Here is a 288,358-nt window from a genome sequence, read left to right on the forward strand (position 1 = left end):
GTTGAAAGAGCAGGTCAAATGGGTAAGCATAAATCCCTTTGCTCTCAAAGTCTTAGGCTTTGCTGTAGAAAACAGACACTGTCTCTGTTCTACAGAATTGTTTAGTCAAGTCAACCAGCATTTATTATGCACCTACTCTGTGCCAGACACTATGCCGAGCACTTGTTCCTCTGCTTCTGATACCTAACTTTCTATAAATATTCTCAAGCATGACCCTCCACTTTATGTTCTTCCTCATACTAATAATGGTGCAACCTGCTTCAGTTCTTTCTCATCCCACCTCTCTCCCCAAATCTCCTGCTTCCACAAAAAGTACCCGTTGCCAACACTACTACTAGACTATGCCTAGGGAGCTATTTAAGAAGAGTAAAATAATGACATCACAGAATGTTATTTCTGTAAGGAATTTTAGCAATCATATAGTCTAGCCCCATTTTTTAAGGATGAGGAAACCGATGCACAGAGAAGTTAAATGACTTTTACCAATAATGGCTCAAATCTCCTGAATTATGGCCACAGAGAGAACAACACTTAAGGAACTATAGACAAATTCAGATCAGCAAGACAAATAAAAAATGTCTTCAAGCTAAGATTAGTTCATTATTGTTTGCCACTATTGATAGAAAGCAATAGTAGGTTTTGAGTTTTTGTTTTATTTGGGTTTGTTTGGGGGTCTTTTGGGTTGGTTTTTTTGTTTTGTTTTGTTTTGTTTTGTTTTGCTATCCCACTGCAATCTACAAGTCTTTCTGTGACCATAATGTCAAAGATGCCTTACTAAAACACACATGTGTGCACACACACACACATTCCCACATGAACTCTGCAAAGCACTTTACAAATCTTAAAGTGCCATATAAAAGCAAATTGTTGTGGTTGTTGCTATCAACCTACAATCATCAGGCTTCCTGTCTGGTGATACCTTCCTTCCCTCAGCCTTCTACTATAGTTCTGCTGAGCTCTAGAAATGCTTATGTTATAGAGCTGTAAAGATATAAGGATTGCTGGTAAATGTTTAACAATCCGGCCAGAGAAAAATAATGTCTGCACACACTTTAAGTTTAAGCTGCATTATTAACACTTTATTAAGTGCAGAGTCTAGACTTGTCTAGTCTCTCGACATTCAACAATACAATAAATCCAGCTCTGATGTATAGTTATTACTGATCTCCGAGGTACAAATGCTCACATTGCTAATTTAACAATGGGCTCTTTGGCTAGAGCTGGTTCTAAATACACTCCTGCTTTTGAATCAGTGATTAGGCTTAGACCAAGGAGATCAGAGATAGAGGGAAAGTGTGTGTGTGTGTGTGTGTGTGTGTGTGTGTGTGTGTGTATCAGCACTTTTTGTATTAGAAAAAAACTGAAAACAAAGTAGGTACCTAATGATTGGAACATGGTTGAATTAATAGTTGCAAATGAATAGAATGGTATTTGACTGTAAAAAATGAATATGAAGAATTCCGAAAAACTTACAAAGACTTGTATGAACTGATGGAAAAACAAGCAAAAGTGCGCAAGTAATCAGAACCAGGAGAGCAATTTACCCGTTGACCTAATTATGTAAAGGAAATAATAAGAAAAGAATGAAGAACTCTGTCCAATTATCACTTCAGAAGGATGATGATACTTGCTTTCTACATCTAGGCAGAGAGTCAGTATTTGCTTCCTTGACTATTCCGTTGCACGCAGTCGAGATTCTTTGGGGTCCAGAGAGAGGAAGAACAAGCAGTTAGTGGAAAGTTACAGTGTCGTTAAAAGAAAAACAGAAGATCAATAAAATATTTTTAACTCAATTATCTCTATAGTTGCTACTTTTACAAGGTTATTAGTTCAACTCTTTGGATTTAATTTACTTCCCCCTCCCCCCCAACACATACCTTTTAAGCCACTAGATGGCAGATTAAACTAATTAAATCAGCAAGTTTGGGAAATCTTGTAAGTACAGTTCCTTCCTCACTTAATACACAATGCAACTATAAAAAAAGAGAGCTCTGGTTGCATGGATCATTTGGAAATAGCTAACTTCCTACATGACTCAGTTCTTAGGGTCACTTTTTTTCCATTAGAAAGAATCTGGAAAAGTGGCTACACTTAACTGCAGTTCTCCGTTAAGGTTCTGAACATCCCTTTGACTATGTCTTGGCCTCAGAATTTGCCAACACCTTTCCAGCAGATGACCACATAAAACATTTGATGTATAATTTTATACAAGTGAGACACATGATTAATAGAGCAAAGTATTTTAGGTAGCACATAATAAAGGCTGAAAATGGCAGCAAACCTCAAGAAATTAACAGCTGAGTATCCATGTGGCAGTTGTTCTCTGATGGGTCTGACTCAGGCCGATTTCTTGCTCAATATTGAAACAAAATGATATTCTCCTAGGTCTTTCAACAATTAACAAAAAGCAATTCACTTAGCCATAGCAGGAGAAGGATATTCAATAAGGACAGACACTGAAAATACCTCAACTTAGCTGAGCAAAATTCCACTACTGGCATTACCTACTGTGATCCAACAGGCAACCTCAGAGTGCTCCTGGAGCTACTTGTGGCCACTTTCCACTCAGATGATGAGTAAACGTCATCAATACATGTGAGATTTTATTTGGGGGGGGGGAAGGGTTACATACATATATTCTTATTAAACACATTTTCACATTAGTCACGTTGCATAGAAGAATTAAAACAAATGGGAGAAACCATGAGAAAAACGAAACATAACACAAGAGAAAATCGTCGGGCTTCATTTTGCATTCTGATTCCATAGTTCTTTCTCTGGATGTGGATGGCATTTAGCCTCAAAAGTCCTTTGGGATTGTTTAAGGTCCTTGCACTTCTTTTTTTATGTTTATTTGTTTATTTTTAATTTTCAACATTCATTTACACAAAATTTTGCATTCCAAATTTTCTCCTCATCTCTCCCCTCCCACAACCCCAAAACACCATGCATTCTGATTCCCAATTCACCCCTTCCACCAATCTGCCCTCCCTTCTGTCATACCCCTCCCTTCCCTTATCCCCATCTTTTGTCTTGTCTTGTAGGTCAAGATAAATTCTATACCCCATTATCTGTATTTTTTATTTCCCAGTTGCATGCAAAAACAATTCTCAACATTTGTTCCTAAAACTTTGAGTTCCAACTCCTCTCCCTTCCTCCCTCCCACCCATCCCCACTGAGGAGGCAAGCAATTCAATATAGGCTATATATGTTTAGTTTTGCAAATGACTTCCATAATAGTCACATTATATAAGACTATATTTCCCTCCTTCTTATCCTGCCCCCCATTTATTCTATTTTCTCTTTTGACCTTGTCCCTCCCCAAAAGTGTTTACTTCTAATTGCTCTCTCCTCCCATTTGCCCTTCCTTCCATCATCGCCCCCATCCCACTTACCTCTTTCTCCTCTGCTTTCCTGTAGCATAAGATAGGTTTTCATACCAAATTGAGTGTGCATGTTATTCCTTCCATGAGCCAAATGTGATGAAAGTGAGCTTCACTTTTTCCCTCTCATTTTCCCCTTATCCCCTCCATTGAAAAAGCTATTTCTTGCCTCTTTTATGAGAGATAATTTGCCCCATTGCATTTCTCCCTTTCTTCTCCCAATATATTTCTCTCTCACCCCTTAATTTTATTTTTTTAGATATCATCCCTTCCTATTCAACACACCCTGTGCTCTCTGTCTACATATGTGTGTATGTATGTGTGTGTGTATAATCCATCCAACTACCCAAATACTGAGAAAAGTTTCAAGAGTTACAAATATTATCTTTCCATGTAGGAATGTAAACAGTTCAACTTTAGTAAGTCTCTTACGATTTCTCTTTCCTGTTTACCTTTTCATGCTTCTCTTGATTCTTGTGTTTGAAAGTCAAATTTTCTATTCAGTTCTGGTCTTTTCATTCATTTCAAGAATGCTTGAAAGTCCTCTATTTCATTGAATGACCATTTTTACCCCTGAAGTATTATGCTCAGTTTTGCTGGGTAGGTGATTCTTGGTTTTAATCCTAGTTCCTTTGACTTCTGGAATATCATATTTCCAAGCCCTGTGATCCCTTAATGTAGAAGCTGCTAGATCTTGTGTTATCCTGATTGTATTTCCACAACACTCAAATTGTTTCTTTCTAGCTGCTTGCAATATTTTCTCCTGACCTGGGAACTCTGGAATTTGCTAAAATATTTCCAGGAGTTTCTCTTTTTGGATCTCTTTCAAGGGGTGATTGGTAGATTCTTTCAATATTTATTTTGCCCTTTGGCTCTAGAATATCAGGGCAGTTTTCCTTGATAATTTCATGAAAGGTGATGTCTAGGCTCTTTTTTTGATCATGGCTTTCAGGTAGGCCCATCATTTTTAAAATGTTTCTCTTAGATCTATTTTCCAGGTCAATTGCTTTTCCAATGAGATATTTCACATTGTCTTCTATTTTTTATTCTTTTGGTTTTGTTTTGTAATTTCTTGATTTCTCATAAAGTCATCAGCTTCCATCTACTCCATTCTAATTTTAAAGAACTATTTTCTTCAGTGAGCTTTTGAACCTCCTTCTCCATTTGACTAATTCTACTTTTTAAAGCATTCTTCTCCTCAATGACTTTTTGGACCTCTTTTTCCAATTGAGTTAGCTTATTTTTAAAGGTGCTATTTTCTTCAGCATTTTTGGGGGTCTCCTTTAGCAAGCTGTTGACTCACTTTTCATGATTTTCTTGCATTGCTTTCATTTCTCTTCCCAATTTTTCCTTCACTGGTCTTACTTGATTTTCAAAATCCTTTTTGAGCTCATTCATGGTCTAAGGCCATTGCATATTTATTTTGGAGGTTTTGGATGCAGAAACCTTCATTTTTATGTCTTCTTCTGATGGTAAGCATTGTTCTTCCTCATCCACAAGTATGGAAGAAAATACCTATTCACCAAGAAAGTAACCTTCCATAGTCTTATTTTTTTGCCTTTTTTGGGGCATTTTCTGAGCCTGTTACTTGACTTTTGAATCCTTTGTCAAAAGGGGTATACTCTGGGACCTGTAAGTTCTCAGTTCCTCCAAGGTGGCACAATCAAGGGAGAGGAGTTTACTCCTCTCTTGGCCTGCCTGTTGGTCTGGGAGCTACCAAAGCTTTTCTGCCCAGGATCTGCAAGTAGAATTCCCTTTCCAGACCTGCCACCAGCTCCACCACACCAGCCAGCACTCTTCCTCACCCCAGGGCTGCCACTCAGGTCAGCAGCTCAATTCCCCTAGGGGCTTTAGGCTGAGGGCTCCAAAAATGGACGCTGCTGTTGCCTCTGCCACCACCACCTGGTGGCTAGGGGAGGACCCTGCTCCCTTCTCATCCAGGTGGAAAAGCTTTCTCACTGACCTTTGAAGCTGTCTTTGGTGTTTGTGTGTTGAAGGATCTGAGAACCACATCTGCTGCTTGGGATTCCACCCCTGAGGCCTGTTCTGGTCCTGTTCCTGTAGGTACTGTGCAGCCAAGGCTGAGCTGGGCTTCGTAGGCTGTGCTTCGCTCCTTGCTCCATGCAGTAGACCTTTCTTGTTGGCCTTCCAGACTACCTTGGGTTGGAAATCTCTTTCACTCTGTCGTTTTGTGGTTTTTGCTGCTGTAGAATTAGTTTAGAGTCATTTTTTAGGGATATTTTATGGGCTGTGGGGGAAAGCTAGGGTAGGTGCATCTTTCTACTTTGTCATCTTGGCTCCACCCCCAAGTTCTGAGATTTCAGTACCCAGAATCAACCAAGTGTTTAGGGAAAACTAGCCTAACATTCATGGGAAGGAGAAGTTAAGATGTTGTTCCTACCACACCAGTCAATTCTGAATATACAGATAGTATTCTAAGCAAAGTTCAAGTTCTCTTCTTGAGCTTCTAACCTCAAACAGCATTTCAGAAGCCCAGTTTTCAACCTAGACAAACGGACTAAAAAAGAATGATCTCATTGGTATTATAACAGTTCTACAGTTCACATTTTCTCCAGGAGACATTATAATTATCAGTCTCTGGTAGATTTCTCCTAGAGTTTCTTTTAACCAGTTTCTCCATCCATCCTCCAAATTAAAGTCATTATTTTCTATCAGTCATGCCCAGATCAATAGACATACTCTTTCTATATCTAATTAGCTTCTTTTTCTGAGACCTAGGCCTAGTGAGAGTCACTTTGATAATGCACCATCTTTTTTTACTAGATTTTATTTCATTAAAAAATTTCTTATTATATTTTTAAAAATTTAATATTTCTTTTTTAAAAAAAATTTTGAGTTCAAAATTCTTTACCTCCTGCATCTCTCCGCAATTTGAGAAGGCAAACAATGATATCAATTACACAAATTAAGCCATGCAGAGTATATTTCCATTTTAGTCATGTTGTAAAAGGAAACACACACACACTCACACAAGAAAAATAAAGAGTGAAAAAAGTATACTCCATACTACACTCAGAGGTCAGTTCTCTCACTGGAGGTGGATAGCATTTTTCATCATGGGTCCTTTGGAGTTGTCTTGGTTCATTGTCTTGACCAGAGTAGCTAAGTCTTTCACAGCTGATTATCATTACAATATTGCTATTACTGTGTACAATGTTCTCCTGGTTCTTCTCACTTCACTTTCCTTCAGTTCATATAAAACTCCCCAGATTTTTCTGAAACCATCCCATTTATCATTTCTTATAGCACAATAGCATTCCATCACAATCATATACCACAACTTGTTCAGTCATTCCCCAGTCGATGGGCATCCTCTCACTTTCCAATTCTTTGGCAGCTAATGCATTTAAGGTCTTCAATTGTCCACAGAAACTTAAGCAGTTTCTTTTTTTTTTAATGCTATTATGTGTTCCACAATAAGTATTCTCCACTAATATGTAAACTAAGTGGCAAGCTTAAAGTTGCAATAAATTATGCATAAGTAATTTAGTCTCTTGAGAAATGTATAAACATAGCATAAAATGTTCCACCAAATGTTCCATCAAATGTTATTTGATATAAAATCTGAAATCAGATTACTTTAATGAAAATATATCTAAATGGATTGTTTTGGCATGGAGTTTTCTGTCTTATTGTCTGAAAAGTGCTTTATAATAATTTGTAACAAATCTCAAAGGTATTAAAGTTTTCAGAGCCATCACAGTGGTTCTACATTATTACCAAATATTCTCTGACCCCACCCACCCACCCATAACAATTGTATTCTTTTTTTTAATGTGAGAAACAATTTTTTAAAACTAGTCCTATTGTACTTTCAGTTGTTAAATCATAGTCATTTTCATATAGACCTTACTACAACATTGAGCTCTCTCTCGTAACAAAGAGAAACAATTGAACAAAACTACCCATTGGTCATTTCTGATACTTTATGTAGCATTCTTTCACTAATAATCTTATATCTCTACAAAGGAAGAGGTGCATTTGATAAACTCTTATTCAGGATTAAGCATGGTCATCATTTCAATTACTCTTATTTGGTTTCATTTTAGTGAGGTAGTGGAAAGGTGTGGTCAACTGGGACAATCCATTAAGCTACCTTAGCCCATTGAAGTCAACTAAGGAGATAATAGCCTCAGTTACCTTAAACATGTAAGAAAATCTCTATTGAATCAATGAATCAGAGGTGTGAACAAGGCCTGGATTCTCCCATTACATCAAGGAACTCGAAGTGTTGGGATTGGGTAAGGGACTTGGTTAGACCCATGAGACTCTTGTAAAACTGACAAGCTAGTTTGGAACTGGGCATAGGAACATCTGTCAATTTCATGGTGGAAGTTAGCAAAACCTCTGATAAAAAATTAGCTGGAGGAGGAGGAAAGAAAGTGTCAGTCCCTTCCCTTCCCACCTTTAACAGAAAGAAATTTAGTGAATTTTGTAGTAAATTTGAACTTTTTTACTAGCGTCATAGCAGTGCCTCTGGATATTTTATACCAATTCTTCTTACTAAACCACTTTTCTTTCTCTTTTGAAAATAGCTGGAATTAAGTGAAGTCACTTAATGCCCAAGTTCACATAGCTAGCAAGTGGGTGAGGCCAAATTTGAACTCAGGTTCTGACTCCTGACTCCATGGTCAATGCTCTATAGGCTGCTTTTCTAAAAGCTAATTAAGTGTGGGTGACTAACTGATAACTAAAGGGAAGAAAGCACATTATGGTAGGGGCTCATGAGCTATATAGTACTAGAAAAATCCTCCCAACATCTCAAGGCTATGTGCAAACCCATGTAGAGATAAGTAATAGTTAGTCTCTTGGGATTCAGTTTGCCAGCACAAGGTAGAAGTTGGGAGAGTAAACTCAGAGCATATGCCACAACACATTGTGTATTTTGTTCTCCTGGTTAGGTTTATTAATTCTACATTGGTTTTAACAATTATTCCCATTTTTCTCTGAACCCTCATATTCATTGTTTCTCACAGTACAATAATATACTATTGTATCCTAATAATAATATCAATAATAATAATGTCCTTGTCTGATTTGGGTTGTTTCCAAATCCTATACCTCCTAGTGACCCAACACATGTGAAGGAGAAGAATGTGTGGCTTCAGCTTCTTGGATGACAGCAACAGAATAGTTTCCTAATTTTCTTTTTATATTCAGAAAAATTCCCAACTCTGATAAAAATTGCTGCATCTTAGCAGTCTACTTCCAAAATCATTATTTTATGGAACTCAGTAATTACAGTCAAATTTTGACTTTAGGAATCTGAAGGCAGAGGGAACAGAGACTTTTGGAGTATTCAAGAGAAATGAGGTATTTAATAATCAGATACAATCCATTTACTATTTCACATAAAAATAGACATTTATTTGTGCAAATCTTTGCAGAATTTCACTATCTTCTTTAGCAATTCTATATTAAATAGGTTTTGGTCAGGTCCTTTCTCTGCTCTCCACATCCAAAAGATACTGTTTCAGCACAAGAGACAGCAACAAGAGGGGGAGGAAAAATCAACACCTCTCGAGCAAGTGACTATTTCATCAGGAAGGAAAGTACCATTAACTTTTACTGAAAGTTTTTTAAACTGCAATATGCATATAGATGGATCCATATTATGAAGAGGCAGCAGGAAGTAGGAATCTTGGAGTCAAGAAGATATGGGTTCAAGCTCTACCTCTGATAAATACTAATTATGTGACTCTGGACAAGATCTTTAACCTGTGAGTGCCCCTCATAGAGTGAATTTCCTCAATGAGAATTCCTTCTATCAATGAAATTACAGGTCAGGTTTAAAAAAGCACATTTGTACATATGGATGTGCACATATGTATACATGTATTTATACATTTATATATACACCTATGTGTGTATGTATAAACCTATATACATGCATGTGTGTCACATGTTTTTTGTTGTTCAGTCATTTTTCAGTCCTGTCTGACTCTTTCTGGCCCCACTTGAGGTTTTCTTAGCAACACATTTTACAGATGAGGAAACTGAGGCAAATAGGGTTAAGTGACTTATCTAGAGTCACACAGCTAGTAAGTGTTTGAGGCTAGATTTGAATTCAAGAAGAAGAATCTTCCTGACTTCAGACCAGGTACTCAATCCACTGCATCCCCTAGCTGCCCACAACAACAACATAATGTGTGCATTATGTATACATATATATATATGTATATATATATACATATACATACACATATATCTATATATACATGCATATGTGTATATATATATAATATGCATATGTGTGTATACACACACACACACACACACACACACACACACACACACACACACACACACACATAGTTTCTTCCTGTGAAAAACAAGTAAGGGGAAGTCTTGTAAAAAGTCTGCTCTTTTTTTCCCTGCATGTAAGGGCTTTTTTTCCCCCTTTGCTAAGTAGGTGCTTTCAAGTGAAACAGTTCTTCCTAAGAAAACAGAGATCCTTGAGTGATAGGTACCTCAATAACCAAAGGAGGTTTTGAAATGCTTGTTCCCTTTCTAAATCTATGCTTCTATTAAGAGAGAGTTACTTGGGAAAGAAGACTGTGTAGATACACAGTATATTGACTAATAGTTAATGTTAGTTAACTGACAGTAGTGCCTCTCATCTCTATGTTGAATAGAAACTCAGTAGTGCTGAGGGAGCTTTTTTCTTCTCTCTTATCAATGCAAGGTCAAAGATAGAGAAACAAATACTTTTTTAAAGCAGAATAGGGCCAAGAAATTTATTAAGCAAAGGGTTTTTGAAGTGTGGTATAATCAGGAGTAAACTGGATAGAGCCAGCTCTGCTAGAGCAGATTGTTAAACTTTGCCGTGTAAGCATTTACACCTCAGAATTCACACCCACTACAAATCAGGGCTTGATTCGTGGTTACGTTGATTGTCTACACATAAAGGAGTTCAGAAAATGTTAATAATATAGATAAAACTTAAAAATGTGTCTGTAGTTTTTTATTCTTGAAAACTGATTATTAAATATTTATTAGCGCACCCTCTAGATAGGATTTTTCCCAAGAACATTACCAAAGATCCAGGAAAGCAACTGGGAGAAAGTGTAGGAGATATCTCCAGATGAAATCATTTATTCTAGCTTCTTGGCACTGTCTTCAATGTATATTAAAATGTGATCACGGGATGGTAAGTCCATGAATTTGTGAATAAAGTGGCAATGAACTGAGAGAGGAGAGTCCAGCTAGAGTAGAGGTTCCCAAATTTGGTGCACATAGTTGATCCTATGTTTTAATATTTTGAGCAATCGATTTTCTTCCCTAAATTAATTTTGGACTAGAACAACAAAGGTCAATTCAAAATGTTTAAGGTGACCACATTGTCTTTTAGGGATGGGTGGGGAGAGTAGCTTAGATATTTGCTAAATAAGACCAGTTGGGATGCCAGAGTTTCTTAAAAAGGTTACATTTCATAGCATGTGCCAAAGAGAAACTGACATGGAAGACTGGACTGGTGACTAGAGTGCCATCTAGTGTTCAATTCAGATACTGTAGTCCATTCCTATACAACAGTTATTTTTTGAAGCTTCAAGCAGCACTGGAACCACATAATTCAGGTCCCATGTTGGTTGTCACAAATGTTACAATAATATAGTTGCACCTTCTTGGATCTGGGATGGTAAATCAAAATATTCCTTGCTCTCCAATGCTACTTCCAGACTTTCCCTCTACTTCCTTGACTCAACAACATTTCCTACTCTTGAGGTTTACTCTATACAAATTTATCAACCCATTTAGATCCTGGTGGCTATAATCCCCAGGATCACCTACTTATGCTTTGGGAAAGACACACTCAAAAAAATTAAAAACTGACAAAGCCAGAGACTCCAGAGACTTGGGCTCTTTGTTTGCTGTGTAGAGTCAACTGGTACACTTGTGCCAGAATGAGGCAGCTGCCATTATTAGAGCCTGAGATTTTCTAGCCAATACTAGGACAAAGCGTTCCTATAGGCTTCAGCACTATTGTTCTGATACTGCGGGAACCTGACTGCTCCCTGCTTTAGCAGCCTACCATCTAATGCAGAATTTGACAGAAGGCCTGCATTGTCACTACCCTCCTATGCTTATCAGGAATACTGTGGGTGCTGCTGCTGGGATTTGCCACTACCTTGTTATGCTGAGAAAAAAACACGCACACACACACACAAAAAAAAAAAACAAACCAGAGACTCCTCTTGGCTTGTACAAGTGCTTATTCCCCTATACAATTTCTACTAAGGGTTAGGGAAATGTTCCTGGTGACTGATGCCTCGTCTCTTCAAAGGTCTTTCACTGGAAGCTCTAGAGAGAAAATTATAGTTCACAACTCACAGTTTATAATTTGGGAGTGAGGGTAAAATTTTTTTAAGTGATGCAGTATCCCTTCATGTCCTCAATTAGTTGAATGGGGATAATTTGAACATTTGGCCCTATCCCAAATTCCAAAAATGTGTCCAAGTTTCTGTGGAGAATTTAGTGTTGTCTTTTCAAGTGTCTTTTCAAATGGCTTGCACCAAAGAATCCCACAGAATTCATGTGGCAAAATGTTGACTAGTTTGTCAAATTCCAAATTAAAAAAAAAAAGCAAAAAATACTCAGTTTCTTCAGCACAACTGTTAGACAATCTTAAAATTAAAAGAATCGGCCTTGGTTTGTATTCTCTCACTGTTTGGATACTTCATGCCACTCCTTAATGGGTGGCACAATCCACATATAATTATAAGACTGAATACTGCTAGTTCAGTGGTATTGTAATTTTCAAAAAGTCATTCAAAACCAAACAGTTTACACAAACATGACTCCCTTAAACTTGAGAAAGGCTTTTCTTTTTTAGGAGGCCTCTTCTTGTGCAATTCAGTGTTAATGACCATTAGCATAGCACAATTAGTTCTCAAATAGATTTTTTCTAATGAGTAGAAAACTTCTTCATCCCCAAAATTCAGTCTTTCCAGGCTGTTTTGAAGATGAACCAAGTTCTAAAAAGAACCCTTAGCAGAACTTGATGGCAGCTTAAATTACCAAGGTGAAGGACTAACAAAGCTAAAGAGTCTAAAATACAATTATTTTCTAGGTAAAATTCTTAAGGGCAGAGATCTGGCCATATTCATGTTGCTTTCTTATTGCTGAATGGCCTCAGACAATTTGCTCCGTAAATTCCCAGGAATCAGGAAAACTTCACAGTAAGGAACCACTCTCTCTAGGGGGCATCAGTGAAAGCATCACCAAAACCATGAAGGTCAATCTGGTGTGACCTTCTTCTATACTGCCCACCCCCCACTCAAACAAGAACATTGTGTTCCAATCTTACAAGACTAAGTCAATTGTTCTAGACAGCCTAACTCAGGCCAGTCCCCTAGTACTTAAGGTTTGACAAAATGAAATATTCATAGGTCATTTAATGGGTAATGGGTAATCAAATGAGATTGCCTAAAAGGGCAAGGGTCTCCCATTGCATCCTAAGCCATCTGCAGTCATCCAGGTCACTGGATCCAGATGGCTCAGGAGGAGAAAGTGAAGCTGGTGACCTTACATAGCCCTCCCTCACTCAAATCAAAGTCAACTGCAAGGCATATCATCATTTCCCTGATGTCATGGTCCTCTTCAAAAACAAAGGACAAACACAACCTGTGAGGAGACCAAGCTGCCTGAATGGGGACTCTGCTAGTTGGGTAACTCAGGTCTCCCTCTCCCTCTCCTCCTCTCCAAAGGGAGATAAACTTCCAGTTAACTTGGGGTTTACTGCCTAGATTTATTCCTTCCTTCCTTCCTTCTTTCCTTCCTTCCTTCCTTCCTTCCTTCCTTCTCCCAGTTTACTCTGAAGCTCATACATTCGACCACAATGGGTCCCTGGCCAAGCTCAACTTAATGGCTATATTTTGAGTCCTCCTAGCTTTGAGTGAATTTAGAATGAATGTCAGTGGTAACTGTTTCTCTTTGGAACAGCAACCCTAAGGGTCTTCCAATCCCAGCTTGATTTTTTTGTTTTGTTTTGTTTTGTTTTTAATTAAAGGGGTCAACCCTTAACTTACTTCTTAAAGAGGTGAGGCCTATTCCCTGAATGGGAATTACCTCACTTTAAGTGAGTACCTGGAAAGGCCTTAAGCTAAAGGGACAAGGGTCTCCCATTGCATCCTAGGCCATCACCAGTCATCCTGATGAATATCTGGTCACTGGATCCAGATGGCTCAGGAGGAGAAAGTGAGGCTGGTGACCTCGCACAGTTGTCCCTCACTCAAATCAAAGTCAACTGCAAGGCATATCATCATTTCCCTGATGTCATGGTCCTCTTCGAAAATAAAGGACAAATGCAACAAATGAAATTTACTTAGCCATATAGCAGAAGGATATTTCACAAGGACAGGCATTGAGAATACCTCCAGCTAAATGAAGTTCCCTTGGCTATAATGCCTATCATTTTCTACCAGCCAAGCATCAAAATTCCTGGTACTTCTGTGAAGAGAGAAAAAGGTCATTTTAGGCATTTATATGAGGAAGAACTTCCATTTTATAATTATATGATGACAATTTGCCACCTCAATACTTGTTAAGCAACTTGCAGCTTTCTACTCTGGTAGGTCTTTATGGTCATCAGCTCTGTAACTTAGGACTTTTACTCTTTGAAGTAACCTCCAGATCTGGGAAGTGATAGAATAACTCTTCCAAATATGAGAACCTTACACCTCACTGTTTTTATAAGTTTCAGGTACTTACCATAGAATGCTACCAATTGGCTATGTACTCAAAGTGGGTCTGAAAAGATGAAAAAAAATCAAATCTCAACCCTAGAAGAGGGTTACCCATTTGTAATGATTCACGTGGATACAAATGACATTACCAGTCCAACATGTACCTAGACTACCATGCACCCTAGATTTCAGGGAAACAAATTTTAGTGAGTTTGGAGGAAAGATAGGTAGGATTTCATGGGTTAAAATGCATTAAGGGAAGTCAGCCTAGGAAGGATGGGAGACTCTCAAGAGACAGAAAAAAAAATTTTTATGTGGAAGAAAAATATAATTTGAAGAGACTGATGTGGATGCACAGTGAACTCACCAACCAACTTAGATTGTTTAAAAAGAGATGCACAGAAGAAGGAAGCAACACTAAGTAAGGAAGCAAGAATGCAAGAATGGGATACAATCCCATTAAAAAATGTTCAACGTGCTAAAGCTCATCATGAGCTGAGGCTGATAAGAGAAGTTGAGGACAATGAAAACAGTTTTCAAAGTTTGGGGGAAGGAAAAGATCAAAGCAAGACTTTTGCTTGGGGTGTATGGGACAATGATAACTGACAGCAGACAGAAGCTCTTGTTATTTTTTCTGTTTTCTCTGAAAAGCAGAATGACTTTTACACTGGAAATTACAGGAGAAAAATAATGAAAAGGGAGTTGATATCCCCTGGTTAATTAAACAGATAGTAAGAGAACACTTGGAGCAGCTAGGTGTTGCCATAGTGTACAGAGTGCCGGGCCTGGAGTCATGAAGACTGCTCTTCCTGAGTTCAAATCTGACCTCAAACACTTACTAGCTGTGTGATCCTGGGCAAGTCACTTAACGCTATTTGCCTCAGTTTCTTCATTTGTAAAATAAGTTGGAGAAGGTACATGGCAAACTGCTTCAATGTCTTTGACAAGAAAACACCAAATGGGGTCATAAAGAGTTGGACATGACTGAACAACAGCAAAAAAGAGGACTTGCCTGTCTTTGATGAATTCAAGTCACCTGGTCCAGGTGACTTACATCCTTAGTTCCTGATCTGAAAGAACTGGCATATCCAATTGCTAAGTCACTACTTGAAAGATTATAGAAAATGACAGATGTCCTTCAATATTAGCAAAGGATAAATGTTCTAATTTCAACAAAAAAAAGGAAACAGAGTCTTCAAACTATAGGCCAATGAGCCTGACTTTAATTCCTGGGAAAATTATAGGAAGCTTCATTAAAGAGATAGCTAACAAACATCTAAAGAGAAAAATAGAAATTACATAAAACCAGCATATTTCATTAAGAAATGGTTTTGTCAGGCTAACTTACTTTTTTTTGATAGGACTACTAAAGCAGTAGACTTGAGAAATGCTATGGATTATAGTAACCCTAGACTTTTAGCAAAGTTTGATAAAAACATTTCTTATTCTTCTTGCAGATAAGATGCATAGTTATTGGCTACCAGATGGATTTGTATTTGTTAATAATTCAGTGTCAAAATGGCAAGAGATCTCCAATGGAGTATTCCAAGAGTCTGTACTTAGGCCATGATGTTTAACATTTTGATCACTGCTTTGGACAACGGAACTAATGATCTGCTCATCAGATATCCAGATGACATGAAGTTCAGAAAGATAGCTAATGCACTGGATGACAGGTTCCAAAAGAATCTGGGCAGGCCAGAACATTGAGATAAATCTTATAATATAAAATTCAATAGGGATAAATGTGAAGTCTTGTATTTAAGCATTAAAAAAACCTCCACAAATATAAAACAGGGAGATGTGGATATGCAGCAGTTGTTCTGAAAAGGACCCAGGATTTTGAATGGACTATAAGTTCAACATGAGTCAGCAGTGTGAGATATCAGTTAAAAAAAGTAAATTCAGCATTGTCAAATTTAATTGATAGGAGGAAACGTTTCCCACTTCTAATTGATCAACACCAATAAAGATTTCCAAATAAACTTTAATTTGTTATTTATTTTTTATAATTATGCTTATAAATATACTCTAGAACAAGCAATTACTTCTTCATGTAATTATTAAACACCACAATTCTGTATTCAAAAGACCCTCCCAGCACATGATAGCAACATAAGGCAGTAGAAGTGTAATCATTCCTTTGGCTCAGTGAGTGGCAATCATGATGGCCTGGAAAATAAGCTTAAACAGAAATCCCCTAAAAAGGAATAAAAATGTTGTGAGTTTCCCAAAAGGAGACTTCAGGCTTGAAACAAAAGAAGAAATGAGATTTGTCTGGGGTCTTGGACACTTACCTAGAATATCTGATGAAGGAACTAAACTCCACCACAAAAGCAGACCCAGGTTTAATAGCTGGCCAATGAATCTCTTCAGGCAAACTTGGAGTGGGGGCAGTGAAATGAGTCCAGAGTGGTTCAGGCCTTCCAAGGAGTTGGAGCTATTAAGATCCAGGAAGAAATAAGGATTTGGTTGAAAATACAATGAAGCACTGAGTGAAGCTTTTGGAAAGAATCTTTGGAAGCTAGGAAGACAAGTGGCTCCTTCAAGCAAAGCCTCCACTCTCAGAGATGAAAACTAGGTTCTGAATATAAAAGCGGGGTCAAAATCAACCCATCTCCTTTAGCCCTGATACATTTGTCAGGTGAAAACTCTTCTTGGTTACTTGTTCAGTAGTATCTGACTCTGTGATACTGTGGGCCATAGTATGCCAGTACTGTCCATAAGGCATTCTTAGCAAAGATAGTGGAGTGATTCACCATTTCCTTCTCCAGTAGATTAAGGCAAACAAGGGTTAATGTACTTGCCTAGGGTCACAAACATAGTATCTGAGGCCAGATTTGAATTTGGGTCTTTCTGAATTCAGGTCCAACACTCTATCCTTTGTGCCACCATTGTGGCCTGATGGTCCACTAGATGTGAACAAAATCTGAATACTTCCCTAGGTATGACAGGAAGTCTGTTTAGATTGGCTGAGGGACTTGGTCATTCCCTCTGGGGCCTAAATGGAATGAAGAGTTTTGAGTGCCAGCATCAGAGAAGAGAGCCAAACATTTGAGAAGGAATCAACTGAGGAGGAAGAACAGAGGCCACACCTCATTCTTTGACTTGGTATCAGTCTCCTTCCCTCTGTCTGGTAGAGAATCTTGAGAGCTTGAAAGGATCCAGTGGATTCTGGATTTCCTATCTTCCCAATCCATCTGGTCACTGTCCCAGGAATGGTTGATGGCAGTGTTCTCAATAGTTGCCAAGGACAGACTGGATACAGATTCAGAGCTCTACAAAGGTCCAAGTGTAAAAGCTATCCCAAACTAAGGGGAAAATCTTAAGGACTACAGCAAAAGAATTTCAAAGTGCTATGAGTTCTTTTTGCCATATGTGCTATGAGTTTGAGAATATTTCCCTCAAACACAGTATATATTTGTGAGAATGTGTGTCACAGGTTTTTGAAGGGGATTGTTTGTGCCAACTATAATGAAAAAGTAAAATGCCACTAATTAAACCTTTCTCAGTCTGGCTGAATGATTTATAATCAACTGATAATTATGCAAGCAAGCACACTGGTATGGACTCATTTGCTGATTATAAAAACACACCCCACCCCCAACTCCTCAGTACTACCCCTAGAACTACGAAGGGAGATAATGCAACTGTTTTCTTGGGCCCTCAACTGCCAGTATGAACAGGGAGAAGAGCATATTACTGTGAGCACGTATTACGTTAAAATGAAATGACTGAGAAACATTAAAATCTTGCCAAACTGAATTTATTTTATCTGAAAACAGAGTTAAGAAAGATAAAGGCCTAGTTTCAGTTATATTTTCACAGAAGATCCTAGCTATCTACTCCTACAGTATTTAAAAAAAACACTTACAGTAACTTTTCTCATCTGGTTATCTTAAACCCTTGTACATTTTACCTTAAATCAACATCCACAAAATTTCGTTGGAAAACTAAAAAAGTAATGTATGTTAATTTAAAAAAAAAAACACAATAAAGGAGAAATTGGGAAATCGGTACTTCCTTGTGTAAGATCTGGGTAAGAGGAACACAGGTTGAAAGAAAGGTAATAGCAATGAATATCAAAGAAAGCAGCTCTAGAATCTCCATGTGGAAGCACATGGGACACCAAAAGCTGGCCTGATACCAAGAAATATCTTTTACAAGGTTAATACCAGCAAGAGGCTGAGTACTTTTTCACTACATATACACATATATGTGTATATATAGAATATATATATTCTAAAATTTCTGTTATTACTCTTCCTGATAAGAAAGGGAATGAGGTTAGGGGGAAGTGGAGCAGAATCAACTCAATTCCCCTTTTCTCTGGTTACCTTCTTACCCTAACAACCTGCCCTAAAATGTTAATGTTCAATTAACTAACCCAACTACTTTTACAATTAGTCACCACTTCATTCCTTCTTTCATTCAATCAATATTTATTTAGTACTGTGAGTGCTATGAAAGATTAAAAATAAGAAAATATATTTAAAATGTAGCCAGTGCTCTCAAAGCAAAATAGAATATATGTCTATTCAATACACAGATACAAGATGCTCAGAACAAGGAGAAATACTTCCAGTGAAAAAAATCAAAGAAAGCTTCATGGAGAAGATAGTGTTTGAGTTGGAACTGGAAAGAAGAGTAGGAATTAGAAAATGAAGATGGGGAAGAGCATTCCAGAGGGAGAAAACTATGAGAAAAGATAAAGAAAATGGGAAATGCAGGTTATTTTTTAGCACACATTTCTATAGCTCACATCAACTCTAGCTACAAACCTTAACTTGGACATAGCTAGTTATTCCCTACAAAGAAGTCAGAACTTGAACCCAGATTTTCTGTCTCCATATAAGATGTTCTTTCTGCTGTACTATGTGATCCTGCACACAGGTTCATATTCTTTTCAGTCACATTCCATTCAACAAATGCTTTGTAGGGGGATACTGTTTGTTCATGATGCCAACTAATAGATACAAAGGCAAAAACAAATGATTTCTGGGATTTGTGTTTCCCTGAGTTTAGTATTAGTAATAATATTAGTTGTAGAATCTGATTGCCAGTACTGTGGAGGTATAAAATTTCATAAGATTTCAAGCCAGAAGGTACCTTCAAGATAACTCAATCCCCTCATTTTATATGTAACCAGTGGCCGATGGCAGCTGAAGACTGTGTCAAGGGTCTGATCCTGGGTGCTGACTCCCCAAAGGCCACTTTTCCTCTTTGACTTGTCATGCCCCCATCCAGGGGGCAATGTCCCAGAAAATTCTTAGCTATAGTTATATATGGGCCCCCCAACTCCCACACAAATATACAAAACAACAAATGCAAACTAGATATGAAATAACTTTATTTCATTTCACAGAAAAAATGGAAGGTACAAAGGACACAGGTACATATAAACTAATACAGGAAATACACAAGACACTCAAAATACTCATTGGAGCTCATCAGCAGATGTAGAAAACATAAATCATTCGAACAGTCAATAAACTCTCCCCCACTCCCATCCTAGCCAATCATACTTTGGGGGCATCTGAATAAATAGTACGTCTCCTCATTAAGACCTTTACTATCTGAATCATTCACTGTAACAGAAGGGATGGCAGCATGCAGAACTGTTGCCTAATCCCATTGTCATTCCTTTACTTTCTAACTTGAGTAATTGTTCTATTTTCCTAAGAGGCAATGCTATTCAGAAAATCTCTTTTCTCTCTAGAAGTTCAGTTTCTCAAAATCTCAAGCTTCTTGTTATCCAAAAGACAATCCCAAAGGCTGGTATTGCCCAAGACAACTTTCTTTTCTGGCTAGGTGGCTAGATTCTGGGATCATGCTGCATAAGAAATAGACATTTCTTCCTCCTCTACACAGTAAGTTGGGTTCAGGAATGTTGTCTATGAACAGCTATACAATAGCTGTATAGCTATCAGCTATATAAGGAAGCATGTTTGTTTTTGCCATGTGCTTCTGACAGAAAACTGTTAGTCCCTGGTTGCTGCCCTCTCATGGGCTGGATAAATCAATTTATAGGCATTCTCTCAACTACATGGATGAACACATTTCTATTTCTACTTCGTGCCTTTACCAAACTACTCTTGGGAAATGAGGGGAAAAGGAATCCTTTCACTCTTCCCCCAACACTATGACACTCCAGAAGAAAGGTGCAAAAGAAAGCACACAAAAAGATGAAGGTGAAAAAAGCAAAAAAATATGGAGACCAGTCAATCTCTTAGAGGGCCCTGCAATGAGATCTGACAAGACCTGAGTCTCAACCAGCTAGTCATATTGGAAAAAGACCTAGTTAACAGAAACAAAACTGCAATTGACTGTGTTCTTTCAAAAAAGGTACCAAAGGGTGTGGGCACACACTTTATGGGGAAGTGCCTTCCTTACTACAGATATAGCCTCATGTCTTGGCTCTTCATTGAATTCTTGAGGGAACTCCACAGATTAGTAAGGGATTTCTCTGATCAGCACCTCCACTAATTTCCATGACAAGTAAGTAGAAAAGGCAAGAAGACAGTTAGGTGGCACCATGGTGGATAAAGTGTCAGACCAAGAGTTAGGAAGACTCATCTTCTTGAGTTTAAATCTGGTCTCAGACACTTACTAGCTATGTGATCCCTGGATAAGTCACTTAACCCTGTTTGTCCCAGTTCCTCATCAGTAAAATGAGCAAATCACTCCAGTGTCTTTGCCAAGAAAATCCCCCAAACCTCAAATGTGGTAATGAAGAGTTAGACATGAGCGAAATGATGGAACAGTAACAAAGAAGAGGCAAGATCTGAACCAAGGTCATAGGATTACAGATTTAGAACTGGAAGGGGGTCACCTAGTCTAATATCCTTTAATAGATGAGGAAACTGAGGCCCAGAGAGGTTAAATCTTCTGACTTCAAATCTAAAGTTCTTACCACTACACCACATATTCTTGATAAATGTATAAATTTTTGTTTGCCATTAAAAATATCATCACCATTATCTCTTTTGTTTACTACTAATGTATTGTCTTATTATTCTCAATCTTAATTTAATCTTAATTTCAGTGTAGTATAGTGGAAAGAATTCTGGATTTGGAATTGGGGATCTGAGTTCAAATTCCAGCTCTGTCACTTACTACCTATGTGGCCTTGGCAAGTGCCTTCTCTTCTCTGGACCTCAATTTTCTCATTTGTAAAGCAAAGAACTGGAAGGATGACCACAAAGTCCCTTTCCATGCTAATTGTATGATAACCTAAGTAGTTTTTTTTAATACATACTACATGATCAGCCCTGTGTTAGGCATTAATGAAATATAAAATATATTCTCAAATGAGAATCTGTATAGCCTAGTGGAGAGAAAGCCAGCCTTGGCATCATGAAGACCTGTCAAGTCTTGCCTAACATATGCTGGCTATGTGACCCTGAATACGTCTGTTAAGCTCTCAGTGCCTTAGGCAAATTTCTAAGATCATAAGTTGCTGTATCTGCCCAAGAAGAGGAAGTTCCTTAGTAGGAATCCCCTATGTCAATGAGAGGAACAGATACTACTACATCAAAGGAAAAAGCAAACAGCCAACATAACTATGAGAACAATAGCAAAAAAACAAGCCACCTATTTATATGTGCTTTCCCCATTTGGCCAATAATGCCCCATGCATTATATCAGTTCACATGGCCAGGCCATTGAAATCCACATGAGGCATAATTTTAAACTTTAATCAAATACATTTTAGTGAGATAAAGTTATTGTTTGTCACAAACATAAACATAACACTTTCTTCCCAAAAGACTCATATCTTCATTTGGCTATTTTGATCTAAATGTCTCTCCCACTGTGCTGGGTGTCTTTTAAAGCCAAACATACCACCTCCTGGCAGCAGGAATTTCCACCCCAAACAGCAATTTCAGGTCTCTTGTTACAAGGTTGCTTGGATAATAAGTGGGTATGTGAACAACAACACTTGGGAATGCTGTTACTCCTGCTGTGTGACCATGTGGTTTTATCCAAGAGGGTGCAAATTTTGCTGGTAGCCACTTTGGTTTATAGTATTCTAATATGGGTCAAGGGGATAGCATTTATTTATGCTGATGCAACACTGAATCTCTTCATTCCTTGGATTTTGAGACAGAAGGATGTCTAAATTGCCTTTCATCTGGCTTTTGGCCCCAAGCTTTTTCAGAGAAATCAGCGCTTCATTACAGTTATAAGCAACTCTGAATATGGTGCACAAGCTAGTAGTACCATCCAGAAGAAGTCAAGTAATAAACAAAATGTTTGAACTGAGTCTTAAAAATTTTTGGATACAATTGCTGGCAATCAAAGTTGTTTTCATTTCACCCCTTGTACTCTGATTCTTAATCTCTACTGGAACACTTAGCAAAAAGCTGAGTTGATAGCAGGTCAGACACAATGAGCCTAATTCTCTTCTGCATGTCTTTAAGAGCAAAGAAGAGAAAAACTTTCAGATTTTCTTTTCAAGTCCAAGGGCAGAATCACTGTCTAATAGCCAACAACCCAAGCAAGCTGACAATTTGGACACTCAAGATCATTTCTACAAAAAAGTAGGAAAAGTTTGGCTTTGGAGTTCCCCTAGTTCTCCCTTTTTCCAGCTTGGCAATCGGCATTGAATATTTTAATATCACCTAAGTTACCTTTGGCCCTGAGACGTGGCAGCCCTAGGGGCCCCAACTGGGTTATGATCCAAATAGTCAAGTTGCCAAAAGACACGCTCTGCTACTCAATTGTGGTTTTCCTATTACAAACAGAACTCTTGCTTTTTCTAGCAAGTCCAAAGTCAGACCCTGCTAGATGGGTTGGATGATCTGTTGTTAGAGTTTGATCAGATTTATTCCTTCTGATACTCCGGTGAAGCATAGGAAAGGGGCCACCAAGCTCCAACCTGTTGACTTTGCCAAGATAGCTACATCAAGGGTATCATAAAGGACATAAACCATGGTCTAGGTCAAGCAGAGCTTCTCTAGCAAAAGTAGCTTTCTGGGATCCTTGCTGACTTAAAAAGAGGTAAGTTTTTCTTTGCTTTTAAAGGCATCCATACCCACCAGTCTGTGTACTGCAGTAAGAAAACTCAACTCAACATTGAAAATATCTTCCCAGTTGGTTTTATGGCTGAAAGGGACCACTTGTGTGCTTGTCTTGAAGAAAAAAAGCCTGAGGCCAGGGTAAGCTTGCCCATGCATCTAGAACCTATGTCACAGTGATTTTGCAGAATCTTGAAACCAAGAAAACAGTGGTGAAGCTACCTTCAGGCTCAAAAAAGTGATCTCTGCAAAAAGAGCTGTGGTTGGTGTTGTTGTTGGAGGACATCATATTGTCATATCCCTAAGGTAGGTCAGGCCTACTACAGATATAAGGCCAAGAGAAACTGCTGGCTTGGTGTCTAGGGTGTGGCCATGAATCCTGTGGAACATCCCTTCAGAGGAGGTAACCACCAACATATTAGAAGATCATCCACCATCTGAAGAGAGCCCCAGATAGACAAAAAGTTGATCTCATTGCTACCTGGGCACACTGGTTTGCTCTGGGGTATCAAGACTGTGCAGGAGAAGGAACTAAAGTTCAGAATCCTAACAATAACAATTATTTTGGAAACTGCATAAAATAGAATTAGAATTATAATTCATTAATGGTTGCTTTAGAATTTGGAACCTCTGAAAAAGAAGGAAAGACTTACATGAATTGATGTAAAGTGAAATGAGCTCAACCAGGAGATCGTGACACACGATAACAGCAACGTTATTTGATGATTAACTATGAACGACTTAGTTCTTCTCAGCAATACAATGATCCAAGACAATTCCAAAGAACTCATGTTGGAAAACGCAATCCACATCTAGGGAAAGAACTGGTGGTGTCTGAATGAAGATCAAAGCATAATACTTTCACTTTTTTCTGTGCGTTTTTTCCTTTTGGTCTGTTTCTTTTACATGACTTTACATTATATGACATTTACCTTATATTACATTATATGACATTTACATTATATGACTAATATGGAAATATATTTTACATGATTGCACATATATAACATAGTCAAACTGCTTATTGTTTTACGGAAGGAGGGAGGAAGAAAAATTTGAAACTCAAAATTTTTAAAAAATGAATGTTGGAGGCTTCTGGGAAAATGGCGGAGTAGATCAGAAAACTTTCAGCTGTCCAAATTTCCTACACATACACACACACACACACACAAAGACAGATCATCACCTCAGGGCAGCAGAAATAAACAGGGTAAAGCAGTTGTCATCCTTCCTAGGACAATTTAAGAAGACCCCAGGAAAGACCTGACCTCCAAGGGCTGAGAGTTGGCCTGAGTGAAGTGCAAACACCTCCAGGCTATCTCTGCAGAATCAACAAACAAGCCCCGAGGTGAGAGGCAGGCTTAGATTTAGAAGCTTTCATCTCAAAGACTGTGTGTGAATCTGATGGCTAAGTAGGGGAAAACTGAAGGATTTTCCACCGTCCAGAAACACTGTAATGGTAAGGGTATTTGCCCCTTAATAGGCCTATGGTGGGAGGAGCTTAGCAAACACATGGATCAGGAAGGGCAGAGCTTGGAGAGAGTGAGGTAGAGATTACAGATAGAGGAAGCAGTGCTGATGCAGAGCAGAGTAGCTAACCTGAGTGAGAGAGGGAGTGATTTTGCCAAAGGGAGCTTATTTGGGGAGTGGAGTGGAAGCCTGATGGAGGGAAGGCTTGGGGATGCAGTGCTCCCTACATTGATAATGTGCATAGATTTCTTTGTTACCATGATGATTTGACTTTCCGGTGTTTGAATAAATGTCTTGATTTCACTGGATATGCATATCCATAGCAGCTGCTGTAAGTCTTGCATTGGTTGTACAAACACCATGAACAATTTTGCTGACCAGAAGTGCCCTAGGCTGCGGCTTTGTCGAAAAGAAGCTAGGATGTACCCGGTGAGTGCAATAGCAAGTGACAGGGACCCTTTTGGTTGTGGGCATTTGCAGGAGAGCAGAATTCATGATTTAAGTCCTGGGACAGAGAAGACAACTGTAGTTTGCAGCCATCAGAGGGACCACAAGGAAGAAGATCATTTGTGGGACAGTGTGACTAGGGGAGCCCTAGTTATGGCTTAGGAGTGAAGAGGAGAGCCTGAGACTGGGCCCTGATTCAGATCTTAGAAAATAAGTAAGAAGAACCTGAGACTTGGGGCATCATTCCTCATACCTCAGGATACAACTTGATTACACTAATAGCTGATAAAACCAAAATAAAGCAAAAAAAAAATGAGTAAGCAAAGTAGAAAGAACCCAACCACAGACAATTACTATGGGGATAGAGAAGATCTGGGTTCATATTCAGAGGAAGATAATGGACCTAAAAAAGCCACTCCTTTTTCAATGAGAAACATCAAATGGTCCCAAGTACAAAAAGAGTTCTTGGAAGAACTTAAAAAGAACTTTAAAAATCAAATAAGAGAGATTGAGGTAAAATTAGAAAAAAAAATAAGTGCAATCCAAGAAATTGAAGAAAATTATGAAAAGAAAGTCAACCAACTGGAAATGAAGAGTCAGAAACTTAAGGAAGAAAATAATTCCTTGAAAACTAGAATTGGACAAGGTGAGGCTAATGATATTCTAAGACACCAAGAAATCATAAAACAAAATCAAAAGAATGAAAAAGGAAGAGAAAGTAAAACATCTCATCAGAAAAACAACTGATCAGAAAAGAACAGATCAAGAATAAATAATATAAGAATAGTAGAACTACCTGAAAATCATGAAAAGAAAAAATCTTGATACAATGTTATGAGAAATTATCAAGGAAAATTGCCCTGATGTTCTAGAATAAGAAGACAAAGTAGAAATAGAAAAAATTCATCAATCACCACCTGAAAGAGATCTCAAGAAGAAAACCAGAATATCATAGTCAAGTTTCAAAACTCCCATGTTAAAGAGAAAATATTGGAAGTAACATGAAAGAAAAAACAATCTAAATATCATAGAGCTACAATAAGAATTCTATAAGACCTAGCAGCTTCTACGCTGAAGGACCATTGGTCTTGTAATACTATATTTTGTAGAGCAAAAGAGCTGGGGTTACAACCATGGGTAACTTATCCAGTAAAGTTAAGTATAATCCTGAATGGGAAAAAAAATAGACATTTAACAAACTCAGAGACTTTAAAGTTTTGTGATAAAAAAACCAAAAATTGAGGGAAAATTTGACATATGACATCCAGGAGAAATATAAGGTAAATATTAGAGAAAAATTATAAGGGAGGGACTCAATAAGGTCAAGTTATTTACTTCATATATGTGAAAATATTAGCAGTATTCTTATGATTGTTATTATTTAGGTATTTTGAAAGAAGAGTATAGGCTGAGTTAAGTATGATGGGGTGATAGTAAAAAAAAACATAGGTAGTGAGAAAAAAGAGTACTTATCTCATACAAATGAGGCACAAAAGGAAAAATCAATACAGAAGAAGCTAGTAGAGGGGAGGGTGGGTAGTACTGTAATCTTATTCTCATTGGGAATGGGTTAAAGAGAGAACAGGTGTAGAAGGGTATAAAAGTTTTCTAAATTCAGAAAGAAAAAGGAGGGCAAGGGGACAGAGTGGGGAGACAGGATAAGGGAGGGACTCTTAGAGGGGTAGGTAGATTAAGGAATAGGAGGGCAAGGTAGAGGGTAGAAAGCAAAGGAGTGAGGAGCGTTTGGGTAAATAAGATGAGAAAGATAGTGAGGAAAAACAGGAAGGAGGAAAATACAGAAGTAATTGTAGCTTAGAATGTGAATGGGACAAATTTACCCATAAAACAGAAATGGACAGTAGATTAAAAATTTTAATTCAACAATATATTGCTTTCAGGAAGCATCATAAAAATAGGAGGATAACATAAGGATAACATAAAGGGCAGGAGTAGAATTTAGTATGTAAAAAAGAGCAGGAATAGTAATCATGATCTCAAAATTAAAGTTAAAATAGATTTAATCAAAAGTAAAAAATAGAGAAACTACACTCTATGTCAGCAATATTATTCAATATTGTTTTAAATCATTTAAAATATCTAGACAGTCTAAAATACTTGAGTGTATACAATACAGACACAGGAACTAAATGAACATTAACATAAAACACTTTTTATACAAATAAACTCAGAGATAAATAATGGAAGTGATATTTATTGTTCATGAGTAAGTAAAGCCAACATAATATTAAAAATGACCATTTTACTTAGCTGATCATTTATTCAATGTCATCACAATTAAATTACTAAAAAACTATTTTACTGAATTAGAAAAAATAATAACAAAGTTCACTTAGCAGAACAAAAGTTCAGAAACTTCAAAGAAACCAGAGAAAAAAGATGTAAAGAAAGAAGATTCAGCAGTATCAAACCTTAAACTATATTATGAGATGAAAATATTGTTGAAGAATAAAAAGAATAATTTTGATTATTTTAAATTAAAGCTTTCTTGCATAAATAAAACCTATGTAACTAAGAATAAAAAGAATGCTGAAAATTGGGGGTGGGGAGCACAGAACTTTCATTGACAATCTCTCAGAAAGGATGTGATTGGGTTGGAATATTGCTATGGTACTGGTCAGGAAAAACATGGAAAGACTTGAACTTATGAAGGAAGATGCTATCCACCTTCAGAAAAATAGATGAAAGGAGGAAATAAGCATAGTACAGTCATATATATACACACATATATGTGTGGGTATTAGGGTATATGTGTATGTTGATAGATATGTATCTATACATATATATATTATGTGCATACATACAAATATTATATATATATATATAATCTCCACTCTAAACTGTAGCTTTCTTTAGGGTGGTGGGGGGAGGGGGAGAGGGAAAAAATAAAGTAAAAAGCACAAAACAGAAAACGAAAGAAAACCCACAAGGAAGCAAAGAAAATCAAGGCAGCTTTGAAAATAATGTGTAGTATTTATTACATAGGTTTTCTTGAAATGGAAATTTATTTTTTATATTGAATCCTCTCTTATGATCTGCTGTATACATGGCAATGGTTTTATTTCCTTTCTCATTTTGTATTTAAGTTTAAAATAAAAAAATTACAAAAAAATGAATGGTTAAGATCTTCCTATATGTAAAATTAGAAAAAAATTAAATACTATTAAAAATTTGCAACCTCCAACAATGCCGTGGGACTAGGTAACGTTAATTGCTATTTGCATATGGCTTTTATATTGAAGGAAAACCAAAGGATCTATGACTTGGAGACTTACAGTCATATACTCTGTCAGTGAATAATTTGAATACATATTTTTCCCTTCTCTCCGCTCCCTCCCCTACCATATGTATATTATAATAGAAAATTTAGAAGGGGAAAAAATCCCACAACTCTTTATTAAAAATGACTGGCTCAACATGAAGTACAAACTTAAAGAGAAAGCCTGGTTACCACCTGGGTGGGGCTTCCAAGAAAATTCCACAAGCAGGGGGGTGGAGCCAAGATGGCGGAGTAGAAAGACGCACGTACTCATAGCTCCAAACCCACAACCCATAGAACATCTGTAAAAAGGTACTCACGGCGAATTCTGGAGCAGCAGAGGCCACAGAACAGTGGAGCGAAGGAGATTTCTGTTCCAGAGGGACCTGCAAACCTCTCGCAAAAGGTCCTTCACGCCACGGACTGGGCGCCACAGACTGGGAGCCGAGCACAGCCCTGCCACGGCCACGGCACCGAGAGGAGCTGATCCGAGCCGGCTTCAGGGACGGGATCTCCAGGGGCCATGCAGGTCCCTCCACCCACAGGTGACAGGGGTCTGTGAGAGCGTCTCTTTGGCTGGTCGAGAGGGGAGTGGGGTGCCCCCATAACTCAGGCAACAGCGGAGGTGGGAGCAGACCAGGGCTCCCAAGCAGGCAGGAGCTCTGCTCCATTGTTGAAGCTCTCTGCATAAACCCCCTGAGGGAACTGAGCCCGTGAGGCAGCCCTGCCCTGACCTGAGCACCTGAACTTAATCTCACACTGAATAGCAGGCCCGCCCCCAGGGAAGCCCTGAGGCTGGGAAGCAGCATTTGAATCTCAGACCCCAAGTGCTGGCTGGGAGGATCAGGAGGCAAGGTGGGTGTGAGGAGAATATTCAGAGGTCAAGTCACTGGCTGGGAAAATGCCCAGAAAAGGGAAAAGAAATAAGACTATAGAAGGTTACTTTCTTGGTGAACAGGCATTTCCTCCCTTCCTTTCTGATGAGGAAGAACAATGCTTACCATCAGGCAAAGACACAGAAGTCAAGGCTTCTGTATCCCAGCCCACTCAATGGGCTCAGGCCATGGAAGAGCTCAAAAAGAATTTTGAAAATCAAGTTAGAAAGGTGGAGGAAAAGCTGGGAAGAGAAATGAGAGACATGCAGTCAAAGCATGAACAGCAGGTCAGCACCCTGCTAAAGGAGACCCAAAAAAATGCTGAAGAAAATAACACCTTGAAAAAATAGGCTAACTCAATTGGCAAAAGAGGTTCAAAAAGCCAATGAGGAGAAGAATGCTTTCAAAAGCAGAATTAGCCTAATGGAAAAGGAGATTCAAAAGCTCACTGAAGAAAATAGTTCTTTCAAAATTAGAATGGAACAGGTGGAGGCTAATGACTTTATGAGAAACCAAGAAATCACAAAACAAAACCAAAAGAATGAAAAAAAGGAAGATCATGTGAAATATCTCATTGGAAAAACAACTGACCTGGAAAATAGATCCAGGAGAGACAATTTAAAAATGATGGGACTACCTGAAAGCCATGATCAAAAAAAGAGCCTAGACATCATCTTTCATGAAATTATCAAGGAAAACTGCCTTGAGATTCTAGAACCAGAGGGCAAAATAAATATTCAAGGAATCCACAGAATACTGCCTGAAAGAGATCCAAAAAGAGAAACTCCTAGGAACATTGTGGCCAAATTCCAGAGTTCCCAGGTCAAGGAGAAAATATTGCAAGCAGCTAGAAAGAAACAATTCAAGTATTGTGGAAATACAATCAGGATAACACAAGATCTAGCAGCTTCTACATTAAGGGATCGAAGGGCATGGAATAGGATATTCCAGAAGTCAAAGGAACTAGGACTAAAACCAAGAATCACCTACCCAGCAAAAGTGAGTATAATACTTCAGGGGAAAAATTGGTCCTTCAATGAAATAGAGGACTTTCAAGCATTCTTGATGAAAAGACCAGAGCTGAAAAGAAAATGTGACTTTCAAACACAAGAATGAAGAGAAGCATGAAAAGGTAAACAGCAAAGAGAAGTCATAAGGGACTTAGTAAAGTTGAATTGTTTACATTCCTACACGGAAAGACAATATTTGTAACTCTTGAGACTATTCAGTATCTGGGTACTGGGTGGGATTACACACACACACATGCACATGCACACGCACACACACATAGAGACAGAGTGCACAGAGTGAATTGAAGAGGATGGGATCATATCTTTAAAAAATGAAATCAAGCAGTGAGAGAGAAATATATTGGGAGGAGAAAGGGAGAAATGGAATGGGGCAAATTATCTCTCATAAAAGAGGCAAGCAAAAGACTTATTAGTGGAGGGATAAAGAGGGGAGGTAAGAGAAAAACATGAAGTTTACTCTCATCACATTCCACTAAAGGAAGGAATAAAATGCACGCTCATTTTGGTATGAAAACCTATCTTACAATACAGGAAAGTGGGGTATAAGGGGATAAGCAGGGTGGGGGGTATGATGGAAGGGAGGGCATGGGGAGGAGGGAGCAATTTGAGGTCAACATTCATGGGGAGGGACAGGATCAAAAGAGAATAGAAGTAATAGGGGACAGGATAGGATGGAGGGAAATATAGTTAGTCTTATACAACACGACTATTATGGAAGTCATTTGCAAAACTACACAGATTTGGCCTATACTGAATTGCCTGCCTTCCAAAGGGAAGGGGTGGGGAGGGAGGGAGGTAAAGAAGTTGGAACTCAAAGTGTTAGGAACAACTGTCGAGTAATGTTCTTGCCACTAGGAAATAAGAAATACAGGTAAAAGGGTATAGAAAGTTATCTGGCCCTACAGGACAAAAGAGAAGATGGAGACAAGGGCAGAGAGGGATGATAGAAGAGAGGGCAGATTGATGATAGGGGCAATTAGAATGCTTGGTGTTTAGGGGGGGAGGGGATAAAAGGGGAGAAAATTTGGAACCAAAATTTTGTTAAAATGAATGTTAAATAAATAAATTTTAAAAAAAAAGAAAGAAAATTCCATAAGCAGTCAGTCCATTAAAAAGCAGCACTTAGAAACTGTTCATCAGAATAAACCACTAGGAGGGTAATCCCAGATGTTATCTCAGATCCTGAGGAGAATGACTGGACAAATCTAGTAAGATCAAATTGAATAAGAATAAAAGTTCCAACTTCTCTGTACCTCAGAGTACACTATAAGATCATAAACTTAGAGCTAGAAGGAAATGTAGAAGCTGTCCTAGGCTGGGCTTCACTCAGGCTGGTCTCTTGGTAATTTAGGTTCAAGAATAGAATGAAGTCAAGTCAAATCAATAACCATTTATTTGCTGTTGTTGTTGTTCAGTCATATCCAACTCTGTGTGAACCCATTTGGAGTTTTCTTGGCAAAGATACTGGAGTGGTTTGCCATTTCCTTCTCCAGCTCATTTTTACAGATGAGGAAACTGAGGCAGAGTTAAGTGACTTGCCCATGGTCCCACAGCTAGGAAGCATCCAAGGTCACTGCTGCCAGCATCTGTTACATGTTTACTAAGTACCAAACATTTTGCTAAGCTCTAAGGATCCAAAGAAAACCCCAAAACAAAAACAGACAAGAACCTGTTCTCTCAAGGAGCTCACAGTCTAAAGGATGAGACAATGTGTTAACAGTCATGTACAAACAACATATATGTGGGATAAATTGGAGAACTTGGAAAGGCTTCTTCCAGAAGGTGGTACTAGAACTGACTCTTAGAGAGGCAGGACAAGGAGACGAGGATGGAGAGAATCTAGGGATGGGAGACAGACAATTAAAATGCCAATAGTCAAGCAATAGAGTGCAATACGTGGGGAAAAAAATGAAATACTTATGGGTCATTTACCATTTTAAAAATGAAAGATTTATTTAGCTATAGCAAGAGGATATTCAACAAGGAGAGGCCTTGAGGACTCCTTGAGTTGATTCAGCTGAAGGAAGCTATCACTATAATCTAGCAGCCAAACACATGAGAGCCCCTCCAGCTCCATGATAAGTCTGGATGGTTAGACTTCTGAGCCAATAGAGGGTTTTTTTTTGGTATATATAATTTATTTATTTGCAGTTTTCAACATTCACTTCCACAGGATTTTGAATTCCAAATTTTCTCCCCATCTCTCCCTTCCCCCCATCCCATGATAGCATCCACCCTAACCTCCCCTTTCCCTAATCTTCTTTCTTTACTATCACCCCTCTTCTCCCATTCCCCTCCCCTCCATTTTCCTGTAGGGCAAGATAGATTTCTATACCCTATGATGTACGACTTATTTCCAGTTGCATGCAAAAACAATTTTTAACATTCATTTTTAATGCTTTCAGTTCCACATTCTCTCCCTTCCTCTCTCTCCACCCACCCTCACTGAGAAAACAAGCAATTCTATATAGGTCTTACATGTGGGGTCGTGCAAAACAGTCATGTTGCAAAAGACAAACCACATCTCCCTCTATTTTGTCCTGCCGTCCATTTATTGCATTTTCTCCCTTGACCTGTCTCCCCACAATAGTGTTTGCTTCTGATTACCCCTTCCCCCAATCTGCTGTCCCTTCTATTATCCTTCCTCTCCTATCCCCTTCCCCCCTGCCTTTCTGTAGGGTAAGATAGATTTCCATACCCAATTGAGTGTGTGTTATTCCCTCCTTAAACCAAATCCGATAAGAGTAAGGCTCACTTATTCTCTCTCATGTCCGCCCATTGTAAAAGCTCTTTCTTGCCTCTTTTATGTGAGATACTTTACTATATTCTACCTCTCCCTTTCTCCTTCTCCCACTACATTCCTCTCAATACTTAATTTTATTTTTTTAGGTATATTCCCTTCATATATGGCTCACCATGTGCCCTCTATCTATAAATCTATATCTATACATATATGCATACATACTTACATGCATATACATACATACACATATAATATACACATCTGTATATATGTGTGTATACATATGTGTGTATAAATATACATACATATATGCATATATGCATATACGCATATACACACACACACACACACACATATACATTGCCCCAAGTTTCAGGAGTTTTTATGAAGCTATTTTCAGAGATCACTAGGGACCTGTCAATTTTCATTTCCTCCACAGTGGTATGATCAAAAGAGAAGTGTTTACTCCCCTCCTGGCCTGTGCTCAGGTCTGTGAGCAACCACAAGCACTCTTTTCTTCTTTGGAACGGCAAGTAGGATTCCCTCTCCACAACTGCCACCAGCTCTGCCATGCCACCACTCCTCCTCAGCCCAGGACTGCAACTCAGATCAGCAACTCAATTCCCCCACTGTCTATAAACTGAGAGCTCCAGAAGCAGCCATGCTGGAGCTGGGGCTGGGGCCAGACTACATTCCTCTCTCACCCAGATGAGAGAGCTTTCCCTCTGATCTTTGAAGCTGTCTTTAGCATTTGTGAGTTGAGAAGTCTGAAAACCACTGCAGCTGCCAGTGAATCAGCACCCTGAGGCTTGCTCCAGTCCCATCTTTGCCGGTGTGGCCCATGCTGGGCTGTGCTCAGCTCTGAGTTTAGTGTGATAGACTCTTCCTGTTGGCTTTCCAGACTGTGTTGGTGTAGAAATCTGTTTCACCCTGTCATTTGGTGGCTTCTGCTGCTCTAGAATTTGTTTAGAGTCCTTTTTTAACATGTATATTGAGAGGTTTGGAGGGAGAGCTCAAGCAGATCCCTATTTGTACTCCACCATCTTGGCTCTGCCCCCACTAGTAGAGTTTTGAGGAATGCTTCAATGCCTCTTGAAAGAAAAAAAAAACAACTAGCCTAGCACAGGGTGAGAGAGGAAGAAAAGGGCTAGGATATTACTCCTACCAAAGAAGTTGTTAAGTTCAACTTACAATTTTACAAATGAGGAAACTGAGGCACAAAGAAGGTATATGACTTGTCCAGGCTCACATAGCGAGTAAATGTCTGAGGAAGGATTTGAACTTGTATTCCTGACTCTTAGTCCACAGCCCCATCCACTATGTCATGCTACTTCTAGGATAGTGATTTGTCATTAGTTGATAGTGTTTACAAAGCTGAAAAAATCATACATCCTTCATTACCACCTCCTCTTAGAGGCTGATCCTACTCTTGTTTGCTAGTTCTCCCTTATCCCATAAATTACTTTGCATTTACTTACCTGTTTACAAAGATTAGAGAGTAGATCTGGAAGGGACCTTAGAAATCTAGTCCAGCCTCTTTATTTTATAGATGAGAAAACTGAGACTCAGAGAAGCTGACTTGCCTGGGGTCATACAACTAAGTAGGAGAGACAAGCTTACAATCCATTTCTGACTAATCTCAACTTTCTATCCAATACACTAAGCTTCTGTCTCCCCAAGCACAATCATTCAAGGTAGGGCCAGTTTTTTGTTTTGCCTTTGTATACTACTCTGTACCTGTTTTAGGGTTTTACTATACATAGTAGGTGTTTAAGTTGGGTTTGGTGAATAAATGAATAAAATCTTTCAGGTATCAATTTTTTAAAAATCGATTATACAGATTGGGAATTATAGGATTGGGAAACATGGCTAGATAACAGTTCCTTTTAAAAAAAAGATTTTTAAAGTTTTAGTGGATTGAGAAGTCAATATAACTCAACATTTTGATATGCCAGACAAAAAAGAGTTCATTAACGGGATCAAGATTTATAAAATGAGGGAGGTTATATAGCTTTGCTACACTGTGTCCTGGTTAGAACTCATTAGATCACTGTATTCAGTTCTGGACTCTGAATTTTTGGAAGGAAATTGACAAGTTAAAAATTGTCCATAGGAGGGTGATCCGAATGGGGAGAGGATGTGAGATTATGCATATGAAGAGTAGGGATGGTTATCATCAAAGCTTTTATTGAAAGGCCTTAATGTAAAAGACTGTTATGAATGTAACCTAGCCTAGAGACTAGGTATTTGCACAACATTCTCCTCATTGGTGGAAAGAGTGAATATGTACCTTGGGTTCTGGGCCTGCCTGAGGGGTGGTCTTAGTGGGAGCTAGAGAAAAGAGTTGCTTTTCTCAATTCTGTTGTTGAAAGAGGACACACTCAGTTCAGGCTCTTTGAGGGCGATATCCCTGAAGTAAGAGCACCAAGCTTTCCTTTATAGAAGGAAAGGATTTGGATTTTCCACTCACTTAACTTTCCATCCAAAGCTGTTTGGTTTCAACTCCTTCAAACAAGATGCCCCTGTGCCAGATACTCCTGGTTCTCTTCCACTTTTCCAGCCTCCTTTTGTATGTATGCTCCTTGAAGGCAGGGACTGTCTTCTTTTCCTTATTACACACCCAGAACTTTGCACAATGCCTGGCTTATTTTTGTTGTTTAGCCATTTCAGTCCTGTCCAACTCTTGGTGACTCCATTTGAGTTTTTCTTGGCAAAGCTACTAGAATGGCTCTCCAGCTCATTTTACAGATGAGCAAACTGAGGCAAACAGGGTGAAGTGACTTGTCCAAGGTAACACAGCTAATAAGTGTCTGAAGCTGGATTTGAATTTGGGTCTTCCTGACTCCAGGCCCAGTGTCCTATCCACTGTATCACCTAGCTGCCCATAGCTGGCACAAAATAGGCATTTAATAAATGTCTATTGAAATGAATTTTAAAAACAAGACAATGTGTGGCCCTCAAAGACCCTTCTGTATGGATTAGTGGGCCCTGTTTCTATGTGAGTTTGATAATACTGCTTTAGGCTAGCAATAAGTAAGGGGTTGGATAAATATAATTCTAGCCTGATACCCTCTGTCTGAGGAGAGTAGAGCAGCAAGCCTCACTGTCCCCATCTCTTGCTCCCAGTCTAGCAGGAAGCAATCTCCCTTGGACATAGGTGGGCAGAAGAGATTACAGTACTTATTCATGCCTCTCTGTTAGCCACATTTAGACAAATCTTGTTGGACACATAATCTATTCAATAAACTCTAGTGGTTCCCTATGACTTCTAGGAATATAAAATCCTCAGTTGTTCAAAGTCCTTCATAACCTGCCCCCCTCTTACCTTTCCAGTCTTTTTTATACCCTACACACCCCCACTTATTCTGACACTGGTCTCTTCATGGTTTCTTGAGCAAAACATTTATCACTTGATTCAATCTCCCATACCTGGGATTCTCTCCCTTCTCATCTGTGCCTACTGGCTTCCCTGGCTTCTTCCTTCAAGTCCCAGATAAAATTCCACCTTCTACAAGTCATGCCTGAACCCCTTAATGCTAGCACTTTCCTTTTGTTAATTATCTCCATTTTATCTTGTATATATCTTGCTTGCACACAGTTTGCATGTTTTCTCTTCTATTAGACTATGAGTGCCTTTTAGAATAGAGACTTCTTAAATTTTTCTTTTATTCCTAGTATTTAGTACCATTCCTAGCTCATAGTAGATGCTTTTAGTAAGTAGTGGCATTGCTAGGCTTGTAGTAGCAAGCTATGCTTATTGATTGTTGACAGACTGGGCAAAACACACATGCACACAGTAGAAGGGCATCAATGGGCCATTTAGAAAATACAGAGAAGGAAGTTGAGGTGGGGATGGAGATATGCAGGATAATATTGATACTACTGTATTAAACATTATATGCTCTTAAAAATAAGTTGCATGCAATAGATTCATGTAATATTCATGTAATAGACATATACAATGCCTTTCTTTGCCATCCATTCATGGAAATGTACATGTTTGTTGATGTCTGTCAAATATCTATTGTAAAAAGGAAAATTAAAAAGAAGTAGTGTTTGAGTAACAGCTATATTTTTTGTGTTTTTTAGTCATGGACAATTTAAAATTTCTGAATTCTAGTGTTCAGTCTAGGTGATAAAAAACCATATATGTGGGAGAAAAATCAGAGTGATATATTCTCAGAACGATTTTATCTAAAGGATAATTGAAAAAAATGGAAAAGATTTCAAGGAAACACAAAGACCATTTTTGGAGATCTTCAAGTTTTGGGAAGGGTGACATATTTAAGAAGGATTTTTTTTATTCTAGCTAGGTCCAGAAATTAGAACTAGGACCAATGAATGAGAAGTAAAGACAAATTTTGTACTAAGTGAAATCAGCTGGATTGTGTAATTTTCTTTATTGATTCTCAACAACTCCGTAACCAGAAGGAATACTGGTATAAATCAAAGTGGAGAGACAGAGAACTATCCGGGAAGTCAGGACAATCTGGACTCAACTCTTACTTCAGAGGAATACTGGTTGTATGAACCTGGACAAGACATTTAATTTCTCAGTGTCCTCAGGCAACTTCATAATGCTATAGATTGCAGAAAAGTTGCTGGTCTGCATTGCTAGAATTTACTCATTACATCCATGAATTTACACCCTTACATCCATGATATTACAGGTCAAGAGGAAAAAATAGGTTTATTGGGTTAGGCGAATGTAAAGTCAGAAGGAAAAGAAAGGGATACTAGAATGTGTGGCTAGCAGAACTTTTGCTTTTGCCTCTAAATCCCAGTATCTACCACAAATGCTTCTTGAAATGGAAGCTTTAAAGGGGAAAATTAATATCAAAAGTGAAACAAGTGAAGTGAGGAGAACGTGTGTTAAAGATTGCTCTATAGCTTTGCCTTAGTGTTGACTAACTGTTTTGATGAGCCCCAGATTTGTTATTTTTTTTTTAATACCATCTAGTTAGGTCCGGGACCCTGTAAGGAAGTGTTTCAAAGACTTTGTGTTACCTGGATTTGTATAATCTTTTGATGTTACCCTCTTGTTCTAAGATGGGAACAGGAGCCAGCTTCATAGATTTAGGAGAAAGAATAGTGTCATGGGAAAAGTATTCACATTAGGAGTTAGAAAAATCTGGGCTTGGGTCTCGAAGTTCTCACGAAGGAGGAAGGTATTTCTAAGGTACTTCTTAGTCTAAAATCTAGTTCTGAAACTATGAAAAGAAAGGAGGAAATCTCCACTTAAAAATCCATTAGGTAGAGAGGGCAGTCTTGGAGAAATAGGAAACCATCACTACAAGGTATTGTGTGTTTTAAGACGGAAAGGGAGGAGAGATTCAGAGATCCACGCTAGCTGCTCTGTGACGGGGAAAGATTAGAATCCTGGAATTGGAACTGTCAGTTTGTTCTTACTTACAGTGTTCTTACTTCTTTTGGACAGAGGTGTTGCCTTTTCAGAGTACTGGGGAGTCAAGAGATAGATGAAGGCAACAAAAGGAATAAAATCAGGGTGGAGCAAGTGGTCCCATGTGTGTGCCTGTGTGTGTATAACTTGGAGGAAAATGTCACCTGACAGGTACAACATTTATACTCTGTCTAGGGCAAAGACTGGAGAAAGTGCAAACAGTATTCGGATTTGGAGTTAGAAAAATCTGGGTTTGAATCGCACAATTTTCACCAACTAAAAGCGCGACTGTATCCTAAGGAGCTTCCTAATCTAAAACCTTGTTCTAAAACAAAATGACAGCTCCTTACAAGGATCCAGCTTTTTTCAATAACGGAATAGTGCTGATCTGTCTCTCCACCCTTCTGGTCTTAAGATACACAAGGGTAGGGAGTCTGGAGAACTTTCTGCAAAACATATGTGAGTGTGTAAAAATTATATATATATAATGTGTGTGCGCGCGCGCACCTTTGTGTATATATGTGTATATTCCTCTCTCTCTCCACACACACACACACACACACACACACACACACACACACACACATATATCTCCACCCTTCCCCCTCTTAAGAGACATAACAGCGGGGGGTCCGATGTATTTCATATACACACAATGCGCACATGTACACAACAGCAGGGGGTCCGATGGATTTCATATACACGTACACAATAGCAGGGGGTTCGATGGATTTCTAATATATATAATATACACGCACAATACGCACATGTACACAACAGCAGGGGGTCCGATGGATTTCATATACACGTACACAATAGCAGGGGGTTCGATGGATTTCTAATATATATAATATACACGCACAATACGCACATGTACACAACAGCAGGGGGTCCGATGGATTTCATATACACGTACACAATAGCAGGGGGTTCGATGGATTTCTAATATATATAATATACACGCACAATACGCACATGTACACAACAGCAGGGGGTCCGATGGATTTCATATACACGTACACAATAGCAGGGGGTTCGATGGATTTCTAATATATATAATATACACGCACAATACGCACATGTACACAACAGGAGGGGGTCCGATGGATTTCATATACACACAACACGCACAAGTGTGTGAATATCTCTCTCTCCACCTTTCCCCTCTCAAGACACACAAGAGCAGGGACTATTTACACAAGTTCACCAAAGCCCTGCTCTTATGCGTCTTAAGAGGGGAGGGTGCAGAGAGACGTGGACACAGATACACCTAGGTTTTAGAAGTGCTTCGTTGCCATCGGTCACCCTGGGGATCCTTGCATCACATTTCGTGCCTTTAACAGCATTATTGGGGGGGGGGGGGGGCGGGTTCCAGGACACAAGGATGGGGAAGGGCTCCAGGAGTCGCCAGCCCAGCCGGGGAAGCCTCCTCCCCCTCCCCTGCGCCCCTCCCCCTCCCTCCCCCTCCTCCTCCCCCTCCCTCTCCGCCCGGTCCCCGAGCCCAGGCTGGGTGGTGGGGGCCGCGGTCCCCTTCCGGGATGCGAGCGGAAGTTGGCTGAATTTGAATCTCCGGGGCCGTTGGTCGGGGTTCAGACCGGGGGTTCTGGCCGCTGCGGGAGGAGGAGGAGGAGGAGGAGGAAGGGGATCGGACAAAATAAAAGAGCAGTCGCCGCCGGCCCCGTGGAAGTCTCCCGGCCGCTCCCTCGGTGAGTCTCGGGAAGCGGGGTCGGGCCTTTTTTGTGCCGGGGCTCGGAGGGGCCAGGCCGGGGCGAACCCTCCTTGGCTTCCCGGGGATCCTGACGCCGGTCAGCTGCAGCCGTGCCCGGGGGCGGGGAGTGGGTGTGAGTGGGTGTGCTGGAGGTGGGGGTGCCGAAAGGGCCTCGCAGGGATCCACCCGGGCCCGCGTGGACGTGGGAGACGGACGTGGTGCCTGCGGGGCTGCCAGCCTGCGGGCCTCGGGGGCACCGAGGTGCCCCTTTGTCTGGACGCTGCCGCCCCCGGCCTCGGCGCAGTCTGAGGCTTCGCCCCTCTTCTGCTCCTGAGTCTCGGGGGGGTTCCCGGAGCTCGCTCGGAATCCCTGGCAAGGAAACGGACTTTCCGTTCCCTAAATAGCGCTCTTCCTGGTGGCTCCGAATCCTGCTTTGTTTAAAAAGAAAGCGGAAGAATCGGGAAAGTTGGGAATTCTGCTCGGGCACCGACCTCCCTGCGCAGCCCATCCTGCTTCCTCCCGTGCCTGTCTCTGGGTGAAAAATCCTGGTACAAAAAATGCGGATGACTGGCAGGTGTGGCAGGTCTGGGCACAGGGTGGCGGGGAAGTGTGTATTCTGTAAAATCTTTGGGGGATTTAGACTGAAATCTGAGTACCCCTTGGTAAAACAGGATCCTCCTCCCCCCGTTTTTATACTTGAACATTTTTCCTTGCCGCAAAAAATCCGACACCTTTGCTCATTTAAATCCCTGGCCTGTGCCTTTGGGCTGAAACGAGATCTGCCCCGGGTCCCCGAGCTCTTTGTTGCTTGATTACCGTGGGGCAAAACATACACAACCACAGCCCTGCTTTCACCTTCCGTCCTTTTACCGAAGTCAGACACACACACAGACACACACACAGACACATACATACACACACACACATTCTCTCTCTCTCTCTCTCTCTCTCACTTGTCCAGAATTAAATTCTTTCTATCATGTTTGACTATCCTGACTTTTCAGAACTCTAGCTTACTTGTTAGCTTTTTATTAGCTCAACCATAAATTACACTTTAAAGATTGTCCATCTTACTGCAATGAAAACTGACAAGTGAATGTTAAGGAGCTCTATCAGGGCAGTACTTTTTGGTTCAATGTAGTATCCAGCACGTTGTGCACATTATAGCATTAGTTACTGCAAACTTAACCAGTAATGTTAATTATCTAGGAAAAAAGGTAGCTTCCCTCGCATTTTACTGGGTGCTCAGGGCTCATGCCAACCTCGGCATTAGCCATAAGGACATACTAAAATGGGAGTTTTGTGTTTGTTAGGTTTTAGTCCTTTTCTGAAGATTGGTTGTAAGCAAAATTTTTGTTGATTTGGATTGTACCTGTGATTTTGTTGGTTATAAGAAAAGCCCAAGGAGCAAACTCCATGAATGAATGCTGTTCAGTACCTGCCTGGGACACTAAGAAGTTAATGGTTTTCTGGGCACATTACCCATAAGGGTCAGAGGCTGGACTTGAACATGGGTTGTCCAGGTTCTAGCCACTAAAACATAATACCTCTCATCAGAAAGCTTAACAGTACCCATTTCACTGAGGACTGGATAGAACCCACCCCTTCAGTATTTCACAACTGATGGTAATCTGTTTGAGTGTCACCCTAATTTGAATGAATGAGTTAGAAGTAGAAAGTTGCATATTCCCTTTACATTTTGATAATTATAGGTATGATCTTAACACTGGTTGTTACCCTCCTCCCTTTGGCTGGAATGTATACATCACTCCTCACTTCTGCCCCCAAAAGCCCTAATTTACTTCAAAGTTAAACTTAATTTACATCGAAGCCCTTCCTGATTACTTTCAATCCCCCACCAAATTACTTTATTTTTATTTTGCATATGTTTTGTACTTACTAATGTATGCATGTTGTCTTCCCGAATAGAATGAAAGCTCCTTGAGGCTCAGGCTTTTGAATCTGTCCCCTCAATTTATTGAGCCTGGCACGATGCAAGAACTTAATGAAAGCTTATTGGTTGATTGAAAACATATGGGAATTTGGAGCTGGAAAGGCTCTTAGCAATCATCTGTTCCAGTCCTGTTCTGTAGAATCACTGAGACTCAGAGAGATGAATTTATTTTGCCAGGGTTACAAAGTTAGCAAATGGGAGAACCAGGATTTCAATTTGGGTCTTTTGAATTCCAGTCTGATGTTTTTTCCTCTGTACTACTCTACTTCCTATGTGCTTAAGAATATGTACAGACAGTATTATATATAGAAAAGATACTCATTCCTTTAGTAAATACTTATTACGTTCTCTGTCCAGATATGCTAGGCTAGACTTTTTTTTTTTTTACTTCAGTGTACAAAATTAAGATAAGATATTGTTCTGGATCTCATAGGGCATATTGTTTAATAGAAATACAATACCAACAGAAAACTGATACACAGTATCACTTGAGGAGTGCATTAAAGAGTTGCGAAACAAATTGCTATACTAGGTGTAAAAGGGAAGTAGGGAATGTTCAGAGTAGTGAAGGTACTGTAGATGGAGGATTTGGCATCTAGTTTGGGATTTTTCAAGTTGGGTAGGAATTCGGTAGATGAAGGTGAATTCTTGGCATAGGAAATCCTGTGAATAAAGTCAAGAGTGTAAGGAGAATGCATAGCATGTTTCGAGGCCAGAGATTGGGGTTATAACATTAGAGCTGGGAGCAGTCTCAGAGATGGTCACCTAATCCAATCCTCATATGTGACACACTGGGAAGAAGAGATTAGCCCAGGAAAACTGGGACTTGCTTCTTTTACTTTAGAACCAGTGCCCTTTCTACGATACTAGCCTGTCTTTTAGTTCAATTTGTCTAGAGCACAGAGTGCTTAGAGGGGAATGAGATAAGACTAGCAGATCATAGAGTTGTAGCGAATTGTGAAGGATAATCAATGCCAGGCAGAGTCTCTAGCTTATTGCAAGCCATTGGAGTTTTTTGTTTTGTTTTTGGCAAAAGAGCAACATAACCTGATTGATCTATACAAAGGGGCAGCTAGGTGGCCAGTGGATAGACTGCCAGGTCTAGAGTCAAGAAGACCTCAGTTCAAATGTGGCCTAAGACATTTACTAGATGTGTGACCCTGGGCACATCACCCTATTTGCCTCAATTTCCTCATCTGTAAAATGAGCTGGAGAAGTATACATACCACTGTGTACATACTACTCCAGTATTTTTGTCAAGAAAACCCCAAAGGTGATCACAAAGAGTCAGGACTGAAACAAATGAACAACAACAAATCTGTAGGAAAGCTGGTTCTGGCAGTACCATGGTCTAGTGTGATGAGGGGGCCAGAGAAGAGGCAGAAAGTCGTTTATTTTGGTAGTCTTGGTGGGCAGTAATGACTTTTCTTTGGATGGTGTGATTTGAAAGAGATGTGAAATGGAACTGATAAGATTTGGTTATTGAATGGATATGGGAAATGAATGAGAAGGATAGATAAAAAGTTACTGAAGGTTACAAAAATGAGACAGAAGCTGAAGGTTGGTGCCACAAACAGTGTCAAAAGGAAGCAAAAAGAAAATGTTTGGGTTTTGATTTGTTTAGTTTGTGCCAGTGAGACAGTCATGTCGTAGACAACTGGTGGAATGGTTCTGGGTTTCAGAAGAACTATTAAGTAGAAGAAATAAATTTAATCATCTGCATACAAGTAGTAGTCGAAGCTGTGAGTGAACAAGGTTGCCTAAGGAAGGAGAGAAGATTAACTGGAAACTTGAGGAATATTCCTATTAAAGGGTTGGCAAGAGTATGAGCAAATGAAGAAAATTCATTGAGCTTTTCTGTTGTTTTCTGTACATGACATTCCACATTTTTCTTGCCTTTGCACAGGTTGTCCCCCCAGGTGCTCCTTCTGAATCTTGACTTCTTAGAAGTCCTACTGTCCCTCAAGGCCCAGCTCAGGTGTAAGTTCCTATATGAGGTATTTGCTGAACCTCACTCTTGTCCTTAGTGTCCCCTCATGAAATTCCTTTGTATATACTATGTTACTTATTTGTATACATGTTGTATTTCCTTCAGTAGAATCTTAAACCCGAAGGCAGATATTATGTTGTCTTTGTATCTTCTTTGTATTCATTAGGTGATTAAGAAATGTTGAATTGCTGTCATCTCTGAATAACAGGAAGGAAAAAACTCCTAGTTAACAAGAAATGGTCAATAGGGTCATATAGCACATCATAGGATCATATAGGTCAGAGCTAGAAGGGACCTTAGAAGTCATTTCATTTACTCCCTTCATTTTCTAGATGAGGAAACTGAGATCCAGAGAGGTTAAGTAACAGAAGAAATCATGAAGTGATTAAAGACAGAAAAAAACCAAACCATGGTGTTTGGTAATTAGGTCATTTTAGAGTAGTTGCAATAGGGTATGACCAGAAGCTAGTTACAGAAGGTTGAGGAAGAAGTGGATGATAGAACACAATTTTTTTTTTAAATCTTTTACTTTTTCTCAATTATATGTAAAAACAATTTTTATATTTAAATTTTTAGTTCCAAATTCTCTCCCCCCATAATCCTTCCTCCCTGAGAAGGAAAGTAATTTGATATAAATTATACATATGCAGTGAGGCAAAGCACATTTCCATATTAACCATTGTACAAAAGAAAACAAGGCCAAAGAATCCTCAAGAAAAATAAAGTTTAAAAAAGTATGCTTCAGTCTGCATTCAGACTCCATCAGTTCTTTCTCTGGGGGTGGATAGCATTTTCCATCCTAAATGCTTCTGAATTGTCCTGGATCATTGTTTTGCTGAGAATAGCTAAATCATTCACATTCACAGTTGATCATTGTACAACATTGCTGTTACTGTGTACAGTGTTCTCCTGGTTCTTCTTACTTTACTTTGCATCTGTTCATCTAAGTCCTTCCAGGATTTTTGAAACCATCCTGCTTGTCATTTCTTGTAGCACAATAGTTTTCCATCACAGTCATATACCACACCTTGTTCAGCCATTCCCCATTGGATGGTCATTCCCTCAATTTCTAATTGTTTGCCACCATAAAAAAAAAGCTGACATAAATATTTTTATACATGTAGGTCCTTTTCCCTTTTTAACCTCGTAGTGTTATTTCTGAGTCAAAGGGTATGCATAGTAGAAGGGAATTCTTGATAATCAGTAAGTATATATTATGTTGTTCTAGGCATCAAGTTGAGAGACACAAATGCAAAGAATGAATAAAACAATCCCTACTTGAAAGGAACTTGAATTTCCTTAATTCCCTTTTAGTTATTCAGGTTCACAGCTTTCATCACCCTTAATTCATCTTTTTTATTCACCCCAAGTAAGGTTCAACCCATCTCTTCTACCCTGATTTGCCAGTTATAGAGTGGCAGACGATCTTTAGGGATAGTCCTACCTCCAAGAGAATGCTGAGATACCAAAGAAAGAGAGGAAATCCACACCAGCATGGAAGTAAATCGATTTTATGTGGGGGGAGCTTATTCATAAAGGCCAATCCTGGGTAGCAGGAGGATGGTGGTAGATTTCCACACTGCCCTCAGGCCACAGCAGGTATTAATTATATAGAAACAAAACAAAGAAGGCACAATGCCAGGAATGGCCCATGGTTACATGAAAGTTTTCCCATGTGATAGAGCATCTTTTGCTGCTTGTTTAAAATCTATATTAACTGTGGAGTCAGAGGTCTCATTCTCACACTCTGGCTCCCACTGTACACCCCACATATCCATTTAGTTGTCAGTTTCTTTCTCTACAATATCTCATGCATATAACCCTTTTTCTGCTCAGCCCTCAGGCTAAGTCAACCCTCTATTGCTGTTTGGCTAGATTATTGTCATAGCCTTATGATTAGTCCCTCTATCCTCAAGTCTTTCCTCATTCCGGTCCATCCTTCATATGCCTGCCAAGTAATTTTTCTAATGTGTAAATCTGGTCATGTCACTCCCCAGTGTTTTCTTTTTTGCCTCCAGGATCAAATATAAAGTCTTTTGGTATTTAACATTTAAAAGGATGGGAATTTAAGAATACCTTGAAGGAACAATCTGAGTTAATTGACACCATGCATTTTTTGAAATTTTATTTATATGGCAAAGAAAATAAAGGTAGTAGGATGAAATTTTTTATTTCAGAGTAATATTTTTGTGTCATTTGACACCTGATCCTTCAAAGTTCTTCATCATTTGGCCCCTTCTTACCTTTCTAGTCATCTTTGTAATCCTTCATAAACTACTTGATGTTCCTCAGGTCTTCCATTCTATCTGCCATCTCTCTGCCTTCTTATCCAGGTCTGGAATGTTCTCTTTCCCAGCCTTCACATCTTCGAGTCCTTTCCTTTAAGACTGAGTTCAGGTGCTGGGGCAGCTAGGTGGTGCGGTGGATAGACCACCAGTGCAGGAGTCAGGAGAACCTGAGTTCAAATCTCACCTCGGACACTTGACATTTGCTAGCTGTGTGACCTTGGGCAAGTCACTTAACCCGAATTGCTTCATCCTGGGTCATCTCCAGTCATCCTGATGAATATCTGCTCACTGGATTCAGATGACTTTGGAGGAGAAGTGAGGCTGGTGACCTGCACAACCCTCCTCACTCAAAACAAAGTCAAGTGCAAGTCATGTCATTATTTCTCTGATGGCATAGTCTTCTTTGGCAACAAAGGACGAACACACACACACACACACACACACACACACACACACACACACAGAGTTCAGGTGCCACCTCTACTGCCATCTCTTCCAAGGTTTCATCTACTTTGTTTTATCTTGTATTTTCTGGTTCATACATGTTATCTTCCCTGTTAGCTTGTAAGTTTCCTGAAAACAGGGCTTGTTTTTCCTTTTCTTTGTATCCCCAGCTCTTAGCACAATATGCCTGGCACATATTAAGTGCTTAATGAATATCTCTTCTACCTCTTGGTTGATTCTGTTTGACTTGACAAGTTTTCACACACACACAGATTATTTTAAAAAGAAATATAAGACAGTTAAATAGAAGGATGTTGAGGAGAAGGCATTGGCAGTTGGGAGGATCAGGAAATTCTTCATGTAGAAGGTGGTGCTTGAACTACATTTTGAAGGAAGACCAGGATCTGTGAGGCAGAGGGGAGGAGGAAGTGAAGGAGTGTGTTCCAGGCATTAGGAAAGCCAATACAAAAGCACAATGGAAGAAAATAGTGTAATATGTGAGGAAGAGAGAAGGCTAGTTGAGCTGTATTGAGCTAGAGGATAGGAAATAATGTGTAATTAACCTTGACAGATAAGTTGGGACCATATTGTAAAAGGCCTTAAAACGCAGAGAGGGGTCTTTCAGGTCCCATGAGCAAACAAGATGGTGAACTAGACATTTTGTACAGTCACAACAACCTTTCAGACCTCTCCAAACCAGAAATTATGTGTCAAAGATAAAGCAACTTCAGTTGTCTCCAAGGTTTAGGACAACCAGAATCAAAAAGAAGATTAAAAAAAACCCCAGGAACTAATGTTCACCGGCCTTGAGCACACTCAGCACCCTTCCTGCCTCCCTCTTTCTAGTGCCATAGAGATCCTGGCTCTAGGCTACAGAAGAAAATGTACTAAAGTCTTAATTGCCAGCTTGTTCGCAGTCCTGGAGCAAAAGCGTGGCCAAGGCTGCAACCTGGTTAACAGGGCATAGAACTGAGAGGAACAGAAGGAATGAAATAGGCCATCAGGACAGGAGAGAGAGAGAAAGAGGAAGGGGGTGTGTGTGTCTGTCTGTGTGTGTCTATGTGTGTGTGTGTCTGTGTGTTGGGGGAGAGATGCAGTACTCTACAAAGCCTGAGAGGGAAGAGTAGCCAGCTGGGACCAGTTCTTACAATGCAACAGTCACTTGGGACACAGACCTATGCTGCTGAACTGTGAATTGTCCTATGTGGAAGGAGGCTGAGAGGCTTTGAAATCCAGGCCCCAGGGAAACCACAGTCTGGGGGGAAGGAGTCAGGAAGTGAGTGATAAGGAATATAAAGGGGAAAACAACCTCAGATACTGACAACAGAGACCAGTAAGAGATTTCTTTCTAAATGTACAGAAGGAAAAGAGTGAAGGTGGCAGTCTAGTTGAAGTAACAATAAAGAGGCAAACTGGATATCATGGACAGGACCTGACACTACCCTGCCTTCAGCTGAATTAGTGATTTTTTGGCGGAACTACATTACAATATTCAAGGGTACATAAAGAGGGAAAGGCAAACAGAGGAAGGAATGAGTGATACACCAGGGTCAAATCAAGGGCTAACAATGAAGGGAAGGTGATCTCTGTGGTCTCAGAAAAAAGTAAGGAAAAGGTGGGAAAAATGAAAAGTGATGGAGAGGAAGGAGACTTTGGAGATTGTAGGGGATTGCACTGATGAATGGTCCTTTGGATGAAAAGAGATGGTCGTGGAGATGAGGACCTTACACTGGATGAGACCTAAGGAATTTGGTGCTTGAAAAGTCTGTTTGTCCTAGGAAGGGAAGATTTGGAACCTGCAAGCAACTAACACCTGGAAAAGTGAGAGAACATTGGCACAGGGAAGAGAATTCCAGGTAGATGTGTGAAAAAAGGTCAAAAAGAGAGGATATAGATCATTGGTGGGCTGCATAATCAGAGACATAGTTGGAAAGGATCCCCATGCCCCCATGGACCAATGTCTTCTCTGACACCTGCAATAAATAATTGGCATTGTTTTGGAAGTGAGGCACAATGGAAAAGGGGAATCTATGGAGCAAGCACTATAAGGGAGTGGCAGAAAGCATCTAGAGGGGAGAGCCTGCATAGATACCTTCTTGGAAGCTTTGATTACATGAAGAAAATAGAGAGAGGACAACCAATTACTGGAGTCATGAATCAGAGAATGAGGCTTTAATGTAAATAGGAAGAGAAGATGAATAAAGGAAAGAGTGAGAGAAATCTGTTTTTGAAAGGGTTGCAAAGAAATGAAATTTAAACCTAGGGAGCAGGATTAGCTGAAGGAGAGGTATGGGAGGGGAATCTACTTGACTAACAGAATAATAAAGGAGGCAGAAGAAATGTATAACCTATGAAAGCAGGAGAGAAAAAGGAACTAATAAATGAGACCATAAAGGGAAAGGGGTATTAAATTTAAATAGGGAATCAGGGATGAGAAGAAAGACAGTGGGAACAGAGTCACTTAAAGCAAAGTTAATTGAAGGAACAATGCTATGTGTTTGCACAAGTGGGAACTGGAAGCTGAAAAACTTTGGCACAGAGAACATTAATGCATCTAAGATGGTAACAGAATCATTTGAATGGGAGAAAAATCTTTGTGTCAGATTTCTCTGATAAGGGTTTTGGTACCCGGGATATATAAACAATTAATAAATATATGTAAGACAAATAATCATTCCCCAAGAGATCAAAGGATACGAATAAACAGTTCTCAGAAGAACTGCAAAATATTTACAACCACGTGAAAAAATTATCTGGAATCACTAGTTACATGAGAAATGCAAATCAAAACAACCCTGACGTTTTACCGCACACCCTACAAATTGACAAAAAGTTGGATTGTGGAAAGATAGGCACATGAATACATTGTTGGTGGAACAGTGAAATGGTACAGCTGTTTTGGAAAGCAATTTGAAGTTAGGCAAATAAAGTGACAAAAGTGTCATACCCTTTGAACCAAACACTCTGTTATTGGGCTTAACCGCAAAGAAGTGATTGATAAGAAAAAAGTCCCCATATATTCCAAAATATTTATAGCAACACTTTTTGTGACAGCTAAAAATTGGAAACAAAGAAGATGCCCATCAATTGGGGAATGACTAAGCAAATTACATGAATGTAATGAAATATTAGTGTGCTGTATGTAAGAAGTAACGTGTGATGGATACATAAAAGGAAGGAAAAACTATACAAATTTATTCAGTTTGAAGTAAGCACAATCAAGAAAATATACAGAGTAACTACAATATAAATAGAATCATATGTCAGTAAAAGCAAAAGTAAATATAACAAAATTAAAAACATCAAATGGGGCTCAAACGAAAACATATGAGAAGACACCTCCAACCCACCCCGTCATGGAAGTGAGAGGTCCATATGTTCCACATTGCACATGTTTTCAGACTTTTTCAGTATATCAATCCATTATGATAACTTTTTTCCCCTGTGTGACACTGGATGATTCTCAGGGATGGAGAGGGATATGTGGGATACTATGGTAATGTAAACAGAAAATACTAATAAAAACTTCTTAATATTTAAAAAAAGGTAAAGGAAGAACTAACATTTGATCTTAGAGGCAAAAATGAGTGAGGACAATTTATTGAGGTAGGGGAATGACCTGGGCAGTCTACGTTTGATAGCTGTGAGATGGACTCCAGGGAAGAAACTGTCAGGTAAAAAGTGGTGAGGTGGCTCTTTGAGTAGAGAAAAAGCGGTCAGATGAAAGAATCTACAGTGTATTGGGACAGTATAGTTCTGTGAGTTCCTCCAGCTCCATTCAAAAGTACTATTAATTTGAGCTAAGGAGGCAGTGGGAGTAATCCAAGGGTTGTTATTTAACAAGGGATTTGACAGTAGATGATAACGTAGAGGTGAATTGGTCAACAATAAGGCTAAAATTGGGAAGGAAGCAAAATGAAGTCAGAGCAGAGGTAAAGGCTTGAGAAAGTACTGAAGAATAGAGGAATTAGAGGTCTTGATATGGGTATGATTTAGGAGGTGAGAATTAGGGAGAGATCAAGTGATAGAAGGTCAGAGGAATACGAGAATTTTTTATTAAGAAAATAGAACTCCTGTGGGTAGTGCTGATATGTGGGGACTGCCTAAAGCAGTAGCTGAAGTAGAATGAAAGAATCAGCAAAGGATTTAAAAAGATGGAAGACTTGGGATGATATATGAGGGAGTCTGGTAGAACTTCAACAGGGTTATTGAAGTCCCCTGGTATAATGATGCAAGTTGGGAAATAGAGGAAGATGATGATTTTGCAGTCAGTGCATACAAAGCATCGTGTTTTGATTTGGTTGAACAATTTTATTAGAATGAGATTCAAAACAGGAGAGTGATGGCAAAGGGATAGTCTGGAAGTGAGAATGGGGAGCAGAGAGTATTCCAACTCCTTTGCAGGACCAATGTGTGCCCATGTATGGGGATAGAGGAAGGGAAATGAGTAAAGATAGAGGCCATGCTGGAGAGGATTGCCAGGAATCTAGTGTATATTGTGGGGAGATGCAAGGCTCAATGAAAGCAAGAAGATGGAAGAGGAGGGAGTATGGGAGAAAGACCATTACAAAATAATCTTCCTATTTATGGGTCTGTTCATTTCCTTCTCCAGTTAAAAGCTTTGCTGGCTCCTGATTTCATATATGATAAAATAGGCTTTGTTTGACATTTAAGGTCCTTCTTTCTAAGCATAGCATTTAGAGTCAGGAGAGACTTGTATTTGAACCCTGTCTCTGACACTTGTTTGAGGACAAATGACTTAATCTCTAAAGATTTTACTTTTTTTTAAAGGATCAAATGAAATAATATGTTAAAGTGCTTCCTAAACCTGAAAATTGTATGTAAGCTTCATCTATTATTACTCTACTTTATGACCTCTACTTTCTAGCCAATCTGAACTACTAATTTGATTTTGTACTCTTGCATTTGTGCATTTATGCAAACTTTCCCTCATACCTGAAATGTTATTCCGGTCTACTTGCTGAATTTCCTTCAAGGTCTGAGAGCATAGGTAGCTTCTATTCCATGAAGTGTCTCTGGAATCCACTCAGCTAAATGTCATCTATCCCTTCTCAAAGCTCTCTTTTCTCTCTGTTTAATCTTTGCTACATATTTACCACACTTTAACTTTTAAAAGTTACTTGTATACACGTCTCATCCTGTATCATGACAAACTGCTTGAGGGTAGAGACGCTTTCATTTATTATTGCTTTTATTTCCAGTTATTGAAGCTTAGTAATGAGGTCAGAAGCCAGATTGTTCAAGGGATTGGGAAGTGAGTTAGAGAAATGGAGCCAAGGAGGTCACACAGTTTTTGCATTTTTTTTTAAGAATTCTGCTGTGAACTATATATTTTTTAAATTTAATTAATTTTTTTTTCAGTTTTCAACAATCACTTCCCTAAGTTTTAAACTGTTTCCCCCTTCTCTCTCCTCCCTCCCCGAGATAGCATGCAATTTAATGTGGGTTCTGTACATACATTCTTGTTAAACACATTTTCACATTAGTCATGTTGCATAGAAGAATGGGAGAAATCATGAGAAAAAACAAAACGTAACACAAGAGAAAAGAGTCTGCTTCATTCTGTGTTCTGATTCCCTAGTTCTTTCTCTGGATGTGGATGGCATTTTGCCAGACTCAAAGAGTCCTTTGAGAATATTTTAGGTCCTTGCATTGCTGTGAAGGTCTAAGTCTATCAGAAACAGTCCTCGCACACTGTGGCTTCTTACTACTGTGTATAATGTTCTCCTGGTTCTGCTCATTTCACTCAGCATCAGTTCATATAAGTCTTTCCAGGTTTTTCTGACATCTGTCTGTTCCTCATTTCTTATAGTACAATAATATTCCGTTACATTCACGTACCACAACTTGTTCAGTCATTCCCCAATTGATTTCCTCAATTTCCAGTTCTTGGTCACCACAAAAAGAGCTACTATAAATATTTTTGTACATGTGTATCCTTTTCCCATTTTTATGATCTTTTTGGGATACAGTCCTAGAAGTGATACTGCTGGATCAAAGGGTATGCACATTTTTGTAGCCCTTTGGGCATAGTTCCAAATTGCTCTCCAGAATGGCTGGATCAGCTCACAGCTCCACCAACAATGAATTAGTGTTCCAACTCTCCCACAACTTCTTCAACATTTATCATCTTCCTGTTTTGTCATGTTAGCTAATCTAATAGGTGTAATGTGGTACCTCAGAGTTGTTTTGATTTGCATCTCTCTAATCAGTAATGATTTAGAGCATTTTTTCATATGATAAAGATAGCTTTAATTTCTTCCTCTGAAAACTGCCTGTTCAAATTTGAATTCAGACCTGGTCAAAAACTTGTGGTTCCTAGCCAATTTTAAGTATTAAATTCCTCCCTAATAAGCTCACTCCAGGTTCTGGGACAAACACGAACTTACAAGTTGTTTGTCTATGGCTTAGAAAAATGCCAGTGTTGGGACTAATGTCCCTGGGCCCCAGCTACCAGCATAGTCCTTTTGACCTGGGAGCAAGCTCCCAATATCCCCAGGGGCTCTCCTTCCTGCCATTACACGAATTCCCTGGATTCTGTCCAAGTTCTTTCCTTAGCTTAGGGCCAAGAAGGAAATTCCTGGACAGGGATATGACCCACAAAGAGTTTACCACACCCAAACTTCACTCCATCAGTAAAAGACCAACCCAGAGTTCAAGTTCCTGGGATGACCTGATCTTTACCCAGTATGCTGGTTCACCTTGTCTGCTGGCAAATTTTGCTCCCCAATTCCTCTGCTGCCTGTGGTCCAATGTTGCATACTTGAACTGGAATAGATTTAACTTACAGGGACTGTAAAAAAAAATTTTTTTTACAGGAGTGCCCTCCCTGTGTTTCCTCACTCTCTCAAATCAGCGAGTTGAGCTCCATGTCAGGCGCCAGATTGTTAGAGACAAACTTGACATACAAAAAGGTATCAAGGAAAATTTATTAAAATGGAGTTCAGAGGAGGGAAGGCCTTTTACGTTCATTCCTTTGAATAAATGGGTAGTTGTTTCCAGTGTGGCTATTGGAAGACTGCAACACGTTCAGAATAATGGAAGCTTCTTACAATATTCCAAACTTTGGATCTCCTGGGTCACTGTCCCCTGGCCTTGTGACTTTATGTTCTCTCTGATAGGCTTTCCCTCAAACAGCTCATCAGGCCTGCGCACAAGTTTTTGACCTTTACCTGATCATCTTAGGTCACAACCTGATTGCCCAAAACTGTGGAAAGAGAACTTCCTTGTTTCCCACATTCCATTTAATAATATATTTCTTCCACTTTTTTTTTTTTAAATAAGTAAAATATTTGTCTTCGACTTGGTTTTTTTTAAATTTCCTCTTCTATGCCTTTTTCTAAAAAGAATTTTTCCCCTTATTCACTTCATTAATTTTCTTCCTTTTCTATTCTAGTCTTTTATTCTTTGATTCATGTTCCTTATACTTATTTCTTTAGTCTCTGTATTCAACATGGAATTAAAGCTTCTAAGGTACCTATTTTGAGTTTTCTCCTAAATAGCATCCATGTTATTGTTTTATAGATTTTACATTCTTCCCCTTTATTTTCTGTTGTGCCTCACTTTAAAAAGTGTCAATTCATACTAGTGCTAGAAAGATTATGTTTCACAGATAGTACACAGGAGGCACTGGAGTTTTTGACTTGCCATGTTCTTCTGGGAGACCTGTGATCCTTAAGTTGTCTTCTGTATGCTGTCTTTAAGATCAATATGTTTGTTTGTATGGAGATCATACATTATTATTTGACTTTTAACATCATTGCTTTTTTGCTTCTCATAGATTGTATTTTGTTTTTGCGTATTTGTATTCCTCATAATTTGTTCTAAGTCTTTTCATTTCTCTTCAAGTGTTCTGTTATACTCCCTCTTTCCACCCCTACTATCTCAGTTGAGAGCCTCACTTCATACTTCCCAGAAAAAAATAGAGGCTATTTGAAAAGAGCTTCCTCTTTTTCCCCTCCATATCTCATGTCACTAAATACCTTCCTCATCTCCTCCTTTTCATCTCTCATGAAGAGGTGTCTGGCCTTTCTTGCAAAGTTATCCAGAAGCAACCCTGATCCCATCCTTTCCTCTCTTCTCTAGAAAATTTCCCCTTCTCTTATCTATATTTTCCGCAATCTTTAATCACTCCCGATCTACTGGCTCATTTCTTGCTGCCTATAAACAGGTTCATGCCTCCTTAAAATTCCCAATTTGACCTCTAGTACGTGCTGCACGCTACAAGCTGCAGTTCTCTATTGGCCGCTTTGAGGAAGCTGCTGCAGCTGAAGCCTCTGTTTTCTCTCTTCTGTGTAGTGTGGCTTTTGTTCTGTCCATTGGATGGAAACTCATCTCCTCAAAGTCACCACTGACCTTTAAAATCCAGTGGTGCTGTTTCAACTTGACACTGCTTCCTTAGTTCTCCTGTCTGACTGCTCCTTCGCAATCTCCTTTGCTGTATTTCAATCCCCCAAGGCTCTGTCCTGTGCCCTTTTCTCCATTGATGATTCTACCAGCTTCCATAGGTTCAATTATTTTACCTATGTAGATGATTCTTAGGTCTTTATATCCATTCCCTAACCTCTTCTGAAGTCTAGTTTTGTATCACCAAAAGCTTTTTGAACATCTCAAACTAGACCTTCCATAAGCATCTCAAACTCATATCTCAAACAGAACTTGTCCTTTTCTTCCCTAAATCGTTCCCTCTTATAAACTTCCCTGTTCCTCCCAGTTACTAGGCTCTCAGTCTCATCTTTATTTCCTTGCTTGTAGTCACTTGACATATCCTATCTGTTACCAGGAACATCTTTCTTTTCATTCACCACAGCCACTGTGCTGGTACAGGCCCTTATCACCTCACAGCTGAGTTATTGAAATAACCTTATGGTTTGTCTCCCTGCCTTAAGTCTTTCTCTCTCTGCTAGAATTCATCTTCACTCAAGTGCCAAAGTGATTTTCCTAAAGTCCTTGTCTGACCATGTTAATTCTTTATTCAGTAACTCCTGTAGCTCCCTATTCCCTCCAGGATTAAATACAAAGCATTTGGCTTTTAAAGCCTTTTCTACTTTCCCAGTTGCCTTGTACTTTATTCTGTGTACTTGACAATCCAGTAACGCCTACTTTCTTGCTGTTACTTAAAATGACCCATCATCTCATGATTCTGTGCCTTTTCATTGTCCCCCTTGCCTGGAAATGTTCTTCTTCACTTCTATTGGTTTCCCTGGCTTCCTTGCCTCCTCCCCAAGGAGGCCTGAGGAAGAATGAAAACGATTCAAATGCCTCTGGTGAATAGGAGAGAATCAATTAGAGAGGTGCAAAATGATTGCCATGTTGTACTGTATCTCATTCTGCCGTTTAGACTCTTACCCTTCTGGTGGATAGTGTGCTTCATCTTCATTCTTCCAGAATGGTGGTTTGTCATTATATTGATCAGAGTTTGAAAGTCTTTCAAAGTTACTTTCCTTTGTATTATTGTCATTTTATAAATTCTTCTCTTGTTTTTCCTTAATTCACTTCATCAATTCATAAAGGTCTTCCCTGGGTTCAAATTAATTTCCCTATTTACTACCTTTGTGATCTTAGGTAAGTCATAACCACTCTTGGTCACAGTATCTTCACCTGTAAAATGAAGGGGTTGGACTAGATGGAAGCTTTTTTAAATTAATGATCTAGCTTTTCCAGAATAAAACTTACTGTCTTTCTCTCCAGATACTACTCTTCTTGACTTTGCAAATCTGTCAAAGATAGCACAATTCTTCTAGTCTCCAATGTTTGAAACCTTTAAGTTATCCTCAAATTTTTATCCTTTCTTTTTTTGCCATATTTTTTTTAATGTCAAACTTAAAAAACCAAACTAAACTCCCAAAACCAGACATCTTGAACCGGATATCCTGTAGACATCTTAAACTCAACATGCCGAAAAATTGAGCTTGTTATTTGTCATCCTCAAGTCCTCACTCTCTCACTCCCCACAGCCAACCAGTGGGCAAATTTTATTGATTATACCACTGTAACATTTCTAGTATAATCTCCTTTCTGTCCTCTGACACTGTAACCACTCTGGTGCAGACTTTCTTTTACCTTACCCTTGGCCTGTTTCAATGACCTGCTGGTTTAAAGCTAAAAAAGGCTAGGGGACAGTGACAGAGGTAGGCAGGTAGCAGGAAGGTAGCCATGCTATGAAGACACATGGTAGAAAATGTCTGTAATATACCCTGTCGAGCAATGAGATATGGCTGGCCTGGATGCCTTCCCAATATAGAGGATTTGGGAGACAGGGGCAAAGGGGTATTTTCAATGTGTGAATTTCAGTTCTGGGGTGAGCTTCTAGGATGAACAAGTTTCTAGACATGGTAGAGAAAGTCCATAGGTCCAGAACCTGGAGAGGAATTACTCTGTGTGTGTGTGTATGTATGTGCATATATACATGTTGTCTTCCTTCAGTAGAGCTTAAGATCTTTGAGGGGAGAGACTGTTTCATTTTTAATTTGTATTCTCAATCCCTGGCACCTTATAGATGTTTAATAAATAATTGTTGGTTGATCAGCTATTGATAAGGTGGTTATTTAAATGCCAATTATCAGAGATGAAAGGAAATTTGGGCTAAGCACATAACTGTGACAAGTGGAAATGAGTCAGATTGAAGGACTTGTATCTGTATAATGGATAGGGAGGGTAGGATTGAGAATACCTTCTACCTGTCATCTTTATAGAATCTTTCAAAAATTCATTAGCATTTTAAGCAAAAATGAAACATGTGGAATGCAGAGCCAAGCCTCAGTTTACCAAAAGCCAGTACAAACTTGCTTGTTATTTTCTGTATCTAGTCAATCTAATTAGCCATCTCAAATGTGTGTGTTTGGAACAGGGGAAAATTTATTATGACTTAGGAAAGAATATGAAATGCTCAAGTAGAAGACCTAGATTAGAACGAGTTAGTCCTGCTACTAATTACCATTGTGACCTTGGGTAAATTATTTAAATAATAAGGCCCTCCTTTTCTGTGTATCAAGTAAGGTTCAAATAAATGTTCTCTATATCCATTTCAGCTTTAAAACTACAGGTCTTTAAACCATCCTAAAAGGAATGTTTCAGTTTTTGTGACTGGAAATAATTAAAGTTTTCTTACTTGTAACCACTACTCAGACTCCTTCCTATATGTAAAATCTTAAGTAGACTAAATAAGTTGATTTAAAGTTTTTGATAATTTTGTCTTTTGTAAAGTGGTATCCTTGATCAATTACTTACAATTTTTCCTAGGACTCGATTTCAAAGGAACACATTAGCATGAATGAAAATAATATTTGTCAGCTTCAGAACTTTGGTGAGTAAACATTGTAATTTAATGACATTTTATATTCACTCTAAGTACTTGTTAACATTTTCAAAGGATTAAATTGACTTTTTAAAAACAATTTTCTTGTTTATATTCTATTTCACCAGTTTCTTATAAAATTATAAATACATAATATGTACAAAATATATATTAATATTACATAATAATTACAATGTTAATTATATTTATATGTAATTATAATTAATACAATGTGTCATATAATATTTATATATTATTTTATATATTAAATTTATATAATATATAAAATCTATAAAATCATATATAAATGATTATAAAATTGAGAGTTTAGACTAGATGATCCCTTAAATTCTAAAAATTCTATTTTGTAGTTCTATAAGACCTTTTTTTGAAGTATCTTGATATTTCTAATAGTTTTGAATGACCTAATTGAATCGAAAAACCTGGTTATTTGATACTCATTGTAAATGAGCAAGTTTCAACACGGAATGTAAACATTATAACAAAATTTTACTTGCAACACTTAGGATGTAATATGGAATTCAATTAGAACTTTATTCTGGATACATATCTTAAGTTCTTGTTCTATACTTTTGTATCTGTATGTACATTATATTTTATAATATATAGTATTAGATTTAATGGGATTGGATCACTTAAATATTTTTCTTTCCTACCTGATCTCTATAAAGACTTAGGATAGGGACCTTTCATTCACTGTTGATTTCCAGTTGTCCTCTAGGGGAATGGAAAGGAATATGAAAAGGGAATAGGAAGCAGAGCTGTAAGCTTATTTCTTATGTGTTATTGCCTGTCTTTTATCCCAGTTTAAACTATGCTGTTTATCAGTACTTAGTCCATAGATACTTATAGCTTTTATGACTAGCTTAGTAAGTCAAATCCTTTCTATGGAACTTTACTCAATTACCTCAACCAAAGGTGATATTTCTCTTCTCTTTACATCTCTCCTATATCACTTAGTATACATTGGCCTTGTACATTGTCATCCGATATGTAGCTCTTGTTCTAAAATATATTTGAAAATATCTTTCACTCTCAGCTTGTGTTCTCTGTCGAAGAACTGATGACTATCCTGAAAAGTATGGAGAAAAGAAAATTTACCAGGACCACAACCTCACTATACATTACTATTGTTTAGTAAGTATGATTGATTTAAATCATTCGAATGTTTAATTCTTGGGAAAAGTAAGGCTATTTTTGATTACTGGCAAATTGCCTAACTCTTCCCTAAATTTTAGGGAAACTAGACTTTAATTTCTTCCTTTGTAAAATGAGAGTATTTGTGTGGATCAGGGTCGGCACACTATAGCCTCAGGACCAGATCCGTTCTGCTGACTTGTCTGTGTGCTGAGAAATGGTTTTTATGTTATTAAATACAATAAAATTTTCTTGAAAAAATGTAAAAACCATTCTTGGCTCATGTGCCATACAAATAAAGGCTAGGTATGCTTCTTTGTCTAAAGAATTTCATGGTTCATTTTTATAAAATTTCTAGGTTGTCGAAGATTTTAATGCCAATGAAATTTACTTAACTACAGTAGCAGTTTAATGGACTTTACCAGGTATCAAGCCATAGGGACTCAGTTGTTGAAGAAAAGGATTGCTTAAAATTTTGCCTAGTGCTACCAGAATGGGATGGGGCAATTTCTTCTATCCAGTGCTCAGTATACTGGAACATTGAAATGAATATTTTTTAATTAAATTAATACAAAGGAGTTGTAGTAGTAGTAGTAGTAGTAATGATATCTGACATTTTTGTAGCACTTTCAGGTTAAAAGTTGCACAACATACATTACCTCATTTGAGTCTTAGAACAGCCTTGCAGGGTAGATATTATTCTCATTGTACAGTCAATCAACAAGCATTTATAAGTACAAAGTATGTCCCAGGCATTATGCTAAGGGCTGAATATGCAGAGACAAAAGTTAAACAGAACTGCCTTTAAGAAGCTTGTTTTCTACTGGAGAGACAACATGTACATATGTTGGCATTTGTATGACCTATACCAAGACAATATACGATAACCTTTTATGGGAAGACATTAGTGGCTAGGGACCAGGAAAGATCTCCTACAGAAATGTGGTACTTGATCTGATTCATAGGAGAAAAGGAGAATTCCAAAAAGTCAGAGTCAAAGAGAAGGGAGCATTCTAAGCTTCTAGGGCAGTCAGTGAGATGTCATGAAGATGGGAAATGAGCTTTGTGTATGAGGAACAATGAGCAGACCAGTTTGGCTGGCCTATAAAGTATTTGGATAAGAGTAATATGTAAGAAAACCAAGGAGGTGGGAAGGGCCCAAGTTGTGAAGATTTTTAAATGTCAAACGGGAATTTAAATAGATTCTACATGAGGAAATAGAAGCTTAGAGAATTTAAATGACTTACCCAGTGTCATATTGCTACTTCCCAAGGCCATCTTAGTGAAGTAATAGAGTTGATCTTATAACTTCACAGTATGGATGAAAATCACTGTGAATTATAAGCCAACACTGCCCCACATTGACCCTATGGTAGTTAGTTCTTTCCTTGTCAAAAAAAAAAAATCTGAACTCGATGGTGGCATTCAGCAGTGCCAAGGAGATAAAGGCCAGACAAACCTTGAACATCAGACACCTCATAGGCATGGCTGTGTTGTACCAACCATGTGACTTAAACACGGAAATTGACTAAAAACCACTTCAATGCCACTGGTGCAACTACTGCTTATTACTACTTGTAAGGTAGGTTTAAAAGTAAGCAAAAGATTCTAGATCTCTCTCTCTACATATATCTTTGTGTATGTAGTTTTACCTCACAGCCTTGGGGAGTGAGTAAAAACTTCATATTTTTTTAAAAAATTGTGTTAAACTGAGTACTTTTTTTCAGACTTATTTTTTTTCTTTTCCTAGAATGTTAATAAACATCAACATGAATATTTTAGTATTCAAAGAAATGTATACAAAACTACACTCTTATGTATAGTTTTTTTTTTTTTTTAGGGACTCTGCGTTCTTTGCATATAGTAGGTACTAAATGAATATTTTGTTGGCTAATTGAAAAGTCATGATTGAAGCAGGTGAGATCAAGGGGAAAAAGTATAGGAAAAAGAGTAGAAAAGAGGGCCAGTGCCTAGAACTTTGGAATACTTTCAGGGAATAGAAGCAGCAGCAAAGGGTCACGAAGAAGGAATAGTTGGATAAATAGAGAACCAGGAGAAAGAAGTTGATAGAATTCAGAGGAAAAAGGAGTATCCAGAAGGAAAGAGGGCAGAGGAAAAGCGCTGCCAATCCACAATCAGATACGGTGATAGACCCAGGTACATGAGAGTAAGTCACCACAGAGTAATCCTGTATGTCCAGCATTCTTCATGTTCTTGGAATATTATTTTTCTGTTATTTGTAAATTAAATATTTCCGCACAGTTCATACTTCTCTGTTGATTTTTTTAAAATGTTCAGTATCTAATCCATGTTAAATCAGTAACTTCATAATTTTTGCTGTTTTCTGTGCTCTACAAAATGCAACTTTAAAAAAATTGGTCACAACATCTGTAATATAGATCTGTTTTTAAGTAAAAAGCTGTTAAAGTTATAATAAAATAAAAATATGAATAGCTTTTTTTTATAATAAAAGTCACACTGAGATTTAGTAATTAGCTGAGTTGTTCCAAATTATATGTAATTTAATTAACAGTTGTATCTTAGGTACTAGGAGCAAATGCTATAGGAAGAGGAGTGATACAGCAGGGGAAGTCAGGCTTTAGTTGCAGCTCTCTTCCTCCCATTTTGGTTTCTAAAAGGAAGGCAGCAACATCGTCAGCTCAGCTGGCCCCTGGAAAAGTTGAGCTTACGCCCAGAAAGACAGAATGGAAGATAAATTGGGGGAAAATGTTCACACACAAAAAAAGTGACTCACCAAAAAGAGAATAAAGATGATTTGCCCAAATGAAATGGAAAAACTGAAAATGAGGAGGTTCCAGACAGGAAAGAAAGAGACCAAGTCATTTTTCACTTGTCCATGCTACTTCCTTCTGTAGTTCATAGAAATTTTAAGTGTTTTTGCAAAGGAAAGCTCTAGAAACTGGGGCCCTCTGCGTCCTCAAATGCAGCCCTTTGACTGAAGTGGCCTCAAGGCCCCAGGTTCCCCACCCCTGCTCTAGAAACATATCCCTGCCTCATTCTATTTTATCTTACATGTTTATATAAGTATAAATGCCATTTTAAAAGAGGTAATATGATGTTCTGGTTTATTTTTCATATTAGAAGTTAATCAAATATTAAGGAAGATCCCTAGGCAGTATTTATATCTTGCAAAATGAAGCATAACAGATTAACAATAGGGACTTATAACTATGACTTTTACGGATTTTAACAATTTAAATACTTGTCTTCTGTATCTATCTTATCTTTGGTAGAATAATTTCTTATGTAAAACACACCTCTATCGCAGATCTCCCTTTGATAATAGTGTGCTCACTGTAACATTGTTATATTTCTAGTGGTAATATTAACTTCTTCCACCAACTTTGTTAATGTACTGTACACAATTGGAAAATATTATATTTGTAGAGAGCTTGATTTTACCATTAGTGGAACTTTTTGTAGAAGACCTAACACTTCAGTGACATTAAAGATACTGGTACTAAATGTCCTCATTTTAGGGGACACTTGCTTCTAATCCCAAAGCAGAAAAGTCACCGAAAAAAATGGTTTAGGAAGGGATTACATCTATGTGGTCTTAGATATTTAACACTGGCATTTAAAAATATACCCATTGTTCATAGTGTCTGTGTACTGGTGACTATGCAAGAATCAATGAAATCTTTTTTTTTTAATACAAATTTTAAAAATAACTTCCTTTACGTCTTATTTATTATATCTCTAGTCTCTGGTTGATCAGGCAGTGTGATAATGCAGAAAGACATTGAGAGTGGAGTCTGAAGATTTGAGTTCAAATCCTGCCTCTGATGCTTACTACCTGCATGGCACTAGGCAATTTTTCCTTCCCCGAGTCTCAGTTTCCCTGTCTGTGAAACGTTTGAACTAGGTAATGTCTGAAGTCACCTAAAAGTCACATAAAAGTTCTACATCTGTGATTCTCATATATCTGTGAAACTATCACGATAAGTTAATTAAATCAAAGGACATAAGTGTTATCTTGCTTTGTTGGCACGAAAAGTAATCCTAGGAATTAGTGCACTTGATATTTGTGAGGTGGCACAGCAAGAAGCTGATGAGATATCCCATTGAGAGGGCAGATATTGTGCTCAAAAGTAGCTTGTTATGATTTCTTTTCTCACTTAAATCTGTTTTCTTAGTTGATGTCGAGTGGAATTTGGCAGAGGGGTGAAGAAAAAGAAGGTGTTTATGGTTTTCTAATAGAAGATATAAAGAAGGAAGTAAACAGAGCTTCTAAGCTGGTAAGAAGGTGACCTTAAATACCTTTTATATAATTTATGAGAATTTTTTTCTTTAATCATTGTTTACAGTGAAAATTTTGAAGTTAAGTTCATGTTTTCACACTAACTACCGTGAAATATAGTATTCATAGATTATAATTTATAATCTTTAAAAGTAAAATAATGTGGAAGTGATCATTAACAAATTTAAATGCCAGTGTTTCAGCCACCCTCCTTGCCCCAAGAAACATCTTAAACTAACCACAGTTGGAGACTTGGTGCAGCAAATCATGACAGACAACAACCTGTCAACAGGAAATCACCACTTCACGAAACTTAACATGAAAACTAGGTTTATTATGAGAGAAATGAACATAATATGCGTGTGGAAACCAAAGAGTTCACAATCCATGTAGAAGTTTGCATTTTTATAAGGGTAGGACAAAGGAAGGAGGAGATAACCAGAAATTTCTACCTAAAGGGGCATGGCATGGGAGGGGGAAAGTTGCAGTAAAAGTGGGAAAAGGACAAAACCTCTCGCAAAGGGGAGGAGCAAAGCGACAGCAAAAGCCACATTCTTTCTCTTGGGAAAGGCTAGACCAGGGTTAGGTAACTTGCAACCTGAAAGCTACATGTGGCCCTCTAGCTCCTCAAGTGTGGCCCTTTGGCTGAATCCATACTTCACAGAACAAATCCCCTTAAAGAATTTGTTCTGTAAAACTTGGACTAGGTTAAAAAGCCTCACCCAAGGACCGAGAAAGCCAGATGTGGCCTCAGGGCTGTAGGTTCCCCACCCCTGTGCTAGACTGTGAAGACAGCATGGTGTGCTTATCTACAAGGGTCTTAGCTGCACAAGCAATTTCTCAGCCTGGTGCAGAGTGACTGGTGCCTGTCTTGACTTTCAGGGATACACAGGGGGTCCAGCTTGGGGGATGCAAACAACACTTTCTGTCAGCTTCATTCTTGACACATTCAGGGTGTCCTGCATATGCTGAGTCCAGTATTTCTGGAAAATATGTCAACTCAAAAAGATGAGTTCAGAAAACCCCTTAACATTCCATAAGAAACTTTTCCTGTTGAATCCTATAAAACTATGAATCTTCCCATGGCCCAAAAGGTAGACCTCTAGGTTTTTTTCTTTTGGTGTGAATTTGTGTTGCATTAAGTTTGGGGCAATGGCAAGCCACCTGGACCTTGAATCTAGGTTAGTTCTTAGTTCAGAGCAGCTACTTGCCATTGAGCATTCTGTTAATTTTAGGGCGTTTCTATATTCAAGATTCTAGTTTTTTCAAGTTCTCAAAGTGCCAGCAGTGTTTTCCATGGGTACACTGCAACCTTTTGAGATTAACTTAGACCTTAAATATGTTCTTGAATAATATTTGAGGCTAAACCAGAGTTGTCTGTAGCTTGCTTGTTCTGATTAGAATCAGCAATAGAAAGACAGAGAGCATCCCAAAAATCTTAGTGCAGTTTTCAAGCTTTTGTAGCATTAGTAGTTTACAGACTGCATTAAGACTCTGGGGATACCATGTTTACAGATATAGATATACTGCACAAATGAAAGTTTTACATGTAGCTGAATGTTATGACATAAAGCAGGTTATTTGTCCATACTTTATATGAGATTCATTCTGAATCTCCCCAGTAAGATTGTTGTGTTCTCATCTATTCTCTGTATCCTTTTAATTAAATTCTATTTTTTCAATGAACAAAAATTGATTTTTCTCCCACCCTTCCCCTAACATTGAAAACAAACAAAAAAAACTCATAACAAGCACGGTCAAGAAAAGACATTTCAGCATTGACCATGCAATAAAATAAATGTTTTCTTCTATGCCCTAAGTCTCTACAACTTTTTTTTCAGAAGGTGTGTAGCATACTTTATCACCTTCTTTTATCACCTATCATCTTCTGCAATAATGATTGGTCATTGTGTTGATAAATGTTCTTAAATCTTTCAAAGTTGTCTTTATGTTGCTGTTAATGTATAAATTATTCTTCCAGTTGCATTTATTTCACTCTTCATCAGTTCATAAAAGTCTTTTTATAGTTCTTTGTTCATATTCATTGCTTCTTACTGTCCCAGTTGGTGTTTAGGCCTAGAGGCAATGGGAAGCCATTGGAGTTGATAGAGGTTGATTTGTTTGTTTTTTGTATTGTATTTCACAAGCTCTATTCCCCATAATAAATTATGCCTTCATAATTTACTTTACTCTCCCCCATAAAAAATCCTGGTGTTGTGGCTGGAAAGTTAACTTCAAGTCAGGAAGATCTGGGTTCAAATCCTGCCACTCACATGTACTACAATCGCATACATCACTTAAATTCTCAGTGCTTGAGACAGCTCTCTTAACTATTAAGTTTCAAAGAAAGTGCTGACTAGCATTGGTAGAGGAGTTTCTTTAATTAATAGTTCCTTAGACTAATGAAATTGTAGATCTAGTCTATATCCCTATTAAACTAGCAGATTATAGACTCTAGAAGAGATCAGAATAGAATAATAGTCCGATTAGGAAACTTCTTAAGTCTTCACTTATCAAAAATGCTACTTGGGAAAAGCAATTTTAATGTTCATAAAAGATATTCATTCTTTTCATTAATACATTAGTCTTGTTATTTTAATGTAAATTTTTTGTCATTGGATTCATCTGAGATAATTCATGTTTCTCTGTTGTTCTGTTTTAGAAATGTTGCATTTGCAAGAAAAGCGGCGCTTCAATTGGCTGTGTAGCCAGCAAATGTAAACGGAGCTATCATTTTCCTTGTGGAGTTCAGAAACAGTGTATTTTCCAGTTTACTGGAAACTTTGGGTAAGTTTTTATTTTACTTTACTGTTAAATATGATGAAGAAGACATCTTAATTTGGTACATTTTAAATTCCCTAATGGAACAATACAATGCTGTGGAATCCCTGCCACCAATAGTTTAATTTCTGCTGCAAGGAACTTTATGTTAGTACCAGTTTGGTATTGTGTCTACCTTTATCCTACCTCTACTTTTGCCCCCAAGTTACATGCTTAGCCTCTTTCTTTCTGAAACTATGCATGAATCAGGGAAGAAAAAATTGTTAAGTGCTTTCTATGTGCCAAGCACACATTATTTCAAAGAATACTCTCCATTTGTTTGGCCTTAGGAAGAGGACTTTTTAACTACCTTATAGTTGAGGGAATACAACTAGATTGACTTAAAATTTAAGGCACATAATAATACTGCTGGGAAATAATGCAATTATTCCTTTTCCTGTGCTTAGAGAAATGTGTAAATTCATTACAGTCGTAGATTTTCCACTGTTATATTAATTACAATTATAGTAACATGTAACATTTTTTCCATAGAGCTAAGTATTCACACTGAGTAAACTGAAAACCAAAATAGAAATGACATTCTAAAAAATGAGTTGGTGTCTTATGAGATAACTACTAAGCATGTTTTACTCTCAACTTTGTTTTATTGTTTTATTATTTCTATTTTATTCTTCACTTCACCTGAAAGATTAGCCACTTCAGACTCTTTTCTTTCCTTCGTCTTCTACATGGAGTTATTTGCCAAGTTTTGCCAGTTCTACCTCCCCAGTATCTCTTGAATCCATTTTCTTTGAGCCCCTACCATCAGACCCACATCGTCCATTGCTAGGCTGTTGTGAGAGCCTTCCAACTGTTCGCTGCTTTCAGTGTCTTGCCTTTCCAATCCATTCTCCACAAACCTACCAATAGAATCTTCCTAGACATACAGGGCTAAGCATGCCCCTGCCCTCCTCAAGTGGAACCCCACTTTCTATAGGATAAAATGCAGACTCTTTCTGGCCTAAAAAGCCCTTCATAATCTGTTTTCACCTTTGCATATCCTGCCTTTCCAGACTTACTTGTCTTCATTCCCTGAATGCTCCTGCCAGGCTGACCTCCTTGTCATTAAGCAAGTGTCATAGCTCAGCACACCCATCCTTCGCCTTTTCGTAGACCTGCCTCTGGAGGGTATATGTGTAATCATCTCCATTCCTACCTTCATATATTATCCTTATTCTTAGCTTTCCTCAGATAAGGTGTTACCTGCCATTGGAAGCTTTTCCTGATTTCCCTCGTTATTAATGTTACCAACCTTCTCAAATGCTTATGTACTTGCTTATCTCCTTACATACCCTATCCCCATTAAAATGTAAGCTTCTTCAGGACTGTGACTTTTTAATTTCTGTCTTTTTATCCTCAGTTTCTAGTACAGTACTTTGCACAGAGTAGGTGCTTAATACATGTTTAGTGAATTGAAAGAAATTGATTTGAATTTATATATTTTTCAATTCTAGCCTTTTGACAATAATATAAGTGTGTTCTTTTCACTTTTAATTAAACTGACATTTCAGAAAATAGATGGTGTCTTATACTTTAAGGATTTATAATTTCACAATTGTACATTTCCTCCAATGACATGTTATAACAGTTTTCAGGAGTTACTGTGGCCAATGAGAAAAACCATTTTGAAGCCAACTTGAAGAACTCTGAATTTAACTAGGCTGGTCTTTGGACAACAGCTATCACTGGACCCATATTTGAACTTTTCTAGTTTAATGTGACTTATTAGATTTTTGTCTTCAGATGTCCCTAGCTGAGAATCCAGGATCACATCCACACCATGAAATGGCACTAGAGTAGTTATTTAGTGTACTTAGCAACTTGTATTTGATACAAATGAAAATAGATTTATTAAATAAGTTAAAGGGGTTTTTTATCATTAGTACTGTTGTATTTGATACAAATGAAAATAGATTTATTAAATAAGTTAAAGGGTTTTTTTTATCATTATTATTGTTGTGGGGGTTTTGTTTGGAATCCAATTTTTATGCACATAAGTATTTTGCCTTCAAGTTGTATGTTTCTTTTGAGCATATGTTCAGTTTTGTAGCTTACAAAATAGCATGCACACTCAAATTTTTTACTAATACATTAGAACCTGAAATTAACATTTTACTATATTTCAGAATTCTATATAAGGCAAACCTCTTTAAATGCTGTTACAGGCAAAATTATAATAAACTCTTAACATTAATGACATAGTGGAAAAAATAGTAGCCTGCCACTTAGTGACTTAAATTCTAATCCCAGCCCTGCCTTTTTTTAAGCAGCTGTGTAATTTAACCACTCTGAGCCTCAGATTTCTTTACTGTAAGGATATGATCACTAAAAATTCTAAATTGCTTATGATTGTATAAGATCCTTGAAAATAGTGTTAAAGCAAGTTCCAAGGTATTTGTTATTGGTTAATCATGAGAAAGACTTGAATGACTTATCTGACTTGTTTAGGTAAAGTATAATTCTTCAGGCCAATGGCATGTATTTCATAATGTTATAAATTAAAGTGGACATATTTTTGCTTTCAAGGTCATTCTGTTGGGATCATCGGCCTGTTCAAAATACACCATCTAGCCATTGTACGGTTTCTTCACAATGCACAATTTGTTTGGAATATATTGAACATCTTCCAACATACAGCATTTTGGGAAGTCCTTGTTGTAAAAATGCTTGGTTTCACAGAGATTGTTTACAGGTAGCATAACATGTTTGAGCTTTTTATAATTTATTTTAAAAGTTTTTACTAACAAATTTGACTTTAAATTGTGGCAGAATTAGTCTTTTCGTTCTCGTTGCTATTTATACTTAGTTCAGTACTTGAGAATCTGTAATTTTATCATGAATATACCCTCTGATGGCACATGCTCTGGCTCCCTTTATAGCATAATTGGTGGATTTCCAGGTACTTTGGTTGAAAAATGAATCACCTTGAAGCCTTGTTAACTTCTTTTAAACTATTCTAGGCTGGACATTGGACAACAGGCATATAGTATAGTCCATGACTGGTTGCATATTCACATTCGTTCTAACTTAGTAGAACTTGCCAGGACTTGCATTCTGCTGACATAGCTTTTGGGAACTTAGGATCACCTTTATGTCACAGTGAGGTGGTAGAATAGAATTCAAGCGATACATGTAAATATCACTTCCTCAAAGGATTTTGTGAGGAAGTAGGATAGTCTTTTTCTTTTTAAATGCAACTTCCAGGCTTTGATTGAAGACCTGGTAAGGGGAACTACCCATTCCTTATTTAGATAATTCTCATTGTTTTTATTTAAGTCAAAATTAAATCTTCCCCTTTGTAACATCTAATTGCCCCTAATTCTACCTTCTCTAGAGTGGCACTTTTAAATGTTGCTATCATTTTGCCTCCAAATCTTCTCTAGATTAATATTCTCCGTTTTTTAATATCAAGGCCCTTCATTATCTTGGTCACACTCCTGAACTCTCTTCAGTATTTCAGTGACTTTCTGAAATGTGGTACCTAGAACTGAAAGCTATTTTCTAGTTGAAGTCTGACCAAAGGATGATACAGTGGGATACTTCCTTTCCTAGTTTCTTTATTAGTGCAGGTATCTGACTGCTTTGTAGCATTTTTGACTGATGTTGATTTTGTAGTCCAAATGTAAATGACTACACAGCAGTTATTTTATCCCTGTTAAATTTTATATTCTACCAGGCCCAATTTTGCACCAGTTTGTTTTTTATTTGATTCTTATTTCTCCCATTTTGGCTCATATACAAATTTACGAAACATGCTAATTATACCTTTATCCATTTTCTCATTCTCCAAGCATTCTCCAACACCAGTTCATTAAATACTCTCTGCCTCTAGTATTTACCCTTTCTAATGCATCCAAGTGCTGTTCAAGTAGTCTTTTCTGATTCATCGGTCTGTGATCAAAAACTTCTAGTTGGTTCTCTGTTTAGGTTTATATTATATTAGGCTTTGTATTCTTAGAGTTTATCACAGTAATTTGTCCATTGAAGGCACTTAAACAACATTTGTGCAATTGATCTAAATGCCTCCTGTTTTGCAAGGCCTTGTACTAGGCTGTGAGGGGAATACAAAGAAGAACAAAGCACAGGGTGGGCATTCAAACTCCTTGGGCCTTTAACTTTCATAATCAACTGTTGATTCAGTTTGAAGTGACAGTATTAATTATGTTTCCTTGAAAAAAATAGTGAAAATCCAATTTATTCCTGTATGACATACATATAAGATATCTCAAAACAGTTCATAGATATCATTATGATATATATTACCTATTAATAAAAAAATTCACCATATACAAGAGTGTTCTTGAAAAAATTAATTGCCTTAAAGGTTTGATCATTCCATGTATAAATATTTATACCAAATGTTAACTTGTTCATGTTTCATAAACTCCATTAGTTCAGCAACAATAGTTCATTGTTCTTCATGACAGGCACATTTTTGGGTCAGGTGTGTTTCAATTGGCATGAAATACATATTTGCACATTATTTAAAGTAAAAAAATAATATTCTTTTAAAAATGTAATTTGCAACCCAATAAATGATTAGAATTAATTTTTTTCCTACTTTCCATTATAGGTTCAGGCACTCAGTGCTGGAATATTTTTCTTCAAGTGCCCATTATGCAATAACAGTGATAAATTTCAGAGTGAAATGTTAAGAATGGGTATTCATATTCCTGAAAAGTGAGTTGCATTTAGATTCTTGGTGAATAAACAGTGTTTTAAATATGGGGCTTAATAACAGAAAAAAATATGAATTTCAAGCTTTCTGACCCAGTCAATTGTCAAATGGTAGCTATTGCAGTTACCTGCATAATATGGGTCGATAGCTATGGTAGCTTCTGGCCATGCTGTCTTCATGTCATTTGTTCCTAACCTAACAGAATATATCAGTCTGCACAACCTCATCATTGAAGAATTATTAGGGTTTCTAATTTATAGTATTTCAGTATTACTGATGATATCAAAGACTGCCTTAAGCTAATATTTTTAATGTTCTTACTAAATAATTTACTTTAGATTCATTCTTTATAAAATTATCAAATTTTCAAATAGCTGTGACTAAAAGATAATGAGATGGACTTCAAATTGCATGAATGGCTAGAGCACTAGACCTAAAGAGTGGCCATTAATGTTTCAAAGTCAGTTTGTCACAAAGGTTTCTACTGAATTTCCCAAAGGATCAGTGCTTGGCCCTGTACTGTAAAATATTTTTACTAATGATTTGGATAGTCGCATAGATGACATGCTTATCAAATTTCCACATGAAACAAAATTGGGAAGGATAATTAACACCCTGGATGACCATCAGAATTCAGAAAAGTTTTGACAGGAGAGAATGTTGGGCTTAATCTATGAAAAAAAAGAGTATAAATATGGAATAAAAACATTATATGTTTTAGATAAAAACATTAATTTTACAAATACAGGGTTGGGGAGTTACTTTCATTTTTAAAATCTAGAAGTTTTAGTATTAAGCTCAATATGTGTCGGGAGTATACTCTATTCTGGTAGCCAAAAATACATCTTATGTTACATTAAGTGGTACATTTTGTCTAGGGCCAAAGAGGGGTGACAGCCTTGCTGTACTTGGTAGCTTACAGTTGTAGTGCAACGTTTAATTTGGGGTACCACAGTTTAGAAAGAATATTGATAAGTAAATTAATAAGTTGATAACATTAATAAGTAAAAGAGTATTCAGAGTATAATAAAGGCCTTTGAATCTATTGCTTTACGATAATCAACTGAAGGAACTCAATTCTGGAGAAGAAAACACTCAGGGGAAGCTACTGATTTTCAGTTATTTGAAAGACTTTCATTTGAAAGAGGAAATAAACTTCTTGACCCTAAAAGGCAGTCCTGGGAACAGTCAATGGGTATTCCAAACAGGTAAAAATAGGCTTGCTATTAAGAAAACCCTAAAAAGTAGGTCTTCCCAAAAGAGGAATAAACTTCCATGGAAGGTGGTGTACCTGCCTTAGTGGGGGTCTCTAAGCAAAAATTGGATGATTCCTTGTCTTAAATGTTGTAGAGGATATTTTGTTTTAGGGTTAGTGTTAGACTAACTAGCCTCTGAAGTCCTTCCCAACTCTGATACTTTCTGCATTTCTTTGAGTTGAAACGTGTGGGAAAAAAATTATAGATGACATTTAAAAACAGTAAATTCTCTAATTGTCTCTTTAACATTCAAAACCTCATTGCTAAAGGAATAACAAATTGTAGAATAAAAATTGCACTACTGGATTTAAATCTTGAAAGGATGGATGATCTATACATAAGCAAATACATATATATTCTTATTCATAATATACTGGAAAAGTTTCATTTTTAGAATCATGAGATTCTAAATGTCTTGTTTTTCATATCTATACTTGCAGAGATGCATCTTGGGAACTGGAAGAAAATGCATATCAAGAACTTTTGCAGCACTATCAACGTTGTGATGTAAGAAGATGTCGCTGTAAAGAAGGGAGAGAATATAATGAACCTGATAGGTATTTGCAAAAATATAATCCAATTTATTTTTATAGAAATATATATTATATGCAATAATAAGCATTCTTTTGCTTGGAGATGGAAGTAGGAAGTTCATAAGATGATAGTTTAAAGCTGACAGACTTTAGAGGGTTATCTAGGCAGCCTCCTCCCACTTCCTTCCCAACCAGTGTTTCAGATGTGTGAGACTCAGAGGAATTAAGTAACTTGCCCAAGGTTGCACAGGTAGGTAAGTCACAATCTGACTCAAGATCCAGTGTATTTTCTTCTGTAACATGAGGGAATGAAAACATTTGTGGAGTGTGTGTGTGTGTGTGTGTGTGTGTGTGTGTGTGTGTGTGTACATTTTTTCTACCAGTTGCCATTTCTCCCAAATCTCTGAAGGTTAGCAAATTTTAGGATATATTGAGGCTACTTACTTACTTATTGTGAATGCTTTCTAGGTAATAGAAGGATCATGTCTTCTTTCCTACCATCTCCCTCTTACTTTCTCACTCTATCAAGGCTCATTCATGTACTAGAGATCTTAGTCCCCTAAAGGTGCAGAGGTTATTGAACATAAGGTGGCAAGAGATTTTTATTTTTTTGCACAGCTCTCTTTGTCCTATGCCCACTGTATTGCAATTGTATTTTTCCTGTTCCTTTCTGTTTGTGCAGATACTAGGGCAATTACTACCTAGTTAGCTTGGATCTGAATTGAAAGGACAATCACTGAATGTAATTGAATAGTCACTTTGAATTGTACCACTTATACACAAAAAACAATTAAATTGAATTTGCTTGAATTTCCCGGTACAATTCTGTTAATAGTTATCTCATTTTCTAATATGTCTCCAAAGCTATAAATACTCATTTCCTCTAAATGTATTAATAAGTACATACATTCTTAAAATATGTTAGAACCCTGTTTGATCTTTATAGTTAATTCCCACATCTGCTAACATTTTCTCCTAAACTACATTAATAAAGAAGCTGTAGCGTAATCTAATTGTGAATATTCAAAATAGAAGTTCTATTTAACTTCATATTGTTTACAGTTTTTCTTGTTATCTTGTTTTCTTTTTGTTTCTTCTTCCATTATGTTTTCACTCTAGTTTTTCTTTCTTGTAACATAAAACCATGAGACAGCGGGGTTCTTCCTTCTTGTCCTGTATCTTCTACTCAATTTGTCCTCAATGTATGGCCACAGTTGGTGAAAATTTTTTAGATATCATCCCTTTATATTCAACTCACCCTGTGCCTTCCATCCATATGTATTCCCTCCAACTACTCTAATACTGAGAAAGGTCTCATGAGTTATAAATATCATCTTTCCATGTGAGAATGTAAACAGTTCAACTTTAACAAGTCTCTTACGATTTCTCTCATGTTTACCTTTTAATGCTTCTCCTGAGTCTTATATCTGTAAGTCAACTTTTCTGTTCAGCTCTGGTCTTTTCAGCAAGAATGCTTGAAAGTCCTCTATTTCATTGAATGTCTATTTTTTCCCCTTAAGTTTTATACTCAGTTTTGCTGGGTAGGTGATTCTTGGTTTTAATCTTAGCTCCTTTGCCCTCTGGAATATCGTATTTCAAGTCCTCTGAGCCTTTAATGTAGAAGCTGATAAATCTTGTGTTATTCTGGTTGTGGTTCCACAATACTTGAATTGTTTCTTTCTAGCTGCTTGCAATATTTTCTCCTTGACCTGGGAAATCTGGAATTGGGCTATAATATTCCTGGGAGTTTTCATTTTGGGATCTCTTTCAGGAAGTGATTGGTAAATTCTTTCAATTTCTTTTTTACCCTCTAGTTCTAGAATGTTGTATCGCCAATGTGATATCCACAACAGCCACTATGGATATGCATGCACACTTCCAGGGTAAATTCACAAAATAAAGACAAAATCAAGACAGATCCCTCATAGTAACAAGGAAATCTATACACTTTATCAATGCAGGGAGCACAGCCATCCCCATGCCTTCCCTCTGTCAGGCCTCATCACAAACAATCTCCCTTAGGCAAAATAACTCCTTCTTTCACTCATGCTCATTGCCTGCTCTGCCTCCTCTCTCTCTCTCAGCTCCACCTCACTGTCTCTCAGCTCTGCCCTTCCTGCTCCACCAACCATTTGGCAAGCTCCTCTCACCATGGACTTCATGTGACTCAACCTGTGGACTGGGCCAAAGCTCAAAGCAGGTCACATGGGCCTATTTAGGGGCTGGGAAGATCTTCAGATTTCCTTACCATTACATTCAGCTCCAAGATCTTTCCTGTCCATTAGTAGATCAATGGGAGTTTAGGGGTAACTGGTATCGAAATAGCTTCACAATAATATAACAGGGATAACAGTGATAACACAAAATAAACACATAAAATAATACCTTAAGGTAGAGGTTTGAACACAAACATCTCATCATTTTCCCCTCAAATGAATGGGACCCAAAATCCCTTGGGGTAAGGGGCAAAGGTCTCTTCTATAACTACTTCCTTCTGAGATTAGACATGGAGCAGTCCCTGCCTTGTGGGGTCCTATTTGAGGGGTCAGTTCTTTAGCCAGTACCTGGAGCTTAGTTGACATATTGTAGTCTTGGACAGGGGGTGACATGCAACTTAAGCATTCAGTCATCTACAAATGGAGGGCACTCAGCCTGCAGAAGATAAATCTAGCAAACAGGTTAAACAGACAAAAGCCAAAAAGAATAAGGAGACAATAACCAGAAGCAGGGTAAGTACAGAATCAGCCATCTGGAGTCTGTGAACCCACTATCATGGCCTTATTTACAGTAAAATATATGAGGTAAGGGCACAATTTGATAATCATCTTCTCCTCAATAAACAACAATTAACAGTGGTTGCTCCATTTTTCCAATGTATGGTTAAACTGATATGAGGTCTGTAATCTCATCTGTATATATTTCTTTAATCTGAACTGGGGCTTGACCAATTTCCTATTCTCCTTAAAGGTGTGACAAACTTGGATACAATGAGTCAGGAGGATCTGTAGGGGCAGTTCTTACTTCCCTATTACCTCTAATATTAGTCCCTTTTTTTCGGTACATTTTATATAGTTCATTAGTTGGAATACCATCTATTCTTCCAAAATCTATCCCTGCTCCTAATAAAGCAGTAAACAGTTCTTGCCTTGTTAATCCATTCTGACTGAGTCCGGTGACTATTTCTTCTTCTCTCTTAAGGAAATTTATCTTTTCCCCATTCCCCTAAGTCACCTAACTGTGAAATCTTATCCAGTACCTCCAAAAGAGGGTACTCTATTTCCCCAATTAGTAGAGTCAGCAGCAGGTGCTTATAAGCAGGAGCAGCAGTTCTCAATATTATATCTCTGTGGGGAACCATTATGATAAGCCTTGGATTCTCTGACCAATATTGTAGTTTTCATAAGCGCTTCCTTTAACTTTCTCATATAGTCTCTAAGTGAATACCAGGGTCTACTAGGCCACATAGAGTTAGAGGAATACTGCTTACTGCCTCCCTCTGCAGCTGAAGTTAACAGATTCATTCCATTGTTACCTCCTTCAATATGGTATTCCCTAAAAGCTTGTTGTACAAAAGGATTCTCACTAATACCTATGAATTTCAAACAATTTATGTTATGTATCCATACTCCTGCTTCTCCTTCATCACCAATTCTCACCATCCAAGATACTAATGATTTTCCCATTTTTTTTGGGTGAGGTGACTTAGAGTATCAGTGACCTCCTTCTAAGTAAGAAGTCCTCATTTACTTCTTTAAGCTCTTGGGGGATGGGAGGGGAGGCAGTTCACCTGCTTGCTTCATAATGTTGGAGAGTGCCCACATTCCTAGAAGCCTCCTCTTCTATATTTGTTTCATTTTCCTCCCACACATCTTCCTCCCAGGTGTCTGGGCCCCAATCAGGCCCCTCAAATGCAAGGGCTGCATTCATTTTCCTGTTGTTAACTTTCCCCTTCTTTTTTTTTCTGAGCCACTTTCACAATTGTTTTTTTCTGTAACCACCTGATACTTTTTAGGTTGCTCTTCTAAGGGAAAGTTCCCACAGTGTAACATAGAAAGCTTCTCTTGCAAATCAGCTAACTCCTTTTTCAGCTGAATCTTTTCCTCCAGCACTTTGTCACTCCTTTTACATATAATATGATAGTTTGTTAACAACGCCCCATCCTCTTCTACACACTCCTGCCATTTCTTTCCCCGGTTCTATTGGTATTCCTTGCAAACATCTTTATAAATCTCTGGGTTCTCAGACCTTCTGTAGCCTTGGTTCTCAGTTTTCACAAAGTCCTGTGCTTTTAGCCCATTCTCTCACCAGGGAGAAATAAGGTAAATCCTCTCACCTTGAGATACTCATTTTCTTCCCTAGCGCTTCCTGTCTCTAAGTAGAGGTTTTATATTTTGCATTCCCATTGTCATCACCATTTGTATATGCCAGTGCAATACCCACAACAACCGCTGTGGATTTGCATGCATACTTCCAGGGTAAATTCACAAAATATAAACTCTTTTCTTCAAAGACAAAACCAAGATATTTTTTCAGACTTCAGGAAGCCAAATCCATCATAGTAACAAAGAAATCTACATTATCTACATTATCAATGTAGGGAAACATGGCCATCCACAAGCCTTCTCTCTGTCAGGCCTCCTAACAAACAAGCTCCCTTAGGCAAAATCACTCCCTCTTTCACTCATGCTTACTGTCTGACCTGCCTCTTCTCTCTCTCAGCTCCACCTCACTATCTCTCAGCTCTGCCCTTCCTGCTCCACCAACCATTGAGCAAGCTCCTCCCATCATGGGTTTCATGTGATTCAAGCTGTGGGCTGGGCCAAAGCTCAAAGGAGGTCATGTGGGTCTGTTAAGGGGCAGGGAAGGGCTTCAAATTACCTTACCATTACAAGTATTCCTTGGAAAATGATGTCTGGGCTCTTTTTTTGATCATGGCTTTGAGGTAGTCTAATAATTTTTAAATTCTCTCTCAGAGATGTATTTTTCTAGGTCAGCTTTTCTAATGAGATATTTCACATTGTATTTTTTTATTCTTTAGGTTTTGGTTTATAATGTCTTGATTTCTCATAGAATTATTAGCCTCCATTTGCTCCATTCTAATTTTTAAGGAATAATTTTCTTCAGTGTGCTTTTGGACCTCCTTTTCCATTTGGCTAGTTCTGCTTTTTAAGATGTTGTTCTCCTCATTGACTTTTTGGACCTTTTTTGCCATTTGGTGTAGTCTATTTTTTAAGATGCTATTTTCTTCAGAATTTTTTTTTTTGATTCTCCTTTAGCAAGCTCCTTTGCTCAATGATTTTCTTGCATTACTGTCATTTCTCTTCCCAATTTTTCCTCTACTTCTCTTAGTTTATTTCCAAAATCCTTTTTGAACTCTTCCATGGCCTGGGGCCAATTCATATTTTTCATGGAGGCTTTGGATATAGGAGATTTGACTTTGTAATGCCTCTTCTGAGTGTTTGTTTTGATCTTCCTTGTCAGCAATGTAAGTTTCTATAGTCTGAGGTTTTTTTTCCTTTTGTTCATTTTCCCAGCCTTTTTCTTGACTTTTTTTTAAATTAAATTTATTTATTTAACTTTTAACATTCATTTTCACAAAATTTTGGGTTCCAAATTTTCTCCCCATTTCTCCCCTCCCCCTACCCCAGAACGTGGAGCATTCTAATTGCCCCTATCACCAATCTGCCCTCCCTTCTAACATCCCTCCCTTCCCTTGTCCCCATCTTCTCTTTTGTCCTGTAGGGCCAGGTAACTTTCTATACTCCATTACCTGTATTTCTTATTTCCTAGTAGCAAGAACGATACTTGACAGTTGTTCCTAAAACTTTGACTTCCAACTTCTCTTCATCCCTTCCTCCCCACCCATTCCCTTTGGGAAGGCAATCAATTCAATATAGGCCATATCTGTGTAGTTTTGCAAATGACTTCCATAATAGTTGTGTTGTGTAACTCTAACTGTATTTCCCTCCATTCCTATCCTGCCCCCCATTGCTTCTATTCTCTCTTTGGATCCTACTCCCTCCCCAAGAGTGTTGACTTCTAATTGCTCTCTCCTCCCATCATACCCCCAAACCCTGCTTATCTCCTTCTTCCCCACTTTCCTGTATTGTAAGATAGGTTTTCATACCAAAATGAGTGTGCATTTTATTCCTTCCTTTAGCAGAATGTGATGAGAGTAAGCTTCATGGTTTTTCTCTCACCTCCCCGCTTTGTCCCTCCACTGAAAAATCATCTACTTGCCTCTTTTATGAGAGATGGTTTGCCCCATTCCATTTCTCCCTTTCTCCTCCCAATATATTTCTCTCTCACTGCTTAATTTCATTTTTTTAAGATATGATCCCATCCTATTCAACTCACCCTGTGCTCTCTGACGCTGTGTGTGTGTGTGTGTGTGTGTGTCACGCGTGCAATCCCACCAACTACCCAGATACTGAAAAAAGTTTCAAGAGTTACAAATATTGTCTTTCCATTTAGGAATATAAATAGTTCAACTTTAGTAAGTCCCTTATGATTTCTCTTTGCTGTTTACCTTTTCATGCTTCTCTTGATTCTTGTGTTTGAAAGTCAAATTTTCTTTTCAGCTCTGATCTTTTCATCAAGAATACTTGAAAGTCCTCTATTTCATTGAAAGAAATCATTTCATTTTTTCCCCTGAAGTATTATACTCAGTTTTGCTGGGTAGGTGATTCTTGGTTTTAGTCCTAGTTCCTTTGACTTCTGGAATATCATATTCCATGCCCTTCAGTCCCTTAATGTAGAAGCTGCTAGATCTTGTGTTATCCTGATTGTATTTCCACAATACTTGAATTGTTTCTTTCTAGCTGCTTGCAATATTTTCTCCTTGACCAGGGAACTCTGGAATTTGGCCACAATGTTCCTAGGAGTTTCTCTTTTTGGATCTCTTTCAGGAGGTGAGCAGTGGATTCTTTCAATATTTATTTTGCCCCCTGGTTCTAGACTATCAGGGCAGTTTCCCTTGATGATTTCATGCAAGTTGATGTCTAGGCTCTTTTTTTGATCATGGCTTTCAGGTAGTCCCATAATTTTTAAATTGTCTCTCCTGGATCTGTTTTCCAGGTCAGTTGTTTTTCCAGTGAGATATTTCACGTTTTCTTCCATTTTTTCATTCTTTTGGTTTTGTTTTGTGATTTCTTGGTTTCTCATAAAGTCATTAGTTTCCATTTGTTACATTCTAATTTTTAAAGAACTATTGAACCTCCTTTTCCATTTGGCTAATTCTGCTTTTTGAAGCATTCTTCTCCTCATTGGCTTTTTGAACCTCTTTTGCTAATTGAGTTAGCCTATTTTTCAAGGTGTTATTTTCTTCAGCATTTTTTTTGGGTCTCCTTTTGCAAGGTGTTGACCTGCTTTTCATGCTTTTCTTGCATCTCTGTCATTTCTCTTCCCAGTTTTTCCTCCACCTCTCTTACTTGATTTTCAAAATCGTTTTTGAGCTCTTCCATGGCCTGAGCCCATTGAGTATTTATTTTGGATGTTTGGGATACAGAAGCCTTGACTTTTATGTCTTTCCCTGATGGTAAGCATTGTTCTTCCTCACCCAAAAGGATGGGAGGAGATATCTGTTCACCAAGAAAGTAACCTTCTATGGTCTTATTTTTTTTTCCCTTTTTCGGGTATTTTCCCAACCAGTTAACTTGACTTTTGGGTCATTTGTCAAGAGTACAGTATACTCTGGGAATCTGTGAGATCTCAGTTCCTCCAAGGTGGCACGATCAACATGTAGTGGTCTGGACGCAGAGAGGGATTTTTGTGCCCAGAATCTTAGCAGTTACCTCTCCACAGCCACCTGGCCTCCAGTTCCACCAAGTCAGCACTGGGGGCTGATTTTCAGATAGCTGGATAGGCAGGGCCACCATTCAGTGTGAGACAAAGACCAGCTCGCCCAGGGCCTCCACATAGGGCTGAGGTAAAACTCAGCTCTTAAGTGCCCCTAGGTGTTTTTATGATCCAGCAATGTATGTGGGTGGCTGTACAGGTTGCTGAGAACTGCTGCCACCTGTGGATGTGACCTCTGTGGCCACTTCCTGAGGCCAGAGCAAGGGGAAGGCCCTTCTCCCTTCCTGGCCAGCTGAAAAAACCCCGTCACTGACTTTTGGTGCCTGTGGGTTGAGGGAACAGACCCGCTGTTGTTGCTGCTACTGGAGATTTCACCCCCAAGGTGTCCTCCTCCCAGAGTTGCACCGCCTGCCACATGGCCAAGGCTGGGCTGGGCTCTGCGCTCCGCTCCTCGTCTAGTGCAGTCAGTATTTCCCATGGGCCTTTCAGGTCACCATGGGCTGGAAATCTCCTCCACTCTGTTGTTCTCCACTTCTGCTGCTCCAAAATTTGTTGAGAGTCCCTCTACAGGTATTTTATGAGCTGTGTGGGGAGATCCTGTGTATGCGTGTCTTTCTACTCTGCCATCTTGGCCCTGCCCCCAGTTGTTTTTCCAATGAGATATTTTACATTGTCTCAAATTTTTTCATTCTTTTGGTTTTGTTTTGTAATTTCTTGGTTTCTCATAAGTCATTAGTTTCCATTTGTTACATTCTGATTTTTAAAGAACCATTGAACCTCCCTTTCCATTTGGCTAATTCTGCTTTTTGAAGCATTCTTCTCCTCATTGGCTTTTTGGACCTCTTTTGCCAATTGAGTTAGCCTATTTTTTTAAAATTTTTTTTATTTTTCATTTTTCACACAGTTCATATCACATAAAACAATTCCAACTTTTGGTCAGGTGATAGTTCTCTTAAAACCTTTACAATATAGACCACAAACAAATTTTTTTTTTAACATTAACCAACTGAGACACAAATAATAACTACATATGCTAACTTTACAAGCCCTTGACCTGATTGTCTCCACACTATTGCTAAGAATTAAAGGACCCTAACTTATTGTTGTTGGTCTAAAGTCCTAAGCCTAATAGCTTAATTTTAGACTTAGCCTCGGAAGTTCCCCTACCAACAATCTATAATTTAATGGATCTGGTATTAAGCTTACGAATCTTTTGACTATAGGAAATTGCCACTAAGAGTAGTGACATTGCAGGGAACCAATATCCCCCCAACTTCATGTCAATTCCAGGCAGGAGTAGACTGTCAACTTGCATTCAGTCAGGCTTAAAGTCTGCCATGTGTCAGTGGAGAAATTGAGTAAGGAGAATCCTACCTCAGCCCAGGTTGAACAGCCTCTCTCCCACCCTTCCCATGAGATCACCTTTTGCAGTTTATACCAGCATCTTATAGGCTCACTTGCATCATGAATTGGAGGCTCAGAGCGTCTTTCTTGCTATCCATACCTGGAGTTAGACTCAGAAGAACAATCAGTTAATAGTCCCATAGAATCTTAAAATAGCAGGTTCCAATAACCAGGTTTCAGATATGACTATAATTTCACATTGGCTAAGGAATATCTTTTGAGGCAAGTGTTAAGTGGCTTACATGCCTTTGTATACATGTTCTAGTTCCTGATTAAATAACAATCATAAAATCAAATTTATCATTAAAACCTTAACTTTTCCATCAATGCCAAATTTTACCCCAAGTTCTTTTCTCCAAACTAAAAATGTCTCTGATTTAGTCTCAGTAATTAATTGAGTCAATTGTTTTAATACTAATTGCTTTTACATCTTTGTAACATATCCACTTTTTCTCTCCTCCCCCTACCCCCTAATACCTTGCATTCTGATTACTCCTTCCCCTACCCTCCCTTTTATCACACTCCACCCTTCCCTTATTCCCATCTTCTCTCTTTTCTTGTAGGGCAAGATAAATTTCTATATCCCATTACCTGTATTTCTTATTTCCTAATTATATGCAATAATAATTCTCAACATTCGTTTCTGATACTTTGAATTCCAACTTTTCTCCCTCCCTCTCTCCCTCTGCATCCCCACTGAGAAGGCAAGCAATTCGATACGAACTAAATATGTGTTGTTTTGCAAAAGACTTCCATAATAATCATGTTGTGTAATACTAACTGTATTATCCTATATCCTACTCTATCCCCCCTTATTTTTTTTATTCCCTCATTTGACCTTGTCCCTTCCCAAAAGTGTTTATTTCTAGTTACTCCCTTCTCCCATTTGCCCTCCCTTCTATCATTCCCCTAACCCCACTTGTCTCCTCCTCCCCTACTTTCCTGTAGTGTAAGATAGACTTTCATACCAAATTTAGTGAGCATGTTATTCCCTCCATAAGCCATATGTGGAGAGAGTAGCTTCACTTTTCCCCTCTCCCCTTCTCCCTTCTCCATTAAACAAGATTTTTCTTATCTCTTTTATGAGTTATAGCCTGCCCCATTCCATTTCTCCCTTTCTCCTCCCAGTATTTTCCTCCCTCACCCCCTAATTTTTATTTTATTTATTTTTTTTATGGATATCATCTCTTCTGATTCAACACAACCTGTACTCTATGTGTGTGTGTGTGTGTGTGTGTGTGTGTGTGTGTACAATCCCTCCACCTACCCAAATACTGAGAAAAGTCTCAAGAGTTACAAATATTTCTTTCCATGTAGGAATGTAAACAGTTCAGCTTTAGAAAGTCTTTTATGATTTCTCTTTCCTGTTTACCTTTTCATGTTTCTCTTGATTCTTGTGTTTGAAAATCAAATTTTCTCTTCAGTTCTGGTCTTTTCATCAAGAATGCTTGGGAGTCCTCTATATCGTTGAATAACCATTTATTCCCTTGAAGTATTATTCTCAGTTTTGTTGGGTAGGTGATGCTTGGTTTTAATCCCACTTCCTTTGACTTCTGGAATATCCTATTCCAAGCCCTTCAATCCCTTAATGTTGAAGCTGCCAGATCCTGTGTTATCCTGATTGTATTTCCAGAGTACTCAAATTGCTTCTTTCGAGCTGCTTACATTATTTTCTCCTTAACCTAGGAACTCTGAAATTTGGCCACAATATTCCTAGGAGTTTCTCTTTTCGGGTCTCTTTCAGGAGGTGATCGATGTATTCTTTCAGTATTTATTTTGCCCTCTGGTTCTAGAATATCAGGACAGTTTTCCTTGATAATTTCATGGAAGATAATGTCTAGGCTCTTTTTTTGATCATGGCTTTCAGGTAGTGCCATAATTTTTAAATTGTCTCTCCTGGATCTATTTTCCAGGTCAGTTATTTTTCCAATGAGATGTTTCACATTATCTTCTATTTTTTCAAACTTTTGGTTTCGTTTTTTAACTGCTTGGTTTATGTCATAATCATTAGCTTCCCTGAACTTAATTCTCTCTTTTACAGAACTATTTTGTTCAGTGAGCTTTTGAACCTTCTCCTCCATTTGGCTAATTCTGCTTTTTTTAAAGCCTCCTTTTCCTCATTGGCTTTTTGAACCTCTTTTTTCCGGTTGAGTTAGCATCTTTTTAAAGGTGTTATTTTCCTTAGCATTTTTTTGGTTCTCCTTTAGCAAGCTGCTAACTCATTTTTCAAGCTCTTCCATGGCCTGTGCCCAGTTTAATTTCCCTTTGGAGGCCCTGGAGGCAGGGGCCTTGGCCTCCTGTGACAGTATGCCTTGTTCTCCCTCATCCAAAAGGATGGGATGAGATACCTGTTCACCAAGAAAGTAACCTTCTATGGTCATTTTTCCCCCCTTTTTTGGGCATTTTCCCAGCCAGTTACTTGACTTCTGAATCCTTTGTCAAGAGGATCATCCTACTGCCCCTCCTCTTCCTGGTATCATATTCAAGGCTGAGATTTGACTCAGCTGTGCAATTTCCTCTGGGGCTTTGGATGGGGGTGGGGCCATCACTCAGGGCTGAGGTTTAGATCCTACTCCCTACTGCCAGAGGCTTTAAGCTGAGCTGCCTGGATAATGGATCCAGTTTGCTTCCCAGCCACCATAGCTGCCTGTAGTCTGATGCTGCTGTTGCTGCCGTTGCCTGGGGCCGTTGCTGGATGAACCTTGTTCCCCTCTCATCCAGTTGGGAAAGCCCTCCCACACTGACCTTTGTAGCTTTCTTTGTAGCTTGTGGGTTGAGGTATCTGGGACCCTCCATGCTAAGAACTCTGCCCCAGAGGTCTGTTCAGGTCCTGTTCCTCCCAGTGCAACACAGCCAGAGCTGGGCTCCGCTCCTGTCCTGTGTGGTAAACCTTTCCTGTCGACCATCTAGGTTACCTTTGGCTGGAAACCTCTTTTGCTCTGTTGTTCTGTGGCTTCTGCTGCTCTAGAATTTGTTGAGAGTCATTTTTTACAGGTATTTTGTGGGCTGTGGGGGAAGCACTAGAGTATATGCGTCTTTCTATGCTGCCATCTTGACTCCGCCCCTGAGTTAGCCTATTTTTAAAGGTCTTATTTTCTTCAGCATTTTTTGGGGTCTCCTTTAGCAAGCTGTTGACTCACTTTTCATGATTTTCTTGCATCACTCTCATTTCTCTTCCCAATTTTAACTTCACCTCTCTTACTTGATTTTCAAAATCCTTTTTGAGCTCTTCCATGGCCTGAGACCACTGCATATTTATTTTCGAGGTTTTGGGTGCAGAAGCCTTTACTTTTAGCACTTCACTCTGTCTTCCTCTGATGGTATGCATTTTTCTTTCTCAGCTGAAAGGATGGAAGAAAATACCTGTTCACCAAGAAAGTAGCCTTCTGTAGTCTTATTTTTTTCCCTTTTTTTCAGCATTTTTCCAGTCAGTTACTTGACTTTTGAGTCCTTTGTCGAGAGGAGGGTACACTTTGGGAACCTGCAAGTTATCAGTTCCTCCAGTGTGGCACAGTCAAGGAAGAGGAGTTTACTTCTCTCCTGGCCTGCACTCTGGTCTGGGAGCAACCACAAGCACTGTTTTCTGCCCAGGATCTGTGAGTAGAATTCCCTCTCCAGAGCCTCCACTAGCTCCACCAGGCTAGCCAGAGCTCTTCCTCACCCCAGGAACACCACTTAGGGGTGAGGTCCAGATCAGCAGCTCAATTCCCTCAGGGACTTTAGGCTGAGGGTTCCTAAAATGGACGCTGTGCCGCAACAACTGGCACCCTAGGGCCAGACTGTGTTCCTTTCTCACCCAAGTGAGAGAGCTTTCTCCCTGACCTTTGAAGCTGCCTTTGGAGTTTGTGGGTTGAGTGATCTGGGAACCGCAGCTGCTGCCTGGGATTACATGCGTCCTGAGGCCTGCTCTGGTCCTGTCCCTGCCACACCACCAAGGCCAGGCTACACTCCACCCCCAGTGCTTTAGACCTTTTCCTGTCGGCCTTCTAGGCTGCCTTGGGCTGGAAATCTCTTTCACTCTGTTGTTTTGTAGCTTCTGGTGCTCTAGAATTTGTTTAGAGTCATTTTTTACAGGTATTTTTATGGGCTATGTCAGGGAGCTGCTACAGGTCTGTCCTTCTGCTCCCCGATCTTGACTCCACCCTTAAATTTTCAGTTCTTCCAAGGTAGTATGATCTCAAGAGAGGTGTTTATTTCTCTTCTGGCCTGTGCTCTGGTCTGTGAGTGGCCACAAGCACTCTTTTTTGCCCTGAAACTGTGAGGAGGATTCCCTCTTCAGTGCTGCTACAAGATCTGCTATGCCAGTGCTCCTCCTTACCCCAGAACTGTCACCCAGATCCAAGTATGGGCAAAGCAACAGAGTCCTGCCTCAATGCCAACAAAGAGATTTCTGTAATTTCCTTCTGATCAGTTGTTTGATCCTCTTATGGTCTATTTGCTGAAAGCTCCAGTAGCTGTAGCCTCTGTTGCTGCACTGTAGCCCTAGGGCTGTGCTGGGGCTGCGCTCCTTTCTCATGCAGGTCCAGCAGACCTTTCCTTCTGACTTTCTAAGTTGTCTTTGGTGTTTGTGGGTTGAGAAGTTTGGAAACTGCCACAGCTGCCAATGACTTAGTCTCCTGAGGTCTGCTCTGGGTTTGATGGGGTCTGTTTATGTTGTCCTGGCCTGTGCTGGACTGTGCTCCTCTCTCATCCTGGTGCAACAGATCTTTCTTGTTAAGCTGCCAGGTTGTCTTGGACTGGAAATTTGTGTCACTCTGGTTTTTTTGTGGGTTCTGCTGCTCTAGAATTTGTTTAGAGTCATTTTTTACAGGTCTTTGGAGAGGTTTGGGAGAGTTCAGGGAAGTCCCTGCCTTTACTCTGCCTCTTGTCTCTGCCTCCTGAGTGTTCTTTTTTAGGAACACATTCACCACCAATAAGAAGGTTATGGAATTAAGATTTAAGTTGAAAGGGTCCTGAGGGTATTTAATCTAGGAAACTGAGACTTTGAAAGATTATACAGAGTTAAAATTTGAACGCATGTCCTTTGACTTTAAATCCAGCCTAACTTGCAGTGCACCATGTAATAAATATTACCCTGTAATAAGAGAAATAGCATAAACATCTGCCTCACTTAAATCAGAGCCAAATCACCTTATTTTGGGGGTCTTATCTGGATATTTAGTTTCACTTTTTTTTTCAGCTTCCATAAAAAATGTCAATTTTCATCAGTTCACATCTTTAAATACAAAGGAATGCTTGTTCTTCTATTCTATTTAGTATCATATATGTTTGTGTGTGTGTATGTTAATATTAGTATGCATTCATTTTATAGGCATTAATTAGTCAGGGAGGAGGTTTGCAAATTACAGAATGGCAAAGGCAAGAAAATAAAGGATTAAAATAATCCCAAAGTAAATGGTCTATCTATATGTGAACAATTGAAGAGGAAGGGGAAGGTGGTTAAGAATGCTGTGCTTATGTATCTTATTCATATGTTAATAACTAAACATAATTATCTCTTTTCCCCTATTTCCTTAGTAAATGGGAAATAAAACGCTGCCAGTATTGTGGATCTAGTGGAACACATTTAGCTTGTTCCTCAATAAGAACATGGAGACAAAACTGGGAATGCTCTGACTGCAGAAGCATTATCTACAATTCAGGTAATATTTTCTAGTTCTGAATCAATATTTATTCAGTCACTTACTACTTTTTAAAATATTCTGGCCTAACACTAGAATTTAATATTTTAGGGGATTTCAAAAAACCCAAAAAACGTTCTCTACCCAGCTCAGAAAATATTGGAATTGCTAATTGTTTGTTGGAAGAGCCCTCTCCCAAATTCTCCAGACAGTCCCCTAGAACTCAGAACAAAGATTTGCTCAGGTATGTAATTTATATGGGAAGAAAAATTGATTGGAGTAAGTTATAATACGAAATGATAGAACATTCCTAGATAAAACATGTTAAGTGCTTACTGTGAGCTAGGCACTGTGCTAAGTTCTAGGGATATAAAGGCCCTTTCCTCAAGGAATTTAGTTTATAGTGGGGAAAGAAAAAACAAAGCAGGAAAATGGGGGTGAGAGAAAGGTACAAGTTGAGGAATGAAATCTAGAGAGTGAATAGTAGTGCTGAGAAAGAAGTTAATGTGTCCTGGACCACACATAAAATGAAGTTCCAGGGTAGGGACTTTAAGAGAGTGGGCCTTATAGAAGATACATCTCCAGGGTGAAAGTGTTGCTGGTAAGAGAAGTTTGGAGACATGAATATTAAATAACTGATAATATAGGAAGTAGAAGACTTTACTAATACATATTGTAATGAACTGGGACTGGGAGGACCTTTGGAAGGCAAGTGATAAACTGGAGAAGCTGTTTTTATCTTCTAATGATCAGTAAATGTTGATACATGCCTATGTCAGTTTTGAACATAAGGAATACTTTACATTTACTGATCATATGACAGCAGTTACAATTTCCATACATATAAACTCAATAATTTCAGAATTATTTTGTACATTAAATATAATAAACACAATGTATTTAATTCACAGTAGTAAAATGCTAATTAGGTTTTATCCATTTAATGAATGAGTATTGAATAATTGTGTTTGAGAAAAATTTGATCTTGACATGGTCATTCATAGTTGGTGACTTAAATGAGAATAGAATTTGATCTTTAGATGATGTGAAATTTTAATCACCTGAAATAGTAATGGTCAGATTGTAGTGGCTGTAACATCCAAACAACTCCAATTTCATCTGATACATGGTTCTTTTACTGGCAGTTCCTCATGCCTGGAATATGTTTCCTCTTTATCTCCACCTCTTGAAATACTTTTGTTTCCTTCAAGGCTTAATTACACATAAAGACTTCACAGATCCTCCTCATCCTCTCCCACCAGATACTAGTTCCTTTGTCATTTATTCACATGTTGTCCATCTCTCTATCCCCCTCCCTCCCATTTAGACTGTAAGATCCTTGAGAGTACGGACTGTTTCACTTTTTCTGTTCCAAGTGTCTAGAACATAGCAGGCATTGAACTAATGCTTGTTGAGTAGATCTCAAAACATTTCTGCCTCTGCCCACAAAGGCAGTTCATAGTTCACCAGCCTAGATTTCTGCCCCAACTGAATTTTGGGTGATGTAACAGTAAGCACCCCAACATACACAGGGGAGCTTATTGCCAGTCACAGGTTCTTTGATCTGCTTCTCTAAAAGGAAAGGCAATTTTTGAGGGGTTAACAATCACTTTATTCAAGCACAAGTATCAGAGAAAATCAAAATAAAAATTTCAGAGAAATCAAAAATCAGCAGATGTGCTTCCAAAATGTCTGACCATTAACATACATACATCTTTACCAGAGAGGAAATGTGGGTTTCTGAAAGCCAGGAGGCTCCTTAGCAGCTTCCCAGAGTCCTCGTCTGGCCAAACAAACACTTGGTAAACCCCAAAGTAAAACCTCACCCTCAGAGTATTTATGCCTTTTTTAGAGTCAGAGGGTATAACTGTCTCTGACCTAGTGCCTCAGTAGAAAAAGCAAAAGGTACTTGGGACCCTCATGCAAAACAACTCCCCTAATCAAGCTTCCCGTAATGGGCCAGGCCCATCAATGGGTGGGAAAGATCCTCATCAATCACATTATTCAGTCAGAGGTACTTTTAGTAAAACAAAAACGGCAAAAGATTCTAATGCGATTGCCATCACAGGTGGTTAGAACTGGCCCTAGCTGGGTGCTCTTTCCCTCAGGCTTGGTAGAATACTACATAACCCTCCACACATATGGGGTTCTCGCCTAGTGACTTGTCCTAGTCATCTGTTCCTCACTTCTCTGGTTTGGCATTGACAGGTGTTGGTGCTTCCAGGCTGCCACCCTCAGCAGGCTTTTGCTTCTGAAGATCTGTGACCAAACTGGCTGCCAAGTCAATTTTTTTAGCCTAAAGTCAGAATCTCCGTGACACTGGGAAAAAGGAGGGTGGGGGAAACAGGTTTTAGAAAAGTGTTTTGATGTGTCTGTATCATGTCTTTGGATCTTCTAGGACAGTCTGGCTTCAGGCTTCCTGCTAGGAGCATGGGAAGTGAGGAAGTGAGCTAAGTGAGTTCAGGGTCAGTGAGCATCAATTCCTGGTTGTTGTTGTCTTAACCTTCTTTTGGATTTTTGGTGTCCTAGCCCATAGAAACAACTGGAATTATTTTAACTCTGGTGCATAATTTCTGTTTGGGGAGGTTTGAAAAGTCATGGAGATTGGAAAAAAATGCCTACATGACCCAGAAATTCTATGCTTATTTCTACGTTGTATGTGAGTTTATTAATCTAAATGGATGTATTATTATTTCTAGAAAAACAGAGGACAGCAATACATAATGAATACATGATTTTCTTTTTTTTGTTTACTGGTCCTGCGGTTTTATCGTTGTAGAAAGCTCCTAGGAATTTCCTCTTCCAACTGAGCCATCTTTGTAACTTACAATCTTAGAGTTGTGTGGAACACTAAAAGAAAGTGACTTGCCAGTGGTAATACAGTCAGAGTAAGAGTTCAAAGTAGAACTCAAGTCTGCTTGTCTCTGTTATTCCATGGTGCATGAGTGCATAAGGAGCTTGAGAAGAGAAAGGAAAAGTTGTGGAGATTTAGTCATTACTCTTGAGGAACAGGAAGCATATTAAACATTGTTATGAAAGTTTGCCTATTGGCGTATTGCTGTAGATACATTTAGATGAAACAAATTTTGAACGATTCTAAACAAGTTCTAGAACATACTGTATACTATAAGTAAAAACTTAAGCACCTGTTATTATTAAGTGAATGTTTTTTGTTTGAAACTACAGAAATATTTTCATTTTTGAAATAATTCTTCTTTCTAGGTCACCAAAGATATTACATCAAGGAAGCTTGACTCCTAATTCCTGTTTAGATAAACCACCATGTTCTAGAAGACTCAGGTTAATTCCACCACTTATTAATGTTGCTGCAAAGAATCCTTCTAGTACAGAAAGGTATATTGCAGAAGTAACACCTTTTTTTAAAATTTGCTATCATATGTTAAAGTTGAAAATGGTTGGAGATTATAAAACGCTATCTATAATCTTAAATAATCTCCCATTTAGATTTAGGGTGTAAATCAAGGTCTTTAAGTTGAGCTCTGTGACCTTCTTTTAAAGTGTATTTTCATAATTGTATTTCAATATAATTGATTCCTCTTGTAATCTTATATATTTTGTTTTATGTATTTTAAAACATTTTAAGAGGAGACATTACTAGTCCAACAAAGGGGTCCATGATACTAAAAAGGTCAAGAACCCCTGATCTAGATGTTATCTTTTTTTCCCAGTGGTCAGGGTATGACAAAGAGGAGGTGATTAAAGGAAGTACAATTGGAGATGAGTAAAAATAACAACTTGTTCATGAAGTGTAGGATTAGTATGTTTAGTTAATAAATGAGTAAATTAGATCATGAGTAAGAAAGTGAAAGATAAAACTGAGGGTCAAATAATTTTGGGTATATGTAAAAAATTAGTGTAGAACACTAGAAATATGAGGGAGAAAAGGCAATTGAGCAGATACCTTCATAGTGATAGGAAGGGTTGGGGTCTGTGACAGTACCCTAATGGGAGTCAGGTATTCCCAGTGGTTTTGGAAGGTTTAGGTAGGTAGGTAGGAAGAACAAGGAAACAATTATGCCTACTCCTCTTGACATTTACTGAGATGCCCTCAGAAGGTTCTACTGTCAGTATCAGAAATTGGAGCTCATGATACGGGGGCATGAACTCACAGTTTAAATTTAAACTTCATGACAGGTAGATAATTAACTCTATGACCACATACTTTCACCACTTATCTATTAGAGGGACTAACTACTTCTTTCCGTAAAGAATTGTTGAAGTTTCTAGATTACAATAAATCTGTTTCAAGGCCAATGTTCTCTCTGCCTTGTAGTAGAGATTGCCATTCTTTTACTGATTTAAAAAATTGAGGTTTTTGATACCTTTGTTTTCACAACAGTCATTTTTTGATATCTCCCTACTCTTGCATACATCCCTACCTCATTGAGCCTTCTCTTTGTAAGATAAAAACAAGCTAAATAAACGGGCACTGACCATGTCCAACATTTTGAACCAATTGTCTTCCAGCTCTTTACCAGAAAGGCTATGTTTTATCCATCTCTTTTCTATAAACTACTCATTGTAGTTACTCAGAGTTTGAATTCCTTTTGGTTTGTTGTCATTCACATTATTATAGACTTCGTATATGTATATATTATTCTCCAGGTTCTGTTTATTTTACTAAGCTTTTTAGTTCATTCAAGTCCTCTCACCTTTCCCTGACTTCCTTATATCCATAATGTCTTATGGTGTAATAATATTCCATTACATTAATTCTACTGCTGTTTTCAGTGTTTTGGGTTTTTTGTTGTTTTTTTGTTTTGTTTTGTTATGTTTTGTTTTTGGATCATAGTACTTTATTCTGAATATTTTTGTCTCCTAATCTTTTGGAATTCATCTAAGGTGGTGCCAGGTCTAGGACAAGTTTCTCAATCCAACCAGGGGAAGGAGAAGATATAATTAATAACCCTGGGGGAAGGTGGGAAGTTTATTATTCTACCTCCCACTATCCTCCCTCATACACAAACACATACACATAAGAGGATAACAAGATTTAGCAGTGGAGGAGGATCTTCTAGGCAATTTAATCCAATTCTTTCACTTTAGAGATGATAAACTGAGGTTCCAAAGAAGTTAAATGACTTGCCAAAGTCACACAGCAAGTGGCAGATTTGGGATTAGAATCTAGAAATTTTGATTCCACATCCACCCCAAAATCCTTCCACTCCCCCAGAATATCCCCCATTGCATCTGGTGATGATTTGGCATATTTATGATGTATAAGGAGTGAAGATGGAGTTGGTGTATTAGAGCAGTATGTAAGAGAAAGTGAGAGATAAAGGAGCATCTGGCCGTGGAACAGCACCTCCTAAACCAGGGTTATTGAGAAAAGGAAAGAATGAGCGAGTCGCTGAGTGAATGTAGAGGCAGATGGTGAATGATGATATCTTAACACTTGCATGAACAAAATTTGTGCTGCTAAGATAGGAAGGGCAGCTATTGATTGTGGGAAAAAAATCTTTGCCTCAGATACTTCTGATAAAAAAAAAGTTTGCTATCTAAGATATATAGAGAATTAACACAAAATGACTTCAGAGCCATTTCCCAATAGTTAAGTGGTTAAAAGACGTGAACAAATAGTTCTCAAGAGAACAATTGCAGATTTTTAGGAACCATATGAAAGGTACCTTCAAATTACTAATAACAGAAATGAAAATCAAAACAACTCTGAGGTATTACCTAATATCCAGCAACTGGGCAAAGATGACAAAGGATGAAAGTGGTCAGTTTTCAGGGTTTGCAGAAAGACAGACACACATACACTTTGGTAGAATTGTGAAGTTCAACCATTCTGAAAAAGCAGTTTCGAATTATGCTTTTAGAAAAAGTGATTAAAAAGTCTATATCCTTGACTCAGATATTTCACTGTAAGACACACGTTCCAAAAATATCAAATACAGAAAGTTTATATTTACATCAAAATATGCCTATTTTGCCTACAAAGTATTAATAGTGCTTTTTGTGGTAGGAAAAGACTAAACAAAGTGGATGCCTGTGAATTGGGAAATGATCAAATTTTGGTAAGCAAATGGAAAATTACTATACCATAAGAAACCATGAATCTTAATAATTCAAAAGAGCATGAGAAGACTTACGTGAACTGATGCAGAGTGGAGAAAACAGAACCAAAAACACCATAAACAGTGATTATAACAATATAAATAGAAAAAAAATAAAACTGTGATCATAATGACTAAACTCAATATATCTCCTTTTATTGGAGAGGTAGAGGACTATTGGTATGGAATATAGCATATACTGTGGACTTGGTTGGTATGCTGGTTGGTTTTGTTGAATTAAAATGAAGGTGATACAAAAGCAAAAGACATTATTGTTAAATATTATTTTGAAAATTAAAAGAAACTAGAGAGAAACAGGAGAGACAGAGGAAGTGCATCTGAACGAATACCCTTGTATCAGATCTGTTTTCAGAAATGGAGGATGGGAGCTGGGTCTGGGAAACCGGTTTGCTTACAAGTACATTGCCATGGTTAATGTTGCCTAAATATACTGTTTAAAAAAAAAACTCTACCATAATGTCCTTAGAGACCAACCAGCTTAGCCTTTTTTCCAACCTTATAGATACTGGCTATCCTTGCTCCCTGTGCTCAGCTATTCCTGTTATTTTTCTAGAATGCTTTAAATGTTATCCTTTTAAGCCAGTGCTTAAGGTTGCAAATAACCAGGGGAAGGTCACACATTTTCTGGGTCCAGGAAATTTAAGAAGAGAGGCATACTCTGTTTATATGATCACTGTTAAGAGCCCATGGTATGAGTTTGCACTGAACCCAGAAAACAATGTTTAGGGTATGCCTTCATTGATAGGCAAATTAACTTTTTCAGATGGACCAATATGGTAAATCAGGCAGTTCCACAGCAAATTAGCCATAACTGACCTTAAGCAAATAACATAACCTCTTAGTACCACTTACATATTAAACACAGATAATAAAATCAGCCCTTTATTCCTTTCAGGGATTTTGTGAAGATGAGATAACTCATGTGAGAGCATTTTGAAAAATAAACTTTTGTATTGTGAAGAGTAGCCAACAAAAAGACCTTTTGAAGCCTTATATGGGTGTCTGCTTTTACTAGGAGTGGGGGCAAATTTTTAATGTAAAGTTTGTCAGGACCCTCAAAAACAAATATTCTTATATTTGACACAAGTACTTCTGGTTAGGAAGGTGTATGTGTGGCAAACTCAGGTTTTAAAATGATAATTAGTTGGGTGGGATGGCAGCTGTAACAGTTTGTAAATAAGGAATGCCTTGTGATTCTCTGTTCTCACTTCTAGCTATAACTACTATATTGCCTATGCAATTAAATTAAATTCATATTTTTTTAGGGAAGTCAGCATGTTGAAAAGAGATGTTTCTAACATATTGAGAGAATTAGGATACCAAGTTAAACAAAAAACTCAAAAACTCTTTATCAACAAAGAAAATATCTGGAATAGTGCCATAAAAGGATTCAGAAAGCGAAACTTTAATCCATCAGATGCAATTGAGGTACACTTCTATAATGGAAATGGAAATGAAGATACTAATGGATCAAGGCATGAATTCTTAAGCCTTTTAATGGGACATCTTGAGAGCTCATCACTATTTGAAGGGTCCATGTCAAAGAACTTGTCTCTTAATTCTGAAGGTAAGCAATTTATTTATAATTAAGCATGCTTAGTATATTAGCTAGTATAAAGAAATAACTTGACATGAAGTTAAAAACAAAAATTAGCAACTGTGGCTTAAAACATTAAAATGGCATTTCCATCTGGGTATTGCCATCTGCACCTCCACTACAGCCTTAGAACTTCAGGGCCTTTCCATCCATTCTGCAGCAGAATACACTTTTTATATGCTGTTTCCACCAATTAGGGTGTGAATTTTTTAGAGTGGGGACTATCTTGCTTTATTTGTTTGTGTTGCCAGAGGTTAGCACAGTGTTTGGAACACAGGAAGCATTTTTTCACTCTATTACTAAGAAAGAGTATAACAGAAAAATAGGTTTAGTACAGTAAATCTTGGGAAAGAATTGTTTTCTTTTGTTGAGGGTGTCTGTAGTGATTCTCTTTTAGTCATGAGATTCTCTGATTCTATGACAAAATAACAATTTACAATTTGAAATTGAAGGGGTTTTCTTTATCCTGCTTTACTTAACTCTTGTTATTTGGTTCAGTCATGACCGACTCTTCAAAACCCCATTGTCCATGGAGTTTTCTTGGCAAAGATACTGGTTTGCCATTTCCTCCTCCAGTGGATTAAATCAAACAGAGATTAAGTGACTTGCCCAGGGTCACACAGCTACTAAATGTCTAAGGCCAAATTTGAACTTAGGCGTTCGTGATTCCAGGCCCAGCACTATATCCACAGAGACATCAAGCTGCCTCCTAGGCAGGGGTGAAATGACTTTCTCAAGGTCACATAGCTAGTAAGTGTCTGAGGCAGAATTTGAATTCAGGTGTTCCTGATTCCAGATCCACAGCTGTATTAACTAAGCCATCTAGATGCCCCTTATTTAACTTAGAGTAGGCGGTTTGAATGGCTGCTTATTTGAAAGGATTTGGTTAAGGAATTTAATATTCATCACTTCACATAACAGAAAATAAAATCTATGAAATAGTGAACATAGCTTCTAAAGATGATTTGGGCAATATTAACTCTTAGACAAAGTGTCTATTTGTAAGACCTTTCTGTGCCACCATTGCTTATGTTAGGTTTTGATGATGAGAATGATGAGAGTATGCACCAGAAAACTTCTGCTATAAGTGGAAGTTAGAGGTGATATAGAAAAAATTTAATTATGCCTTAGAATTTTCTTCCTCTCATGTTTCCCCTTAACACTCCCCATTTGGGGAATACTGATTCAACAAGGATTTATCAAGTTCCTGTGGCTATGTGTTGATAAATCACAAAGTTCCCCTTGGAAACATTCTGGAATCTGTATTATGATGGTACAAATAAATTCATGGTAAAGAGGTCGTCCTGATATTTTAGATTCATTAGAGATCTGTTTTATGCAATTCTAAGCTTTGATATTTCTGGCCAGTTAGTTGCTTATTCCCTTATATTTTGATGTTTCGCTTTACCATATTTTTTATTATATTTTTCTTAATTTAAATGCACTTATTATTAAAGTAATAGTTAAGTAAAAATTAAATAATAAAAGAATCCTCAATTTTCATCTACACTTACAGCTCTTAAAGAGAATCTCTACTTTGAGGCTGGTAGAATGATTGCCATTTCTTTGGTGCATGGTGGTCCACCACCTTTTTTGTTTTCTAAAACATTATTTAACTGCCTTGTATCTGGACCAGAGAATGTGGAGCCAGCTCTAGAAGATGTTGAAGACAGTAATATGATGCAAATAATAACCAAGGTAAGAACTTTACCATTGTACAAGAAAATATAATTGAGCATACATTTTTATTTGGTAAATTTAAACTCTGTAGCTTAGGGTTAAGACAAGGGATGGCCTTGTATGCTTTCTGCTTGTAGCTTATTGTCTATTTGGGGAACTGTATTTTGCGACAAAAAATTTTTATTATCATCACTGAATTATTTGTTAAACTTTTAGCTTGAAAAAAGTCTTAATTTCCCAAGTGTAATCCAAAGAAGAGATAAAGCAGTAGACAAGATTTCTTTAAGGCGTACACATCTCTAGTAAATATATACATATATGTTTATTTTCTCTTGGTGCAGATTAAAGGTTCAAAAAATTTGACTCACTTAAAGTCAGCAATACGTGATTGCTTTGAATACCTCTCTCACATTGGATGTCTAAGACTTGTAACACTGCTAAGTGACAAGGATGTATTAGTAAAAGACATACTCACCTATCATGTAATTAAAAGAGTGCAGGCACCCTTGGACAGGTAGGTTGTTTGCATGTGGAATTCTAGAATTACATGTTTTAATTTACATAGCCCAGTTTCTCACTGGTAACTGAAGGTGTATTTGGTCCCATACATGACCTACTAAACCTAGGAAAAGGCTTTATGCTCTTTATATGGCTTTCAGCTTCTCCAATGGACAATAATTTTACCAGCTTTATTTTATGGAATTGCTTTTACTGTATAATAACAGCTTACATGTTTTTTTCTTAAAGGTTTGCAAAGCATATTACCTTCTTCGATGATTATAATAACCCTAAGAAGCTGGCATTATTATAAGTATTATCTTTTTTTTACAGGTGAGGAAATAGGCTCAGCAAGGTGAAATGACTAAAAGTTTCTGAGGCTGCCTTGATACTAGTATGTAACAGGAGAAAGTAGCAATCATTTCAGCATCGAATGTCCTTTGTAAGGCAGAAATATGAATTTAAAAAATAATAAAAGTATATTACGCCACTAGCTCTTCATTTCTTTTTGTCTGTAGTTGACTTTAATTGCAAATTTAATGTTTTTGAAACAGTGACTTCTGAGAACACATTCATCTTTTAACAAAGAGCAAAATGGTATCATTTAAACATGCCTTAATCATTCCTTATGTTAAGCTCTTTTACTTATATTACTATAACAGCATTTAGGAATTGAATTCCCAAAAAGTAATTCAAAACCAGTTTTCTAAGCTTTATGTTCTTTTAATGCATTTTATATACAAAAGTATTAAAATATAAAACAACTGGATGTATAAGAATATGATATACTACTTCTCTGTTACATATGAATGATGCCTTTGATTAAATGACGTAGTACATATAAAGTGCTTTGCAAACCTTAAGCATTATATAAATCCTAGCTATTATTGTTTTTAAGGCCTATTCAGCATCACTTTTATTACAGTGAAAGAAACAACACAAAATTTTAGTGCAGATATGCTAGAAGTGATGACAGGACCCAGACGGCAGGTCCGAGTAGCTGGGATTTGATAGAGAAAGGAAAAGGAACGCAGTGAGAGGTACACTTTTTAAAAATACATTTTTATTGATACCTTTTGTTTCCTAGATCATCATAGTGAACTCTGGTATCTGCTCCCCCTCCCAGAGAAACTGCTCTTTAACGGTTTTTTTAAAGAGGAAAACAATGAGCACAACGATTTGATACACTGAAAAAGTCAGAAAATATGTGCAATGTGTAACACCTATGGCTCTCCCGGCTCCATGAAGGGCTAGGTTGGAGATGTTCTTTCACTCCTCCTAATTCAAATCCTACTTAATCTTTATAATTTTGTTACATTCATTTTTGATTTTTTTGGTAGGTGTTGGTTTTCTCCATTTACATTTTTGTAATTACTGTGTTTCCTGATTTCTTGGACTTAACTTGAAAGTACATTAATTTACGCAGATCTTTCCATGCTTCTTTCTGTTCATCACATACATAATTCCATTCCATTTATCACAACAATTTGTATTCCCAGTTAATGGGTATCTACTTTGTTTCTAGTTTTTGCTATCACAAAAAGTACTGCTATAAATATTTATTGTATATGGAGGTTTCCTTTTTACCAGTGGCTTCATTGGGGTATAAGCCTAGTAACAGAAACTCTAGTTTAAAGGGAATAGACGTTTTCATTGTATTATTTGCTCTTTATTTTTCAAATTGCTTTCTAAAATGGTTGTACCAGTTGCACCTCCGTCACAAAGGTATCAGTGTGCCTATCTTTTCCATAACCCCCACAAGCACTGACTGTTGCCTTTTTTGTCATCTTTGTCAGTTTGCATGGTGTGAGATGGAAACTCAAGGTTGCTTTGATTTGCATTTGCCTCGTTCTTAGCGATTTGAAGCATTCTTTCATATGGTTGTGAATACTTCACAATTTTTCTTTTAAGAACTATTTGTTCTTAGCCTTTTACCACTGTTGAGGAATGGGTATTAGTCTTCTATACACTTATTAAATGTTTATTTATCCTGTATATCAGACAGTAGGAGCGTGTCTTTGTGAGTTCAGATCTGGCCTCAGACTTTTAGTAGTTGGGTGACTTTCATCAAGCAAGTTCCTTCATCTGTAAAATGAGCTGGAGAAGGAAATGGCAAACCACTTTTAGTATCTTTGCCAAGAAACTCCAAATGAGGTCATGAAGAGTTGGATATAACCGAAATGACTCAACAACAAAACAGCACTAAGAGAAATTTGATTGAAAGGTTTTTTTTTTCCTATTTGCTCATTTCCTTTCTTATTCTAGATCCATTAATTTTGTCTGTTCAGAAGCTTTTTCATTTTCAAGTAATCAAAGCTATCAATTTTATCTTTTGTAACTGCCACTATCTTTTGTTTGGTTAAGAATGTGCCTCTTACCCATACCCATGAGAGGTATATGATCTATTCTCTTTCAAATTGCAAATAATATGATCTTTAATATTAAGGTCATCCATTTAAAATGAATTCTGGAATATGATGTAAGGTGTTGGTCTAAGTCTAATTTCTTTCAGACTGCTTTCTAGTTTTCCCAGCAGTTTTTATGAAATAAGGGGGTTTTTCCAAGGTAATTTACGTTTTCCATTTTATCAAATATTAGCTATACTGACTTATTGAGTTCTGTTATTTCTGATTCTCCTTTATCTAGTTTGTTGCTCTCTCTCCCTCCCTCCCTCCCCCCTCTCTCTCTTTTTCTCTCATAACCAATATCAGATAGTTTTGATAACTATTGTTATCAAATAATAACAAGTCAAATTGTTAACCAAATAATCAAATTTATACTATGGTTTGAGGTCTGGAAGTAATATTCCCCCTATGTCCTCACTTTTTTTCATCATTTTCTTTGATATTCTAGATGTTTTGTTTTTCCAAATGAATTCTGTTATTATTTTATTGAGTTCTATAAAGTATACCCATGGTAACTTGATCTGTTTAGCATTCAATGTTGACATTTTACAATACTGTCCTTTTAATTATATTGGCACAGCCTAACCAGAATATTTTCCCAGCTATTTAAACTGTCCTTTCTTTAAGGAGTACTTTACGATTGAATCTTTATAAGTCTTTTGTGTTTTTTGGTAGATCCCTCTCCAGGTATTTTTTGCATTTTGTAATTATTTGGAATGGGATTTCTCTACTTTTGCTTCTTGGATTTTATTATTACATAGAAATGCTGTTGATTTTTGAGAGAGTTTACTTTGTAGCTTGCAACTTTACTGAAGCTTTGTTTCTCTTAATAATACCTTTGCTGATTACCTAAAATTTTCTAAATATACCATCATATCAGCAAGTAAGGACAGTTTTGTTTCCTCTTTCCTTTTGACCTTTAAAGTTTCTTTCTGTTGTCTTATTACTGTTGTTACCATTTTTAGATCTCAACTAATAGTATACGGAATGGGCATCATTGTTTCTGTCCATGATGGCTCAGTCCTGTGTCTTGACTTTTATCTCCATATGATTTACATCTTCTCCTCCCTCTCCTTGTGTATATTTAGAAAGAAGTCTCTTCCTAGTGTCTCTGATGTTTCTCTCTGTTGCTGCTGTTGTCCTTGGCTGTTGCATTTGTTCATACCTCTTGCATTTCTGTTATCTGGGGTGTTTGAGAAGCAAATCTCTTAAGTTCTGGTTTTCTTTCTTAAATGGTTATAAATGTCTCTATTATTGAACATCCATCTTTTTCCATTTTAATGTTCAACCCAGATTTGCAGGATAGGTCACCCTGGGCTGCTTCCTGAATCCCATTCTTCTTTGGAATATATTATTCTATTTACTCCAGTGTTTTCTGTGTGGTACAGAATAATCTGATGTTTTTCCTTCCCTTTGTACGTTTTTCTCCTTGAACTTGTTTCTGAATTAAATGGTTACATTTAACCACTGTGTGTCATGGAGTCTATAGCCTTGGTTTAGACTCAGTCTATCAATTCTTTCAATTGGTATTTCATTTCCTGTGTTCAGAAGCTCAAGGTAGTTCTTCATGCATTATGGTATTAAAGTTTTTTGTCCTTTCATGTTCTTCTGTGAAACCTATAATCCTTAGGTTGTCTCTTTGCATCCTGTTTTCGAGGTCAGTATGTTTTGGTTGGGTAGCGAATGTATTTTCTTTTAACATTACTGTTTTATGCTGCTTTTCGTCCAGGTTTTCTTTTATTTCTGTTTATTTATATTCTCAGTCTGTAGGGCTGGATTTTATTGCAAGCTTATGTCCTGGAATTTGGGTTTTATTGCAGGCCCATGGTCTAGGTCTTGGGTGTGCTAGAGTAGCCTCACTGCTGGTAATTTGGGTAATGCTGAAGCAATCCAAAGTAAACTTAGGGTAGGGATTGGTTCTTGGGCTTGCTTGTTTGTTTTGTTTTACTTTCTTTTGGATTCTGAATTGTCCTAAATCATGGAGATAGCTAAAGTGGCATTCTCTTTGGTATATCATTTTTGTTTTAGAGAGATTTGAGAGGTCATGGAGATGAAAGAAAATATCTAGACCTTCATCTTGGTGGTTTCATGATCTGAAAGTCCAGTGAGAGACACATTTTGACATTAAGTATGATCAAGGTTTTTTAACTTTTTTTGTGTAGTGGAACCCATAAACTGTCTAATACAGCCTATGAACCCCTTTTCAGAATATTTTTAAATGCATAAGATAAACTGAAGGAATGGCTAAATTCCAGTTAGAGGTGAGTTAAAGATGTAATTTTTTTCTCATTCAAGTTTCTAGGCCCCCTGAAATCTATCTGCAGACCTGCAAGGGGCCACTAGTTTAAGATCTCTGATCTAGAAATAGTTTATTGCCACAGACAGAGTAGGGGTTCTGAAATACACAGCAGGTTGTATGTGTTCTTCCACTGTGGAATTCTCCTCTCTCTGGCTTGTCTTGAAAACGTTTGATTTCAACAACCTTTCCAGGAGGAAAGTTTGGGCTTTTTTTTTTTTCCTGGAAAAGTAAATGTAAGGAGGAAAAATTAGGATATCTTCTTGACAGCAAAAACAGCTTCAGACATTTACTATGGGTGTGACCCTGAGCAAGTCACTTAACCCTGTTTGCCTCAGTTTCCTCATCTCTAAAACTGATTGGGGAAGGAAATGGCAAACCACTCTAGTACCTTTGCCAAAAAAAACCCCCAAAAGCAGCCACAGAGAGTCAGACGCAATTGAAAAACTCCTAGAACACAACAGAAATAACCACCTCTTTATTGAGACATTGTACAATTTTACCAGGAAGAGAAGTCAAGCTAGTTTATGTATTCTTTTCTTTCTTTGAAATGAAAATTTGAACAACACTAGCCCTGCTCTAAGGCTGTGTTGTTTTTATATCCTGCCCAGCTTTTCATATTTCTCCTCCAGTGGATCAGCAATTAAATGTCAGCTATTAACATATCTGAGAATTTATAGAAATGGGTGATTTAAATTCACCAAAGGCCAGCTAAGCTGCGTGGCTTGAGCATCAACTCCCTCTGAGCTATTTTGGTTTCATGCCTTGTTTCTGTCAGAGAAATAGCAGCAAGTTGCTATCCAGTTGTTTTTCGGTCCTGACTGACTCTTCATGACCCCATTTGGGTTTTTTTTATGGCAAGGATACTGGAGTACTTTGCATTTCCTTCTCCAGCTCACTTCACAAATGAGGAAACTGAGGCAGGTTACTGAGGTTAAGTGATTTGTCCAGGGTCACATGGCAAGTGAGTGTCTGAGGACTGATTTGACCCCAGGAAGGTCAAAATTCCTGATTCCAGGCCGGGCCCCATCTTGCTGCCCCAAAATAGCAACAGAGTAAGAATTCAGTAGCTGGGCCTTCTTCAAAGTCAGAGGGCTTTCCCTTCTTTCCCCAGTGTAGCTGTGGTGGTGTTTTTAATCTCTGTGCTTATCCTAAGACAGCCTTGGCTTTACTATCTCCCATCACGATTCTCCCAATACTTCAGCACTCTCATTCATCCTGTTACTTCCTGTTCTTGCTTCTGTTTCTAGCACCTTACTTTCTTCTTTAGTACTTTACATAAATGTTACCTTTTTTGTATCATAATTATCTGGCTCCTTATTTTGTCCATTCTCCCCCATCCCTGAATTAGGATTTTTATATCTTTATATGGTACATTGACTGTGGGTCTTCAACCCATTCTAGCATGGTTATCTTATAAAGGTAGGATTGTAGTCCTATCACTTGAAGATTAGAAACAAGTTACACTTTGACTACTGATTGCTAAAATACAATGAAATTTTTTCTAAGTTTTTTGATGTCAAACCTTAGTTCCCTTGTACCAAATTATTCATGAAAATCTAGTCAGAAAACATTTAGCTGGGAATAAATTTTTTCTCTTCCTGAATGTTTGCAAAACAAAACCAATGGTTTTTTCTTCCCCCCCCCCCCCCCCCCCGTCCCCAATGGATTCATTCTTTCTTTTTCCCCTTTAGTTTTCAGCAGGGTTTGAGAACCCTTGGTGTGTTAGAAACAATGCAGAAATATCCAGAAGCATTTTATAGTATCCTGTGTCACAAGCCTGAGAGACTTACAACCAAAATCTTTAGTGATCTTTTTACTATGCACAAATTGTCTGAAGCACAGGACACCAGAGCTATGGGGTTTTGGATGAATTATTTGCAGAATGTTGAAAGTAAGTGAATATTTTAAAATTTTCAAAGTATCTGTGTTTAGATTTTGTTTAGGTTTTTATCTCTTCTTTTGGTATTTCAGTTTTCCCTCTCAATCTTAAAAGTTGCTCATATTTCCTTAGCTTACACTAAAACTTTAATATTTCAGTCCAAGTTGTCTGACAAAGTAGTAGAGTGTGATATGAGGTAAATCTTAGTAAAATTAACTACCAGATCTCCAAAGGAACATTCAAATCTTTTTAGAAAAACATATTTTGATAATATAAGTTTCTGCTACATACATTCCTTTAGCATGTATTTGACATTGTAATTTGACATTTTTCTAGTTTACATACTATGGCAAATTCTATAAAAATTTGCAGGGAAGGCTATCAGTCAGCAGGTGTTCATTCAACAACCATTGTCACTGCCCTCATGAAATTTACAGGGATCTACTTCAGTCTTTCCATGGCCCTCTTGACCCTTTAGAATGAGCCTGAGTTATTATAAGCAGCTATTATAGTTCTATTTAGTATTAAAATAAGGAAAACAGGATGCTGAGCAATATTTTTGTAATAAACCATTTTCATCATTGATGATAGTGAAATCATTGTATTTGGACTTTAGAAGAGCTGAACTGGACCAAGTACATACAGAAAAAAATGTGTGCTAGAGCCACCCCAGTTGTGAAAGCATTAAGAGATAAATTCTCAAGATAGCTGAAAAAAGGGAAGATACTAGATAATTATCAGATAAAAATTATGTACGTGCACAATTGTTACCAAAGAATAATAATTTCTTTTCATTTCATTCAAAGAAATGGGATTTAAGAGGACATCAATAACAACTAACTTGAGTTCCTATTTAAAGTCTCTATAAAAGAAGTTCTCTATAAACTTTTGAGATTGATTTACGTACATATGAAGTACGTCCTAAGAAAATAAGAGCTAAATTTTCCTAAACTGTCTTCCGTAGGCCACACCTTCATGTTTATGCAGTTGAGTTGAAGGTGCAGAAAATAAGAACTCTAGAACGCTGTTATTTGTAGTGTCAAAAAATGAATTTGTGGAACCAACCTTAAGGCAGAGGGACTCCTTTTTTTAATGTCAGTGATTTCTTGAGTTCCTTAAACTTTCCCTAGTATTAAGTAATATTCCTTATCCCATTAGTAGACTGCCTCCCTGCTGAGAGGCATGATCTACATTTTACCATCATAACTGGTCATTACTTTGAATTCTGAAGTTTTTCAGTGTTGTTTTCCTTCATGTTATTGTAGTTATCATGTTATATGTTCTCTTGGTTCCATTTTACAAATTACCTAAATTTTTGAATTCTTCATATATATCATTTTTACAGTATAGTAACATTCTATTACAGCCATACACTATACTTTGCTAAGCTATTTTCCAGTCAATAGGCATCCACTTTATTTTTTTAAATAAATTTTTGTTAATAGCTATCTTATTTTTAAGTAAATTTGCTGAATTAGCATGTGCACTTCAGTGAATTTTCCTATGTAATTCTAAGTATTTTTTCAGAAAGGTTAGACCAATTTACAGGTCCACCAACAGTGCATTTGTATGTCTGTCTTTCTACAGCATTTCTAACAAAGGTATTGTTTCTGTGAAGTGTATGCCATCCATATGAAAAGACCATCACAACAGATGTAATGAAAGAGAAGTCTATTCATGGAAGCTTGATTGTTAATATTAAGTATAAAACAGAAGAACAGTTCAACAGAGATGTTTACCCTCATTGTATAGACTGTTCCACATGATGCAGATTGATAAGCAATTCTCTATAAATGATTAAGGCGTCCAGACACTCCTCTTCTGGGGATGACATTGTGCGATTTGCATCAAGCCCTCCCTACGCTATTTCCCCACGGTCTCAGTGAAATCTACAACCATTCAAAAGACTTCAACCTAATTATCTATAAAGGAAAACCAAATAAATGAAGAAAGCTATTGTCTGGTACGACAGTGCAGCTGAATGTGTAGGTCACTGAATTAGGCCAATGATACACGTAATTTGGAAGGCACTCTGGATGGATAATGAGCTGAACCCAGAATTGAATAGGAGATTTTTCTAGATTACATTTGAGAAATAACAGAACTGCCCATCATCCCATGCTGCTCTCTGAAACAAACTCTATCTTTGTGTGATAATGTACCATGGCTGTAAATCATGAAACATTAAAATTTCTGAAAACTCATAATTGCAGGTTACCCAAAAGACAATGCATATTGTCTGGGATGAACTTGCACTTAAAATGTTATGGTAGCATCCAGAAAATGTATAATTTGAGAAAGGTAGGCTTGTTATATAGCAAGATCAAGGAGTTTTAGGTGAACAGCCTGAATGTGGTACTCTCAAATACCTTGTTAAAATACCCTAAAGCAGACTTTGAACCCATTGGATGAATTTTATAGAAGGAATTTATGGGAGAAAATTGATAAGAATCCCACAAGAACAGATTAGGATGAGTAGCAGTCTGCTCTGTTAGTGAGAAAATCCTTCTATGAAATCTATTGAAGATAAAATGTCTGAAGTAAATAGTTTCAGGTAAAGGAAACATTGTGAGCCTCTCAAAATATTTCCAGGAGAAAAAGAATCTTTTCAGTGCCCTTATCCTTGTTATTACTGATTAGGAAAATTATTTCAGAGTTCCTTAAAAGGTATCCTACATACGTTTCCCAATGATATGTCTGCAATTATTCATCTTAGCAGTGGATAAATAATAATGTAAAGAAATTCAGTTATTAGCATGAGCTATTCTTATTAAAGTATTTAGAAATAAGAATTCTGATTTTGAAACTAATTTCTCCATTGCTCACTTTTTAAAATTCCTTTTGATTTCCATTCTAATTAACATGGCAACATTTTAAAAAAAATTTTAAATGGAAATGATTTTTAAATTTTTGTTTTGTTTTTAACACCATGTCTATCTCCAAAAGGTTGAAGATTTTCTAAAATTATGCAAATATTTTAACTTTCCCGTCATTTTTTTTATATGTTTCAGATGGAGAATCCATAGTAACATTAGAAGATATCCTAGTTTTTGCAACAGGTTGCCACTCCATTCCACCTGTCGGATTTCAGCCTACTCCATCAATTGAATTTATACATGTTGATTATCCTGTTGGAACCAAGTACTATAACAAGTTAACTCTTCCAGTAACCAACACATATAAGGAATTTCAAGAAAACATGGACTTTGCCATCAGAAATGCCATAGAACTAGAAAGAGAAAAAAATTACTACACTGGATGTTAAATCTTATTTCAGAAGTGCCTCCTTGTAAGCTGCTATCATCATATTCTTAACATTCCACAACTTGGTCCTTCATTCTCCCTTGTCTTAAAACTTGCCAGTTCTAATTCAATAATATTTGATATGAACTTTAAAGAAAGTGGTGATATTTTAAGAAGTACAATATGTTAAGGAACTTCTTATTCAGATCTGATGTAACATTTTGTATTTCCTTAATGCTTTTACTTATCTGAACTTCAAAATAAGTAACTTTAGTAAGTTGTTACTTTCTCATGATACACATAAAAACTTGCTGTTGACTAGTTTTCTAAGTTATGTCTACTTCAGGTAAACTATAATTTTCTTCTAGTTTTGTATAAAAAATAATTCTCTCAACTTTTCTTTTAAAGCATTAAATAGAAATGCCACAAAATTTAAAGGTATTATAGCATATGAATTAAGAACATATTACTCTCAAGATGGAGTGGCACTAAACTAGAAATCAAAGTGTGCAAATAGGTCAGCTGGGAAAAGGTAGAACCTGCTCCCTGTACTCCTGTGAAATTGAATTACGTTAAAATTGTGCTGAAAAGTTAGGATTTGTTAATTGTATCTTTGGCCGTAATGGTAACAGTTTTGGTTTCTGTAGACTTAGGGCAGTTCTATGCCTTCAACGTGAGTGAATGTGGGTTAATATCTAGTTATTTTAGGTCTCTATATCAGTTGTCACATTATGACTTTTATTACAGTGGTGGATGTTAACCAGTTAACTTGGCTGAATTACCATGTAAGCCTCCTCGAGTCTACCCCATACATCCTAACTTTTAATACATGTAAAATGATTTTGCACCTATTAATTTCATTGGTAAATTATTTAAAGGAACAAAAGTATTATATTTAGAAATCCATGTTTCCATTCCAGAAGCCATTCTCACTTAATTTCCATGTAAGCGCTGTTTTTTTAAAACTGGAAAAAAAGTCTATTCTTATCATCTTCCATATCCATAATTTGAAGTTAATACCAAAGTAGCATTTTTACTCCACCACAAATTTTAATGATCTTTTACCATGTATTTAACTGTGGTTTTTTTCCCTCCCTAACTTACAAGTGCAATCCCAGCTTAACTCATCTAAATTAAAATTTGGTAAAAAATCTTATGAAGTTACTGATCTAAATTTATTTCTAGTTTTTTTTACGCTTGTTAGTACTGATCAGAGTATCTTTGGGCAACTTTGAGTTTAGAGAACAAAATAATCTCAGCTTCTTTTTATCATTACTCCTTTTTAGTTTTGAAAGTTAGACTTATTTATATTGACATGTTTTTCAAATGAAGTTGTGTCTTAAAATTTTATGGTTTCTGGAACCTCCTTCAGCAAATCTTTACTTCTCGTGGATTCACTTCTCTTGGATTCACTCATGTTAAAGCCTTTAGGTAATATGATATTGTAAGTCTTTTACTTTCAATTATGTCTAAACAGAAATCAGTTAGTGATTTTACTTTTCATATGCTCATATTTATATATTTCAAAATTGTACCTATGAGTAAGTTTGGTTCTTTTTTCACTTGAGCACGTTTCTTTTAATCACTAATTTTCTAGGATGTCTCCTGAGACACCTTTTGGGTCTGTGCTATTTATTTTTCTTTTCAAACAAAACTGAGTCATTGATGATTGAATGATAGGACTTCATGCTAACAAAAATCAATATAAAAAAAGATAAATTTGCCAGGTGACTTTGCCTTTAGTGTTTATTCATCTGAAGGAAAGTAATTAGAATAAGATTTACTCCCTCTGTAAACAGACCACATTTTTAATGGTTTCTTTATTGTTACTCTCTGATAAATTGTGCAGTGTTCTGCTTGTATTATCAAATGTAAAATATTTCCTTTCATTTGTTTGATAACTTACTTTTAATGTATGTAGTTTATGTCCAGGATTTATACAATTTAAAATTTGCTTTAATCAATCTCAAATTTAATTCTGCTAGTGACAGTTTTATATACATGAATTATTTTTTAACTTTAGGCAGCATGGCGGAATGGATAGAGAGCTGATCTCTAAGTCAGGAAGACTGAGGTTGGAGACATGAATCTGATACATCCTGGTTTGTGTGACTTCTCAGTGCCAGTTCCCCAGGCATCTTTTTAAGATTATAAATTGTAGAGGTGCTGGAGGCCTACATTGGTAGAGGGAGTGTCTTCACCTGAGCAGTTCTCCTACATTAGTGAAATTAATTTCACTTCCTATGCTTAAGTACTCTAAATTGTACAGATTGAAGTACTGAAGAGAAACTTAGAAAGAAATGTCTTCTAGTTCTGTTGACAGCCTTTCAGTACATTATAACTTTGTCTGCTCAGTTTGATATGCAAATTTGGGTCATTTGTAATAATGTCTCTGTTGCATAGGAAGTGACCAGAAAAATACATGAAGCATTCTTTTGTGTAAACTTGACACCTTAGGGCTTTTCGTTCATGAATCTATTCTGACAAGATGGAAAGATTCCTTTTGTACAAAAAACTAACTTCTATAAAAGTTTTATGAAACTGAACATATGGATAGGAAATGCCACATAAATGAGGCAACATTGTAATTAAATCTTCAAATAAGAAAAGTAGCACTCTGAAGTTAATTCATTTCTCACTTATCCTCAAGAGATACAAAAATTTCATATACACACACCCTCCCTGTCCCCCCCCCCCATGTAATGCTTGTTTACCTCTTAGTCCTAAATGTATGCGCTACTGTGCCCCAGGGCTGGCCAGTAGTGGAGAGCCTGTTTCCATAGCAAGCCAATAGCCAAGCCCCAACCCTGGAGCAGTCAGGCTAGGTCATTGGGGAGACTCCACCCCTAACCCCCCCAATACAAGCCAAAAAGGAAGCCTGCCCTCCAGAGAAAGCAAGCAGCTAAGCACTCAAGCCCAGTGAAAGTCCCCAGTAAGATCCAAAGCCCCAACACCAAAAGCTTGGGATAGGGCAGGACTAGAGCCCAACTCTCTCATAAAAACACCAAGCCGTAAAAAAAAAGGCAGGAAAAAAAATGACCAAAAAAAATTTAACTATAGAAAGTTACTATGGTGATAGGGAAGATCAAGGCATAAACTTAGAAGAGGTAAATAGCGTCAAAAGGGCTACATGTGAAGCCTCAAAGGAAAATGTAATTTGGTCTCGACCCAAAAATTCCTAGAAGAGCTTAAAAAGGATTTTAAAAAGCAGATTACAGAAGTAGAAGAAAAATTGGGGAAAGAAATAATTGTGATGCAAGAGAATCATGAAGACAAAGTCAGTAGCATGGGAAAAGATAGATAAAATTTACCAAGGAAAATAACTCCCAAAAAATAGAATTGACCAAATAGAAAAGGAAGTAAAAAAAGCTCACTGAAGAAAATAATTCCTTAAAACATCAGGATTGAACAAGTGGAAACTGATGATTCTATGAGACATCAAAATAGGATAAAACAAAATCAAAAAAGTAAAAAAAAAAATAGAAGTTGGATGTTGGTTGGGGATGTGGAAAAACTGAAACACTAAAGCACTGTTAATGGATTTATGAACTGATCCAACCTTTCTGGAGAGCAATTTGGAACTGTGCCCAAAGGGCTATAAAATTGTGCATACTCTTTGATCCGGCAATATCACTGCTAGGTCTGTATCCCAAAGACATCCAAAAAAAGGGAAAAGAACTTATTTGTACAAAATTATTTATAGTAGCTGTTTTTATGGTGGCTAAGAATTGGAAATCAAAAGGATGCCTATCAATTGGGTAATGGCTAAACAGGCTGTGATTGTAATGGAATATTATTGTGCTAGAAGAGATGACAAGTAGGATGATTTCAGAAAAACCTGGAAACTTACATGAAGTAATATGATGCATTAGTGAAATGGACAGAATTAGAAGAGTTGTACACAGTGATACCAATATTGTTCAATGAAAAACTGTGAACGATTTAACTGGATCTAGGACAATCCCAAAGGACCAATGATGAAGCAGACTATCCATCTCCAGAGAAAGAATGGATATTGATTGAATACAGACTGAAGCTTCTTGTACAAAATGACTAATGTGGAAACATTTTACATAATTGCGCAGATATAACCAAGATCTGATTGCTTCCCATCTCAGGGCGGGGGGAGCGGAGAGAGGAACAGAATGTGGAACTCCGAAGTTTAAATAAAAATGTTAAAAAAAAATTGAGGATCTGAATATAGATAGTGACAGATACGAACACTATGAGACAGTTCTCGTTTTATGCAAATTTGCATTATGCAAATTCGACTTTACATAAAGAATTCTAAAAGACATGGGAGAAGGTAGCAAGCATAAATGAAAAGAGTTGGGGAAAAAAGTGTGCCCCACATTCATTCCTGATTTTCATGGATCTGACAAAGGTGAAATGTTCAAAGAAGTAACAAGGTTGTGAACTTAGCACAAGAACTGGAGCTAGAGGCGGAAGAGAAGGATGTGGAGGAGCTGACTGAGTTATGATCTGATTGAGTGGTTAGCTGCAAAGATTGCGGAAAAAGAAAAGGAAGCTGGGAAACCCCAGATCAGACCAAAAAGATTCCCAAGCATTTCATCACTGGAGTGAATTTTTCTTGTATTGAAAAGACAGATCCAAATACCTCAAGATTTTTACAAGTTCCAAGGCAAGCTGAGGATTAAATTGCTTGCTATCATTATGTATATTTAAGGGAGAAAGGAGAGCAACTGTCCCAACATTTAGATAGCTTCACTGAAAAAAGGGAAAGGCTGGGTTCAGTGGATGGGGGAAGGGCGAACCTGTTAACCTTACTGTACAGCACTGTGCATGCTTTATTATTACCTTTAATCTCATAATTCTGTTTCTTATCGTGGTACAGTATTCAGCCTGTCTGTCTGTCTGTATTTTACGGCCTGTAAAGGTGTCCTTTTGCGCATGTTTCTGTTACACAGCCCAAGTGAGAGGGGCGGGTGGGCAGGAGCAGACTCACATTCCCAGTGGGGGTCCGCAGAATGGTCAAAGGGTGTTACACGTTCACGCGTGACCTTTGTGTGGGCTGTTCAGTTTTCCATCTCTGGCGGGCAGATTAAAATATCAGTGAATACGTTCAGGCCACTTAAAAGATTACTTAGAGTAGGACTAGCAAGCATTTTGGAGCGTCATTTTTCTTCAGTATTGGGTCATTTCTAGGACAGGTAACCAGGAGCGTTTTGTGATTTCACTCAACCGTGGGTGTGGAAAATAAAAACAGCTGCCGGTAGGAAAAAAGGATGGCTACATTTGAATAGCGGCCATAATTTTATTGTAAGTTTTAGGTGTGTAAATAGCCATTTAAAATGTACACTGCCAACTCTGGTGAAGCTTCAGAACTGATTGAGCAGTACGTCAGTGTTGATCCATTGATTACGGGAGATGAACTGTCATATGTACCCATTTTTTGAAGTGCAATAAACTCTAAGGATTCAAACTGAAAACTGATTTGGGGTGATTTGTAAAATAATAGTTAAATAAATTCACGCACCTTTTTCTCGAGGCATCCTTCCCCTCCCCCACTTTCCCACAAGGATGGGTCTGCTTTAGCACCGTCTGGAGTCTCCACGACCGAAGGGGAAAAGGCCAAAAGGCCGACGATTAACTCGTGGGATCACCTGCCACACACGTGACAGCCCCCCCCTCCCCGAGCGACCCGCTTCCCACCCTGCAGCACGGCCCCATCCGGGGATTTTAAAAATCTCGGCGCGCGCAGCGCGGGCCCGGAGCCACGTGACCCCATGACGCAGAGGAGGCGGGGCCGGCGGGCCACGTGTCCTCGGCCGCGCCGCTTCCCGCCCCCTTTCCTTCCGGGGGCGTTGGGGCAGCCACGTCATCCTGCCGCTCCGGGCTTCGGGCCGGCGGTGAATGGTGGGAGTCAAGATGGCGGCCGCGGCTGCAGCCAGCATCCGAGAGAGGCAGACAGGTACCCGCTCGCTTCGTGCCCCCGCACTGCTCCTCCTCCTCCCCCCCGCCCTGGGCCGGGCTGTGCCGGCCTGGCCCTGCCACCGCGGGGGCGGCGGGAGCGGGCTCGGCTCGGCTCGGGCAGCCCCGGCTCCTGCCCCGGGCCCGCTCCGCTCCGCGCCTCACCCCTCCGGACTCGGGCCCCCGGCGCTCACCTTCCCAGCCTGCGGGCGGCCGCCACCCGGCTTCCCCTCTGCGCCCTGGCGGGGCCTCCCGGAGCCGGGAGGAGTCCCCAGGGGTCCCCCGGTGCACGGATTCATCCGCCCGCTCAGGGGGACGGGCGTCCTGGGGTCGGGCAGGGGCGCTTGTCCGTGGGGGGCACGCTGCTGCCGCCGCTGCTTGGGTCGCTGCCGGAGGTGCTCAGTGGCGGGGGCTCCCACCTCCCACGCCCTCGGGGGGTTTGGCCGGCTGGTGGACCTACGTGGGCGTTACACCCAGGGGCGTGTTTCCAGGATCAGGTGGGCCTGCTGATGGCCTTGGTTCACCAACTTACCTGACCTCCCGCGGGTGCACTGAAGACGCTGGTGGTTTCTGGCATCTGTTGCCCTTTCGTGCGTCCTTCCTCCTACTTTTTAACGAGTAATCTGGTCTTTGGATCACAGGGTGTAAAAGACTTGCCAAAGTTTCATTAATAGGAGTAGCAAAATTAGGATTAATTCCTAGATTCTTAGACTTCAAATTTAGTGTTCTTTCTAATATACTACCAGATGTGTGAAGTTTTTATTATTCACTCAGCAAACCCTATCCTATGTTTTAAGTACAGTGAGTAGACAGTCTAGCCAGAGAACAGTAGCGTTATGGAGGATGTGGGAGACATGAGATTGAAAAATGTAACCCCAGGGATTTGTTTTGGACTCCCTTCTCTCTGCTCTCTTGATAAGCTTAGCTTCTCCCTTTTCAGTTTCACCCTGTCTCTGCTGCTGAGTCTCAGATCTATAATTTTATCCTCACTTTTGCATTCTAAAGTCCATTTTACCAACTGCTGGATATATATGTATATGCACATATATATGTATGAGTGTGTATATATGTATGCATACATACATGCACACACACACATATATATCTATATACACACACATATACACATATATCCATTATTACCAAATGCTAGAACTGTCCAGCCATTTTTAGTAACCCCTCCAGACTGCGCCTGAGACTTTGCTTTGAACTTTGCTGTCTTCCAAACGCATTTTGCAAAGCCCTTTCTCAGGAAAATTGTGCCGAGGGCTTTAGGGGACCATGATGGAGCGTCCTAGTAATTGATAAAATTGCCTCTTCTTTTTACCATCTCCTGCTCACAGCTGGAGTCAGATTTGGTTGTCTCCTCTAATGAGCTTCACGCAGGAAACACATCTTGCTGTGGTAGAAAGAACTTCTGGATTATGAATCAGAGGCCAGAGACTTGGCTTTCAATTCTAGCTTAGTCACTTATTGTGTAACCTTAGGTTAAATACACTTTCATTCTGGGCCTCAGTTTCCCCGTCTATAAAGATATTTGACTTCCTAAGTTCCCTTCCAGTTCTTTGCTGTTTCCGTAGTTCCCTGTTAAAAGATTTTGCTGAAGTTTGAAGATGTATTTTTTTCTCTTGTTTTTTCCTTTTTAAAAATTTATTTTTAGTTTTCAACATTCACTTCCTGTTGTTAATTGTCCATTTCTCCCCCATGGCTTATGCTTAGTTTTGCTGAGTAGATGATTCTTGGTTTTAATCTTAGCTACTTTGACCTCTGGAATTTCATATTCCAAGCCTTCTGATCCCTTAATGTGGAAGCTGCTAAATCTTGTGTTATTCCGATTGTGGTTCCATGATACTTGAATTGTTTCTGGCTGCTTGCAGTGTTTTCTCCTTGACTTGGGAACTCTGGAATTGGGCTATAATATTCCTGGGAGTTTTCATTTTGGGATCTCTTTCAGGAGGTGATCAGTGAATGCTTTCAGTTTCTCTTTTACTTTCTGTTTCTAGCATAAAAGGGCAGTTTTCCTTGATAATTTCTTGAAAGATAATATCTAAGCTCTTTTTTGATCGTGGCTTTCAGATAGTCCAATAATTTTAAAATTATCTTTCCTGGATCTATTTTTCCAGGCCAGTTGTTTTTCTAATGAGATATTTCACATTGTCTTCTATTTTTTTATTCTTTTGGTTTTGATTTGTAATTTCTTGATTTCTCATAGAGTCATTAGCTTCCATTTGCTCCATTCTAATTTTTAAGGAATTATATTCTTCAGTGAGCTTTTGATCCTCCTTTTCCATTTAGCCAATTCTGTTTTTTAAGGCATTCTTCTCCTCATTGGCTGTTTGAACCTCTTTTGCCGTTGGGCCTAGTCAATTTTTTTTTAAAGTGTTACTTTCTTTGGTATTTTTGGGGATCTCCTTTAGCAAATTGTTGACTCATTTTTCATGATTTTCTTGTATCACTTCTCAATTTTTCCTTTACTTCTCTTAGTTGATTTTCAAAAGCCTTTTTGAGATATTGCATGGCCTGAAACTAGTTCATATTTTCCTTGGAGGCTTTGGATATAGGAGCTTGGATTTTGTTTTTTTTCTGAGCGTATGTTTTGATCTTCCTTGTCACCAAAGTAAGTTTCTATAGTCTGGATTTTTTCTGTTGCTTGTTACTTTTCCCAGCCTTTTTCTTGACTTTTTAATTTGTTGTTAAGGTAGGGCTTTGCTTCCAGTGTGGATGGCACACTGCCCCAAGCTTCAGGGGTTTTATGCAGGTGTTCTCATAGATACTTCTAGAGACCTATAAGTTTTCCGTTCTTTCAAGGTGGTATAATCAAAGTGTTTACTCCTCTGGCCTGTGCTCTGGTTTGTAGGTTATCACAAACACTCTTTTCTGCTCTGGAACTGTGAGGAAGGTTTCCTCTGTATTGCTACCACAAGTTCTGCTATGCTAATGCTCCTCCTCCCCAGAGGACTGCTACCCAGATCCAAGTATGGGCAAAGCTACAGAGTTCTGCCTCAGTGCCAGCAAAGAGATCCCTGCAATCTCCTTCTGATTAGTGGTTTGAGCCCCTTCCCATCTGTGGGCTGAGAACTCTAGAAGCAGTCCTGGCCACTACTGCCCTGCACCTCTCTCCCCGCCAGAGTTGTGCTGGGGCCAGGAGTAGACTAAGCTTTTCTCACACCTAGGTCCAACAGACCTTTCCTACTGACCTTCTAAGTTGTTTGTGGGTTGAGAAGTCTAGAAACCCCCACACCTGTCAGTCCCCTGAGGCCTGCTCTCAGCTTGGCGGGGCCTGGATTTGTGCTGGTATAGCCTGCACTGGACTGTGCTTCTTAGTCTGGTGCAACCGATCTTTCCTGTCAACCTTCCAGTCTTGAGCTGGAAGTTTGTTTCACTCTTTTTTTATGGGTTCTGCTGCTTTAGAATTTGTTTAGAGTAATTTTTTTACAGATATTTTGGAGGAGTTTGAGGGAGAGCTCAAGCAAATCCCTGTCTCAAGGTCAAGCGAATACACTCTTGGAAGTGTATTTTTTTTTTAATTTTTGGAGATTTAATTTTTGACTAATTACTATTGTGTATTTAACCAACTTTTAGTATTATTACAGGTTCAGAAGCCATTCAGATTGTCTGAGTACACAGATACCTCAGTAAATCTTTGGGGAATCAAAATCCATTCAGGGAAATCTGGCTTGATTATGAAAGTGTAGACTGAGGGAAGTTCCCGTTTCCTTTGTATTGTGCTGATGGTAGTAGGAAATGGAAACAGAGGTGATGTCCCTATTGTGTTCCCTTTCTAGTAGCCAAGTCCTAGACCCAGCTAAGGGAAGGGGTATATTCCTGGTGCTTAAATAGCATGGTAACCTAAGCATTTACATGTTGCCTCTCTGGCAATTGATGTGGAATGGTCCTGAGAAGCAGGAATAACGTTCCTTATTTTGGATAATAGGTGTATGATAAACATTTGATGGGTAAACATTGTCAAAATCAAAACATTAATACTGTTAGCTATATGGTACTAATAATATAGGTACATACTTTAGTATCCATATTATTACAGGGTTGTGCCTAGTACTTTAGTATTGATGTCAAGTATATGATGGTAGTCCCAATTTCTATGGCAGTGGCAGCCATGGGATTGAGACTAAAGGCAAGACTGGTGGGGGGGAGTGTGTGTTATAGAATTATGGGAGCAGCAGCCTTCCCAGTTCTTTTGTAAATTTGTGTTTGTAAATTGGACATTATTTGGGATTCTGTTACCAATCAAAATGAGAAAGTAAAACCAAACCAAAAGCAGTAGCGTTTGATATAAATGTCCTTTTTTTTCTTTTAGTGGCTTTGAAACGTATGCTGAATTTTAATGTTCCTCATGTTAAAAACAACACTGGAGAACCAGTATGGAAGGTAAGACATTTACTGTCATTGCAAGAATTTATCTATGTCAGCTAAAAGTAAAGGTATAGTTGGTTTTCTTCGCATTCCACAAGCATTCGTCTTTTAAAGACATGCATATTATCAGGGAGTCGTTGAATCTTAGGACTGAACCTATAGGACATTAGAGCCCTATTACTTGATACCATGAGGTGCATTGACCCATTCATAGAAGTAGGTAAGAGTGTATTCTGTTTCCTTGGAATCTGATATTGGTAAACTTTCTGTTCAGAAATGAACCTTGTTTCTACGGAATTCTGAAGATCTTCAGCTTGTTTGTCTTTGATGAAGGAAAAGTATCTTATGCTGATATGTATCTACAAAGTTTTATTAGTTTTTTACATCACATTTTTGCCTAGAAAAATGTTTTAGAATAGTAAGTATGTAATATTGCCATGTATTAATTTGCTGGTAGTATAACTTTTAAAAAGAGTTGTAGTATTTCATGCTTTAAGTGAGAAATGTTAAATTTAGACATGCTTAAGAATTCAGCGTGATTATCAAATTAGCTAACATTTACTTTGATATGTCTGAAATTTAAGTTTTATTTGTCTTTCAGCAGTAATACTGTTTCAAAGGAATTTTGGGGGGGTTTGTTTGGGGGCAGGTGCTCATTTTTGACAGATTTGGCCAAGATATTATCTCTCCCCTGCTGTCTGTGAAGGAATTGAGAGACATGGGAATCACTTTGCATCTGTGAGTTTTAACACATTCAAAATCATTTTAAATTATTTGAAAAGAAATGTTAAATTTTCTTCTGCATGACTGTGATTCCTGGATATTTTGATCTATGGTAGGTGGAACTGGAAATGTGAGACAAAACTTTGGCAGTGTCTTTTTTAATTCTTAAGAGAATTTCTCAGTGTGTGACTCTGGACCTCCAAGAGTTTACTTTTCCTTTTTGGGACTACAAAGATGTATTTGTTTAACTCTTTAAGTATATGCAGGCATTTATTATTTTCCCGGTTACCCAACTTCATCATCAGAATTTACTTTTTTTCTATTTAAAAAAGACTTTGAAATTAAACACTTCATCCTATCATTTTTCAAGTCTTGTCAATTCTACTTCTACAACATCTCTTACATCAATCTCCTCCCCATTCTTTTTCTTTTTTTTTTCTTTTTTTTCTTCTATTTTCTTTTTTTTTTATTTTTATTTTTTAATGTTTAACAATCACTGCCATACAATTGCGATTTTATCCCCCCCACTACCCCCCTCCCTCCCCACGACTGCATACAATTCTGTATAGATTCTACATATACTTTCCTATTGAGTATATTTTCACTATAGTCATGCTGTGTAGTCAGACTAAGATAAATGAAAGAAATCGTATAACAAATCAGAACATGATACACAAACACATACACATACACAAACATGATCTGCTACATTATGTGAGTGACTTCCATATTTCTCTCTCTGAGTGTGGAAAGCATTTTGCCTTGAGATCCACCATTGGGATTTTTTTTTTTTTTTGTAAGAAGTTCTTGTGTTATTACAAAAATCTAAGTCTACCAGAAAAAACTCTCACACACTGTGGTCGTTGCTGTGCATAAAGTTCTCCTGGTTCTGCTCCTTTCACTCAGCATCAGGTCATATAAGTCCTTCCAGGCCTCTCTGAAGTCTTCTTGTTCATCATTTCTTATGGCACAATAGTACTCCATTACATTCATATACCATAATTTATTCAGCCATTCCCCAATTGATGGACATCCCCTTGACTTCCAGTTTTTGGCAACTACATAGAGTGCTGCTATAAATATTTTTGTACATGCCCCATTCTTTTTCACACCACCTTAGCTAAGGCTCTGATCACTTCTCCTCTAAGCTAGTTCCTCTTAATTGGTCTCCCTTCCTCAGATCTTTCCTGCCTCTAATCTACCCTTCCTGTGGCAGCCCAGGTGCTGATCCTAAAACACTGCTATTACCATGTCAGTGCTCTGTTCAAAAATCTTTCTTGGCTCCCCATTCCTTCTAGACTACATCATATAGACTTCTGAGTCTTGAATTTAAAGCACTTCCATCTTTTGGCTTGTCCCTTTCATTCCAGTCTTATTTTGTGCTCTTTTTATAGGCCCTGCATTCTGGCCAAACTGGACTAATAACTGTTTCACAGACTCTGTGTTCCATTCCTTTCCTCTCTGCCTCTCATAAATAATAACAACAGCAATAATGTTAATTTGTTGTTCACTAGTTTTTAAGCTGTATCCAGTTCTTTGTGAAATTTAGGGTTTTCTAAACAAAGATACTGGAGGGGTTTGCCATTTCCTTCTGCAGCTTATTTTACAGATGGGGAAATGGAGGCAAACAAGGTTAAGTGACTGCCCAGGGTCACGCAGCTAGTAAGTATCTGAAGCCAGATTTGAACTCAGGAAGAATTTTCTTGACTTCAGGCTTAGTACTCTATCCACTGTGCAGCTTAGCTGCCTTCCAGTATTAATAGAGAGCATTTATATAGCATTTTAAGGTTTGCAAAGTGCTTTCTAATTATTATCTCATTTGAGCCCACAGCAGTGCTGGGAGGTAGGTGATATTACTGTTCCCATTTTACCAGTAAGGAAAAGGAATCAGACCAAGGCTACGTGACTTGCCCAGGGTCACATTAATAAGTGTCTGAGGCTGGATTTGAACTCAGGTCTTCCTGACTCCAGGTCTTGCTCTCTGTCCACTGTATTACTAGCTGACTTAGAAAGCTTGTCTTCCTTCAAGACAGCCTATGTACCTGTGCCCCTGTGACCTTTTCTGGTCCATTCCCTTCATCTAATTGCTAGTGTTTTCTGCTGCCACATTTACTGCATATTAGACTAGACATGTTGTAGACAAGTGAGAAGTGTGCTCCTTAGCCTAGGCAACTGTTTTGTCTTTATGTCTGTATAACGTGTCTTTTTCAGCATAAGCACCTAATAAAGCTTTGAAGAATTATCGAACAATCATCCTTATTTTCTTTGGCCCATTTGACAAATTTTCTGTGATCTGGCTTTGCTAGCTCAGGGTCAGTTAAAGGGAAGAGAAGGTAAGAGAAAGTCGTATGCAGTGAGATGGACAATAAGGAGGGCAAGGCTAACATCAGGTGAAAATCATTGTAAGGTGGAGATGTCAACCAGCTATCTTTATTTTCATAGCAATAACTTTATATACTGCTTTGCCTGTATTATCTCATTTGAGCCTCACTGTAACTCCGAGGTTATTATTCCCAAAGAGGAAACTGACTCAGCAAAGTTAGACAATCTGCTCATTTTCACACAACTGGACACCAGATTTATTACGCTATACTGCCTCTCTAGGGCCCCCTTGTAGGCATGAGTAATTAAGAAGAAAAGTGGTTTATGATAAAGGGTTAATTTTATATTTCTGACTTTTACCAGTCTTTTGCACTCAGATCGGGACCCTATACCTGATGTTCCAGCAGTTTACTTTGTAATGCCAACAGAAGAAAATATTGACAGAATGTGCCAGGTAATATAACTTTTCTTATTATTGACTATTAGATTCTATAGTAGATAATCAAAATATTATAGATTATTTTTTTAAAAATAAAGATGGAAAAATTTTATGAGTACCTTTTGCTTTTATGTCATGTATACTTCCCTCCTCCCCTACACAGTGAGTCTTCTCTTGTAACAAAGATTTTAAAAGAAATGGCTTAGCTAAACTAACCAACACATAAACTGTGACTGCAGGATTTGTAATATGCTACACCATAGGTTCCTTTATCTTTACCAGGACAGATTTTTTTTTTTTTATCTTCAAATTTACCATAAAAAATGTTGTTGAACAAGAATTTTTACTTTTAATTGACTATTTGATAGATAACCTGAGATCCTCTGAGAGAAGAGAGCGTGGAACAATGTCCAGGGGTGCAGCCACACATAGGGAATGGGAAGTAAGCAGGATGATGATGATTTTAAAAAAGAAACTGAGAAGGATTGACTAAACAGCTAGGAGCAGCAGGACAAAATAACGTCATGAAAACCCCGAGTGGATAAAGTGTCAAGGAGGGAAAAGTGGTTGATAGTGTCAGTGCTACAGAGAGATAAGAAGGGCAAGTCTCCGAGAACAGGCTGCTGGATTTGGCAATTAATCTGTCAGTTGATTCTGCAGTGGTGTAAATGGAAAGAACAACAAAAACCTGAAACTGATTTCTGTAATTACAATGATCAAGCTTTTCTGTATTGAAGAGATGAAAAATGGACAAGCGGCGATCTGTCCTTCACTGGAGGAGTCAGGAACTATGGCTGGGAAATACTGTGTGTGCCATCAGACTCAGTTGATGTGTTGGTTAATTTTGATGGATTGCTTTCCTTTTTTTGCTCTTATTTTTGTTAGGATCAGTTATAATTTTTTTTTTTAAATTGCATTGTTTCTTCACCATTTGAGGTTCAGTGACATTTTGTTGATAAATATACATCAGCTGTTTTTCATCTGGATCTATGATTTCATTGATATAAGGAACTTTTCGTAAGGAAACTCTTTCTAGCAATACCGTCAGTTGTGGTGTCACTTATGGACCAGAGATGCCTGCGGCAGTGAGAGGTTAAACAACTGTCCAGGGACACCCAACTAGTCTGTATCCAGGGCAGCCCTTAAACTAGTTTCTTCCCTTGTCTGAGGCCTCTGATGCTGATTCTTGATCCATTATATCATATTTTATCTCTAATTCCTGAGTTATTTTTTTAAATCATAATTTATAGTACTAAGTAATTATGATAGTCTTTTTTGACTTTCTCCAATGTCCTTTTTTATCTTTTTTTTTTTAATTTTTGAAGCATTTGTGAGCAGTTCTGTTGTTCAGGTTTAAAATGGATAGCCTTATAAAATCTTACTAAAAGCATATTTATTGTGTTGATAGGATCTTCGAAATCAACTTTATGAATCTTATTATTTAAATTTTATTTCTGCCATCTCAAGAAGTAAACTGGAAGATATTGCAAATGCTGCTTTAGCTGCTAGTGCAGTCACACAAGTAGCAAAGGTAAGAACATTTTGTTTGGTTCTTGACATTCTAGATCAAAATTTAAATGTTATGTTTTACTTTTACTAACCTGTATTCAAAATTTGGCCCATTTATGAACATTTATATCAGTATGGCTAAGTAGACTCTGTCCAAGCATCAGCAATTAAGGGACATTCATAAATAACCACACTGTCAATACTTTTTTTTTTTTTTTACCAAGTCTGATGATAATTCAGAAAACACATTACATCTGACTTGCGTATAACAGAATACAGCAAAAAATAGAACCTATGAAGTCATACTGGGGTGGTAAGTAGGCTGCACTCAAGAACTTTGAAAACCAAGATGGAATAAGTCCTTTTCTTTGGCTGTTGCTTTATGTTTTCTGCTTAGCACGAATCAGGAGCAACTTGCTGTTTTAATCACTCAAAGTCCTTGTTCACTCTGTGCTGATGTTCATTTTTTATCAGTTGCTATAGCCTTAGAAATCTAACCATGGGAAAGTGATAGGGAAGTCGTATCTTGAGGTGACTTGTAGCACAGTCCTCTTTCTTCCTTTCCCTGTGGGGAAAGGCAGATCACTTAAAATTCTAAGCTTCTGTTTTTTTTTTAATCTGTAAAGTGGAGATAATAATGGCCATACCTACTTCACAAGGCTTTTGTGAAGAAAACCAATTATAAAAAGTAAGCATTATATAAATGTGGCTTTATATTGTCTTTTGAAAGGAAAAAGTAGCTAGAACAGTCTTAACTCTGACAAATGCAGTACATTATGGTCAGAAGTCAGTATTAAATATTTTTAATAATAACTGGAATAACATTTGGAGATTTGGAAAGTGCTTTACATACATCATTCTCATTTGAACCTTACAGCCCTGTAGAGGTACTCCTCTCCTTTCCTCTCCTCTCTTTAGGGACATGGGATGGTTTGCTCTCCGCTCCGGCCTTGCCCCTCAGATCCTCACTCAGGTATTTTCAGCATCTGCAGCCAGGTGCACTGGACAGCCTGCACCTCTACCATGGAACCTGCAGCTTGAGTGATGACAAAGGAGTACAAGACCGGAGTGAAGAAGGCAGCTTTAAAAAAAAAAATCTGTGGGACAAAACTGATAACTGATAATCTTTGGATAAGGGAAGAGCTAATGACTGAACAAGTCATAGAGAAAGAATGTCACACAAGATAAAATGCGCAATTTTAATTGTATAAAATTTAGTTTTTGCACAAATCTAATGTAATTAAAATTAGTGGGGAAACACATAAATGGAAAAAAGTCTTAGCAGCACATTTTTTTTGGAAAAATGTCTCAAGTCCAAGATATATAAGGAACTGATTCAAATACATAAGACTGTATGTGTAAGCTAGTTCCCCAATAGATAGTCAAAGGATATGAATGAACAGTTTTCAATGAAAGAAATTCAAGCCATCAACAACCAGATAAAAATGCTTTAAATCACTAATACTTAAGAGAAATGCAAATTAAAGTGATTTGGGGATTCTACCTTCAACCCATTTTACTGTCAAAAACCAGGAAAATCACAAATATGGAGGGACTAAGGGGAAACAGGTACATTAATGCATTCTTGGTGGAACAGTGAATTGGTTGAGCCATTCTGGAACTACATCCATAAAGTTATAGACCTTGTGACTCAATTATACTACTGTAAGGACTATATCCTAAAGAGATCAAAGAAGAAGAACCAATACAGAAAATTGCTTACAGCATCTTTCTTCCTGGAAGCCAAAAGTTGCAAATTTAATGTGGTGCCATTCTATTGGGGAATGGCTAAACAAATTATGGTATATGCATCCAATAGAATATTACTGTGCCATAGGAAATGTCAGAATGAATTTCATAGGAAACTGAGAAGGCCTCTCTGAAGTGAAGTCATGTAGAGAGAAGTGAACAGAAGTAGGACAGTTTATACATTGACATTATAGAGAAAAGCAACTTTGAGACTTTGGAACTCTGATGAATACAATAATAAACATGAGCCCAAAAGATTGCACATAAAACAAGCCACTTGCTTCCTTCTGCAGAGATGATGAATTTAAAGTGCACACACAGACACGTTTTCCTGTTTAGCAAATGTGGGAATTTGTTCTGCTGGACTATGCATGGATATTTCTCGTGAACGCTTGTTTTTGTTCCTTTGTGGGAAGAATTGGTTGTAGAGGGGTAGAACCATGAAAGAGATGGACTATATATGTTTATTATTAGTTAATTTACAGAAGAAGAAAATCTGTAATAACATTTGAGCCAGAAGATATTTTGACCACCTACATACAAAGAAAATACTCACTAGAGAGGACGATGAAAATTTCTTGCCAAATATCTTTTTTTTGTTTTTTATGCTGATTAATTATTGAACTACTTACAGTAAAACCCTAAGGAAATAGATACTTTGTTCAAATCTTTTTGGTAAGAGAAAACAGAGAAGTTCCTAATAGAGAAGATTGAAAATGGAATGCTGAAACTTAAACTGATAAAATCTAAACTGTATTCCCCTAGAGCAATAAATGATCTTTTTAGATTAGGTTCCAGTGAGTAGAATTTCTTTGAAAAAATGTAAAAGTCTGTATTGTATTCCATCTAATTGGATCCAGCACAACCTCCTTTTATTCTAGAGATTCATTGAATTTACCTGTGGTAGAGATAGGCTGAATTAAAATGGTATCTTCTCTTTAACTCCTTTCCCTGGACCCCTGGAGATTTTAAAGCACCTCCTCTGCCACTAAAGCAACAGTCAGAAGAAGGACCTCTGTGATCTGTTTCTACTTTAAAAGGTTATTACAGAAATATTTTAAAGAGGTTGCAAAACATTTTTAATGTCAGTTAATATAAATACTAGTGAAATTCTATTTTTAGGATTTTTTTGTCATTCTCTTTAAGGATGTTTTTAAATACATTTTTGGGAAATCCAAAAGTAAGCACGTTTTGATCAAACATGCTATTATTCCATTTTTCTGCTTTTTCATGGTAGGATGTTGATGAAGGGTTTTTTAAAATATTACTTCAGCCTAATTTTTATAGTTGGAGATAATTTCTCCATTTATAATGTGATCAATTGTATTAGATTTGTTGTACTAAAATAATTTTTGAAAATTATCTTAAGGCTTGTACTGGAAGTGGTGTGGCCCTGACTGATGAGTCTCACCAACTAGGGTTCAGAAAACTAGGGCTGATTTCAATAATTGAACCTATTCCTGGGTGGAAGAACTCCTGTTTTGCTCTAAGTGCACTGTATACCAATACTGTTTTTATTGTACACAATGTCTCTAACACCTAGTAGAGTGGCCTAATGTGCCAAAATCCCAGTTTGTACTCTTAATATTTTCTCTCCTTTTATCCAGAAGAGCCCACTGCACTTCTAGTTGTTCTAGGTCTATACTTACATTTTTCTACTTTGGTAAAAGGTATGCCACTCTATAATTTTCTTTTAAAACAGGCTTCAGATTCCCACCAAGTCTCTTCTTAATGTCTTTTTATTTGACAGAAAGAAAAAAAAATAGATGATAGTCTGATTAGAATGCCCTTAACACATTTCAGACATTGATCTTAGAATTTCTAGTTGGTATTTTTAGTAGAATGGATTTATCTGCAATTTATATTATAGAGCATTTAAGTTTAAATATCTTAGAATGGATATCCTCCTTGCTTTTTTAGGCAGATTTTATATTTTTTTATTATTCAGATTCTTAGTTCACTTCCACTAAATTAGGTAATAGATTAGCTAGCATGATTATCAATTCTAGTAATTTTTATTTTTTAGGTCTAATAGAGCTTATCAAACTTGACTAGAATCAAGTTTTAATAATTCTTTCACAGATGTTCCCTTTTTTTCTTTAGGTTTTTGATCAATATCTCAATTTTATTACTTTGGAAGATGATATGTTTGTGCTGTGCAATCAAAATAAGGAACTTGTCTCTTATCGTGGTATGTAAAAGTAAAGATTATCCTATATGTAGAAGTATATAAGTTGAAAAGTTTTCTTTTGAAAAGTGAATGATTTACTGTGATAGTAATTTTTTAAAACCTAGAGAATGTTTGGTACTTTAAAACCAGAATTGTTCATAAATCTATGGATGTAAAATCATTAATAGAACCAATGTATGCTTGGATATCAGAGGCCTTATGAATATTAAGATCAAAAAGCATTTATCTGGTACCTCTACCCTGTTATGTTAGGTTTTGTATAGATTTTAAAACTTATATTTCTTTAAAACAGGGCTTAGCTAATAGATACTGAATGATTTCTGGAACTGAGATGGAATAACTCACTCTTTGAAAATACGACTGTAAATTGTGGTGTAAATTCTTTGGTTTTAATTTACAGCTGTGGGCTAGGTTAGTACACTGATTCATAGTTTTAATAAGCAACCACTTAACTTAGAGCTATGTCATTTTAATTTAGTCAGACTTTGATTGTTTTCATTGTCAGATGTGTTTGTGAGATGAAATAACTGAAAAGATGGCTTAGCAGTTTTAGTCTCTTCTCGGACCTTCAACCCAAGCTGTGATTTCACGTGTAGGGAGCTCCCAGGGAGGAATTTACTTCACCTATCCGGACTGGCTCTTCTCTGCAGTTAATAATTGTCTTAGAGGTGCCCGGAGCACTCAGGGATGATGTAACTTACACAAATGGTATTTGTCAGAGGCAGAATTTGAAACCAGGTCTTCTTGACCCTCAGGGTCAGAGAACGCTATTGCCCACTCCTCCATGGTGACTCTTTCTGCCATTTGGAATCTTAGCCTATTTGCTTGGAGTAGATAGCGGATAAATGGAGAGAAAGGATTTTAGTATTGGCATATGCAAGTAATTAGTTATCTGTTATGATGTTGTTCAAAGATAAACAATCTAGTTCCTAAATGACCTAAGTACTCTTGATAGCTCAACCATCTTTTTGTTGTTTAAAATCTATTTTTGAGTGGTCAAGTACATTTCTTACAATCAACTTTTAACTTTTTAATCAGGAATAGTATTTTTAAAATTGTGTGGGTGGAGCTCAGCAAGCTTTTTTCATGTCAAAATTTTGCTTCCTATGTACTAAAGAGAGAGCTCATCTATTCTTTAGCAGTACTATAAATTCTTTAGCACTCTAGTCTCAACTCAAATATTCCACCAATATTTCTGGCTTTTCCATATTGTAAACATGAATTCTTACCCTTTTATTGTGTTACGGACTTGTTTGGCAGTCTGGTGAAGCGTAAGAGTCTCTTGTCAGAGTAATGTTTTTAAATACATAAAACACTTAGGATTGCAAAGATAGCCAGTTAAGTTGAAATATAGTTACCAACAAAATATACAATTATTAACCAAAAATAAAGGTCACAGGCCCCAGGTTAAGAATTCCTGCTTAATATCTTTCTGTCTTAGGAGACAGTTTCATGAATTGCTGTGGTTGAAAGCAGTTCATCACTGGTCAAAGTCTTCTCTTAACTTGGTAAGGTGGGCCCTCAGAGACTGTTTCAGAACCTGTGTGAGAAACTGTTCTGGTCTGCTCGGACCTGCCAGTATTTACATTCAGTTAACGTAGCCTTCAAGAAGTCACGTTCACCTCCTTACTGTGCTGTGATATCCTAGGGGCTTTAGTGAGTCACCCTGGCAGAAAGTTAGAAAACTGTTGATTAGGGATTCTCTTTTTTCGATAATATAGTGGTTTGTGCTGGTATCCTGTGCCCATAATAGAGTTTGGGCTCCCTAAGGGCAGAGACTGTGGAAAGGCATTTTATTTCATCTTCGTCTCCTTCCTAGTCCTAGCACGTTGCTCTCTGTGTAGTTATTTATGTATGCTTATTGATGTTGAAGTATTAGGCAAAGTTAATGTCTTTTAAATTCTGAGTTTTTTAATTGAGTTATATATAGTTAAACTCTATTTGTAAATTATAGAGAGACTTTTACTACTAGTTGCTTTTATCACTGATTTCTTATTCCTGATTTTTGAAATGTTGAAAATTTATTAATGAAATTTGGCCATCATATTTTTCGTTTTAAAAATATGGTAAAGTGTCTCATATGGCCTTTAATACTAGAAATATTTAGTGTTAGAAATGCTATGGAGCTGTTAATAAATAAATGGATTTGATGTAGGCCTATATTTTTATTATCTTTTTCCTTTCACCAATTTCATTTAAGCCATTAACAGACCAGATATTACAGACACGGAAATGGAGACCATTATGGACACTATTGTTGACAGCCTCTTTTGCTTTTTTGTTACACTTGGTAAGTTTTAAAGTTTTATTCCTTTATATGAAGAAAGTTTAATTTTAAATTTGTATGTTATTCATCATACAATTGACTGAAAATGAAGAGAATACAAGATACTCCTGTGCTTATTGCTGACTGTAAAACAAAGTTTAATATGGTAGATGAAAACAGTTGACTGAAAAGCTTTCCTGCAGTAAAATGTCTACCATCCATACATCAGAATTATATGAGATATAACAACTGAGAGTAAATTTTTTGATGACTAATTATTAATATTAAGTGAAGCATGGAACAGGTTCCTACATCTGTGCCACTGTCATAACGGAAATGCAGCTTAGAGTCCTTTTTGAATAAGTATTTCCTCTCACTGATTAGGTTTTCCAAATGTTCATGTTTGTTGATGATGTGCTGATTGCAACAAGGCCTGGGATAGTCACAACATCCTGAATGAATTCCATAACTGCACAAAAAAGTTGGGCCTAACTAACCCTGGAACAACCAAGTGGGTGAAGGGTCAGTCAATTAATAGGCATTTATGAAATGCCTAGAATGTAACAGGCTGTAGGGATATATCACCAAGGCAGTATTCACAGCACCAAGGGTGACTATGAATATACTGGTGTAGTTCTGAATCACAAAGTATGGGAGGCTCTCCATGTAGAAGGCAGAAGAAAAACATTCAGACACCAGAAAGCCAAGTCTGTCATAGTAATCAAGAAATCAGTACCATTAGCCCTGCAGGGGGCAAAGCCATTCTCCCCCCAAACAAACACTCACAAGATTAACTATGCCTGCCTGTGCCCTCTCTTCCTCCCCCCTAACTGCCCTCATCAACTTTCAGGTCTGCTTCACCTATTCCTGTTCTACCTGTTCAACAAGCTTCTCCCACATCATCTGACTTAGGCTTCCATGTGATTTAAGCAGGTCACATGGGCCTGTTAATGAATGGGAACAATATTCCCATTTAAATTGACATTGCAAGGATTACAAAGGAAAAATGAAACAGTACTTGCCTTCAAAGAATTCAGTCAGTTGTAGGAGACGTTGTGTACCAAGAACACCTGTGGTCCAGATTATGATATGCAGTTGAGTGGACAGTTTATAGAGCTTGTCCGTTGACATGCATATGGACAGTAATGAGTTGGGCTCAGAATTGGGAGATGAGGAAAGTGGGCTGATTTGCCTTTGGAAAGTTCTTTTAACGACCCCATACTTCTTCCTGAAACAGAGACCTATCTTGGTTATCAATGTTCTTTTGTTGGTGGTATGACTTTGAAAAATGGATCATTACAGGTTCTGAATAACTGAAAATGAGTATTACCCAAAGGGCAATGGAAGGTCTGTATAAATGGGCTGCCCCATACTCATGCAGTTATGAGTCGGGAGTGGAGTAAAGGATGTCATCAAATATATTTGTGACCAAGAAAGATGCTCTGAACCACTAAGACAGTCTTTTTGCTCCAGTGGCGACAGAGTGAGGAATATTAATATCCTTGGTGAACTTTATGGGATGAGCAAGATGTCTACAGAATGGGCTGGTATGAATGGGTTTCTTCTGTATTGTTACAGGGAATACCGTCAATTAAATTGTATTTGTGAGTTAACGTTAAAGTACAACATACACGTTAAATATTATTCATAATTTAATCTACAGTTTATGCACTGTAAGGCAGCTTCTTTTTTTTTTTTTTTTGCCTGGCTGTTTGGACCTCTGGTTTATCTAGATAGTTGTGCACACTCATTTTTAGTTGTACAAGCTGTTCTCCCTGTAGAGTGTCCTATACGTAATACTTTTTTAAAAGTCTTAACAGACTGATAATTTTTAATAATTATCACTCATTAAATGAGCAGAATCCATGTTGCTGCACCAAAGTGCACTTATTGTGGTAAATGTAACTTTTAATATTTTCTATTGGTTAGTTGTGAAGTTTGAAGAGAAATATGTAGATCATAAAATCATAGGGTTAAAGGAGACCTTAGTTATTCCTCATTTTAAAGATGAGCACACTATATTCCATAGAGTTTGCGACTTTCTAAGTTCATATAATCAGTCTGTATTGACCTCTGTTTTTTAAATTCATATATTTTTAGTTTTCAGCATTCGCTGCCATAAGATTTTAAATTCTAAATTTTCTCTTCCTTCCTCCCTTCCCATTTTCCCAAGATGGCATGCAGTCTGATATAGGTTCTCCACATACATTCATATTAAACATATTTTCACATTAGTTATGTTGTAAAGAACTAGAACCATTGAGAGGAACCACAAGAAAAAAGAAACAAAAAAAGAGAGTAAATAATATGCTTCAGACTGTATTCAGAGCCCATAGTTTATTTTTTTTCTGGTTGTGGATTACATTTTCCATCATGACTGTCTTGGAGTTGTCTTAGACCCTCGCAGTGCTGAGAAGAGCTAATTCTTTGAGAGGTAGTCATTGCACAGTGTTGCTGTTATTGTGTACAGTGTTCTCTGGTTCTGCTCACTTCACTTAGCCTGAGTTCATGTAAATCTTTCCAGGTTTTTTTGAAGTCAGCTTGTTCATCATTCTTATGGAACAGTAATATTCCATTACATTCATAAATCACTATTCTTGGCCACCACAAAAAGAGCTGCTGTAAATATTTTTGTACGTCTGGGTCCTCTTACTATTTTTATGATTTCTTTGGGATACAGACCTAGAAGTGGGGTTGCTGGGTCAAAGAGTATGCACGGTATTATTGCTCTTTGGGGATAGTTCCAAATTGCTCTCCAGAATGGTTGGATCAGTTCACAACTCCACCAACAATGCATTAGTGTTCCAATTTTTCCACATCTTCCCCAACATTTATCATTTTCCTGTTTTGTCATGTTAGCCAGTGTGATATCATCAACTTTTATTAAGCACGTCCTGTGTATTGGGCACTGTGCTATGAAGAATTTACATTCTATAAAGGGAGACACGTACATGTGTATGTAGAAGATATATTTGAGAATGGAAGGTCGTAGCAACTTGAGGGAACAGAAAAGGACTTTATGTAGAAGTCTGCTAAAATGGAACTTTGATAGAAACAGGATTTTTGAGGAGGGAGTACATATCAGGTATAGTGCAAAAGCATAGATATGAGAGGTATGATGCCATATGAAGGGGAAGGCTGTTTTGGTTAAACTATAGCTTGTCTGAGGTGGGATAATGTATAATAAGTCTGAAAAGCAAGTTATAACCAGCTCTGAAATTGTAGTGGAAGTAGGGAACCAGTGAAGTTTATTAAACCAGGATAATTTATTCAGACCAATTTAGGAAAATCTTTCTGGTGACCATGTAGAGTATGGATTGAAGAAGGGAGGGATTTGAGTTAGGGAGATGGGAAATTATTGCAAGAGTCAGTGAGAGATTGCAAGGACTCAAACCAGTGTGGTGGCCTTGTGAGTAGAAAAAAATGAGATGGGTGCAAGACATGTTGTGGTGATACAGTCAGTAAGATCGGCAGCTGATTGGATGGAATCCAAGGTGAGAGAGAAGGAGGGCTGGAGAATGTTGGAAACCTGGTTTATTGCAAGGATTGTAGTGTCCTTGAGAGAAGTGGAATAAGAAGGAGGAGGGTGTTTGGGTATGGTCTTTAAAAAAAAAAAAAGCCCTTAAAAAGAAAGAGATTGTGTAACAAGTCAGCTACTTTAAACCAGACACAAAATTAAATGGAGAATGAATTACCACTTTCTTTTAAATCATCTGTTAATCGCATAAATTGACCTTGGTGTTAAGAGAATTTTATTGGAAACCCTGTGGTTACTATAGGACTTTCTTTTAGGTCTGTAGTCTTACTTTAAACCACCCAGAGACCCCACTAAGAATTTTATTTGTAATTTTTTAATGTTCAGTTTACTTAAGTGGAAATATTTAAATTAAACAATAATGCCATTGTTCATGTTATTTAAACTAGGTGCTGTTCCTATCATTAGATGTTCAAGAGGAACAGCAGCAGAAATGGTGGCAGTGGTAAGTTGTTTTAATGATTCATTTTCCCTTTTACAAAGAGAATAAATTACATGTAGTGATATGTCTTCTTTCCATGGCTCAGTGTTTTTATGGATATTTAAAGGCATGGCTCTATATTGCTTATGGAGTAGATACTTCTATTACTTTTGGCTTGTGCGTGTGTGTGTGTGTGTGTGTGTGTGTGTAGTGCTAATTGACATATTAAGTATTTTGATATATTTCATTTTTTCCCGCTTCACATTTTTCCTCACAACCAACATTTCCACCTTTATCCTTGTTCTTCATACATAGTTTCTTCATCCCTTCTATTCAGCCTGCATTGATGTCAGCCCAACATGCTTTCCTCATTCTTCTACTTCAGCAAAGAATTGCATCTTTCTTCACGTTGTTTTTTGTTTATTTTAAAAAGTTTTTGGCCTTAGACACTTACTTGCTGTGTGAACCTGGGCAAGTCACTTAACCCTGATCCAGTCCCTCCCTTCCCCCCTCACCCTTCAAATAAGTTTTTTGAAGCATTTTGTCTTTTCATGACAGTCATTTCTTGATGTATCCTACTAGACTGGGGAACCTGTGGCCTGAAGGTCATATGTGTTCCTCTCTGTCCTCAAGTGCCACACTTTGACTGAATCTAGACCTCACAGAACAAATCCCCTTACTAAAAGAATTTGTTCTGTAAAACTTGGTCTCAGCCAAAAGGCTATACCCAAAGACCTAGAAAGCCACATGTTGCCTTGAGGCTACAGGTTCCCTACCTGCAGGAGGTAGGTGGGACCTACTTGATTGAATTGTTTAGAGAGAAAAGTGTTTAACCTGTAATAACAATAATAGCATTTGTGTGGTGCTTTTAGATTTGCAAAGCACTTTATATATTATCTCATTTGTTTCTCACAGTAACAGATGAGAAAACTGAAGCTCAGAGAGTTTTAAGGTATTTGTCCAGGGTCAAAAACTAAGTGTTTGAGGTAGAATTTGAAGCCAGGTCTTCTTTTTCCAAGTCTAGTGCTCAGCTATCTGCTGTACCACTTGAATGCCTCTAAATAAAACTAGTTTTATGAAGCAAGTCAGAAAAATTTCATTATATTTTTTAGCTATGATTAGTCATGAAAATGGAGTTCTGCTTATTTTACTTTGCATCAGTTCGTGCAAGTCTTCCTAAACTATCTCCCATTGTTCATTTTGCCACCATAATATTGCTTTCATATTCCACAGTTTATTTATTTATGTAACGTTAATATAAGGTTAATGGGGGGTAGGGGGAAGAATTAAAGATCTTCCCCACCTATTAATTGGCCTCAGTACTTTTTATTAATTTTATTGAGTCATTGGGTCAGAGGGTCTTGCCCTCCAGCTCTGAAGAGTGTATAAATACTCTGAGGTCAGGTTCTACTTTTGGGCTTACTCTTTGGAAGTGTTTGTTTAGCCAGATGAGATTCTGGGTAGCTGCTAAGGAGCCACTGCGTGACCCTCTCCCTCCTTTGCCCTTCCCCCTAACTTTGAAAACTCTGGTAACTATGTATGTAATGATCAGACAACTGGATCTGTCTGTTGATCTGTGATGTATGTATTGCTTATGATCAGACAGTTAGAAGCAATCTGCTGGTCTTTATTTCTCTGCTTGTGTTTTCTCTGTTGGTATATGTGTTTGATTAAAGTGATTGTTGGCCTCTCAGAAGTTGCTTTCCTTTTAGAACTTGTATAGCAGGCCTTCTTGTGTATGCCAGAGTCCTTGCTCTTACAATTTATCATTCAGTCTGATTATTTTCCTTTCTGCTACCATAAAAGGTGCTGCTCTGAATATTTTGGCATATATAGGAACTTTCCCATTCTTCATCCTCCTTTGGGATATACTCAGTAGTGGAATTGGTAGGTTAAGGGGCTTGAATATTTTAATGATTTATCTTGGTTTATTACTTACATGGTATTCTTTGTAACCACCACAGCATAAAGCAATTCTCTGAACATTTTGGTGCTCGATAAATGAGACAAAAGATTGAAATGTGATAGACCATTAGAGCTGAAAGGAACCTTACAGAGCATCCAGACTAGGAGTTTTTAAACTGGAGTCAGTGAACTTGTTAATATTTTGATGTGTATTTTGATGTAATTGATTTCCTTTTGCAATCTCTTGTATCTCATGCACTTAAAAACATTATTATGAGAAGGGGTCTTTCCATAGGCTTTACCAGACTGCCAGAATCTAGGTTCAGTATATAAAACTGGTTAAGAATCTCTTTTCTTGGCCAACCCCTGAATCCCATCTCCAATGTCCTGTACATATAGTCATCCTGTATCTTGAAATTTTTCATCACAAGAGCTTCTCCTACAGTGTCTGCCTTTTCCATTTTGGGACATCCTAATTTTAATTCAAATTTTAGCACAAATCATGCAATGACATCTTGACATGGATTAATTTTTCATATTGCTGGTTAAAAAGACTTCATGTCTCTTTGGTCTGCTTTAAAGACTCCATTAACAGGGAACTCTCTGGGATATTGCCACTGATGCTTAAATAGAGGTTGGAAAATGCTTGCAGATTTTTTTTTTTCTTTTCTGATGATAGGGCTGGAGCAGATACAGGGTTGACATAGACTGAACTGGAGAGCTTGGACTGAAATGGGAAAAGTTAAGGTTTGCAGCCTTCAAGAATAATCCTGATATTTCTATCCAGTTTAATTCAACAAGTTATTTCTTAACCATCTACTATATATTCTTGGCACTGGGAGTAGAAAGGCATAAAAAGAGGAGTTTTCAGTGGAGAGAAGTAACATGTACATGGATTAGCAAATACAGGACATACAAAGTAGCGGGAGAAATTGGGGAAGAGATCTAACAACTGCAGAGATAAGGAAGGGCTTCATGTAAGAAAAGCTTGAACTAAGCTTTGTAGGGAGCTAGGAATTTTAAAGGGTAGGGGTGAGGAGGGAGAGCATTCTAGGCTTTGAGGACAACCTAGGCACAAAAGCACAGAGGTGGGAGAGGGAATCTGCCATTGGGGAAGACCAAGTAGGCCAGTTGATGGAAATGTAATTTGCAACAGAGAAATCATCATAGAAAGACATGTTGGAGCCAGTTTGTGCCTGTTAAAAATGTGATCCTTTTTATTATGAAATTAAGTAGCCAACACAAACATGCCAAGATATGAAGAACAGGGGAAAGGATTGTATTTAAAAAGAAAAAAACTCATGCTTTTTTTTTTTTAAGAAATATGTATTAAGTTCACAATAAAAAGAATTAGATTTTTAAAAGGCAGGCAGTTTCCTTTTGTACTTTTTTTTCTTTTGTGAGTTAAACCAAGCAGTAATTCAGCTTGGTGGTTGATTGGTGTGTGTAGTCAGGTGCTATTATTAACAGTTTTCATTTGCACATCTGGGCAAATTACTCGTCTTTAGTTTCTAATGCCCAGGGCACTTCTCCTGGCCCTTCAGAGATGAGCTAGGCATTTATCTTGTTAAAATCATTCACCCTGAAGCATGAATGTGCCTTGGTTCCCTAGGTCATTTGCCTTCTGAATTAAGGAATTTCTTAAACCCAAAGATAAAATTAGTTAATCTGTGATAAATAGAATGTGTGTGGGAGATTTTTTTTATTTTTCGAATGTGGTCCTCAGGTGCTCTTTGATGCTTCCATCCAGCCCCTCTCCTCCTCCATCCTTGTCAGCTACACTTGCAAACTGTTGTTTCCCCAGCCTTTAACCCTCACTTCTGCAAATACGCATACATCTTTTTAAGCTTTAGTAAAACAAAGTCAGTTCCTAATGAGAGAACATGAATAGTTGTCAGAGTTCAAGTAAAACTAGAAGTTTCTGAAATTTCTACTTGTCCTTTAGAACTAGGTAACTTAATGAATTGATAGCATCTCAGTATTCTTTACTAAGGGACAGTCTGAACAGGGTGTCTGTCATGAGAGAGGAACTTTACCCTTATTAAATTAGTGACTATCTTAAAGGTTCCTTAGTAAATAGTTAATGATTTTATGTAAATAACTGGAAAATGTAGCACATTTTGCAGTGGCATTTTCTTTCATAGGGAAATTTGCATGTTTAATATCATTTATGTAATCTTTATGTCCATGTGGTGAAAATGGACTATAAGAATTAATCCCAAATTTGATTTCTTTTCCCCACAGAAACTAGATAAGAAACTTCGAGAAAATCTAAGAGATGCAAGAAACAGTCTTTTTACAGGTGACACACTTGGGGCTGGCCAATTCAGGTATTGTATTTGTTTGTATTTTGCTTATGGTGGCTGAAATATAAGATATTACTCCTCTTACTCTCATTCAAGATTATTTTCCCATGTTCTGATGTAAAGCCAGAATACATGGTCCTTTTAATTGCATAATAGGTACCAGATTTTTTTAGAAATGAAATCTAAAGTTTTGGTGAAATACTTAAAAGAATATAATATTGATTCTGTCTAAATGAAATTTGAAAAGATTAGATGGCCAGGGTATGACAAGTGTATGTTAATGCTCATGAAGCAGAATGAACAATTTTAAAATCACCACATTTTTCATGCTTGTGCAAATACTACTTACTTCATAAGTTTTCCAGTATTTCTAGATAGAAAGCTCAAGTTCATAGACTTTAATCTTAAGATGTGGGAATGGAGTCTTGTTAAATAGTTGCCTTTCTTTGGTAGAAAATTCTTTTACATCTATTTTTGTGAAGAAAACCTAGTTCTGGTAGTATGTCTTTGAAAGTGAAAAGTATTTCTCTGTAGTGGTCATTTTAACTCACTTGGTGATGAAAAAAATAACTAAACACCATGTAATGCCATTATCTGATTCTTCTCTTATAGATTTTCATTTGGAGTAGCAAAGGTTCAATACAACAGATCATGAAATCAAAAGCATCGATTATTTAAACAAAAGTTGTCCTTGTTAAGATGCTTTTGAGTTATGGATTAGTTGTATTTCGAGCATAAAGGCATTGACATATGATGGAGCGCATTGTATTAAATTATAAATTGTGATATAATGAACTTGATTATAAACCACGATAATGGAGGGAGCATTGGGATGAAGGTTTAAAAATAAAACAGTAGGTAATCTGCTTGAGTTGTCTCATGATTGTATACACAGGGGGAGATAGCTTTGGGGCAGAATTTTCCTCCTCAACTCCTAAAATGTCTTGAGTAATTGAGAAAGACTTATCTTCCAGCATCAGCTTAAACTACTACTTGCCTTCTCCATACCCCTTGACCCAAATTAGGTCTTTATATAGTAAAGGATTATGCTTCTACTCTTAATAACTTGGAGATTACAAGATAATTGAATCTTAATATTTGCAATGTTATGCAGTATGTACAATATGTATCTTCCTTAAATTTATTTTTATATTTAATCTTACTTTAAATGACATGCCGTTTTAGGAAATCAGTGGGGAATCATTTGGTAATAAAAGTAATTGCCCCTAGTTTTCTTTTCTTTTTTTTTTTTTTTTTGGGGAGAAGAGTAAATCCAGATTATCATGTTACATGTTTGTTTAAAGTAGGATATAACTTTTTTTTAACCATAGGCAAACTTTACAATCATTTGAGCTTCTTCCTGGCTCATTAGTTCCTTTAAATTGTTCCAAAGTTTCATCAGTAGTTATAAATATATTTTTAGAAGCAGCTACTGGAAACTGAATTTCAAAAGCAAATTCTCATTTCAGGTTTATTTTAACTAAATATTTCAAAGGTCTCTAATTTCTTATCTGTACTTAGTTTCTACATCAGTGGAGATCACTTCTTTATGCTTTAATTAAGTTATTTTAATGAATTACTTTGGCTATAAATGTTCATCATCTGATGACCAACCCTCTTTCCTAACTCTTTCTGGTCCTTAGGAAATAAATTAATTTAATTATCGACTTCATGATGGAAGCATTCCTAGTCCCTCAGACCTCCCAGAACTTGTGCTCTCGTCATAACCTTCAAGAACTTTAGTGTCCTTTCCATACCATGGATTGTTGTTAATAGTAGTGAATTAGGGGTGGAGGTGCATTTTTTAAAAGCCAAAACATCTATGAAGTAACAAACTTAGTAAGTCTTTTAAAAAATATTCTTGCCAGTTTTCTAAATCTTTTGAGACCAAAATGAGAACAATGCTTTTTTTAGTTTCACTTTTATAAAGTTCAGATATTGACAGTATGATTATGCATTTCTGAATTTTAAATCTGCTTACACTAAATTACCAATTACATGTCTTTTTTAGCGGTTTTTAAATTTTTAATGGGGGTAGTGTCTTAATGAAAATAAATTATCCATATCCTCATAGTCTTAGGGGTTTTATAATGGTTTATTGTTTACCTTCTGTAAGAGAAAAGTAAGGTAGATATCCTTCATCATTCATAGAATTTGTCAGTAATCTAAAGCATTTCTTAACCTGATTCAACAATTTCAAAATCTTAGGATCCTTTGATAATGACATAATTGTCCTTTTACATAAAAATAGCTAAGAACTAAAGAAATTAGATTTTTCTACCTATTTCCATATATATCAAGAATTATAAATATTTTTTATTTACAGCTTCCAAAGACCTTTATTAGTCCTTGTTGACAGGAACATAGATTTGGCTACCCCTTTACATCATACTTGGACATACCAAGCCTTGGTGCATGATGTTCTGGTAAGAGACTAAATACATCACTTAGTACTGAAATGTAGTAGTATTCATGGCCATTTAGTGTAACATCATTACATCATCACTAATACATAGAATGTATGTGTTAATCATTAACATATAGACAAATATCCTTGTGCTGAACTTATAAGAAAAGATTTGTTCCGATATTCAGAGTAATTACTAGGAAGTCAAATAAAACATTATTATTTTGAATAAATTAAATCCAGTTTGAATTGCAGAATATTTTCAAATAAGTGAAATTCCATTAAAGTGTAAACAGTGACTGGAACTAATTATTAAGGATTTTAAAGTAGGAGTTCACCAGACCTCTGTACAGTGCTTTTATTAGGTTAACTACATTCCCTAAAATGATCTTTGTATAATTACAATAAGATGTCACCTAACTACGCCATGGATATTTGTATCGCTGAGGCAATATTGACAGCACTGGTGGTGAATGAATATTCTGGCGTAGTTCTCAGTCGCAAAATGTAACAGATTCTCCATATAGAAGGCAGAAGAAGAGCATTTATTTAGACATCAGAAAGCCATATCCCAGAACCAGAAAGCAAAATCTGTCATAGCAATCAAGAATTCATTACAGGTTATCACCTTCGGAGGCAAAGCTATTCCTAAGCCTTCCTGATCCCTGCTGGGACCTTCTTCGCAAAAAAACCAACAAACACTCAGCAGCCTAAGCTGTGCCTGCTTGCCTGAGTCCTTCCCTGCTCTGACTGCCTGACTAACGTGCTCTCAGCTTTGTGAGCTGAAGGAAACCTTTCCTGTTTCAGGAAACCATTCAGCAAGCTCCTCCCACCACTTGTGACCTAGGCTTCCATGTGATCTAATCAGGTTACTTGGACCTATTAATGAATGGGAAAGATACCATTATAGTATTCAAAGGGGTATTCTGGTTAAAATAATTTCCTAGCTATTGGGAAATTCATTTACTCTGTGGGCAACTCCTCTTAGGATATAGTAATTTATAATTCTGAGATTTCTCTTTTATGTATCTGCAGTTGCATTAGTGTATCTTCAAATTATTCATTTTTAGAAATGTGTCTCTTAGTTTCAGTTCTTCATTTTAATAATTGTAATATCAACACACTAAAAGAAAACTCACAAAAAAATTCAAAGTGGAATTTATTTTTGACAATTTTAGCTTGGTAGAATAACCTCATAAGAAAAATAACTTTCCTTAAAACTTTACTGAGCCAGTGTGCTTTAGGAGTCCTAGATAAATGTTAGATGCTTCAAAAACAAAGTTTAATTACCAATGTAAAACGTTAGTAGCAGTTTTGAAAAGCAGCGAGGCAACAGGAGAGCATTCTCTTTCAGTGTATCTATGATTTCCTACATGTGAACATTTGCTTTACAAGTGCAGATCACATCCCAAGTAAGCCCCATCATGCTGTTTGATTCATTTGTGTGTCTTTCCATGAATCCTTCATAGATATCTTCCCAGTAAGCTGAAGGCCTTCTGCTTCTTGTAATGTTTTATGGATATCAAATACTCAAGCTGTTGTCTCATTGACCTCCCTTTTAGAAATATTTTTTGATGTTCTGTTCTTTTTTTTAAACATTGCCATTTCCCAGCGCCTCAGTAGAGCCCTCTCTCATATCAAATAAATACATTCAGGCAAAACAAGCTATTGGATTGTTCATATCTGAAAATGTTTGTCTCATTTTTCACCCTTTGTTTTCTAATAAGTGGGATGCTTCACTGTTGAGTCCTCTGATGTTGTGTTCGTATGGTCATCACGTAAATTGTTCTTGGTTCTGCTTATTTTACTCTGTGTCGTTTCCCTGAGTTCTTCATATTAATCATTCCATATGGCACAACAATATTCTGTTACATTTATATGCCACAATTTATTCAGCCATTACCCTATTAAAGGGCATTTACTTTCCTTCTAGTTCTTGGCTATTTAAAAAAAGTGCTGCTAATTTTAGTATAAATGAGACCTATTCCTCTTTGTTTTTTTCCTTCCGTTGTTTTTTGGACCACTTACAATTTTAATTCTTCTGAGATAAAGTTCCATGATTCATAACCACATAGCATCACCAGGAGAGTATTGTTGAAAAGGTGAGTTTTTGTGGTAGAAAGCAGTTTTGGGTCTTTGAAAATTCTCTATGATTTCTGAAATGTAGTTTGGCCTATTTCTGAATATGGTGAATATTTTCTACTGTAAGGGAGTTGGGAGGCATTAACTATGGAGAATACCAAATGCTTTAGTGGATTTTTTTTTTATATTACTGATGTGCTCCCCAAAACAGTACATATTGTAACCATCCATGTCCTCATAAATCTTCCACTCAGGGTGCACCCGGTGTTCTGGGCCCCGTCCTTTCAATCTCTTGATATTATCAGTGGAATGTACAGCCTTTCCATTTGTTTTTTTCTCTCAAAATAAAATGTTTCCTCCTGGTCGTCTTAGTTGTGTCAAGCTCTGCAAATAAGTGGTGTGGGGAGAGGGCCTGCCTGGTCCTGAGTATAATGGGTCAGACTAAGTCTCTCCTTCAAGGGACTTAAGGTCTCATGAGCTTATCACAGCGTTCTAGGACTCTCCCTGACATATATTCCATACGAGGACTTTCCTATTTAGTGTTGGGTTCCTAGTACAGGCTTCTGGGACTACTTGGGCTGGATTTTGCCTAGGAACTTTCTTCTGTAATGTATCTGAGACATTAGGCCTCACTGGATCCTGCCTGGAACACCATGAGGATATTCTGCTACATTTTGGCTGCATTGACCCTGTTGGGATTGGACTAGGCTTAGACTCTTATTTCGTAGAATTCTCTGTACTAGGCCCTTCTGGATCACCCAAAGATTGTTTCCTTCTGAACTGAATTTAGGCAGCTGACCATGGATTGCCATGTTGCATACATTCTGAAGGCCCTAAAGTTACTCTTCTGCCACCAAAGGCCTCAGGGACAACTCTGAGACCTAGGCTTGGCTGATCTTGGGTGCTGCTGAGGTCAGGCATGAAGTGTTGGGACTGCCTTAGAGGCTTCAGAGGTGCTTGCCAATGCTCTTCCTATTGCTCTTGTGATTTGCTCTGCTGATAGAGATCAGCTTGTTTTTGAAGCCTTGTGTTTGGGTAGTGGGTCTAGCCTTTATTTTTTTCTATGGCTTAGTAGAGTGTTATACTCTGAGCCCCACTGAAGTGTTGTTGGGAGTGACCCAGGATTTTTTCTACAATCCCTATTGGTTATCTCTCTCTGCCCCTGTAATACTAGCACACTTTCTTTTCTGTCTCTGATGATACAGTTATGTTCCTCCTGTATCATTCTTCATTGACCGTGTATTATAATATCAGGAAATAGTTGGTTGCAGATGTGGTATTCTTTTCAGAATTTGCCACCTGTGTGTATAATCAGATCACTGATGAGGAAGATATTGGTGTTTAAAAAAGAAAAAAGATGGACTTGCAGCTTGGAAACATTGAAATCTTGAGTTAGTTTTCCATGTGTAATCTACCTTCCTGTCTTCCTGTTCAACTCTGACTGCAGTATATTGTCCATCAGTAGTTATTGTCCCAAGTTATACCTACTCTCTCAGTGAATTACCCATTAAATTACATAAGCAAGTTGTCTTCCACCACATGTATTAAGATTGTGGTATCCGCCATGATAAGTGCCTTCAGATTCTCTTCTGGAAGATAATATTTGTAATATGTTGAAGACTTGTGAAAAATCTAAATTCCTGAGACCTGTAATATAGTCTGTATTCCTGGTTCTACTTAGAATGCAATTTTCCCTTGGATGTACTTATTTATTAGTCGTGTGTGTGGTGTGCGTGTGCGTGTGCGTGGTGTGCATGCGTGTGTTTATTTTTTTTGTAACAGTAATTTGTTCTGGCAGAAAAATCTTTGAAAATGAAAATGTAAATTGTAGCCTAGCTCTATAGAGCCATTAACATCTCTGAATTGGTTGGTGAGCAATACCAGTTTTGGTTTTTGTTTTTAATTTTTATTGATTATGTTTTGCTTTTGTATCTCTTTCTTTTTCAAATATATCCCTCTAGCACTTCTCTCCAGCGTCATTTCTTGTAACAGAAAGTGTAAAGAGGTGGGAGGGAGAGGGAATTGCAGTTCAGCATAATGAGCTTGTACATCAACCAAATCTGGCAGTATGCCCCATGTTCCACATTCATCGTTCTCTCCCTCTGCAAAAAAGAGTGGGAGGGCATGTGCTCTTTTTCATATTATTATAAAGAAAATAGTATTAAGTTCATTTTCTTTTTGGTTGTTCTCCAGTTACATTGATGTATACTGTTGTTCTGGGATTTTTTTAGCTTCACTTTACATCAGTTCACCTATGTCTTTCTATGTTTCTCTTATTCCTCATATTCATTGTTTTTTAAAGTGTAGTAACAATTATATTTATGTAGTATAGTTTGTAGCCTTTCCACAACCATTAGAGTTTTTGGCTTTTATAAAAAGTGCTTCTATTAATATTTTGATATATATGGGATCTTTTCCCCCTGTTGTTGACCTCTTTGAGGGTAAATGTCTAGCAGGGTTCTCTGGGTTAAAGAGAATAAATATTTTAGTCATTTTCTTAAAATAATTTCAAATTGCTAAACAGAATGGTTGAATCAATTCAGAGCTCTGCCACTTGTGCCTATTTTTTCACTCCAGCATTACTATTTCCACTTTTTGTCATATTTGTAAGTTTTCTGGGAGAGGCAAAACTGTTTTGATTGTTTTGATTTGCATTTTTCTTAATAATTTGGATAAAATTTTCATATTGCACATTATTCTGCCTTTGGGGCCCTACTTAGCACAGTATAATTTATTTAGAAAGGAAATATATGAGGTTGCTCCTGAGTATAGTCCTTTTGGAAGAGAAGAAACATAAACACATGAAACTCTTAGAACAATAAAGTGAAATGCTAATATATAATGTTGGGTATATCAAATAATTGTCATTGCTGTTTTAAAAGAAGAGAGGTTTAGTACATAGATAAATGTAAATTATAAACATTAATTTTTCTGTTCTGTACATTTTAATCTGCCTCTTTCTTTTGGATTTTCTGTGAGTTTGTCAGTACTTTCATAAAGCTTTGGCTGTCCACTTCCACGGTACAACTTACATTCTATCCAAGCCCTCTCATCCTGTGAAACTCTTGTCTTTCTTTTTCTACAGACCCACTAGAAAAGTGCTATCCATTCTGTTGCAGACTTTCCACATCTTTTAATATTAGCATTCAGGCTGTTTATCTGTTGTTCCTGTCGCTACATAATAGCTTACCTCTTTTTCATATCTTTTATACCACATATAATCATATAAGCAAATGATCACTAACAGATTAAACCCACCTTTCGTTTTTCTATTCCCTCTTTGGGTCACCTGCAGTTTTGATTCTTTGAGGATTTTTGAAGTCTGTAATTTTCAGCCATGTCATGTCACCATGATAATATTGGTGTTAAAAAGATGCTCTTTTGTGCTTGTGAAAAACTTGGGAAATTATTAGAAATGCTACATAATATCTAGAACCACTCTCTTCCTTTTAAGTTCTGGGATAAATTAATCATCTTTATTGCTTAATCTGTAATGATGAACTTCACTCAGTGTGCATCCAACTCCACAGTGTGACCTGGACAGTAGACTTAAACTGTTTGATTTTTCATATTTTGATCATTAGGTCATTCTTTTTTGAGTGGTTTCAGATTTCGCTGATGAGTCCCTGTAGTGTTTGGGGGCTTAATGTAGTTAATGCGTTGTCATTTGCAAACAAAAATACCTGGAAACCCTTACTATCTATAGAGAATCACTCTGACTATTCAAGCTACTCTCCATTATAGTTGCAAACACCTTATTGATTGATTATATAAATGCTTTACTCACCTGATACTGATAGTTAAAATTTATCATCAAAGTTACTTTGTGTGAATATGAAGAAATCTTGAACCGTCTACGTATATTTTTGAGAAATACCTTGTGGGAGGGGAAACCCTTTGAGCCCTCATTTTACTCTGCCAATTCAAATGCTTGTTTATAGTCAGTTATTAGCTCAGAAGGATATTTTGTTTTCTATGCCTTTAATCATTTATATAACTGAAGATGTCATCTCTTATGAAAAATTATCTGAGTGTTCCCTTCCCGTTTTCATCAAGAGTGTCCTTGATATGTATTTATCTTATTCTCATAAATATTTTAAAGAAATGTAAATTTAAGAAGACATATGAGTAGTTGCTTATGTCTTTTTGGTTGATTGTAAGAAAAACACCATAATTTTCCTTCATTTATTTAATATCCTTTTTTTCACATATCTGAAAATTGATCTTGGATGCTTTCAAAATTGTCACCTCCTACAAAGACTTTTCTGATGTGGACTTGTCAGATTTTATCTTCTTAAGAATTAGCATTTCCATAGAATGTTAGAGTCAAATGTGGTGATATGTATGTTGTAGATAATGAAAATGCGTCACTTTCATAACTCGAGCAAATCTGTTCTCTTTTGTATCCATGAATTGCTTTTGTTCCAGTTTCATTCATGAAGTGTCTTAATCTGACTTGGTGGGACCTTACAGTGAACTTTCTACAGACTTATTTTTTCCTTAAGTGCTTTTGTTGTTTCGTAAGGTAATGCTGCTCATTTTTTTTCAACTTTCTTCTTTATGGCTTTTTCTAAAAATATGAGCTACAGCATGTGTGTGTGTGTGTGTGTATTTGTGTTTTCATATGTGTATGTGTCTGTGTGGACATTATATATGCACAGTATTCAACACAGCAGTAACAGAATTGCTGTTTGTACCGTCTTAACATTTTTGCTTGTTTTTTTTTTTTAATTTTTATTGACACTTTTCTTAATCTTTTTTTGATTGGTCTTTATTTCTACCCACTAACATGTTCCTTTGTAACAAACAATTATAGTCACACAAAACAAATCAATAAATTGGCCATGTCTGAAAAGATACCTTATTCTGCTCCTCTCGTACATGAACCAAAAGGTGGGATCACCATTAGTCTTCAGGAGTTATGATTGATCACTGCCCTGATCGGAGTTCTGAAGTATATCAGAACTGTTTTCCTTTAGGTTCTCAAGATCAGCTTCTAAATTGTTCTGGTTGTGTTTCTTTCACTGTGTACAAGTTATTCACTCATCATCTCTTACAGTACAATGGTTCATTACATTTACATTCCACAGTTCATTCTCCTAGTCTCTTAATAGTTAAGTACCTCTTGTTTTAGTTCTTTGCTACAACAAAAAGTGCTATTATAAATATTTTTGTATATTTGGATTCTTTCCTTCTGTCTTTGACAAGATCTTTGGATTTTATATTACTAGTGGTCAGATTCTATGTATAACTTAGTGATATTTCGGATGTCATTTTGATATCGTTCCAAATGACATTCCAGAATGGTTGTACCATTTCTTAGATCCACTGACAGTTTATGGTGTAACTGTTCTTCCATGGTCCTCCCAGTGATTGACATTTTCTTCCTCTTTTTAACTTTTTGCAAATAATTTAATATTCTAAACTACTGCCATTTCTTTCCACTTGACAAAAATGTAAATGGTTGCTGACTGAGGCAGTTTTGAGTTGCATTTGGCCTCTTTGTTGTTGGAACTATTTTTGCATCAGTAATTTACCTAGGAATTGTCCTTGGATTGTAAGTGGAGTTGAATTAAAAGATCTTCAAAGATTTTTGCATTATGTGATGGTGACATATCTTTCTACTTTTCATTTGTTTCTGACTCAGTTATTGAAACACAGTATTATGAATTTTTTAAGCAGCATACTTATGTCCAAATATAATAAAAATTTATTCAAAATCCAAATGGTTTTTGGAGTATTTGCCATATAGGATGGCTTACACCTCTTTGCTTCCATTAGTAAAACTAAACAAAAGTCAGATATGGAAATCGTTTATAAGACTACACAGATAAGTGTTTAGGTATTTGAGGGGTGGACGTGACAAGTGGGTATTTGGAGTAATTGGAGTTACTAGACTTGCTGAAGATAGAATACTTCTGTTAAAGCTTTGTGTAAGAGAATTCTTAACCAGAATTGTAAGGACAGCTTTATGAAGATGCATAGAAAAAATATTAAGACATCAAAGACAACTCAGGCAAGAGAAAAAGTAGTTGCTGATAATTAGAGGTCCTAGAAGTAGGCACAATAAAATATGAATACATTTAAGAAAGGGTAGTGTAGTTAGTAGGACTCAAAGCCTCAAATTAGGTGTCCTAATTTGAATGGGGGATCCACTGGAAATCACTCCAGGAGAGTTGATGAGTTAGATTCTAGAATAAGTGAGCCCAGAAAAAAGGTTTGTTGCTTCAAGGCACAAGAGAAACATCCTGTTGAAAAAGTTGTAACTAGAGGAGCAGAGACAAAAGTTTCTATATGTGAAGTACACATGAAAATGTGGGTTGTGGTCGTGCCTTGAATGTAGGCACCAAAGGAAAGGGAAGCTTTGAAAGAATGACTGAGTATGTGACCTGAAAGAACAGTGTAAGATGGTGAGAGTGATGGGAAAAGAGGTTAAGTGGAACGAAAGGCAAAATGAAATGGGCATTGTGCCCTTCCCTAGGAAGAATTAGTTTGAATTCCCCCTAGAGCTGGTTGCCAGTCTTCAGACTTTACACAGCAGTATGTCTTTGGGTAATCTTTTTGCCCTAAAGATTTCAGTGAGTTTGTTAACATAGCACTTTATTTTTCAAGTATTAGTTGAATTGGAAATGCTTTCATATACATTATTTCAGTTGCACTTCAAGACAGGTCTGTAAAGTAGATTGATGAGGCATTAACCATCTATAACTTGATTTATATTTATTAAATATCTCTTGTGTGCAAGATGATATACTAGGTATCTTGGGGCATTCTTAAGTGGATTCAGGACCTGATTGCTTCAGGAGTTCCCCCTAATGCAGGAAAAAACATGTATGAATGGATGGATAGTTAGATATCTACTATATCTGATTTAATGATTAATTTATTTCTGTAGGGCCTAGTTTATAATTCTGTTTATGGCTTTGTTTAAATTGAATTAAATTTAAGAACTTTTTAAAAAAAATCTGCAGTCTTTTGATATACCACACTGTCTCTCGCAGTGTGGCTAGAATGAGTATTGAAGAGAAGGTGGTCAACAGTTCAAAACATTAGGGAACTAAAAAATAAGAAAAGAAATCATGGATTGTGGAAGAGAAATTATTGATTACCTTAACATGAGTCACGGAGTGGTAAGAACAGAAACTAGGACATTTAAATGTGGATGTAGTTAGAGGAGTTGTATCGTGAGAAAAAAGGAAAGATAATATATTAACTGGGATTCCTAGAGTTTCACAGTTTTTTTAAAAAACATTTTATTTGCTACCTTCTATTTTTGCATGACATTTCCAAATATACTGTAACATTCTAGTGAGCTCTTTCTTGTTACAAAACAGTTGAATAAAACCAACCAGTCTGTTGCTTTTGATGATTTGTGCAAATATAAGAATGGAGACATGGAACACATGTAGGAGAATTGCAGCCAGAAAAGTTAATTTTGGTCTAGAGAGTCAGTGAATTAATGTTTAGTATATAGTGTTGTTATTATTGGTTTGATTACTGTTCCTGCAGCAGGAGACGGAAAGCAGAATGGTGAGGAGTAAGTGCCCAGAATTGGGCAGATGATGAGATTCCTTGACCGTACAACTTGTAGGAATGTGAAGGTGGAACATGGCTAAGTGTCGTGTAGTGAGTGGGCCAGTTTACACTTAGTTGACCAGTCAGCTGGACTGCTTCCCAGCATATTAGTATATCAGTCACCTCATTGAGGACAAGTCTTAAAAGGGATGTTGGAGACTATTGAGTCCAACCCCCTCATCTTACAGGCTTAGAGAAATGACTTGAATTCTGCTGGGTCACACAAGAAGTGTCTGAAGCACTAAAGTATCTGAAGCCCACTGAGGGGATAAGATCCTGAAATGGGTGTGTGGGTGTGGGTGTGGGGGTATGGGGGGGGGGGGGGGAGTGCGTGCGTGCCTGCCTTACAGTCTGCTCCAAAAGAGGAGTAGATTGGCTTATCCAGGAACTCAGGGTATGGAGTATAGTAGTCCATATTGTGCATCTAGTTCTGCCTTAGTCTTTATCAGTTCATGCACATTTTCCCCTGTTTGCTTGAATCCCTTACATTTTTACAGTAGATTATTGGTGATACTTCTATTACATTTATATGCCATAATTTGTTCAGCTGTCTCCTATCAATAGTCATCCACTTGTTTCCAGTGTTTTGTTTCTCTCAAAAAACCTTGCTATAAATATTTTGGTGGGGGGTGGGTGGGGGGTATTTTTTCTTGATTTTGACCAATGTTGGAGTGGAGTATATGCCCAGTAATGATGTGTCTGGGTAAAAAAAGAATGCATCATCTAGTTACTCTTCTAACATAATTCCACATTTTTTCCCTGATGGTGGGACTAAATCCACAGCTCCACCAACTGTGCATTAGTCTATCTGTCTTCACATGTCTTCTACTTTGGTGAAACCTCCAGTTGTTTAATTTGCATATCTCTTTTATAAAATACAGAGATAAACATGTTTCATTTGCTTAGAGACCTCACCTGATTTAAACCCCATTGAAAACCTGTGGATTATTATCAAAGCTGAGTTAAAAAAAAAAAGCAGACTTTATCAGAGGCATTCCTAATATGTGATTAAAAATTGTATTTTCAGGTTGAGAATTAAACAATATGTGTCAAAATCTTGTCAGTTCAGTCCCAAATTGTGCAAGATGAATGATTAGAGGGGGGAAAGGGCATATTGAATGCTAAAAGTTTTTTAGAACTCTAAAAATTTTTGGCATTTATTATATAAATCAGTAAATGCAATTATTTTGCTCTGTCTCAAGTAATTTACACATACCTATAAAATAAACAATTAATCTTGCACTTCTATTATACATGTCTTTCTCCTTTCTATCACTTTTTAGGCCATCTTTGCAATAGAATTGTAAAGCATGCTAAACTGTTAGAGTTTTATGTGAATATGAAGTTAGTGTCATGGGAGTAATCTCAAATAATAGAATAATGTAATTTACATTGACTTAATCATGATCTGTTTTATTATTGGGTTTTGGATGTGTGCCAAATAATAATGATATAAACATTTCACAGAATGTAATAACTGTGGTGACTTTGTAGATTTCCTAAAGTATGATTTTTAAAAAATTACTTTCTGCTCTTTATTTTTTTTCTAGTATCTGTTGTAGGTATTGAATATTTTATACCTTTTACTTCCACTAGATGGGGATGATGTTCTGCATAGAGGCCACTAGTTTGACATTGCATTTCTAAGCACATTCTGTCTTGAAAATCTGATTTAGAAAAGAGTGTATTAATTTTAAAATTCTAAGACATAGAAAGATGACACAATCTAATAAAAAACCAGGTTTTATCTGTTAGTTATAAGTTCTCTTCCTAGTTCTATAAATCATCCTTTTAAAAAATAATTTGATTATGCTTTCTTGCACTTGATCAGACAAGTTCTAAGGAACTAAATTGGTAGTTACTTAAGCTATTCTGACAAGTATGTCTCTTTAGTAATACCAAGGTTCTGATACTTAATCTTTTGGTGTGTTGGGCAGGGGTGCAAGTGACTAGTCCCTCTCCTGTCAGGCAGAGAATTTGGAGAACCAGGTGACAAAGTTTCATCTTTCACACAGTTTCCAAAATAATTTCTCTGACCCAAATCTAACCATGTTGTTCCCCTGCTTAGAAACTTTCACTGGCTTCCTTTTGCCTTTAGGGATGTAACACAAACTTTCTCAGCTTGACATTTAAAGTCATGCACAGTCTCCTTCTGAGCTTTATAGCAATTATGTATGTGTGTGTGTGTGTATTTTTAAAAATTTTTTAAAAATTAGGGAAAAAATCAAAATGATTGGTTCCTTAAATATCTCATAAGAATCAAGTTCAAGTTGTGCAGGTTAGCTTTTTTTAAAAAAAAATACACTCATTCTTCCAGTAGATTAGTGTTCTAGTAACATTTATATCAGACCAAATACTATCTCCTAATATTTTGTTAAAAGGCATAAAAATACAAAGGTATTTTAAGACATGGGAGTTTAACATGCACACATATATGTGTTTATATAACTAAGTTTGAACTTTCTAACATTTCTAGTTGATTAAGGAAAAAAAACTGAGCATCCAATCTGGGGGAGACTACAGTGGAGGGACTTCCAGACCAACATTCCATTGGAATTTGCTTGCAGTTGAATTAATGGAATTTCCCTTAATGGCATAATAATCAGTGAGAATAACTGTTTAGTTAAATCAGTTTTTTGATCTTTGCCTTTTCCACATAGATTCATGTCCTTATCCTCAGCATTACTTGCATACACACACACACACACACGTATGTGTGTGCTCATCTATCTATATCTTTTTGAAATCTTTGAAACAAGGAGCTTGGATTAATCTAGTATCCCCCAAAGTACATTTGATCTGTGAAAAGGAAATCTCCATTTTCTGATTTTGCCTTGTGTTCTAATAGTGTCTTGATCTGTCCTCACCAACTGTTACTGTTCTTTCCAAGTTAAAAGATTTTACTCTTCTCCTTATACAGTTTGTTCATGTAAGTAAATAAGAAGGTCAGTGATAGATGTATTTTCTGGCTGACTTGTTACATTCTGGATAGGTTCTCTTATTACTTTGAAATCTGCATAAATTGACTTACATTCAACAAGGTGGCAGCCATTTTTTTTCAAAGTCACTACTGCAGTAGCCAAAAGGACTTCTGTGTCACTGCAAAGGCAGAATGGAACAGAAGCTTTTATGAGCTGGTTTTGAAAGAGTCTAGGAATACTGTGAGGTGCCATGAGGTAGGAATCCCTTCCAGACATGGGGGCAGCCTTTGCAAAATCACAGAGACAGGTTGCTGTGGCAGGCGGGGGTGGGGTGGTGGTGGTAATGGTAGAGTGTTGTGTAAGGAAAAGTAAGAAAGCAAATTACTTTAGTCCAGAAGAGTATATGAAGTGAGGGAATGAAGTCTCCTGTAAGGGCAACTTTGGAGTTTGGAACCAGACTGTGAAGGGCTTTAAATACTAAACAGATCTGAGAGGTAAGAAAGAGCCACTAGTTTCCTATAAGGACTTGAGTACATACATATTCTGAAAGCCTTAACTTTTAGCATAAAAAGAACATGTGACAGTTATATCAATTGTACCTTTACGTTTTGTCTTCAGAATTCTGAAACTGGGGAGAATGTGTGGGTTAGATGAATAAAATTTCATCTTTACCAATCTTTTTGTCATATCTCTATAGCTAATAGTATGGTTACTGCAAATAATGAACTGATCTAAAAAAACATTCATTTCTGTTCTGAATCTTTTCTAGTGGTTAAAGGAGGTTTATAAAGTAAACACCTTTTTATTTCATGTAATTGTCACTTATGTCATCCCTATCTTGAGGAAAAAATTTGTAGATGGTACAGAGTTAATAAAATGTTCATGGAATTATATCAGCTTTGATATCTATGTTTGGGATTACTGCCACTGAAATATAAATCTTCTAAAACAGGTTTTCACTTTTTTTTTGTCTTTATCAAGAGGATTTTTCAAAAATGTATTTTCAAAGAGATGTCAAGTAGTTTACTTTTTTCAGGCCTTACTCTGTCACTCCCCTGTTCAGTCAACTCTAATGATTCTCTCTTGCTCCTAGTACCAGATATAAAATCTTCAGGTTTGAAGCACTGTAATAACTTATCCTTTTACTACTTTCCCAGTCTTCTTATGCTTTATCCCTTACCCTCCCAACTCCTGTAACCCCCCCACCCACTCCACTTTGCTCTTTTTCCCACATAACACTCCTCTCTCCAGATTCCAAGTGTTTCACAGCTTGTTTCCCATACCTGGAACTCTTTCCCTTTTCATTTGTGCCTCCTTATCTCCTTCCAAATCTTGGTAAAAGTTCCATCTTCTACAAGCAACTTTTCTTGGTCCTCCGTATAATCTTTGTGCCTTCCTTCTGGGATTATCTCCAGTTGATTCTGTATATTTGCTGTTTGTATATAGTTGTTTGCTTTTCTTGGTACCCCCAAATTAGCACAGTGCCTGACACATACATGGTAGTAGGCACTCAACAGTACTAGTTGACTGGTGTAACATTTTTTGCATTTCTTAAAACAGGAAGTTGATTGTCTTGTTATAAAAATTACTAGCTTATTACTAAGACTTTTTTAAAATATCAATTGAATTCTAACCATAAGTAATTGCAGAGATTTTTAGCCATAAAATTCAGTGTTTAGGGTCGTTAGTTATGTTGGTGTTCTTGGAATTTGGCAAGTCATGTCTTTATGTTAGAAAGGTCTGTAGTAGGCATCAATGAACACCCTTTATTCTGCAGATGGCAAGAGTGATGTTGGTATTGTCAAATGTCTTATTTTTCTGAGCCTGTGAAATGTTTGGAAAGCAACTATAACTGTCGGTCCAAGATTAGAGAATCATTTCTGGATTATAGTCTTTGTTCTTAGCATGGAATGGTAGGTGTCATACAGGGGCTTAAATATGGTTGATTGCCCAAATAGATTTTGACTTATTGTTGTTTCTGTCAAAATCTCTGAATCTTTCTCAGAGGTTTTCAGATAGCATTCAAGTAGCCATTTTTTCTGAGGCTAGGGGTATTTGTTCTTTGTAATCAATTTAGCTAGAAATCTAGCAAGATCACAAAATGATTGTTAGTCTCTAAGCTTAACTCATTTTCATCACCTCAGCACAACAATAAGTATGCTGAATAAAAGGATATTAGAGGAATGGAAAGACACCTTATCGGGAGAGCCATTCAGAAAGATGAAAGAATAAATAAATAAGCAAAAAAAATCCATATAATATTTAAGTACTATTTTATGCAAAGAATAAATAATATTGAGTAAAACAAAATAAGGAACAAAGAATAATAAAATCTAAATCCCCATAAGAGAAAGAGTAGCTACCCTGGTTGGTTGGTTGTTGTCCTTTGTTCTCAAAGAGGACCAAAATGACATCACCATGATAAAGTCAAGTTTCAGTGTATCTGACTGTGGCTGATCAGACCAATACAAACTCCGAATGCTCTACCACAGGTTGGGCACAGATAGTCTGCGTGAATATTTAGGGTAGTTACTTCAAATTTACACATCCTACGTTTTCTTTGTGTTGTCTCAGTTCTGCTTTGCTCATAGAACATAGCACCTTTTCTGATGTGGACATGTCATGCTGAGTGGTCCAGTGCCAGTGTCTCCCATGTCACACAATCAAATGCAAAGTTCTTGAGAGAGACCTTAAGACTGTCCTTTTATCACTTCTTCTGACCACCATGTGATTGCCTGCCCCATGTGAGTTCTCCATAAAATAGTCTTTTTGGCAAGCATGCCTTTTGCATTCGAACAACACGGCCAACCCATCAGAGTTGTGCTCTCTGAAGCATAGTTTGAATGCTTGGCAGTTCAGTTCAAGCAAGGACTTTAGTGTCTGGTACCTTATCCTGCCAGGTGATCCTCAGAATCTTCCTAAGACAGTTCAAATGGAAGCGATTCAGTTTCCTGGCATGGTGCTGGTAGACTGTCCATCTTTCATAGGCATACAGCAATGAAGTTAGCACAGTGGCTCTGTAGACCCTCAGTCTGGTAGTCAGTTTAATACCTCTTCTCTCCCAAACTTTTCTTTGGAGCCTCCCAAACACTGAACCAGCTCTGACAGTGCGTGCATCAACCTCATTGTCAATATGTACATCCTTGGAAAGCACACTCTCAAGGTAGATGAACATCCACAGCATTCAGGACTTCTCCATTTGTTGTAACCGATAGTTCCATGTATGGATGGTGTGGTGGTGGCTGATGGAGCACCTGTGTTTTCTTGGTGTTAATTATTAGGCCAAAATTAGCACAGGCAGCAGAGAATTGATTCATACTTTGTTGCATCTCAGCTTCAGAAGCTGCATTGAATGCACAGTCATCTGCAAACAGAAAATCATGCACCAGCATTCCCTCCAATTTGGTCTTGGCTTGTAATCCTTTTCATATTGAAGAACTTACCAACATGTTGATCTCATTGAAAGCATTTGACAACATGACTGAAAACCTCATGCTAAAAAGCATGGGAACAACACAGCCCTCTTTCACTCCATTGGTGACTGGGAAGGCAAGAGAGCTTTGTCCACTATCCAGAACCTGGGCAAGCTTGCCATCATGAAATTGATGTACAATACTGATGAAATTCTCTGGACAACCAAATTTTGACGTAATTTTTCATAAGCCCTCACAACTAACAGTGTCAGAGGCCTTGGTCAGATCTACAAATGTATGTGTACAGACTTCTCTTCTGCTTCTGGCATTTCTCTTGGAGTTGTTGGGCAGCAAACACCATATCGACTGTTACTCAGCCCTTTCTGAAGCCACACTGGCTCTGAGATAGATAACCGTCTTCCAGGTGAAGGATCAGTCTATTAAGGAGGAGTCTAGCAAGAATTTTGCTAGCAGTGACTAAGAGAGAGATACCCCTGTGATTGATACAGGACAGTCTATTCCCTTTACCTTTATAGAGATGGACAGTGGAGACATCCTTGAACTCCTGGGGTATAACCTCCTCTTGCCATATAACCTGGAAAATTTCAGTCAGCTTTTGTATGAGCAGTGATCCTCCTACCTTGTAAATCTCAACTGGAATAGAATCAGCTCCTTCTCAGAACTGGATGAATCTAGCCACAAAATAAACAAGAAAGAAGTTAAGGAGGTGAATTAAACCTTAGAAAAGTTAGATGTGATAGACCTCTATAGAAAACTGAATGGGGGTAGAAAGGAATAAACCTTTTTCTTAGTGGTACATGGCACTATGCAAAAACTGACCATGTACTGGGGCATAAAATCTCCAGAATTCAATTCAGCAAGGCAGAAATATTAAATGTATCCTTTTCAGAACATGATGTAATAAAAATTACATGTAATAATGGGTCTTGGAAAGACAAACCAAAATTTCGTTGGAAACCAAATGATCTATCCTAAAGAATGAGTGGGTCAAACAACCAGTCACAGAAACAATCACTTCATCCAAGAGAATGACAATAATGAGACAACATACTAAAACTTACTTTCCTAAAAAGAAGAAACAAAGGGGAAAAGAAAGATTAGGGGAAATTGTCTTATAGAATCAGGATATGATTGTAGAATTCTATACAAAGGAGGAGGAAAGGGGGGAGCAGGTAACAATGGATTTCATTCTTTTATCTGAACCAGTGAAAGGGAGAAAGAATATACACATATGCACAGTTGGATATATCAGTGTGTTTCACTAAATAAGGGAATATGGGGAATAAAAAGAAGGGTAGATTAAGAGAGGAATTAGCACACTCAAAGGATATACAAAAATTCTTATAGCAGGTTTTTTTTTGTTTTGCTTTTTTTCATTTGTTTTGGGGGCTTGTGGTATGTTTTTTCCGTTGATAAAGTCTTGGAAGTTGAGAAGAGGATCAATTAGGAGAAAGCTATACAAGTTATGATATATCCAAGTGATGAAATATTATGGTGCTGTTAAAAATGATGAATTAGATGATTTTAGAGAAACTTGAGATTTTTTTGAACTGATATAAAGTGGAGTGAGTAGAACCAGGAGAATAGTTTTTACAGTATTGAAAATTCTCTAAAGTGTATGCAGCTTTGAAAAACATAAGAATGCAAAATTCCATAGGACTTACGAAGAAATATACTGTCTACCTGTTCATAGAGTGATCAAGGACTCAGAAGGCTAAGTTTATTTCCTTGACCAATGCAGAAATTAGTTTTGTTTGACTACACATGTTTCTAATAGGAATTTTGTTTTTATTTCTTTTTAAGTTGGGCCAGGATCAAGGGGAGAGGACAAGGAGAGAGGGGGAGAGAAGGTGGATTTTTGTTGAAAAAATAAAATTTAATTTTTTTTTTTTAAAGAGCTACTGATCCATCCATTGTGACAGGTTTAGGAGTGAAACCATCATCTTTTCAATCTGTTCTGCATAGAAGTTTTCATGCTTTGTTAACATAGCTGTTGTAGTACAGATGGTGATGTTAACATCAGAAAGAACTATTCATTTTCAGCAGGCCTCAGATAATTCTTTTGAATGAATTAATGGTTGACTGATAACAAAAACAAACAAAAAACTTCGTAGCCATCTTCATGGGTCTTGAAGATTTACACAGTAGGAATACATAAATCTTCTACATCCCATTTGTTTTAATCCTCAGTAAGTTTGATTGGTTAAGGCCAAGACATTGTGGTGTGATGGAGAGTACTGGACTGGGATTCAGAAGACCAAGTCTTGGATCCTGACTCTGCCTCTTATGGCTTACCAGTATCCCCTTGGACAGTCTTCAGTGTCTCCACCTATAAAATGAAGAGGGCAAAAATTGAGATTATTTACCTTAAAGAAGACTAAATGGTAAATTCTTAATATTAACTTTAAAAATACTATGATTTATTAGGTATGTCAAAAAAAATTCTTTCAAGCCAAGATGGTGGAGTAAGCAGTAAATTTCTGCAACCCTCCCATATTCACCTCTGAACAACCATAACATAGCACCCTAAAACAAATCCTGGAACAAGAGAACTAGCAGTCTTTTAGCTCAAAAAACTCAGAAGATTAGCATGAAAGGTATATCTCAGTCTGGGGAAAGGGGAGTACATTCCAGGGCAGGAAACATACCTGCAAACCAGCAGCATGCCCCACCTCAGCAAAGCAGCAGCAGATCCTGAGCTCCAGTGTGGTAGAGCAGACAGATGTCAACACCAGGATCCCCCTCACACACATACCCTTCTGTGTGCCTCATCATAGGAAAACCAGCAGACTCCAGCTCTGAGAGCCACCGCGTGCTTCAGTGTAGCCCTAGGCAAACAGGCATCCTCCAGTGGCCAGATTTTCACACACTTTAGTGTAGCCCCAGGGAAATACAAAAACACCCCACAGGGCCTCAGCACATGCCAGACACCTCCATTAGGACCCCGGCTCAGCTGCCAGACCCCCAGCAGCTTCTAGCAGCACCTGCCAGCCTCCACCCCATTCCCTTAGCACAGCACCAGACAGGAGGGTCCCCCAGGGGGTTGCAGGGCAATACCAGGTAAACAGACAGGTCCTGAAACCACTGGCACAAGAAGCCTGAGACAGAGCCCCTTCCACCCTGGCAACAGAGCTCAAGTTTAAAAGAAAGGAAAAAGGTCCCAAAATATATACAGAAAATAATAACAATAAAAAGAGAGAATCTAATCAAAGAAAGTTATTATGGTGACATGGAAGACCAAGGCACAAACTGGGAAGAGGACAAAATGTCAAAACACCAATGGGCAAAAGCTCAAAGAAAAAATGGGAAGTTGTCTCAAGCCCAGAAAAAACTCATGGAAGGCTTAAAAAAATTTAAAAATCATATGAGAGGTAGAAAAGAATGGGCAAAGAAATGAGAGTGTTACAAGAGAATTATGAAAAAGAGTCAACAGCTTGGAAAAACTGCTTAACAAGTAGAATTGGCCAGTTGGAAAAGGAGACACAAAAAATGCACTCAAGGAAACAACTCCTTAAAGAGTACAGTTAGAGGATTCTGGGAATATGGTGAAGGAGGTCAGAAAATTCCAAGCTTTCCAGATTTCCCCCACAAATGAGATAAAATAGTGCCTCAGGGCAAACTTAGAGTAGCAAAAATAAGTAAGAATAGGAGTGGAACAGTGGTCCTCCTGGGACAATTGAAGAAGATCTGAAGAAAAATTCCAGCATGAGGTTTGGCCCCTGTGAAGAATAAACACTTCTGGGCTAGTTCTGCTGCAACAACCAGCAGCAAGCCCTGGGCTTATCTGGGTTAGGAGGCAATCTTGGCCCCAGCCACAGGAACTTTTATCCTTGGGACAGTGAGGGAAATTGGATATCTGAGCTGGAGGAGATTCAGGGCACTTCTCCTGACAAGGAGACACAACCCTTGGCAAGAAGGAACCAGCTTATGCCTGCTGAGTGCAGAAGCAGTCAGGGATGCACCACTGGCTGTGGGCATTTACTGGAGACTAGAGAATCTGAGGCCGATGGCACCATGCCCCATACTGCAGGGCTAGATGTGAGTACAAAAAATAAAGTGCTACACGTAAAAAGTGAGCAGGCAAAGGATAAAGAATACAACCATAGGAAGTTACTGCGGGAATATAGAGAAGACTAGAGTTCATTTTCCGAGGAGGATACTGAAGCAAAGAAATCCTCTTTTATCCCAAAGAATGTCAAGTGATCACATGCCCAAAAAATTCATAGAACTTTAAAAAAAAAAAAAAACCTTTAAAAATAAAGTGAGAGATACTGAGCAAAAGAACAACCCAAGAAAAACAGGACAATTATGAAAAGAATGTCAGCCAATTAGAAAAGGAGATTCAGAATGTTAAGGAAGAAAATAACTCCTAAAAAATTAGAATTGGGCAAAGGGAAATAGCTAAGTCAGAAGAGACCAACAAATAATAAAGAATGAAAAAATAGAATGTGAAACATTTCATAAGAAAAACAGTTTATCTGGAGAACACATCAAGAAGAGAAAACATAAGAATCATTGGACTACCTGGAAGCTATGATCCAAAGAAGAATTTTGATACAATAATACAAGAAATAATTAAAGAAAATTGCCCTGCAGCATTAGAACAAGAGGGGAAAGTAGAAATAGAAAAAATCCACTGATCACCACCTGGATGAGATCTACAATGTAAACTCACAGGAATATAATCAAATTCTGAAACGCCCAGGTCAAGGATAAAAAATTATAAGCACCAAGAAAAAAAAAAACTTAAATATGACAGGACCACAATTAGAATCACACAAGACCTAGTAGCAGAGGTGATAAAAGACTGTAGTTCTTGGAACACTGTATCAAACAAAGAGCAAAAGAATAGGGTCCTGGCTCAAAATCTCATACCCAGCAAAGCTAAGCGTAATCCTGAATGGGGGTGGGAGGGAGGACATTTAATACATTGTCAGCCTTTCGGGATTTTGTTCAAAAACAAACAAACCTGAACTTAATAGAAGATTCGATATACAAGAGCCAAGAGAAATATAAGGTACATACCAAAGACCAATTACAAGGGACTCAGTAAGGACAAACCGTTTACCTTTTTTGTGAGAAAATGTGTGCCTAAGATTATTAGTAATTGATTAGTTCATAAGAAGGATTGGGGTGGACGTGAGCATGATAAAATTTTAAAAAGTGAAACCATTCAGGAACAGCTTTTAAAAAGTAGTTGTCTTAAGCAAATGAGGTGCCAACCACATATACAACTAAGAAATAATAAAAGAACCAACACAGGAATTGATGGGGGAGGAGGGCAGGTAGTTCTGGAAACCTGCTTTCACCTGGAATGGGTTCTTTAGGAACAATACAGATATACCTAGAGGAGTATATGGGTCTTCTAAATTCAGAAAGAAGTAAAAGACTAAGGGAATAGGAAGGGGGAGAGGATAAGGAAGGCATCTTTAGAGGGGAAGTTGAAGGAGTAGGTTGGAGTGGGGTATAGAATGGTGTTTAGGTTAATAATGGGAGAATAAGGGAGGGGTCTTGGAGGGGGTGTAGAATAAGTAATAGGGAGGCCAGGTGGTGGGAAGAAGAGGCAGGAGGGATAATAAATAAGACATATGCACATACGTAAAGACCAGGATTTGTTAGGGAAAAAATACACAGGGGTGGTAATTATGATCTTGGACAAAATTAAGATTAAAATAGATTTAATCAGGAGAAAAATAAGGAAACTTTGCTGTGGGTCAACCGTATTCATCAACATTGTTTTGGACTATTTAAAACAGCTGGACAGTATAAGGTTGGAATATTGCTGTGGTACAGGAAATGAATTGGTGGACTTGGACTTAATGAAGTAAGAGGTTATTCACCCTCCAAGAAATAGGGCAAATAAATATAATACATTCTTACATAAATGCATATGAATGTGTACATCTATATATGAGTATGATCATAGATAATCTGAGTATGGGTAAGTTTATGTACGTATGGGCATATGTGTATATATGTGTTATGTATGTGTATCTATATGTCTGTATTTGTATATGTATATATTTATGTGTATATGCATACTTATATATACATGCATAATTGTAGCCTTTGGGTAGGAAGAAGAAGGGGGAAAAGAACAAAGTATAAAGGGCTCAGCAGAGAACAAAAGAGAACTTACAAGAAAGCAAAGAAAAGGTGGACAGCTCTCAGCATAATTCATAATATTTGTTACAGGCTTTCTTGAAACGGAAATTTATTGCTATGTTTTGCATCCTCTTACATTCTGCTTCGCACAAAGCAATACTTTTTTTCTTTTTTCTCTTCTTATTTTGTATTTAACTTTAAAATAAAAAGTTTTACAAAAAAAGAGAGTACAAGTGGCCAAATGAAAAAGAAAGTACAAAAGCTAATTGAGGAAAGTAACACCTTACAAGTTAGAATTGGGCAAGAGGAAGCAAATGACTTTATGGGACATCAAGAATCAATTAAATTCAAAGGAACGAAAAAGTGGAAGAAAATTTAAAATGCCTCATGGGAAAAACAGTTGAACTGGAAAATAGATCCAGGAGAGACAATATCAGTATCATTGAACGACCTCAAAGCCATGATCCAAAGGACCCTGACAGCATCTTTCAAGAAATGATCAAGAAAAACTCCCTGATGGCCTGGAACCAGAGGGCAAAATAGGCATGAAAAGAATCCACTGATCACCTCAGGAAAGACTCCAAGGAATATTACTGCCAAATTTCAGAACTATCAAGTCAAAGGAAAAATACTAGAAGTGGTCGGAAAGAAACAATTGAAATATCGGGAAGCAAAAGTAAGGATTATGTGGGACTTGGCAGCTGTAACATTAAAGGGCCGAAGGTCATAGAACATGATATTCTGGAAGGCAAAAATTCTTTCAATAAGTAAATAGAAGTTTACTTAAATTATACCAAAAGGACTTAGGTTAGACATGAAAAGAACACTCCATCCGAAAATACCATGGTTTTTTTGGAGCAGTCTAAGACGGAGATTGAGAATCCCTTTCACAGAAAAGGGATCCTAAGTTAAGGATAGACTTGGCAACATTTCTGCATGGGAAAGATAGTCTAATGTAGCAAGAGTTCTTGTCAGATGACCTGGGTTTGAGTCATAGCTTTGCACTTGGCTATCTTTGTGACCTTGCATAATTCACTTAATGTCCTGAGTCCCAGTTTTCTTATCTATAAAATGGGGATAATACTTTCATTACCTACCTCAAAGTGTTATTGTGAGGAACACACATCATAACCATAAAATACTTAGAAATGATGTTTGTACTAATCTCACTTTGGATGAAATCCCCATGCCATAGATTAGTGAAACTCAAGCAGAAGCACTGTGCTATACGTAATGATATCTGCAAGCCACATGTTGACTTAGAAAACCACATTAACATTGTTATATTGTATTTATATTTACTTTGTTAAATATTTCCCGTTACATTTTAATTTGGCATGCCCTGAGCAGTGTTGTGTGATTCATACCTCTGGTCTTGGATGATCTCCGACATCATCTTCTAATTCAGTTTAATGACTGTCTATTGAGCAACTGTGCATTAGGGGCTTTGTTGTGTTCATTATACAAAAATGGAGGAGTCCTTGTGCCCAAGCCCTATAATTTATTCATTCTCTGTTTCTCTTCCATCTGCCTATCTGATTATTCCTTTCTATGATTGGAATTTTATTAATTGCCTGAAAGTGTGTTCATTTAAAAAGCCTATTTTCCATCTATTTTCAGTAAGTGCCTTGTACTGAAGCCACTGAAAGTTTTCTAGAGGCCATTCCAATTGTCTTTTACACTGCTGTGCATTTCTAAACATTTTCTTCTAATGACAGTGATAATAATATTAAGAAGTATTGTGTAGTACTTTAAGGTTTGCAAAGTACTTTATACATCTTTTGTTTTGTCCTTATAAGCACTCTTAGGAAGTGGATAATAAATCTCAGAAAATTTTTTAATCAATGGCTTATCTTTTTAGAGAAGTCTTTAATGAGTTGTGTTTTCTCCCTGTCTTTTCTAAATTTGGTAATCTTGGGAGAATGGTAAACAATAAACAAACAAAAAAAACTACTTTTAACCTAATGCTGAAACTATGCAGATTTCTTAGCACTTCATAATGTAATTTGTTTGTACCTAGTGAACTGGCAACCTTTATTTTGTGGCGCCAGTGTCTTGGTGCGCCAATACCCACAAGCCAGGAAAATTTGATTCATAATATGAAAGGATTTTAGGTATTTCATCCTGTTAAAAAACATTTCTGTTTGTGTATAATGAGTGTGAAGTTTCTGTTTTTCCAGTATTTGGGGTGATGTACAAAATGTCCCCATTTTCATAATTTCAACATTAAACATTACCTTTTCTGCCTTAATATGCAAATAACAGGTAAAAATTTGCTCTGTATTTTGTATCTTAGGTATCCAAAATATTTGTTCTTTTTTTAAGTAATGTTTCTTATAAGGTTTATACTTAATATATAGCTTTGTAGTTTTCAGTTGATTGTAGTCTACATCAGAAAACAATATGCCCTTGAATTTTTTTTTTAATTTTGTTAAACAAAAGAATTTATTTGGAATGAGCCTTGTTACTGCTTGTTTAATTTTTAGATTCAAAGTAGTATTTTTCTTCATCATGCATTTGGTATCTTATTATAAATTCTACCTAATTGAGCTTTTAGAAGTTTTAGCTTATTTTATCCAAAATCTTACCTTATAAAAGGATAAGGGCAGGTTTGTAACCTGAGGTCCACAGACAGTGGGTCTGGGACATTAGATGGGGGGGAAAAGTTCCATCTTTATTTTTGCTAACCTCAAGTTGAAATGTAGCATCTCTTTCTGTAAGAAATGTAGATAAAAAAATTATTCCCAGAAAGGTTTTTATCATTCTGCCAACAATGTGGCATGGGGGTGGGGAATGGGGAGAGAGAGATTAATAGAGGGTCTTTGGATATTCTTTTTCAGTCATCCTTGAAAATTGTTCCCTACTGTGCTTTGCCTTGGTCAAAACCGTTTTGGAGTATTATGTTCTGATCTGAGGACCATAGGAAGGACTTTTGTAAGCTTGAGCACATCTAGAAAGAAAAGCAGCCAGGATGGTGACGGGCCTTGAGTCCTGAGGATCTGTTGATGGAAGGGCCTGGGAATGTTTAGCATGGACCGAAAAAGACTCAAGGAAAGGATATTCTAGTTCTCTTACAGTGTTTGAGAGAAGAGAAAGGAATTGGATTGCTTTTGTGGACCCAGAGTGTTGAACTAAAGGCAGTGGTGGAAGTTGCAATGAAGCTAATTTGGGCTTGTAGTAAGGGAAAAAAATTCCTAATAATTAGAGTTATATTCTAAGATGAAATGATGTTAGGGTCTTTTTCCTCAATAGAGATCTTAAAGCAGAGGCTGCTTTACTACTTACTGTGTATTTTTTCAGTATGAATTAGATTATATGACTGTTCCCATCATCTAAAATTCTGTGACATACACATAGATACCCTCCTGTGAAAGAGAATATTTGCCCCTTAAGATTTGGGACTGTGTTTGTATTTGTATCTGTCTTGTAATATAGTGCCTTGCACATTACAGGTACTTAGTGTTCATTGAATTGAGCAATAATGACATATATATTCCTTTCTTTGTAGCTCCAGCCATTAAGCCCTACCCTCGTTGCTGCCTCAGGCTACTCTTTCCATTTTGGGCATATTTTCTCAACCAGCCCAGCTAAAGAAAGTAATTATATAATTCAGAGCCCTTTATAATAAGGAATCTCATTAATATGAATGGAAAATATCACTTATAATGGCTACTCTTCTCCCTGTCAACAAGAGTTAAATTCCTTTCTTCACTAGATTTGATGAAAACAGGAAGAAACTAACTTCCTCAAGCCTTTCATTTTAGGATTGATTTTGCATAGAGGTAGACATTATTTAAGAGATTATGAACATTCTTCACTCAGACTCTGTGAGAAAGAGGCACAGAACAAGAAAATCTGACACTTAGGATCTCTCCAAAGAAAGCAGCTTCCATATATATTAGGTAATTAGTATTGATGTTTGCCATCATCATAGACCTGGTGGTTTAGGTAAATCAGCACAATCTGGGCATGCTTTCCCATTGGCCTTTCCTTACTTTTTGCTGACACCTTTGTATCCATTACTATGCACTGCATCTATGTTAAAAATGTAGTAAAATAATTGTTCATAATAAATTATCCTTAATAATCAAGGAAAAGCTGTCAGATTCATTATTACTAAGGCAAAGAAATAGGAAGTACATAATAAGAACACAGATCAAAAAAGATTAAAAAAAAAAAAGCTGAGCACTATGCTGGTTAAAATGTCACCAGTTGTAGAACACCATCATCTTCAACCATGCTAGATATCTGAGAACATTGCTGAATTATACGGAAGATGATTAAATAATGAAAAATGTATTTTGTGGTTTGCATGTTCAGATAACAGTTTTTACAATCAAGGTTACTATTTTCTAGGATTTTCACTTAAATCGAGTTAATTTGGAGGAATCTTCAGGAGTGGAAAATTCTCCAGCTGGTGCTCGACCAAAGAGAAAAAACAAGAAGTCATATGATTTAACTGCAGTTGATAAGTTTTGGCAAAAACATAAAGGCAGGTAAGTAAGACAAATTACCACATGGAAAAGATAACAGATGCTTTGAGGAATCATCCTATAAAAATATTGGAAAGATTCTAGTGGTTTATTTTTAGTTACAACAGGTAATAAGATCTTTTTTTTCTTTATAGCACCATTTTTTCTTTGTTTCCAGTCTCAGATCCTTTGATCTCTTTTCTATAAGATAATTATCATTATATTAAATATAGATATGTTACCATCTTCATAAATCTTTTAAATGTGGACACTACTCCCTTCAAGAATATATATTGGAAAATGATACCCTTTCCCAGTGCCATCTTTTCCTTATATAAAAATATAGATGCTGAATTGATCTTGCTCATCCACCATTTTTTTAAAAGTGGTCTTGGTCCAGAAAAATTAAGTGACTAACCCAAGGTCACATAGATAATAAGTATTAGAGTTGAGATTGAAACACAGATCTTTGCACACTAAAATTTGTCACTTTTCTTTCATGGCAGCAGTTCTTCAAACTGCAAGGCCTGAGACCAAACCACTAATAAAAGTGGTAAGAAGAATTAATAAGAGAGAGCTTGAAACTGACAGTAATTCCGAGCGCGCGCATGTGTGTGTGTGTGTGTGTGTGTGTGTGTGTACACACACATACATATACATACACACATACATATTAGATTATGAGAACACCTTGAGATTCAGGCACTGTGTATCATAGGATCATATAGTTAGGGCTGAGAAGAATTTTAAGCATCATCTGGCTGCTCCTAATGACCTCACTTCATAAATTAAGGAGACTAAATCCCAAAGTCATTCAGGCAATAAATAGGAAGACTGAGATTTGAACCTGGGTCTTGTTCAAATTCAGTTCTATTTCCCATTCCACTGTGCTGCCTGTAGTTAAGTAAGTAACATAAATTATCCTATTCTTTAGTGACTTCTGGCAAAATTGTTCTGTAATGATTTTAAGGAACAAAAAAAAAAACTTTATTCTTTTAGTGAAAAAATATACTAGTTTTTTCACTCTATAAGCTTCACTCTTTAATAGTGGTAACAAATGTATTTTGTTTTGGGATGTGGGATCTCTTAGCAATTCTGAAATTATATATCATGTATGTACACATTTGATTTTCTTGTTCTCTTGTGGCTCTGATTTGTCTCAGATTTATGTTAGAAGAGAAGCACAATTTTCCATAGAGCATCTTTTCCCTTTTTGTCTGCTTTGATGGAAAGTAACTTCTCCCCCCTTGAATGTTTTCTGTGTCCTCATGTAATATGGGTTTATAGAATAAATATATATTGTATTTCCTAAATGTTTTATTATACATGAACTTTTCCCTGGGTTTTATTTTATCTTTTACTTGGAATGATGTTAAATCTATAATATGCTTAAAATCTATAATATGGTTCTTTATCAGTTTCATTTTAAAAATCAAATTTTTTCAAGACATTTTAATCCATTTTCTTCCCTATGAATTAGAAAGGTATAGCTTGTAATTCAAGAAAATGAAATTTTGCTAGTGAAGTAATTTGTATAATTTTACATTGCATAGTGTAAATAAGTTATTATACTGTTTTACTGTAGTCCCCATATGTAGCCTAGATTTTCTTAAGAATGGGATCTCTTGTGCTTTTCAGTGTTTAGAGTATACCATTAAATTATAGTTGCTTATATAAAGAAGGGTACCAGATAGTAGACAAATCTCATCTGTAGAGAAAACTTTATACTTATCAGTAGCATCAAAGGGTATTAATTGAAAGGTTTTTTTCCTGAATAATTATAATTTAATTGCCTGGAAATTTTGACAGTGTGTGTCATTTGGTAAGAATGCCAGGTGAATGATTTCATAAGTTATTCATACAATGTTTTTCGTACTCCTGAAATAGTTCTTTTACAGATTTAAAAAAAATACTAAGTTTTTAAAAATATTTTTACTTATTTATTGCAGTTTTTAAAAGTTTTATTACAGTATTAACCCAAAAGAAAATTTAATGATCATCAAAAAGTAGCAAAAATATAAATTTAAATGAAATATTTTAATTAGCTTGACATACATTTGCTTTTAAAAATAATCTTTGTATGTATTTGCAAATAACCTTTGGCATTTGATATATCTGAATATTTAAATAATATGCATTATTATATGCAAATAAATTTGAAAAATAGTACACCTACTTGCTCATGTGTTTGAAAAATAGCACAATGCTTTGTCTTCTTACTAAAATATGTATAAAGATATTAGTAATGTTTTGTTTCATTAGTTCATCATGTATAATATTGTTTTAGTCCTTTCCCAGAAGTCGCAGAATCTGTTCACCAAGAATTAGAATCCTACAGAGCCCAGGAAGATGAAGTAAAGCGTCTTAAAAGCATTATGGTAAGATTGTGTTTATTACATGAGAATACTTAGGAAAAAGGTTTCCAGAAAGTGAATGGTTTTATATATTTACATGAGCTCTTCCTGTGTAGCCACAGTAAATGTTCATTTCCTAAGACTTCATTTAGGCAAGTCATTTCACCTTGCTTGGCACCACTTTTAATTTCAACAAAAAAAAACTAATAATTCTAATGCTACTTACCTCACACTATAATTGAAGGTAAGAAAACACACTGGAAACTTTAAGGACTATACACAAAAGTGACTTTTTTTTTATTATGTGCCTATTTGGATAACTTTTTTGTTTCACAAAAATAGAACAGATATCTTATCCTTTACTATTATGCAAATTGATTTGGTTAGTCAGGTTCTTCCAAATACAAGATATCACATTGTTCACTGAAACCTTACTTCATTTGGACAATTAATATTACAAATTATAATTATTATAAATTGTATTATGTGATGATTTTTACTGTTGGGAAAATAGTTTGACAGCAGCCACTAAAATTAATGACAATAGCTTAGAGACTAGCTATAATAATATAATGCTTTAAAGTTTATAAAATACTTTGTGCAAATATCTTATTTAATCCTCACAGCAACCCTAAGAGGTAGGTGCTATTATTATCATCATTTTACAGATGAGAAAACTGAGGCAGACATTGATTAAGTGACTTGCCCAGGGTCATACAGCTAATAAGTGTCTGAGGCTGGATTTGAACTCAGGTCTTCCTGATTCCAGGTAGAGCACTCTCTCCACTACACCACCTAGCATTCATTGGAGGGTTGGGGGATTGGGGCCAAAAATGGACTATTTGTGAGGGATCTATTCAAACAAACTATTAGAAATTGAGTGTATAGGTGTGGGGATTTTTTGGGTAATAGTATGGTTTTGTATTCTTTCATAGGGATTAGAAGGAGAAGATGAAGGAGCTATAAGTATGCTTTCTGACAATACAGCCAAGCTAACCTCAGCTGTCAGGTAAGTGGGTGACAAAATCTGTTTTTATTCAGTTCAGTTTGAACAAAGTTACAATAATGGATAGGACTTCCAGTAACAGTAAATCTTTGATGATACAAAAACAAGTATTCTATCTAAAGAGCTTTTGTTGTACATTTTCGAGTTGATTTTGTTTACCTTGTTGACTATCTCATAGTGCTCTTTTAAAGATTGTGATACAATTATTATATAAAGCCATTTATAAAGCTTAAATATAGTTGTATAAGTGCGACTTGTTTTTATGTTATTATATCTAAAAGCTATGTTTTTGTCTATGTGGATATACCCTTCATCAGTCCAGACTGCATCCCTTCTACATCTTAGTAAATGGTCTTGAAATATTGCTATAACCCAAAAGATGACTCATCTGGCAGTCTCATAAGAGACTTCACAGAGCTTAGTCAGCCTGGTGCTTAGAAAACCTCATGGCATAGCATTGCATACATCCAGTGCTGTGATGTACTACGGATGCTTTCTGTAGTATTCATCAGTCTTACATCTATTTTGGTATAGAGCCTACTGGTTCTTGTACTCACCTGAGATGGCAGTCAGGAAATCAGAATCACTTTCATACTACAATGAGGTGTTCAAGGCAGGACATTTTCTCTTAGTTAAGAAAATTCGAGCAGTCTGTATGTTCTGAATAATTAGGATATTATTGTTATTATTGTTACTGTGTTTCATGATATGAAAAAGTACCACCAGAAAGTACACTTTTAGTTTTGCTGTTGAGAGAAAGGACTAAAACCCAGGGCATGATAGTTTTAATTAGGAATGGAAAATGAAGGTCAAGCTGTGGCCTAAACATTGAAAGGGCTGTCTTAACTGCTGTTCGTCATATGTCATACAGCCTAGAAAGGGAAGAGAGATAGGACAGAAGCACCAAAGATAAACCAATCCCAGTTTAAAATTTTATTTAAGGCTTGCCTTTGTTATTTTTTATCTCTGGCATAGTTACGTTGAAGAATAACCTTGGGGGAGTAGAAGGAAATAAAGATACCCTGGACAATAAAGAATCTAATACAGATGGCATAATATGTGGCGTGAAGATGAGAAGAAAGGCTCTTTCAGAAACATATATTGCCAAAAGCATATTTACAGTTAAACTAAAAAAGATAATTATGGAAAAAAGCCCATGAATAAAATTTTGGAAAAATTTGATTTTTGGTGTTAAAGAGAATATTTAAATTTTCAGCTTTGGGTGCCACTTTTATAAAAATATACTAGAGGATAAGAAAATTCGTAAATGCACAAAAAATGTATGTTAAATACTCTGCTGACCACAACACAATAAAAATTATTGTCAATTAAGGGCATTTCAGGAAAGAATTCAAACTTAGAGATTAAATAATAAAATCCAAAAGAAAATTTAGGTCAAAGAACAAATTGTAAAATCTATAATTTCATGAAAGAAAACAGAATGTACCACAACTTATGGGATGCAGCAAAAGCATTAGAGGAAAATTTATAAATATTACCTTTAGCCAAAGTGAGTTAACAGATCACTCAGTTGGGCATGCAACTAAAAGCAGTAGAAAAGCAACATTTTAGAAAAATAAACCAACTAAATGCAAAATGAGAATAGTAAAAATCAAGGAAGAGATCATCAGAATTGAAAATTTAGTTTGATAAATATAACAAGGAACTTAAAAAAACAGTAAGATAGAAATGTCATTAGCTAATTTGATAGAAATAAAAGATGAAAACTAAATTACTATACTTAAAAAGAAAATAGGAGAAATCACAACAGGAGAGTAAATTATTAAAAACTTGTCCCCAATCGTATTTCAGCCAAACTGATGAATGTAGTGGGTGAATTCGTAAAAATATGCAAACTTAGACTAATAGAACAAGAAGTGGACAGTTTTAAAAACCTACTCTCAGAAAAAGAAATTGAACAACTTACAAAAGAAATCTGAAAGAAAAATTCTCTAGGGTTGGTCAGATTTTTTGAGTGAATTATTTCAAACATCTAAAGAGCATTTAAACTAGTATTTCACAAATTGTTGACAAAAGTAAACAACTTACGTGTCATACTAAAACTCCTTTGTTGAGAAAAATATAGTCCTGATAAAAAGATAGCTAAAAATCAGGAAAATTGTAGACTAATATCTCTAATGAAAATTAATTCAGAAAATAATGAGTAAGGTATAGAGACCATAGCAATATTTTTTGTGTGTTAAATAGTCCTTGTTCTTTTTGTTTCCTAATTTGTTTATTTAATTTCAGTTTCCAATATACTATTTAGAAATTGGAAGTAGCTGTTTGTAAATATTCAAACTGCTTTTTTGTGCCATTTTGCTGTTCTTAGTTCCATTGGAAGAAAAGCCCAGGTGTAATGTTTATTGTGATACATTGTTTTGTTGGAAACTTGAGAAATAATTTTCAGATTCCTTTTACTTCTTTAGCTCTCTCCCAGAACTTCTTGAAAAGAAGAGGCTCATAGATCTTCATACTAATGTTGCCACTGCTGTTTTAGAGCATATAAAGGTATAATTCAGTAAACCTTCCTTGTTAATCTATAAGTGTGCATTATCTTCGTCCGCATTATTCCAATCATGATAAACTGAAGAACTGTTAACTACCAGCAATTTCATTTTATGATCCACTTTCCTAAAGTAGAATCAAAGATACTCATTTCATAACATAGTACACTCTGTTTTGTTTCTTGACTTTGAATTCTTAGTTGCAGAGGAATCAGTTAACTTCACATTTTTTTGTTAACGATATTTATCCTGTGAGGTTTGTTTCTGTTGTATATGTTGTTTAGACTGATTCTTAAGTTAGTAAATTCTTATAATAATTTTTCCTTATGTCCATGGTTACCTCATTTCAGTTTGTCATACATCAAGTCTTCTGTATCCCGCTGTTCGTTTTTCTTTGGTCATGAATTGTAAATTCAGCGAGCTTCATTTTATCATTGGCGTGGTGCTGTGCTTCTGAAATGGTTTTTGATAATCCCAGTTTACCATGATATTAAATGTGATTCCAAAGGGATGCTTAGAAAATTGCTTAACAGGCTCAAAGCACTACTTCCTAGAAGTTTAAAAAAACCTTGAATTTCTGAAACTAGTCTATAAATATTTACTGGGTTTAGTAGATCAAAGAAAACTAGAGATTAAAAAGCAGTAAATATGTATCACTAACATATGACATACAATTAAATTTTTGTTCAAATCACTTCCTAGTAAGTCAGTAGCCCAAGTCTTCCTTTTGTTCATCCCACTGAGTTCTGTACAGTAACTCTTCGTGATATATATATATATATATATTTTTTCCTTTTACAACCTCACCATAGGATGCAGGAGAATCATTCAGGAAGATTTGGGTTCAGTATATGATATGTAAATAGTGTAGTTAATAAGATGTGTATTGGAAGAACTGTCTAGTGACAGAAATCATCACTACAGGTCCAGATCATGGGGCAGAGATAGATTAATCCTATTTAAAATGCAGAGAATATAATTTTATCCCCCATAATAGCTGAAGTGCAGACTTTGGTTTAGGTCTTAATAAATATTATTAAATATTCAATTGTGATGATATATGAAAATGCCTAAATTCTTTAAATGCTTTCAGTTTGTCTTTTAGAGTATTTTAATCACTCAACTAAATTTCTTAGCTGTATATTTGCTGTTACCAGAACATACAGCTTAAGGATCAGTCAGATATTTGGTGCGACCAAACCAGACTATACTATGAAGTGTGATTGTGTAGTCCAGAATAGCCAGTTCAGAAAAAGATGTCTTCTCATTCTTCCTGGGTAAATTCAGATATAAAGTTTATACAAGTTTACATTAATTCATTCTTGATAATATGGGTTAAAGAATTGAGCTAAACAGTAAATGTGCTAAAGAGCAGAGGGGATACATCATTTCTGAAAATCATTGTGGTTGGTTTATGCTTTTAGATTTCATGTATCACTTAAAATCAGTTTGTACTAACATCAGTTGATAACTTTGTAAGATTACTTAGACTTAGGTAAACTGAGCTTCATTTCCTGGTCATTTATCTCAAAGTTTAAGAACTGAATTTTTAGTTCCTAATCAATTCAGATGCTGGCAGAATGAGTCGTGTTAAACCGGCAGGAATCTAATTTACAAAGCTGAGTGTCACCATAGTAATTTTTAAAGAGCATTTTTGGGTGATAGATTTTGTATATCCCAACAGGAGAACATATTCCCTAGTGGGATTGATTAAGGAGGTATTTTACATGTATTTTACATTAAGAAATTATCCTGTTTGGAAAACTGTTTAAAATATCCAAGACACCCCCTTTAAAAAGAGAAACCAAATTATATAGGACTAGGTTTGCTCAATGAACATGAAATCTTCTTTCAAAGAATGATTACATCCTGATTATGTTTTCATTAATTTCTGAGCCCTTAAAATGAAAAACACACTATTAGAAAACATTTTTATTAGTCTGAGTTCAACCAAAACATTTGAAAATCATTTAACTTATATTACTGAAAATTTTTATAACCATCCAGCCTCAGCAATAATATGTTTAACTGTACTTTGATGGATCTTCATTGTCATGGGGATTATTTATAATGCTGTATTTACAGACCTTCTAATACTGTTTGACTTTGTCCATGTCTTCCCATAAGTCACTGGGGTTGACTCAGTATGCTAGGACTTTCTTTGTGTGGATAACCGTAGAATATACTGGTTACGTATTAGTTGTGCCTAGTATGACTACCCACCATTTTTTTTCCCGACGTTAATGATAATCTTTATGCTACAACTCTCACGCAGAAGCTTTGTTGGTAATATATCTCAGCCTACTCATACACAGTGTGTACCACTCTATGGACCCTTGGGTGACCCTTAGCTTTATTTTATCATGGACTGTAATATGTTTCATAACATGAAGCCATTTATTATCACTGGAAGTAAGGTAAACAAGCATTTATTAAGCCCCTTCTATATGCTAGAATTGACATAGATGTAGTCTGACTAGAGCAGAGGGATTCAGACTGACCTCCTTCATTCTGTTAATTTATCCTCTAGTCAAATGTGCTTTTATTTCAACAGTCATATCAAACTATTGACTCACTGAACTTCTTGTCCACTAAAACTCCCATGTGTTTTTTTTCCGTAAGCTTTCTTCTATCTACCTCTCTCTTATCTCATACTTGTACAGTTGATTTTGTGAATCCAGGTACAAAGCTTTATATTTATCCCTTTTAAGTTTATTTTGGGGGAATGGTTTCAACTCATACTTTCAACCTCTTGAAATATTTTTGAATCCTGATTCTGTTCTATAATATGTCAATTATCCTTCTCATCTTTGTGTTATCCAAAATTTGTTTAGCATGCTATCTATGCCTTCACCTAAGTCACTGATAAAAATATTTAACAGGATGAGACAGCAGCAGATCTTTATTGCCCTTTATTGGAAATCTCCCTTCTAGGTTGGCATTAATCCGTTGACCAACATTTTGTGTCTGGTCAGACCAGTCTCTTCCAGACCTACTGTCATTGCATTGAGGTCACCCCATCTTGTCCATAAGGATATGATGACACTGTCTTATGTCTCTAATCTAGGCTAGAGTTGTTGTTCATCCTGCATTTTCAGGGAGAACCAATGACATCATGAGGGTGATGTCTTGACTTGTTCATGAGTTGGATTTAAGTGAAGCAGAGTTGCACAAAGTCTTCATTCTGTCTTCCAGAGTCATCATAGTCTAGTGGTGAAACTGAAGTCAAGATGAGTGGTTATAGCCATGGTACGGTGGATAACCTTGGCATCTTTATTGTCTGACCAAGCTCCAAGTGCTCCACAGAGCCTACATCAGCTGCCTTCATGGCCATTGGAACAAATAGTTCTCATCTGCCTATTCCACTGGGGGAAGTCTTCATGTGCTTGGGCTAGACATCCCCCTAACTTAATGAAGACTTTGAGACCCCGTGGTTATCTTCAGATTTGGTTTGGCCTGTCTGCCAAAACAGTCAACAGGGGGGTGGCTGCTGTGCATGCTGCAGCTTCTTGGAGCCACAGATAACCCTGCCTAAAAGAAAATATTAATTTGGCAAGAGCATATGTGGGTTTATAGTAAACAATGCTTCAGAAATGTTTGTAAGCTGTCATTTTGGTAATCCATTGTAGAATTTTAATGGGAATCAGTGTCATTCAAACTCCAGCCACCTTCTTTCCCTTTAAGAAGACTGGTAGATTTGTTTTCAGTTCTGAGAGACTTCTTCCTTTCACTTTGAGGACTACGGTCAGAGAGAGTGAATAATTTCTTCTACAAGTTGCTGTCTCTTCACTGCTGGACTGCACATCTGCTGGGCTTTTTTCCTTTGTTAGCCCAAAAAGCTAATTTGTTGTATTAAGAGGCATTACTTTCAAGAATAAGGAAGCAATGATCGTATTGTTATCTGCCTTTGACTACAGCTGGAATTCAGTTTTGAATGCCATGATTTAGATAACTGTAAAACAAAGAAGAGGGCAAGAATAATAAGGAAAGGTCTTGAGTCTAGGCTATCTGAGAAGAAGGCAGAAGGAATTGGAGAAGAGGCAACTCAAAATAGCATGATATTATCTTCAAGTGTCTGAAGGGCAGATTGAGGGACTAAAATTATTGTGTTAATAGTAATATCATTATTGTATGTAATAATGATATATGATATGTAATATGGTGAATAAAAACATAATATTAGGAGCAATGGGAGAAAGTTGCAGAGATTTTATACAAAGTAAGTTTGCAGATTTGTAAAGGAGAAAATTGCAGATTTAGGTTTGATGTAAGTAAAAGCTTGCTGTCAAACCTTTTCAAAAGTAGAATGGGCTGCCATAGGAAAGTAGCAAGTTCTTTCTCTTTAAAACATTTTTGTTTCTCTACATAATGCCAAATAAGCAATTCCACATGTAAAAAAAGATTATGAAACTGAATCTCCATTATGTATAGCTTGCTTTCAATTTTTAAATATATGATGAAATTATTGTATAACTTTCAGAGTTGTCCTGCTCGTCTGTGATTCTTTTTGATCTTCTCATTTTTTTTTTATCAGTGACTCTTCCTTTTTTTTATACAAGCCTGACACTTGACTCCCTTCAAACTACTCCCACCAATGGAAGAAAAACAAAACCCTTGAAACAGATATTATTAAACAAAACAAATTCATTTCCCTCTCATTGGAAGTCTTTAAGCAGAGATTAGATAGCAATTAATCAAATGTTTTGTAATGGGGATTCTTTTTCAGATATTGGTTGGACTAGATGTCTCCTAAAATCAGTCTCAGCATTAAAATTCTGTGATATTTTTCTTCTGTCCTTCCATAGCCTAAATATCCTTCTTCAGAGAGAAGACAGAAGTAAAAAAGAAGTTGAATATTTTCTCCTCTCTATCTCCCATATATCAAGCAGAAGCTCTATGCCTTCCTTGATCTTCCTCTTACTGTCTTTCCATTCCCTAATAGTTTTCATTAAAAAAAAAAAAACCTTGAAAAGCCTTTGATCTAATTTCCTTTTTGTAGTACTTTAATACTTGAAATCTGAGCTCTCTGCATTTTAGAAAGTTGGAAAAATATTGGACCCTTAGCTGGAGAGTGCAAAGATCCCATAATGGTCGTTTGTGGATAAACAGGAGATTATGCTTGTAGGTTATTAGCCTTTATTTGAAATTGATGGAAATCAATATATGAAAATCCCTTTTTTTCTTTCACTAAAAACGAAACCATCCTGGAAATCAGTTATCACACACACACACACACACACACACACACACAGGCATGTACGCATATATACATACGTGTATATACATACATACACTTACACACATACATACACACACACATGTATGTGTGTATGTATAAAATTACCAAGTCCTTTAGATAACTTGGTTATATTTCAGCATGGCTGTTACATGACTACTTATTATTTGTATGCCAGTAAGTGAAAATAAGCCACCGTTTGTTTAATTGCAGCCAGTGCTTCTGTCTGTGCTATGAATATCCTAAAACCTGCCAAAATAAAAGCATCCAGTCTGATGATATTAATGGTATGGTCAAAATTATTGTAAGTGAAGAATGAGTAATTTTTAAAATGGCTGTGGAACATTGAGAATTTTATAGACTAGGTAGACTATATCTAGTATGCTTTTCTAATGTGATTTACTTTTTCATGCTTACTTTGGAACAGACTCGAAAACTAGATGTGTATTTTGAGTATGAAGAAAAAATAATGAGCAAGACCACTTTGGACAAATCTCTTTTGGACATGATTTCTGACCCGAATGGTGAGTACCACAAATCTGAGGTTGGTGTTACCTCAAAGTAGAATGAGCCCACCATTTAAAGCTTCTCTTCTCAATAGAAGCTCTGTTTCTTCAGGGTCAGTCACGTTGTTAAGTTAATTAGATAAGACATCTGCTGTTCTAAAACTGTGCCAGGGTTATTTAGGGAACTTGGGACGTGAACGTGACTTTGATTTTTGTTTAATTGGAATCTTCTGTTTGTGTAGTACTTGAACATAGTGTACTCGTTTGTAATAAATTTTTTCTTCTCATACCTGGGAGTCTTTCTCTTTTTCATTTAATTTTAGGAAATTTTGTGAGGAGTCTGTGAAGAAGGGAAATGTCTTTGTGAATTTTGGGGGTGAAATCATTTGACTAGACTTATTACCTCTTTAGTATCATATTAGTTGTCTCAGCGTGTGGGAGAAGGGGCACCAAGGTACAATGACCATTTCTGCAGACTGTTCAGAACTTCATAAAAAAAGAGGCAGCGTGATACAGTAGAAGAAAAACTGGATTTGGACTCTGAAATTAACATCCTACCTTTTTATGTATTTATGTTACCTTGGGCAAGTCATTTCATCTGCCTGAGTCTCCATTTCCTCTTTGTAGAATGAATGGGTTAGGTTAGATGACTTTTTTGGTATATACTTAATTTTTAAACATTTTATTTTAAATTCCAAATCCCATTCCTTGAGGAAGGCAAGAAAAACAAAATGCTTTACAAATATGTATAGTGGTTCAAAACAGATTACTTCATTAGCCATGGGAGGGAGAGAGATTATGCTTCAGATTATACTCTGAGTCCAGCAGCTGTCCATTTTGCATGTCGTTTGGAATTGTGATTGGTCATTGTGTTGATAAGAGTTACTGAGTCTTTCACAGTTGATCATCTTTACAGTATTGCTGCTACTGTATAAATTGTTCTTCTGGCTCTGCTTTACTTTGAATCAGTTCATACAAGTCATCCCAAGTTTTTCTGAATCCATCTCCTTCATTATTTCTTATAGTACTGTAGTGTTTCATCACATTCATATATCATAACTTGTTTAACCATTTCCTGATTTATGGGTTTCCTCTCAGCTTTAAATTCTTTGCTGCCACCAAAGAACTGTTGTAGATATTTTTGTAAGGGTCCTTTTCTTATTTCTTGGATCTCTGTGGGGTTTAGATCTAGTAGGGGTATTACTAGAGTGTCTTGTTTATGGAATATCCAGAAAGTGAGTAAGGTGTAAGAAGATTGGAAAAGTAGGAGGGGGCTATATGTTACGAAGGGCTTTGAACGTCAAACAGAGGATTTTGTCATGGATGTGATAAGGACTTTACTGAGTAGGGAGGATGTGATATGATCAGACATGTAGTTTAGGAAGATTGCTTTGCTGAACGGAGGATGGATTAGAGTGGGGAAGGATTTGAGGAGGCTATTGCAGTAATCCAGGTGTGAGGTGGTGAGGGCCTGCCTCAGAGTAATGGCAGCATCAGACGGAAAGAGACATAGTCAAGAGAAATTGCAAAAGTGAAATTGACAGTCCTTGGCAACAGACTCAATTGGGAGGATGAGAGATACTAGAAAGTGAAGGACACCTGGGGTGAAGCCTGAAGGACTGGGAAGATGGTTTTGCACTCTACTTGAATGGGGAAAGTGGGAGAAAGAAAAGAGTTTAAAGGGAAAGATAAATATCGAGTTCTGTTTGGACATTTTTCCTGTACGAGGTATGCTGGACATAGAGTTCAAGATGTCTGAAGGGCAGTTGGAGAGATTCAAGGTAGGAGGTCAGCTGCGTAGGTTTGTTTGAGTATCTGCATGTAGGAATGGTAATTAATGTCTTGAGAGTTGATGAGTATAGAGGGACAAAAGAAGAGGGCCCAGGATGGAACCCTGTGGGAAATCTACAGTTACGTTACATAATGTAGAATAGAATCTAGCAGGAAAAAAGAGAGAGAGAGAGAGACTTAGAAGTAGAGATGGGGAGGAGGAGAATGTATTAAGGACAAGGTGATCAACAATATCAGAAGCTCAGAGAAGTTAAGGAGGATGAGGATTGAGAAAAGGCCACTAAGAGATTGTGGGTAAGTTTAGAGAGAGAAGTTTCAGTGGAATAATGTCAGAACCTAGATTGTAAGGTTTAAGAAGAGAGTGAGAGGAAGGAAGGAGGCACCTTTTGTAAGTGTTTTTCAAGGAGTTTAGCCACAACAGGCAGAAGAAATAGTAGAAGAATAGTTAGAGGGAATGGAAAGATCAAGTGATGGATTTTCAGTGAAAGGGTATGAGCATGTAGGAACAGTAGGAAAGGAGCCAGTAAAGGGAAAGAAACTGAAAATAAGTGATAAAACGGGAATGAAAGAGAGGGCAGTTTTTTGGAGAAGACAAGGTAGAATGGGATCTCTTGAGCATTTGATGGTACCTTAAAAATGATCAAGTATGAGTAGTTTGCACTAAGGTGTTGAGCTTTCTGTTCCCCAATAAAGGAAACAAATGGAAACATTCATTGAAGGTCATTTTAAGTTTTAAAAAGTGTACCAAAAGGAGCTTTACATTTTAAATTGGTAGAAGAAAATTTACCCTCCAAAATAAATAACTTACTGAAATTTACATTCATCTAATAGCATATATATAAGATCAATAGAATGTTCTTATATTGTGAATTAAAGAAAATTTAGTCCTTGCACACAGAAGTTGTTTCATGCTGGAAAAATTTTTTTTAATATATTTCTATATTAATATTGTATGTGTGTATATGTAGCATGTTTATATATGTATGTGTGTATATGTGTGTGTGTTGATTGGTTGATTGTTTGTTGTACATTCTTGAAGAGGACCAAAATGACATCACCTTGATAAGCCCAAGTTTGAGTATATCCGACTGTGCCTGATCAGACTGTGAGCTCGGAATGCTCCACCACAGATTATGCAGATAGTCTTTGTGAACATTTGGGGTGGATACTCCAAATTGGCTCATCCTACATTTCCTTTGTACTGTCTCAATTCTGCTTTGCTCATAGAGCACAGCACCTTTTCTGATATGGGCACTTCACATTGAGCGGTCTTGTGCCAGTGTCTCCCATGTCACACGATCAAATCCAAAATTCTTGAGAGAGACCTTGAGAGTGTCCTTGTATCGCTTCTTCTGACCTCCATGTGATCACCTGCCCCATGCGAGTTCTCCATACAGTACTATTTTTGGAAAGTGTGCATTTTGCATTCGAACATTGTGGCAATCAGAGTTGTGCTCTCTGAAGCATGGTTTGAGACCTTGACAGTTCAGCTCCAGCAAGGACCTGGTACCTTATATATGTATGTATACACACACGCACATGCGTGCACACACACACAGCAAGAGGATGAGCAAGTAAGTCAGCACACATAGTTCTGTGTAATCTCAGTTCTCAGGTACTGTAAATCCCTGGATTTACAAAAGACCTCTTTTGAATATTTAGTACTCTAGACCTCTTTTCAGTCAAATGCTTTAGAAGTATCTAATAGTTGGAAAATAACTCAAGGACTACATATGAAACGCTCTTTGAGTTGTGATCGTTAAAAAGTAAAATGTTCTATGTGAAGTATTAACACAGAATCAACAACTCCCATGTGCAGCCATAGATAAGTGAACAAGACTTTGACTGTTGATTTGATGGTTTGAGGCCTTCACTTATTTCTTTGCCTCTAGAGAAGAGGCAAAGCCCAACAAACTTTCAGGAAGCAAGTTGGGAACCTTGGTAAGAACCTTTTCCTAACGTTTCTCCTTATACTGTCATCCAGAAATGTGGCTGACAGTGTAGAAAAGATGTTCAAGTTATGCTTTAATTCATAGATAATAACTGATCCCATATAAATGCAGAATAACGGCAGTCAGAGGTGCTGTCATCATTCAGCTATATTTTTGTAGGGTAAAATTAGAAATAACAAAGTACATACTTCCCAAATTTTGACTTCTTAATTATTATTCTCACCACTACAAAGACCACAAAAATATGCATAATGTGAATATAGAGCGTTAAGTATCTTATTCAGGCTGATTTATTTTCCATTCTCCTGCTGAGTTTGTCAGACCAAATATTTCTTTGGCTTCCAAGTGGCTTTTGATCTTGTTATTAGACATGTTCGTTTTTGTAATTGTGATGAAATTAGGAACTTTAGTCCTAGGATGTTCTAACCAGTAGCCCTAAAGAATACAGTGTAAACAGTGGGATATAGGACCCAGCATCTTTTCTGACAGAATTTTGAACTAAAAAAGGGCAAGGTTCATTTTGAGAAAATCCTTATTATTTATTTCATCACAGCTTGACTTTGAAGCTTGTTCATTCAACTAAAGTCAAGAATGTAGATTTTTGTCCTTAAATCTTACAGAAATTGTTGCCCCAAAGATATTTTAGAAAGTATCCCCTGAGAAATAACCTGTACTTCTACTATCATCTTGTTTACTTACAGAATAAAGTTCTCTTTTAACTAAAAGATTCATTTGAGCTTTGGATAATTCCTCATATGTGAGTGTTCTGAAGCTTAACCTTTAAGATCCATTGAAAGTCATTCTATAGATGTACTATACGTTTCATTTAAACATTTTGTAGCTTCCTCCAATAAAGGTATCCTACTGTGATGTCGTACTATGCCACAAAGGTGACCATGGGCTTCTTGACAGTGGTGGCAGCGGAGCGGAAGCTCTGGCAGATCCTCCAAAGCTGGAAAAGCTTCAAGATTTGATCTTAGCAATGAACATGTCCGGGGAACCATTTAAAGTCAATAATTTGGCTTAATGGTTTCGTTTATATGTGTTGGAAATTATTTGCTATATGTGCTGACTCAACCAGAAATTATCCTGGCTTTGAATATTTTCCACAGAAAAGTACAGTTTGTTTAGTTTTTGATGAGTAGAAAATTAAATACCTCTTCATGTTGGTCTAATATTCTTTTTATAGAAGGGATTTTTTATGTTAGCAGGTTGTTGCAGGATTGAGGGGGCAGAGCAGGAGAGGGTGATAATGATTCTTACACGCTTCCTCATTGTAGTGTACATACTTCTTTATGGTGACTTCAGAAAGGACTTGTTTCCTAAGATGCCTAGGCAGAATGAATCTTAAACGTGTGGTGAAATCACACTACCTCATCCGTATTACATCCTTTGGAGTGTGTTCTTAAATTTTTTTAGAGTAAAAATTTTATCCCAAGCTTTATCTTTCTATTTAGATTTGAACTGATGTCCTGTGGCAAATGTCTTCAACTTCAGACTGTGGACAATACTGAACTTCAGTCTTTTCCTTCCTTTTCCACAGTGAATTTGTGGATCACATAATTGGGGAAAATAAAGCTAACTTCACAGTAAATCTCATAACAAAGCACATTCGCTGTGAGTTCCTTTTTTCTCCACTCCTTATCTCCCATGGCCTAGATACCTTCTGCCACAATATCTCTCTTCTTCTCTGTCTCATATAGTAAAGTGGCCAAGCCAGCCCCTCCCCATGCACCAGTAGTCCTCCTACATTTTGTCTTCTCTAGCAGATTGCCGACTCTGTCTTACTCACTCTCATTTATCTTCAGTCTCTCTCTTTCTACTTGCTATTTCTCATCTGCCCACAAACATGCCCGTGGCTCCCCCATCATCAGAAAACCCTTGTCTGATCCCTCTAACCCCACTACCATTCATCTGCTTTTTGTTGCCAGACTATCTGAGAAGCCCATCTAAAATGCATACCCCCAGTTCTTCTCAGCCTTTTCTTTACAGTCTGGCTTCCAACTGAAAATGCTGTCTCTAAAATTACTAATGATCTCTTAATTACCAAATCTAATGGCAGTTTTCTCCATCCTCATTCATCTTGACTTTTCTACAGTCTTTAACACTTTAGCAAAGTCTTTAAACCTCTTCTCTTGTGCATTTTTCATAGTACTACTCTCACCTCATTCTTCTCCTTACCCCTCTGACCACTTCTCAGACTTGCTGAATCTTAATCCAGTATCCTAACTTTCAGTATCCTATAGGGCTTTGTCTTGGTCCCTCTTCTCACTCAGTAGTACTTCGTTTGTTGATCTCAGTTCCCATGGATTCCATTCCCTGTGTTGATGATTCTCAAATCTTCTTATCCAGCCTTATCCTCTCTTGCTCATCTCCAGACTCACATCTCTAACTGCCTACTAGACATCTTGAACTGGATGTCCAATAGACATCTTAAACTCAATGTATCCAAAGCTGAACTCATTATCTTTCCCCCCCCAAAAAAAACCCTTCTTCCCCTCCTAACTTTAATAATACTATTTAAGGGCACTCCCAACCATCCCAAAACCACAACCCTAGGTGTCATCCTCTACTCCACTTTCTTATTCCCCATATATATTCTGATGCAAAGGCTTCTCAATTTTGTCTTTGTAACATTTCTCACTTATACCCCCTTCTCTCCTTTCATATTGCTACCACTTAGATGCAGGCCCTCATCTACTTATCCTGGATTATTGCAATAGCTACTGATTGGTCTGCCTACCTCAAGTCTTTCCCCACTGTAGTCCATCTTACACTTGGCCATCAAGGCAGTGTAAGCCTAACCATGACACTCCCCCTACTCAAATCAGTTCCATTGGTTCCCTGTAACCTCTAGGACCAAATATGAAACCCTGTTGCCCTGTTTGGTGTTCAAAGTCCTTCATAACCTAGCCCCTCTCTGCCCCATTGCCATTCTTCTTACATAGATACCATTCATTCTCTCTCTCTCTCTCTCTCTCTCTCCCCTCCCTCTTCCTTCTCTGCCTCCCCCTCTTTCCTTGATTCCCTCCACCCTTCCCCAATCCATTGACATTGGCCTCCTTGCTGTTCCTCAAACATGACACTCCCATCTCTCAACTCTGAGTATTGTCTCTGGTTAACCCTCGTGCCTAGAATGTCTTCCCTCATCTCCTCAGGACCTTCCCTGGCTTCCTTGAAATTCCAGCAAAACACTTTTGCCTTCTGTAGGAAGCCTTTCCCTCTTAATTGTAGTGCCTTTCTTGTGTTGATGAGTTCCCATTTATCACCTATGTAGCTTGCTTGTATATAGTTGTTTCCTTAGTGTTTCCCCATAGACATTGACAGCAGGGGACTGTTTTTGCTTTTCTTTGTATCGCCAATTCTTAGCACAGTGCCTGGCACATAACAGACACTCAGTAAGTTTTTACTGATTTACTGGCATTAATTTTTTTCTTTATTTACTGTATGCTTTTATAGTACTCCAAAGATTTAGGCTAAAAAAACAAAAACTCTTGTCCCTTTTTCCTTTTAATCTGAAGTTGAGAAAGTAAGCACATTAAATCATTTTTCCTTCAGGTAGCAAGAAGTGAGAAAAAAAATATCTCATCTGTATTCCACAAGAATAGTATAGTTCTTCCACATGTGGAACTTTGCATTTTCTTTTTTTCTTTCACAGAGTTCATTCACACTAGTCAGTCAATCCTTTGTTCTTACTTTTTCTGATTTCATTTCCCATCCCCACAACATATACTTCCTATCATACAGTTTGTATTGGTTCTGTCATTTAAAATTCCTCCTTTTCTCACTGCACCATTCTTCTCATGTCAAATCTCTAGATTCAAAAAAAGTAATTAAAGAGAAGTAATTGTCACAGCAACAAAGTGGTTTTATAGCTATTTTATTAATACCATGTTAAAAGCCTTTATAGAGTGAAGTTGAAATTGATTTCTAATTTCAGATTTCCCTCTTTATATCTGCTTTTTTTCTCTTAAGATTTTTCTTTCTTTTTTTTTCTAAGATAATTTTTTCACCCTATGAAAATAAGTAAGATTTCCTTTCTCTGGTGATCTTATTGTTTCACTACATGTCTTGGTTAATATTTTAATGCCAGTTTTTATTCTTTTTTTTCTCTCCAGTCTGCAAGTGAAATTTTAAATCATGTTTATAAAAATTTGAATGGTAAGATTAGAAACTTTTTGAATTTGGAGTACATTTTTATCCTAGATAAATAGCTTATCATAGAATTGGAAGGAAGTTAGAATTAGGATCTTTCCACCTTCTGACAGAAACCACACATAAAATTCACATAATGAATTTAGTGATAGGAAATGGTTAGGTATGTGACCCTGAGCAAATCACTTAACCCTGTTTGCCTCACTTTCCTCATCTGTAAAATGAGATGCAGAAGGAAATGGCAAACCAATTCAGTATCTCTGCCAAATAAACCCGTAATGGGGTCAAAAAGTGTTGGACACAACCAAACAACAACACCCTGCACAAGTCACTTAATTTCTGTTTGCCTTATTCCAGTGGAGAAGGAAATTGCTTTGAGGAAAATCAGTTTTTAAGAGTAGGTAAATAATTTCAAGAAACCTCCATCAAATGTGTCAGATCAACAACACGTTATTTGGTAATTCCAAGAGGTTACAGAAATGAGTGAATAAGAATAAATTATCAACAGATAATGAATTCTAATTCTCAAGTATTTATTAACTAAGAGACTAGTTTCTAATAAATTTTATCATTCCTTGTATACACATGGGTACATTTACTTGCAAATTCACATTTTATTGTTGTTCTGTCATTCAGTCATGTCTGATTCTTCATGAACCTAAGGACTGTAATGTCCCTGGGGTTTTCTGGAGTCACATACCTAGTAAGTGTCTGAGGCCAGATTTGAACTTGGGTCTTCCTCACTACACTAAGCCCTCTGGTTGCCCCATAAATTCACATACATTTGTTCATAATAATAGCTAGCATTTATATACCACTTAGGGTTTGTAAAACACTTTACATGTGTCATTTGGTATTTATATGCACAAAATTCATAATTACATAAGAGATTAGGAGAGGCTAAGTGGGCGGTGATAGGCACTGCTACTGTGATGTAGAACCTTTAAGATCTTTGGTTTCATATTAAGATAGAATCTTTCCACCCCCAAACCCTATTAAACTTGTTTCTTCTATTGAGAAAAAAGAAAGGAGGACCAACTAGCTATTCAGTTTGTTGGATCTTCCTTAACCATTCCCTCTTTGGAATTTCTGTCATTTTGTTATGTTATCCTGCTCCTCAAGTTCAGAGATAGGGGAAGGAATTGTGCTTTAAGCTTTAATACTTTTCTTTTCCTTATCTCAGGTAACAATTTTAGCTTAATGTATTATTAAAATCATTAATGGTCTAATTTTCTTCCTTCTCCCTCCCTGAGAAGCATGAAACCTGCGTTAGTGCACAGTGCTTCCCTAGAAGTTTCAAATGAATAGTCTGTATGTTTAAAAATCAGTTTGTGTACTGTCCTGGTGCTGATCCTTTAGCCTTGCCTGCAGCCTTAACTTCTCCATCACCACCCAGTAACCTTTACAGAGTTGTTTGGTCATTATAGCAGCTAAGTGGTACAGTATATAGAGCACTGGACCTAAGGTCAAGTAGATCTGGGTTCAAATCTAGACTCAAATACTTACTAGCTGTGTGACCCTGGGCAAATCAATTAACCATGTTTGCCCCACTTTCCTCATCTGAAAAAGGAGCTGGAGAAGGAAATGGCAAACCACTCTAGTATCTTTGCCAAGAAAACCCTAAATAGGGTTATGAAGAGTTGGACATGAATGAAATTATTGAATTAACAAAATTGGTCACTGTGAAGAGGTCCCAGCATGTGCTACAGATTTGCTACTAACCTAGCTCCCTTGGGACGTAAAACCTTGGACCTCAACAAGATAAGATGGCTGGCTTGATGAAACTTCAAAAATTGTTCTCAGCCTCCAGTCCTTCCAAAAACTTCTCACATAGGTGGTTACTTTCACATGATTGTGGAGATAGCTGTTCTCACTGAGACACTGGTGGCCCCTGGTTGCCAAGGAACAGGGGTCTTGTTGTAGCATTTCTCTAAATAGGATGGTGGTGAGGACCTCTCTAACCTAACCGTCAATTTGAATGATTCTTTCGGCAAGAGCAAGCTTCGACAACCTAAACCACTGTCCTGAATCCCTCATTGATAGCCTCAAATGCTTCACAAATGTGATGATCATGGGACGAAGTGGCTGTGGTTCTGTGCCATGGTGATGTGTGCAAGGGTTATCCTCAAGCTTTTGCAACTTTGGGATCTTATTTGTCATTTACAGGCATCAATTACATCAGTATATTACATAATATCATATTTTAGGCTTCTGGGGAGGCCTGCAAAAACAGAAGCATCTTTGTCATCTCCACAGGCTACATATATACCATTTTGGACAAGCACTTGATGTAGAAATATATGTGAAATGACTGAATGAAAATGCAGTTGTGTTGAATATGAAACCTTGCATGCACTGCTGAGGTGCACAGAAGAATGAATGGTGGATCATTAAGATGATGGAAAAGCAGTCTCAGTACTTGGGCATGTCACTACCAGTACTGAGGCCAACCCAGCTTAAAGGCTCCAGGTGACCAATTGCATGTTTGTGCCAGCCCAGCCCTGCTAGAGTAATAAATGGCATCTAGGTTTGGTTAACAATAATAATAATAAAATAAAAGTCAGTATGTAAAGTTTAGGAGATAACTACTCAGACTCCAGTCTTTCTCTTTATTAGGTACTTTAAGCTGTGTTGGATTTGGATTTAGCCATTTGAGATTTAACATTTAATATAAATTGAATAGTAAATGTCTTACTTTTGTAGTGCCTTCATTCTTTGGTGCAGAAGGAACTACACAGCTGGAACATAGAACACTTGAAAGCTATTAAACTATACAAATGCATCAACTTTGACTCGTTAAACAAAGACATACTCTCAACTTTATGATGGATAGCATAAAGAATTAACTCAAGTACATAATTTTGCTTCTAACCCAAATATCTTGTCTCTCTCACAGGGGCACAAAAGAAACTTTTGGTAGAAAAATTTGAGAGATTGCCTCAAAACCTTAGAGATATTACTTATATGTAGATATATACACATAGGCATATCTAAATATCTATTTCTTTTGAATTCTGGTAAAAATAAATTATTTACATCAAAATAGTTAGAAGTTTTGGGGTTTTCTAATGCCTTTTACTAATCAGATACCTTGTTGTCTTACCCATTTCGAAATTTTAGTGCCAAATTTATTGCCCCATTCAAATTTCGTAAGGTTTAAGAAATAAAATAGAAAGCTTCATGCCTTAATTCCAGAAGGAAAATGTGACAGACAAGTATTAAGAAAATTCTTCTTTCTAATGTGTGTATTTGATGTCAAAGAAGGAATGAAGAAAGACACGAGTATATGAGAAGTCACCCAAGGTCACATTGTGTCAACTCCCCGTTTTCTTCGTAATATTTTATTACTACCATAATGCCCACCCTCTGCTCACATCCCAAGGGAGAATGAAGAGGCAGTTGTGGAGAAAAGCCCAGAACTCCTCAAAAGATGGAGGTTTGAGTCGTGGCCCTGCTACCAGCCATAGGACTGTGGGAACTTGGTTTAATTTAACCATTCTGAACTTCACTTTTCTTATCTGTAAAACTGGAGTAATAATACTCATGCTTGGTAAATTACCAGTGGTGATACACATCATGTACCTCTTCAGTGTAAGGTATTGATAATTCTCGATGCTGTTTTGTCAGTTTTAAGTGGTTGTCTGGAATCAGTACTATTGTTTGTTCAAGATTATTCGGAATCAGCCCTGTCTTTTTTTTTTTTTTTTGTCATTCAAGAGGCCAGAAGGACTTACCTTTTTTTTCTTAGTTAATGGATCATCATGTGTCATCTTATGAAAGAAAATCTCATTTTCCTTATCCTACAATAAAATAGCTATTCTCCCTTCTTACTAACTGAAAGAATGTGCCTTAGGGTAATAATACTGAAGTGGTAAGGAATGAAATTGTCATTCATTTGGTAGAATTTTCTAAGTTAATCCCACTTTAATTTAATAGAATTTAGAAGTTGCCTAACTGATGACTTTAATTTTAAGTCAGTAAGTTTTTTCTATATCAGTTATATCTGGAGCCATTATTTCTTCTCTTCCGTTTACAAATACTTGGAATTTCTGTTTGTGTCTGTAAGTTTTACATTCAGGTTAATGTATGCAGCCATCTATTACAACATGGTGGTAAGGTATATATCAGGTGGTTTTTTTGTTTTTGTTTTTTAAACAAAATCCGTATTTTCCCCACACAGCAGGAACTCCAGAAGATAAAATGAGACTCTTCCTTATCTATTACATAAGTGCACAGCAAGCTCCCTCTGAGGTATGTTCTCTGTATTTTACTTTGAAAAAGTCTTGTTTGAAGAATAACTGCTTCCAATTGGAGTTTCATAAAAAGAATAAGTTACTCTAACCAACTATCTGTTTCATTCCTTTCATTAAAAAAAAGTTTGATAAGATTTGGTGTATAAATACTGCTAATTTTTATGGAAGCCCATTCATGAAACATCTATTTTTGAGTTGATGAAATGTGAACATAACTCTAGTAAAGAAAAAAAATCTTAAGATATTATTTTCCAAGTTATCAAAATGAAGTTTTTTCTTGTTATTCTCTTTGACAAATTTGTTAAATTGTGTAGGAAATATGGGTAGCTCTAGGATCTCATCAAAAAAACAGCTATATACATAAAACACAATTTTCTATCCACACTCAGTCATCAAACATTTATTAAGCATCAATTATGTTCCAAGCATTGAGAGTGCAAAACAAAAATGAAAACGTTCCTTACCTATAAGTAGCTTTTATGGTTCTTGAAATTCTGCTTTTAAGCTCTTTTGTTTAAGTCATAGGCAATTGTAGTTTTTCCCTTTCCCCAAAGAAATCTTTTATTTGAAGTAACCATTAGAAATTTTTCCAAGTAGATGTAATTTTAGAAAAACAGTGTCTCAAAGGATTCTGGGAAGATAGCGGAATAAGACAGGAAATACTAGACTCTCCAAATTTCCCCCACAAACAAGACAAAATATCATCTCAAAGTAAACTTTGAACAGCAAAAATAATTAAAATTTAGAGTAAAGCAGTTGCCCTCCTAAGACAATTTGAGAGGATCTCAGGAAAGACTGAACCTCCAGGGAAAGGAGGTTTGGCCCAAGAGCAGTACAGACACCTCCAGGTGGACTCTGCTGAATCAGGGGGCATCTGAGTTAGGAAAGATTGAAGGATGCTCCAAAATGAAGGGGATTCCAGGCCCAGTTGTGTTGACCAAATGGAGTCCTGGGCTCCAGTTGTTGATGAGGAGGAACCCCACTGATTGGGGGCAGTTGTGCTTCCAGGGCAGCGTGGTGAGCTGCAGTCTGCAGCCACCGGAGATACTGCTGGGAACAAGAGCGAAGAGCAGTGCCTGAGGTCAGGCCCCTCCAAATAGCTTAGACAACAACAGGAAGGAAAGCTGAAGCCTGAGGTGGCATCCCCACACTTCAGAACTCCAGTATGACTATAATGATAGGTTGCTAAAACAACAACAATAATAATAATAATGAGTTAAGCAAAGGAGAAAAAACCCAACCATAGATATCTGTAATGGAGATAGAGAAGGCATGGGTTCATGCTCAAAAGAATATAGTGAAGTTGAAAAACCCGTTCCTACTTCAAAGAAAACTGTCAAATGATCACAAGTTTAAAAAGAGTTGTTGGAAAAGCTTAAAAAGGACTTAAAAATCAAATAAGAGAAGTTGGGAGAAAATTAGGGAAAAATAATAAAATCCAAGAAAAAAAATAAAATGAAAGACAATCAGGAAAAGAAAGTCAACCAGCTGGAAAAAGAGATCCAGAAAATTAAGGAAGAAAATAACTCTTGAAAACTATATTTGGGCAAGAGGAAGCTAATGATGAAGGACCAAAATCAAAAGAATGAAAAAATAGGAGAATGTGAAATATGTCCTTAGAAAAACTAGATCTAGAGAACAGATCAAGAAGAGATACAATGTAAGAATTATTGGACCGCCTGAAAGTTATGATTAAAAAATTATGCTTGATACAATAGTACAAGAATAATTCAGGAAAATTGCCCTTAAGTAGAAAGGGTAAAATAGAAAAAATCCACCGATCTTCACCTGAAAGAGATCCCATGATGAAAAGTCACAGGAACATAATAGCAAAGTTTCAAAGCTCCCAGGTTAAGGACAAGATACTACAAGCAACAAGGAAAAAAACTGTTTAAATACTGTGGAGCTACGGTCAGGATAACACAGGATCTAGCAGCTTCTACACTAAAAAAAAAAAGAGGGCTTTATCACATATTTCAAAGAGCTTGGAATATGATATTCCAGAAGTCAAAGGAGCTAGGTTTGCAACCAAAAAAAACTTACTCAGCAAAGCAGAGTGTAATCCTGAATGAAAAAAAAAAAAAGAACATTTAATGAATTGATAGTCTCTCAGGTTTTTATGACAAAAAGACCAGAACTCAATGGAAAATTTGATATAAACAATCCAGGAGAAACATAAGGTAAACATTAAAGACCAATTATAAGGGATAAAGTCAAACTTTATTTATATGGTTAAATATTATCTGTGGTCTTTAAGAATGTTGTTATTGAATGACCATTTTTTCCCCGGAAATATTATACTTAGTTTTGCTGGGTAGTTGATGCTTGGTTTTAATCCTAACTCCTTTGACTTCTGGAATATCATATTCCAAGTCCTTCGATCCCTTAATGTAGAAACTGCTAGATCTTGTGTTATCCTGATTGTATTTCCAAAATACTCCAATATTTTCTCCATGACCTGAGAACTCTGGAATTTGGCTAGGAGTTTTTCTTTTCAAATCTCTTTCAGAAGATGATCAGTGGATTCTTTCAATACTTGTCTTACCCTCTTGTTCTAGAATATCAGGTCAGTTTTCCTTGATAATTTCAAGAAAGATGATGTCTAGGCTCTTTTTTTTGATCATGACTTTCAGGTGGTCCCATAATTTTTAAATTGTCTCTCCTGGATCTGTTTTCCAGGTCAGTTATTTTTCCAGTGAGATGTTTCCCATTGTCTGCTATTTTTTCATTCCTTTGATTTTGTTTTATTATTTCTTGATTTTTCATAAAGTCATTAGTTTCCATCTGCTCCATTCTAATCTTTAAGGAATTATTTTCTTCAGTGAGCTTTTGGATCTCCTTTTCCATCTGGTCAATTCTGATTGTTAGGGCATTCTTCTCCTCGTTGGCATTTTGGATCTCTTTTGCCATTTGGGTTGGTCTATTTTTTTTAAGTGTAATTTTCTTCAGCATTTTTGACTCGTTTTTCATGATTTCCTTGCATCACTCTCCTTTCTCTTCTCAATTTTTGCTCTACTTCTCTTACTTGATTTTAAAAATTCTTTTCGAGTTCTTCCATTGCCCAAGACCAATTCATATTTTTCTTGGAGGCTCTGGATGGAGGAGCTTTGACTTTGTTTTATTCTGTTTGCATGCTTTGGTCTTCCTTGTCATCAAAGATTCTATATAGTCTGATTCTTTTTCTGTTTTTTGCTCATTTCCCCAGCCATTTACTTGACTTCTGATCTCTTTGTCAGTGGGTGGGTATACTGTCACTCACTCGATCCCCCCACAATCTGTGAGCCTAGAGCTCCAGAAACAGGCTGCTGAGGGTTCCTCCGCCTCCTATGCCCTCACCCGCCTTTGGGCTGGGGCCAGACCACTCCACTCTCCCACAGTGGTCCCACAGGCTTTTCCCACTGACTTTCCAATTTATCCTCAGTGTTTTGAGGTCATGAAGTCTGGAAACCAGTACAGGTGAGAGAGATTCAGTCTCCCTAAGGCCTGCTCAGGTCCTGTCTGTGCTAGTGCAACCCACACTGAACTGTGCTCTGCTCCCAGTGTGGTGTGATAGACACTTCCTGGCAACCTTCCAGGCTGTCTTGGACTGGAGAGTTGCTTCACTCTGTCATTCTGTGGGTTCTGCAGCTCCAGAATTTGCTTAGAGCCATTTTTTACAGAGGGCTTGGGGGCAGCATTCTAGAAAGTGTATGCTGTTACTCTAAGAATGTTATTAGGGCAACTTGAAAGTATATATAGATGAAAGGCTTGGGGTTGAGTATGATGGAATGATTCTAAAAAATAAAATTGGGTAGGGAGTGGTAAAATGGAGAAATTATCTCATATAGTGAGGCATAAATTAAAGAATTGTTACAGTGGAAGGAGGTGGGGAGTGCAGGGTTGTTAGTGCTGGAATCTCATTCTCATTGGAACTGGGTTAAAAAGGGAATAGCATACCTCTCGAAGGGTATAAAAGCTTTCTAAATTGATGAAGAAATAGGACAAAAGGACAGGATAAGGGAGGGACTTTTACAATAGTGTGTAGATCAAGAAATAAGAGGGTTTGGCTTTGGAGAAAAGAGGACCTGAGCTCAAATTTGACCTCACACACTTACTAGCTATGTGACCCAAGGGAAGTCACTTAACACTGCATCAAAAAAGAAGTAGGGAGGAGGTAGTATAAGGGAGGGATTCTTAGGGGTATAGGTGAATTAAGTACTAGGAGGGTAAGGGGAGAGAATAAGGGAGCGTTTCTTTTAAAAGGTACTGATTAGGGAAGTAATGGTTAGAAGTAAATCAGATGTGTGAGGAGGTATAGGGTAAAAAGAGAATGAGGATAGAGGAAAATACACAGCTCATAATCAAAACTTTGAATGTGATAGCATAATGAATTAAAAATCAGAATTCAACACTGTTCTTTACAAGAAACACATTAAGAGTAAGAGATACAGAGTTAAAGTTAAAGGGCTTCATCAGAGGCAAATAAAGCAGAGATAGCAGTCACAATCTTAGACAAAGTTAAAGCTAAAGTAGATTTAATTAAAAGATGCAAACAGAAGCTGCATTATGATAGAAGGTGCCATAGAAAATAAAGCAATATCAGTAGCCTATATGCACCAAGTGCCATAACATCTAAATTTTAAAGAAAAAGTTAAATTAATTACTGGTGGAATTATAGAGTACTAAAATAGTGGAGTACTTTAACCTTTTCCTCTCAGAATTAGATCAGTCTAACCAGATAATAAACAAGAAAGAAGTTGAAGAGGTGAATAGAATCTTAGCTAAGTTGGATATGATAGCTGTCTGAAGAGAATTGAATGGGAATAGAAAGGAATACACCTTTTTCTCAGCAGTACGTGGTACCTTTTCAAAAATTGACCATATATTAATGCATAAAAACTAAAAGTTAAATGCAAAAAGCAGAAATACTAAATGCATCCTTTTCAGATAACAGTGCAATAAAAATTATATTCATTGAGGGACCATGGAAACCCAGGTTTAAAAGTAACGATTACTTCCTAAACAGCTTAATCTTAAAGAACCACGGGGTCAGAGAACAAATCAGAGGAACAATCAGTAATTTCAATAAAGAGTAACAGTAATGAGGTGACATATCAAATCCTATGGGATGCAGCAAATGCAGTAATCAGAGGAAAATTTATGTCTCTAAATGCGAGTATAAGAAAGCCATTAAATTAATAAATAAAGCTAGGAGTTGGTTAACATCATTAGAAAAAAGCAAGAAGAGAGTACTCACTAGTACTAAAAATGAAAAGGGTGAATATACCACTAATGACGGTAAAATCAAAGCATTGATGAGGCGTTGTTTAGCCAATTATATGCCAATAAATTTAACAGCTTAAGTGAAATGGAAGAGTATTTACAAAAATACAAAATGCCTAGATTAACAGAAGAAATAGACTATCTTAATATACCTGTTTTAGAAAGAGAAGTTGAACAGACCATAAATCAACCTTCCAGGAAAAAAGCACCAGGGCCAGATGGATTTAGAAGTGAATTCTGCCAGATCTTTAAAGATCAGCTAATTCCAATATTAAATAAATTATTTGGAATAAAAAGTAAAGAAGGAATCCTACCAAACTCCTTTTATGAAACAAATATGATACTGATACCTAAATCAGGAAGAGCAAAACAGAAAGAAAATTGTAGGCCAATTTCATTAATGAGTATGGATACAAAAGCCCTAAAAAAAATACTAACTAGGAGACTACAATAATATATTACAAAGATTGTGACAAATTAGGATTTATACCAAGAGTGCAGTGATGGTTTAACATCAGGAAAACTATTAATGCAATTGATTATATCAATAACAAAAGTAACAAAAATTGTGATTGTATCAACATGTAGAAAAACTTTTGATAAAAAACAACACTCGTTCTTTTAAAAACACTTGAAAGCATAAGTATAAATGGAATTTTCCTTAAAGTGATAAGAGGCATCCACTGTAAACCATCAGCAAGTATTATTTGTAATGGGGATAAGCTAGAAGGCTCCCAGTAAGATCAGGAGTGAAACAAGGGTGCCTCTTGTCACCAGTATTATTCAGTACTCGAAATGCCAGCATTGGTGATAAGAGAAGAAAAAGAAATTTAAGGAACCAGAATGGGCAATGAAGTAATAGAACTATGTCTTTTTGCAGGTAATATGATATGCTAGGAAAATTCTAAAAATTCAATTAAAAAATTAGTGGAAGCAGTAATTTTAGCAGTATATAAAATGAACCCATATAAATCAGCAACATTCCTATATATCAACAATAAAACCCTGCAAGAAGAGATAATAATTATTATTATAATAAATTAACTATAGATAGTATGAGATACCCAGGAGTGTACCTAACAAAACAAGTCTCAGAACTACATGAACGTAGTTGTAAAATACTGTTTGTGCAAATAAAGTCATTTAAATAATTGGAGAAATTCATTGTTCATGAGTGGGCAGAGCCAATATAATAAAATGACAGTTCCATCGAATCTGTTTAATGCCATCCCAGTTACCAAAAATATATTTTTCTGAGCTAGAAAAAATAACATAAAACTCATTTGGACAAACAAAAGATCAAGACTGTCAAAGGAATTAATGAAAAGCATATAAAGGAAGGAGGTTTAACAGTATCAGATTTTAAACTATGCTATATAAAGCGTTATTTACAAAACTATCTAGTACTAGCCAAGAAATGGAAAGGTAGATCAGTGGAACAGAGTAGACATAGAATACACAGTAGCACATGATTATAGTAATCTTGGGTCGGAAATAAGAACCTTTTATAAGAATTTATTATTTGGTAAAAAAACAATTGTAGGGAAAGTTGGAAAGCAGTCTGGCAGAAATTGGGCATAAACCAGTCTTACATTATTTACCAAGATAAGATCAAAATGTATACATGACCTAGGTATAAATGGAGATATTCTGAGAAAACTAGGACATGAAGCATATTACCTATCAGACTTAAGGATAGGAGAACAATTTATGAATAAACTCTAAGAAAGAGAGCATTGTGAGCTATAAAATGAATAGTTTTGATTATATTAAAATAAAAAGGTTTTATGCAGACAAAACCAATGTAGCCAAGATTAGAAGGAAAACAAAGGTGGGAGATAATTTTTATAGATAGTGCCTCGGTTTTAAAGACCTTATATCTCAAATATATAAAGAACTTTGTCAGATTTATAAAGAATACAAGTCATTCCCCAATTCATAAATGGTCAAAGGATAGGAACAGGTAGTAGTTTTTCGATGAAGATATCAAAACACACATATACACAGAGATATATATATATATTCATATGAAAAAATGCTCTATATCACTATTGATTAGAGAAATGCAAATTAAAACAACTTTGAGGTTTCATCTTAGACCTATCAGATTGGCTAAAATGATAGAAGGGGAAAGCTACAAATGTTGGAGGCAATGTGGAAAAATTGGGACACTAATTCAGTTTGGTGTAATTGTGAACTGATCCAGTCATTTTGGAGAGTAAGCTGGAATTATGCCCAAAGAGATGTAAAACTGTGGCTGCGTTTGACCCAGCAGTATCACTATTGGGTCTGTTTCCCAAGATGATTAGGGAAAAAGGAAAAGAACTTAGTTGTTCTAAATATTTATAGCAGCTCTCTTTGTGGAGGCAAAGAACTGAAAATTGGAGGGGATGCTTGTCAGTTGGGAAGTGCTTAAACAAGTTGTGGTATATGATTGTCATGAAATGCTACTATGCTGTAAAAAATGATGAGCTGGTTGGTTTTAGAAAAACGTGTAAAGACTTCCATGAAATAATGAAGAGTGAAAAATGAGCAAAACCCAGAGAATGTACATAGTAACAACAATGTTGTTCTAAGAATAACTTTGAATAACTTAAATCATTTTCAATATTATAAAATACTGAATCAGCTACAGATGAGCTATGAAGGAAAACACTATCCACATGCAGAGAAAGAACTAATAAGACATAATCATATTTGTGTCTGATGGTAGCCTTCTTTGGGATGAGAGGGAGGGAAAAGAAAAGTGCATGGTGGAGAACAAAATAAAACTAAGAAGGAAGTGCAGAAAAAGCAGGGTAGCTTTAACGGTGATGTGTAGTATTTATTACAAAGGTTTTTTTTAAACAGTGTGAAATGGTTTTAACTTGAACCCTCTTTTTGTGTTGTGCTGTGTACATGGAAACATCCCCCCCCCTTTTTGGTTTTGTCGTTTTGTGTTTAAGTTCAAAATGCATTTTAAAAAAAATCTGGGAGTGATTATTTTCCTCCCTTAAAAAAATGAAAATTAGTAAACATGAAAACTTGAAATTCAACATCATTAAAGTCATTAAATTTATACTTCTGTTTTGCCATATCTAAGTAAACTTCCTTAGTGATTATAAGTGAATTAATATTTATGTCAAAAGAATAAATGAATCATAACTCATATTCAACTGTCTGCCATATTATCTTATTTTAAAATTCTCTTAAATAAACATTCTAAATTTTCTTTAAAATACCTTCAGGTAATTCATATAATTCTGTAGAACTAGTTTAGTACTACAAGTAGTTTTCTATTTCCATACTTCTATTTAAATATTGTGGGTATTTTATTGACAATCTCCCTTAAATCATTATCCCGTAAATTAACCTGGCATTTTTAAATATCTTATTTTATGTATGGGCTTTGAATCGTATGTCCTTGTTTTGAGGATTAAAAAAATATCTAAAGCCAAACTGTTAAAAATGTCAAGAGTAATATTACAAGAAAAAATTTTACATAGTGTTTAAATTCTTAAATTTTGCACTTGAGAAGGAACATTTGTGAACCTTCCTTACCCACCTCCATTTATCCTTAAAATGTAGAATGGAAGTGTTATTTCAAGAGATACTTTGTCCTCTCCTGTCACAAGCTCATGATACATATTTTCAAAAAGCTCATCATGAGAGTAATTAAAGTATAAGGGCAGCATTTGTTGCAGAGAATAAACGGGTTAAGAAATTCTGTTAAGAGCTCAGTAAGACCTCCCAAGTTACATATAACAATATTTAAAACATTGGGAAAAGTAAGTATGGAAGGAAGGTGAAAAATGTACTGGAAATGTTGGTTCGGGAGTAAGAAACAAGAAAGGCCAAAGGCTTTGTAAAGATTATAAAGGCAAGTCTCTTGCCTGTTTCTCATGAATACTTTCTTGGGGAAGATAGTTGATAAGTTGGGGATGTTTTAAGTACTAATTAATATGACAAAAATTATTTAATTACATATTTTAACAGGTAGAAACAGCTTTTTACTGTTAAAGTACTTCCAAATCAGTTGTCTGTATGTAGTCTAACCTCTGACTAGTTAGATCAAAGATCAAAACCAGCAACAAATTGTGAGAAAAAAGATGATATGGTGAAGCAACAATGACCAAACTTATTTAAGCAAGCTGTTGACTGGCACACAGGAAAAAAAAATGAAAAATGGGTGTAAAAGAACAGAAACCTTATTCTTTCAGATTTTCACCATTGCCTAAAGAAGTTTAGCTAGTATAAATTACCGCAACAATGAGGTGAAAATAGAATAAAAAGCCATCTCAATCGATAAACACTTCATTTCCTTGCCAAACAAAGGCAAAATATCAATTCATTTGGACAAGTGTTAAAAAGAGAATGATGTATAATTGTGAGCAGCATTACATTATAAAAGAGCAAGAAGCAGTTGGGAATGATTCCTGTCCTCAGCCATTTTATAGTTGTTCACTTTTCTTGTGGTTTAAATAAGCTGCCATTTTGATGGGGAGGGAGAGTGGGGGGAGATTTGATCCTGCATACAGCAGTAGGAAATTTTCTTGTGTCCCAAATGTGTGATACCTTCCCTAAGGCAGGTAGTACAAGGGTTGTAGCATGCCTCATTTTTTCTTTTCTTTATAGCTTTCTTCATTTTAAAAACTTGAGGCATAATGGTTTTCTCTGTAAACATACCTCTTAAATTTTAATGTAAATGAAATGCATTTTGCCTTGATAAGTATTTCTTATTAATTTAGTTATACCTATTTTTTATAAAATAGTCTACGTAAAATAATTTACCAAGAACAAAAGCTTTAATATTTTTAATTCAAAAGATCCTTAATTTTTTAATTTTTTAAAGAATTTAACCTTTTCATTTTATTTTAGCTGCATAGTTTGAGCCTTTCCATTTGTCAAATATATCATAAACAAATTATTAGTTAAATATGACTATTAAATATAAATCCATAAGACATCACCACCAGACCTTGATATGTTTCAGAACCCACAAAGGGAAGGAATCTTCTAGGATGTGAAGCCCAAAATATTTCTGGAGATGGGCTGAGGGTTGATGGGATCTCTGGGAATTTAAAGTTACAGCCACTGATCAGACTTTCTGATTTAATTAATTCATAATAAAGCGGTGTTCTTTTTGTTCATTGACATAAGGAAGAATATATAATTGTTTATATGTTCCTTTTTATGATTTCAGGCTGACTTGGAACAATACAAAAAGGCTCTGACTGAGGCAGGATGCAACCTCACTCCCTTGCAATACATCAAACAATGGAAGTAAGCCTTTTTTACCTCCCCTTTAAATTTGTCACTTGAGAGGTGTCATTAATATGATGTGATAGAGCACTGTTTAGATGTTGTGACAGAACTCTCCTCCTCACCCTTTCCATTCCCAGTGCCTCATAACATTACTTAAAATTGTAAACATTTCCTCTTCAGCTCTCTTTTCTTCACCTTCCAACTTTTTCTGTACTAGTATTTATCCACCTTGAATAACTACTTTATAACATCTCTTAGTTTAAGCTTATAAACACACACATCCAGTCAGTTACCCCATCTTTTCAAATATACCTCCACAGCATCCCTCATACCTGTTTCCTTTTCTCTGCTCATATGACCACCAACCAAGTAAGGGTCTCCTGACTTTTAAGTGTGTACTCTTTCCGCTATATCCTTGTATTCTTTTTTGGTACTTGGTCTAAAAAAAATAGAATAAGATTTTATTGTGTTGGGAGCTTTCTCCATTTCACTTCTAGGTTAAGTATCTTGCCCAGAGTGATACAGTGTCAGGGAGGATTTAAAGCCACATCTTTCTGACTCCCAAGTTCATCATTCTACCCAGTATCACCCTGCCTTTAGAATAATTGTAATGATAATGATGACTGAAATTTACATAATGATTTTCAGTTTACTAAATGCTTTACTCACAACAGCCTTAATCATTGAATAATCGTTGAAGGCTCCCTCTCAAGCAAACATGACCATTTCTGTTCTCTTAAGTCAGCAAATTTTAGAATGTTGTCAGTTTGAATTTTCCCTTGAATTATTTTTAATACATATGTTGAGATTAGTGGCAGAATCATCTTTATTCTCAGAATTTGCCACAATTATAACAACATGATTCTCAAAGCCAGTTTTAAAAATCAGTATTTATCTTCATGTCATTTTACAGAGCTTTTGCCAAGATGGCTGCAGCTCCAACCAGCTACGGAAATACTGCCACTAAACCAATGGGGTAAGTAACTTTTTTTAATGATTATCTAACACCTCTTGCTTTGGTTAACGAAGAAATATAATTAATTTAAACTATACTTGAGGCACATTCATTTGTTGGGAAAGCTAGCACAGCAGTCCAGAGGAGAATCCTGCCAAAGGTACACCCATGCTAGTAGGCGACAGCCTGACCAGCAGAGCGCAAGTCTTCTCAGCCTTTAGAGAGTTGCCAGTGGGAGAAAGTACTACCTCTCCCTGCCCCATCCTGCCCCTTATCATCACCCTCTGGTAAAATGCTTCTCACCAGAGATTGAAAAATCTTTATGTTTTTTATAAACAGTAATTAACTGTAGCAAAATATGGTAAGTTTCATTTGAGAATCACAAATAACAATGTATTTGTAGTAGTTCAAATTTTAATTTTGAAAAGTGCATGTGAATAGGTTTTGTATACCTGCTGATCGTTATATCCTTCAAAAACTGCTATTTAATCCATTATGGTACTTCATATTTTTATTTTGGCAAGTCATTCAGATAGTACATATTATTAGGAAGAACACTGTGGAATAATTTTATGAAATTTTCCAAGAATGATGATCAAAAATATGGCTGCTTTTGAAAATTTGATATATAGCGGTTAGGAATTCAGTCTGAAATGCAACTATCATGTGCCATTATGAGAGTAGACAGAACACTTAAGTTCAGATGACAAATCCAGAATGTTTTTCAAATCTAAAATGAGTTGTAGCTCTTTAATAGTTAACAGGCACACCATTCTGGAGAGCAATTTGAGACTATGTGCAAAAGGCTATAGAAGTGCGCATACCCTTTGATCCAGCAATACCACTGCTAGGTCTATATCCCCAAAATATTAAAAACAGAGGAAAAAGACTTATTTGTACAAAAGGTTTTATAGCAACTCGTTTGTACTGGCTAAAAATTGGAAATGGAGGGGATAACCATCATTTGGGGAATGGTTAAACAAGTTTATGGTATATGACAGTGATGTAATATTATTGTGTTATAAGAAATGACAGGCAGGATAATTTCAGGCAAACCTGGAAAGACTTACATGAACTAGGGCAAAGCGAAGTGAACAGAACCAGGAGAACATTGTACACAGTAACAGGAATACTGTATAATGAAGAGCTGTGGATGACTTGGCTATTCTCAGCAGTACAGTGATCCAGGACAACCCCAAAGGACTAATGAGGAAGCAAACTGTCCACCTCCAGAGGAAGAACTGATACTTGAATACAGACTGAAGCATGTTATTTTTAGTTTTCTTTCATTCTTTTTGAGTCTTCTTGTATATAATGGCTAATACAGAATTGTTTTATATGATTACACATGTATAACCTATATCTGATTGCTTACAGTTTCAGGGAGGGGGGAGGGAAAGGAGGGAAAAGGAGAGGGAGGAAGAGATAGAATTTGGGGCTCAAAACTTTAAAAAAATGTTTAAAATTATTTTAACATGTAATTAGGGAAAAATTAAATAGATTTTTTTAAAAGAAAAAAATAATTAACAGGCACAAAAGGATGTGTTTATTTTCAATATCTTCATTTTTTAAGTAGCAAAAGTAATGTATTTAAATTGCTTTCTTTAGAGCTATATCAGCTTGAAGAAGATAGAAAAATAGCAAAAGAAATCCCTTAATATTGGAAAATATCTAAAAAACAAAATATTCTAATTACAGTTCATCATGTTTTTTGATTATATAATTATATAAACTATAATATATATTATATAATTATAAAATCATTATTTTATTAATGATTATTGACTTGAAAATAGTTGTGAATATCATAATGGTCAACAAAGTTACAGTAATCTGTGAAAACGGAGGTTGCTGCTATTCGTATTCTGTGAAAAAGAAGGTGATCTGTTGAGAATCTGTAAAAGTCATTTGTATTTAGTAATTTTCTTTGCATTTTTGCCCTCAGTCTCTTATCCCGGGTCATGAACACAGGGTCACAGTTTGTGATGGAAGGAGTGAAGAACTTAGTACTGAAGCAACAAGTAAGTAAGATTATTTGGAGGGGTAATAGGAAAAGGACTTCCACCTGTGATTTCATTAGTATAGGGAATTCCCTCTGCCAGTGAAAATCAGTACCTTCTGTGCAATTTCTAGTTCTAGAGAGTTTCATAGAGCATTGAAAAATGGTTACTTGTCACATAGCCAGTATGTGGTAGAGGCAGGACTTGAACTCAGGTCTTCATAGCTTCAAGATCAACTTTTCTATCTACTATGCCAACTGACTTTTAATAAAAATGCTGTATTGTGGAATAAACACAAATAGGTGGACAAATTTGAACTCAGTTTTAATAAGTTGATTTGTTTTCCAATCAAAGTGAAGTAAAATAAGCTTTCTTCCCCTCCCCCACAAATTGTAATATGCACTTAGTACTGTTATAGTATAAACCATCTACCTTTTCTAAGTTTGCGTTATCAAAATGTTTCTGAGTTTGCTGCTCGTACTGTAATTACTTAAAGTCCATTTATGAGTCAGTTTGTAACTTAACATGATTTTTCTCATGGAAAGAATGCTGTAAATGTTTAGGTTCCCAGTCCAGCTCACAAAAGTCTATATATAAAACAAAATATACCTAAAGCATATGACTCAAGAATAGTGCTTTTTAGTTGTGTACAGCCACTATTTTAAATCATCAGTTTTTTGAGAAAATTCATTCTCTGACATTCTTGGAAGATACTAGCCACCGGAGGTGGGGTGGGGGAGACAGGAAGCTGGGGAAATTATAAAATAAGGCCAAGTAAGGGAACACCCCTGGGCCACAGTAACTTGTTAGGTAGCTCTGTCTTCGTCTCTTTCTCTCCATCTTTCTCCCTTTTCCTTGCATAAGAGAAAATAATGCCCCAAATGTTCTGAATTGAGGAACAGTGAGGATTGGGGGGGGGGGGGGTAGTTGGAAAGGTTCTTATAAGTCAGATTACATTATGTTACTTTATACAATAAATATTTGTGTACATGTACATATATTGCCTCCCCTTCTGGGTTAGATTTTTAGTTCCCTGAGTACATCTTTGTCTATAATACTTTGCATGCAAGTTTTCAGTAATTATTTGTTAAATGAATTAAGAAGGCCCTGATTTTCCCTCCACTACACATGTAAATCTCTATCCTTTTTACCATCCTTTTTTCCCCAAGGCTAGCTCATTCACTTGTACCTTTAATTTCATCCCTGCCTCTCATCTCAAGGTGCTTGCTTTATTCACTGTCATGAATTTTCCTCTCTATATACTTCCCCTGGCCCCAAAACAAAAAACCTTATTCATATGATTAAACTTTAATCCAGTATTTAAAATTGCCTCAAATATAATATGACCAAAACTGAAGTCATCTAGTACAGTGCTCTTTGTAGTATGTTTTTCCAAAATCCAGGTAGTATGATAGAACTAACTGGTTTATCTATCCTTCTTTATGCTCATTCCCTACCATCGTTTCTTCTTTGTTGGTTAGAATCCAGTCAGTCTGGGAAGGACTCTTACTTATTTCCTTTTGCTTTTCTTAAAAATAAGTTTTTATTGGTATTTTCTGTTTCTTACATTACCATAGTTATCCAAGTATCCCTTTCCTCAGCCTTCCCAGGGAGCCATCCTATATGATAAGTAGTATATTTTAGAGAGGAAAAAAAAGCACAATTAATCAGTACATTGAAAAAGTTCATTGTGTAGCACCTGTGGACCTCCCACCTCTAGGAAAGTGTAGGTTGGGGCATCTTCTCGTATCTCTTCATTTGAGTCTTACTTATTAATCTTTATAATTTTGTTATATTTAATTTCGATTTTTTTTGTTGTGTAGTTCTTTCCATCTATGTCATTGTAGTTACTGTGTATTGTTTTCTTGGTTTGTCCTTCTCTGTATTCATCACACATGGTAATATTCCATTAGATAACATGTACCACATTTGTTAGTTATTCCACAGTGGTGGACATCTACTTTGTTTCTAATTCTTAGTTATCCCAAAAAGTACTGCTGGTAAATATTTTGGAGTATATGGAGACTTTCTTCCTATTGATGGATTCCTTGGGATAATAAACCCAGGAATGAAGTGTCTTGTTCAAAAAGGATATGAACATTTTAGTCATTTCTTTTTTTTTGCATAATCCCAGATTGCTTTCCAAAATGATTATACCATTTAATCACCTTTTAAAGAATAAAATCATCATTAAGTCATGAAGAATTTGATTTTGGCAGAGAGAAAACTAGAAAGCCCTTCTGAATGTCAGGATACTTGCTTTCAGCCCCTGTAGGTGCTAACATAATAGTCTCAAACTTCCATGCTTGGTTTGTGATCTTTCTCTTTTTTTAATTTACTTTTAATTTTCAGTTCTGAGTTCTCTTCCTCTCTCTACCCATTGAGAGGGCAAGAAATATGAAACCCATTTTATATATATGAAGTCCATTTTATATATATACTGTATATATGTCTGCCTTAGCCATGTTCACCAAAAAAAAAAACCAAAGGAAATTTAGAAAAGAAATAAAAATATGTTTCACTCTGTTTTCTGAGATGATGTGTTCTCTGGAGATGGATAGCATATTACATGATGAGTACTTTGGAATTGTGGTGGCTCGCTGTTTGGTGTGATCTGTTTCTCAAGTGGGGGAAACAAAAGTTTGTTAAGCACCTGTTTAACGTGCCAGGCATGGTGCTAAACACTTTACGAATATCACCATAACCCTGTGAGGTAGGCGCTATTATTAATCCCCACTTTATAGTTAAGGAAACTGAGGCAGACATGTTTAATGACTTACCTGGGATCACACTGCTATGAAGTATCTGAGGCTAAATTTGAACTCCAGGCCTTGCATACTCTTCTTTTGCTATTTAGCTTCCTTCATCTGTTTCTTTCTCCCGTCTGAATGTCTGTAGCACACTCCGTATTACCTCTGTTTCTCTCTTCCCACTCTGGTTCCTGGCTTTTCTCACCCATGTACATGTTCTTAATATACAGTGTTCCTTCTTTCATCTGTGTTTTTAGTTGTTGCTATTGAATAAGGTATATGCTTCTGCCATAGGTATATTTCAGATATGGAAATTACTGATATGTTAAGTTATGCTTGGGATCATTTTTTGGTTTCTAAAACATTCTGGGTTTTTAAAGTTCCTTTCCTATGCATGTGAACTTTTTAAACTCTAAGCTAAATAATTTAGGCAGTGGGGCATGAAAATACGTAGGATTAACCATGTTTGTTAGACTTTTCTAGTAAATTTAGAAGGGTTTTTAATGCTGTCTTTTTATGGGCAACGTGAGCTCTGTGCATCATAGATATCAGCTGTCACATAAAATCTTGAATGATATTAACAGCTTTAGAAGATATTTATATGAGGATAATTTTGCAGGAATGTGGTGATGAATAATGTAGTACAATGAGTTGCATAATTTGAAAGCCTTCTGTTTCACTCATATTTGTTCGCCAAAATAATTCCTTCTGTTAAGATGTTAACACTTAAATGTTAGGCCTGCTGTGACCATAGAGATTTGTGCAAATTTCATTAGTTGGTATCAAGTATTCAAGCTTTTTCATTCTGATATATACTACATATTTTCCTTTTTCCTTTAGGGAATGAGTCTTACAGAGTCAGAAATAGAGATGTTCCTATATTTTATCTTTCTTTTTGATCCTGTAATTCAGCTTGCAAAATGTTTGTGATAGTTACTACTTCTTGTGTAATAAAGTGTAACCAATCTTTTTGTCCTGTTTTTTCTCAAATTTATCTTGTTGATGTAATTTCTATTGTCATTAAGAATGCAATATTGCCCTACTTCACTTTATTCACCATCATGAAGACTCCTTTGGCACCCCTCTGCTGTTACATCATGGTTACCATATCCTTCTCATCTTAGCCTTTATTTGGTTGCTAGGACCACAGGACTAACATTGGTTCCAAACTAAGCACTCTTCTGTGAGGCCTGTGTTTTTAAGATATACAGGAGTTCGGATAGCCAAGACAGTATGAACTCTGGCTTATTTCTACACTGTTGTTATCACAGCAGCATCCTTAATAGCAGGATGTCATAATAAGTTCAAACTTAGAAAGTAAAGAAGGACATAGAAGTAAGTAACCATAAACTAAGTTTCAGGTTCTTTTTAGAAGTCCTTTTTTCAGTGGCTGATGATGGAATGAACAGGCCCAGTGTTAGTCTGACTGTTGAGAACAGAACAGGCCTTGAGTCAGGAAGACTCATCTTCTGAGTTTACTAGCTGTGTGACCCTGGGCAGCCTCTTAACCCTGCTTGACTCAGTTCCTCATCTGTAAAATGAGCTGCAAAAGGAAATGGCAAACCACTCCAGTATGTTTGCCAAGAAAACCCCAAGTGGAGTCATTAAGAGTGAGACATGACTGGAAATGACTAAACAGCAAGCAACCAAAACCATACTACTTGAGATTGAATTTTTTAGAGAATACCCTGTCATACACAAGGCTAATGTTATTATCTCAACTTTTCCAGTGACTAAGGTCATAAAACTTAAGAATTTTTGGCAAATTTCTTCTAGTATTATTTTTCTTGAGATAAAATAATCTATTTCTTGTATTTCAAATTTAAATCTGTGTTTCCTTTATTTAAGAAGGTGACTCTTTATAGTGCATATCTAGATATAGACATAACAATGAACCTAGCTTTCCAACTTGTATTCTCAAATTACATCTGTTATTTTCACCGAGGTGGTGCAGTGGATAGAGCACCAGTGCAGGAGTCAGGAGGACCTGAGTTCAAATTTCACCTCAGACACTTGACACTCACTAGCTGTGTGACCTTGGGCAAGTCACTTAACTCCAATTACCTCATCCTAGGTCATCTCCAGTCATCCTGATGAATATCTGGTCACTGGATTCAGATGGCTCTGGAGGAGAAGTGAGGCTGGTGACCTGCACAGCCCTCCCTCGCTCAAAACAAAGTCAGGTGCAGGTCATGTCATCATTTTTCTGATGGCATGGTCTTCAGCAACAAAGGATTAATGCACATATTTTCACCCAAATGCTAGGGGTTTTTTTTCCTTTAAATTTTATTTTTAGATCCAAATTCTCTTACTCCTCTCTCTCCTTCTCTTACTTCTCTCTTAGATACTAGTTTTAGGCAGTTACCCACTACTATATTATAAAACAAAGTTAGTATAATTTTAAAATGATAATAAAGGTGGAATGAGCATCAGTAATGAAATTCAAGGACAAAGATCTTTATTTTCTTTTGAGGCATATTTTCTCACCTGATTAAAGTTCATTGATAATGATTATTATTTCTCCCTAATAAGTTGCTTTTGTGATTACAAAGATTCCTGGGACAGTGCACTCTTCGTTAAACCAAGAAAATTGCTCTTCGTATGTCTTTTCTCTGCTTATATGTTTGCTGCTGCAAAATATTTCAGTTAATGATTAAAAGCCACATAGCTTTTAGTTTCCAGAACACATGGATTTTTCATAGAGAATTTTCTGAAATGTTCATTCTCATCTTTTAAAAGAAATGTTGTACTTCCTCAGATGGCAGGGAAATTAGCAAAGTGTTCTGATTCAGCTTCGGCATTACAGAGTATATGAGAACCATGTAGTGGTACAGTGTCACTTTAGAAAAAATAAGCTCTTCAGTTTGGAATTATGTATAAATACTCAAATCATCTACAAAAGGCCAGTGAAGGAAGGTGCTGTCCACCTCCAGAGACAGAACTGATAAAGAGATCCATAGTATATGGGGGGGGGGGGGTAATGGCTGCCTTCTCTAGTGCACAGTGGGGAAGAAAGGGAGACAATTTGGAATTTAAAGTGTAACCAAAAAATTTTTAATTTAAAATTATGCAAAGAACATGAAAAATATCCTTACCCTTTGAGCAAGAGATCCTATGCCACTAGGCTTACACGCTTCACTTGTTTTATTGTGCTTTGCAGGTATTGTATTTTTTACACATTGAAAGCTTGTGGCAGTCCTGTGTAAGCAAATCTTGCAGTGCCATTTTTCCAGCAGCATGTGCTCGCATTGCGTCTCTGTGTCACATTTTGCTAATTCTCACAATATTTCAAAATTTGTCATTATTATTCTATCAGTTATGATGATCTGTTATGAGTGATCTTTGATGTCACTTTTGTAATTGTTTGGGAATGCCACCACCCCACCCATATAAAACAGCAAATTTAATCAGTAAATGTTATGAGACATTCTCCTGTCTCTTCTGCCTCCTTGGGCCTTCCAATTCACCAAGTTGCAACAATATTGGAATTAAGCCCATTAATAATCCTACAATGACCTCTAAGTTTTCAAGTGAAAGGAAGAGCCAGTTAATACAACTAACTTCACTGTGCCACAGCTACTCCAACCTTCAGCGATCACCATTTATTGAAGTAAGACCCTCTACCAGCAAAAAAGATTATGATTCTCTGAAGGCTCAAGTGATGGTTAGCATTTTTAGCAATGAAGTATTTTTTAATTAAGGTATGTACAATTTTTTTAGACATTGCACACTTAGTAGAGCACACTTAATAGACTGTAGTATAGGACAAACAACTCTCAAATGCACTGGGAAACCAAAAAATATTTGTGACATGCTTTATTGTGATACTCATTTTATTGCAGTGGTCTGGAACTGAACCTGCAGTATATTCAAGGTATACTTACATACCCCGAAGAAAGTCAGAGACAAAAGAAAAGAGCCCATATACCCCCACAATGTTTATAGTAACGCTTTTTTGTGGTACCAGGGAAGTAGAAATAAACAGATGCTCATAAATCAGGAAATGAATAAAGAAGTTCTGATACATACATTAAGAAAATATTCTACTAACTACAGAGAAGCATAAACTTCTATGAACTGATACAAAGCAAAGTAATCAGAATCAGACAGCCATTTACACAATTTCTACAACCACTTAAGTGGAAAGAATAATAATAAAATGGTAAAAACTGAATACCAAGTTTGGCTCCAAAGAACAGGCATGAGAAAGCATCTGATGGCCCTTCTTCATAGCAAGGCTAGCTCCTTTACGCATGCCCTTAATCCTACTCGTTCTTCCATCCCCTTCCCCTTTTATTCATGTTTTCTAATATAGTGTAGTGACATTTCTGTTTAACAGTTGCTTGTAAAAGAAGTTTCAGCTAAAACTCATGTTGGGTCATTGTGCTAATTTTCACATAGAACCTTTTTTTTTCTTGGAACACCAATAGTAAAACTAGTGCTTTCCTTTTTTCCATTTAAGGACTGAAATAATGTTTTGATTTTGTGACTTAACCACAACAGACTGTTGGAATATATTCAGAATAGGTATTTGAACTTGGCAGTGATCTTAAGGTCCGCTTTTCACAATCTGGGTTCCTCCTTTATCTTGAAGAAATTGTTTTTGCATGAAAGATAATTAATATAAGTAAATATAAAGTTTCCCAAAGGAGGATAGGAAAACGTCAAGCAAGTATCATCAAATGTAGCTATTGAATTTTATGTTAAAAGCCTTTAAGGAAGGCACTCTTAATACATGGTCAGAATTGTCATGCTGTCTCATTCTGTGCATAGGTACCCTTGAAACCCTACAAAGAAACAGAATTTCTTTTCTTTCTTTAAAAATATGTTAGTGGGGTGAAAATTAGTGAAAAGGACATTTCCCATGTATATAGGAATTCTCCATGTCTTACACTCCAGCTAGACTGTTAGCTTCCATGAGGGTAAGAATCATTCTTTTTTACATTGATCTTACTACTACAGTTCTTGGTTAAAAAAAAAAAAAAAAGGAAAGAATTCTGTGAGACATGTTGTGCACTGTACAATTACATATAAGATTGGAATCCTAGAATTCTATTGCTTTTTTGGTATTCACTTGAACCAATTTTAATTTTATTTTTAAGTAGGCATAACTGCCATATACCTCATAAAAGTGTTATCAGAAAATTGTAGTTTATGCAGTGTAGTTTTAAATGTATTTTATAATGATCACATCGTACACAATTCCCTAAAAGAAACATAAGCCTGCATATTTTGGGTATTTTAAGTTTACAGTAAGCAGTGGCACAGTTACATCTAGGCTTTATTGCAGTCTTTGTCTGCCAGCAGGCACATGATATGCCAGACAAATTTCAGACAGAGAGTAAGCAGCAAAGAGCACCGTTTATGTGCCACAGTCAGGTTTTCATTGTTCATGTAATCAGAAGGAAGGCATAAATAGCAGGCTTCGCTTGGCTGTTAAGATCAATGAACTTACTCATTGGAACAAGATTAATTGTTATGATGTGCCAGGGAAGATACATGGAAGGAAAGATTATGGACACACACATACACAGCCATGCCCTTCTGCCAAGTTACTATTAATTTGACAAGTCTCATTCAATGTTGCATAGATGTTAATGACATGTGAAGTAGTAACATCAAATTATTTTGCCCTTCTTCTATGTACAGCATAGTCCATTCAAGTTATACCTCCTCTTAATATCATCGTTATTAATGGAGTAGATCTTAACTAGAAAATGCTTCAGAAAGGTCAATTAAATGGTCTTGTGAATTTTACAATATAGAGACAGATGTTAAATCATTAAAATATATGGTGTAGAATGCTATTCTTTAGAAACTGCAGTTCTGGAAATATATTCAATCAGCTTGAAGATTTGATGCCTGTGTTTATTTACCAAGTTCCTAGCCAATAAAAAAATATTAGCAAGTAACCAAATAGCTTTAACTCTATTTGCCTAGGATGATCTCAGAAGTTTTTTTATTTACTGATCTTAAAAAAGAAAACACATTCTCTGTCTGGACAAAGCATCATTTCTTCATTGGAATTCCATTTCAGTAAAAGCACAATGTTTTATGACATAAGAAAACTAAAAGGCCTCCAACTCAGATTGTTATTTCTGTTATCTGCTGAGTTCTTCTGAGTGTTCAGATTTTGTTGTAGAAAATCTCAAAGATGGTAAACTTATTTCCAGAACATCTACAGTTCACCTAAGAGAAAAATACCACCTCAGTGGAGAATGAATTTTAAATGTCCACAATAGCTATTTAATAAAAATTATGTATTATCGTATACTCAAAACAGTTTTAAAAGCATCATAACATTAAAATTATACCATATGATCCATACATTTAACCAAAACAGATACTTTCAACTTGTAATTTAGAGCTACACTACTGGGCTGATCCAGAATAAGTAAGCACTGAAGAGAGCTTTTTATGTGAGATTTTGCTAGTGTTTTGTTTTTTGTTGCCTTTTTTTTTAATGTAAAAGTGAATAGTATAACTTGGAATATATTTACATGAAAAGAAAATATTAATTTTTCAGTGGTCTGTATGCATATTTATATGTTATGATCAGTTACCACACAGTAACTGTACCCAAAAAGGTTTAATGGAACGTACCCAGGGTAACATAATTATCATGTTTTGTGATTTTTTAAAAAATTATCTTATTATCTAAAGGATTTAACAAAACCCTTTTTAATCTTCCACAGAATCTACCAGTTACTCGTATTCTAGACAGTCTCATGGAAATGAAGTCAAATCCTGTGAGTACTGTATAATGGCATAATTACACATTTGTGAAAAAATGAAACTATATCTAATGTTAAACTTTGCTAGATCAGTGATCTCATTCCTAAGGGTGCAGATTGCAACCCATCTGGGCCTTCTTATCCTGTGTAATTCTTATCTTGTCTTCATAAATCCACCATAGATGATTTATCCAACGTGCTGGAGGTCTTCCTAGATCATTTTTTTGAGTATCTTTGAGTTGTCAGTATATTCCTTCTCCCTCTTAACTGCATGACTTACCTTCTTTTCCAGCACACATTATCTAAAATAAGAAGTGATAGCATTAGATAATTGACTTTAAATCAAAACAGTTAGCAGAGAGAACGTTGAAAGAGTAGGTATATAATAGAAAGTCTTTTAGAGAAACTTATGGATGTAGTGATATCTGATTTCTGTCACATTCAGGGGATGACATTCTGCAGTCAGCTCCTGCTCTTGAAGCTCTGTATTGCTTTATCTAAAGATAAAACAAATTCTTTGGATTTAAAGATCTCCTTTTACAGTCTAGCTCCAGCCTGCCTTTCTAGACTTTTTACACATTATTTCCCTCATAGACTCTACTTGCCCCTCAGACTGGTTCACTTGCTATTCTGGTATTCTGCACATACTACCTTTTCACAAGCTTTGCACTTGCCTGGAACGTACTCGCTCCTCACCTCTACCCATCTGATTTGTTTTTATTGGTGTCTCCCTCCAATTATTTTGTATTTACTTATGTGTAGATGTTATTCCCTCTGATAGAATATAATCCTCTTGACAGCAGAAACTGTTTGCAATTTTGACTCCATATCCCTAGTGTCTAACATATGCTATATAGACTCTTAACTGCTTGTTATTTGATCTTAATTCAGTTAAAGTGTTATATATACCCTGACAGCTGATTCAGAATGGGTTGTAGATAAGTAAGCAAAGTTTATTTATCTAATACTGCATATTCAGCTGCTTTTCATGGGAGCATAGCTGGAAGGGTCCTATACCATCCTCCTTATTTTTAGATGAGGATGCTCAAGACAAGGGATTATGTGACCTCTTGGGAGGTTGCCCTTGGACCCTGGGATTTGAGCCAGGGTCCTCATATTCCAAATTGAGGACGTGCCACCTTCGTGATGCTGTCCTTGCCATCTGTGCACTTGGATTATAACATAGTAACTGTGCCGTCTTTTTTAAACCACAACATGAATGACCTCATGTCAGGACTGGAAGATAGCCTGCAGGACCATGTCTTATTTTATCATTGAAGAGACAAAGGATCCAAGACATGACATGACCCACACAAGGTCACGCACAGCTGGTTAGGGCACAGCCAGATGTTCTTTTCAAAACAGTCCCCTATAAAATCAGCCCCAGAATAAAATGTACATTTCTTTTGATAGTGCTTTTTTTTTTTTTAGAACATTTTTTACCACTGGAGTCTGTAACAAAAATATTTTGAGTAATGGCAAGATCTTTGTAATAAGTGTGTAGCCTCCACTTCCCAACGAAGTATTCCCTGAGCTGGATATATAAATCCTAGTGATAATTATACCAAAGGCAGGCTTGTTACATTACATGCACAGAAAATTGTCACATCCTTGTGACCACTTTTACTAGACAGTAGAGAACCACCAGCAGAATTGACAGATACTTCCTACAGTCACACAATAGTTGCTACACGTCCTGTTTTTGCTAGTAGAGCTGAAGATACAAGGAGGCTCTGTTTTCCTGTTTTTAAAATAAGGATGCTACATGACTTGCCTCTCTCACAGGGTTGTTTTAAGCGTCAAACACTGTAATTCATGTAGAGGAGGAAGATCCTATAAAAAACTACATGCATGTAGATAGTAGAATTAATTTGTGTTTGCCTAGAGGAAGAGTTGTTATGATTTCTGTTTGATGATAAAGCATGAAATTCAGTTATGTCTTAATGCCATGCCAATTAGAAATCAGGACAGCATTGAAAGAAAGTAGGCAGCAGTTATTAGAATCTTTAATTAAGTACGGTCCTCTTTTTCATTTTTATTAAAGATTCTAATGATCACATAGTGTATTATTGTGATGATGAGAAATATTGGAATAGTTGACGAAAATTCATTATTTTGCTTGGTAAGCTGTTTTAAAAGACAAAATCGTGTGAGTTTTTGGTGTCTTTTTGTGAAGTCATGATACTGCTTGCCCCCTCTGTACTTCAAGAATTTTTTTTACCAATTTTCTGGTACGCCTCCCCTCTTTCCTCTCTTCATTTAGATTGAGTCAGGTCTTGTTATGATAAACTCTAAGGGACAATCCAGACCCTTTGATTGTACCTCAGTATCCTACATTAAACACAGCTCAACTTTAGCTGGAGCAGAGATAACATGCTAATGTAGAATATTGGAACTGAACACAACATGAAAGATTATCTTGTGTATTCCTTCCTTCATTAAAAGGTGTAGTCTCTCCTTGCTACAGTTTTCTTGCCAATAAATTCAGTTCTATTCAGTTCACCAATTATTTGGTAACTGCCTTACATGCTGAGACCCAGACAAAAGCAGTTCCCTCACTCTTGGTGTAGTCACAGTCTACTGAGGGGAGACTGCACTGCAATTTTTTGTTAACCCTAGGAAAGGTTCTCCAGAGGAAGTGGAGAGAAGAAGGACTCTATCATGTAGCAAAAAGAGCTTTGGACTAGAAATCAAGAGGCTTGGGTTCTAATCCTAGCTCAGACTTGGTCTCAGTTCCCTTCTCTGTAAAATAAGAGGGCTGAAAGTTACTTTATCTTTAAATGCCATTCTACTCTTGACTTTTTTGGACTCTCATGCTATTCTTGAACTCCATGGAGTTACTGGGGCAGACTGCAGTCACTACTGTCAAGCCCATAGCTTAGGTAAGCCGCCTGTAATCTCAATGATACGGGGTCCATTATAAACTTGAGCTGTGTTGACAACGCTAAACTCGGGGAAAGCAGAAGGACAGTGTAGGGAGTGATTAGGGAAGTTGGTGGGGGGGGGGAGTGCCAGTGAACTCCTGCAAACTAAATCTAGGACCAAGAGGAGATGGGAAAATGCTATCATTTACAGGTGAAGTGTTCTATAAATGTGAACTAATTTGACATATATCCAATTCTCTTTCAAGAGGCAAAAAGAAATTTAATATTGAGTAACTTCCTCATCCAAAAGGAACATGAGTTTTGAAATAAAATTTTCTCTTATAAAATTCATAGTTTAAAAAATAAACGTTTTCAACATTTTGTTGCTATAGGAATATTGGTGAACACATCTGATACACTTTTCATGAAATAAATATGTAGATTAAGAGTTTAATCATTTGATACTAGAAAATTTGAATTGAGTTTTTTTCTATAATAGTACCAAATCACAAATTTTCAATAAATCATACTAAAATTTTAGCATTGATGAGAACCTTAGAGAAGGGTGGTGCCTCAGAGAAAGCACTGAACTTGTCATCACAAAGCCTAAGTTCAAATCTAGCTTCCATTTACTAACTGTGTGACTTGGGTAACTCTCATCTCACTGTTTCCTCATCTGTAAAATAAGGGGACTGAACTCGATGGCCTCTAAACCTGTGGTCCTACGAATCTGTGAGATGATTGTCAGTCCCTTCCTTTTTAGATGAGGAAGTTGACGACAAAATAGTGGCATTCTCGAGGTCGTTCTATGAATAGTATCTGTCCTGTATCACTCCTACTTCAGTGCACTGCTTCTTACTGATAGAGTATCAGTTTCAAATACTCTTTGAAATAGGCTTTTTTTTATTAGAAATATTTTATTTAGCAATTACAGATGGAAACTGTAGACATATGTGTATTAGAATATGTATACTTTATCCATTTGAGGTATTGCTTTAATAAAGTTCTATCTTATTAATAGGAGACTGACGACTACAGATATTTTGATCCCAAAATGCTACGGGGTAGTGACAGGTAAGCTGCATTTGACATAAACAATCTGAGTTTTTCAAGATCGTTTTAAAAATCGTTTTACTTTTAATATTGTGCTGGAATTATGTTTTCACCAGTGTAGATATTCCCTCTCCCAATTTAGGTCAAATACCATCTATTTTATTCCTTCCCACAAAGGCTTGCCTTTGCAGCTTTTCAATTTTCCTAGGACACTAGTGAAACCTTCAGGCTGCCCTTCTGGAATCCTTAACTCTGAGCCATCTTCTTTTCCTTGATTATACTCCTCGCAGTGTTTCTACTTACATTTACATTCCACCTATAATTTTGATTCTTAGATCATAGTGTTCGATACATCTTTCGAGCATCACCAGAAAAGCCACATCTGTATTCAGTCTCATAATATAAGAAACCAGAAGACAAACTGGTTGCTGAATGGGAACCCAATTCCTGTGTTCCCAGAGAGGTGAATAAAGGAGTAGATGGGATCGGGTCATCATGTCCTCACGTGCACTAAGCATCACTTTATGAGACATTTGTTCATACGCACAGCGAATGCTGACCTTGGAGTCAGGAGACTGAGTTCAGAATAGACCTCAAGACACTTGGGAGCTGTGTGACCTTGGCAGCAAGGCACTTACCTTCATTGTCTTCAACTGTAAAATGATAGTAGTAGCACCTGCCTCCCAGTGTTGTTGTGAGGGTAGAAGGAGATGTTAACGAAGGAATATCAAAACCCGAGATAAAGATGAATGTTCATCTTATAGCCATGAATCAGAAGACTTAGGAGGGAGTGGAAACGTGGTGGGTATAGTTAAACTGCTGCATATTAGTAAGAATTTTTGTGCTAGCAGTGACATAAGATAAATCTGACCTCTGCTCCTCTGCCTACATGTTGACTTTTCCCACTGCAATATAGAGAGACTTATCTTTTTTGTATTTGTATTCCCAGTATACTGCACAGTGCTTGGCATGTAGTGACCGTTTAATACATGCTTTTCCATTCATTCATTTACCACAAGATACTGTCTACTCCGTAGTTGATAAGAACATACTTTGTTTCCAGTTCTTTGCTATAACAAAAAGAATATAGTATTTTTAAAAACCTTCATAATATGTTAAGATATCCCTGAAGAACAAACCCAAGTTCTGTCTGAGTTACATATTTCTAAAGCATACAGTAAAAGGAAAGTAAAACGTGAATGGTATCACTGTTTGTTAAATGTTTGTTTTGTCAATTCTAAAAACCTCAAGTAGAATTTACATTGCTGTCTTTGTTTTCCAGCTCAGTTCCAAGAAACAAAAATCCATTCCAGGAGGTGAGTCATGTAGAAGAAGCAGAAGGATTAGATCTGTCATAAGGCACATTAATGTAATTACAGTTTGCTGTATGTTCTTTTACAGTTATTCTCAATGTTATAAATCTTTCTAATGGCATTAATGAAAATACTGGAAAACAAAATCCTGAAGATTATTTTTGCAGGAGTTCTTATAAGGGGGGCGGTTTGAAGAGAAGCCTCCTTATAAAACTGGTTTCTAAACATTTGTAAAGAGATTTTAACCACTTTTTTTTTTTGTGAAAACAAATATGTTGTAGTAAACTACAACTTTCGTTTTTCTCTACCCAAGAAATAGGTTTACATTTTAAAATATGTTCTAAAAAAACTAATTTAGAAATGTGAATGTAAGCTTATTATCTACTTCAGTAGAACAGGTTTTGTGGGTTATAGGTACTTATTCTCTAGCATTCTATCATACTTCCTTCCATACCTTCAATGTGTGATCTTTGTGAGTTGATAGCACCTTGATGATGATGCGTTAGACAGCATGACTGATTGGTCCTAAGATAGCACACTTATCGTCCATCACCAGGCCTACACTTAAAGCCTTTCTAGCTTCTAGTTACCTCCGTACTATGATAAGGCTTCAGAATAGGGCTTTAGTGCAGAGAACTCATTATTGGCTGTTAACTAATTGTAGACTATATTTGTTTTTCCTTTAGTGTCTAAAAATTCAAACTTCATTGTATTTTTTGCAAGAATTATGGTTAAAGTCCACTTAATCATTAAATGGCACTAGACACGTTCTTATAATTAATAGGTAACCCTTGTATTAGCATTCCAATTTGGCATCATGTTAACTGACCTCAATCTTAGTATAGTCTCAATGTTAAAAACCTGGTTAAGGTTTTATTTCCTAACCCTGCTTTCCATACATGCGCTCTTATTCAACTTGCTTTTCATTTTATGTTTACATTTCAGGCAATTGTTTTTGTAGTAGGAGGAGGCAACTACATTGAATATCAAAATCTTGTTGACTACATAAAGGTACATTTTAGTCATTTTTATTTTACTTCATCCTTTCATAGTACTGAATAAGTTCTCAGGCTTTTAAAAATCCTACAATCCCCAAAGACCCTTTATCACCCAATATCACTTTTCTAAGACACCTCCCCAAAAATAGGGTTAGGGATACTAACAGGTTTCACCTATTCAAGAATAATCAGGAAGAGAGAGGTAGCAGGAAAATGAACACAAGTGTCATGAGAAAAGACAGTGGTGATGGGGAAAGTAATTCACAAATGACTTTTCTATCCCTCTCTATTGAACAGGTCTTTCGAGAGTGCTGTAGCTTAGGTCTCCTCTACTTACTTTCTAACTTCTCAAAAATTGAATCTCTTGGTGAATCAGCCTTATGTGATAAGAATTACCAACTTTCAAGTAGCAAAATCTGTATAATAACATTGAGCTTATTTAAGTAGCTGTCATATTGAAATGGACAATAAAAAAAGTTTGTGGTAGGTAACATGCCAAACATTGGTGTTCTGAAGCCATAATGGAACTTCAGTGGCCTGAAAAAGATAACGCTTATGGAAAATATGAGTGATGAGAATTTTCCCTCTGCTTTATGGGTGTGATTATATGTTTGCACTTATTCATCTTAATTGGCTTTAAGCAAATCTGATTTGTGCAAAGCTTCTCACAGGACTGTATCGTATCCTTTAGGTACATACCACATAATTCAGAAAATAAAATATAATTGTGTGTGCCACATCTTTCCTATTTAGACAGAGCTAATGTAGGTCGGATATGCGGTCTGTGTTCTGTAGATTTTCCATGATCTTCCCTGAAAGTAAAAGTGTTACTGTCTTTTGTATTATTAAGCCAGCACCTTATACCTACTTCTAGATGAACTAGGACATAGAATGTTAGAGCTGGAAGCATCCGTAAGGTACACTGCTCTAAGCTCCACATTTTGCAGGTAAAGAAGCTTAGCTCCCAGAGGGGTTGTGATATTGCATTATGTCATTGAGTATGTTGATAGCAGGACTAAGAGTAGTGAGGAGGGAGTATGTTAGACTTGGAGTCAGGAAGACCCAAGTTCAAATGTGTTATCAGACACTTTTCCAACTCTATGACCCTGGGCAAGTCACTTAATCTCTCTCTCTCTCTCTCCTCCACAATTTCCTTATCTGTAAAATGGGGATAATAGTGCTCCCTCACAAGGTTATGAGGATAAAACAAGAAAACATGTGTAAAGTGCTTTATAAATCTTCCAAAGAACCATATCCATCTTATCAATAATCTCATGTTGATGAGGGACACTACAATAAATGTTTTTCAGTCCAAAGAAATCCTAATTGGTCATGTTCTTTCAAACTGTGCTTAAGAAATTATCGGAACACTTCCATAAAAGACCCAAAGGAAGTTTTAGAATTTTGTAATGGAGGATCTGAGTTCTGATAAAGACCATTTGTGAGATCACCAAAAATATTTTCTGAATGCAAAGACTAAGAAAAGGTATCACTGATAATTTGATATGTAAATTTTACCTTTTAACACAACTAGATCTAAAACTTTATTCAAATAAATATCTTTTTCATGTTGATTTAAAAATAGAAGACAAGTTATTGTAGCTGTGAAGTATGGTAATTCCAAAATTTTAGCATAATGTATCAGTTAGTAATAAGATAAACTGATTTTATGCCCAAATAATATGAAATACAATTGTCCTCCTGGGAAAAAATACTGAATCTGCTTTATTTATCATTTGGGTGTTCTTTAATTGAGAAGCAACAGTAAAAGAACAGAGACCTCAGACTAGGAACGAGAAGACCTTGGTTTTAGACCTGATTTTACCATTAATTTCCTGAACTTAGGTGAAACATTCACCTTCTCTGAGCCTGAGTTTCATCATCTATGAAATGAGAGGTTCAAACTAGATAATCTTTTATGAAAAAAATCTTAAATTACATCCAGTTTTAGGAATAAACGTACATATAAGAATTAAATCCCTTTTCTTTATTTCAAAAACTCTTGTGAAGTTAGTCTTCTACATAAGAGAAATTCATTACCAGTAGTATAAAGTACCTCTTAGTAAGTGTTACTGATATCGTCTGAGCTCTCCTTGACTCTTACTTCTCTTTTTCATAGGGCAAACAAGGCAAACATGTCTTATATGGCTGCAGTGAGCTTTTCAATGCGTCACAGTTTATAAAACAGGTAAAGTTTTATGCTGCAGGTAATTTTCTAACTTATTTATCAGCCTACCTCCCTTTTTTAAGGACTTGTTCAACTGAATTGACTGACAGAAACTAAAGTATATAGTGATATGATAGTAACAAATTCTGTGATTCGAAGTCATTGTATACACTGAGGTAAAGTAGATTAACTCTATTTCCTCTATTAGGCAGAATTCTATTTCATTGTTTCTATTTGTGGGTTGCTTATGTTTCTGACTTTACCAAGCTTGCCATTCTGCTCTCTTTGTTTTACTTCTGAGCAAATTCAGCCCCTGAGAAAGTTGTTTCTTCCTAAAGACCACATTGCAAGATAATGATACCACTGAAGCTTAAATTTCTGAATTCTGCTGAGTTTCGCCCTGTCTTTGGTGCTTATTTGCTAAGAAATTTGCCTAAACTTGGCCTTTCTAAAATATGACTGAGGCACTAACAGATCTCATCAGTGATGACCAGTGACTTAGAATGCTAATAATTCATACTCAAACCTTGAGTCATAATTTTTCCTGTGTATATATAATCTTCATTTTCTTAATAATATTAAAAACTAAATTCAAGATGAGTAAGGAAAAGTATATTTGAACACAGCACAAATTTATACATTTTCACTTTAAATTAATGTTAACATTTTTAGCTAACTTGACTTTCAAATCTGGACTCACACTTTGTAGCAGTGTGACTTTGGGAAAGTTACCTAACTCACCCCTGTCTGCCATGGTTTCCTCAACTATAAAAAGGGCATGACAATAATAGGACCTTCCTCTCAGAGTTGTAAGAATCAAAGGAGATACTTGTAAAATTGTTTAACATAGGGGCTTCCTACCTAGTGTGTACTTTAATAAATGCTTATTTCTTTACTTCCTAATCTAAAGATTTCCCTTTTCATAATCTGAATTTGAATATAATGACATTTCTTTTTATGACTATAAGTGCCATGTCATGTTCTCTAAACAAATTGTATTGAACAGCCCTGGTACATAATTTATAGTGAGATTGGGGATAGAAGATCAATTTCATGTTCTCGAGCATTTTTTCTACTCATTGTTTTAATGATGAAACTAAGACTTCAGCATGACTAATAGATTGCTGGTTTGTTTTCTCCCAAGCTGTCTTTACTCGGTCAAAAGTAGCTCAGAAGAACCTCAATATCTGAATCCACTTGGAGCTCGGACAAAGTGTAAAAAAAAAGTCAGAAGAGCCAGATGCCTCCCTGTCAATAACTTGTCTGTCATAGCATTGAAACTTATATCGTTCCATTAATTTGATAATTTTTAACAGAATACTGTACTTAATATAATGCATACTGATTTAAACATGTTTCAGAAATAAACCTTTAAAGCCATGTTATCTCTGTTGTACATGATAAATGAAAATAAGTCTTTAAAGAAAAGATTCTGTTAAATACGGTGTGGTTTTAGACTTTACTTAATTTGTCACCTCTTCACCCATTGTTGCTGCTTTTAGACTTCCTCGTAGGTGTATAGTTGTTCACCAAGGCAGATTCTAGCTCTCCTGTGGGCAAGGAACTCAGGGTTTATTGGTAAAATATAGGTATAGATAAATAGAGCATAATTTGTAAAGGAATGATAAAGGTCACAGCTAAGGATATGTGTCACAGAAGATGACACTTGAGCCATCAGCCTGGAAGAAGAAGGAATTCAGTTTGTTGAGGTAAGAGGAGACAACCTATGCAAAGTGACAGGAGAAGGAATATCAGATTCTAGGGAAGCTAGTTTAATTTGGCTTGAATGTAAAGTGCATGGAAGGCAATAATCATTTATAATAAAGGTGAATATGGAGAGAACTACAGATTGGTCATGCTGAAAAACTTATCTCTTTGAAGTATTACATTTTTTGAGTAATATAGTCAGACTTGTATCTTAGGAAAATTATTTAAGTAGCTCAAAAGACAGACCGGAAAAGGGAGTATTTAGAAGAAGGAAAGCTACTGTAGTATAGTGTGAGAAAGATGATGAGGTCCTGAATTATTCTAATGGTGGCAGCCATGTTATTGAATAGATAGATGGAAAAAATTGTATGGAGGTAGAATCTCAAGGCAGAGGAGATAGAGGAAAACTGGGCACACGTGCGCTCTGGACATCTGGAAAGCAGACTGCACCGGGTTCAAAAGAAGGATGAATGCCATGTGCTGAACTTCTATAGGGAAAATTAGCCTAGAAAGGACACGGTTGCAAGGAGAAGAAAAAGTGGAAGTTGTCCAAAGAGATCCATGTAGGGTGACAGTGAGGAATCAGGGATGATACTGATGTGAACCTGAGTGATTGACTCAAAGTTCTTGAAAATAATTTACATTTTTTCTGTACTTTAAGTGGGCATCTACTGAAAAGCAAGTGAGAACAGTTGGAGGTATTGCTGATAGCTCCACAGACCTGATTACCGTGATTATTTCAAGTTAGTAACTCAATTTTTATATTATCTATCTCCCACTGACCAACTGAAAGAGAAGATTAGTGGTAATCAGAGGGAGTGACAGCAGCATTTTCATGAAGTTTGTATGTATGATCTACATCAAAGGGATCAAGCACACAGTCAGTGCACCACATGTAGCCCAGAACACTCCCAGGTACCACCAGATTAAAATGTAATTAGGAAATACTTAACCAAATAAAACTCAATAAAAACAGATAAGCACATTTTAAAGTTAATTCAATATGCAGCCCAGAGAGGTCCTTATGTGCCGATTTCTTGTTCAGTCATCTTAATTTCAGTCATGTCTGATTATTGGTGACCCCATTTGGGGCTTTTTGGCAGAGATACTGGAGCAGTTTGCCATTTCCTTCTCCAGCTCATTTTACAGATGAGGAAACTGAAACAAACAGGGTTAAGTGAAGTGACTTGCCCAGGGTCACACTGCTAGTCGATGTCTGGAGGCTAGATTTAAACTCACAAAGATGAGTCTTCCTGATTGCAAATCTAGCATTCTACCCACGGTGTCACCTCGCTGCCCATGTGCAGATTAGTGCCCCCTATGTTTTTAAAGAAATTTTTAATTTATTTTTAACATTATTTTTAAATTTTGAGTTCCAAGTTCTCTTCCTCCCTGCCACCCACTGAAAAGGCAAACAACAATCAATTAGACATGAAATCATGCAAACATTTCCATATTAGCCGTATTACTCCCCCACTTCCCCCACAAAAAAATGGAAGAAAATTATACTCCAATTTTCACTCAGAGTTCATCAGTTTTCTCTGGAGGTTGATAGCATTTTTTCATCATGAGTCCTTTGGAATGAGTGTCATTATTGTATAGTCTTTCATAGTTGATTATCACTGGACTATTGCTGTTGTTATACACAATCGTCTCCCATTTCCTTACAGCACAATAATACTCAGTGACAGGGGCAGGTAAGTGACTCAGTGGATAGAGTGGTGGGCCTGGAGTCAAAATCCAACCTTAGGTATTAAATCTTGTCTGATTCTGACTACATCTATTCAGATATCTCTTTGATATTTGAATGTTTTCTTTTGGCTGCCTGGAGTATTTCCTCATTGACCCAAGAGCTCTGGAATTTAGTTACAATGTTCCTGGAAGTTTTTATTTTAGGATCTCTTTCACAATCAGTAGATTCTTTTAATTTCTATTTTACCCTCTGGATCTCAGAAATTAGGACTGATAACCTTTATAATTTCTTGAAATATGAAGAGGTTCTTTTTTTGTCATAGCTTTCAGGTAGTCCAATAACTCTTAATCCCTTCATGATCTATTTTCTAGGTCAGGTTTTCTGATGAGAGATGTCATATTTCCTTCTGTTATATCATTCTTTTGACATTGTTTTATTGTTCTTGGAGTCTCATGGTGTCAGCTTCCAATTGTCTAATTCTGATTTTTAGGAGTTTTTTTTTTTTTTCAGTAAATGTATGTGCCTCTTTTATCATTAGGCCAATTCTGTTTTTTAAGGTGTTATTTTCTTAGTTTGTGTCTCGGTCTTCCCTGCCATCATTGTCTTTTTATGGTCAAGTTCTTTTTTTGTTCTTTCTTCCTTTTCCCAGCCTATTTCTTGACTTCAAACTTTATGCTAAAGTTGGGCTGTGCTCACCTGAGGGTAGGGAGGCAGCATCCCTAGCTTTAGGCTTTTTAGTGCTGAAATTTGGAGCATTAGCTTTAAAGGTCTGCCTGCAAGTTTTTGGTCTTTCCATGGCAGTGTGATTGGAGAGCATTGTGGTGACTATTCTCCAGATCCATACTCTGGTCTTCATTCAGAAAGGGCCCCTTGTTCCCCTGTAGTCACAAGCACTAGCACTCCTTTCCACCCTGAAACTGCAACCTAGAGCTGTGTATAGGCAACAGAGTTGCCAATGAGTGCCAGCTGCAACCAGTGCCAGCAAAGGCATTGTAATCTCCCTGTAATCTCCGTCCAATCCCTTTACCATCTCTGGGACGAAAACTCCTGAAACTGTTGCTGCCACTATCCACTGCTGGTGTTTTTGTCTCATGAGCTCCAGGCTGGGCCATATTCTGGTATCACAGACCTCTCCTGCTGACCTCCTAAGTTGTCTTAGGCTGGAAAAATGTCTCACCCTGACCTTTTCTTGACTTTGCCACTTCAAACTTTGCTTTGAGGCATTATTTTAAAGTTGCTTGGAGGGGAATCTTGGGAGAGTTCATCTGGGTTGCTGCCTTGATTCTACCATCTTGGCTTTCCCTCTCCCCATTCCTCTCACTGCCTCATTTGTCTTTGAGTTTCTCCTAAGGAAGAGATCTGAGCTACATGATTCATCTGTGTGATTTCTTAAACACAGTGTGGGAGAGTGATTGTACGTCTCTTTATGTTGTTTTCAAATTCGGCACCTAACAGCAAAAGAATAAAAAATGCCATATTCTTGCATATGGTAAAAATGTTTATGAATATAGGAATCCCTATTACAGCTTACTTTTTAAAAAATTATACAATAATTTTAACATTACTTACAAAGTTGTGCTACGTATCTGTGGTTACTTCTGAACTTTGTTCTGTCGTCCTGTGATTTTCTTTTAAATGCTGCAGTGTCAAAAGCAGACTAAGATGATAAAGTGAATAGGAACAGAACAGTTAAATTCCTAGATTCCTTAATTCTGAATAATTATTAAGAAATAAAACAAAGCTCTGTGCCTTACCCGCCGCAGCCCGGGCCAGCATGAGCAGCACCAGGTCCGTGGGCTCCAGGTCGGGTGTCTGTGCTGATCTCGGCCTGTATGAGGGTACTGAGGGACTCAGGGCCGGCAGCTCCAGGATGGCTGGGACTGAGGCCTGTGCTCCCAGAGATCAGGAGCAACCACTAAGAAAGGAAGAATGCAGGAATCTGAGTCATGGAAGCCTACAGAGGAGAAGCAGAGTGACAGGGACCTATGAACAAAGAACGTCATCAGGTTCCAAAATAAAACATAGATCTGTAGTACACCAGAACAAATTGTCATCCTCCAGCAGTTCTCCAGATTTTGTAAAGAAACCTCATCCTCAGCCAAGTGATGAACTTAATCCTAAAACTATCGACACATTTGGTGATCAGCCATGGGCCCATGGCAGGTTGGTACATGATTCAGTAAAATAAAAATTACAGTGGGACTGTCTTTCTGAAATTCTTTCATTTGATCCTCTTCTTATTACTTTAGCAGAGGGTCTAAGAGAGACTAAACATCCATATACATTTGCATCAAAAGAAGGTTTTAAAGAATTACTTTTGGTTGAAGGTGCTATTGAAATAACTTCCTCTGCTACCTAGTCTGACCCATTCAGATGGTGAAGTGTTTGGAAGGGGATTGAATGCCTCAGTGCAGTTGAGTGGTGCTGTTGGACCTTCTCTAAATGATCATCTGAAGCATTTGCTTACAAATCTTTCCAAAAGACTAATGGATAAGAAAATCAAAGAGCCAATCACCACTGCTTAAGTGGCAGCTTTATGATTATCAAAGCTAAAATTCCAACTTATTGTTCCATCTGCTCTTAAACCAAAGGAATGATAAAACCATTTGACTAAGTGGTGAGAGATGTCAGAAGCTTGTGGTGATCATTGTAGGATCCCCATGTTTTGTTTTTTTGTATCGCAGTTACAGATTTTATTTACGTGATAAAAATTAATACACAATATTTATTCCACTGAATCATAGCAAATACGCATTTATCAGCATGGGAAAATGGTTAATTGTGGAAAACTATTGAAAGGACTTCTATAGTGCAATTTCGTGGAGTTTATCAAACAGGGTTTTTTTTTTCAGTTACAGTTGGTCTGTATGAAGAACTGCAGCTTTGTTTACAGCTTCAGATATTTATATTTTAGTGCCTTTTAGTTACAGTATCACTTAAGTGATTGCACTAATTTTTCATAATTACTCTGTCATACTTTGTAGGGTTTTTAGGTCTGTCAGTCATAGAAATTTAAGTAAGAGTGGTTAAGCTGTTTACCGATAAATTATTGCTTATAAACAGATATTTTTATGATGTACAATGCTTGGTGAAAACATCCAGAACATTTCCAAATATGAATTTTTCAGTAGTGTAAAATTCTATTATATCCTAACATGTAAATGATTATTTTACTATAACTTGATGAAACTACATATGTTTAGATGTTGAATAATATATAAGTAAAAATTATTTTTTATATTTCCTCACCTAAAAGAAATATGGGCTATTTAAGAATCCAGCTCTTGAAATTCCAAATTATATTCACAAAATTTTTAATATTAACCTATTAACCCCTTTTCCCTTAAAAATACTTAATAAATATGTTGTAGTTCTCAAAAAAAAATAAAAATAAAAAACTACCATAAATGCCTCTGTCCATTCTAAATGCTACAGGCACAAAAAGGGCTCTGCCATAGGAGCCTGGGTGAGGGCAGCACAACTTTCAAAGGCTTTACCACTATTATGACCCAAAAGTGCACTGGGTATTAAGTCCAATGGTGGTCATGCACACTCCTGATTCAGGGGAACCTGAAGACTAGAGGACATGACATACCCTAAGTGAAAGAAACGATGGGTAGCAGGACCCCAGATGATACAGATTGGGAGCAAAGACCTACTATCTGATCCAAGTGTGTGTGTGTGTGTGTGTGTGTAGGAGTAGTTCGAGCTCAGGCCTACCAAAAAGTTCCATTTCAAGAAATTAAGAGTATATTTACTCTTATACAAGACAATATTGATAAATTATGGATCCAGGGATGCCTAGCATACAAGCCGAAGAGAGTAACTGCGCAGCTCCAGTAAGTAGAGTATCAGCCAAAGGTATGGTTTGGCCACAAGATCTTCGCTATTACAGTTCCTGGAAGAAAAGAAATGAGATGCCTTAAAGGATGTTATAAGTTTAATGAGAGCTATAGGGTAAGAAATAGAAGCAGAATAAACAGAAGTTGCAAAATTAAACCCAGGTAAGTAACAGACTTCGTCGAAGTTAGATTGAACCAAAGAAATCAACGACGGAGACAGCAAGAATGATGAGGATGAAAACAGTTAGAAAAATAGATGTATAGAAAACAAATTCTTGAAAAACAGGTCAAGGAGAGGTAATTGAACAGTAACTGGCATGGTGGTTCATTTCTGTAACTGGAGAAGTTGGAGCGAGTGGGTTGCTTGAGCTTGGGAGTTCTAAGTTGAAGTAAGTTTGTTAAGTAGGTGTCCTGCACTAAGTCTAATTATGGTATGCCTCCAGGAGCAGAAAAGCCTGCCCTGTTTGGAAAAGGAGACGGCTAAAAGCTCTTATACCAGTCTGTAAAAGTGCTTATCAGTGGCCACTGTACTTCCATACTGGGCAAGATTCCATCCTTTACTCCCACGCACACACAAAAAGAAATCATTGGATTACCTGGAAACCATGACCAAAAATGACACTATATTTCAAGAAATCAAATGACAATTGCTCTGACTTGTAAGAACCAGAACGCAACAAAATCTTGTCACCTTCTAAAAGAAAACATAAAATGAAAACTCCAAGGAATGTCATAACTAAAAGACAGACTGTACAGATTAAAGAAAAAATATTGTAAGCAGCCATAAATAGAATTCAGGAATAAATAGAATAAGGAATCTCAGTCAAGATCATACAAGAATAGAAATCCTGAAAATTAAAAGATTAGTAAAATTGAAAATTAAAAAGAAAACACTGAGCTAATAAAACAAGGAGCTTTCTATTTTTTGGTGGGGGAAGAAAAAAATAGACCATTGGCTAATTTGAGTTTTAAAAAGAAAGTAATGGGCAATTAGGTGATGGAGACAGCACCAGCCTTGGAGTCAAGAGGACCTGAGTTCAAAACTGGCCTCAGAAACTTGATGCTATCTGTGTGACTCTGGGCAAGTCACAACTCCAGTTGCCTCACCAAAAAAAAAAAAAATGCCATCAAAAATAAGTGTGAATTTATAACCAATGAAGATGAAGTAAAAGGAATTATTGGTAGCTGTTTTGCCCAACCATACATCATTTTAAAAAACTGACAATCTAAGTGGATGAATATTTACAAAAATGTCAATTGCCCATATTAAAAGAACAGGAAGTAGCATGTTTAAGTGAGTGAGAAACCATAAAGTAGTTCCCTAAGAAAAAACCCAGAACCAAATGAATTTAAAAGGAAATTCTATAAAACATTTAAAGAACGATTTCAATACTGAACTATTTAAAAAAATAGGTAAAGAAAGAGGGCTACCAAATACCTTCTATGACACAAATTTGGTCTTGATACTTAAACCAGAGAGCCAAAGCAGAGAAAAAAACTGTTGACTGATTTTCCTAATGGATATTGAAACACAAATTCTAAATAAAATACAAGCAAAAGGATTACAACACTATCACAAAGATCATACACTGTGACCAGGCTGAATTTATACCAGGAGTGCAAAACTGGTTCAGTATTAGGAAAAGTACAAGCATTGACCAAATGAGAACATTATAAGCAACTGTCCATATGGATAATGAAAACAACAAAAAATTTTCAAGAGATACAGAAAAACCTTTTTTTAACAAAATTCATTTCTGCTAAAAAAAAAAAACCCACTAGAAACTAGGAATAAATGGAGCTTTTCTTAAAATAATTATTATCTACCTAAAATCAAGAACAAGCATTATCTGTAATGGGGATAAACTAGAAGCTTTTCTTTCCAATGATAAGGCAAGGATATCCATTTTTACTCAATATTATACTAGAAATGCTAGCTATAGCAATAAGACAAGTTCACAAAAGATTTGGCACCTTCTATTCAGAACAGATCTTGGAATATATTTCAAAAGGCAAGAGATAAAGGCTTAAAACCAGTTAGTCAATAAACTTATTAAGCACCACTGTGTGCCACATACTGTGCTAAGCACTGGTAATGAAAACATAGACAAAAGACAGTCCCTGCTTTTGAGAAACTCAACAACTTAATAAAGGACAAGGTTGGAAAACAACCATGTACAAACAAGACATATAGAGTATAAATAGTTCTGCAAAATCAATAGAAGGCATTAGCGTTAAAGGAGAGCACAAAAGGCCTCTTGGTAGAAGATGGGATTTTAGCTGAGATTTCAAGGAAACTAAAAACTTGGGAGATGAGAGTAGAAAATATTGCAGGCATAGGGAACAGCCAGTGAAAACACCCAAAGTCTGGAGATGAAGTATCTTGTTCCAGGAAGTGGAAGGAGACCAGGGTCATTGGATCACAGAGTACTTGGGGGAGGGGAGAAGTAAAGTTTTGGAAGGTTATGGTTGTAGTTTGTTCTCAAAGAGAACCACGACATCAGGGAGATGATGACATGGCGTGCAATTGACTTTGATTTGAGGGAGGGCTGTGCAAAATCACCAGCCTCACTTTCTACTCCAGAACCATCTGGGTCCAGTGGCCAGATATGGATCAGGATGACTGGAGATGGCCTAGGATGAGGTGGGAGACCTTGGCCCTTTTAGGCTAAGGTCTTTTCAGGTTCGCACTTTGAGTGAGACAACACCCATTCAGTTAATAGGCTTTTTTAGGAAATGAGTCAATTTAAAAAAAATCAAACTGGGAGGGGAAGACCCTCTGGGTTGCTGGTCGCATGATATCGTTACTGGAACAAAGATATCCAAGAAAAATAATTATCTGTACAAAAATAATTATGACAACTCTGTTGTAGCAAAGATATGGAAACTAAGGAGATGCCCATCAAGTAGGGAATGACAACAAATTATGGTACATAGTACCATAATTTGTTAGAGATGACTCTCCACTTTCCATTAGTAATGCCATTTGGTTTGGACTCTAGGGAACATGCCCCCTTGCTGGGTATCTCCTGGGGGCCTCTGTGCCTCCTCTGCTCCACACTTCTCAGTTTCCTTTTGTATGTTGTCCTCCCCATTAGATTGTAAGCTCTTTGAGGCCAGGGACTGTCTTTTTTATTTATATTTCTAGTGGATAGCAATGCTACATCATAGGTGCTTAATAAATGTTTATTGAATTAAGTTAAATTGATATATGGATGCAATGGGATGCTGTAAGAAATGATGAAAAGGTTGGTTTCAGAGAAACCTGAGAGAACTTATATGAATTAATACAGAATGAAGTAAACTGAAGCAGGAAAACAATTTACATGATAAACATTCTCAAGACAAATAATAGTGAAAGACTGAAGAACTCTGATCAGCATAGTGACCAACCAGAGGCTGATGAGAGGCAGGACAGGCAGGCGATTAAAGGAGACTATGCCCACCCACTTGGCAGGGGACATAGCAGGCTCCATGTTAGGTAAATTGAGCATTCTCAAAGCCAGGTGATACTTAAGTTCTCATTCAACTTTTTTTCCAGGTCAATTGTTTTCAGTTTTCCCCACACACAAAAATTTGAATTTTCCTTTTTTCCCCCAGCATTTGGATTTTGTTCTCATATATATATACGTATATATATATACATATATATATACGTATATATATATACACATACGTATATATACATAGATACATATACATACATAGATACACACATATATACATATACACATATGTGTACATGTGTGTACACATGTGTATATATATGTGTGGTGTATTCTAATTGTCAGATAATGCATTACATGAGTAAGGTTTACCATCTTCTGTTTTAAATATTTATCCTTCTATTTTTTATTCATCAAGAGTACTTACTGCACTTTTAATATTTTACATCTCTTGCTTAATTTCTCCTAGGTACTCCATGACCAGACATTTTTTTTCCTCTGAAGTTCTAACTTGCAGTTATTGTAAAGTTACTTTTATCTTCTGGATTGGTCTCTTAGTTATCTCTGCATCTATAATACTTCTTTAAAGAGGCCAGTAACTTCTTTTGTTTGCTCATATTTCCAGATTTTTGTACTAGGCCCATCCTCTGCCCCATCCTGGACCCTTTGGTGGAGTGAACAGACCTTGATTTCCTAGGTTCTTGTTGCTAACTAACTTCCCTACTGTATCTACACTCAAAGAATTGGTAGGTTTCAACCCATCCAGATCATCTGGGTGCAAAGCACAGGACTCTTTAGGATCCTCAGAAGAATCTCAGATCAGAGTGCTACACAATTCTGCAGCCCTTGGGATATCTCAGCCTGCATAAAGCCAGCTCCTAGTCCTGGGTCAGTGGTCAGAACTCTGTGGGTTTCTGCATTTTTCTTGAAAGCTTCCTAGTCTAAAGAGCCCCTGGGGATAGAATTTTTCAGGCTTTGATAGTCTTCTAGTTTGTTCAACTGCACGCCTGCTGACTTCTCTGGTGAGGTCCATTTCTCAATGCCTGTAAGCCTCTTCCCTGGACAGGTTCTTCGGATGAATAAGGGTGCTTACTATCATTTCCCTTTGGATTTCCTGATCATTATTCCGTGTGATGCTCTTTTTCAGATCTTTCCTGGAAATATGTGTGAGAGCTAGGTTTTTCTGAAACATTAACACAGCTATCTTAAATAAAAGTAGTTATATTATTTCCCAAAACAGAGGATGACAGATTCACTAGGGTATATCTGCTATTTCTACCAAGAAAAAAAAGTGTTGCAATGATACAGAGAACAAGCTTATTAAATGTGATTTTAAAAAGCCTATGTCCCCAAAAGTTATTAACTTACGCAAACCCTGTGATCCACTGATACTACTACTTCTAGGACTATATTAGACTGAGTTATCCATCCAGAGGCATTAGATTTGTGGCCCATGGGCTATAAGCAGCCCACAAAACTCCAGAGTGCTGCCCAAACCAAATTAAATATAACTTCTAAATAATTAACAAAAGTAAATTAAAACATAGTTACAACATTGATGATGTCTGTTTCTGGTTTTCTATGTCAATATACTGCCCGTGGAGATTCATTTCTATATGAATTTGACACCACTGCTTAGACTATAAGCTCCCTGAAAGCAGGGGCTGTCTTTTGCCTTTCTTTGTATCTTTACTGTTCAGTATGGTGCCTGATACATAGTAGGTGTTTAATGAATGTATGTTGACTTATACTTCCAAAGAAATCCAAGAAAGAGAAAAAGGATTCATATACACAAAAATATTTATAGTAGCTCTTTGTATGGTGACAAAGAACTGGGAAGGAAGATTATCTATCAGTACCAGATCTCAAACTATACAACAAAGCAGTTATCCTTTAAACAATTTGGTACTGGCTAAAAAGTTTATCAGTGGAACAGATTAGGTAGACAACATAAAGAAGTAAACTAATATAGTATCATAGTGTTCAATAAACCGGAAAAACCGTTAGTGAGATAATGATCCATTGTTTGATTTTTTTTAATGCTGGGAAAACTAGAAAGTAGTTTGGTAGACGTTTTGGAAGAAATTAGCTTTTAGATTTATGGATATAGGAAGATGTCATAACTAAAGTGAGAGAGGGGATCAAGGGAAATAAAAAGGACAATTCTTATTACATCAAATTGAAAATTTTTTAATGCAGTTAAAATTAGTAGGGAGATGAGAAATGAGGGAGAAAGTTTTACAGCAATTTTCTCTGATAGATATTTGATACCCAGAAAATAAACAATAGAAGAATATTTAGGGAAAAAAGAATAAAATTATTAAAGGTCTCAGAAGGAAGAAAACTCAGTTAAAACTTTAGAGCATACAGATATAAAGCAACAGGGAAGATACTGTTAACTGAAGAGATGACCCCCAGATTCATAAAGGACTCCATGCATATAGGAATAAATATGGTACAACAAAGGAAAATGAATCAACACTTGATAAGACGGGATCTTGTGGATTCTCAAGAGAGCTTGGAACCACAGCAGGGTTTTCCTGAATGGTGTGAGAAGAAAAATTGTGAAAACAGAATTTATGGCCTGCACAGTCGAAAGCATTGGCAGAATAGAAAATGAGGTCATAGTGGCAAAGCTCGATAAAGAAACAAAAAAGAGAGCAACAGACTGGGAATGCAAAGTAAAAAACAATGTGGAAGAAGAGAAGAAAAAAGTTATTAAAAAGCTATTTATTATTTGTATGTTTTATTATGATTTATATTTTTACAAAACCTATCAATCTCAAAAACAGGTTATAGGGAAATAACTCAAGATCTCTTAGATCATAGATCACAAATTAGAAAACTGCAAGTCAAAAAAACCTGAATACCATAATGTAAGAAATAATAAAATAAAATTTCCCAGGACTTGTGAACACAGAAAATAATGTGCCAGCAAATGATACTGATTAAATTTATAATTCCAATGACAAGCAATGAATTCTGAAACCAAGCAGGAGAAAGACCTTCAGATGTAAAGGAAAGGAAATTTGAATAGCAAGACTATTCAGCAACCACCACAGACCTCAGGAGGGAATGGAATAATGTGTACAAATGAGCTCAAAATAGAACCCAGGGTGACAAACCTGATCCTAAGCATTAATGAAAAAAGATGAATGTTTAACAAAGAGACACTTGGTGCATTCCTACAAAGCAAACCAGACGAACAATTTTTAGTTGCCTTGCAAACACCCTATACAACAGAAATGCAAGAAGGGTAAACAAATACAACAAGCAAGGAAAGAGAGGTAAAAAAATAAATTACCACAAAAATGTGAGGAGGGGGCTAAAATGAGAAAGACACCCGTGGGTGCTGCACCAAAATTGCAACAGTGAGATCATTAAGGGATTTCCTTCTAAAAGTGCACCGGAAAACTTGAGTGAAAGCAGAATCAAATAGAAAGTGAAGATGAAGGAGCTTATAGATGAATCAATGTTTTTTTAGGGACTAAACTGCAAAATGAGAGGTCACATACAAAGGGAGAAAAGAGAAAAAAGACAGAAGGAAATGTATGATATAGTCCTGTTGAAGTCAATAGTTAACAGTAGAGGGAAAATAATTCCTATATTTACTAAGGAGGAACAGGATCTATTGGAGAATGGATGAGGAGGCAAGGGTAGGAATTTAAACAGGGAGAAAGAAAAGGAGAAATCTCATTTGATTGATGAAAAGGGATACCACTGAAGAGTGTTCCCATAGGAGAAGAGAAATATTCTGGAATGAGAAAGGACCTTAGACTGGTTATAATCTACAGGGATTTGGTGCTTAGAGGAATCACTATTCTTGCCTTAGTGGAAGAGGAATCAGAAATTCTTAGGGCCAACTGTATCCAAAAAAGTATGAAGGAATGAATCCAGAAAGGAAATTTCATGGCAAATGGGGGAAAGATGATCATGAGGAAGGCAAAGGGTAGTAAAGAACTGTGCAATTAGGAACATGGGGAAATACCTACCACTGGGAAACATTTGTTCCTCTCTATCACCTGCATAAACGGGAATTTCTAAGACTGAGGCACAACTGGAAATTTAAAAAAAGGTGGCATCAAGGCAAAAACTATAAGTCAATGATGTAGAAACTGTCTTATTAGAAGAAATTTCAAATAGGTACACCAGAAATTTTAATTCTATGAGAAATACAGAGATTAAAGAAGAAATATGTAAGTTTAAAAGCCATGAATCAAAGAATAAAAATCTAGAACTGCTAAAAAGAGAAAGGGAGGTGAAACAGTGAAGAGGAGGAAAAGAAATACATTGAAAATGAATTTTTAAAAACTACTAGAGAAAAGAAAGGAAAGAAGGGGAATTTAACTTGACTACTTAAGTGAGAAAGAAAATGAAAAGAGTTAAAAAACAAAAGAAAAAGAAGAAAGAAAAAGGAATAAGTAAAACAAAACCCCAAAACTTAGGGAAAGGGATGAAAAATAGGATATGGGCTTGAGGATGAAAGGGAGTCAATGGAAATAGAATGACCTTAGAGAAGACCAAGATAAAACAACTGAAGGGACAAAGTACTCTCTTTAAAGAAAAAGAAGATAGAAATCCTAATTTTGAAATAAAAGCATTAGAGAAAGTTTAAGGAAAAATAATAATGCAACTCTCATTACTTTAAACATAAATAGGTTAAACAATCTCATAAAATAAGAGTGTCAGATTGGACAAGAAAATAAAACCTTAGATTCTCTTGTTCACAAGAAACATCTAAAAAATGAAAACATAGAATAATAATTAGAGGCTGGGAAAAGTTAGTATGCTGGAAGAAATTTTTTTTTAAAAAAAATCATTTGCAATCATGCTATCAAATAAAGCAAAAAATGTCATCCATAACATGGAGATAAACTGTGTTATACTGAAAGGAACCACAGACCAATATCAATATGAATCATATCACTATTAAACCAAATGCCTTAGAATCTAAATTCAAAAAGGAAAAAATTAACTGAATTACAAGGGGACAAAGACATCAATACAAAAGCATAAGGAGATTTAAATGTCCTCTAGTTTGGGGCAATTTTAGCAGAAAAATTAACAAAAGGGAAAATAGTGACCTGAATATATTGCTGAAGAAACTAGAGCAAAAAAATTAAAAAATATACAAAAATTGTCAACACAACTTTTACAGAAGTGATCGTTTGTTAGAGTAGAAAGATATTGCAAATAACCCCCCAAAATAACAATGTAGAAAGTCAACACAAGATTTACAGACCATAACACAATAAAACTAGTCATCAATACAGGGAACATAAGCAAAAGATACAGACCCAAATGAAAATCTAACAAGGAAATTCTAAATAATGAATAAGTTCAGAGAACAAATTATACAAGCAGTAATTATACGAAAGAAAATAATAATGATGGAACAACCTACCATAAGTTCTGAGATTCATCTAAAGCAGTTCTCAGGAGGAAATAATATCCCAACAAACAAACATTAGTAAAAACAGAAGAGGAGAGGATTAATGAACTGATTATGCATCTTGAAAATTAGAAATCCAACAAATACATAAGATTAAAATAAGCACCAAAGAGCCAATATTAAAAATGAGAGAAATAAAGCAAAAAAAAAAAAAGCTAAAGAAATTATCAATAAAAACATTCTTTTAAAACATTAATAAAACTGATAAACCTTTAGCAATCTGATTACAAAGACGGAGAAAATTAAATGAGCAAAATAGCAAATGAACTAGATGAAATCACACACACACACACACACACACACACACACACACACACACACACCCATCAGAACCTACTATGCACAGTTACATGCTACCAAAACAGAATACAAAAGAAATAGAATAATACCTTAAAAGATGCAAAATACTCAAAGTAATAGTAGACCAAAAAAGATATCTTAAATAATTCAATCTCAGAAAAAAAAAGATATTAAACTAGCTAGAATTTAAAAACCTTTCCTATTCCTGATAAATCCATAGAAAAATTCTATCAAATCTTTATAGAATAATTAATACCAACACTATACAAATTATTCTCAAAAATTAAGAAGGAAATCATCCTATCAGATTCCTTTTATGAAACAGAGTTCCTAATATCTATACCAGGAGAAGATAAGAAACAGAAGTACTATAGGCTTAATTAATATTAATGATTAATAATATTAATGACATTAATAATAATATTAATGAACCAGTATTCATTAATTTAAAATTTTAAATAAAGTCCTGTCAAAAAGGCTACCGCGATTCATCCAAGAAATCATTCATGATGAACTGATTGTGACTTATGTCAGGGATGTCTGAATAGTTCAATATTAGGGAAACAATCAACATAATTAATCATATTGAAAAGAAAAATGTTCGAAACTAACTGATTATCTCAGCAGATGCTGAAAAAAGTCTGTGATAAAGTACAACACCTTTTTATGCTTAAAAAGAAAACTTACAAAATATAGGCTCCGATTTTTAAATATTGTAAAGTGTACCTATGACCAGGAGCAAGCATCGTATGCAACAGGAATATACTACAAGCTTTCCTAGTAAATACAGGAGCAATGAAATGCAAAGAAGCCTACCATCTCCATCATTATTTGAAATAGATATGGAAATGCTAATAACAGCAATAAGCAAGAGGAAGAAATTAAAAGTGTAAAGAGGAGATAAAACTATCTCTATTTGTTGATGAAATAATGGTTTACTTAGAAAATCCTAGAGAGACTCAGCAAAAATAGTCATTTAGATAAACTGATGAGTCAACAGTCACAAGCCACAAAACACACCCTCAAAAATCAATGTACAAAGAACTGATCTAGTCTGAATGCAGATGGAAGCATATTTTTTTAAAACTTTATTTTTCTAATTTTTTTGTTAGTCTATGTTTTCTTTAACAACATGAGAGGGGGTGGAAGGGAGGAAGAGAATTTGGAACTCAACATTTTAAAAATAAATGTTAAAAATATTTTTACATGCAATTAATTGGAAAAATATTAAAAATGCTAAAAAATCAACTACATTTCTATATGATACAGTTTAGACAATGATTATATTTTTTATGTAGTGCCTTCCTATATAACGACAAAATCCAAGAGTCGATAATAGAAAGGGAAATCCCATTCCTAGTAATAACAAATGCATAAAATATTTAGAGATCAATCTATCAAAACACATAAAATACTCTTATTGTTTCAACTACAAAATACTCCTTAAGGAAATAAAAAACAAGTTAAATAGAAGAAAGAATATTATTCTGTGCTCCTTACTGGGCTGTGCCAATATATTAAAAATGACAATACTACCAAAGCTAATTTACAGTTTTAATGTTATACCAATCAAACTATCAAAGGGAAACTTTATAGAATCCAATAACATAATAAAGAATTCAGTTGTAATCATAAAAGTTCTAGCATATCAAGGGAAATATGGAAAAGATATAGGAGTAAAGGGAAAATAGCACTTCCAGACCTGAAAACTAAATTATAAAATACCAGTCATCAGAATCCCCTGGTAATTGGTTTAAAAAATTGAGATGTAATCAACAGAGAATCAGAAACAATGGAACTCAATAACCTAATATTAAAAAATCAGAAAATATAAGTTACCTAGGAAAAAACTTCGTATTTGACAGAAAGAAAACAACTGTTGGGAAAACTAGACTTGAAGAATTAGGCTTAAACATCTTAAACCATAATACACTATGCATTCTAAATGAACATGTGGACCTGAATATTAAAGAGCATTCCATATAATATTAGAAGAGGACTAGATCATATTCTTTTCACACCTGTGGATAGGAGATATATTCCTAACTAATAAAAGAATAGCAATTATTACAAAACATAAAATAAATAACTTTGGTTACATAAAAGTGAAAAGCTTCTGAAAAATCTGTGTATCAAGTTCTTTGAAAAGAGTTCAGTATCCAAGATATTCAAACAGTATGTCTATGCATGCATATGTATGTCAAATACATGTGTGTTGAATGTGTGTCACATGTATGTACAAATACATGTATGCATATGAACATAAATAGCAATCTATGTATATGTAAGATATCTAAAGAACAGACATATACGTTACTTCTGTCTTAAATAATAAACCCATACACATACTTTAAAATATTATTTGCATAAAATATTATAAGTTGTTATTATAGGTATAGGAAGGGGAGAGACACTGGGAAAAAACTTTTGTGATGTTAAAAAAAACCCAAAAGACATCAATAATTATTTTTTAAAGCCAAGTCAAAATATTAAAAAAAAAACAAGAAAATATAATGTATATACTTCCAAGGTCACATAACTAAAAAGTTTCTGAGCCTGCAGTCTGACACTGGTCTCCGGGCTCCTAGTCCAGTATTCCCAATTTCCAATCCCTTTCAGTCTCATAGAATCTTAATTCACGTTTCTGTAGTGCTTTAAGGTTCACTGAGTACTCTCTTCCTTGTAGTACATCTTGCCCTCCAAAGGGATCTGAGTACAGCCAAATGTTAAGTGCTGTTGCCAAACCGTAGTAACAGGAAGAAAGTATAAACATATTTTCTCTGTTTCTCAGGTGTCATCTGTGATTTGTTCTGCTTCCCTCCTGGCAGAGACTCTTGATTCGATCATCCCCTTGTGGTCAGTGTGTAGGCAGCAGATGCCAACTGTTGCTTCTACTCAGGTCAGTCCCTTTGCCAAAGCTGCCAGTTTCTGTGGCCCATTTATCTACATTGGCATGGATATGAACTCCCATCATGACATAAAGAACCTGCTCCCCAGTCGCCAAAAAGATCAAGACTCATCCTTACAAGCCCCAGTATTCATAGGCTTCCCAAGCCCAGAGAAGTATCTGATGCCCAGAATTCCTAACACCAAAATGCCAAACTTCAGAACAGATCCAGCCCCAGAGACAATCCTTCTGTTTCTAATAAATTCTCTGTTTAGAGGGAAAATAACTCAAAGGAAAGAGTGAAGCAGATCACCTTTGATCTAGAGCAAGAAAAATAAGGGTGATGTTTTTCAAAGAGTAAAAATAACCTTCTGTAGCAAAGGGACCTTTGTCTGTTGTCAAGCCCAGGCAGCACCCCACTCCCCTTCTCCCCTTACAATGCTACTCTCTACTTTCCTACTTGGTCCTTCTTGTACTTCCCACCCCATCAAATACTTTGGAAACTCCTCATAATGTTTACGTGCTGACCCCAAATAAATAAGAGTCCCAGCAAATGGGCAAATTTGGTAGAGAATAATTTCAGGGTTGATGGGTGGCTAGGTGACACAGAGTATAGAGCACTGGACCTGGGGTTAGGAAGACCTATTTCAAATTCAGCCTCAGACACTTACTCTAGCAAGCCACTTAACCTCTGTCTGCCTCAGTTTCCTCATCTGTAAAACGCAATAATAGCCCCCACCTCCCAAGATGTTGTGAAGATCAAATTATGTTACAACCTATGTAAAGCACTTTGAAATCTTTAAAAAATATATAAATGATAGATTTTATTGTTCTTTTAGTGACCATTGAGTCTAACCTGTACCTGACAAAGGCCCTATCCAGAATGTACTTTACAAGTGGTCATCCAGTCTTTACTTAAAGGGGAATCCTCTTCCTTCTTCCCTCCTTCCCTCCCTCTCTCCCTTCCTTATTTGCTTCCTTCTTCCAGTCCCTCCCTCCTTCTCTTCTTGACTCCTCTCCATCCCTCCTTTCCCTCTGTCCACATTGGGTATCATACCTTATCTGTGGGTGCTCTGCCCAAAGGAATGTACATTTTGATGGCTGAAACCTTGCGAGATATCTTAGGATTTTCAGCCTAGATTTCTTTTCTAAGGACCATGCCTTAAACCCAAATCACTCTGGCCCTCACTCTTATTGACCAATAACAGGTTCTACCCCCATCCTCCTTTGGTCATTATTTGAGCTCTGATGGCTCAGAGTAAGTGTAAATAGCAAATGTTTCTGTTTGGGCCTCTCAGATAGATTTTCTTTTTTTGGACTAGGTAAAGAAGGTCATTCTTTACGTCATTTCTTTTTACCTGGCCTCACTCACTGAATGGGTGTTGCTTCAGACATCCCGAGACCAGGGAAAGACCTTAGCTTAAAAAGGCCAATGTCCCCCACTGCATGGGGCCATCTCCAGTCATCCTGATCTACACCCTTACCGCTGGACCCAGATGGCTGCCTCACTTAAATCTCATAGTATCACCTTCCTGATGTCCGTGGTCCTCCCGGAGAGAATGAAGGACGAACAACCACAAAGGGGAAGCCACTCCCTTTCCTTTTTGGAAGCTTTCTTTGCATCAAGCCTAAATTTAGTATCTTTGCAACCCTCACCTATTACTCTTTCCTCCACCCTCTAGGGCCAAGCAGAACAATTCTAATGCTTTTTCCACATGATAGCAATTCAAATGCTAGAAAACAGTTATCATGTGCCCTCTAAATCTTCTCTTTTTGCATAAAACTCTCCTCATTAATGAACTGATTACTCAATGCTTTGCACTTGCATGAGAGGTAGAGTTGGTAAGAGCTTGAGAGAAGAAAAATCTTCTGACTTCAAGAAAGAAGATACACAATTCCATATTTGGAGAGGTTCCTTAAAAGAGAGAAAGGTTCTGGGAAAAAGCCAATCTGAAGGGAAGCCAGCACCTTGATCACATCCCTATCCCAAACCTACTGCACTAAAGACTTTGAAGGTGAGACCTGGGACTCTATTTCTTGTTTGAACTCAGATATCAATATCTCCCTGTGTTAACCTCCCTCACTTTGTGTTCTATCTGGTACATTTTCACCTGTAGACCTTCTCTGATTTCTGTTTACTTTAAGGCTAGCATAAATGGATTTATTTGCTATTTGCAACATGTGGTCTTTTTGTAACTAGCATTTGGTGGGAAGCCAGGCCTTTGATACATAACTTCAGACACTCCTTCCCCATTAAAGAAAGTACATTACTCTCTGTTTTGCTTCTGAACCCTAAGGACTATGGGACCTTTCCCTCTGACTTGTAGCTAAAACTTCCTATTCCTCTTAAAATATGAGCTCCTCAAGAACAAGGACTATCTTGCCTTTCTATTTGGATTTCCATTGCTTAGCACCATGCTTTGCACATAGTGAAGGTTGAGTAAATGTCTTTTCATTCATTCATCCATCTAAAAATAGGGATCAGTTGAGATAATGTATACAAAGTGCTTTGCAAACTTTAAAACTCTACGATGCCAGTTATTATTAGAAGAGGATTACCGTTCAAGGACTCTTCTGAGGTCCTCTGAGCTTTTCTGATTCCCAAAGTTTTCCTGTTATAACCAATCTTTTTGCCTGCCTTATGTTTTCTCAGGTACTACATGAATAGCAGCTGCCTGTTTCTAGGTATTAAGAATCCCTTTAATTCTTTTTTTTCAAATTTAAAATGACATGATGCAATATTTAATGTGAATGAAAATATCTGGAAAGCCTTTACCTTCTGAAGTCATTCGGCTAAATTAGTTAGCAATTATGAGGCATTCATAGTATGTCTCTCACACTGCCTTTATGTGATCATCCAAGAGTGAGTCATGTATCAGACTTCACAAAAACCTTTAACTAAATCATGGTCACTAGTAATAAAAGACATCTTATATGTCTCACTTATGCCAAACAGAAAAAAATTGTTGGAGAAAAACAATAGCATAAAGATAGGTTTGAAAAACTTAAGAACTCTGATTAATGAAATCACCAACCATGATTCCAAAAGACCAATGATGAAGCAAGCATACTACCCACCACCTGACAGAGAGGTGATGGATTCAAGGGTTGAGAGGGAGCTACTATTTGGACACAGCCAATTTGGGAAATTGCTTTGATCCACTATACATGTTGGTTACCATAACAGCAAGCAAAGTAGGATTTTTTTACTGTCTTTCTGGACAGTTTTAGCCAATCAAGTGCCTTTGATTGAATCAAGAGTTTTTGAATCAAGTGTCTTTGGTTGGAAACTATATACATACATACATACATACATATATGTATATATTTATATAGTGTTGCTTAGAGGGAGAAAGTAGAGAAAGAAGCAGAGCTGAGAGAGAAACAAGCAACCATGAGCAGGCTAGGGGAACTTGATTGTGGGGAAACCTAACAGAAAGAATTTTTGTGATGTTGGGAGCTCTATCTGTTGATCTGTGTTTATTCTTCAGACAGAAGCCCTTTCTGTTGATCTGTGCTAATTTCTCAGACAGAAGTCCTGTCTGTTGATCTGTGCTAATTTCTCAGACAGAAGCCCTGTCTGTTGATCTGTGTTAATTTCTCAGACAGAAGCCCTGTCTGTTGATCTGTGCTAATTTCTCAGACAGAAGTCCTGTCTGTTGATCTGTGCTAATTTCTCAGACAGAAGCCCTGTCTGTTGATCTGTGCTAATTTCTCAGACAGAAGCCCTGTCTGTTGATCTGTGTTAATTTCTCAGACAGAAGCCCTGTCTGTTGATCTGTGCTAATTTCTCAGACAGAAGTCCTGTCTGTTGATCTGTGCTAATTTCTCAGACAGAAGTCCTGTCTGTTGATCTGTGCTAATTTCTCAGACAGAAGCCCTGTCTGTTGATCTGTGTTAATTTCTCAGACAGAAGCCCTGTCTGTTGATCTGTGTTAAGCCGTAAGAAGAAGAGGAAAAAGGGAACAAACACCTATTAAGCCATTAAGCCACTACGTGCAGGCACTGTGTTAAGTACCTCACAAATACTGTAAAGTGCTTATTCAGTCCTCAGCACAACAACCCTGTGAGTTAGGTGTTATCATTATCCCCATTTTATAGTTGAAGAAATGGAGGAAGACAGAAGTGACTTACCTAGGATCACATGACCAGCAAGTATCCAAGGCCATATTTAAATTCAGGTCATCCTGAATAAAACCACCTAGCTGGTTCCCCACAAGTGGGTTGAGAGTCCTGATGAAGAATTTTCCCATGAGGTAGGAGGTATGTTTCACAGCTGTACTCTTGACACCGTCTACTAGGACACATCTGAGATCCTCAGAGGAAGTAGTACCTTTTTCCCATTTGTTAAATGTTAAGAAAAAAAAAAAAGAGCTAACTCTTTTAGTAAGAAAGGCAGATCTTCATCAGACCCAGTCATCAGAGTAGGGAAGAGCTACGTTCTTTCCACAAGGTGAGAGGTGTATCACTCCTGGACTCAAAGTTTAAGTTCTTCTGAAGCGTAGAACAGACAGCTAATTAGAGTCCTCAAGCATTTTATGTGTTTTTTGAACTGACTTCATCCTCCTAATAGATGAAAGTCTCTGTTCCCAGCCTCTTTCTGACTTAGAATTAGATAGTCCCTTTTAATTCCAGTTAATGTCACTTCTCTTTCCAGCCTCTTGGTAGAATTGCATTCCAAATAACACCCTGTTAAAATTATTAGTTCATTATATTGCCTAAGGGCAATATAATGATCCATCATGTTCTTTAGGGTGAAAAACAGAACCTTGCACATTTAAAGCCTAGTACTTTCCATAACTCCAGATTACCTTACCTCATGCTGATACCTACCTCTACCAGATTAAGCCCAGCTGTCTTCCAGTCATATCAAAATCCAGCACCATGAAGATCTACTGCCAGACAAAAATGTCAGTGAATAGAAGTAGTCTTCTTAGACCTAACATGTGTTAGACCCCCACATGTGTTCTATGATCCAATGACACTGGCCTCCTGTCAATTCCACAAATAAAACACTCCATCTTTCAGCTCCAGGAATTCTTTCCAGCTGTCCCCCATGCTTGAAATGCTCTTTCTCTTCTACTCCAGCTACTGTCTTCCCTGCCTTCCTTTAATTTCCAACTAAAATCTCAACTTCTATAGGAAGTCTTCCTCTCCTCCCCACCCTTAGTTCCAGCTCCTTCCCTCTCTTATTTCCTATTTATCCTGTACATAGATTGCTTTGTGTGTATACATGTTGTGTTCTCCCCCCACCTCTGCCCCATTAGATTGTAAGCTCCTTGGAGGTAGGTGCTGCCTTTTGCCTCTTTTTGTATGCCCAGCACATTGTAGGTACTTAATAAATGCTTATTGATTGACTGATAGACTGATTGACAGGAGACCCTCATCCTAACATTCTTTTGGGTTCAATTTCAGTCCAAGGGCAAATTTAGGGATTATCAGTTTCAACTTCAATTACACAGCACCCAGAACTTTAAAAAAAATCAAGTTAGAAATCACGGTGAAAAAGAAGGATGCAAACAAAATGTGTAGCAGTCATGTTTTGTGCTGAGTAACTCCTGGCTACCTTTTCCATGCATTTATTACTCTTCCTCTTCTTAACCCCCTTCCAGGATCCTATTATCATCTCTCATTGGCCTCAGGAGCTTTAAAATTTATATTCACACCCAAGATCTTACTGAGCTTATTTCTTTATGAAAGTGAGACCCTGCCACCTATCACACTAGCAAGAGCTTTTTATTTCGGCTTTCTCTTTCTTGATAACATTTCTATTTCTTTCCTGGCAGGTGTCTATTTCCCTGGGCCATTGTACAACCAAAACACCAAAGACCATAGTGGCCTGGCCTTCCTTCTTAACGCTGCAGAACACACTATGAGAGTAAAGGATTTTTAACTATTCTTTTCACTGCACCCTGAATATCAACAAACTTCAACTCTGGCTTTCCACCGCTTAGATGTTCTGCCTCTGTCTCTTGGACAGAGAGACATTAAATGGCTCTGACTTGGGAAAAGCCTGTTTACCTGCCCTTCCCCGCCTCCTTAGGCATGGTCCCTACAGTAGGGTACTAGTTAGTATAGAACTCCTCAAATTATATGAAATTCTGAAATCAAATGTTTTCTTTTACTATCACATGCTCTTACATTGCCCTTGGGACTTAGATGTTTATCCATCTCATATGGGACTGGGGAGCTGGAAGGTAGTTTAGAGCTCCCCAAACCAAAAGGGGAAACTGGGGTCTAGAGAGCTGACATTTGGCAGGATTAAGATTCCAATCTGGATCTTACAATCCTAAATCCACTTTTACTCAACAACAGTGCCACAAATATTAACTGTATCTATTGTTACAGTTATAGCACAAATATCTATATTACAAGTTCTTGCACATGAGACATATCCATCTCTGGCCACCATTATAATGTGGTCATCTCAACTCCAAGGAAAGTAGTAACTGCTACTGAAACTTATTTATAAAGCCTGCCCTTAGCACTTCCCTAATGCTGCATTCTACTTGTTGGGGTTGGGGTTGGGGTTTTGTTTTTGTGTTTTTGGTTTTTTTTTTTAGGCAATCTAGGTTAAGTAATTTGCCCAGGGCAACAAAGCTAGTAAGTGTCTGAGGCTGGATTTGAACTCAGATTCTCCTGACTCCAGGGTTGCCATCTAGCTGCCCCTGCAGTCTACTTGTAAGACAAATGTAGTAGTAGTAGTAATAGTAGTAGTAGTAGTAGTAGTAGTAGTAGTAGTAGTAGTAGTAGTAGTAGTAGCAGCAGCAGTAGTAGCAGCAGTAGTAGTGGTGGTAGTAGTAGTAGTAATATTTATATAGCACCTACTATGTATCAGGAGCTTTACATATCTTCTCTCATTTGATACATAACCCTGGAAGGAAGGTGCTATTATTATTCCCATTTTACAATTGGAAAAGTCAAGGTAAACTGAGGCTAAGAGACTTGTCCAGGGTCATGAAGCTAAGTGTCAGAATTGAGATTTGAACTCAGGTCTTCCTGACTCTAGACCCAGTGTACTATCCACTGCTCCTAGCTTTGAGTTCAATTCAACAGTCATTTAATAAGTACTTACTATATTTGAGGTACTAGCTTGGATATTAGGAATATAAATGGGGTGAAAATGACCCCTGGCCCAAGGAACTTACACCCTACTAGATTTGGGGATTAAATAAGTTGTCTGATATTTGAAAAATTATATGAAATCAAAAGAGCCAAACACTAGCTAAGGACCTCCCCTTCTCCCCCTCCCTCTATTCCACTTACCGTGGATCAAGCAGAATTGCATCTCATCCAATAGGGGAGTGGAACAATGGGGCTCTTCTTCTTCTGTTTTGCAGCCAAGGTTAAGAGATGTCATGGTGGGTAGTGCGGTCTTACTGGGTGTTCTGTTTAAGGCCTCCTACTGAGAGTTGTACTAGAACAGAGCTACTCTGGCTATAATAAGTACAGGAATTATTTTTAAACTAAATACAAAACGCTAAATTGTTTGGCTAAAACTCCTGGGGGCTGGAGAAGGTGGGGAGAAGCTATTTCCCTACCAACCTAATATGCTTTATTTTGAGAATACACAACAGCATTATCTATGTTTTCCACTGGGGCTCAGATACTAAATGCACCACACTTCCTTATGGACAGAATGATTTCACTCAGGTTCAGTTCCAACACTACATTTCCAAATAGGAGTTCGCTTTTACCAAGAATGTTATCTATCAACCCAGGGTCCCAGGGTTGAATTTCTGCTGGGATATCTTTTAGGTGGTGGATAATGATGCCTCAATCAGCCCTGGACCACCAATGCCTCCTATGACTGGTTGTATTTCTATCAAGTTGGTACTGGTGTTTACCCCAATACAACGTAAGTTCCTAAGGGTAAGATCAGTTTCATTTTTGCCTTTGTATCCTAGTGTTTGATGTAGATGTTTGAATAGACACTGAAATTGGACTTAGGAAGACCTAAGTTCAAAACCCTATCTCAAATACTTTCATCTATAAGTTCCCAAGTAAGTCAAAAATCTTTCTGTTCCTCGGTTTCCTCATCTGTAAAATTAAAGGAGGTGGGGTTTAGACTCAGCCTATAAGTTCCTTTCTACTCTAAATCTCTGATCCTGATCCCCACAAGCACTAGTAATGACCCCTACTGAAATTACTTATATGTGCACATGTTATCTTCCCTTGATAGATCAAATGTAAGTTCCTTGAGGGCAGGGATTCTTTTATTTATGTTTTTGCATCTCTAATACCTAGTATGGTGTCTGACACAAGAGTTTAATGAACGCTTATTGATTTATAAATAGATAAAAACTTTTTTAAAATCAGATTAATAAAGTTTGAAAAAAATCCTAGAGATTATTTAGGCCAGGAATTCTTAACATGGGATCTATGAACGCTCTTTTCTTTAAGTATTTTTATACTTGCCATCCCTGGCTAATAGACAGAGGTTCATTTAAAAAAAAATACAGTTCTTATCCCAAGTTCAATTCAGAGGCTCATATTTTAAATGCCTCTTCTCAAATTAATTTCAGTTCTCTGTCATCTCTGGAGAGGTATAAGTAATGTCTTTTCACTTGCTTCCCTGGTGTCATATGGTAAAATTTCAAATATCATATACAATCCCACATGTACAGATGAAAATCACAGTTGTCTCCAAATACAAAGTTTTGTAGCTTCACAAAATAAGGAACATTTCACAAAGTTCACCAAATATTTCTCCTTGTTTAACCTTAGTTTTAAAGGGCTTTTCTGAACCTCACAAGCAAAAGAAAGAAAACTGGTTTCTGTCCCAAACAGTAACATGGTCTACACTGAGCTTTCCAAGTTGCCCTACAGAGATCTAATGAAATGACCAACCTGGACTCATCTGGGCATTCCCAGTTAACCTAACATGAAGGCAACCTGAGGCGCCATTGAAGCATGTCAAGATTGCGTAACATGGAGGGCTTCTCATGGACTACCACGTGGGGGTGTAGCCTCCTTTGATTAGCTTCCTGCATCTTTAAAACAGGTAAGACTGAGGTGGGTTGATCTTTTTCAATTGTTCTTTCTGCAGCTCAAGGTTACACAGGTACCATGAACTGCACCAGTGAGGGGGGGAAGGCTTTCCTTCTCCTGCTCTCTCCCTTACACCCCAACTCTTGGATATGGACTTGATGAGCTTGCATGTTTATCCTTCTCAGAACTCATACCCAGGTCTTCTATCTCCAAGCCCAGTGGTCATGCCACCACACATAGTGACTCTAACTGCCTGATATCATGGGAAATCTAGTGAAATACCAAATAATTCCCTGGAGTTAAAATTCTCTTCAATTCAAGGGCAATTAAAGTTTGGAGAAACGAAGAAATTTCTTCAAAAAACAAACAAACAAAACCACTTGCTGTGCCAACAGTGCTGCCATCTTTGTGCTCTCCATCTTGGTCAGGGTCCTTTAAGATCAGTTTCTGCGCAATATGGTCCCTTATGAGGGCTTGTTATGGTTTTGTATACTGTTGTGGTGGTGGTTATAGGGGACCTGATCTTCAAAAGTAATACATACTAATGTTTTGCTGACTAGATGATAGTGTTTCCCAAATCTACTAAGAAAATAAAATGAAGCTAATATAAGAGAGATATTAGTGTAATCAAAAATGTCCCATCCTTAGAAACTGGATTCAAGTTCTAGCTCAAATGGTTACTAGTCATGTGATCTTAGTGCTTGAGCCACTTTTAATCTCTCAGAGACTCAGTTTCCTCTATAAAATGGGGATGATTCATTCATGCAACCTACATTATAGGGTTACTATGAGGAAGCTGTGACCTCATTTTCCCTACAGGACTGTAATCTCCATGATGACAAGGATCATATCATGTCTAATCTAATCTTTCTATCTTTCCTAGCAGTTGATATGGTGTGCTACACACAGTGGGTGAATATTTAAGGTTGAGTTGCTCAGTGGATTGAATTAACTTTAATTATCCTCAATTGCCTTTTCTGCCCCGTTCCTCCCCATTGTTAAGTGTCTCAGGTAAGGTCATTGCAAAAGAGTGTCATAGCACTTTTATAGTCACTATAATCTGCACTGGTCAGACTGTATCTGCAATACTTAATCAGTCCTTGGTGCCAAATTTTAGGAAGGGTATCCACAAACTGGCATATGACCAGAAAAGGATCCCAGACTGTGATGAGACTAGAGGTTATGTCATACAAAGAACAAATGAAGGAACTAGAGATATTTAGTCTAGTGACGAGATGGGGCAAATATAATAATAATATATAACAATATATATTACATATATTGTAATATAATAATAAACATCTTCAAGTATTTGAAAAGAAAAGAGGTACTATACTTTTGTTCTCTCTGGCTAGAAAGAGCACAACTAGGGGTAATGGGTAGGGATTAAAGAGGAAAGTTCTGGCTTCATATAAGATAAAGTTTCCTAACAACTGGGGTTATGAAAAAGTACGATAGGTTACTTCAGGATGAAATGGAGTTCCTTTATCTGGAAGTTTTCAAGTGAATCAAGATGGCTCAATGTTTGGGATGGTGTAACAGGTATTCCTGTTCAGTTATGGGTTGATCTAGGTGGCCTGGGGGTTTCTGCAATCCTGTGATAGTAGTTTATATGGCAAGAATAGACAAAGGAGTAAGAATTTTTCCCTTGAATACTCTCTGTTCTTCAGAGAAGAGGCTGCCCTCATTAGTCAACACAATTTCTCTTATTAGGTACATTTTTACAGTGGAAGTCAGTGGTTTCTTAGGTAGAATTTCCTACTGGAAAGAGAATACGTTAAGTTACAAATATTCTGAAATGACTCAGCAGTTACATTTCTAATTGTATTCATAAACTAATATAGCAAGATTATAGGGTCTGCTAACTACATTTAGAAGTCACCCCTCTAGGTGTGGGAAAATGGGGACACTAAGGCACTCTTGGTGGAGTTTTGAACTGATCCAACTATTCTGGAGAGCAATTTTGAACTATACCCAAAGGGCTATAAAATTCTGCATACTCTTTGATCCATCAATACCACTGCTATATCCCAAAGACATTCATAAAAAAAGGGAAACGACCTATTTGTACAAAAGTATTTCTAGAAGCTCTTTTTGTGGTGGCTAAGAACTAGGAATCAAAGGGATGCCATCAATTGGAGGATGGCTAAACAAGTTGTGGTATACAATTGCAGTGAAATACAATTGTGCTATAAGAAATGACAAACAGGATGATTTCAGAAAAACCTGGAAAGATTTACATGAACTGATGCATAATGAAGTAAACAGAACCAGGAGAACAGAGTACACAGCAACAGCAACATTGTTCAATGAAGAACAATAAATGACTTAGCTATACAGCAATACAGTGATCCAAGACAATCCCAAAGGATCAATGATGAAGCACCTCCAGAGAAAGAACTGATATTGATTGAATACAGACTAAAGAATGCTAGTTTCACTTTCTTTCTTTCATTTTTTTCTCTTATTTTTTTCTTCTGCAAAATGACTAATGTGGAAATGTTTTACATTGTTGCAAAAAGTAAAATAAAAAGATGAGGAATCTCCAACCCCACCCCTCCCAACCCCCTCCACCCCCCCACCAAAAAAATGAAGTCACACCCCTAAGGGGTGCTACTTAACTCAATCCATGATTTAATCTTATTGTCTTGAGTTTTAAGGTACTTTAGTGTGAAAGAAAAAGCATAAAGGACTTAATATGGTTAAAGTATTTACATGCCTATATGGGAAAATGATACTGGTAACTCCTAAGAACTTTATCATAAATAGGGCAGTTAGAAGGAGTATACATGGACAGAGGGCACAGGTATGAATTGACCATGATGGAATAATCTCCAAAAAAATTAAGGGGTGAGGAAAAGGGATAGAAGAATGAAGAAAATTGTATCACATAAAAAAGGAATACACAGAAGAACTTTTACAGTGGAGGGGAGAATGGAGATGGTGGCCACAATATTTGAATCTTATTCTCATCAGAATTGGTTCGAGGGAACAATATACATAGTCTACATATACATATATATATATATAGCCTATATACATTGGCTATACCTATCTTACCCAAAAGGGAAGGAAATAAAAAAAGGAAGGGGTAATGGGAGGGAGGGCTGATTAAGGAAGGCAGTGGTCAAAAGCAAAAGACATCTAAGAAGGGACAAGATAGAAAGAAAGAAAGAGAGAGAAGGATAAACAGGGGAAAGAAGAAAATAGGATGGAAGGAAATATACAGTAATTGTAACTGTGAATGTGGATGTGATGAACTCACCTATAAAATGGAAGCAGATAGCAGAATGGATTAGAAATCAGAATCCAACAATATGCTGTTTACAAGAAATACTCTTGAAATTGAAAGGCACACAGTAAAAATAAGGGGCTGGAGCAGAGTTTATTACACTTCAGCTGAAGTTAAAAAACAAGGCAGGGGTAGCAATCATGATTTCAGATGAAGCAAAAGCAAAAAAAAAATAGAACTAATTAAAAGAGATAATTAGAGAAATAATATTTTGCTAAAAATGTACCAAAGAAAATGAAGTAGTATCAATACTAAACATATAAACGAAAATGGCAGAGCATCCAAATTCTTAAATGAAGGCTAAATGAGTTATAGAAGTAAATGGCAAAACCATACGGACCTCAACTTACCCTGTTCACAAGTAGATAAATATGACCATAAAATAAATAAGAAAAAATTAAGGAGATGAATAGAATTTTAGAAAACTTAGATATGATATACCTCTGGAGAAAACTGATTAGAAATAGAAAGAGGTATACCTTCTTCTCAGCTGTACATGACATAGTCACAAAAACTGACCGTATGTTAGGGCATAAACACCTTACAAGCTAATTCAGAAAAGCAGAAATATTAAATGCATCCTTTTCAGAACATAGGGTGATAAAAACATTCAATAAAAGGGCATGAAAACATAGATAAATTAATTAGTTGGAAACTAAATAATCTAATCCTAAAAAATGAGTAGGCAAGGATTGGTAGACTGCCTCTGCCCCAACCCCCTGGGACAGCAAAGGGAGTTGGGAATTGGAGCCTGGGAAGATCGTAGGAACCTCTGCAGACAAAAATTGCCAGATTCAGCTGTACTGTGGAATCCCAGCAGGACCAGAAGAAACTAGCACATGCCAGGTGAGTATAGTGGGGACAGGAACACCACTGGCTGTGGGTTGTTATAGAAGACTGGAGGTCTTGGAGAACTTGGAAAACTGAAGTAGAATTTGAGGCCAGAGGCACCATCTCCCATGCCCCAGGACTAGAGTTGATTACAAAATATTAAGCTATAACCAAAAAAGAAAACACACAGGCAAAGGAGAAAGAACTCCAGCACAGAAACTTACTATGGGAATAGAGACCAGGGTTCATCTTCAGAGGAGAATAATGAAGCAAAGAAACCCTCTGCTACTCCAAAGAGTAATGTCAGATGGTCACCTGCCCAAAAAATTCATAGAGGGACTTAAAAAGAAAAACAAGAAGATTATGAAAAAAAGTCAACCAATTAGAAAAGGAGATCCAGAATCTTAAGGAAGAAATAACTCTTACAAAATCAGAATCAGGCAAGGGGAAGCCAGCAAAGTCATAAGAGACCAAGAAATAATAAAATAAAATGTAAAGAATGAAAAAATAGAAGACAATGTGAAATATTTCATAAGAAAAACAACTGATTTGGAAGATAAATCAGAAGAGAAAACATGAGAATAATTGGACTACCTGAAAGCTATGATTAAAAAAATAATTTTGATACAATAATACAGGAAATAATTAAATTGTCCTGAAACATTAAAACAAGAGGGGAAAGGAGAAATAGCAAAAAAAAATCTACCAATCACCACCTGAAAGAGATCCTACAAGGAAAACACACAGGAATATTATAGTCAAATTCTGAAACTCTCGGCTCAAAGATAAACTATTACAAGGAACAAGAAAAAAAATTACATATGATGGTGCCACAATTACAATCACAAAAGGCCTAGCAATGGCAACACTTAAAGACCACAGGTCTTCGAATATGATATATCAAAGAGCAAAAGAATTGGGCTTCTGGCCAAAGCTCTCATACTCATAACAAAGCTAAGCATAATCTGAAATGAAAAAAAAAGGACATTTAATGAATTGCCAGACTTTGTTAAAATAAATAAATCAATAAAACAAGCCTGAACTTAATAGAAGATTTGACATACATGAGCCAAAAGAAATATAAGGTACATACCAAAGACTAATTACAAGGGACTCAATAAGGACAGACTGTTTACATTTTATGCATGTAAGATGTAAAACACATGTCTAAGATTGTTATTAGTAATTGAGTAGTCCATAAAAATGATTGGGGTAGACTTGGATATGGCTTCAAAAAGTAAAACCATTCAGGAACAGCTAAAAAGAGCATACAAAAGAGGTGTGAGAGGAAGCATTAATACAGAGGAATTAGATGGGGGAGAAGGGCTGGTAGTTCTGGCAACCTACTTTCATCAGGAACGAGTTCAAGAGGGAACAATACGTATACATTTTTTAAAAGCATAAAAGTCTTCTAAATTTAGAAAGAAATAAAACACTAAAGGGATAGGGAAGGAAGAGAGGATGAGGGAGGGTTCTTTAGAGGGTAGGGTGAGGGAACAGGTTAAAAATGTTTAAATTTATGTGAATGAGAGGACAAGGCAGGGATCATTGGAGGGGATATGTAATAGGAGACTAACTTAATAAGTTAAGTAATGGGAAAGCAAGGTAGGGGGTAGAAGTAAAGTAGAGGAGTAAGGAGGGATAAAAAATAAGAGATACACATAAATATAAAAAAACAAAGATTAGGAATAGAATCTCTTAGGGAAAGTATATGTTCATGTATATATATATGTATATATTAATATTTATATATAAATATGTGCACACATATTTGCAGCCTGGGCAAGGGAGGAAGAAGACAGGAAAAAGGAAAAAATGTATAGCAGAGAACAAAAGAAAACCTATAAGGAAGCAAAGAAAAGATGGACAGCTTTTAACACTACGTGTAGTATTTAATATATAGGCTTTCCCAAAATGGAAATTCATTGCTATATATTTTGAATCTTCTCTTATATTTGGCTGTGCATGACATGTTTTTTTTTTCTTTTCTTATTTCATATTTGTTTTAATATTTAAGTTTATAATGTTTCTTTTTCTTTTCTTATTGTGTATTTCAGTTTTAGTATTCAAGGCTAAAATAAAAAAAATTTAAATGAGTAGGCAAAAGAAAAAATCATAGAAACAAATAATAATTTCATTAAATAGAATGACAACAAAGAGACAATATTCCAAACTGTGTGGGATGCAACAAAAGCAGCATTTAGGGGAAAATTTACATCTCCAAATGCTTACATCAATAAAATTGAGAAACAGCAGGTGAGTGAATTGGGCATGTAATTAAAAAATAGAAAAAGAACAGATTTTAAAATCCCTACTTAAACAACAAAATAGAAATCCTGAAAATCAAAGGAGATATTAATAAAATTGCAAGCAAAGAAAAAGATTAAACTAATAAATAAATCTAGGAGCTAGTTTTGTGAAAACAATAAAATAAACCATTGGTTAATTTGATTTTGAAAAAGAAGAAAACCAAATTGCCAGTATCAAAATTAAAAGGGTAAATACATCATCAATGAAGATGAAATTAAAGCAATTATTAGAAGCTATTTCACCCAATTATGTGCCAACAAATCTGACAATCTAAGTAAAATATATGGCTATTTATAAAAACATAAATTGTCCAATTAACAGAAGAGGAAATGGAATACTTCAATAACACTATCTTACAAAAAGAAAGTAAACAAGCCATCAATGAGCTTCTTAAGAAAAATCCCCAAGACCAGATGGATTCACAAATGAATTCTACCAAATGTTTAAAGAACAATTAATTCCAAGACTAAATAAACTATCTAGAAAAATAGGCAAAGAAGGAGTCCTAACAAATTCCTTTTATGACACAAACATGGTTCTAATACTTAAGCCAGGAAGTGTAAAAAGAGAAAAGAAAATTACAGACCAATTTTCATAATAAATATTGATGCAAAAATTTTAAATAAAATACTAGCAGGAAGATTACAGCAATATATTGCAAAGATTGTACACTATGACCAGTTGTAATTTATACCAGGACTGGTTCAATATTAGGAAAACTATAAGTATAACTGACCATATCAATTACAAAACAACAGAAATTATATGATTATATCAATAGAAAGAGGACAACTTTTTTGACAAAATGCAATGCTCATTTCTATTAAAACATTAGAAAACATAGGAATAAATGGAGTTTTCCTTAAAATGATAAGTAGTATCTATCTAAACCCACCAGTAAGCACTATGTGTAATGGGGACGAGCTGAAAGTCTTTCCAATAAGATCAGGGGTGAAGCAAGGATGTCCATTATCATCACTATTATTCAATATTATGCTAGAAGTGCTAGCATGGCAATAGGACAAGAAAAAAATTAAAGGAATAAGAATGGGCAATGAGGTAATAAAACTATCTCTTTTTGTAAAGAATATGATGATATATTTGGAAAATCCTAAAAATTCAACTAAAAAGTTAGTGGAAACAATAATTTTAGCAAACTTGAAGGATATAAAAGAAACCAACACAAATCATCAGTATCCCTATATACTAGCAACAAAGTCCAGCAGCAAGAGATAAAAAGAGAAATTCCATTGAAAATAACTGCATTCAATATAAAATACTTGGAGTCTACCTGCCAAGACAAATTCAGGAATTATGTGAGCACAATGATAAAACATTTTTTAAACAAATAAAGACAGATCTAAACAAATGGAGAAATATTAATTGTTCATGAGTAGGCTAATCCAATGTAATAAGAATAGCAATTCTACCAAAATTAATTTACTTATTCAATGCCACACTAAACTACAAAAATGTTATTTTATAGATTTGGGAAAAAAATAACATTCATCTAGAAGAACAAAAAGTCAAGAATATAAAAGGAATTAATGAAAAAATGTAGAGGAAGGCAGCCTACCAATACCAGATTTCAAACCATATTACAAAGTGATAATCATGAAAATAATCTATTTACTGTCTAAAAAATAGAATAGGGGATCAGAGGAATAAATTAGGCACACAAAACATAATAGTAATGACCATGCTAGTCTGGAGTTTGATAAATCCAAAGATCCAAGTTTTGGGGACAAGAACTAATTATTTGACAAAAAGTGCTGGGAAAACTGGAAAGCAGTTTGGCAGAAACTAAGTATAGGTCAGCATTTCATACTGTCTACCAAGATAAGGTCAAAATGAGTACATGATTTAGACATAAAAATTGATATAAGCAAATTAGGGGAGCATGGAAAATTTTACCTGTTAGATCAGTGAATAAGGTAAGAATTTATGACCAAGCAAAAGATAAAGAATATCAAGGGAACTAAAACTGATAATATTGAAGACATTAAATTTAAAAAGGTTTTGTACATACAAAACCAATGCAGCCAAGATTAGAAGAAAAGCAGGAAACTGGGGGGAAATCTGTACAAAAAAGTTTCTCTGTTAAAGGCCTCATTTCTTAAATACATAGAGAACTCAATCAAATTTGTAAAAATGTGAGTCATTTCCCAATTGATAGATGGGACAAGGATATAAACAGGTAGTTTTCAGATAAAAAATTCAAAGCTAACTATAATCATATGAAAAAATGTTCTAAATCACTACTGATTTAGAAAAATGGAAATTAAAACTACTTTGAGGTACCATCTCACATCTATCAGATTGGTTAACATGACAGAAAAGGCAAAATATAAATATTGGAGGGAGTTTGGAAAAATTGGGGAACTAATGCTTTGTTGGTAGAATTGTGTGTTCGTCCTTCGTTGCCAAAGAAGACCATGTCATCAGAGAAATAATGACATGACTTGCACTTGACTTTGTTTTGAGGGAGGGAGGGCTGTGCAGGTCACCAGCTTCACTTCTCCTCCAGAGCCATTTGAATCCAGTGACCAGATATTCATCAGGATGACTGGAGATGACCCAGGATGAGGCAATCGGGGTTAAGTGACTTGCCCAAGGTCACACAGCTAGTGACTGTCAAATGTCTGAGGTGAGATTTGAACTCAGGTCCTCCTGACTCCTGCACTGGTGCTCTATCCACTGCATCACCTGGCTGCCCTGATAGAATTGAGAACTGATCCAAACATTCTGGAGAACAATTTAGAACTGTATACAAAAAGCTTAAAACTATGCATACCTTTTGACCTAGCAATACCATTACTAGGACTGTATCACAAAGAGATCAGAGGAAAAGGACCTATTTGTACAAAATAAAATTTACATCAGCACTTTTTGTGGTGACAAAAAAATTGGAAATTGAAGGGATGTCCATCAAATGGGGAATGGCTAAATAAGTTGTGGCATATAATTATGATGGAATACTACTGTGCTATAAGAAATAACGAGCAGGATACTTTAAAAAAAACTTAGGAAGATTTATATGAATTCATACACAGTGAAGTGAGCTGAGTCAGGATAATATTGTACATAGTGACAGCAAAATTTTAAGGATAATCAACTGTGAAAGACTTAGCTACTCTGATCAATACAATGCTCCAAGATAATTTGAATGGATGTATGATGAAAAATACTATATGCCTCCAAAGAAAGAATTGATGGGGTCTGAGTACAGATGGAAGTATATCTTTTTTTTCACTTTCTTTATTTTTCTTGCTTTTTTACAACATGACTAATATGAAAATGTGTTTTACATGATTTCACATGTATAACTGATATCACATTTCTTGCCTTCTCAATGAATGGGAAGGGTGTGGGAGGGAGATAACAGAAATTTAAAAAATTTTCATGTTAGAAATAAATAATAAATTTATTTCTTTAAATGAGGCAATCAAGGAGTATCTTTGTATATTTTCTCATTAATAAATTTTAAACATTTTTCTCAGTCATTTAAGATCAGAGACCCATTCTAATTCAAATATTATTGAATAAATTTTAAATACTTTCTTTTTCGAATAATAGTTACTCATGGGGGCAGAGCCAAGATGATAGAATAGAAGGACTAACCTGCTCTAGCTTTCCACCCATAACCCATAAAATATCTGTAAAAAATGACTCTAAACAAATTCTTGAGCAGCAGAAGCCACAAAATGACAGAGTGAAATAGATTTCCAGCCCAACACAGCCTGGAAGGCCAACAGGAAAGGATATAGGATTAAAGCCAAGAATCACCTACCCAGCAAAACTGAGGATAATACTTCAGGGGAAAAAATGAAATTTCAATGAAATAGAGGACTTCCAAGCATTCTTGTTGAAAAGACCAGAGCTGAATAGAAAATATGACTTTCAAATACAAGAATCAAGAGAAATATGAAAAGGTAAACAGGAAATAGAAGTCTTAAGGAACTCATTAAAGTTGAACTGTTTACATTCCTACACAGAAAGATCTTATTTATAAGTCATGGGACCTTTTTCAGTATTAGGGTAGTTAGAGGGAATATATATATATATGTAGGTGTGTATGGGTATGTATGTGTATATTATATAAGTGTAGGTATGTATATGTACATAGGTATATGTGTGTATGTGTATGTATATGTGTGTGTATATGGATAGATAGACAGACAGACAGAGGGCAAAGAGTGAGTTGAATATGAAGGAAGAATACCAAAAAAAAAATAAAATTTACTCTTGAATGGAATGTACTAGAAGTAAGAGAAAAGGAGAGGTAGAATGTGGCAAATCATCTCACATAAAAGAAGGAAGAAAGAACTTTTACAATGGAGGGGAAGAGGAGGGGAGATGAAAGGAAATAATTGAACCTTACTCTCATGGGATTTGGCTCAAGGAGGGAATAACTCCATTGGATATGGAAATCTATTTTACCCTGCAGGAAGGCAAGGGGGAAGGGGATAGGAGAGGGAAGATAATAGAAGTGACAGCAAATTGGGGAAAGGGATACTCAGAAGCAAACACTATTGTGGGAGGGCAAATCAAAGAACAGAAAGGAATAAATTGAGGGCAGGATAGGACCGAGGGAAATGTGGTTAGTCTTTTACAACATAAATATTATGGAAGTGCTTTGCATTGTTACACATGTATGACCTATATTAAATTGCTTGTTTTCTCAATGAGGGTAGATGGGGTGGGAGGGAGAGAGTATGGAACTCAAAGCTTTAAGAATGAATGTTAAAAATTGTTTTACTATGCAACAGGAAATTAGGATATACAGGTAATGGAGTATAGGAATTATTTTACCCTACAGGAAAATAGAGGGGAAGGAAGATGGAAGAAGGGTAGGTAATAGAAGGGAGGACAGACTGGAGGAAGGGGTGGATAAGGTGCATGCTGTCCTGGGGTAGGGGGTAGGGAGAGATGGGGAGAAAATTTTGAATTCAAATTCTTGTGGAAGTGAATGTTGAGAACTGAAAAAAAAAAGTGTATATTAAAAAAAATAATAGTTACTCATTCCTCAATCTCACATGATTAAATGTTAAAAGTTACTAACCACAATTTATTAGCAATGAAATTAAAAATACAAGAAATAATTATTACAATATTTAGTTGTGAGAAAGATAACAGCCTGAGTCACCTCTGTCACTACAACAGCAGATGACTTCTCTTTATTTCTGGAAACAAAGTTCTGCCATTATGCTCCCTCAAGATACCAGTCTCTTCTCAAGAATTCTCCTTTTGCTCTTCAAAGATAAAAGAACAATTCCATCAAGACAGAAGGCTTCTCTATTCTCTTTTTTCTGCCTTCAGTTTCTCTCCAGTCATAATAAGACAATAATCTCTTTAGTTTCTTCATCACTGAACAGTCTCTCCAAAATGACAGTTAAAATGGCCATTTCTAAAATATTCCACTTAATTCTTAAAACTATAGTAACAGATTTTGGAAGAAAGGATTTTTAAACAGGTGTTGCTATATGTTAGCACTCAGATTTATTAGCCTTTCTCTTGCTACTTCTGGTAGCTCTCTAGCCCCCAAACCATGCCATTATCCCTTCTTCCTCCACAAAGCCCCATTCTTCATCCCAGAGCCCTCCCAAGGTCCTATCCTACTCTTTACCCCAGATTCCTTTAATGTGTCAGATGATTAAACATCCAAGACATTGTAGAGAGGGTCCTTTTTCTAGCATAGGTTGAAGGACGTGATTGGATCTCATTCACATCTTTTCACCTAAGGCCTCAAATAAAATCCTATCATATACACCAACTCAGCATTCTTTCAATACCTTATCCTCTTTATCCAGAGCATCTCCTCTGAGAAACTCCTATTCTTCATCCCAGACCCCTCACCCTAAGATGAAATGAGTTATCTGTAAAGCACTTAGCTTAGTGCCTGGCATATAATAGATAATAAATTCTCCACAGCACCTAGGTGGTAGAGTGGCTAGAGCACAGGGCCTGGAGTCAGGAAGACTCAAACTCACATCTCATCTCAGGTGTTTACTAGCTGAAGAGCCCTGGGGAAGTCACTTAATCTCGATATTTGTTTTTGTTTCATTTTTAATATGTATATAGGTCTTAGCTCAGTACCTGCCGCATAGTAGGTGCTTAATAAAAGCTTGTTTTCTTCCTTCCCTCCTCCCTTCTCTAAGTCTCCATCAATCTCTTCACCCAGAGCCCCTATATCCATCACACTTCCTATAAGGAAAGGTTCAGGACAGTCTAAGTCTGCATTTCCTCTGAAATGGAGGTGAATAGTTTCAATCTTTTGTGTATCCAAAGTTCCATAATATCTACATACAATTTTCTCTAATTGCAGTTTAGGGGAAAAAGAAACACTTTTTTGTCTGATTTGTCACTGTTACTAGAAGTATAAAAAATAGAAGCTTTAGAAAACCTCCAAAAGGCTGTGTGTTTGTTTCAGAGACAGGACAGAAAGAAGGAATCTATAAGAATCATCCAAAACTAAGAATGTATAGTAATAGTGGCAGGAAAAGTAATGAGACCCTGGAATTTATAAAAGAAAAGAAAGGTAGCTAAATGAGGAACTAGCCTGAATCAAAGGAGCAGCCCCAGGGAGTTATACCAAAAAAATAGAAATTAGATTTATAATCAATCCTCAACATTCATCCCCACTTCAAGCATTTGTATAATTTTAATTGCAACTTCATTTTCACTTTCGCAGATATGTGCAGTAGAGAAAAAATGTTGCAAGTTTATATTCACAAAAAAGGAAGAAAGTATTCATAAAAGGGGTTTTTTTTGGTGAATCCATTCCTGAAAGTGTTAAAGTAACCTCTCAAATGCCTAATGAAAGAATTTTTTGAAATGGAAAAGCAGCTAAGTTTGTGGATAAATGAGATGGTGGTCATATACACTCTCTCAACGGCGCTTGTGATGGCCATGCTGTAGGCTCAGCAAAGAGCATCAGAGTATCACAGCCTGCCCTGCAGTGTCAGGCCCACTGAGAGCTAGCCATGTGAAGCTTGGACTGCCAGCTGACCAGGGACCTCATCGTGCTCAGCTTGCCTCCCCTCTCCCTTGCATTTTTATGGATGGTTACTGTGCCAGAAAAAGTGCATATTATCAGAATTAATGTTTTGTTATAAAGAATTGTATGCAGAAACATGTATTTTTAGCAATCTCTAGTAAAAGGTTACAGTTTTTGGTGACCATGGGACTCTAACCCCTATTTCTCAGAGGTTCAGTATATCAACATTTGTAATTTTAATTTTTGTTCTGTTTTCTAGGAATGATCCTCTCCTTTAAAATTGAAGATTGACTTTATAGAGCTACAACTCTTTGGGATAAGTACTACAGGATTTTCTATACAAAGATTATAAGTTTAAAAAAAAATCCTTGTTCTTACCACTGGGAAATAAGAAATACAGGTTAAGGGGTTAAGAAAGCTATCTGGCCCTATAGGACAAAAGAGAAGACGGAGACAAGGGCAGGGAGGGAGGATAGAGGAGAGAGCAGATTGGTCACAGGGGCAACTAGAATGCCTGGGTTTGGCGGGGCGAGGGGAGAAAATTTGTAACCCAAAATTTTGTGAAAATAAATGTTAAAAGTTAAATAAAAAATTAATAAAAAAATAAAAAAAATTAATAAATTAAAAAAAAATCCTGAAGCTCAGTTTTAAGACTTGCAAAGCACCCTGTGAACATTAAATTATTAGATCCTTACAACAACTCTATGAGGCAAGTAGTATAGGTGTTATTATTATCCCATTATACAGGTAAGAAGAATGAGATTCAGGAAATTAACCTACTCATCATCACACACCCAGCAAATTCCAGAGTCAGGATTTTAACGTAGGTCTCTCCTGATACCAACCTCAGTATCTCTCATTATACCACACTGCATCCCTGGAAGGGGCCACCATTCCTTATCAGGAATGTTGTCATTGTAGTTGTTCATTCTTCATTTTCATAGAGGACAGTAAGGCAGAGCTGCACAAATTCATCAGCCTTACTCTCTCTTCCAGAGTCATCAAAGCCCAACGACAACAGAAGAGTCAGGATGACTGACAATGGCCTGGGATGCAGTGGGTGACCTTGGTATCTTCAATGTCTGATGAAGCTCTAAGCACTCCACAGTGCCTGCTTCAGTTTCCTTTATAGCGGTTGGAATAATTTGTTCTTATCCATCCATTCTGCTGAGGGAAGTCTTCACATGTTTGGGGTAGCTATCCCTCAGCTCACCAATGAGTTTGAGCCCTATTGGTTATCCTCAACCTGTTTTAGCTCATCTGCCAAAATGGGAGAACATGGACAAAAGTTGCAACCAATAAGTAGGCATTGACGGGTTTTGTGTTTTATATTGTTAAAAATTACTGATCAAAAGAACTCACTATTTGACAAAAACTGCTGGGAAAACTGGATAACAGTGTGGTGGAAACTGGACATGGTCCAATGCCTGATACTGTACACAAGAATAACGTTGAAATGGGTACATGATCTAGGTGTAAAGGCTGATGCTATAAACAAGTTAGGGGAGCAAGGGATAGTGTATTTGTCAGATTTATGGAAAAAGGAGAAATTCATGACCAAGCAAGAGATAGAGAACATTATGGAGTGCAAAATGGATAATTTTGATTACATTAAATTGAAAAGTTTTTGCACAAATGAACCCAATGCAACCAAGATTAGGAGGAAAGCAGAAAACTGGGAAAGAATTTTTACAACTAGTGTCTATGATAAAGGCCTCATTTCCAAAATATATAGAGAACTAAGTCAAATTTACAAGAATACAAGTCATTCCCCAATTGATAAATGGTCAAAAGATAGGAACAGGCAGTTTTCAGAGGAAGAAATTAAAGCTATCTATAGTGATAAGAAAAAAAAATGCTCTAAACCACTATAGATTACAAAGATGCAAATCAAAGCAGCTCTGAGGTACCACATCACACCTACCAGATTGACTAACATGACAAAACAGGAAGATGATAAATGTTGAAGAAGATACAGGAGAGTTGGAACACTAATTCATTGTTGGTGGAGCTAATCTAACCATTCTGGAGAGTAATTTGGAACTAAGCCCAAAGGGTTACAAAAATGTGCATACCCTTTGCCCTAGCAATATCACTTCTAGGACTGTATCCCAAAGAGATCATAAAAAAGGGAAGAGGCACCACATATACAAAAATATTTATAGCAGCTCTTTTTGTAGTGGCCAAGAACTGGAAACTGAGGGAATGACCATCAATTGGAGAATGGCTGGACAAGTTGTGGTATATGAATGTAATGGAATACTGTTGTGCTACAAGAAATGATGAGCAGGTGGACTTCAGAAAAGCCTGGAAAGAAATATATGAACTCATGCTGAGTAAAATGACCAGAACCAGGAGAACATTATACACAGTAACAGCCACAGTGTGCGAGGACTGTTTCTGACACACTTAGCCCTTCACAGCAATTTAAGGACCTAAAACATTCCCAAAGGAGTTGAGGCAAAATGTCATCCACATCCAGAGAAAGAACTATGGAATTGGAACGCAGACTATTTTCTCTTGTGTTATGTTTTGTTTTGGTTTGGTTTTACTCAAGGTTTCTCTTATTCATTTTAATTTTTCTATGTAACATGACTAATGTGAAAATGTGTTTAATAGGAATGTATGTGTAGAACCCATATAAGATTGCATGCCATCTCGGGGAAGGGAGGAGGGGAAGAAAATTTAAGACTTATGGAAGTGATTGTTAAAAACTGAAAACAAATAAATTAATCTTTTTAAAAAATTACTGATCAATCAAGTCGGGCTCGAGAATACTAAAGCTCAACTATATTTTGAATTAAATGAGCCTTCTGTGCATGTGCTGTCCAAGGAAACCAATGGCTATGAATAACTTTGTTTCTATTGAAAAGTGCATTTGGAGTTCCAAACAACCATAATGCATGTAAACTTTAGGACGCAAACCTTCCTAAACTAGAAACTGCTTTTACATGTTGTCTTAGTTCTAATTAGTCTCCATTTAAACTGACCTTGAAAATATTCTCACTGATTTATGATTAAAATGTAACAACTTGAACTGTCCTTTCACGTTAATTTATTACTGGGTCACACTATTATGAACTTCAAGGGAAAAAAACCCCTCAGAATATGTGACATTACATTGCACTGTGATACCTGTGAAAATTTAAAAAACCATAATCTGATACCTCTTCTTCTTTGTGAAGTATTTGCACCTTAAAAATGAACAAAATCTCTGTTGCCTCAAGGGATTATCAATTTCTACCTTGTTAACACATGAGGCTGGTTACTTGACTAATGAGAAGATAAATACTGTGGTTTCTCCCCTTTGGGGAATAACAGGGCCTTGAAATTAGAAATTATGTTTATGATTATCAGTGCAAGAATTCTCATCTGTCTTTCTCCTCTTCCCTTCCACCTTCACTCAGGGGAATGTTAATCTTATACCTCTAGCACAAAAACCCTAAAGTGCAACCTCAGAAATCTATGACAAGATGTAAATGATCCATTCCTCATCAAAGGTGGAAGGAATCATTTATGTAAGATATCTATTTGTATGAAATCTATTATTCCGAGCCATGGATGAAGATACAGCTGGCATGGAAAATTGAATTACAATATGTCTCCAGACAGCTGGAAACCATAAATGAACAGACCAAAGGCATTACTCAAAGCCCTGAAAATTTTCATCCAGGAATTGCTTTATCCTGATGACTTAGCAAATAAGTATGGGTTGGGAAGCCTGGATTTCCCAGATCCTCTCCTCTCCCTCATTTGGAGATAATGACGCTGTATTCCAGGATTTCAGAGATTTTCTGATCCAAAATTCAATTCTAGCCCAACCCAGTTAGCAGTCACATATTTCTGCAGAAAGTGCTGTAAATTATTGAGACTGGAGGTTTACAGTAAGACAATGAGCTTCAGTTTTCATTGACCCTTAATAGGGTTTGCTTTAAGCAGAAGTGACCAATCTCTTCTACAGTTTGTGATAGAGAAGAGGAAATTCAAGCATTGTCTGATATAGATTCTCAATTTGGGGAAAGTGGATTTCTAAAGATTCAGAAGAAAGGTAAGTAGGGAGAGCATCATGGTCTAAAATACTCTGGGAGATTTCACCCTAGAGGGATAGAGAGATGAACAAAAGTGAAATTTTGAATACACAATGAGGTAACAGGATAAACAGAACCTGAAGTTGCTGAAGCACAAAAAAAATAGATTTTTAAAAAACAATATTGGGAGAAAAAAGAGGAATCAAAGAAGAAAAGAACCTTTAGGTTGGGATGGATAGAAAAAGTGACTACAAAAAAAAGGTTAAGATGTCTAGTTTTTTATTATGCTTAGGCTTCTGTTTATTCTGCAAAGAAAAACAACTTTTGTATGATTGACGATTGATTCATGAAATGATTCATGAATTGATACCCAAGATAATTAAGGAGATAGTAAGACAGCACCTAACTTGCCTTGATGAATTCAACTCACTTGTCCCAGATGCATCCTTTGGTCCTGAATGAGCAGTCTGATGACATCGCTTAGACACTGTCAACAATCTTTGCAAGATAAAAGAAAATGGGATTGGAAAAAAGGGCAAATGTTGATGCGAATTTCAAAAAAAGGAAAGAGACTAGGGCCTGGAAGCTATAGGCCTGATAAACTTAACTTCTCTTTTGGGGAAAATTCTAAAATGGATAAATAAAGATATGGTTAACGAACATCTAAAAAGAGAAGCAGTGATTACAAAGAGCCAATATGGCTACCCCAAGAGCAAATCATGCCAGGTTAACTTCATATTCTCTGTTAATGAAACTACAACAAAAAATTGCTAAATGACTAAGATTAGAAAATTTAATTCAATTACTAAAATACTGAAAGTATTACTAAATTCCTAAAATAGTACATGAGGGAAGTGCTGTGAATATAGGTTACAACTTACAACTCCTGGTACTATTGGACCTGGAAGCCCTTTTTCTCTTCACACAGCTACCGTTGGGTAGAACATCAATTCTGGATAGTTTACTCATCTAGGATCCCATGGTCTCTACATCTCTACATCTTAAATATTAATTGTCTAGAATAGCTCTTATTTGAGTCCATAACAAGCCCTCTTCTCTGGTATCAGGAATACCCTTCACAAACTTCTGGAACAGGGTAATTGCCTTTCAGTATCCGTATCTCCAACTACTTGAGGAAGTTATACCCTCCCTCTGGGAAAGTAAACACCAGATTCCATGACCAATGGGGGATGAAAGAGGGAGAAGTTCACTCCTCGCATCCACCACAAAGGTCTCCTAAGCCTGTACCCTCTCAAATTCTTGAGTTATTTTTAATATTTTATTAATACTTATATTTATTATTATATATCATATATAAATGTAATATTAATATTATATATTATTATATATTAACAATAATATTAAATATTTGAAACCCTGCAAAGTCGTGTCCAATTTTTGCTTGTCCAATGAGACTGCCTCCTATAATTCATTCAGGGGACCCGTTTGCTCCTCATAAAGAGATCACTGGGACTTAGCACAGCACTTGGGACATAGAAGGCACTTAATAAATGCTTGTTCCTTTTCTTCCCTTAAGTAACTCCACATTGAACAGTTCTTAAACAATGCAGAAATAAACACTCTAATACAGGGGTACAAATCATACTATAGAATGTATAAAACCCTGGAAATCTACCTACCAATACATGTAGGAATTAAATGAGTATAATTACAATATGATCTATATAGAAACAAAGACAGACCTAAATAATTGGGGGGTAGTAATTATTTCTAAGTAGGCTTAGTCAATATAATAAAAATAGCTATGCCACTTTATTTATTCATCATCATACCAAAGAATTAATTTAAACAACTAGGAAAAATTGTAGCAAATTTCACCTAGAAGAATAAAAAGTCAAGAATTTTTATGGAAATGATGGGAAATGGGGGGATGAAGAAGGCATAGTAATATCAGATCTCTAACTCTTCTATGAAGCAGTCATCATGATCTCAAAAATGACTGAACACTGGTTAAAAAAAGAAATGTATATACAACTTACAAAAGCAAACAAATCTAGCAGTCTAAAGTTCAAAAAACCCAAAGACTGTAGCTACTAGAGTCAAGACTTACTATATGATTTGTTTTAAAAAGAAACTATTGAAAAAAGCTGGAAAGCACTCTGGCAGGAAATGGGTTTAGACCAACACTTCACACCACATCCCCACATAAACTCCAAATGAATATATGACTAAGATATAAAAGGTCACATCATAAAAAATTAGAGGAGCATGAAAGGAATTTCCTGTGCAATCTATGGATAGGGGAAGAGTTCACTACTAAACAAGGAATAAAGATCTCAAAAATTAAAATGGACAATTTTGATTACAAAGAAATGAAAAGTTTTGCTGAAATAAAACCAATGCCACTAAAATTTAAAAGGAAATTGTTAAATAGAAAAAAAAAATCTTTATAGAAACTTTCTCTAAATAATACTTTCAGTTCCATGATATGAAAGGAATTGATTTTAGTTTTAAGAAAAAGAGCCATTCAACAGAGTAAGAAGAGCTGGTTCTAGGCTTTTTCTTACGACTTAATAGTTGTATGACCCCTATGAACCTCACTTTTCTCATCCATAAAATGAATAATCTCTGCCTAGCCTACATCACAGCATTTGTTGTATATATCAAATGGGATGATATGTGTATTTTTGTAAACCATAAAACATAATGCTTGGAAATAATCCATGGCACTTGCAGATGGAGGAAACAATGTAGTTGAGCAAACATATATAGATATAGATATATAGATAGATATGTATATATATGTACATGTGTGTATATACATATATGTATAGATATACATATACATATGTACATATAGATACAGATATGAACAGGCAGATCTCAAAGGAAGAAACCCAAGCTATAATAGCTACCTTAAAAATGTTCCAAATGGCTAACAATTATAAAAATGAAAAGTAAAGCAACTCCGAGATTCTACCTCATGTCCAAAAGATCGTCAAAGGTAATAAACAAAAAAAAAAGATATTGAAGAATCTGTGAGTAAATGAGCATGTTGGTTCACTATTAATGAAACTGTGAATTAGAGCAGCCATCATCAAAGCAACTTAGAACTATGTCCCAAAATTAGCTAAATTGTGCATCTCTCTTGACTAAGAGTTACCATGACTAAACACTACTAAACTCAAAGAGTTCAAAGAAATGGGAAAAGTACTCACATGTGCAAAAATACTTACAACAGCTCTTTTTGTAGTATCAAAGAACTGGAAACTAAGGGAGTGCCCATGAACTGGTAAATGACTGAACATATTATGGCATACGGATACAATGGTATACTATTGCACCATAAGAAATGATGAAAGGGGAAGTATTAGAGAAATCTGAAAATAATTATATGAACTGATATAGAATGAAGTGAGCAGATCCAGAAGAACAATTTGTACAATAAACAGCTACATTGCAAAGACAAACTACTTTGAACACTGACCAATGACCAAACCTGACTCCAGAAGGCTAATAGTCATGTTATCTGCCTTTTTAACAGAGAATTAGACTCAAGATTCAATGAGATGTTTGTATGTGTGTGCATGTGTATGTGTGCATGTGTTTGGTTATATTGCCATGACCAATGTGGGCATTTTTTTTGCCTGTCTGACTGTGCATAGAGTTTTGTTATCTTTTGTTGCTGGGTTTTTTTTTCTCAAAGGGGAAGGGAGAACTGGGAGGGAGTGCAGTGAAAATGTCTTATTATCTTAATATGAGGGCAGCTAGGTGGTACAGTGGATAGAATTCTGGCCCTGGAGTCAGGAGGACCTGAGTTCAAATCCAGTCTCAAACCCAGGGCAAGTCACTTAACCCTGTTTGCCTTAGTTTCCTCATCTTTAAAAATGAGCTGGAGAAGGAAATGGCAAACTACCTTTACCAAGAAAACCCCAAATGGGGTCATGGAGAGTGAGACACAAATGAAACTCCTCAACAACAAAAAAACTCCAATTTTTTAAGCCTCCATTTTGTGATTAAGTTGTTTTTCTGTTGTTTTTCAATAGTAAGAGAAGCACTTGTATAATAAATAATGTATGTGTGTGTATTTTTAAGCAACTGACAATCATATGCAGTTCCTCTGATAGGATAGACCACCAATGGAAAAAATATTATAAACAATTGTATCAGTAGTTCATGTAATAAATTTCCAATCAAATTATGTGGCAAACAAATTAGGAATGCCTATAAACTAAAATATGCAAGAATCCCATCAAAAATCATATCCTTCAACTTTCTTCTAGATTGCAGCTGGGACAGATTCCTGCATTCCCCCACACTTGAGATTTATGTTCACTTGAAGATAGACCTCAATGACAGAAACTTTCCAGATGACTTCTTATGCTTGGGCAGAGAGGGAGCTTTATCATGAACACTGGCAGGAAAGATGCTTATCAAACTGGGTGGTTTATTCTTAGAAGAGGCTGTTTGCAATTTTGACTAATAAAATTTGATTGTGTGCACTGAGAAGTATAAATCAAACTAGAGTTTCTATTGCAGTGCTACTTAGCATATGTAATGATAATCTGGCTATAAGGATACCTCATGCATGTAAGCTCCCTTAAGGATAGGAACGTCCTTATAGGAACATAATAAGAGCTTAATAAGTATTTGTTGATTGATAGATTGTTGGTAAAGCTCCCATAGGAACCTGTAGCCCACTTCCAAATCCACCAACAGCCTTCTCCCTTCCAAGCTCAGGACCTTGAGCCCTTTCCACCATTCTCCTTGTAGGACAGAACCTTTTTTGCCTGATGACCAAGACTTAAAAGTATATTATAATAATAAAGCAATAGCTAACATTTATACAATTATTCCTATGTGCCTGGTCTTGTGCTAAGTGTTTTATAAATATGATTTCATTTGATCCTCATAGGGAGGTAAACACTATTATTATTAATAATAATAATACAATATTAACAATACAATTAATACAATATTATTAACAATAATAATAATTATTAGTCCCCTTTTACAGATGAGAAAATTGAGACAAACAAAAGTTAAATAACTTGCCCAGGGTCACACAACTCATAAGTTTTGGGCTGGATTTGAACTCAGGTTATCCTGACTCCAGGCCCAGCATTCTATCTATTGGACCATCTAGCAGCCTGATATAAGGGAAAGGATCACAGTAATCAATTAACAGGTGTTTATTAAGCACTTACTATATGCCAAGCATTAGGAATTCGAAAAGAAAAAGTGAAAACAGTCCCTACCCCCAAGACACTTACTTTCCGATGGGACCATGTAAATAAGCAGATATGTACAAAACACATACAGGATAGGTAGTAGACAACCTTAGAAGAGAAGGGTCTAGAAGATTGGGGGAAAGGATTAGGAAAGATCTCCTTCTGAAGATGGCATATGAGCTGAGTCTCGGAAGAAGATAAGGAGTCTATGATGTAGAGGTAATAAACAACAGGAGAGGGAATTCCAGGTGAGGGGGTGCAGCCAGTGCAAAGATTTGGAGATGAGAGAGGAAGTGCTGTATATGCTAGCAAGTCAATGTGGCTGGACCTCCAAGTACATGGAGACGGGAGTAATGGGTAAGAATGCTGGGAATACAGGAAGGGATTATGTTGCGATAAGCTTTAAATGCCAAGTAACGGGGTACATATCTGATCTTAGAAGTAATATAGATCTTCTAGAGTTTACTGTGAGTGCCACAAGGATAGGAACTGTCTTTTACCTTCTTTTGCATCCCCAGTGCTTAGTAGGGGGGAAGAAGGGGGTCTGGCACATAGTAGGTACTTGATAAACGTTTATTGCTTGATTGATTGCTATTGAGTAGAGGGGGATAAAAATCAGATTTGTAAATCAGGTAAATTGCTTTTTCAGCTGTGTGGAAAAAATGGAACTCTTCATGAATTGGTATACTATCATTGTGCAAAAGCACAATTACCTCTGTATTGCCCTAATTTTAGAATGTATGTTGACAAAGCAAGTGGAAGTAAAACTAAATTTTAAGTCCAAAGGGCTAGCTCCAAATACTGACTCTCTTAAGTACTCTGAGTGAGACTGCTGACCCAAAGTCGATTAAGAAATACTCTGAGTCTTAACTCAGTTTCTTTATCTGTAAAATGGAGATAATGATGCTTATGCTACTTTTCTTTTGAAGCTGTCATAAAGAATCACTTTGCCCTATAGAAACATGGGTTATTACTGCAGGATGTTGCTGAGCCAGACCCATGTGGAGAATGGACATCCACAGATGCTCTAATGGATTTCTGCAGAATCAGCTAAAGGGGATAATCATAACCATGCAGAGCAGGAGGAAGGCTTTAAGGAAATCCTGAAAAAGTTTTAGTCAGTATGGCTGGGAAATGACGGTAGTGAGTAGGCAGACCAGTCTGAGGCACAGCTGAAGGGAATGAATGGAGCCTTTGGATCTTTCATCAAAGATGTGTAACCATAATGGCAGGCTCTCCAATGAGGAGGCAATGGGAGAGCAAAGAGTCTCACTCCTGTGTGTTATGATGTTCAGTTTATACCTATGTTTTTGCCTCCATATTACACACACTACCACCAGCTACCACTCTGAATCACACAGCTTATTATCATCCTCAATCCACTATTTATAGACTATACTTATTGATTACAAGAGATAGGAAGTATTTTTTGGAGGGGAAGGATAGTAGTGATAGTAGTAAAAAAAAAAATGGATAAGAGTACCAAGAAGTGTTTTAAAAATACAAAGACAAGAACAGGAAGCTAGGAGAAAAATATTAACAGGACTGCTTTGAAATTAACCTGCTAAATTTACTATATATTTTAAAAAACAAGCTGTATACAATGGAGACTCACAGCTTCATATATAGTCCTCTTTTTTGGTTCTCCTTTAAATATGGAAATGTTTATATTTGCTGGTGTTTATCAAGTTCAGAATAATCAAAAACAAAATTTAATCTAAAAGAATTAAATGTAGCTTTACATACAGGACCTTACTAAAGCCAAAGATGTTTAAAGGATTAACTATATATGCTATTTTAAAACCCAGCAAACTATTTTATTAGGTTCTCCCCAAAAAAAGCACAAATTGCTCTCTGTTCCCAGAAATTTTGGATCTAGGCAAGCCTTAAAGATAAATTTTTAAAGAAGGAAATTTAGGGTTAATGTCAGAAAAAAAACAAAAATTCTAACAATCAGACCTAGTCAAAAGCAGAATGGGCAGACTTAAGAAGTGGTTGGCTACTCCTCGCTAGAGGTCTCCAAGCAGAAAGTGGAAGACCACTCATCCACTAATCATAGTGGGGATTCCTTATGGATGTGGTTTGTACTTGCTCTCTGCTGAGGTCCCTTCTATATCTAAAATTCTCTGATTCCGTGTTTGTATCATCAGCCCAATAACTAGCACTAGACATAGAGTTCAGGAGACATGGATTCCAATTCAAGATCCACCACTTAGGAAGTAAGATCTTTGGAAAATCACATCAGACCACTGGTTTCCTCACCTGTAAAAGGATGGAGTTGGACAGAGCCATCTCTAAGGCTAAGCTTCTGTAGTGATCTCTCTCTAGCTCTAAGATCCTGGGCCACTATCATAACCTTCCTCTTCCCTGTGACCTTACGATCTCCCAAAGTAAAAGAGCAAGGCTAAAATGAGAACTGAACAAAGTCACAAAGCCAACAAATACAGTGAAATGTAACACCATCAGATCCCAATGGGGCATGAGACAGGGCACAGAATGAAGCCTGAAGCTGGGCGCCTAATGCAGGAGGTCAGGAGTAGAAGTACATCATGTGGCCAAAACTGACTTTGAAATTTTTTTATTTTTTTGTCAACAATATAACTGGACCAAATCATTCCCAGCAGGACTACAAAACAAAACACAAATAATTGAAACAGTTGACCTGGAACTGAGGTCACTAAAGTTTTGTTTCTATCCCCAAACCCAATTGACTTAGGCAGTTATTTGAGCCATGAAACAAGGAATATGGTTCATGAGAAACGGTGCTCTGAGCAAATTAAAACACTTCTACGTCACTGCTTTTTCCCCTCCTAACCTCAGATCTTAAAGATGTGACTGATATACTTCTGAATGTCCCTCTCCTTCATCCCCTCTTTTCTTCACTCACACAGCTACCACTCTAGGGCAGGCCCTCAGAATTTCACATGAGGACAATTGTATTCACTTTCTAACTGATGTACCTATATCTAGGCTCTTCCATATCAAATTCTGCCTTCACATAACTGCCAAATTAATACTACTACAGAGAAGGTTTGATCACATCACTCTCCTGCTCAGGAAGCATCCATGGCTCCCTATTTTTTCTAGAGTATCTGAAGCCCTTCAGAAAGATAGGACTTTGACTTGTTTTTCCAGGTTGATTTCATATTATCCTACTTTGTATACTTGAAATTTCAGTCAAACTAACCTACTTAATGTCCCCCAAACATAAAATTCAATCTCCTGCCTCTGTATTTTTATACAGGTTTTTTCCCATGCTTAGAATCCTCTCCCTCCCAACTTGTACTTTTTGGAATTCCTAGGTCCCTTCAAAAATGACCTCCAATTCTATCTCTTACATGAGGCCTTTCCTGATTCCCCCTACTTGTCAGTGTTCCTCCACACAAAATAGCTTGTCTTTTTAAAAAATTTTATCTATGCATGTGTTGTTTCCCCTTAGAAGACTTTATGACTCTTGAGGGCAGAGAGCATTTCATTTTTTTGCTTTCCAGCCTCATTAGACCTGTTTCTCCTTTACATACCCTACAGTTCAGTCAAACTGGCCTCCTTGCTGCTCCCCACACATAATCCTCCAACTCCCTGCCCTGTGTCTCTGTGGCTGCCCTGATCCCCAGAATTTACTCCCTTCTCATCTTTATTTCTTAGAAGGTCTAGTTTCCTTCTAAACTCTACTCAAGCATCACTTTCTGCATGGGGGGTTCCTTGATCCCCTGAGTTGCTAGTGTCATCCACCTCAAAATCAGCTTGTAAAAAATCTCCTTTCCAGTAGAGATTGTTTCATTCCTTGTACTTCTGTCCTCAGTTCTTAGCACCATGCCTGATGCAAAGTATGTGCTTAATACTTCTTGATTGATTGATGGTATTTATGTTTTAATTTAATAATTTGTATATAATTATGTGTGTGTGTGTTGTCTTACCTGGGGCACTATAAACTCTTTGAGTTCAAGGACTACTTGTTTTCTCTTTTGTATCACCAGTGCCAAGCACTGTGCCTAGGAATAGTAGGTACTTAATGAATACTAAATGATTAATTGATTTGTACCTCCAGGACCTTCTCTAGCAGAGCAGCACTTAATAAATGGCATTTAGAAGACTAAATGCTGAATGGGAATTTACTGAATGACCAATACTAGTTAGCCTGCTCAGAAAAGATTACAAGTATTTCAAAGTAGGTCACAATCACATATGCAAATGAAAAAAAGTTATTATGAACCATATATAATTTTGAATACATATAGTTATATACAAAACTATGCACATATATACACAAAAATATGTGTGCATATATGTGTGTACATACACACATAAAGTCTTAGCCTGACGGCAGACAAATGAACATTACTGACCATGGTGCAGATGGACTAATTCTACCAAAGGCCCTGGTTATTTAGAAAATGGGACAGCCAATTGTATAAACAAACTCTGTATATTTTGTGTTTACAGACTTACCATGTAGGTTGGTTAACTATATGTTATTTAAAGTGGGCTGCTATTTACAAAGTCAAATTTAGGTTTCCTTAATTTTTTAAAATGTTACTTTACTTAGTCACCTTGGAGATTTATGAGGCATATCAGCATTAGAGAAATGGGAAGATCTTCTGGGTCACATGAGCTCATTTACCCTGAGCTCCCTCAGCATTCCTCCTTGTATCTCTCATACTACTGTCAGTGAGACTGCTCTAGCAGAACCAAGGACATGACACCAATTTACAGCCAAACTCACTCTCTCATCCCAAACCCGCTTTCCTCTTTCCAGTGCTATAGAGACTCTAAGCGCCAGCACAAGAACCAGCCAAGCTGTCTCAGCTGCTTAGGAGCAAAAGTCTACCAGGATCATAACCCCACAGCACCAATGCTACAAAGCTCCAAACTGCTGGTGGCAGGCCAAAGAATTAAGAAACAAAAAGGGGGAGGCAGGAACCAAGACAGGACACTGTGTGGTGGTGGTTGAGGGACTGTAAAGCATTCTATTAAGCCTGAGGGAAAGAACACAGCATCTGACCACCCACAAGTCTCTTAGGGCAGAGACCTAGACTGGTGAACCATGAAATGAAAGGAGGCTGAAGGGCTTCTCCCAAGGAAATCACAATAAGAGGGGCAGGGATCAGAAAGTGAGCAAAAGGGGAAAAAGAGGAGGAGCGCTGACAAAATATGAAAGATTTCAGGAAGAAGAAAAATTAAAAACCTTGAACATAACCATAAATCAAAATCAGAAAAAAATGTACAAAACATCTGCAAAGATAATTCCTCTCACCATTGGTACATGGAATGTGGGCACACTAATAGACAACACAAAATCCAGTAGACCTGAAAGAAGAACTGCTCTTGTTGCAAGAGAACTCAACAGGTATCACATCCAAATAGCAGCCCTGAGTGAAACAAGGTTGGCAAATGAAGGTCAGCTTACTGAAGTTGGAACTGGATATGCTTTTTTCTGGAGTGGGTGCAGTGAAGGGGAGCGCTATGAAGCTGGCATGGGTTTTGCAATCAAAACTAATCTAATCAGCAAGCTGGTATTCCTGCCAAAAGGAGTGAATGACAGGCTCATGACAATGCGATTGCCACTCAGAGGAAAACACCATGCCACCATCATCAGTATCTATGCTTCCACCATGACCAAACCCTGATGAAATAAAAAAATTTTTTATGAAGACCTAGAAACCCTTATCATCAATGTGCCAAAAGAAGACAAGCTTATAATACTGAGTGACTTTAATGCTAGAGTAGGCTCAGACTACCAGACTTGGCAGGGAGTCCTAGGAAGGAATGGAGTTGGAAACAGTAACAGCAATGGTCATTTACTGCTGAAGACTTGTGCATCATTTGACCTTCTCATCACCAACACTATCTTCCATTTGCGTAAACACAATAAAACTTCATAGATGCACCCTCACAGCAAACACTGGCATCTAATAGAGTATGTGATTGTAAGGAGAAGAGACAGATAAGATGTGAGAGTGACAAAGGCAATATGTGGTGCAGAGTGCTGGACTGATCATAGACTTATCCTTTCCAAGCTAAATATTTGCATTCATCAAAAGTGCCACCTCCAAGGCAAAATGACTGTCAGAAGAGTTAATGTTAACAAATTAGAGCTCTTCTCTGAGCACGAACAGTTTGCTGCTGACTTGGAGAGAAAGTTGATCCAACACACAGTTGGCAGCAGTGGAGCAGAAAAGGAGTGAGCAGCTCTCAGAGATTTGGTGTACAGCAGTGCATTTGCTCATCTGGGTCAGAACACTCACAAACACCAATACTGGCCTGATGAAAATGATAGAGAAGATCAGAAGGTGCTAAACAAAAAATGAGAACTCCACAGAATTTACCAGCAGGATAGTTCATCCACCTCTAAGAAAGCATTTAATTCCATCAAAAGTAAAGTACAAGCAAGGCTTAGAGAGAAGCAGGATTCCTGGCTCAGTAAGAAGGCAGATGAAATTCAGTTTTATGCTGATAGTAACAATCCAAAGTGCTTTTATGATTCCCTGAAAACTATTTATGGACCAAAAACTTACGGTGCATCACAACTATTCAGTGCTGATGGAGTCACATTGATTAGTAATAAGGGTATGATCCTAGAGAGATGGGCTGAACACTTCCATAGTGTTCTCAACAGACCATCATCAATCAATGCTGAGGCCATTGACCATTTACCTCAGGTTGAAGTCAATCCCTTCTTAGCTGAACTTCCAACTGAAGAAGTGGTTTTGAGGGCCATTAGGCTCCTTTCATGTGGCAAAGCACCTGGTGCTGATTCTATTCCAAGTGAGATTTGCAAGGTAGGGGGACCATTGTTCATACAAAAATTGACTGAAATTTTCCAGGTTATATGGCAAGAGGAGGTTATCCCCCAGGAGTTCAAGGATGCCTCCATTGTCCATCTCTATAAGAGTAAAGGGAATAGATTGTCCTACAACAATCACAGGGAGATCTCTTAGCCATTGCTGGCAAAATTCTTCCTAGAGTCCTCCTTAATAGGCTGATCCTTTACCTGGAAGATGGGCATATACCTGAGAGGCAGTGTGGCTTCAGAAAGGGCCGAGGAACAGTCTATATGGTGTTTGCTGTCCTACAACTCCAGGAGAAATGCCAGGAGCAGAACAGAGGTCTGTACACAACGTTTGTGGATCTGACCAAGGCCTTTGACACTGTTAGTCGTGAGGGCTTATGGAAAATTGTGTCAAAATTTGGTTGCCTGGAGAAGTTCATCAATATTGTATGTCAATTTCATGATGGCATGTTTGCCCGGGTTCTGGACAATGGACAAAGCTCTCGTCCCTTTCCAGTCACCAATAGAGTGAAACAGAATTGTGTGCTTGCTCCCATGCTTTTTAGGATGACATTTTCAGCCATGTTGACAAATGCTTTCGATGAGGATGAATACGGCATCAAAGTCAACTATCATACTGATGGCAAGTCCTTCAATTTGAAAAGGTTACAAGCTAAGACCAAAGTGCATGATTTTCTGTTTGCAGATGATTATACATTCAATGCAGCCTCTGAAGCTGAGATCCAACAAAGTATGGATCAATTCTCTGCTGCCTGTCCTAATTTTGGCCTAATAATTAACACCAAAAAAACACAGGTGCTCTATCAGCCACCACCACACTATCCATATATAGAACCATCGGTTACAACAAATGGAGAAGTTTTGAATGTTGTGGATAAGTTCACTTACTTTGGTAGTGTACTTTCCAGGGATGTACACATTGACAATGAGGTTGATACATGCATTGCCAGAGCTAGCTCAGTGTTTGGGAGGCTCTGAAGAAAGGTTCGGGAGAGAAGAGGTATTAGACTGACTACCCAACTGAAGGTCTACAGAGCCGTTGTGCTGACCTCATTGTTATATGCTTGTGAAACATGGAAAGTCTACCAGCGCCATGCCAGGAAACTGCATCGCTTCCACTTGAACTGTTTTAGGAAGATTCTGAGGATCACCTGGCACGGTAAGTTACCAGACACTGAAGTCCTTGCTTGAACTGAACTGCCAAGTATTCAAACTACACTTCAGAGAGCACAACTCCAACGGGCTGGCCATGTTGTTAGAATGCAAAATGTACACTTGCCAAAAAAGACTATTTTATGGAGAACTCTCATGGGGCAGGCGATCACATGGAGGCCAGAAGAAACGATACAAGGACACTTTCAAGGTCTCTCTCAAGAACTTTGGATTTGACTGTGCAACATGGGAGACACTGGCACAGGACAGCTCAGCATGGCATGTCCACGTAAGAAAAGGTGCCATGCTCTTTGAGCAAAGCAGAATTGAGACAGCACAAAGTAAACACGGGAAGCGCAAATTTGGGATATCCACCCCAAATATTCAAATGGACTATTTGTGCCCAATCTGTGGTAGAACATTCCAAACTCGTATTGTTCTGATCAGCCACAGTCAGACACACTGAAATTTCACTTTACAATGGTGATGTCATTTTGGTCCTCTTTGAAGACGAAGGACAACCGCCAACCAAATCCAAAGGAAAAACAGTAACAAGGGGAAGAAATATGGCCTCCAGATCTAGTAAAAGAGTTCAGACATCTATAAATGAATATTGCAAAATATGGGAAAATGATCCAATTCTTGAGACAGAGGACCCTGTGGAATCTGAAGAGAACATGGAACCACAACATACTATTTCTGAGTGGTTCAAAAGAGAAATGAGAATTATAATAACAGAATTTATGTCTGTACAGTAAAAATAATGAGCCCAATAGAAAAACTGGAACAAAAGAGAGAACAATAGATTGGAAATGCAAAAAAGAAAAAGTGAAGGGCAATCTAGAAGAGGGGCAAAATCAATAATATTATAATAGGGAAATGGGAAAGATTTAGATTTTCCACATATATCTTGTATCATGTATAAGAAAAAAGCATTTTGAGTAGACTGACAAGCAGTTGGACAGGCAGCTCAATGAGTTAGTCCATCAGTATATATGATAGTATATAAACTTCAAACCTGCCTCCTTCTTACCTTTCCAGTCTTCTTACACCTTACACCCCTACTCTCCCTCAATACCCTGTGATCCAGTGACATTGACCTCCTTGCTATTTCTGGCACTAGACTGTTCCCCCTTGGCTAATATTTACATATATGCACTTTGAGGTTTGAAAAGAGCTTTACCTTTGTTATCTCATTGATCATCACATCTCCCTGGGGTAGGAGCTATATTATCCCCATTTTATAGATAAGGAAACTGAGGCTGAGAGGTGAAGTTAATTGCCTGTTATCACTCAACTGGTAAGAGTCTTATGCAGGATTCAAACTCATATCTTCATGACTCCAATTCCAGGGCTCAATCCACTGTACCATCTAGCTACCTTCAGTCTAGAAGCATTGAAGGTCTATGAAGAGAGTGTGGAGAGAAGGGGTTGCATCCAAGAGATGTACAAGTAGAAATAGAAAGATCTGGTAGCTAACTGGATATGTAGAGAGAGGGAGAGTAGACAGTAAAGGATAATACTGAGGTTATGAACATGGGAGCCTGAAAAGATGGTAGTGTGAAGAAATAAACTATTTTAATATCTAGTTATCAGGAAAAATTAGTCAAAACTGGAAGCTACCAGAGGGCTTACATCCTCTTTCCTGTAAGCAATCTGCCTAGAAGCAGCCTCATGGTTTACAAATGTCTCTCTGTCCCTGTCCCCATAAAGTACTGTTTAATAGTGTGCTTTTTGTGCCATTTGCCTTGGATGCAATGGGAGGTAGTTGTTCCAAGAGCAAAATTTCCTAATTATGGATCTAGTGGCATCTCAGCAAATACAACCATTTTCTCCATTCATTCTGATAAGGATTTTATTGTTTGGGATTTCTTATTTTAGGAGCAAGGTCAGATAGGCAGCGTACCTTGCCAAAAAGTTGAAGACAATTCAATCACTCCTCCAACTAATATTTATTCACCATCTGCTTCCTATAGAACACTGTACTGGTCCTGGAAGAAAATGAAAAAGACTTCTTTTTCCCTGCCTGGAGTTTACGGTTAAGTTGGGGGAGGTAAGATAGGGTACCCCGACAACTCAAGGTAGAGCATAGAAAGTGCTGCAGGTATTCATCAGCTGGAAATAACACCACTATCAGTCATCTCAGATCAATGAACATTTTCTTCACTTCTATGCTGTGACACTCAAGAATGGTTAAACTTTTATTGTCACTTTCACCCACAATTGCTGGGCCTCTCTGATCCTAAACTCTGAAATTCTTTTCTCAAACTATAACCTCCTATCCCTCCATCTCACCTTCTGCCTCAAGCCACGTAAACTGCATCCTCATGCTCTCCCCTCTCTTTCAACAGAGAACCTTATCTCATATTTAATTAAGAAAGTAGAGATTATGGTAAACTCAACTGTTCTCTTATTTTTAAACCTCAAATCTCCTAAGTGTCATTCTTTACACTCTCCTCTTTTGCTCAAATCTCGGAGGAAGAGGTGTGGTCTTTCATTCAAAGACAATCTTTCTACTTGTGCCCTCAATCCCATCACCTCCCACTGTCTTGGGGAACTTGCTTCTTCCATCACTCCCTCCCTACATAATTTTTTTTAGCCTTTTTTATCCATTGGTTCCTTCCTTGTTACCTAAAAATATTCCTACATCTCCCCATATCCTTCAAAAATTTTCACTTGACCGGTCACCCCAACAAGCTACTGTCATCTTTGTCCTCTCTTTTATAACCAGTCTCCTAAAAGAGCCATCCATACCATACTCCTTGCTTTTACTTTTTCATTCCACATTTACTTTTAATCCCTTGCAAACTGACTTCCAACCCCACCACTTTGCAGAAGCTCCTCTTCCAAGGGTTTTGAATAATCCATTACATTCTCAATCCAAAGACCCTTCCCTCACACCTCATCCTTTTTAAGCCTTTCTGAAGCATTCAATACTATTGACTCCTTTCTCTTGAATACTCTCTTCTCCATGGATTTTCACGACATTGGCCTTTCCTGGCACTTCTCTTGTTGTCTATCTAGTCATTCCTTCTGTCTCCTTTGCTAGACCATGTCCCACCCCTTTGGCCTGTATGCCACCCTTTGCAGAGCTCTGTCCTAGGTCCTCTTAGTCTATACTGTCTCTTGCAGTGGTCTTGTCAGCTCCCATAGATTCAATTATAATCTCTGTGCAATGGTTGTCAGATCTATATATCCAGCTCTCCCATATCACCAACTATCTGTTGGACATCTCCACCCAGAATCTGGGATTCAACATGCCAAAAGAGAACTCATTATCTTTTTCCCCAAACCTGTCTTTCTTCCTAACTTCCCTATTTCTGCTAAGAAAATCCTCCACTAACCTCCTAGTCACTCAGGTTTAGAACTTTGGGGCCATCTTCAATTATTTCTGCCCACTCTCCACTAGAGAAACAGTTGCCAAATCTTGTTGATTCACCCTCCACAACATCTCTCACATCCATCCCCTTCACTTATATGGCTACCACTTAGGTCTTCGAACTGTCTTACCTGTTATTGCAATAGCCTCTTTATTGGACTCTTGGCTTCCCCTTTCTAATTTATCTTTCTAAAGTACAAGTCTGACCATGCTCAAGCCATCTTTGGCTCAAAAATCTTCAGTGATTCTCTAGAGCCTCTAGTATAAAATATTAACTCCCTAGGTTATTACTTAGAAATACTGACAATGTGAGTCTCACCTCTCAGAATTCATTTTCTATTACTCCCCTTCACATGCTCTATGATCCAGCCAAACTGGTCTATTTGGTTCCCAAACTTGGCACTCCATTTTCTCCTTCTACACCAATGCACAGAATATTTCCCATGCCTGTAATACATTCCCTCCTCACCTCTACCTCCAAGAATCCCTTGGTTCATGGGTCATTTCCTATGAGGAATCTATCTAGATCTTCCCTCTTTCTAAAATTCTCATTTATATATTTATCTGTACATATGTTGTCGGCAGCTATGTGGCACAGTGGATAAAGTGCCAGGCCTGGAGTCATAAAGACTCATCTTCCTGAACTCAATTCTGGCCTCAGACACTTAGTAGCTATGGGATTCTGGACCAGTCACCTAATCTGTTTGCCTCAACTTTCTCATCTATAAAATGAGATGGAGAAGGAAATGGTAAACTCTAGTATCTCGGCCAAAAAAAAAAACCCAAATGAGGGCACAAAGAGTCATACATGACTGAAAAATGACCAAACAATATATGTTGTAGCTCTTCAAAAGTTGACATTAATTCTGAGCCTGTATCCTGAAAGTCTAGTGAGGTACCTTGCATACAGATAATTCTTAATGCTTACTGAACTGAATAATTCTTCAATGTTTTCCAAAATTGTTAGACTAATACATAACTCCACCAATAGTGAAATAGCATACCTATCTTCCCATAGCCCCTCCAAGTTTTATTTTTCCATTTTTACCCTCCTTGCAAATCTGCTATTATGAAATGACATGACAGAGTTATTAACTTGTACTTACTTGTCTTCATCTAAGTGAAATGGAACAGTCTTTTATATGATGGTTGATAGTTTACATATCTTCTTTAGAAAATTCTTTCTGTCCTTCAACCACTTGTCTGCTGAAGAATATTCTTAGCCTTAGAGATTTCTGCCAAATCCCTATATGTTAGTTGTTGGACTTTTGTCATAGATGTTTGACGCAAGGATTTCTTCCCCCATCTTTATCTGTTCTTCTTATTTTGGCTGCACTGACCATTGCCCTTTTGCAAGAGTTTTAAAATTATCTATGACTGATATTTTCATTCATAATCTCTTCCGTCTCTAATAGGTAAGAATCTTATAGCTCTACTTTTGAAGATAGTTTTGAATTTTTCTCCTATTCACAACTAGGGCTCCTTTAATTTTTCAACTTTTTCAAGAATGTTTCTGAAGGCCTTGGAATAATCTCCTCCTCCACATAGCATAGTGTTTATTATGCAATAATCATGTATTGATGGACCAAAAAAGTATGAAACTCATAAAAGTGGGCTATAGAAATTCTTATTTTTATGGTTTACCTATAAGCCATTAGTGACTTTGGTGGAAGTTGGCTAGGGCTGGACAGATCAGGGATTGTTATGTTCATCTTTTATTTTCAAAGAGGACCATGACACCAAAGAAATGATGAGATGACTTGCACTTGACTTTGTTTTGAGTAAGGGAGGGCTGAAAAGGTCACCAGACTCAATTTCTCCTACTGAGACATCTGGATCCAGTGACCAGATATTCATCAGGATGACTGGAGATGGTCCAGGATGCAATGGGAGACCTTGGCCTTTCAGGCTAAGGCCTTTTCAGGTACTCACTTAAAGTGAGGTAATGCCCGTTCACTGAATAGGCCTCTCTAAAAGGTAGTCAGGGGATGGTCCTTTTAAAGAGAAAAATAAATAAATAAATCAAGCTGGGAGGGGCAGGAGTCTCAGGGTTCTTGTTTTGATCAGAAACAGTTACCACTGACATTCACTCTAAGCCACAAGGGTCCAAAAATAGCCATTGAGTGGAGTTTGGGCAGGGACCCATTGTCATTCAATCTATGGGCTTCAGAGTGCATTGGGTCTAAGGTTTTAGGGAAGACAGATGAAGGAAGGAAGAAGGAAGGAAGGAAGGAAGGAAGGAAGGAAGGAAGGAAGGAAGGAAGGAAGGAAGGAAGGAAGGAAGGAAGGAAGGAAGGAAAGAGGGAGGAGGGAGGACAAAGAAAGAAACAAGGAAAGAAAGAAACCTAGCCAGTAAACCCCAAGTTAACTGGACAGCTTCTGACCATCAAAATTTATCTTCTTTTGGAGAGGAGAAGTAAGAGGAGAGGAAGAGTCTGAGAGAGAGAATGAGCTGAGTTACCCAGCTAGCTGGGTCCTCATTCAGGCAGCTCAGTTTACTCACAGGTTGTGTTCATCCTTCATTTTTGAAGAGGACCATGACATCAGAGAAATGATGACATGACTTGCACTTGACTTTGATTTGAGTGAGGGAGGGCTATGCAAGGTCACCAGCCTCACTTTCTCCTCCTGAGCCATCTGGATACAGTGACCAGGATGACTGGAAAAAGTCCAGATCAGGGAACAATGGGGTAGGGAGAGTGAGGAATTGGAGCTGCTTGGAATAAATGGGCTACCAGATTGAGTGATGATTTGATCCAGGTTGGATGGGGTAGAAATATAGGAAGGAGGGCAACAGCTGATCAGAGGAGAATTTCTCTAGCCAGAGAATATATCAAGTCTAGAGAAAAGATACTGAATAAAAAAAATGGCAGTCATGATAAGCCAGGGAGAATGGCTAGATCATGAGTAGAAGACTTCAGTGTTCTAAGATTTCAGAAAACGCCAGTAGAGCACAAGGGCTATTCAAGCACAGCATGTTATTGCCACATGTGATAAGCAGATCACCTGAATTTTCCTCACTTTAATCTTCTTCATAACTAAGGATTAACATCAATGACTGACTTCATTTCAGCCTCCTACAAACCTCCCAACAAAGTCTCTTATGCTATGGCTGAAGTCCATAACTTGGTGGATCATAGTATTCAAATATCCAAATCAGACCAAGTCCAGAGTTCCCAAACCATGGTCCTCAGTTCTAACCACTTTATGTGCTCAACCTCCCACCTACCAACTCTTTGGTTCTCCTCTTGAATCACCTTATGCTTTTCCAATCTTCCATACTTGTCCTCTCCCTGGGAACAGCTATGCTCCAGGGGACAAGAAAGCTTAAGCTCCACAACCCCCAACATTTTTTCATAAAAACTTTCAGGTCATAATGTAAAAAAGTCTTCTTTAATACGACTGACTGTTCAACAAGGGAGATAGATTTGAGTAATTCACAAAGGGAAATCCCAAGAGAATCAATTGCTTTTCCAAACAGCTTCTGTCTTGGGAACACATTCTGTACCCAGGCAGTAGCTAAGAGAAAAAGGGCTTTCTGTTACCCAACAAAAAAAGTTACATAAATACACACTGTCTCTTTTGTTTTCTTTCATTTTTTAAGGTTTGTTTTGAAAATAGATAATTTTACCGGGTAGGAAGCCAAGAAATGCTATTGTATCTTCAAGAGGAGTTGATTTTTGCTTTCAGAGAGACCATTTGTGTTGTGGCTAAGTCATGCGCTCAGGACAAGGACTTATAAATGAGCTTCACTGTCCTCTTGGCTTTGGGTATGGCTGTACCTGAGCAGGGCCTAGACACACAAGAGGAGCAAATAACTTGCTCCCTCACCTGTTTTCTGAAAAATCTATTTCTTTTTCTCTCCACTAAGCAAAGGAAAATATTTTCAACAAGTATGAGGCAGAAGCAAAGAGTGTCTCAGAGGCAATTTGGTATAGCAGGGCTTGGTAGAGTGTGGATTTGGTGTCTGGAAACAAATTTGTTTACCAGCTAAATTACTCTCCAGTTGTGTGACCTCATTCAAGTCATTTCATCTCTCTCAGGCTCAGTTTCCTCAGATGTAAAAATAAGTAAACTGGCTTAGACAACTCACTAAAAGGTCTCTTTCAGCTCTAGCCATCTGTGGGTCTGTGAGTCTGGGCAATTAGATAAGCTACCCAAACAGAACATGAGAGCCATAGGTACCATGGAAACCAACGGAAAGGGGAAAGCCAAGATGAAATAAAATAAAAGGCAAGTTGCCACTTAAAATAAGTGAAGACAGAGCCAATTATTGTGAGAGGATCACATCCAGCAAAGGGAGGATGTGCCCACCGAGGAACTGAAAGATGAGGAATGTTTAATGATCACTGGACTAGAGACAGGATGAAAACATCAAGATACAATTATTAGACATTTACAGAGGGAGGGAAAAGAAAAAAGTTCCTGAAAAGTCGATATATATATGGACACTACTCTATACCTTCATCAATCTAAATTTAGGTATTTCAGGTTAATGGGGGTGGGAGGAATGGAAATGGTTTATGAGACAAATGTTTCAGTCTAGCCATCGCTGCTCCATGAAATAGCAGGATACTACTGAGTGAGGCCTGGGAGTCTGATGAACAATGCATAGTGTTTATACTTCATTGTTGAAAATCTGTTTGAAATCTTATAAGCAGAAAAGATTTCCCTACTAATATATGCTTCATGCTCCTCATTCCCAAACCACAAAACAAGGAACTCTCTGAAAAATGAAACCAAAGCAAAGCTTCATTCAAATAAGGGTAACAGGTTTTTCCATGCATGTTCTTTGTGAAACAGAGACTGGAAAAACTTCCACAGCCCCAAATCAGACACTCTGCCTGCCTGGCCTCAATTATGCCCAACCCTTTTGAAAAGCAATTAGGTTATTATAAAACAAACTCAAACCCCTTGACCTAGCAGTCTCATGAGTAGGGGTATACCTTAAGGATGCTATTGACTGGGAGAAAAGATCTATCTGTTAAAAAAATATTATTAAGAAGGAGCTAGGTGAT

At 36.9% G+C, this 288,358-nt stretch overlaps 2 protein-coding genes, 2 long non-coding RNA genes and 2 pseudogenes across 12 annotated transcripts; 5 read left to right on the forward strand and 1 right to left on the reverse strand.

Moving 5' to 3' along the window:
- Positions 1–17,314: 17,314 nt before the first annotated feature.
- LOC140514666 (large ribosomal subunit protein uL2 pseudogene) lies at positions 17,315–23,550 on the forward strand (annotated as a pseudogene).
- A 14,882-nt stretch (positions 23,551–38,432) lies between these two features.
- On the forward strand, positions 38,433–108,440 carry G2E3 (G2/M-phase specific E3 ubiquitin protein ligase). Of its 6 annotated transcripts, XM_072625175.1 has the most exons (17): positions 39,965–40,059; positions 43,922–43,995; positions 58,000–58,063; positions 59,115–59,212; positions 63,370–63,471; positions 66,136–66,260; positions 68,820–68,985; positions 70,867–70,973; positions 72,668–72,784; positions 87,479–87,603; positions 87,694–87,826; positions 90,805–90,936; positions 94,949–95,250; positions 96,797–96,978; positions 97,302–97,474; positions 103,854–104,053; positions 107,053–108,440. In XM_072625175.1, the coding sequence occupies exons 3-17, from the start codon at positions 58,027–58,029 to the stop codon at positions 107,304–107,306; spliced, it is 2,253 nt and encodes a 750-aa protein (XP_072481276.1). In that variant the 5' UTR covers positions 39,965–40,059; positions 43,922–43,995; positions 58,000–58,026; the 3' UTR covers positions 107,307–108,440. The 6 variants fall into 6 exon arrangements, with proteins under 6 accessions (XP_072481277.1, XP_072481275.1, XP_072481279.1 ...); XM_072625176.1 differs by lacking the exons at positions 39,965–40,059; positions 43,922–43,995 and adding an exon at positions 38,433–38,524; XM_072625174.1 differs by lacking the exon at positions 43,922–43,995 and having other exon boundaries at positions 39,956–40,059.
- LOC140514802 (uncharacterized) lies at positions 102,216–112,960 on the reverse strand. The gene is made up of 2 exons (XR_011970737.1): positions 112,782–112,960; positions 102,216–102,381 (listed from the first exon to the last, which is right to left on the reverse strand). It is a non-coding gene; the product is annotated as an uncharacterized lncRNA (long non-coding RNA).
- Positions 112,961–113,038: 78 nt separating this feature from the next.
- Positions 113,039–222,436, forward strand: SCFD1 (sec1 family domain containing 1). Of its 4 annotated transcripts, none has more exons than XM_072625181.1 (25): positions 113,081–113,216; positions 117,534–117,604; positions 118,239–118,327; positions 120,998–121,088; positions 122,482–122,604; positions 126,435–126,522; positions 128,723–128,812; positions 132,713–132,768; positions 136,894–136,979; positions 139,282–139,381; positions 165,836–165,975; positions 168,239–168,329; positions 169,241–169,314; positions 171,741–171,822; positions 177,482–177,578; positions 189,639–189,709; positions 200,156–200,235; positions 201,131–201,193; positions 203,118–203,193; positions 212,618–212,671; positions 216,542–216,594; positions 217,856–217,889; positions 218,832–218,897; positions 221,004–221,072; positions 222,196–222,436. In XM_072625181.1, the coding sequence occupies exons 1-25, from the start codon at positions 113,159–113,161 to the stop codon at positions 222,217–222,219; spliced, it is 1,926 nt and encodes a 641-aa protein (XP_072481282.1). In that variant the 5' UTR covers positions 113,081–113,158; the 3' UTR covers positions 222,220–222,436. The 4 variants fall into 4 exon arrangements, with proteins under 4 accessions (XP_072481283.1, XP_072481282.1, XP_072481284.1 ...); XM_072625184.1 differs by having other exon boundaries at positions 113,112–113,216; positions 121,012–121,088; XM_072625182.1 differs by lacking the exon at positions 118,239–118,327 and having other exon boundaries at positions 113,039–113,216.
- A 2,514-nt stretch (positions 222,437–224,950) lies between these two features.
- On the forward strand, positions 224,951–227,168 carry LOC140514801 (PACRG-like protein pseudogene; annotated as a pseudogene).
- An 11,614-nt stretch (positions 227,169–238,782) lies between these two features.
- LOC140514810 (uncharacterized) lies at positions 238,783–265,841 on the forward strand. The gene is made up of 4 exons (XR_011970739.1): positions 238,783–240,390; positions 248,137–248,236; positions 249,106–249,382; positions 263,059–265,841. It is a non-coding gene; the product is annotated as an uncharacterized lncRNA (long non-coding RNA).
- Positions 265,842–288,358: the final 22,517 nt, after the last annotated feature.

This window comes from Notamacropus eugenii, chromosome 7, assembly GCF_028372415.1.
Source record: "Notamacropus eugenii isolate mMacEug1 chromosome 7, mMacEug1.pri_v2, whole genome shotgun sequence".
Taxonomy (NCBI): Eukaryota; Metazoa; Chordata; class Mammalia; order Diprotodontia; family Macropodidae; genus Notamacropus; species Notamacropus eugenii.

Bases quoted from the DNA above. Each gene is read 5' to 3' on its own strand.
- G2E3 (XM_072625176.1), top strand. From the start codon at position 58,027: ATGAATGAAAATAATATTTGTCAGCTTCAGAACTTTG. The intron at 66,261-68,819 runs GTAAGTTTTTAT...TTTGCTTTCAAG, and splicing joins CAGTTTACTGGAAACTTTGG to GTCATTCTGTTGGGATCATC. The intron at 68,986-70,866 runs GTAGCATAACAT...TTTCCATTATAG, and splicing joins TTCACAGAGATTGTTTACAG to GTTCAGGCACTCAGTGCTGG.
- SCFD1 (XM_072625181.1), top strand. From the start codon at position 113,159: ATGGTGGGAGTCAAGATGGCGGCCGCGGCTGCAGCCAGCATCCGAGAG. The intron at 132,769-136,893 runs GTAAGTTGTTTT...TTTTCCCCACAG, and splicing joins CAGCAGAAATGGTGGCAGTG to AAACTAGATAAGAAACTTCG. The intron at 200,236-201,130 runs GTAAGCCTTTTT...GTCATTTTACAG, and splicing joins CAATACATCAAACAATGGAA to AGCTTTTGCCAAGATGGCTG.